General features: G+C 37.5%; 4 protein-coding genes across 5 annotated transcripts; 3 read left to right on the top strand and 1 right to left on the bottom strand.

Annotated features, from left to right (window-relative positions):
* Positions 1-53,645: 53,645 nt before the first annotated feature.
* On the bottom strand, positions 53,646-55,800 carry NPBWR1 (neuropeptides B and W receptor 1). The gene is made up of 2 exons (XM_058037826.1): positions 55,499-55,800; positions 53,646-54,997 (listed from the first exon to the last, which is right to left on the bottom strand). Exon 2 carries the CDS (start codon positions 54,951-54,953, stop codon positions 53,970-53,972), a length of 984 nt encoding a protein of 327 aa, XP_057893809.1. The 5' UTR covers positions 54,954-54,997; positions 55,499-55,800; the 3' UTR covers positions 53,646-53,969.
* On the top strand, positions 55,543-114,120 carry LOC131084023 (uncharacterized). The gene is made up of 2 exons (XM_058025143.1): positions 55,543-55,930; positions 113,519-114,120. The coding sequence occupies exons 1-2, from the start codon at positions 55,543-55,545 to the stop codon at positions 114,118-114,120; spliced, it is 990 nt and encodes a 329-aa protein (XP_057881126.1).
* RB1CC1 (RB1 inducible coiled-coil 1) lies at positions 114,067-179,949 on the top strand. 2 transcript variants are annotated; one of them, XM_058023280.1, is made up of 24 exons: positions 114,067-114,147; positions 126,923-127,028; positions 129,042-129,169; positions 131,566-131,692; positions 131,950-132,120; positions 142,249-142,451; positions 143,502-143,937; positions 147,886-148,056; positions 149,838-150,022; positions 150,959-151,145; positions 151,227-151,308; positions 152,157-152,218; positions 153,238-153,341; positions 155,754-155,880; positions 160,914-162,829; positions 166,618-166,777; positions 169,022-169,130; positions 169,252-169,492; positions 171,077-171,128; positions 172,186-172,233; positions 175,253-175,311; positions 176,928-177,055; positions 178,569-178,639; positions 178,983-179,949. In XM_058023280.1, the coding sequence occupies exons 3-24, from the start codon at positions 129,099-129,101 to the stop codon at positions 179,058-179,060; spliced, it is 4,788 nt and encodes a 1,595-aa protein (XP_057879263.1). In that variant the 5' UTR covers positions 114,067-114,147; positions 126,923-127,028; positions 129,042-129,098; the 3' UTR covers positions 179,061-179,949. The 2 variants fall into 2 exon arrangements, with proteins under 2 accessions (XP_057879263.1, XP_057879256.1); XM_058023273.1 differs by having other exon boundaries at positions 176,928-177,064.
* Positions 179,950-233,255: 53,306 nt separating this feature from the next.
* Positions 233,256-268,217, top strand: ALKAL1 (ALK and LTK ligand 1). Its single transcript, XM_058035482.1, has 5 exons — positions 233,256-233,562; positions 258,531-258,584; positions 262,408-262,488; positions 264,668-264,744; positions 267,583-268,217. The coding sequence occupies exons 1-4, from the start codon at positions 233,256-233,258 to the stop codon at positions 264,730-264,732; spliced, it is 507 nt and encodes a 168-aa protein (XP_057891465.1). The 3' UTR covers positions 264,733-264,744; positions 267,583-268,217.
* Positions 268,218-282,257: the final 14,040 nt, after the last annotated feature.

Below are 282,257 nucleotides of genomic sequence, written 5' to 3'. Positions count from 1 at the left end.
CTTGATGTATGGAGATAAAGTAGACAGCCCTGGTACTGAAGTACAAAACATTTGGCAGAGTGGGAGAACAGTGCAAGGTAAAAGGAGAGTTTGGAAACTACTGTGACATACTGCAAACTTTCTTGGTAGAGGCCATAATGTCCTGGAAGAAAAGTACTTATTACTGCTGATGCATTTCCTCCCAAAGTGTCTCTCATTAAATACTTAGCTGTCTGTCCAAAACAGCCCCTATAATTTTTTAAATACTTTCCTGTACAAGAAGCTTTTCAGAAAGCAACACCAGGAAGCAGACATGAAGGCAGTCTAATGATAGACCTGCAACTAAATCGTGCTCTTCAGTAAATGCTTACTATGGGAAAAAAAATCAGTTGACTATACTTATCTTCTATTTCCAGATATCTGAAAGGCAGCTTTGAAAGTCTGCATCTGTTGGACAAATATTTGATTGATCAGTGAAAATACTCTTATACTGTGAAGTTGTAATGTACTTGGCAAAATCACTCTTAATTATCCCTGGGAATGGCAGGATGCATTTTAGGGATGTGTACCTCCCTCTGTCTTCCCTGAAGAAGATTTTTTTATGGCCAATACTGCCCTAATTGAAAAATTCATCAGAAAACTAGCATTAATATGGTGCCAGTTGTAGCAGGTAAGCTGGTATTTTGTGCTCTTGGAGCACTTTTTTCCTCAGTCTGATGTTTCTTATCTCTGTTTTGTGTCATGGTGCAAGTGTCAGGAGTGGACAGCAGAGAAATTAGGCTTACCTAGTGTATCCTTCCCCCTCTTCTTTCAAGTCCTACCTGAGTTCCAGTCTTCTTTTTTGGTGAAAAAATAATTTAAAAAAATACATAGAAATTATGTAGGCATAAAACTACTATCTGTAAATCCATATGATGTTTTTTCCTTCTTTTTTTTTCTTCCATTCTATTAACTCCTATATATGCCTAAAACTCAGAGATTACCTCCAGCTATATCAATCACATTAAAATATGGTGGTTTTGCTCATGGGAGCTGTCAGGTGTTACAATTCTGCCCCATATTTAAGTATGCATATACAGTGCTCCCTGGAATGGATTTTCTCTTTTCTTGTCTGACAGGGCAAAGTGACATTTAGCCACTCTACTGCACTTTGCAGTTGGTTCTTAATTGTGTTTGTGCATTTTAAAAGTGCTTTGTTGCTGATAGTGCCATAACCCAGATGCACATACAAATTGATTCCTCAGAGTGGCAGCCATAAATGTGAGAATTAATTATAATGATAATAGGATCACATAGAATGTTATGAAAATAATATTTTTCTTCACAAAATAAGACTTTAGTGTCATTTCATTCACTTAATGAAAATAAAAGCATGTACTGTCTCTGGGATCAGGTGGAGAACAGAAGCCTTCTCATCCCAGGAGAACATTTCAGTTACAACCATGGGCTTTATTTGGTTTTATACAGTGAAAAACAAAATCCTTTCCCTTTAAAACTGCAATTTCCATATTCAACAAACCTTCTGCAACACAGAGGATTTTCCATGTGTGTTTTCACAGTGCTTTCAGCTGAGCATTTGATACAAAGTTGAACCTTTTGTCATAGGACTCAGATCAGGATTCCAGCATGGTTTATGTGTCCTGTGTCCCCAAGTAAATGCTTTACTCCAATGCTATTTTCATCTGCTTGAGCACCAAATGGTAGCAGCTGCAACTGCTCTTGGTGTTGAAGCCCAAGAAGCTTGTGGGAGAGTATCAATGCTGGACAACTCCCAGCCAGGGAATAACATGCAATGACTCCTGTGATTTCAGAAGGCTGAACAATTGCTCTATTAAGCTATACTATATTATATTACATACTATGCTAACACTATATTCTACTTAAGAAAAACCCGTGACCCTTAGACAGTCACGACACAGCTTTGATCTAATTGATCAGTAAATCCAAACAACCATCATCAGAGCCCAATTAACAAATCACTTTTGGTAAATGGTCTCCATAACACATTCCACAAGTGCCAAACAACAGGAGCAGTGAAGAGATAAGAATTCTTTTCTCATCTTTCTCTGAGCATTCTCACTGCCTTCCCCAGGAGAAATCCTGGGACGGTTGTGCCTGCTGCTCTCTGTGAAGACAGCTGTGGCCAGAGGAGAGGTTTCCAGACCACAACTCTCAGGCAAAGAAATGAGCTAAGCAAGGAGTTGTTTGGGTTTGGCACAGGCTTGGCAGTAAAAAAGGCAAAAAATGTGGACCTGTATAGGCCTATAGATTTCTGTAGTACTAAATGGCAGCTGGGCAAAACACAGAAAGTGTGCTACTGCTGTAAAAGCTTCTGTTAAATTCTACCTATTCTTTAAAGAACAGCAGACCTTTCTCTCCACAGGCTTTGTACTAAGGGTAATTGCTCTATATGTGATAGAAATCACATTTCTGATTTCACTCTGATAGATGAATTTTAAACAGAGGATAAAATACAGTTAAGTCACATTGGCCTAATGACAAGCCCATGAAGATCACAGCTGCAACTCAAATCCCATTAGCATCAGATGAGTAATACAGAGCTCTTTTCATGACCTCACCTGCTTAACTCTTCATATCAGTTCTGGACAGAAGCAAACAAATTTGGAATCCTACATATGACATATACGTGATATACCAGAGTAGGTTCACTCATACAACCACTGTACAGCATATATAATATTTTTTTGGTTTGTTTCTTAATTTGTATAGGAAAAGGTAGTATGGTTTTATAGTGTGATGTTTCTCATTTATGGGACTTAAAAAAATTGGACAAGCATTATGTTGTTCTGTAGCAAGTGTTGCTCATTATCTTACTGTCATTTGATTGGCAATATAATTACTTCCCCTGAGTCAAATCTGTTTTGCCCATGCCAATAATTTTTGAGTGTTCTTTCCCCACCCTTATCTCGACCCACAAGGCTTTTGTTATATTTTGTCTGCCCTGCCCAGTAGATGAGAATGATAGAGCAGCTGTGGTGGGCACCTGGTGTCCTGCTAGGGTCAACACACCACAGGAGACTGCTTGCTTTTGTTTGGGAGCGTATGCCATGCCAGAAGATGCTAGAGGAACTTTTGGAACAGGCCATGGACTTTGCATATCTTTTCTGTTGATATATATCCACTATTTGCTAGACTTTTTTTTCATAAGAAAACACAAAATATGTTTTATTTTAGCTCTACCACCTACTTCTATTGCTCTTAAAAAAACACTCTGGAAAAACCTCAGGCAGGGCCTGGAGAGCAATTTTTTTAAAGTTATTGCTTGGGGAAAGAGGTCTTCGTGAGTTGAGCATGGTGGAATTAACTTCCTCTCCCCTACAAACAGGAACATGGGTAAAAATCTGCCAGAGAAAAAAGTATTGATGGTTTATTGTGATATTAGCAGCTCTTTATGAATTAGCGAGCTGTCTTGTGTCTTGATTTGGTGTGAACATTTTACACATCCTGGGAATTTCAAAGTTGGAAGAACCCTCTGAGTCATTGCTTTAAGAAATGGAGGAAAGGAATGGAAATTTGCTATTTAGCAGGGAAGGAGTAGGAAGCTGGGGAAAGTTGTCTTGTTTATTAATACAGCTGATCTGAATATGGATTTCCTCCCAGAAAAACATTATGATGAATGGAATGGAAAAAAAGAGGACAGGAAAAGGAAAGTGGAAAAAATAGGATAGATCTTTTTCTTGTATGTTTTTGGAGAAAAGTGGCATCCTGCTGGTGGCCTGACATACTCAGCCTCTGAGATGAGGAATCCATCCTTGCTGTACCTTTGGCAACCTTAATATTACCTGTCTCTTAAAAGATATATCTGAAAACCATTCAATCTAGCCTCTGAGGAATCACAATATTACTTGCAAGGACAGAGAAGAGCACTTATATTAGCAGGGTGAGATAACAAGTCCTTTCCCTGTTGGTGCTTTCCACAAATAGCACCCAAACTGCAAACTGAATGCACTACTTAGGAAATGTCTGCTTTATGGTGTGAGTCTGGCATGAGTCTGCCAGAGCGTTCCCTCCTCACCTTCTGGCTGCATTTGCAGCCCAGAAAGCCAACTATATCCAGGGCTGTGTCAGAAAGAGAGGGGTCTTCAGGTTAAGGGAGGTGATTCTCCCCCTCTGGAGAGTGATTCTAACCCCTCTCCCCCATCTGAAGTGCTGCATCCTGCTCTAAGGTCCCCAGCATGAGAAGGATGTGGATCTGTTGGAGTGACTCCAGAGGAGGGTCGTGACTATGGTGAGAGGGCTGGAGCACCTTTCCTGTGAAGACAGGCTGAGAGAGCTGGGGAAAAGAAAGCTCTGGGGCAGTACCTGAGGTGAGCCTACTAGAGAGCTGAGGAGGGACTTCTTACAAGGACATGGGGAATGGCTACTGAAAAGGAGTCGGTTTATACTAAGTACTGGGAAGAAGTTCTCTGTGGGGACGGTGAGGCATTGGAACATGTTGTCCAGAGAAACTGTGGATGCCACATCCCTTCATGTGTTCAAGACCAGGCGGAATGGGGCTTTGAGCAGCCTGGTGTAGTGGAAGGTGTCCCTGCCCATGGCAGAAAGGTTGGACCTAGATGACCTTTAAGGTTCCTTCCAATGCAAACCATTCTAAGATACTGTGTTTCTATGGCATTAAAAAAGGATTAATTTTTCCTTAAGTGGTACTAGATTCCTTTCATCTGGACTGTCATTTGTAAACCTGGCATATATTCCTAACGTGTCCCGTGCTCTCAGTGTGAAGGCCCTTTATATCTGCTTTCCTCAATACATGTTCCTGCTAGTTACCAATTCTAGAAAGTTATTATCTGATGTCATGCTTCAAAATGCACCTGGTGTTGAAAGTCAGTGAGAAATTAGGAGGTTAAATGTGCTGTTTGATATGTATGATGGGTTCAGCAGTGTGGTGATTTTATGCAGAGTCACTGCCTCTGTGGTAGAAAGATGATTTTGCTAGAGCAACACTCTGATTTGACATGATGAATACTACAAACTTTTGTGGGTTTTGATGAAATATTTTCCAGTTCAACATTCTTCATTGTCCTCAGGGGAGACAAATACACTTGTGTAGCAAGTGTAAGGTGAATTTCTCTGTAGATATGCAAAAAAGGCAGATAACAAAGGGCTTTGACTGGGAGCTATAGCCAGAATTTCCCAACTTAATAAACAAGTTAAACTGGATGTGTTAGACCTTCCTGCAAATTCCCTCAGCACTTTCTCCCTTTTTAGCTAATCTCTTCCCTTCCTTCTCTCCCAAGAAGATACAAGTTTCTGTTTGTTTCCCCTCTACACAGATGAGCTGTATGCAGTGAAACCAAGCCTTCCATTAAGCATATGCTTAAATGCTACACTTGTTTTTCACGTCTGATAAATGTTCTCTTTCTGATTTTCAATTTTCTGGTTGACAGCTTGCCAGAAACTTTCTTCACTGAAAACTAGCTTATTGCTAATTTTGACAGCTGTCAGAAAAAGTTCCTGCCTGTGCTTTCATTTTTGTAAACAGCAAACAGAGCTCACCACATCCCCGTAACTAGGATACAACAATGCCCTAGGATGCTGCTGCGAGAGTTGTAGTCATGACTGGGAAGTATTGTTTTGTCAAAACTGAAATTCTTTTTCAATGACTTTGCTTTAATAGAACTTTTCCAGGGGAGGTTTCTTAGGGTGAATTTTTAGTGAAAACAAACACAACAACCTCCAGAAGGGCTGCAGTTTAGGTGCTTACCAGGGATGAGTAAGAGGAGGAGGGGAGAGAGTTTAGTATGGCTGAGAAGGGATGTTCACAGACTGTAACGTGGATCTCCCACGTCCTAGACAGTGGCTTCATGTCTGGTTGAAACGAAACACTTTGGCACTCATTTTGAGTTGTACAGACCTCACTTCTGGATAGAGACCCAGGAATGGTTTGTGCCTTGGTAGAGACGATCTGCATGGAGGGTTTGAGACAAGATATGTTCTTGCAAGAGGCTGTGAGGGCAGGACAGCCTCTTAGCTGGGTTCCTCTGAAAATGGGCCCTGCCCAGGCAGCATCAACAGCTGCTGTGTTAGACCCAGCACCAAGGCCTCGTGTGGTGTGAAGCAGGAGGGAGGCCATAACAGCACTGCCAAAAAGCGTCCTACAGCTCTGCTGGAGGAGGAACTCAAGTAGGGAACCAGCTGGATGAGTGTCTCTCCAGGCATGGGAGGCTTTTCAGGTTTGCATTTGAAGATTTTTCCTTACCTCCCTCAACATTTTGAAGTGGTCTGGGTTTTGTTGTTACAAATTGAATTGTTTTTCAGGCAGCCTGAGCAGCAGCTTTCAGCTGAAAAGAGCTATCCTCATTTTACAGTTCTTCATTTCCTTACCCTCTGCTTTGTTAATATGAGTTCATGTAGACAATATTTTGATTGATCTGAGGCTTGGTGTAAGAGTTCATTTTCAAGGTATCATATGCCAAACCTCAGGGTGTTGGGCATAAGTGAATGTGCAGATGCTAGCTCTATTTCACACCATATGGTTAATTTGCTTTAATAAATATAAGTGAAGATAAATAGTATCCATGGGAAACTTGCATTGGTGGAAACTGGCTGTGAAAAGAATAAAAAAGCTGGTAATTTTTTGCTCCCTTACAAAGCTTACAGTATAACTCTTCAATTAGCAGGTCCAAGAGTGAAGGATGGTCTGGCAAGTTCCCTGAACCAGCATTTGGAAAACTGGAGCTTGCTCCCAGAAACTGTCCCAGGTATTTGTTTTGAGGTCAAAGAGATCAGGTGGGCAAAATTTGCAAGGTAGTTCCAAGCAAGATTAATGTGGAAATGCTAAGGCAGCTGACTCCCTGAAAGAGCTGGGTGACATTATGTTTTAAAAGCAGCACTTAAGGCATACCTGCTTCTTTCAGATGCCTTTACAAAGATGGTCTATAGGAGTTTGACAGCTGTAATTGTAGCTGAAGAAACTGCCTTAGTACAGGCCTGAGCAGGTTGCAGCAGGAACTCTCTGCCTATATGGTTAATGGTCAGAAGTATGAACGAGGACCTAGAAAAAGTGAGTAGAGAAAAAGTGAGTTAAAGCCCCTTTCTACGCAAGACAATTTTGTGTGACTTAGGTACTGCAGTGATGGGTGCAGGTGGGCTCCTAGAACACAGATCTGATGATTTAAAGTCTGATGGTTGTTTTGTAAGCAATCCAAGTAAGTACTTTGGTTAGAACTAGAAGTGAGTGTAAGGATATATCTATCATATGGTGGGAGAAAATATGGTGAATGATGTGTTTGCATAACCTTAATTCTGCTCAGAAAACTTAGGGAGCATATATTCTGTGTGTTGGACTGTGGTACAAAAACATTTGAAAAAACAACTGAAATTCACCTCCATAATTCATGTTTGAGACTGAAATAGTAGTAGAAAATAACATGGCAACTTATGCGATTTTGGCAATTGAGATAAACAAATATGGTTTTGTTAATTTAATAAATTACTGAAATCAAATTTCAGTGTGTTTATCATGCAAGTTACCCACCTTGATATTTGTTTAAAATGCAGTAAGACACATCTCCTTCAGGGCTCCTTCTGGTGTTTATGCTTCCAAATGCTGATGAGTTATTTACTTTGCTATACTCTTTTGTTTTTTTAGAAGACCTTCAAAACTGCATAATTTTGTTGAAATTTTTGGTTCCTCTGCAGGCATTTCTGCCATACATTATAGGTGCATGAAGCAGTTCAGAAGGGCCATATGTGTGAACACTAACCTTTCTGAACATTGAGGTGGCTGGAGAAATATGTTGGGTAACCCTGAATCTTCTGTTGGCCTGCTGTGGACCTTCATTGTTCAGTTTGATATAATCTCTCACATGTGGCTTACCCTTCATCCAGTATATGAGAATTCTAAGGGAAGAATTAGAAGGTAGCCATTAGAAATTGGACAGTTTTTTGAGATAACTTCCTTAGGAATGCAGGACTTAAAGCATTCCTTACCTCACTGTCAGATGGGCAGATGCAAATGTGGAGACAAGGATATAGGTAAGCTGATGGAAATCATGGTTTTGTTGTATTGTAGATAATTGAAAATCACAGAAACACCTCTATTTTCAGTTGAATATAAATATTCTTCTTTCCTTTAGGAGAATATTCTCTGTAGGCTCTGCGGACTCTACTAAACTTTCACTAAGAGGATAGGGATGAATGCTTTTTAAAAATGGGAAATGCTTTTGAACAAGGATACTGAGACTACACTGAAAATACTGGGGTCTATAATGAGCAGTTCCAAGTACCTCATACAGAAGCTGCTCTGCCATCTTTTATAGTGACCTCTTTGCTCTTGTGACAGGACTCAGGGAAATGGTGTGAAGCTGAGTCAGGGGAGGTTTAGGCTGGATATCAGGGAAAGGATTTTTACCCAGAGGGTGCTTGGGAACAGGCTCCCCAGGGAAGTGGTCACAGCACCAAACTGAACGGAGTTCAAGCAGCATTTGGACAATGCTCTCAGGCACATGGTGTGACTCTTGGGAATGTCCTGGGCAGGGCAGGGAGTTGGACTCAATGATCCTGTTGGGTTCCTTCCAACTCCTCAGCATATTCTATGATTATTTGCTCTTAAAATATTTACTTGATTGGGGAACCAAAAGATTATCAAAGAATGACTGGCAAACTCTCAGGAGCTTAATGTAGCAAAAACAAGAGCTAGTAAGAAACAGCTGCTAAGAAACACCTTAAACACAAACCTGTAGTTAGTACCAGAACAGAGATATTGAGATTGAGAATCTTCAATTTTTTCTGTACCCACCATCAAGAATCTGTCATGAAACTATGGTAAAGAAGTATATGATATGTTAATAAACTAATTCAAGACCACTTTTAACCTGCTTCACTTTTTTTGTGCTGGTTTTTCTAAATTTCTGAGATAAAATTAGAGGCACCTCAAAAGTGACCAGCAGATAGTGAAAAAATGACTGTTTATTCTTTTAGTTTTTCCACCCAGATTTCACATTTGCCAATAACTTATCCAGAACACTAGAAAAAAATATATCCTGGTATATTTTTCCTTAGGCTTGTATCTTTCAAATTACATTTCATGCTGAATTATAGGTATTATAACTGTAATGACATTGACTCATTTCTTTATTCAGCTTCTATGCCAGAACAGTTTTTTTTCATTTTTATCCATTATGGTAATTTCTATCTCCTGACAAGTATCTCTTGCTCAAACAGTTATTTGTGCTTTAATGTAGCACTTTTTTCTGCTAAGGCTTGGCGCTGCTAGCTACAATCTTTTCTGCCTATTCCTTGTTCCTTACTTGGGCACTTCCATCCATGATCCACACCATCAGTGTTCCTGGGATACTGGTTTGATGGAGGCAATAATTAAGTTTCTCTTAACTCTTCCATACTTTTTAATTATAAACTTCCAACTCTACTCAAGGATAAATGTAGAAAAACTCACCAAAGCCAAAATGAGGCCTCCAAATAGGCAAAGAGAGTGGAATATGAGAGAGAACTATGATGAACATATTTCTAAGTCCTGGACTGAAGAGAAAACCAATCCACAGACTTGTGAGAACATTTCCAATATAATTAAACCTCTAAAATTTTTCTTCAGGATTTGAAAACTTTGCTGTTTTTTTTTCTAAATAAAATATGGAATCTAGATGAATTTATGATTTCTCAAGAATAGTTGAACTTAATCTCTGTTCTACTGAGTAGTTCATCCTAGATTGCTGTAATTTGGTACAGAAAGTTGCTAATTTGGATTTATGTTGAATTTATCTTGACTGTTGGCAATGACTGCTAAAGACAAACATAACTACTTATACTGGAGTTTGTTTTCCATACTTATCTCTTGCTTTTTTTTAATATCACACTGAAAATATTAGGATGCTATTTTTTCTTCTGGAAAAATTCTAAATACACAAATGTCCTACGTTTCTACTGAAAAAATGGTTTTAACTGTGCAACTAAAAGGGAAGAGACTTTTAAAGTCAATGCCATACTGAAGACCAAGATGTTTTGTAGTTAAAATTGGTACCAGAGTGTAGTAAATCAGCCACTGTTCAAATCTGCCTCCACCTGACCACACATTTTTGGTCTTTAATTCAACTGGACTCAGCTTGCTTGGGTGGCTATTTGTTTTTGTCACCCTCATGATTATCTGCTTTATGTAGAAAGTGGATTTACTTTTGGAGTAGAATTTAAAATTTTGTTAAAAATGAGATGAAAACAAATCAAGCTGACTTGTTGGTGCTTACATACAGGGCTAAAAATCAGAGGAATATTACTTGTCAGCTAACTAATCAGTATGAAAAATATTGCATCATGATACTGTCAGTTTTCGGAAAGAAATATGTAGCTTAAGGTTATACAAACAAACTTGCCAGTTGGCTTTCTTACCAGCAGTTTCCCCCAGAATGGATCTGGGGAGGTGGGGAGGGATAGAATGTAAGAAAATAAAGATAGCACAGAAGGCAGTCTCACCCCTGAGGAATTGCAGCTGTGCTAATTACCAAAGATTAGGAACAGGGCTGCCCTTAACAGGCCACAGCTGAGTCCAATAAGAAGACAAGTGCTACAAAAGAGTGGGTTAGATGGTTGAGAAGGGAGATGGAGTTTGTTGGTTGTGCTGTGATGAAGAAGGAATCAGAGCTGTGAGGAGGTGACCATGAGAAATCACTGAGGAGGTGTGGGACTTTTGAAATAAGATGGCAACAGGAAGGGGCTTAATCTGGAGAGGAAAACTTCTAAATGATTTTCCTCTATTGAACAAGCCATTGAAGTAAGAGATTTTTACAGTGTCAAGTCTCATTGTAATTTGTTGGAGTGGAAGTTGAGGCATATTCTGTTTGTTTGGGATCACTGGCTCAGGTTTCCTCTGGGGGAAACAGAGCCAGAGCTACTCTCAGCTATCTGTGGGAGGCTTGCATGTCCTACCTCTGCCTGCTAGAGCAGACTGAAGAGGCACAGCTCCTACACGAGGCCAGCATCAGCCTCGTGTACTGAAGGTGAAATGAGGGCAGGGTACCACAGGGATGCAAGGATCTCTGCTGCTCATGCCTAAAGAAGAAAGGGATTATGTGCAAGCTGTCACAGCCAGAAGACTTCTCTTATCTTGCATAGTTATGCAGGTTGCTAGGCAATTTGCAATTATTACATATGTAAGAACAGCTGGCACTTAAAATGTTTCGGTTTAAATTTTGTGGTTCCTTTTATTAATAGCATAAGATCATGGGTGAGAAAACATGCATTTATGAAAGGCTTAAGTAAAAATATCATGTTATGAAAAAAAATAAACATGAGAGGGAAAAATCTGAATGCACCTTTTTCAGCCAAATGATTTAGCAATAAGTTTTTGTGGGTTTTGCAATGAAGAACTTGCAAGAAGAGAGTGTAACAAGTGAAAATTCTTTCCTCTCTTATGATAAGGCAGACTGAGTACCAGATAATTCTGAAAACTTCCAGCTGCCAGGTTGTGAAAATACCATGGCTTAACTTCTAGGGCAGACACATGCTACTGCAGATATGTCAAGAGAAGAATACGATTAAGAGGCCTTTAATAGAAGTGCTAATGATTTTTTGATCCCTCTCATGGCAGCCGAGATGATATCGATGTTACTGTGACTGAATTGCTGAAATACTGCTTCACTCCTCATGACAGAGTGCGGTGAAACCTGGAAAAATTGACTTTCACATTAGAAATTTGCTTACCAAAACCCAATAGACATGCATGCAGTGTATTTTGCTGGGAGGAAATATTTAATTTTTCAATTTTACAATTGCCTGCTATGAAGACAGACTGAAAGAGCTGGGGTGTTCTGCTTGGAGAAGAAAAGCCTTCTGGGAGAACTTAGAAGGGGACTTACAGGAGAGTGGGGAAGGGGCTTTTGATGGGGGCATTATAGCATGTAACAGGAGGAAATGGCTTTAAACTCAAAGAAAGTAGGTTAAGGTTAGATATTAAGAAGGAATTCTATACTGTGAGGGTGGTGAGGTGCTGGAACAGGCTGCCCAGAGGAGCTGGAAATGCTCAAGACCAGATTGGATGGGGCTCTGAGATCCTGTAGGGGAAGTCACCTCCCTGTGACAAGGAGGTTGGAGCTAGATGGTCATGGAGATCCTTTTCAACCCAAACTATTCTATGAATCTATGATTCTACATCTATCTTTTCTGTTGTATTAGAAATTTTTTTTCCTGTGACAGTGAGGATATAAATAAGCTTGTATTTTGCCTGCAAAAAATTTGCATTTTTCGAACCGTTGTAATTTTATTCAAAAAATATTAAAATATGAAGAGAGACTTTAAACAGGAAAAAAAGGACGTACTTAAAACAGATTTGTTTTGGAGCTTGTGTACCAAAATGAAACACTTACATGCATAAACATTTTCTATATACAAAAACACATGATTACTGAAATGTAGACAGGAAAACAACTCCTTAAGCAATTTCTCTGAAGAAAGTTCTAGAGCTACAACAAAGCACTCACTCCATTTCACTGAGTGATGTGAGAAAATCCAGGGAATATTTATAAGCAGAGGTTCTGCAAAATAAATTTATTGAATAATTTGGTTTCCCCACATTAGCGAAGAAACATTGGGAAATTCTGAAGTCATTATTTGTGTGAGTGCACTTCAAAGAGAAAATGGAAAATGATGTGTGAATTTTATAACTGTAGAGGGAGTTTAGAAGCTGCTGTGGGATGCCTGAGGGGGACATGGTGGAGTTTTTAAACTATTTCTCTGCATATTGAATTTACTGAAGGGCTGCAAGGATCTGTAGCTTTTAAAAATGGATGTACATTAGAGTTGCAAAGAATTCCATGAGGAAATTACCTAAGGAATTTTGCTTTAAAAATATGAATTACTTTTTAATGTAACTATTTTTGATAGGAAATTGATTAAGTAGGGAGAGACTAGACTAGATCATGAAATTACAATGTTAAGCAGTGATGCTCTCTGCTCTTTTCCTTACTTATTTATGACACACAAAGAAAATGTAACCAATAAATTTATTTCCAAGTTTGAAAGTTCTCTCAAGTCCCATTTAAGAGACACATTTGTACGTTTGTTGTTCATTCAAACCCTCTGACTTGCAACAGCTCTACTTCTTTATTTACAAATAATTCTGATTCTGATCTCACATGAAGTGCTGTAAACAGCACTTTAGTTGTGCAATAATGTAAGAGAAATAAAAATTTATCTATCTTCCTTAAAGAGGTCAATTGGAAAGTTTTGTGTATTGGATGAGCCTATTAAAGAGCTCTAATTGAAAGAAATAAGTAAATTAAAGGAAGATAAAGTTCTCTAGGGCAAGAAGGTAATCTGGATTTTTTACAAAGAATTGCAAAAAAATAAAAAGTGTAGCTGATATTGAAGATGCTTTAATCTTCAAGCATAATAGCATAGAGAAAATTCAGATGAAAGATCAGTGTAGAACATGTCATAATACAAAAAATGAGTGTGTCCCACCTGCTTTTAATTCATAATGTATAAAGAGATATTTGCCAGAACTGCTGCATAAACGTAAATCTTCTGTTTTTAACTCAGTATATTTCTTTGTTAGTTAATAACCTTTCTTTTATTTGTTAATCTGAGGCATAGCTGTTGCTAATTTGTTATCCTCTGGAATCATAAGTCACAAGTATTCCTTGTGATTTATTAGGCTTCTGGGAGTTTGGCCTGTATAAAGAATATTGGATCTGACTTGAGACTTTTCATGCATTATTAAAGCTCTTTCTGGGTTAATTCAAAGAAGCCCAGAGAACAAACTACATACCATTAAGAAAGGAATGTGTGAAAATGACTGTTTAGATTAGATTGAACACCTAAAAGGATTTGTTTTTCTTAGGGCTAAGACAGCCTTAATTTGGATTTGCTTAATTGACTTTGAAAATTGTCATACTATATTGATGTGACTTTAATTTTGAATGAAACTGAACAGTTAGAGATTTATTCTGTTTAATAAATGTATTTGAATTTATAGCTAATTAATCTGATTCAAACTTAATTTCCTTACCAGTAATATGTAGTTCAGTTCTTATCAAAAGCTGATTGTGGAAAGTTAGCATTAGTTTCTGCTGAAATTACTGTGTAAAATGCATATTCATAGAAGTTCCTAGATGACTTTGGATATGCTTTTATATATCTGATGCATACTGTGATATTTGCAAACTGCAGTTTGTCAGCTTTCATCCTATTCCCTACTATGAATGTAATTAGTCTTGACATGAATGTGAATTAGGAACTTTATTGCCAATATATTGTGTTATTATAAAGTGTAACAAGGCATTTTCTTTAGTCCTTAACCTCCTCTGTAGAGACAGTGACTTGTAACAAAATCAGCATGCATCCAATTCTAGGGCCTGTTGGTCTTCTCTACACTTATTTCAGCTACCTCCATTGTAAGTTCCTGTAGGCACTTTTATCCTGGTGCTTGTTGTTTAATCTTGAGCCAAGCAGAATATCATGCACTCAGATCTCCACCTTTATTCTGTGCCTACCCTCTGCCAACTCCAGATCCATCCACAGGCCTCATAACTCCAAAATGCCTTCTGCATAATCTGATTAAGATCAGTGTAACTTCCCTCTTGACTTTTAAGTTTACATTGGTATGGATGTAAAGAGAACAGGTTTGCACTGAAACAACTCTGTCAGAGTTATTTGTTCATGACTTCACCTTTTTTTTTAATATTTTCAAATCGCAGACAAACTTCAGTGCTTGCACATGAGCTTGTCCTAAATATCACCAGTTTCTTTTCCCCCTCCACGATCCCCTAAAGTCTTCAATATTTTCAGACAGTTTTGGCATCTCTAAAACTTGGCACTCGGGTCTCCCTGCCTGCCCTGGGCAGAAAGGTTTTCTTTGGGCTTGCGCTCACCACTTCAAGATGAAGGAAGGGGTTAGAGGGAACAGACCCTGTGCTCTCCCTCTATCACATTTCCCATCAAGTACAGCAGAACAGAGAGGCTCAGTGATAGACTCTCAGCACTCCATACTGAGCTAAAAAGGTGTTAAACTATTTGTGGCATTCATTTATAAGCTTATTCAGTACAGACATTTTAAAGAATAACAATGTAAACTCAGAAAAATATAATTATCAGGGTAGAAAAAATTATTTGTAGTGAGTATATAAAAATATTATAATGCTAAGTGGGAGTCTAGAAGGGTTAAAAGTTTTCTTTTAGCAGAAGAGCTATTAATTTCTCATGTAATTTACATTTTTGTTAATGCTAGATCTGGCATGACTATAAATTGCTTGATTAAGTTAGTGAAGTCCAAGACATGCATATACTAAAGCATGAAAATTTAGTTCCAAAATGCCACTTAGTTGAGTTCAAAACTGTTTATGGGAAAGGATTTTTTCTCATTGAAAAATTGATCCTTCTTTTTGAGTTATGAAATTATTACCATATTTGACTTCAAATTTTTAAAAATAAAATAAATTCGGGAATAAAATGGATTTTTATTATTAAATATGCACATTGGTTCATCTTTCCTGGTTGTATTTATTTAAATATAACTTTTCAAATTCAAATGGTACTTCTAAGATCCTTCAGTAAACATGGAGTAGACCTTCAGGGAGGTATTTATTCTAGCCTGCAACCAGTTCTGAGAACTGTGGCATAAGTCACTTGCTCAAGCATGAGTTTCTGAAAGCAATCTATCTTTTATATGGTTGAAAAAAAATGATCTAAGACTTAGTTGTTATTTCTAACATATAGAAAAAAACCCCAGACTCTCCTAGTGAAAAATCCTTACCCAAACCCAACATAAAACATTTTATTTAGACAATTTCAAATGTAAATAGAAGTTCAGTTAATAGATTTTAAAGTACCCAAAGAGCATAGTTGATTTCTGTGTTTCACATCCCACAGTGCTGGCTGCGTGGGGAATTAAGGACACTGTAGTTATGGTTCCAGACATATAGATTTCTTTTTTCTTGACACCATTGGTGAAAAGAACAAAATCACAGAAAATGGGAAAAATTTGAGCAGCTGAGAAGGGATGTGCAAGTCCTTCCAATGATGCCAGCAACCACATTTTATTGAATATAAATCTCTGTAAAGTGCAATTCATTAGCCCTCCCTTTTCAAAACTGGGTCCATCTCACGTTTCTATGGCAAAGACAAGTGATAAAATTGTTAGTTTTTAGAAACAGATTGGTGTGTGTTCTTATGGGATGTAAAACTTCATGCAATGATTGACAGAGAATGGACTCTGAAAAGAAATCAGATTCTCATTTTGAGAAAAGAGATTTGATTTTACCTGGATTGTGAAGCATGAGAGTGAGGGAGCTGTTAGATCTCATTTTTAATTCCAGTAGTCAGCTTTACTGTGAAATCTTGTTTTCACCACCTCTGTGTTCACCATTGCCTGGTTTCAGAGGAGTTTCTCAGCGCACAAAAAGCCCTCTCAACCCATCTGTTCCTCAGCTTCTCCATTTGCAGAACGGGAATAAAAACTCTTTGAGACTCTGGATCTTGTTTTAAAATATCTGAATGCTCTGAAATTGGCAAACTTTCCTTTCTACTTTGCTGTGAAAGTTCCAAATGTAGGAGGTAAACTAATTCAGCAATTTAAACCACTACACTTTGCAAAATCTTGGAAAAAATCTTTGCTTCACAACAGAAGAAAGATGCCTGTGTGTTTGCTATTCAGCCATCTGTCATGTCTCTTGGCTACCAAGTTCTCAAAGATCTGGATGATGTTCAGTTGATTTGTCATGCTGTGTTATGACTATAGTTTGGCACTGTGGCTTCTTCTTGTAAAAATTTATTTAGTGATTTTTAGCATCATCCTTGCATTAATTCAATTTAATTCAAATTAATTAATTTTCTACCTTCCTTTGATACAAGTTCCTTGCTTTGTTTTAGTTTTTATCATCAGCCTTCAAAGAAACATGAATTTGCAAGCACAGATTTGTTCTTTTTCAATTTTCCTAGCCTTTCTCCTTCTGAGTAAAATTTCTGATGTTTTAAAAATTATTTATTAATTTTAGCTTACTTTTTAGGGATAAATTTTAGGCTTCTGTAATAGTAAAATTGCGATTTTCTCAGAATATGCTTTAAAAACTAACAGAACAACATATGAAGGACTATATTTCAAAACTTTTAAAATCAGTAGGAGTCTTCCCATAGGTTTAGTGGGTTTCATTTCAGACTCCTTGTTGAGCCCTTATCAAAGTCCATATTGATTTTCCAAGTGCATCTCTGGAACAAAAATCTAAGTATAGCAGCTGGTTGGTCAGTCCTGACTGTCTGCCTTTACAGACATATATGCAGTTTTTCATTACAATCTAAAATGATCTGTTATCATATAGAAAATTAGGCTTGATCATTCCCTCAGTTTAAAATGATTGTGAAGTATAAAACAAAAGTACAATAGTGAGGTGGGAGAACAAGATGGTGAAACAAGAAATATTCTAGTGACTTTTGCAGATCAACCTCAGCAGTGAAGAGAATTCAGGGCTTGTGGGAGGGCTTGTGGATGAAGGTAGACATGCAAAATGGAGCAGAGGTATAATAGACTAATGCATGAAAATTATAAAAAGTCTTGCCAAAGACAGGAGTGAAGTAAATATGCAGCAACATGTCAAAAAAAAATGGATATGGGCAATTGTACACTATGGTGACTCAGTGTATACAGATTTATGTCTTATTTTCTTTTTTTTCTTATTGCTAAGATTGTAACATTTCATTAGAGACCTGCAGCTACTGTGTGTACACACTGATGTTTGCTGTATGGTGTGATTTCTTCCTACTTAGTTATTAAAGCTGTCAGAAGGTGGTAAATTTTATAGGATTTGTTGAACCCTGGATCTGCGATAAGAAACAAGTATTTCTTCACTGTTTTCTTCCTAAGGAAAACATATCTTGAAAGTCCAAGTGAAAAAACATCTTGCATTTCCCTCCTGGAAGGTCTGCTGGAAAAACAAAGTGTACTTTTGCCTCAAGCTCTGTGAGCATCATTACTTGTTTCTGTGGGAGTTGAAGAGGGCAACTCAGACTCAAGGACTTTGGGGAGTTACTTTTGGTTGTGAAAACCCAGCATTGGCCCTGCAGCACTGGTTCTGAGGCAGACAGGGTGCTGAGCTGGAGAGGCTGCTGCTGACTCTCAGCTGGGGCATCCAGCTGTTCACTCACGTTGCCTGAAACCCTGTAAGTGCATTAGTGCTGTAAAAACCCATTATGAACAATTCTGATTTAAAAAAACCCAAGAAAACCCCCCAAGCTCTCTTCTTTACATCAAGTGTTTAGTACACTGTTCTCAACAGTTAAAAGCTTGCTGTCATTCACAAGGGCTGTTCTTTCTTTAATGCTGGAACAGAAGCTGCGATCTTAAACAGTTGACCGTGATGGTTTTTTTCTCAGATGATACAGGCATAATTGTGGTGTGCTGAAAAATTGAATTCAAAGCCTATGAGAGCTGCTATGAGCAGATTTAAGACATTGGTCCCAAAGCAGGATATATTTCTATTTCTGTGTGTATTTACATCCATTGTCTGCTCTCTGTGATATCTGATGTCATATGATTTGATATATTAAGTCAAGTCAGTGCTCATTATGACTCTTCATTAGGCCATATTCTGGATTGAGGTAATTAAGCACCTTTGCAATAGCATGAAGTCCACCTCGGCAAGCCTAAATCATGGTCTCATCTGTTAAGCTGGGAAAGGTTTAGCACATACTTACTAAGTCTTTCTAGGAGAAGGTCTTTTAGTCAGTTACTGCATGAGACCTTTGTTCATTCTCAGGAAAAGGCAGCACAGACCTCTCACAAAGTGAAATCTAAATCCCATAGCAAGTACTTACACATTATGTTGGATGTGGAAAGTAGAGTAGGGAAAACCAGACATGAGAAAATCCTTTGATGCTGGGAATAAGTAGATGAGCCTTGGCACCATGGAGTAGTATCCTCCTTCAGTAAACCTTTGGTGAAAGTCCACATCAATTCATTTTAAGAAAAGACTATAAATATTTTTATGCCTCTGCTACATAGAATGTGGGATACCCCATTTTTTGTTTTGTCATTGCCTGAGAGGTCTGAAGCTCTCAAGTCCAAGGCAAGAAGCAGGAAACTTTTCCTTGGAGATTCTTTAGGTGTATTGTTACTCCAGGGACTGCATATTAGCTAATGACTGAGTGACACAAGGCCAGAAACAGACTTTGAAAGGATAGAAAATGGGGTTTGCCTTTTATCATGAGAGCTGCCTAATCACTGATAACAGTCAGGTTGCTATTCCTTTGTTCTTACAGGCTCTTCCTGACTGAACATTTAAAAGATTTGATTTCTTTAAGGGTTAAAAGAAGTCCAAGTGCAACTTTCAGGTCTCTGATGAGAAGATATTGAAGAAAAATTGTGGGAAGGGAGTGTTGTTTTGTGTGAAAACAGGTATTTCTACTTTCCTCAAAGACAATGGTCATAATCCAGTTTTTAGACATTTGATCACCAAGATTAAGAGCCACTATGAAGAAATTACATTCAGAGGCATATGTACATACACAATAATTTCATGCCTTTTCCTGAGACATATTAGCCCCTCTTGTAACAAATGAATCACAACATGCCATAGAGTTGAGCAAAGTTACTAAAAGTCTTTCAACAGCAGGAGCAAAGCTGACGTTAGGAAGTTTCCATCATAAATATGGAAGGTGCTTTGCAAAGACATCCATGACCATTAAATGTGGCTTTCTTCAGATTCAGTGTTTTTGTTACAAAAAAAATAAAAAAAGAAAATTAAGATATTTCAGCTAAATGCACTTGAATCTTTCAGTTGAGGTACCCTGTGACTAGTTGTATTAATTATTGCATTTAAGACCATCTAGGCTCCTTATAAAATAGGATGATTGGCAGCTATTGAAGGGGAGAAGGCAGTAAGATAAGAGTCTATACATGAAGGATAATGGAGGACTGAAATGAGAAATGCGTGACAGTAATAAAAAAGTAATGTTCCTCTCTTAATACAGGCACAAAAGAGTGACTTCAGATCTGGAAGAAATTATTTCAGCTGCATTCTGAACCTGGCCTCGTATCTTTTGTTTGGAAAATGTCTTCGTGTAAGAATGGATTTGATAGCAATGAGAAAGGCTCCAGGCAGGGAGAAAATAGTTGCTTCTACATTAATGAATAGACAAAATTACAGCTAATAACTAAAAACATGGAGCTCTTAAATTTAATAAAAATCATCACCTTGCAAGTTTCTAAGGTTTGGTCTCACTCAAAATACCAGTTGTGTTTCTGCTGTGATTTTAAAAAAAATTACAATTTTATATAGATGACTCCTGTTGAAATGACTTATTTGTCTAACTACTTCACAGTTTGCATAAAGAAAAGACAGAACATGATTATCAAGAACTTTTTCAAAGCTCTTAACAAATTATGCTGTCATTTAGAGAAGTGCACACAAAAGAGAAAAGTAAAAAAAAATGATGATTTCATCTTGAAGGAGATTATTACTCTGTTGCACAAAACTTAATGAAAATAATCTTAATGGTTGTTTCAGTTGTTATTTACTGTTTTGAATGTGTACTATTGTGATTTGTACATAAGGATTGCACTATCCCAGTCAGAAATGACTTCAAGTGGATGAATGTCTGAGCTATACACTGGAGAACAATGCCCTTTCCAGCTTACCACAATTTTGCATATACCTCTGATGCCTTGTGAAGGCTGACCTAGAACAGAGGCTGGACAGAGCTAGAGAATAAAGTAAGTACTTATTAAAATACTTTAATGGATACACCTTGGGCAGTACAAGAGCCCAGCCAGGGCTACACCCAAGGTGAACCCAAAATGGTCACAAAATGGACAACTGGTCACAGGGTTTCACACTTTTATAAGTTCTGGTCCATTAGCATATTGGAGTTAGCTGTCCAATTATAGCTTTAGATTATGAAGTCCCATCCTTCTTGTTTTTCCCTCTTGAGTCCACTGTTGTTTTTGCTCTTGGGCCTGAAATTTGGATTGGTTTTGGTCCTTGGTACCCAGCTAGAGAGGGAATTGTTTTGTCTACCTACTCTGTGTAAGGAGCTTACTATCCCCTAATAAGAAACTCAGAAGTACACACTAAAGCAGTACAGAATCTGAAAAATATAAAAGCTAAAACCTGAGGCATCACCTTTATGTTACATGCTTTCTATTACGCAATCTAGTTGGCTTCAAGATCCTTTCCTTCCTCAAAACAAGCTGATGGCAGAGTAGCTGAGGTTGGAGAGGATCTAGGACCATGGGATTGTGTGGACACCAATATTGTATTTATGAGGTGACCCATATATCTGGGAAGAATGGTGTGCAGAACTCCATGACATCAGAAAGCTAATTAATTAATTATACTTTATTATACTATAACTATTTTACACTGTATTACACTAACAAGAACTAAACTAAGCTGAAGACTCATGACTGTTAGCTGGCAGTCCTGACACACACATGTGGATTCAATTGGGCAATGAATCAAAACATCATCACCAGAATCCAATAAAACAATGACCTTGGGTAAACAATCTTCCAACACATTCCACATGCTCAAAAACACGGGAGTAGCAAAGGAGATAAGAATTGTTTTGATCATTCTTTTCTCTGCTTCTCTCCATTCAGAGGGCACGTGGATACCACACACCAACATGCACGTGTGCTACCTGTGGTGGTGGGAATAAACGTGGCAGGTCCCTGGAAGCATGCCCCAGAGCTTTTAGGCTTTAAAGGCATGGATATATTTGCTGAAACTCCATCTTCTAAAGTAAGCTTAATAAATTTTCACAATTAAACAAATCATGCTCTATGGCTATATTTTGATTTGTTTGCTTCACAGTTTAATACCACCACGAACAAAACACAATGCTCATGTCAGGATGCTCTTGATCAGCAGAAATCAGCGACAGCTGGATCTTGGTCTCTCTTGGGGTTGGAGTGAGGAGCAGATGATGAGGGTCACACCAGCTCCAGGAGATAGCTGTAAGGAGGGCAAGGAAGCCCAGAGGCAACTCTGTGGCTCAGTATTGATACCACAGGTTTTGTCAGTGCCATTTCTGCCTTCCTACTTGGAGCTGTTGGGGCCTACCCACACACCATCGGCTACAATTAAATATAGACACCAGGCATGACAAACAGACAGGGCTTGTCATACACACAGCTTTTGTGTATTCTCTCCAAGTGACTGAATTACTGGAGGCACAATAAGACGTGTAATACTGTAGTCTGATGTCAATAAATAAAAATGTCTCAGGCAAAGCAATAAAGATGGGGGGAAATTTTATATCCATGAATCTCACAGCCTCTAATACATGGAGTCCTGATGTGTAAGGTGTCATGGATCGAACTGAATTCCTGATGTGTTTCATAAAAATCATGATTTTCCAAGTTTTCAGACTTAAGCCACCCTCAAAATACAGTTGAGTATCAGCTGAGCAGCTGAGAGGTTGGAAATTGCAGGATTTTATCACTTGGATGAAACAGGCTGTTAAGAAAAATCAGTGACATCCTTTTCATTTAATGCCAGCTTGGTGAAATCATGTTAAGAAATCAAATTTAGACTACATCTTTTCATAAGTCGTGCTGAATATAACAAAAAAGCAAAAAAGCACCCCAAACCAGTCCAGATATAATTTATTTCTATAACCTCTCTATTTTTGAGTGAGATATCTAGAGGTTCTAAAATTCCAAAGAAACCAAACAGTTAACTGAACTCTGAGGTAAGTGAATAATTTAGTCTGAAGGCCCTAAGGTGTTGTGTTTTATTGTCTGAGGTGAACCCAGAAGTGATGTAGAAGCAGAGACAAGTGTTTTTCAAAAACCCATTCAAAGGTGTCAAAAGCTCTTATTTTTGGGATGAGACTGCAAGAAGTATCTTGTAGCAGAAATTATGGCCAAGAAAAAATGATCTGCATGACAAAGACATGAAGGATAAGAAGCTCCTTCCTTTCATTTATTATTTGTTCAGTAACATTATTAAAAAAAAATTGAAACTATCCAGAGTTAAACATGAACTGAGTGAATTTTATAAAAGGCATTTAATAAAAATGATTGCATGTGATCATTTTCTATAAGGGAAAACTATATTGATTCACTTGGAATGGCAAGCTTTGCACAGAAAGTTGTCACAGCAATATGAAGAGATGCAGTTGATTTTATATTCTACCAAGTGCCTCAAGTGAAAAAAAATCTTCCCCACAGATGTTGTATTCTTTTGGCAAATAAATTCTGCAAGGAGAGATCCTACCTTACACACCTTCTGTTTCCAATGATTTAAAGCATAATTTTCTGTGAATTATAGTTATCCTGCAGTTTACATAATCCAACAATTAACAGATCTCAAATTATAGATTAAAGCCAATTTCCAAGTTAAAGCTGTGGCAATGCAGAATGAGAACAGGAGACCAGGACAATCTTGCAAAAGCTGGGTGGTGCATACTCACAGCAGGTCTTATTCTCTTCTCCTTTAGGACAAACATTGTGTTAACTTTAGAGTTTGCAAGGTTTTTTTTTTTTTGGTGGTTTTTTTTTTTTTTTTTTTTTTTTTTGGTCATGATTATAACCACAATATTATTTGTATTATTCTGACTGAAATGTGACTAAATCAGAAGAAGCTCTCAGAGTAATCCTGGATTTAACAGGAAAAAACTACTTACCTGTAATGGAGAAAATACCTGTTCATGTGGTCTGTCTTGTAATTTTTCTTGGTGTCCTTTAAGTTGCTGATATTAGTAAAGTGTTATTGTTTTCTATACTGGTAGAATGTTTTTGTTTTCTCCAATTAGATTCCAGTCACAAACTCATCTCACCCACAAAATAGTTAGAATATCATGTTTTTAAACTTCAAGGCAAGACAAATACACTGAAATCAAAACAATAAATCTGCCTTAGGCTTAGGCAGAGGAAATATTTTAATTTCTCACATTATTTATGTGCTTTTCAAAAGAGAGTGGGACTTAATGGTTGGCCTGAAAGCTGGGGGGGAAAAGACCCTCAAAAAAACGCCAAACCCAAACTAAAGTTTTAAAATAGAATTGCCAGGAAAAAAAAAGATGAGCAGAAGAGGAATGCTTTGGTATGTTTTACAAATACAAATTAAATACTGCAAAAATGAAAAAAAAAAGCCAAACAGCCATGACGCCATTACATGACATTGAGATACCTTTTTACTGAAATATGGAAACACATTGTTGCATGAATCATGGAAGGAAAATACTTAGAAGAGAATCCTTAACTCTCTGCATGGGAAATTATTAAAGGAATTTTACTGGTAGTGAAGGGGGACCCAATGGGCCATTGAATTATTAGTGGAAATTTATTAATAAATGGAATATTTGTGATTCATATCAGTAGAATTCTTCTGGGTTTCTTCTTTCTTTGTATTCTGTTATTATGTAGAAAAATCTTCATTTTCTTTTATTCCATTGTAAAGAGTGCTTCATACAACTTACTGACTTCGAATCAAAAATATTCATCTGTAGAAATATCCTTTGTATTTAGTAATTTGAGAACAGATCTCTTGGTTTTCCATCTCAAAATCCAGCAGTTTTTTGTGCCTGGAAGCAGTCAGCAAGTTCTGTCAAAGGTTCATCTTCTACAGTTGAGGAAAATGAAGTTCCTGGAAGATTTTTAGGATAAAATTATATCACTGCAAGAGACAGAGGAACCATATGCCTTATATCCAGTTCCATTAATTCTTATTCTGTCCTACTTCTCACTTACTTTAGGAAAAAACTCAACTCCTACTGTGTTTTAAACCTGGCTACCTTGTTTGCCTTTTAAAAGTTCCTCTTCCTTGCTCTCTCTCATATTTTTCCTCAAACCATTTTGACTTCCATTGGTCTCTCTCTTATTGGGTAGATGGTTCAGTTGACATTAATAGCAAGCTTTACTTTCCCAAAAGGAACATCTCCTCTGGAGCATAATACATCTCTCTTCCCTTCAGGACCTCCATGTTCTGTGGGTGTTTGAGTATTCTTTTATAATTATTGCTCTCCATGTCTCAGGTAAGGAAGAAGAGTTGCGACTCTTTTGAGGAATTAAAATTTACCATTATCTAACCCCCTTCCATGTTGTAATCCCAGATTCTTACTCAGAAAGGCATTTGCTGCAATGAAAACTTTCCACGACTGACTAAAAACTGCTGAGAAGGCAGTGGAGCAACGCAAGTGTACTGCAGATCTCTTCAAAAACCAAAACAAAATTTTGTTCAAATGCAGAGAGAATGTCCATGCCCATTCCTAAAAGACAGTTATTTTAAAACCTGTGTTCCTGTGATTTGTAATAGTACTTGCATTTTTAAAAAACCTTAATATGTTCTCTGCTACATTTTTATTGCAAGGGCAGCTGAGATAAACTGAAGGTAGTACAGATGATATAGGAGATAGGTTTACCTAGTATTGCTGGTATGAAAATCCATTCAGAAATTTCAGGATCACAGTTTATTAACCTAGCTTTTGGCAAGCTGAGATGACTTGCTTCAATATACCATTCATTTCACAAGAAACAAGTTGAATATATAATTTGTTGAAGTCTGGAAAGTCATTGCTTATCAGAGAGAGGATTTCTCTTTTTTTTTTTGGTGAGGAAGTATTTATTATTATATCACTTACCAGGAGCTGAGAAATAATTATTAAAATCACATTATTAGGCCATATATATCTTCAGTGTAATTTTGCAACACCAGTGGAAGAATATCTGAAACACATTTTGCTATAATGTTCCATACTTCAAAACATTTGCAGAAAAATGTAGTTGTACACATTTTTAAAGTGAATATTTTAAAATAAATATTTTGCATAGTTTCTATGCAGTCTCCTAAATTAGATGGAGCCTAGGGGGTTTATTTATGAAGAGGTAGATTTGAGCTCTGTATTGAGACATCCTGAATCAACTTTTGAGCCTTATTGACCATATTAGTTCAGCTACTGAAAATAGCTTGCCTGATAGTCTTCTCCCTCCTTCTTATTCTCCTTTTCCTGCTGTTGCATAATAATGCCTTTGTCTTCCTTTAAGCATTGTTCTTACCCCTTGCCCTTAGCATAATTCACCTATTCTACCAAAGCTCCTTTCTTTATCAGCTTTTTAAATAAAGGTAAGTAAAGGTTAAAGAGATTAAAACTTTTTAATGCACATCTCTTGCTATTCATTCACCTCCCTGAAGGGAAAGCTGTTTTGGCCCCCTTGATTAATTTTGCTGTAACACCTTGTGGTCAGAAGAAGAATAAAAGAACACAATGTTTAGAAGCAGTTAGTAAACGACTAATTTCAATTTTTATCAGCATTTATCAAACTATTATTCATTTTTTGGCACTTTTGGAGGCCATAGTTATTTTCAGACAAGGTGGTGACTGTTTGAGAAGCTGTGTTGATATCTTCCGGGAGGGTTGGTATCCATCCAATTTCATACTGTTGGTAACAAGGTCTTCCTCACTAGCTAAGAATGGAGAACACAAATAAGATTTTCTGCTCAGGATACTTATTTTAAGAAAAAAGAGGGACCAGTGCACTATAGTGTAAAAATAAGCTTTTTCTATTTGTGTAAGAAAAGTCACAGTGTTAAAAATATACAGACAAAAAAGAGACTTTATGTAGCAAATACAAAAGTATTATGGCTTTTTAATTGTTGTTGTTGAGAAGAAGAAGGGAAAATAAAAAAATTATAGTGAACAGAAGGTAGCAATGGATATTTAAGATTGAAAATATCATAGAAGAGCAGCTGCAGTGTGTTGGAAGTTCATATAGGTGATACTGGTTAGGATCAGTAATACAGGGATACAGTAACTTACATCTGGATCTGTGGGAGGTGTTATGAATCTAATTCTCATTTAAATTCACTTGGAAAGGGATATGTAACATTCGTGTTCTCTTTTTTAACACAGATCCTTTTAATCTTTCTAGCAAAGTCATGGAATTTATTTTCATTTTGTGAAAACAACCTGGTGCTCAAGAAAAGACCCAGCATTTATTACAATAAGCACTTAGAAAGAAATTGTAAATAAGGACTTCTAGGAGCTACGTGAAATTATCCCAGCTGTGGAAATATTGCTTCTATTAAATTCAAGTGATTATTATCATCACTGTGCAAAGCACAGTAATCCTGAATGACTGGGGTTTCTAAACATTTTGTTCTCTTTTCCTTTGCCTCTGCTGAGGAAACATTTAAAAAATGGGGAGATATATGGCTTACAGAAAGGACAGGACATGAAATTGAATCATGTCAAGTAGGCATTAAAAGAAACTGTATGTTCTAAATGAGAATAACTTTGTTATGATTAATATTGAACAACTTCAACAGTTCATGCGTTATAGTATTTTCTGAGAGCAAAAAGTAGAACACTGATGCAGGGAAATGTCCGGTCTCTGAGGTTTAAAAACACATCTGGTAGAGCTAATTTCAAAGTAGTACCCCAAAATGAAAAGCTAAAATGGCACAAGCAATCTGTATGTGTTACTGGGTTGGAGCACCTGGCTGATGCAGTAACTGAGCTGAAGTTGATTCCCAAGCCCTCTCCTGAGTTCTTGTGCTTGTGGAAGGTCCCCACTCCCTGTAGTGGCCGTGGCTCAGGAGCTGTGTCACCCTTCCTGCCACCAAGGTACCCTGGGCTGGTCTTGCTTTCCCCCTGACAACATCACCCAGGTAACAGAACTGTGCTGTAAGGGGTATTTGCAGCTTCTGCTGCCAGGGTGGGAGAAGTAAGGAATTTTAATGCACATTAGATTACTTTCATGAGCATCTATTTGTGATGAGGGACTTTGAAACATCAGCAGGGGTGGCTGAGTCAGTGGCTTCCAATTAGAAACTGTTATTTGCTGAATGAATAAACCCTTCCAAAAGACCAAAGCCCTTGCTTTGTTTCTACCTAACTCTGTGAACAAGCAAAAAATAGTGAGAAGGCAGGGCAGCAACACACTCAGGCTGTATTTATGCAGGAGTAGTAATGCTGGCAGAGGTCAGAGAACAGGAAGTCCCAAGTCACAGAAGACTGCTTGTTTATGTCGTGTAGTTTAAAATAGAAAAAGAGAATGACCCAAGGGCTCAGTTTTGCAGTGGTTCCTGATTCAATAATAATAAGAGATGATTCTAGCAGTTTTGCTAATAGACTTCAGCAGTGTCCAGCCTCAGAAGAAAAATAAAAAGAATGGATGGATTCACCTGGGGAGAAGAAAAATTAGGGCCTTTAGGCTCCTCTGCCAGTGAACAGGAGTGGCCATACCTTGTCACTAGCCCCAAAAGGCATTTTTCTTGCAGTCAGGTATAAACAGCATCTTCCCCTGAGAAGGAAGATAGGGTTTTGTTAAAGAAGAGAGCTTCTCTCAGCTAAATAAGTTAAAATAATTGTTAAGCCTTTGTCTTCTAAACCCATCAGTTTGAGATAATGAATCAGCTACAAAGTAAAAAATAGTGAAAAGGAAGAATCACAAAGGAATATTACCTTAAAGTAAGAAAAAGCCAAAAGTGTTATTCAAGATTCATATTGTCAAAAACTGAATTCAGTCTGCAATGAACTGTGAATTTTAAATGTAATAATTTCAGTTCAGTTATGGTTTATAATCACCCCTAATGATGACTCTTCTTGGAAAAATTACAGAAAAGGGGGATTATAGTTTAGTTTAGTTGTTAACAAGCCAATTTATCTGGTGATTCCAATGATTTCTGCTTTTTAGTTTCCCTTATCAAATATTTACTGATTGGAATTATACAAAAATGTCAAATTTTGTGGTGTTTCATAGCTGAAGAAGAGAAAAATAAATGGGCTAAATATATTGCCTTAACTGAAAATAAATGCTATGATAAAGATTCTGATTGAATGGATGCTGCCAGTTTAAGAAAAAAAAATTATTGATGTTTATGTTGACACTATTTGTAATTTAGGTATTTTTTCTCTTTTATAATTTAGCTGAAATTTTAAGATACTGGCTGAGAAGGTCCCTTGTGAGGCAATCTTGAAGACCAAAATAGTCCAGGAAGGTCAGGTACCCTTTTAGAAGGGAAATCTCAAAGGCACATAAACAGACTGTTGCCATGTGCCAAGAGATGAGCTGGTGGGGTTGAAGGCCAACCTGACTGAACAGAAAGCTTTGTCTGCAACTCGGGGAGAAAAAGAGAGATTTTAACCTTTATAAAAACAGACAGATAACTTAGGAGGGCTACAAGGATGTTGTAAGGTTGTACAGGGAGAAAATTCGAGGGGTCAAAGCCCAGATGGAATGTAAACGACCATTAAAAATGTCTCTAAAAATCCATCAGAAAGAAAAGGAAAGCTAGGGAGAATACCCATCCTTTATTGGATGTGTGGGGGAAACACAGACACAACGGATGAGGAAAAAACTGAGGTATTTAGTGCCTTCTTTGCCTCAGGCTTTAGCAGCAAGGGCAGTGGTGTTACTGGTACCCAGCACCCTGAGCTGGGAGGCAGAGACAGGGGGCAGAATGAAGGCCTCATAATCCAGGAGGGGACAGCCAGTGACCTGCTACACCACTGAAACCCTCACACACCCATGGAGTTGGACAGGATCCATGCAAGGGCATTGATGGGGATTGTAGAAGAGCTCACCAAACCACATCCCGTCATTATCAGTAGTCCTGGTGAACTGAGGAGGTTCCAGGTGACTGGAAGTTGGCTGAGGGAGCTGGGGCTGTTTAAGCCAAGAGAAAAGAAGCCTCAGATGGGACCTTATTGCTCTCTACACCAGCCTGAGAGGAGGGCATAGCCAGGTGGGAGCTGGTCTCTTCTCCTCAGTAACAAATGATGAGACAAAGGGAAACAACCTCAACAGGTTTAGATAAGTTATTAGAAAAAAATTCTATAAGTTAGATAAGTTATTAGAAAAAATTTCTTCATGAAAGGGTTGTTGAGCACTGGAATTGTACAAATAATATGTGGGTATGTCACTTGAGGACAGGGTTTTGTGGTGAGCATGAGGCTGATGTTGGTTTGAGGGTTGGACTTGGCGATCTTAAGAGGTCTTTTTCTTCGTTAAAGATTCTATGAATTTGATTAAAGCAGTGTGAATTTTTTATAATTTCTAGTCATTAGAATAAACACTGTTGGTGATTGTTTTTTCTTAGCAATAATTTTATATCAGTAAAAGACCCATTATATAAATTGTTAAAGGAAAATTGAAAGTGTCTCTTACCAGAAAGGCTGAATATCCTCAAAAACACTGCAAAAATAGTTTGACAGAGTAGTTTTTCAAAGGTAGTTTTCCATCTGGAGAAGGAGGATGGAAAAGCCTAAACAACTCTGTCTGTGTGTTCCTGATAGAGTCAAACAAAAAAATCAATGGATAAAACCTGAGATGTGAATTTACCTCAGTGTACTCCAGATTCTCACCATAGATATAGAGGTGTGTGACATATCCTGGCCTAAAAGTACAAGCTATGCCCTCACAGCATGGAAGAGATGAGGAGCACATTGAAAAACTCAGTAGGAAAATGTGTGAGTGCTGACAAGGTTGGAGAGAAGCAACGTGCAGCAGAGGGAAGGGAGCACAGAAGGATAAAATTGTCATTACACCTTCTTCCTTCAGTCACCAGTGATCTTCTCTGAGTCCCTGCTGTTGCATGGCACAGCCAGCTACTGCTGCAAAGTGGGGATTTCACAGGTAGCAGGAGCTTCTAGGCATGGGGAAATAAGAAATGATCTTGCCCAAAAAAAGGGAATAGTGTTTTTCTGCCAAAATACAGTCAGGTTTGGAATGAAGCTATGGCAGAGATAAAAGAAAAATGTGTGTTTTACCATTGGCCAACACTTCCAACAGATGCTTTAGCAATAGGCCAGAATATGTGAAGGATTATATTGAAAGATGAGTTTCTAAAACTTTTTTTTTCACTGAAATGGGGTTCCAAAAGTTGAGTGAGAAAACAAGTAGAATTAAAGCACTGATGGGCTTTTATATAGATAGAAACCTATCAATCTATCAGCATTGAGCCAGGAAATACAGTCTGTTCAGGATCTCTCATTAAAAACTCTGACTGCTAACATTAACTACTGACATATATATCTGTCTAGGACATAAAATATAGCTGAATTTTGAATTGAGAGATTATGGTATCCTCATGTGGATTATTGAGAATTTTATCCTGATTTTAATGATATTTATTCTCCAGAGCAGATGAAAGCTGTATTTTTGTCTACATTAACAGAGTTACTTTATATTATGATACTGTAAAGCAATAATGTAATTGCAATATGGGTAAAATTGCACTCAGCTTCAATTTAAATTAAATCAATATTTATTGAAATTAAATTAATCCAAATATTAACACTTTTAATAGCAAACAAGCCATAGAGTTAGTGAGCATGTTGAGCTAACTATGTCATTTCTAAATCAAAAATTAGACTTCATTAGATTATACCTTTCAAGAATCTACTTTAAATTAGAAGACAATTGAGAGAAAGGACTTTTGCTCCTGGTCTTATGTCTAGTCTTGAAGGTCATTAATGATTTGGGGGTTTTTATTAAGCTTTACTTAAAAATGTATCAAATATCTTTCTAGTATGCTTGAAGGCGTAACTATTTCTTTTTGGTCTAGGTTCAGTTGCATGATCAGGGCCATAGGGACTAACCAGGCAGAAATATGCATGTGGTGAGGAAATAAAATTCATTCCTTCTTCCTTTTCCTATCTTCCTCTCCCATACAACAACCTTAAAAAGTCCGTTTTCTTAGGAAATTTTCTTTTACTTCTGCCTATAGCTATTCACCCCATTAAGTTTGTTATTGGCCAAATGAGGAATGATTTACCCTCAGATATTTTTCACTGTGCTTTGAGGATTAGATGTAAATTGATGAAATCTCTTTTAGACTGCACCAGCTGGTAGATGTTGGTTTCACTACCAAACAACTCTCTTCCCAGTCAGGAATAGAGTTTATTCCCTGTGAGGGAATAGACTTTTCCATAGCATCTGCTTTATTTGGGATCCACTTTCCTATTCCTCCCAAACCAAGAAGAAATATATATGTAAAAATAAATGAGACAAGATCATACTTGTACTTTCTTAACATGTTCATTCTTCTTTGGGAAAGGCAATAATTCTTCCTTCTCTTATAAAGAGCTGACAGAGAAATGTTTTCCTGAGTAAGAAAATACCCACAAAACTACAAGATTTTGAAGTAATTTGGATTAAATTTTAAACTATTTTGGGGCATTCCTGAAGTGTATGGCCAAGTCCCATTATTAAATCAAAACAAAACCAAAAGCTTTATCAGGAACAACTTTTAATCCCCAGACCGGGAGGTTTGTTCCAGCTGGTCACTATTTCATGTGCAAAATTCTCGTGTCACCTTCATGAAAGCAAGTGTGTAATTGTAGTTCACCCTTTGGCATGGGAAAATATCTCAAAGGCACTCATGATGCCTGGTGGGTTTTGAAGTGTTTGGCCACTAATTATGCAGAGAAAAGATCTTTTTCAGAGAGCAATACTTGTAAATACATGACTTCACAGTATTTTAAAAATACTGAGGTAAAATGAAATTTTGGGGGCCCAACTTGTTATTGTTCTCTTTAAGAAGTTAGAAATGTAACATAGTTTTGGAGCACAAATAAGAGAGAGAACAAAAATTATTCAATAATGATTAATTAAACTTCTAAGCAAGGAAAGAAACCTTCATATGCCAAATGTTTCTTTATAAGTCAAATTCTGCTGTTCTTTGGACAAACCCCCAGCTGAAATTGAAAACCTCATGGAAGGATGCTCAGAATTTGCAGGCAAAAGCTCACTTGTTGAGTACTGTGGGCAGTGTTGAAACCTGTCAAGTTTTTATGACATGCCATAAACTGAATATACAGTAGTGGATAGCTTTGCTATTTTAATCCCAGAAAATCTGTTTTTCATTGCCATAAACTTGCAAAAAATGCTGAAGCTGTGGAAAAATTTCTTTAAAGCTCAGTGAAACTTGTAAGTAATAGGTGAGGGTTTTGAGCTTGATCTTTCTCTATAGAAGCAACCAATAGAAGCACTTAATTATATTTATTGTGAAATTTCAGCATGTAAAATTGTGGTTTTTTTTTTTTTTTTTTTTTTGGATAGTTTTCCAAAAGAGTGTAGCAGTTCACCATATGATAATCTATCACTTCTACTGTCTCATGTTGCTGTCAAATTTTGCTGGTGTGAAAAAGGCCTTATAGTGACATATTTTGCTCTGTTAAATTTAATTTCTTTTCTTTACTGATGTCTTTTGGTAGTTCATACTTGAAAACAGATCAGTGAGTAGAAATGCCAGCTGTCTGTAACTCTGTTATGTTGCTTCTCTGACAATATTTTGTGGTATTAACACAGTAAGTGAGATTTTACTTGGGGTCAAAGCAGAGGTGACTTTGAGGTATGTGCAGAGAAAGATTTAAAATGTGATACTTTAAAGTATTAAATTAGCTTTGCAATATAAAATTAGCTTTAAAGCATTAAATTTCCAACACTTCACATTGTGATTCTTGGTAGTCTGTGAGGAACTCCCGTGAAGGCAGAAGGCCTAATTGCTCTCATATCAGGTTCAGAGTTTTTGCATTACGCATTGTGACAGAAGTCCTTGCTGCTTGCCAGGGAAGGCAGCTGAGGCCAGCCTCATGGATTTCCTTGGTGATGAGCAGGTGGGGAATCAAGCTGCCAGGACATGAACCCTGAAGTGGTGGCACTGCCAGTCTTACACTTTGAGAAAGGGATAAATCTAAACCACAGCTGAACAGTGCATTATACTGTGGATCCCACTGATGGACATGAAGCTCAGGAGTGACCATCTACACTACTAAAGGTGGGCTGTTTCCTTTCCAGCTTGGTCACCAATAATCATTGTAAATGTTTTCACCTTTCCTCACTTTTCTCCCAGCTGGAGAACTCAGAGCTTGTATGAGCTGGGATGAAAGTTGCCAGCATATATGGAACACATCCAGGGTGTAGGGGGACTCAGTGTGGAACACAGGTGGCCTACACAATGCCATAAAGACTGCCGTGCACAACTTGTGCAGAACAATAACTCAAGCCGAGCAAATTCTAGGGTTTTTTTGGTTTTGGAGATAGCATGATGTTATCTACCTCCACAGCAGAATGGTTTCAATGTGTGTGGGGTTCCTAGGAGGAACCTGAGAAAATGTGGAGTTCCTGGGGGCTGGAAGGCTTCATGTTTTGGAAATGTGTGAAAAACTGTAGGGAGAAACATTTTCCTGGAACCCATTTCAATCTGACAATATGCGTCTCATTTCTTTGCTCCTTTGGAAAAGGGTTGTGCTAGTGGCTGTTAGAGGAGAAACTTGCCTTTGAATGACATGTGTTCATGTACAACAATGAATTTACATATATCTGTCATACAAAGGGATTGCACTAGCAAAATCCAGCAATTCTAAAACCATCTTTCATGAAATGGAGACTTGAAAGCAAACAATCAAAAATTCTCCAAGCTCCTGTCTCTGACAAGGAGGTGTCTGTCCCTACTCTACAGTGAGACTGGCTTTCCAGCAAGGATGATATCAAGGTTTTGGGCTTAGTAGTGATTTTCTGGGAGTTTTTTGTTTCCCTGTTTGGAGGAGAGGTTTGCTTTTACGCTAGAACAAAGAGGGAAGGATGTGGAGAACAAACACAGGGAGCAGATTCTTTTGGAATGACTTTGTACAGGATCACCCAATGGTGAGATGTGGTATTGGGTTATCTTTCTCAGAGGTATCTCTCTGATTTTCCCTGGCAATTCATGCAACAAATATCAGAAGTAGCATGAGGTCCAGATTCTGGAAGTGCATCAAGCTTGGGGTGCCTTTGTCCAGCTGTGTGTCCATGTTATGTTTATTGGGATATGTATCTTATGAACCGTGACATGTATCCAATGACTGGAAGTAAACAGAGATGCCAAGAAGAATATCACCTGTGTCCAGGAAAAGACAGCAGTACTTCTAGAGGTCTGGAGGTCATGTGTACCCCATCTTTTCATATTCCATTCATTGTAGTCCTTGGTAGGTCCTATATGGATTTAAAATGGTCACTGTAAAGAATTAAGACAATGAAACTCATACTTTTATTTGAGGCTTGTTGCCAAAATACCTCATAAAAAGCCCTAGGGCATTGACAAGCTGATTATGCAATTTTACTGTGAATTCTGAGATGTGTGGGCTGTGGACTCTGCTGCTGTTTGAATTAGTTCTTCCACTCTCAGGCAGGAAGACATTCTTTCATTAAAGGGGAGAAATTTCCCCAAACTGATAATTGGCACTCAGTATTGATCCTTAGCAAAAATTATAATATTTCAGGGAATGGCATCCAGCTGAAGTGTATGTGCTGGGAAACACAATTCTCTGAGATCAGATGTAGGAATTTCTGGGCTGGAGTATCTGTAACAATATTTTTCCTGATTTGTGGCCTTTTCCACCTAACATATGGGAGCTGCCTATTTCTTGTCTTCTTGTCCCTTGATCAGGGAAGAAACAAGACAGGATGTATCACAGGTATTTCATGTGTTCCGTGCAGGTGCTTGGTTTGCATCTTGACTTATCTGGATCTTCCTTGCCCTCTGTGCTGCTGCAAGAGTAATTTGTGAAGCTGGGACCTGTGCAGGCCTTTGATGAGTCATATAGAGGTTTATCCTTTGCCCAGCCTGCCCTATTTTGCCGCAACCAAGTGCCTCCTTTGTTGAGACCTCAGGTTACTTCTCACTGAGCTGAACTAACAGGTGTTCCTTTGGCTAGGACTGGAAGTCTCACATGGAACATCCTGGAAAGTGCCATCTTCTGCCATGCCTCAGGGAAGTGATGTGACTGGCATATCCTTTGATCTGAGGAGTTTCTCCAGAGGTATCTCTTAGATTCCAGTCTTTTGCAGAGACCTTAGTGTTTTTAGGAGAAATCATGACTCTTTTGGCTCCAAACTGAGCAGGCATGCTAGCAGACATCTGCTGTACAAATTCCTTACCACTGCTGAAGTGGATCTCCACCTATCTTGTACTCTGCTAAAATTTCAGACTCCTACAACTCACAGGAAAAGTTGATCCCACGTCACTTCTGCAATGCCTGGCATGACCCAGTCTTGTTCCATTTTGCTCCACAAGTGAAGCATTCCTTGAATCCGCACAACAATTCTCACCGACAAGGACTAACCCCCACCCAACCAACATGTGAACATGGCAGACCTTCTGCCTGAGCCTGTGACCTGTGATCCTCTCTGTCCTCAGCTCCATCCCTGCACACCATTTTTGTAGGCTGTGTATGTGTGGCAGTCGTTTGGATAACACTCAAGCAGCACTTGCAACACATACTCTTACTCAGCTTGCCCCATCATCCTTTTTTTTCATCTTGTGAGGATATCTTAATGTCGCACAAGGATGAAGTGATATGGTGTCCCAGCTTGCACTTTGATCTAATCTCGCTGCAAGCTGGGAACATAAACTGGAAAATCCGTCATGTAACATTTAGCACCTATGCAGTGCTGGTGTGTTTCATGAAGTCCTCAGACCTGCAGTACTTTTGTGATGACAAGAGGATCCTGAAGCACGAGATCATTGAACTTGACTGGTTCTACCTCCTCTACCTCCTTATTAAACTCTTTCCCCTAGGCTGCTGGACTGGGGACAAATGAGTGCCACAGTCATCTTTGGAAGAAAGCATCTGCCTCCACGCTGATTTTGAAAAGTATTAATCATGTAGGTAGCATTAGCAGAGGTTGATGATTTGTGTGCTGTAAAGTGTGGCAGCTCCCTAACAGTGGGCCAGTTTAAACATTCCCTTCTTCTCAAAGGCTTATGCCAGTGTCCCCATCCTATCTTCTTTGTATTGCCTGATCTGATGGTGAATGTGTCAGCAGATTTCCCGTAGGATGAGATATGTAAGGGCCAACTACAGCAATAAGGAAAATAAAGTCTCTTTAAGACCCAGTTTAAGGTCTGCTCAAGTTCTCTGCAAGGACATCAGTAAGATTTGCTAAAAAGCTATTGAGGAGCCTCTTTGAATTTGTGAGTGTGGTGGAATAGCTAAGTCCCACTGAGAAAAATTTATCACAGGATCAGGTTATTGGCATATGCAAAGGATGCAGGGTTAGTTTCTTTCTTTTAATGCTGTGGCAACACTGAAGCATCTCTGTTTATTAACCTCTATCTTTGCCTGGATTTCAGAAAATGTACTTATGAAAATATGAATATGTCATCTAAGCCACAAAAAGCTGAAATTTATTTTAATATCTGACAGTTAAGCCTGAAAAAACTTTGAGTCTGGAAACATTAAATTCACTCATCTTCAATGCAGTTAGTTCAATTTGCCTGTCAAACTCGAACAATTATTTTTCTTGCAGAGTAAAACATCCTCTTTTATCCCTCCCCTGAATTTCATTTGAAAAAAAAGATAAGATGCTCTCCTCTTTCTGTGATTTTTGTATAAATGCATTAATGCAAATTAAACTGTAATTTTAACTCACAGCTGTCTTTCATTGCCACTGAAATAGGGAACACTCGACAACACCCCATGGATTTTAGTTGTTTTGAAATTTTTTGTCATGCATAGAATCTGTTTTACTCTTCATAGCTTGTCTACATGTCATATTTAGTGGAAAGTGAACTAAATATAAATTGCATTAAATTTTTTTTTCCCAAGCTTTTATAAACAAAATTATACAATGCTTCACAATATCACCAGAGAGGCTTTCAGGACAATTTTAATCACGATTTTAGCCTTATGTTCTGATTTATAAACAGCTTTTCTAATCTTCCCAACTTCAAAAAATATATATATATCTGTAAATGTCACATTTAAAAGCAGATTGTGTGCATTGGCTGGGACAAGCACATGTTGAACATTTATCTTTTGGCTGGAATCCAAGAGCTCACTTAAATTACTCATGTGCTTATGACTGTTTAGTGGTTTGGGGCCTAAGAAGACAAGTCTTTCTTTTTCCAGTCCTAAACTTACAATGCTTCCCTATTTTTTATAGCTTTAAAAGTTTTTTCATGAAATGTAATTTACCTTGTAATTAATTCTTTTTTCTTTTCACTGAAGTAGGACAGAGAGAATGGTTAAAAAAACCAGTATGGCAGAGAGAATTAAGAGGAAGGTAAAACAGTTACAAAAAATACATACCCTTTTTGCCGGTTAGAAAACATTTTTGTGAGTTTGAAGGGGAAAAGAAGACAAAGAGGAAGGTACAGGTTCTGGTCAGGTTCTCCCTATGTAGGACTGTTCATCCAACATGGACAGCTACAGAGTAAAATGTCTTGAGTCTTCCAGTTTACTCCACCCATCTGTAAACTGCCGTTAAAAAGCTTTGAGTTGCAAAGGATTTCTGAAGTGGTTTTTCATCAAGTGTTAAGTGAATTTTATTTTAAAAAAGTAAAATAAAACCCAGGAACAATTAATAGAGGGCCTTACCTCCTCTTTTTCTTCTTCTACAGGTCTCCTTATATATACAGTGCTAGATTTGCCTTTCTTCAAGTGTATTAAACAATATTTTGAACTCTCAGAGGGATGGGAGAAATATAAAGGCTGGATCTAGCTGTGTACCTTGTTGTTTGAAGGCCCCTGTGTTGCTCCTTTTCCTCTCGTATTTCCTTTTCCTGCATTGTTTCTTTTCAGACAGCTAAGTTTGAGGTGGAGACATAAGTTTGAGGTGGAGACATGGTCTTTGCTTGAGATTGTCCCCGAATATCTTTGCTTACACATGGGAATAAATTCCTAATGCTATGTCAAGGTACAAAACAGGAGGAGAGGAGTGATGTGACTCTTCTATTGGCAAGTCCAAAAAAACAAACAAATGAAAGTCCTTGATGGGCATCTTGCACTAGCTGTTCTCAGCTGGAGAGAGGCAGAGTTTGCTGATGTTCTTTTCCTCTGGGTGGCCTTGGCCAAAGGGATGATTGTCAGCTAAGATGCCTTCTGCTGAGGGTCCTGCCTTCCCCAGGTTGAAACTGTCTTAGTAACGGCGTCCACCACCTTGTACCATTTCTCTTTCTTTGATGAAATGAAATAATGTATATATGGATGAGATCTATAATTCCTCCTTATCTTTTTAGCCATGCTGATAGTTTCCATAGCAACTTGCCTAGAATTTGGAAGGAGGTGCATTGCCTGCAGAAGGGAGAAGGCAGAAAGGTGATGGGGCTTGTATTTTTCCACATTTTTTCACTGTTTTGGTCATATCTGTCGCCTGAAATACAGCATGGGAAATACTGCTGACTCTCCTCAGACTTTTAATTCTTCCCTGTTCCCTCTAGTCTGTAGTGCATGAAAATGTCTTAGCCCTGTATCGTTGTCACTTGGGTTGGGCTGTGGGCACTCCACTGGCACCAGGGTGTCCTGGTGCCTCTTCCTGTCCTATTCTTGAACAAGCTCCAAAGGCTCTCAAGAGGTGGAATTCCAGCCACCAGCATGTCCAAATGATTTGGCAGCTGCTGACACCAAAGCACCAATATTTGGGGGTTCATCTGTACTTAGTGGTAGTTATCCCCTTTGTCATATAAGTTAGGTAGAGAGAGGAGTAGATGAACAGCACAGGGGAGGGGAAAGAAGGGCAAGGTTTGAGAAACACTGCAAGTGTACATAAATAAGATGGCAGAAAATGTTTGCCAGATTTGGTGTTTGCCAGGATGATTTAAATTAATGTTTGTCAGGATGATTTTAATTCTTTGGTCTGACTTTATCCATACTGATCAGTCATTGAAGAAAAAAGCACATGTTAAAGGCAGGAATTCAAAAAGCTGCCTAAAGAAGAGGAGACAACACTGCCATGAGTAACTAAATAACTTATTCACCTGCTAAAGTCCACATCCTTGTATAGGAAAGAGCACCAATCCCAAACAGTGATCACTTGGCAGTTCTGATACGCAGGCTTTCCTCTCTATATAAAATTTGGTTAAGAGGGCTTTTTTCCTCTCCTTATCATACTAGCTGGGTTTCAATACTGTTCATTTTGAACTGAAATCTGATGGATTTTAGTTTTAATTTTTAGGTGGAAACTGCCAAGCAAATGCAGTACTGAAGCTTTCAAAAGAGGGAGATTTTCTAAACTTGGAAAACCAAACTTGAAAAAAAGAAAAAAATTCTCCCTGGAGGTAATTTAAGGAATGGTAATTTCTTTATGCTGTGAGGAAGCTGTTGCTGATCATCATGAGGTTATAAATGACCTAGTACTTTTTAAAAAAACCAGAAATTATGAGCTTTGGAATGTTACATTTGTATCTTGCCCAACATGATGTGCACAATGCAATGGATAAGTTGAAAATATTCATGTGAATGGAGAGAGTGACTGTGTCTTTATCCATTTTCCTTGTTTGCAAGACTGATATTGCAGGGTGGGCAACACAGTGTAAAGTAGCCTGCACCCTTGTTAACATTAAAAGCTTTAATTAGAGATAATAGCTCAGTCTTAAAACTCATCAGTGGCACCGTCTGTGCTACAAAAAAAAGTTAGAATCAGCTGCTGTGCAGTAAAATGGATTTGAGGATATGTGACTGTAGATAAATGTATGGCTTGAATCTCATATGACAAAATCCTTTAAAAATGCTACTGTCCTCTTGAAACTACTGTGAACTTCCACTATTGAGGAACTGAGTAAATGGCATTTCCCATTAACTCTGCAGTGTTTATATTCTCAGTGCAACAAGTTTTTTCTCAGAACCTGATGCTGATGTACCTGCATGGAGAGATTATTTTACACTTCTTCTGAGATATTGCAAAGGACTCAGGTAGGGTCAAAAGGTGAAGATTCTAAAATGTAGAAGAGCAACTCAAAGGAAGACTTTTTTTCTTTTAAGAATATGAGAATATGGATAAAATGCTGTCTCTTGGATATTTCAATGAAAAACTATTTCCTCTTGAAGGTGAACATCTTGATATAAATTGTGATTAATCTGCCTGTAACAGCCACAAGGTAACTTGAAATGCCTTTCTGACAGTGCAAAGATTATTTTTCCTTCTTAGGGTTTTTGATAACTGGATGACTCCTCAGTTTGTACTTCAAGAAAGTACAGTTAAAGATATTTCCATCTTCACCTCAGCTAAAGCAGATTGCCAGAATCTGGTCATTGTATTTTCAGTTAGGCAGAATTCACCCCTGAGGTGCTGGTTCACAGAGGATGGCAAAAGCAACCTCAAAATTTGGACAGACCTTGATAAAAGCATGTTAGCAGAACTTTTCTATTTATTTATTCCTACTTTTCCAACCCTGAACAACACTACTGCTTTGAAATGTACTTCACAGTATTTATAATTTCACAACTATTCTGGGTTAGATTTTTGGCATTCATTGAATTCTGAGTAGGTATCTCTCATAAGAGGAGAGGGATAATAAAAATTACTAAATTACTGAGATCACATGCTCAGAATTACTTTTTGTTTGCGTTATTTATCCAGGTTAGTATATTTCAAAAGTTCCTGATTTGTGCAGAGGAAAAAAATCCTTTGACTCGGATTTTCATGGGAAATGGAAAGGTGTGTAAGATATGTTCAGATAGAGAAGTTTTTTTATTATAGAGAGTTCAGCTGCTCTTTGCACAAAGTTATTAAGGTGTTTCCAGCTGTACCACAGTATTGCATGCTGAAAGGGCTTTTGAGCAGATGTTGCTTTGGAGATAGAGGCAGAAGTGAGTGTGCATATATATATATATATATATATATATATATATATATATATATATACACATACACACAATACCAACACACGCCTCATTTTTCTAAAACTTCTTATTTAATACGATTTGTTTATTTTTGATACAGATGTCTCAGTAGGTTGTTAAATACATATACACTGCTGCTGTGAAAAGAGCAAACCATGCAGTTTTATTGTAAGGCAAAGCCATACTCTTGAAGAGGAAAGGAATATTTGTGTGATCCCAGCATGAGCTGACCTGAGAGAGCGTGGCAGGGGATTTACTGAGGTAAGTGTTTTTCACAGCCTATGTTGCTCTTGATTACCATATGACTTCTGAAAAGACCTGGCTTCTGCTGTTACTTTGGGACACCATTTGCAAAGTGGAGAAAATACTGTGTTCACTCTTGTATTTTTCCACAGAGAAATTATTCTGTCCCTGCAACCTGTCTTTGTTGCATCCATTAGTGGTTCAGGCTTGCTGCTCAGACCAGGTGCTGCCTGTTGTGCTCATGTTACTGAAGTTGTATTTACAAACAACACAGGAGGTATGATGTGCTACATGGCTCTTTTATCTCTGTTACCATGTAGGCAAACAGTCAGAAAAAATAAAATTGCTTTTACACAGTCCATATCAGAGGCAATTGGAAATACTTGTGTTAAAGTAACTTCCTAAAAAGTGCAGATTTGTTCAGAATGGTTTTCTGCATTCAGACATGGCAGCTGCAGTGGAAACAATAAAGGTCTTGGATAGAGATCAAACTCTGGTTAGATTGAAAAACACCCATTTGCACCCCAGGAAATCGTTAGATTTGTGGTAGAAAAACACAGTCTTTGGTGTTGAGGTTCCTCAGGGAGGCTTTTTGTTAGCACATCCCTGCTGCAGGGTCTCTCTGCTTTAAACTGGTACAGAGGTGGAATTAGGCAGCCTTTGGACTGGAAACTGTATGAGACTGCAAAGAGCACCTCAACTGCACATCCTTCCTTGCAGCTGAGACTTTTTAAACAATGCATCATTTATTCACTGAAAGGTGAGCATGAAAGGACAGGGTCAAGGATTCCTATTTTGGGTTTTGTCCTTGCTTTTTGCGTATGCTCATCATCCTTCCTACAGCAAATTCTTTCCTGTTGCTCCCTGTTTCTCTGAAGAGTTGATTTTCCCCCTTGATCTTCAGGTTAGTGATGGAAAGAACAATCATCCTTACTCTGTCTGTGGTGAAGTAGCTGCTTCCAGATAAATATAGCCAAGGTTTGCATGTGTAATTTCAAAGACTGGGGGAGGCTGTTTTGTTTGGTTGTTGTTTTCTTCCCATCCAAACTATATTTGATTCCAAGGAGTGGAATATACTGAACAGCTCTGATTTAATTTTCATTGAACTGAGGTGCTCTAGGAGGTTTTCATAAACTTACTCTATTTAAAATAAAGTTGTTATGTAAGAGCTTATTGCTGAATATGAACAGTTTCTGGAAACTTATTCCCTTGTAAAACAAATAGCAAAGCTCTATAAAAATCCTCATTTTGGAAAACCTTCTCTTGTTATGAAAGAAGGAAAGAAATCATCTAAGATGAAGCAATATTTAAAATAAAGTGGAAGGAAATGAAAAGCTTATTAGCAAGTCTATAATTGTACTTCTAGCACCTTGTAATTACACAGTGCATAAATTTCTCAGGCACTTGCAATTGCTTTTTATTTTTGTAAGCAGAGTTCCATATATGCAGAAAATTCATTTTTAGCCATAGTTTTCTACTTAGCATTTTGTAGCTACGGTACTACACATATAACATGCAATAAAAACATAAAACCTGACAATCAGATATTTTTTTAATAATAATAAAATATTGCCTAGTAAAATCTTCCATTATAAAGTAAAAAAACCCCAAACTTTTTAATTTAACTTTGGAGTAATTGAATTAATATACTATGTTATAATATGTATATAATGTATTATGAGGACTGTTGAAGACACAGTTTTTGGATCTATTCATTGCAATAAAATTGCTGGGAAAGTGGTTGGAAATTTTACATCAGATTTGGATGATTTTCGTTAGTTTAGTAAATTATTTAGATTGGCTGATTCTTTGTACATATTAGTACTATAGCTTTTACTGCTTAGCCACATCTTTTGTTCATAACATTCTTTTTTTTTTTCTCTGCAATCTCATAAAAAAGAAATTAAGTCTGTAAATTCCTCATCTAGTGTCATAAATTGCTTCATTTATTTATATGTTTAGCAATGATTTATACATATATGCAAGAATAGCATCTGGTAATTTTACTATTGCATGTTGAGGAGATTCATAACCCTTGTTTGAGAACTGCATTGGGTTCCTTAGACAGTGTGCAGCATGCCCAGCATGGGAGAATCTGAGAGCCATTCTTCTCCCCATTCCTATTAATATCAGCTACTTTGGGTCAGACTCTCTTTTAAGAAACTGCTGCAAGATGTCTTTCTCAGTACAAACGTGTTTTAACAACAAATGAAGCAGTTATTCACTTATGCCACATTCTTTTTCCATACTCTGAGAATTAACATTGCTGCTGCTGCCTTGCTTTGCTTTTCTTTTCTTCATGGCCCTCGACAGGTGTGTACATCTTAGCAGGTAGATTGCAATTCCTAAAAGTTTGGCAGCACACTATAAATTATAAATTCCTCTTGCAGGACCAGTGGGAAACATTGTGTAGGGTGTGCTGGAGTCTCCTTAAAGTAGACAAGAGAGGAACAGAAGAGCAGCTGACACATCAATAATAAACATGTTACTTCATTCCATTTTAGTGGTAGCATAAACTTTGCTGAGGCAATTCAGAAAACAAGAGGAAATGCACAGTGAAGTTTGGGTCTCTGATAGAGACATGTAAAGTCCCTAAAAAATAAAAGAAATTATTTTTGCAGAGCACCTGTGAGCTTGCAAAGAGAGATTGACAGGATGACTGATGGGGCCGAGGAAAGCACAGAAGGAAAAGAAGATCCTGACTTAACATCCCAAGTGAACAATTTCTAAACTTGAGTAAAACCAGCAGAACCTGGACTCCCCCAGAATAGTATGTGAGGTTTGTCTTAACTGTAGAGCTGTTTTGAAGAGTTAATCTACATAGCATGTAGGTGCTGATAATAATGTCACATATTGGATAAAAATTGGCATTGTATATAAGTCCATTTGTCTCAAATGCTATGATGAACTAGAATAGGTAGTCATTCTTGCTTTAGGTATTTCCTTATTCTCCCTCTCTGAATCAGCTGGTGAGTGGATGGAACACATTCCTTCCAAGAGCAATTATAACTGGTGAATAGAGTTGCGTCCTGTGGATATGCAGCAAGTGGGGTCATCTGCTTGCTAGAGTGGATCATCTGCTTCTATCTTGCTAGAGGGCTTCTGTTTTCTCTTTTATAATTTTTCTTCTGAATTTTCAGGCCATATTTTAGAAATCTAACTTTATCTATAATTTCTGTATTTGCTTTTCCTACCCTTTAGATGTTTAAGCACCACTCATTTCCTTGTCTTAAAGAGACTAGATTTGACAATATTTATGACCAAAATTTTGTAGTCAGTGTTTTGCAGAATGCCCAGTCCATAAGAATCCTATTTGGCACAATGTATGCTCTCGTACAAATAATAGAAAGAATTGTAAAAGTTTCTATTTCTGCCTTGTCAGATTTAATTCTGACAGGTAGCAATGTTTGCCACCTGCCCACGCACATTATGTAATAATGTCCTTGAAAACAGCTGTACATCACCACATCAAGAAGCATAATTTAAGATCCATTAAAAATAGACTACTTGACATAAGAGACCATTGGTTTCATACAGAATGGTAAGTCTGAAATAGTGAATTTGTTCCAGCATTTTACAATGGATTTTTTTTTCTTGAATTCTTCTGACTGTAGTACTGTGACTCAGTGGTAGTGGTTCTTAAAAACATGGGAAAAAATTAAATGTGTGGTATAGCCACTGAGACCCACTTCATTTGCTGCCTGGTCACAGAGGATGGAAACTGGCCATTTCAGATTTAATCAACCTTGAATAAGAGCCCAGTAATTGATATAGGGAAAAAAATCAAAACATGCTTACTAACTACAGTAGGGTCTATTAGAGTGATTTCTGCATTGGTTCTTCAGTCATATATACTGGTTTGACTTGGTTTATTTAGAAGTATTCTAAGTTATTTCTACCAGGATTAATTTAGCTAGGGGATATTTCTTGCTGTGCTTTTGATTGTAGTGTATCTTAAGTAATAGTCAGCAAAACTCTTCATCACACCAAGAAAGTTTGTCAACAGAGTTGAAGTTTGTTCTTAGTTTTTTGGGAATAGCAGTTTTTGAGATGTTTAGCATTTCAGAATTCCATTTATCACATACAGCCTCTGTGAATGAACAAACATATCAGAGATTGAATCTTTTCCTTTTCATACTTCAGTGCTCCTTAGAAGATAGGTTTGGTGAGGATTTTTTAGGTTTGGGTTTGATTTTTTGAAATGTTCAAAGTATGTCCAAAAACAAGAGCTAGATGTTTTCTTTATAATAAATTTACATATTTAGTTGTCCAAATTTCCCATAACATGTTGCAGCACCACAAACCAGCAATGATCTATCCCACTAGGTCTTGCTGATAGTTGAGTAGCTTTAGCCCATCACAGAGAACAAATGCCAAACTCTAAGTCTCACCAAAATGAAGACAATAGCTTCTATAGGTACCTAACATAAATCACATGGTAGTTTTATATAGCTACTGCTGCTCTGTCACTATGCCAACCAGAAACCAGCCTTGTATTTCTTTAGAAATAAAGAAGATCCATTTTGTAACACAGGTTCAACAAGTGAGGCATAAAAGCTCATGTGCAATTTTTCAGCTTGTTCTAAGGTGAATATAAAGTCAAAGTGAAAAATACACCTTGGGAAGCACATGTCTCTCCTGAGACAAGGAGGGAAGCAGGCTCAGGATCCTCTTGGTGTTCCAGGAGACCAGTGTCCCCAGAAAAGTAAAATCTTTTCATTGTCAAATTCTCTTGTGCAGTTTTTACTCATCTGTACATGGGTAAATGTCTACCATGATAACCCAGACTAGTTAGGATCTCAGTGCTACCACAGTATCAGCAGTAAATAACAATCAACAAGCACCTCCACTATTTCAACATTTTCCTACTTATTTGAGTTGGCCTTGGACGTAATGCAGAGGGAAAACCCCTCAGAGCTTGAGCTAGGGAGTGCTCACCCAGCAGGGGTGTCTTGGTAGCCCAGATTTCCTCCCACGGGGAGCTGCTGCCACAGGGGCATGTTGTAGGTCTTCCATCCAATAACAAACATAAATATACACTGCAGTATTGGAGGGACTGTAGCAACACCTGAGCCTGTAATATTCTATAAAGACATCTTACACTGTTGGCTATTCATTTATGAAAATCACACTAGCTGTATCCAAGCCCATTGCACTACTTAGAGCTCCTGAGAATTCTGCTGAGAATTTAAATTATTAAGCTACTTGCTCCTTATTAGAATCATACAGCTTTTCTTTTCATCAATATACACCTTAAAAATTGAATATTTTGGACTTATATTCTCTAAAGAAAATCCCCGGTTTTCTTTAAGGACTTGAGAATTTCAGTTGAGAATCTCTTCCCTTACTGATCTGCCTTGTGTCTGAACTAAAAATTTGAATCTGAGAGCATAAGGGAATTTTAATGTAGGATTAACCCAAACTAGTCCTATGATTTCAGCACACTTTGTTCAACCAATACCTGTTAAAAAGTACTAATCTCCATTTTTAAAAAAATATATAAGGATTCATGTCATTTTATATATATTTTACAATAAGAGAAACAGTATTTTTATTTCCCCTTGCTGATTTGTGTTATCTTCTAACATAGTGTCCAAATTAGCTCTTGGGAACATGGTTTTTTATTCTTTAACTCTGGTTTAGGAAAACAGTGATGGTTTGTCAGTGAAGAACCAGTGCCACCTCAGGGCTGAAAGCTGAAAGGAAGGGAAGTGTCCAAAATATTAAACACAGTCTGGGCATAATAGGAACCAGGGACAGGAAAAACGCAAACGGGGAAGAATTTTCCAGCTAATGAAAATAGTGTGAAGCAGAATACAGAGACACACAAATCCTTGCCCAGAGGCTGCTGGGGCTCCACGGGGCTGTCCTGGTTTGAGGAATGGGGTGCAGGAGAGTTGGCCTCTGCAAACTGACACAGCTGCTTCTCTATGTCAGTGACACCCGCCCAGTCCTCCCCCAAACCAGTCCCTCTGGGGGCTGACTGACTGCAAGTGGGAATGTGCAGGACCTGCTGTGTTTGCATCCAGACATCATTCTTCATTGTGAGAATTCTAACTGTACACTGGAAGCAGATGCTTAAAAAGAAATAGGAAAATTGCAAGCAAGCTTAGGATCCCGCCTCTAGAAAATGCCGACCTTTATTAAAGCTATTTTATTATAATTCTGTTTATCATAGCATACTGAATTGAATAAAATTTGAGGAAAAGGCACCTTACATAGAAAACTGCATGCTTAGTGTCAGGCATGACAGCACAAACTCGTTTCCACTCAGTACATTTGCTGAATAATTTGTCTTTGAACTCCCTCTGGTGGTATAAAGGTTTTGTAAGTAGAAAAGGATTTTGGAAGCATTTGTGGAGCTTCAAATAGCAATAAGTTGGTGGTTTGTGTGTCTTCTTCATGCTTCCTAAAGATGACTAGTAATGAAGGTGGGGAAAATGGAAAATATATAAATCTTATGCAGAATTTATTTTTCTTTTACTTTGTAAAGCAGAAAAAGAGGTTGCCTCGTGTTGCAATCATGCTTTAAATTGGCAAAACAATGTAAAAGTCTTACTCTGTTGAGAAAGAAAATTTTTCTATTGTCCATAGCGGATCTATTTTGAAGCAGAGAGAGACTAAAAAAGCTGAGGGGGCTGGGGAGCTCTGTAACTGGGATGGGGTTGTCTGAAAGATCTTTACTGACACTGGTAAGCAATTGGCACTCAGACAGGGTTAAGAACAGAATTATTCCCCTGTCATGATTGGGCTGCTCATATAAGCAGCTGCTTACCAGAATGAGCAAAAGAATCACAGTCTTTTAATGCTAACTTGTCTACTTTGTACATGTGAACACTCACAGGGCATTTGCCAGCTGCAAGTTGTGCTGTGTGTGTTAGACAACAGCATCAATGTTAGACTTAATGTTGGTCTGTTAAATTCAAGCCTATAAACTGCTGTTTCATCTGCTGTCTGCACTGGGTGAATAGAAGATTCTTTTTCCCACTGTGTTTAATCAGCAATTTTTAAAAAAGATTTTGGATGTCATGTCACTGAAGGGAGCCTCATGGAAGTCATCTCTGGAAAAGGAATGTTTACTACATTTCCAGGCTCTGAAAATTCCAGAGCTTCTGAACTCAAAGAGAAAAGCTCCATCTGCTCAAATATAACTCAGTAAAATTAGTGTATCCTTCATTTAAGATAAAGTCTTTATGACAAAAATATTGCTACAATATTAGACTTAAAAATAGAGTATTAACTTTTTTTTTAGTGGGCATACTTATTTTGGCAAAGTACAAGAAAAGGGTGGAAGATTTTGCTCTCAAGTTAGGAAAAAAGTATCTTTTTCATTGATAAAAAGAAGGAGGATTTGGAAATATTCTGGAACTGGAAATGATGGTCAACATCAGCTTTGGGTTTGGGGCAGCTGGATCAGGAGTAGCCAGGCAAAAATGCTATTGCTGTGAAAGTATGCTGGGTGATTTTTAAACAAAATTTATAGAAAACTCATGGTCCTGATGGAATATCTGTTTTGCCAGATGTCTTTAACCAGAGCTCCCAGGATGTGTCTCAGCCACCAAGGGACTCATGGGTTCCTGGCTGAAGGGGTGCTTGACAATCACACACAGTGTCACCCTCTGGCTGGCCATAGCTTGCTGTATAGAAACTATAGGAAGATGCCCATGAAAAGCTGTGCATGTCTTTTACAAGTCAAGGCATTGAGAAGATTTGGCGCTGACAGTGTGCCACAAGCTGGAGGCCTGGTTTTGTTTAATCATACTTTTTTGGCATATGAGAAGCTGAATGGTGACTTAAGCAGAAAAAAAAGGACACAGTTCTTTCCTGCCTTGACTTATGAGGCTTTACTGCAATCAAACCAGCAAACACCTGGTGTTATCCTTTGTGCTTATCCAAGGCTCACACCCTTCTGGGTCCCAGAACTTTTCCCATCCCTGCTTTCCTCAGAGCAAGGCATCTGGCATCATACAGGTGTGTGCTCCTTATACTCTAACTAACCACAGCCCTGAGAACACAGCCCTGTCTACTCCTTCCACCTTGTTCCCCCCTCAAGAATCCTAACCCACCCCCCCTCCACCCCAAATTTGCTGCATGCTTTTAAGCAGTGGCCAAAAGCTCAAAATGCTGAATATAACACCATTCAGGGTGGTACAAACAGAGGGGAAGGATGAAGCATGAGCAGCTAGGAAATTTAATTCTATTCTATTTATTATGAAGCATGAGCAGCCAGAAAATTTAATTCTATTCTATTTATTCATTTATGTAATCTGTTTTTCTGTTTTTTCTGCTTTTCCTCTGGAAGTCTATATCAAATATCTGCAACATCCGTTGCAAGTTATAGCTATGCTGAGGATTCAATTTTATTTTACTAATTTTCATACATATAAAATACTTCCATATATAAAAAATCCTGCCTTACAGCAACTCTACTGTCTCACAGTGTACCACTGTTCATTATAGCTGGTTAAACATGGGCTGAACAGGAGCATTTTTATTTCCTCCTCCAGAAATAAAAAAGATATGTTTAAGGGGAATAAATTTATTTTTATATTATCACCTATTCCTGCTCTGGGAGCTGAAGTTCAGCTTCTATACAACACCAAGTTATCCTTGCTGCCAGCAGTATTGAAAATTGAGCTTCTCCCTCTCCTGCTGAATGCTGGTTTGGGTCACATTTAGGCTCTGCCAGGATGTTCTCTGTCCCAAATGAAAAGGCCATATGCTGAGAGAAGAACTTGTGTTCCTATATTGAAGCCCTGCAAGATGAGAGGGGGCATTACCTAACAATGAAAACCCTCCCCAGGCTCTCCAGGCTCAACTTCCTCCTCCAAGTGGAGTCAGCCTGCAATGCCCACGGAGTGAAAGGCTCCCAGATGTGTCACAGACACTGCAGAGAGCAGAGCTGTGCAAGGTGGCACTGCCCAGGGCCTGAAACGGAGCTGAGCACCCCTGTCAGAGCTGGGCTTTGCTCCAGCCTCAGCCAGCTCTGTGACCAACAACCCTGGGAAAACTCCAGGCACTTGGACAAACAGTGAATTCTGTCAGATGTTCACCCTACTATGAAGGACAGCTAAGATGTGGCTTCAGAATGAGGAGGAATTTAGTGAAGGATAACATCACCATGAGTGGTACTCTGTTTGCATTTTTATGATTCTAATTGAAAAAAGACAAGCAGTCCAAGACACCTCAAAGTGAAATTTGCTATTAGATAATTCTTCTCATATTTTCCCCTTTGGAAAATTAAAAATGAGCATGGGGAAGTGTGGCAATATTCACAGGGGTCTGACGATGAGGGAAGAGACAAGGATCTGACTCCATGTTTTAGAAGGCTTGATTTATTATTTTATGATACATATTACGTTAAAACTATACTAAAATAATAGAAGAAAGGATTTCATCAGAAGGCTAGCTAAGAATAGAAAAAGAAGGAATGATAACAAAAGTTTGTGGCTCAGACTCTCTGTCCCAGCCAGCTCCCTGTGATTGGCCATTAATTAGAAACAACTCTATGAGACCAATCACAGACCCGCCTGTTGCATTCCACAGCAGCAGATAACCATTGTTTACATTTTGTTCCTGGGGCCTCTCATCTTCTCAGGAGGAAAAATCCTAAGGAAAGGATTTTTCATAAAAGATGTCCATCACGGGGAAGACAATGAAATGAAACATTGACTAAGAGGAAAGGCATATTTTAAAATGCCTTCCCATTTCCTGAGAAATATAAAGATTTTGAAGAACCCTCTCCACATTGATATAGATTAGAAAGTTGTTTGTTTGTTTATTTATTTAAGAACGTGAACCAGATTAGATTGTTCAGGAAAAGTTAAAATTTTGGTAATCAAATATAGATAAAAATGGACTAATCAGACTGTTCTTGTAACTTACTACCAATCAGCATCTTAGAAACACATTTGATGTATAGGTACAGAGCAGATTTTTCAGAAGCACAGCAAAGCTACCGAAGTTTCAGTGATTTTTCTGGGGTAAAAAGAACCCCTGACAGGTGATGAGACAAATGTAGCTGCATAAAAGCATGACCAAAGCACTTGGGTGGTTGGTGTCACAAACAATGTTCAAGTCTGTGCCACTAACGTGACTGTTGGACAGGGAATTTTATTTTCCTGCCATTTGTCAGTTTTCAGGGAAGGATCACACCCATGAGAGCACAATGATGCTGCATGCCTTTTCTGAGAATAGAACTGTTTACTTTTCAAGCTGTATGTAGTCTTTAAGCAAATAATGTTCTTGTGAAGATGATGACTAAAGAATACAAGAGAGGTGGTGTGTGTAGCAGCAGCTTAAAGAGAGATTTTGATGCTTGGTCCATACAGACTAAATTCTCTCTCCATGGCAAGTGACTGATCACCAGGCAGATGGTGGGAGAAGCTAACTACCTTTTGTTTCAGGCAGAAAGATAAAATGTGGGATACTGGTTCTTGAAGCACATTTTTCCTATGAGGTGTGGAAATGGGGACTCCACACCTTTTGGGCTTGCTCTTTCAAACCCCAGCTTCTGTGGCTGATGGAAGTCAGATCATTCAGCCCTCAGGGAAACAGAACAACGCTGTCATTCCCCAAAGGAGTCCTTCCATCTCCATAACAGCTAAACTGGGTGTTGAACTTAGCACTGACTGTCCCAGGGAATATTAATGTCTTATAAGGAGAAATTATTTAATTATCAACCCAGTTATATGTTATTATAAAGCATCAGGTGTGCATAATTGCTAGAATCTGTAAGTAAAATTTTTATTTGGAGTTTTTGTGGGAGGATTTAGTGAAAGAAACTTTCCACATGCCTATGGCAGAACTTTAAACTGCAGCAGTGGGAAAGGAGCTGGTGCAAAGTCTCACAGGAGCAACCTGCATGTGCCATACAAATCCTCATGCACCTTCTGACAGCCATCAGGACCTCCTGTGTGGGTGGAAATGCAAATCCTTAACCACATCTCCCTATCTCTCTGTGTTCGGTGGAGGGGAAATATCTAACAAAAATTGTGTTACACTGATTTAGAATCTGCTACAGGGAAGTGCAGTGAAGACGACTAAGGTGAGAAATATTAACTTATTGCAAATATTTTCTCAGTCCTCAAAATTTTTGCAGTTTTCCTTAGAGGGCTAAAAGAGGAGATGAGACTGGAGGAAGAATCCTCCTCATACAGTGTTTGGACATGTGAATTCTAGTGAAACTTTCATTCACCCTCTCTCTCCTCCTTCAGGCAATATTCACTTATCTTTTGGGTATTTTTTTTAAATTTATTTTTATTTCACTTCTCCTTTTTAAGAGAAATATTAATAAATCTTACCAAAAGGTGGAAGTATGTGAGAGATAGCTTAAAAGTAGCCTAACCACTGCAAGTTATTTGTGATTTCTAAGGGAAGAACTCAGGTTATTCCCATGTTTCAGAAGGATCTTTTCAAACCCTTAGAAGGTTACTGGTTCTGAAGATAGCCTCTGATTCTGTTTTCTAGGACCACAAAATAAATATCTGTAAGTGCAACAGCCCATAAACACATGACAAATAGTAATCACAACTTCTGATATAAACAAAAGTTGCATTTTTTACAAACTACAATGACCGAGTGTACTGTTAAGCTATTTTCTGCAGCAAGTGGCTCCAAACCCATATCTGCGTCTTTTATTCACTAGGGAGGGGTTGCTCTTCTTTCTTTAAAGTTCAGACTGATATCTCTCTTACATGTTCTCATGGATTTTGGCTGCCTTATCTTATTCTCCTTTAAAGTGAAATGAGCTCAATACCTTTGTTTATTTGTTATCCTTTGGAGCTGTTGCTAAGTTTGCAAGACTTTGGTAAGCAGGTCCTGTAGGTAGAGAAGAGGCTGTGGTATTATTAAGCAAGACACTTGGTAACACACTTTTATTGAGCTTTACAAATCACTGATAATTTAGACAGTCATGTGGCTTGAGTTCACAAAGCATTGCCTTTCAAAAGGGAAAAGGGACCTGCGGCACCTCTGTGAGCACTAGAGAAAAGGAATTAAAAAAAACCAACAACAAACTAACAAAAAGCCAGGGCAGCGCTAAGGAAATGAGTGCAGGAGGTGAGAAAGATCTACCTGTCCCCAATTCATGTCCTGGGTAGTGCAACAACCTGAAGCCTAGTGAGCCATCACGAGGAGACTGGAGAGAAAGCACTCTCTGGGCTGGAATCACCCAGGAAGAGCAGGTGACTGTGGCAGGGACACAGGACAGAACAGGAGAGAGGGCTGGGCTGGCTTTATGAGGTGGCTCTGCGATTGATCAGTCTGCGAAAGCTCCTCCGGAAGCCTTCATCCAGAAAGGCATACAGGAAAGGGTTGAAGCAGCTGTTGGCATAGCTTAGGCTGGTGATGAAATAGGAAATCCCGATGACCAGGGGAGTTTGTGGGATGTCCATGATGAGGGCCACCACTGTGCTAAGGTGAAAGGGCGTCCAGCAGAGCAGGCACACACCCAGGATAGCAACCACCATCAGCGTCACCTTCTTTTTGGCTTTGTCCAGAGCCTTTGCATTGCAGTGGAGCTGCACGTGTCTCAGTCTGCACAGCATGGTGGTGTACAGGGTGCAGATGGTGGACACGGGGATGACAAAGCCTAAAATAAGGGTGTAGATCCGACTGCCTTTCCACCACACGCTCTCGGGGTGGGGGAACACGAAGACGCAGTGGGAGCGCCCCTGCTCCTCGTGTATCTTGGCAAAGACGGCGAAGGGCAGGATGATGACGGTGACAAAGGACCAGACACAGAGGCTGACAATCTTGGCTGCTCGGTAGGTGCGGTAGGACACCTTCCTGGACTTGGTGGTGGCCGCCACAACGAGGTAGCGGTCAATGCTCATGACAGTGAGGAAATAGATGCTGGAGAAGATGTTGTACTGGTCTATGGAGATGATGAACTTGCACATGAGCTCTCCAAAGGGCCACTGCAGGAGCAGGTAGTCAGCAATGTTGATGGGCAGCACCAAGGTAAAAAGTTCATCAGCAATGGCCAGGTTGAGGATGAAGATGTTGGTTACTGTTTTCATCTTTGGTGCTTTGAGGATGACATAGATGACAGCAGTGTTGCCTGTCAATCCCACGGCACAGATGACAGAGTAGATGACAGGCACTGTGATGTAGTACCTGGGGCTTACTGGAGTAGTGGACATATTCAGACTCCCATGTCCTCTTCCAGTGCAGTCTGCACATGAGGAATTGGTTTCAGGGAGGGAGAAGTTCTCCATGGCTACAGGAGAGGATGGCTAGGCTCACTGGTGGTAAGGATGACCTGAAAGTGGGGAAAAATAAGTGAGACCTCTGCTCTTTGCAAGGCTGTCCCCTCTGGCACACCCAACTGCCAAAATCTCACATATGCTTCCCACTGGCACCCTGACGGCAGCAAGGGAAGATCCCCAAGGGCTTTGCCAGCAGCCAAGTGTCCCAGCGGCTGCTCCTTCCCTCCTCCCGCATCGTGGGAGTGCCACGAGGGGACGGCGCTCAGCCTGGGGCTCCCCAAAGTGCCCAGCCATCCCAGGGTGACAGTGGTCAGCCTGGAGCTTCCCCGAAGTCCCAGCCATCCCAGGGGGACAGCGCTCTCCTGGGAGCCCAGGGGCGCTGCTCGGTCCCTTCCCCGCCGGCTCTCGGCGGCGCCTCTGGGTCGGGGCTGCTCGGACCGCGGGGGTCCTGCTCTCGGGGGCAGCCGGTGCCCTCGGTGTGCTCCCCGAAAAGCAAAAGGCACCCCAATCCCGACTGAGAGAGCGCTGTGAAGGGGGATCAGGGATGCACTGACCTGTTCCAGCCCGGCGGCGGCGGCGCGGCTCCCGGAGCGGCGGGATGCACTGTCCGTGCGGGGGGAATGTGCCGGCCCCGCTCCTTTGCCGGATTCTGAGAGTTACAGCCGCGTCCGACTCGATCTGGCCAGCAAGAAACAGGCGACGCGAACAGCAGAGGATGGTTCAAGAGTCGGAAGCTGGAGCATTGGGAGAGGTTTGTGCTTTACCTGGACTCACATCTCCTCCCGCGGTCCGGCCGCGCAGCAATGGGGACAGAGATGCCAGCTGGATCATCTGGGGTGTCTGCGCCCCTGCTGGGGCTGAGAGCTCAGCACTGAGCGCCTGGCCGGCCCCGGGACTGTCCCGGGAGGGGCGGGGGCAGCGCGATGCTGTGCATCAGGCTCCGAGCCACAGCATCGAGGGGAAGGTGCCCCTGCTCACTGCGGGGGGTTGGACTGGGTGGCCTTTCAGCTCCCTTCCGGCCCAAAATAATCTGTGATTCTGGGAACTGGCCAGGGAAACACATTTTTCATGGGATGTGGGATTCAGAAGCAGGATGGATGCACAGTAGTTGTGGTTCTGCCTGACACTTTGACTCCTTCACTCTGCGCTAGCAATAAACTGAAATATAACCCTGGGAAGGCAATCTTTTTTTAGAGGGTAATTCAGAGCTCCTGATTATCAGAGTCTTTTTTCCAAAAAGTACATGGCATAAAATCTATCTAATTTTATTTTCATTTTCGTTGCCTTTTCAATGTGAGAATTCTATGTAATACATTGTAACACATTTGTAATTACCATTACTATTGTAGTACATTTGACAAAACTTCTGCATCTCTAAAATCGGAAGTGTAAACAACTTTTTTTTTATGCTACAAGCAGGACTGACCACATACATTATCAACAACTACTAACAAATTACTAATAGCATAATAAATGAATCTTTTGGCAAACTGGCATTATTGTTTATTATCTGTAAGCTAGTACCATGGAGAGAGATAAACACAGCCTGGCTCTGATTCTCCCATATTATGATGTATAATTACCTAGATCAGCAGGATAGCACAAACCTCAAAATCCAAGCAAATAAATTATTAAGTAAATCCACGAAAAAGGGCATGAGAAGTACCTCTGCTTCATTACGGCTATGATTTTTTTGTAGCACTCTGTCTTACATTATTTCATATTACTAGCTACATTATATAGCAAAGGATACTTCACCATACAGAGTATGGTGCTCTGTGATTCTTAACTTCCTTTACAGAAATATCTGAGATAAAAATGTGCTCACACACTTGTGCACTCCCATGAGAATGACAGAAATACAATGCTGCAGGGTCATCATGGAGTTCTGCTTCCCTTTTTTTTGTCTATAGTTTCACAATCCAAGTAATTAAAATATCACCTTTGCTATGGAGTTTATTAGAAGCTAGCATTTGAGCCAGGTTTTTTGACCTAGTTTTAAGTTTTAAGCACAGTTGTCTTAAAGTGAATGTAGCTTTGGAAAGTCAATGTGCTTATTCCTCGTACTGTAGCAGTAGTATGACAGAGGTGCCCCTTCTGAGGTTCTTGGGGATTTCTTCCACACTGGTGCTTTGTAGGCACTTAGTTGCTTACATGCAAGTTCTGGTGGTGACATCACCTAAACATGTACAAAAATTTTGTCACAATGCTTTTGCCATGGTGTTTGTACCCACTCTCTACCTTTCAGTTTATCATTGGTTCTAGAGGGAACCATCTTGTTCCCTTCTTGTTCCCCTTCTTGTTCCCAGAAAAAGATCCCCTAACTTCAGCAATAACTTTATTCTGTGGAGTTAATGTCTTGGGGTCTTTTGACTCTGCAGGGTTAAAATTGCAATCCTAATAGAAAGCTGACTAGGAGGAATCTGCATTTTTCCTCTCTCCTGGTAGCTGAAGAAATGGATTTTGGGCCTATTAAATATCTGATGCATTTATGTGAACTGCTGTCATTACTGAGGGAATTGTAGCTGCCTGTACAGCACATCTATAAACAACTTGCCTCCATTATCAGGTGTTCATTGCTGATACTGGTGTAGTGTTTAAAGGCATCAAAAGACATCAGGTCTTATATACAGCAGTTGAAGTAATTATTTTCCCCTTTTATAACATCAGTTTCCCAGAAAGGCAGTCAAAGGCCTTTATAAATTTATAGCTGACTTCTGTAAACTTAGAAATTCTCTTTTTTGTGTGGATAGTTCCAAGCCACAGAGTGTGTCTCAATGTCTCAGCAGGCGCACAGACCATCTTCCTTTCAGCTGAAAGCAAACAGAAATGAGAAGTGTTAGGAATAACTTCTACAAGGTGAGGCTGTCGGGATTGGTAAATTCAGACTGACAACCACAGCATATTCTGTGGGAGCCATTAAAATCTGTAGGGCAAATGCAGCTCTTGGCCAGTGAAGTGTGACCCCAATACCTCTGGTGGAGCTGTGCCTGCTGACAAACAGTTGTACTGGGTGGTCATTAGGCATGTTCACAGCCTTTGAGAAGATACTGATTTGTAATCATTCTCTTGCATACAGAATATCTCTGACTGTGTTTCCTTCTGGATACTTCAAGCAGCTTGTGCTCTCCAGGTTAAAAGAAGTCATATATCATTTTCTTTGAGCAGTTTAAGTCATAATTGGTTCTTTGCTGTATTTCAGTATCATTGTCTAGTGATCTAGATGAGCAACAAAGGAGAAAATGGCTTCATGAATTGCCACTAAGAGATGAGATTTCACCATAATGAGCCTACAAGCCTTGGACCTTCTTTATTGAATTGATCCATGTCTGAATTTCAGAATATATCCTTTCTTCCTGTGGGCTAAATCCATTTGACAGAGATCCATTTGAGTAGAGATCTGGGTCAGTTTTGAAGGACTTCCATCATCTCAAGTGGGGAAAAAGCACTACATAATTCTGTTTGCAGGACTGCCTCATCAATCAGTAAAGAAAACAGCTCAGCAGTGGAGCAAGGCTGCAGCTTCTGCAATGCACTAATTTTCTACCTTTGGCCCTGAATTATTTACCAACACAGTGTGCAGATGTGAAGGAGTTCAAAAATATTCAGTTGAGAGTCTCCCTCTGTGATGTTGGATTAGTAGATCTATTTATTAGGTAGAAAGGAATAAAATTGCCAGGTGACCTCAAGATCAGGCTTCTCTATTCCAGTCTTCACAAATTCTGTCAATCTTTGCAGTCTTGCATGAATTCTTTCAGGAAACATCCAGTGATGGCAGAACTACATGCTCTCCAGACTGTTTGTTCAACAAAATCTGTTCTTCAGACCCTGACCTTTTGTCACAACCAAAACCCCTTTGGTTATTTTCCTGTCCCAAATGTAACAACATTTTCTATCCCCTGTGGTGATTTTTTCCATGTGTGAATACTTCAATGTCTTTTCTCCAGAGCTGAAAAACACAGTTCTTACTATTTCCTTTTGCCATATCTGTTTGAGATATGGCAAAACTGTTTGAGAGGAGTGGTTATTTCCATTCAGTCCTTTTTTTTTTTTTTTTTTTTGTGTTTTGGGGTTTTTTTGTGTGTTTTTTGTGGTGTCTTCTATCAGGCTTTTTAGTATTTATTATCTGTCCTTTGTTTTTGATAGTATCAAAGTATCAAAGCAGGGTTTCACATCAGTGAACAAGGCCTGTGGCAAAGCTTCAGATTGTTTTGATTTAGCCAGGGTTGGCAGGCTTCTGCAAACTCAATATTTGGAGAAATAAAGAGTCCTGTGAGGTAGGACTGGAGCACTGGGAAGTTGTGATAAAACAACATGTGCACAGCATCTTCTGCTCTGCATTACTCAGCAAGAAAACAACCTGTGTCTATCACATCTTACTGGTTTCAATTCAAAATCACCCCAGTAAAATGAGCTCGTGTCCCACAGAGGAAACTATCTCTCTGCCCTGTATTCCCTGGGAGGAGTTGAGTTCTGGCACTGCATCAGTGTGAATAAGTGTTAGACCTCAGCATGCTGGAAGGACAGCTGACCATGCAGGCCTTGGAAATCAATTCTAAGCATTTTAAAAACATGATTAGTACCAGGAGCTTTTTTAAAACAAAAGAAAAGACAGCTTGTTCTTAACCCCAGTTTATATATATATATATACATATATATATGTGTGTGTGTGTGAGAAAGAGAAGTTAATTAGTACATTATGAGTGAAGTATAATAAGGGTAATTGAAGAGAAGCAAAAGCAGTAGCTGAATAATAATAAATAAAAAAATCCAACAGCAAGGCCTATGTGCATGTTTTTGTTGTCTTTGGGGTTTGGGGTTTTTGGTAATAGAAAATTCACTCAACTTCAATGGATTCATCACATTTCTTGGTCTTTTTGTTTTCCATTTGTGAGAGAAACTGTACAGCCTCATCAGTCTGGTGAACTTAGAAATTAAGTCCCTTAACTTCAGTAGGTACTTACAAATATTTTGGGCCTGTATTAGACTCTGTGCTTGCTGTGTTGGAAATTAGTTCCATAAATTCCTCATTTACCTTGCTATTCTAACATGAGAATTGGAAGGACATTTAAATTTTTAAGGAAAAGGAATCCATTCTGAAGACAAAAAAATTAGCAACAGAACAGAAGTAACTGCAATACAAAATGCAGCTGTCCAAACTTGATCAAAACTTCTGAAAGACTTGAGTACTCTTCAGCCTACAAATGCTGAAATAGAAATGTCTGCTTTTTATCTTCCATATTAAGATCTCTAACTTATGGAATTCTTTTTCTCTAAGGCAGATCTTTAATAAAACACAACAAAACCATAAGATAGTTAAGGTCTTCCTGGCAAGCTTCAAAAATTGGTTTAAATTTTTAGCTTTGCCATGGTGAGACATCATAGCAAGTCTTAACTCTTAACTGTTTTCAACACACAGTGAAGGCTTCCTGGGCAAGATCTCTGACATTTAAAGAACATTGTAGGGCATGGTGAGGTTTCTTCTTATACCCTTAGTCTATCCTGGTGCATCACTCCTCCTCCTACCTGATGGAAAGAGTCAAGTGGTTTTGCTTTTTCCCTCTGTCAGATTTGACATTGTATGCAGGCTCACACCCTTAAATGGTTTCCCATCTGCTGCTGGTTTTCTTAGCTCACTATTAAACTCTCAGATTATAGGACTGAATTAGTGTGTAGCTGCCACTTAAACTTTGCAATTCTCCTAAGAAAAATTTTGTGACTGAAATGTGGAAGCCATCTGGTAACACTACACCAAAAAGGTGATAAAATTGTTAGATTCTTCAGCAATTGCTGAAGTGCAGTCCAATAATTGATAACATGCCAGATCTTGGGGGGTGAAGGCAAATAAAATTTCCTGCTGCAGAAAACCTTGTTGAAATAAAAATCAGGAAGCTAGGCAGAGTAGCAAATACTGATTATTTGACATAATGATGAAACTACATGCTGTTTTTTTCTTTTCTTTAGAATATTTATCAGGCCAAACTTATCAGTCTCAGAGCCAGATTTTCCTTCATGCCTTTTTCACCCCACTATTCTCCCTTCAGTTAAGTGTTCAAATAAAATGCTTCCAAGCTTTTTTGGTCTGTGAACCACCAACATCTGGCACTTTGTGACTTGTTTTGTTCCCTTTCCAGAGGCAGTCATCTGTGCTGGGGCAAAGCCAACTCTGGGCTTGGGGCTGCTGCTCAGCTTTCATCTCCCTTCACCATGATGTGTTTATCACCACACTCAGGCTACAAAAAGCTTCTCCAGAATGAGGAACATTGTCAGAAAGCCCATGTTATTCAAATCATCACAAAGCATGAAGAAGAAATTTGTGTACTTCTAAGGCAATGCCCTGGCAATACAGTGTAGGGACAGAAGACAAAAAGCTCCTGTAGTCCTTTATCTGGAAAACCAACCTCAGAGCTGCTTAAAAACAATCCAGAGATTTCTTTTGTGGACCACTCCCCAAAGTAAAATAAAATTTTTAAAAACCCACCAAAAATGCCCCCAGAAAAACCCACCAAAAAACCTTCCTCAAAACCCCAAATCATAGGCAGAAAGAACTGAGAAAAAAAAGAAGAAAAGAGGTCTATGAAAATAAGTTATCACATACAGTCTTGATTTCTGTGGGTTGGGGAAGACAAAAGCAGACTTTGTAAAAGACACCTACTAAAAAATAATTTAAAGAGTGAAATAAATGAAGAAGCAGCACCTACATCTTCCACAAATGTAAAATGGGAAAATAAACAAGGAAGAAACCATGTTGCTTTAATACATATATAGGGGGATATGTATACAGATATAGTCCCCATTTCCTCGCTAGCTTACTGCTTATATGCTGGCTAATGAATGTTTTATGTATGTGAGCTGAAATACAAAGACTTACTGGCACTTCTCTCAGAAAACTAAAATAATTTCTTCTAAACTCTTCGTGTTACTTTGTTACTTGTTATTTGTGCCACACAAATAGCAAGCACAGTACTTGTTTCATGCTTTGCTTGTGCATGAGCTGTTGATTACCTACGTTTCCAAGACACTGAAGTTTTGGAATACTATTACCTATTTTGTGATGAGTGCCCTTGACAGAAAATTTTTCATTGCTTCTTGACTGCTATTGCTTCTGTTTTCTATCTGTGGCTTCAGCAGGAAGCCATAAGTTTGATTGCTATGGTAAGTGATTTGTACTTGTGGCCTGAGACCACTTTGCAGCAAGGCCTACAATAGTTTTCACCTCTTTGACCAGCTCTAGATCTAAGCCAAGCCTAGACACAGAGTCTTCTTCTTCAGTTTGCTGTATATTCACAGGAGCATTGGCATTCTCAGCTGCTGGGGGTTGGCCAACACAGCCTCGTGTGCATAACAATGATTTTAGGCAAACTGTGGTTTATATGGGATGCATTATTCTACCTTGCTGTTGTTTCCACCATGTGTAAACACAGAGCAATGCACCTGCTGATGGACTGATATACCTAAATTGCCAGCTGGACTGCCCTAGCCTAGGAATCTTTCTATCCCCTCTGTCCTGGGACATTACCTGTCCTGTCATTCGAGCAACATGGAAGGCATCCCTGCCCATGACAAGGGTGTTGGAACTGGATAATCTTTAAGGTCCCTTCCAATATAAACCATGCTATAATTCTGTGATTAATTGTAAGTTGTGTTTCTTGCGTCATTTGTTTTAATGTTTAAATAAAACTCAATAATTTTCAAGGTGGAGTGGAGATGCTTGCAGTTGGCTGCAAAAGCTAAAATAATATAGAGAGCCAGAGGAGTAGATCTGGACCATTAGCATTTCTCACAGACAGCTTGAAGAGGAGGACCTGCCTCACTGCCCCAGTCAATCTCTTGATACAGAAAGAGGAGGATGTTCAACCTTTCTGCTCATAACTCTTTTTATAGGATGAGGAGTGAGACAGTTCAAGCACTTCCATCTCTAATCATGGTAGCACTAACACAGATGGAGTTTCCCAAAATAGTTTGTTTCTTTCTTTCTCTCTTAGTAAAAAAAAAAAAAAAGAAATTCATGACATCCTCAACTCAATCTGGGTAGCAGCAGGCAGACAGCAATTCTCCTGTAAAGAATATATCAGACTAGCAAACAAAGAATAGATTTAAGTCTTTCCCTATGACCCAAAATGTTGCCAGTCAGTATAAAGAGGCAAAAAGGTCAGGCTTGTGGCCAAGACTGTGATAAATGGGTACATCATTAACTATTCTGACTTGCAGTAAAACTTAGCATCCAGCCATTTTTGCCTCATATTGAATACTGAGGTATTGAATACTCAATTTTCCCCTAAGTGCTAAAATATAAAACCTTAAATTGTAAAATGCTGTAATTGGCATGCAAGCAAAACTAATTTGAGATATGCAGTGTGCAATTTTTTGTCTGCACAGGGACAATGAACTGTTATGTGCAGTTATTTATTGCTTTTCAGACACTGAGGCCAGTAGGGAAGAACACTACAAAAGTGTTAAATCCTGTCTTAGGATCCAGTCCTTAGTTCTAAATCCTGTCTCCAAGTCACTGGCTTGAGGGGTGCTGCCCACTAAGAATGGTCCTTGGCCTCTCCTGAGCAGTGCTAGGGAATTGCTTTGGAAAATTGGCTGGCCCAAGTGGACAACACATCAGGGAAAGTTCAGATTGAAAAAAAAAGAGTTATTGGTTATTTCACCTTCTAAAAGGAATAATTAATTATGGTGAGATTACTGTTCTAGGTGCTGTTTATCCAACGTGTGTGGGGAGCCATAGGCCTGGAGTCAATGTCTGTCAGCAATGAGAAATCTGCCAGCTCTGTCTCTTGGCCAGCAGAAAATTTCCTTGCAAATAGTGACCTGTCATTTATTTCAGCCACAGGAAGTGGGATTCTTGTATGCCTGAAATATGTCCATGTCATATTTAAGCATTTTAAAGTAGGTAACAACTTTTCTTTCCTTTTTCTATCGTGAACAGCATAATAATTATATTACTCTAGAGGTATCAATGGTGCATTTTTTAGTCAACTGCAATAGCAGAAGTTTTTTTGAGGCTACTTGAGAATGCTTGTGTGAACAGCTTAAAAACAGCTTGAAAATTGTATAAGGAGTAGCTAATGGGAGCAGCTTGAACTCTGCAGACCCAGGCTGGTCACAGCGTGGGAAGCAGTTGGGATTGTGGAAGAGGTGATCTGGAAAATTTCTCATGGCAAAAGCATCTGTTCTCACCTTTTTTTTTTTTTTTTTTTTTCTTGTTGCAAACGAAGCAAGTTGGAGGCAGAAGAGGAGCCAGAGTGTCTCAGTGTGGGAGGTGGGGATACAGGCCGGGGAGGAATATGACTGAGCAGGAAGGAGCATTTGTTCCAGGTCCTTCTCTCCAACATGTCCGTGGCTGTTCTTGGTCTCACCTTCTTAACCTGCTGTAGGAAACTTAGATCAAAAGTCAGAGGGAAGAGAAAGCTGAGTTTCTCTGTGAATCTTGGAAATGTTCCCTTCACTCTGACAGATAACCACTCTGGAAATCTGGTTATCTTCCTTCCTGAATCTCAATGTAGCACTTCCTTTTTTTTCCCCTCTCCATGTGTTTTCATGTATTCTGTGTTATTGAGTCTCAAGTTTTCACATAATTTCTAAGCCTTGGCTTCAGCCCCCTCCAAGTGATCCTAAGGGGGCTATTCCCTACTCCATGCCTTCAACATTGCCATAAGAAACTGTTCATTTTCTCTGGCAGCTAATTTTGACCAGTAAAATATACTTACAATCTTCTGAGGTTTGCAGACTTCTGAGATTTGTCTCAGCACAAGTGAAAGGATACAGTATATCTTCATAAATATTTAAAAAATCACTACTTTATTTCTGCCACTTTTCATCCCCATTTCCAATCAGCCAGAGTTTCACAGGCATGCTCACCTTTCAGTTCTGATGGAATTTGATGTGAAAATTCATAAAGAAGGCTTTTGCTACCGTGTAGCTTTGGAGCCATGGAAACAGTACCTTGCCCAAAAGGGAATGTGGGTTTAAGGCGTGGAGGGAAAATTTGGGATGTGTTCCATTTAGCTGAAGCTGGGGATTTGTTTTCAGAATAAATTAGGTCTTAGAAGGCAGAAATTAGGCTAGGGTGGTAAATGCCAAGAGTTTTCTTCATTCCAAGATTATGTCTTTTTTCCATGGTCAGGATGCCAGTTCTCAAGGAATCTTCAAAAAGTATTGCTACTTAACATGTCCACTGGGACATCAAATGTATCACACAGAAGCAGATGAAAAACTACAGCATTTTTTAAAAATTTCAATATGAAAAGACATCTGTTCCATTAGTACCATTATCAGCCACTACACATTTCATATGCTCACATTTGCCAGCTGCAGAATGAGAATACCAGTGAATAATCATTTTTGTTGCCTGTGTGTCCATTGCATCTTAAATTTTAGCTCCTTTGGAGTGTGTGAAGGTAGGGAGAAAAAAAATTATGCTTTAACTTAGCCTAACAAAAAAAAAATTACTACTGTCTGTGACTTCAGTTAGGCACAGATGAGCAGATCAAAGTATTTTCTCTGAGCTTCAGCAACTGGGAAAATTCATTATTTTTTTAATCTAGCAACCAAACCAGAGCTTCCAACATAGGCTGGTAGTGACTTAAGGGCCAACATAGACTGTTCCAGAGGACTTCTTGATAATAAATTATCAATAATGATAACAAGGACAACAACAACAATAAAAAAAATATATCTGGTAAGAATAAAGCCATGAACAGCTGAAAAAAATGTTAATGAGCACTGGCCAGTATGCGTCCACATAAAATGATTAATAATATGCCTTTTGGAGCTTAGTCCTAATAGACTGCTATAGTTCAAAGCTGTTTAAGAAGCTTACCCTAAATCTATTCTTACCTTTCTCAAGAACCCATCCTTATCTTGCCAATCTTTAGGAATAAATACTAGAATAGACTTATACAATCCTCAGGCAAGGGGAAAAATGATGTATCTTTTAATTCTTGTGGGATTATTGACTGGTGGTTAAACGTTGACGTTGTGTTGTCTTTCTTACAGTTTTGATCAAATAATGCTATGAAATGCAGCAAGACAGTGACTAAGAAATAAATCCACACAAATATATCATTCTCTGTTTATAATGTAATGTCTTTTGAGATAGAAATGTTAAAGCTGTGATTTCCCTGGCTTGGAGGGTTCTACAGGTAGAAATATTAAACTGTGGGTCTATGCATTGGCTCTCAGTTTCAGATATCATTAATTCCAGATAACAGTTAATTTTTCTTCTGCAGATAAAATGATCACAAACTGCTTATCCCAAGTCAGTTTTGTTTGCTTCCCAATTTCTGCATTCTGCAAGTCATAAATTTTTACTGCTTGGGGGGGGGGGGGGGAAAAGTGAGGCAATTAGGAATAAGATACATGCTGTGAACCCCCACTTTCATCAGTATCATTTGATGCTTGGGGACAGGGGAATAGACTGCAGTGCTGAAAAGCTCCTGGATGCAGTTCTTGTCTCCCTTAAACAATTCCAGTTTCTAAGGTTAATGAAAATAATATTAATATGAATAATAATAATGATAAAATAACTGCACTAGTTGGTGAGCACATTTAATTTGGACTAGGAAATCCATGACATTTCAGGAAATACGGGAACCCTGTGCAGTTGTGCAAATATTTCTGCATCAGGAAGCTAACATGCACCATACCACTCTGGCTCTTTCAGTAAAATTCTGAAGGGAGGCTTCAGACCCCTTCAGCTTCATTAGTAAAACTGCATCTCCTCTGAAGCCTATTACAGCGACCTGTGTGGGTCGCTGCTGGTGATAGAGAGACGGTGACTCTTGTATCTTGATCAGAAGGCTTGATTTATTAAGATATTATATATAATACATTATGACTATACTAATAGAATATAGAGAGAGGTTTGCAGAGCTGCTAGCTAAGCTAAGAATAGATAGAAAAGAATCCCAAACAAAGCTGTGTCCAGGGACTCAGTCCCCTAGCTTGTACTGGTGATTGGCCCTTAATTATAAACATAGGAAATGAACCAATCAAGGTGTCCCTGTTGCATTCCACAGCAGCTGATAATAATTGTTTACCTTCTCTTCGGGGGCCTCTGGCCTCCCGAAGACGCAGAAATCCAAAAGAAAGGATTTCTGTGGAGAAATGTCTGCGACAGAAGCCAGCCTTTCTTCTAACTAATTAGAAATTTCTTATTAGTTCTGAAGGTATTGATTTTCATAATTGATTTCTTAACCAAATCAAACAAAAAAAAACAAAACCCCTAACATCTTCAAAGGAGAAATGATTTTAAAAATACCGTGTGCAGTGACTGTGAGCACTCTGTCATTGTCCATCCTTACCACCCTGCATGTGGACTGATGGAGTGTTTCCACAGCTGCCTCCCAGTACACTATTAACCCAGGATGAGAACAGTCAGATGCAATGTCCCTCATGTCAAGTGATTGATAGTGACATTTGTTTACCACATTACCAAGCCCTTTTTAATATTCTGCAATTTGATTTTCTGTGGGTTTTTTATTGTCCTCCACTCTGATTTATTTATATTTTTATTTATGCTCCTTAATGCCTGTTTTCTGCAGAGGGAAATAAACAATGATGGAGAGACTTCAAGGGTTTCACTGGGTCTTGGAGAGGGTTAGCCCTAGATATAGAGTATCAGAGTGCCATTTTTTTGGGTGGATTCAGACTTTGCCCCATTTATGTCTCATTCACCTTGCACAGATGCTGCACAAGTACAGTGTCTTTTCTACACCAGATGTGATGGAAATGAAGTTTTCCGGGCTTGGACTGCACAGTGATGTATACAGCTGGTAAAGCAGATAAGGTGGCCTGTGTAAATCTGTTTGAATGTCACAGTTCTCCATGCCATGTGTGCTGGGATTCGTATTTCCAGGATTGGAAACAGCAAAAGACCTGGAATTAGCAAAGTCAATGTGTGTAAAAGCACATTGCAAAACTTGTCCTTGGCCCAAGGCAGCATGAGAGCAACATTTAAAAATTCAATTTACAGTGTGTTGTACTTCCTCTTATCTTTCATACATTTACTTTTCTCTTTTATGAATAAAATAAGGAGGGAATCATGGCATTAATTATGCCCCAATACAGTGCTATTTGCTCATCAATAACAGATTCTACTTTTACAGTTGAACAATTTATACTAGAAAAGGGAACTGTCAGGTGCTAAACCCAACATTATTCTTTAGCAAGAAACAAAGTAGTCCTCAACTACTTACTGTTGGATGGTATATGGCCAGGTTTACTTTTCTTCTTTTGGAATTCTTTTTTTTCCTGCTGAAAAATTTGCTATCTCTCATGTCTAACTATTTTAACATAAAATCACCTTTTAAAATATAAAGTATTATAATCTAGGAAAATCCAGAGCTCTTCACAGGAAGTGTTTCTGTTTCTAGAACATCTATATTGACTTTACCCAAAAGAAGCAACACTTAGCATGGTAATTGGATACAGCCAGCAATGAGTATGGGGCTGGAAAAATGGATTCACAAATTTTAAAGTTAACTTTTGGCAAGTATAGAATAATCTTTACAGAAGGATCAGCTTGTGAGTGTGTGGAGTGGCTACTAAAAAAGCAGTCAAATGTAACATTAACATATTTACTAGAGGTCAAATTCTTGCTGAAAGATAACTTCTTGAACTCAGGGAATGACATTTTGGTAGTCTATATCCTTAGGATAAGAACCATAAACCATAAACAAACAAAAACCCCAAAACAAACAACAAAAAACCCCACAACCAAAACCAAAACCAAACAGAAAAACCACTCCAAAAGTGAACAACCCCCTGCCCCCCCCCAAAGAAAAACCAAAAGAAAAACCAACAAAAACAGAAAAAAAAATTGCAGTTGGCATTAACAGAGACCAAAGATTCCTGTTCCCATTAGCACCAAGACCTCGTAAGTCAAGCTGTTCAGATACCAGAAAAAGAGAAACATTAATTGAACAGAGTCAAAGGTTCTGTTGGCAGCAATGTTTCAGAATTGCTTTCTCACTTTAGGTACAGCAGTTTCAAATACAGAGCCACGGTGTCATCTGGAACAGAGAGGTATCACTGGAGTGTAACCAGATCCCCTGTTAATGCCACAGGCTTTTACCAGGAAGTCACCTGGGTTATGCTGAGATTTTGCAAATCACACTGCAAGAATGTGTATTTTTAGTAAACACCTGCAAACTAATAGCAATGATAATTTTGGCTAATGGAAATTTTAAATCTCAAAAAAAGTCAAATGATCGAAAAACCTTCAATTTCTACCCACCCACTCCATACATTTGAGAGTTTTGCCACTCACCATGTTGTGAAAAATAATTTACTCTTGTTTTTTTGAGGCTTAGGGAGATGTACAAATTCTGGGGTTTTTTCTTCCAAAGAACAGTATCTTATCAGATAATTTGCACTTTTTCTTCAAAGTAAGTATCATAAAAGTACCTGTATTATGAAAGGAGCAGGTATCCATGGTGATCAGCAATTTACCATCTTTTGTTCTCAGTTTTCACTTCAAAGAAAATAAAATAGTGACTCACTATTTGGCCTAATGGCTAATTTTTTCATAAGAGAATATAAACTGTAAAATGTCGGAGCAGGGGTATAAATTACTTGCTAAATTAGAGAAACTCATCTCTGTCAAGCCTACATCTTCAATAGAATCATGCTATCAATAATATATTTTCATTCTAAATGAAAACAAGATATTGCAAGACATTATACAACATCTTTATTTGGGGTTTTTTTGGTTTGTTTTAAATTAAGAAATTAAAAATTAAGAGATCTGCCAAGACTGAATCTCACAATCTGCACAGGATTAAGGAATGAATATCTGTAGTTTCCTCCTGTTAGCTGCAGAGTGGCTGCAAATTCTGAAGATGACCGAATTGAATCTTTCTTTCAAGTCCACATTAATGTTGTTGCTCTACTGGAATCATATTACTGAAAAAATTACTTTAAACATCTTTTTTTCTAGTGTGAGAACCACAAGACCTCCTTTTCTTACTATAACTTTTATTTGTCATCTTAACTCTCACACACAATATTAAAAGACAGAGAAGATGTGCAGCAGCTGAAACCTTGATGGCTTTCTGTCGTACAAAAATGTACAGAGACCTCTTTAGACTTGATTAGTGAAATAAAGGGGGAAATAGAGAAAACCCTTTTTGCTGAAATGAATGGTGGCGGGGCTGAAAGAACTTGCCACTTGGCACAAACACTGAAGCCTGCTGAGCTCGATGGTTAGATCGAGGTAGATTGAGAAGGGACTCTGTCCTGAATGGTGAGGAGAGGGTAAACTCAACAGGATGTGCTGAGTGGACTTGTGGGAGTTGTTCACTTGTCTGCCTCTCCTGCTAAAGAGGTTAGTCCTCTAATTTCTAGCTAGGAGCTACAGCTAGACCTCATGGCTGACCCAGGTTACCAGGCTGAAAGGATCTCCGGCCATACCCAAATCCAGCCGCTCCTACTTTGTTCCTTAAATATTCAGATACGCAGATGAACGTATCTTCAGCAAAGCAGCAGAAATGAGATATGCTTCAGGATTAGTTAGAAGTTAGAAGTAAGAAGGAAATACTTCACAGAAAGAGTGGTCAGATACTGGAATCATTTACCCAGTGAGGTGGTAGAGGCATCATCCCTTGAAGAATTCAAAAAAAGACTGGATGTGGCACTTGCTGCCATGATCTAGTTGAACAGTTAGAACATCGGCTGGACTAGATGATCTTATAGGTCTCTTCCAGTCTTGAAATTCTGTGATTCTGTGATTCTGTGATTATATAACCCTATTAGTGCTCTATTCATTCATCATAGATTGATGCTTAACTATGGGTCAGTAGTGTGAAGATCTAAAAAAGATGATGGTAGTTCTGAAGTTTATGTATTTTCAAGGAAAGCAAAACTTTTATCTCTTACATTTTCTCACTCTTTATTATCCAACCAGAAATAACATAGAGATTAAATAGAAAATAAGATAGAGATTAGAATTTGAATAGAAGAAAGTATTTCATGCTGAAACTTCGAAGAATTCTAAAAAGGGGAATTTAGAATAGGTTCTACAAATATTATTATTATTATTATTAATAATAACAATAATATATTAGTATTAATACCACTTAATGAGAAATTGTGAATTTTATATCAGTGGATGTAGAGAAAATAAAGATATGGTTATACTTTTTTGCTATTTTATTCTTCCAAAGCTACAGAAGATGTTGCAAATGAAATAGAGCAGATTTTAATAGCAATTAAAATGTCCTTTTATTTGATTTATTCATCCAGAATTTAAAGAATTTTTTGGCAAACTAAAAATGAAAGTCTGAGGGACAAATACTGCTCCCTTTGATGAAGCCTAGACATAGCACTGTGTTTTTGAGTCCTATTAGTCTTGCAGGCTGACCACTCCAAATTAGTCTGCCTCCTAAATAAAAAGGTAGATTGCTGACAAGCAAAGGCTATTAAGTCTGTACTGTCTGGCTTGCAACTCTGAATCCAATATCTCCTCTTAGATAAATGAGGCTATTGGAACTTGAAAAATTTGTTACCAACCAGAGACATATGTTTCTAGCAAAACCTATTGGTAAATAAAGCCCTTTTAAATTGCTTCTCAAATTGAATGAATGCTTTTCTATCTCTAAAATAAAGATGAAAAGGAAAAGATTGGTAAAAGTCCAGACACCAGCCTTTTAGTGTAAAATCTATCTGTCTGCACTTAGATTACATTTTTTTCAGGCCTTTTGTTATAGGATATTTTAGTGTGGTTTTGATTAAAAGTAATTTGCTTCCTAGCTCATTCTATGTGTGCAGCAAATGAATGGTCCTCTGAATCTTTTCATATGCTCTACAGCACAGTATTTTGCAGATGTTCTCATGTTCTTACAATAGCTCTCAAACAGCTTTTCATGGAGAAGTTCTGATGCTGGAGATGTCCAGATAGGCAGCTGAGTAACAACAGTTCTTCAGATTTTTGAATTTTCTCTCAAAGTAATATTCTCCAGCATCACTACAAATTATTTTCCAAAATATCATTTGTCACAGTTGTGTTTCCTGGCATTACTTACAGTTGGACTTCACTCAGAGCATGTGAAAAGCAAGGAAAGCAAAGCTCTGATTGAATGTTCTTTATAGTGCCCATGGGGGTTCCACGGGCTCTAAGTTGCCAACACCGCCGTGGACCCACATGGGGAACCAAACCTCTCTCACCCATAAGCCACAAAGAACAATTGCCCAGCAATAAACTGTGGATAGTAAATATTTAAAATGGAAACCTGGTAAGTAAAAAGCAATCTGCTCTATGGTTAAAAATAAAGGCTGCTTTTTCCTTTCAGGCTATTGTGCTGTGATACAAGTTAAGCCAAGAGCACTTTATACAAGGTGTCATCATTTCAGTTTGGTTTGCTCTTTTCCAGACATGCAAAATGGCCTGAATCCAACAGCAGCACCCTGAGTGGGGCTGCTGGAGGAAGTTTTTCTTCCACACCCTTACCTGCACACTGATGCAATGTCTAGGCATTCAAGTGATGCTGGGGCCCACTCTAGACTGCTTGGCCAACAGTTTAAACCGTGTACTCATCCTTCCTCTCCCTCTTCATGGCATCAAAGGGAAATTTAAAAATGAGTGATAATAAAATCACTAAAAAACTTTTTTCCCAAAGTATGCTGACAAAGAAAATAAGTCTTTTATCTGGTTTGGTACTTCAGGAAAGAGCATTGGGATGTCTTAGAGGATGAATGGCATATTTTTGTCCTCAGGCCTCAGAACCAAAATAATAAAAGAGTGAGTAATTTTTAGAACAACAGCTTGTCAGATCTAGCCTTCCTATTGCTGAAACAAAGTACTGTTTTGTTGTAGAATTAGAAATTAAGAACTGGAAAAGAGTATTAGTTTATCATGCTAAGTGCCCGAGCTTTAGAATGAGGAATTGTTCTGAGCCCTGTGAGGTGACCAGTGGCAGGTGTTTGCCTGAGCAGGAAGATGCTGATTTTTCCTTCAGCTTCATCAGATTGGTTACCTGAGTGTTTTTTTCCCTGGCAGCATCATATCTGTAGCTAGGTGAAAGCAGTACCCAGGTACTCATATGGGAGTAGAAGAGCTTGTCAGGTCAGTCTGGATTTTCTAAAGCATTATCTTAACTCATGGGGTCTCCAGGCAGAGTCAGTAAGTCTGGCTGCCTTGGTAGGACTTGCAGCCAGACTTATGTACCCTCATGGAACCAGGCAATAAACCAGTGCTGCTGTTTTTAAGCTGAGATGGTTCATTGACATCTTCCTGGATGTCCTGAATTCTCAGCCAGTATCCATCACCAAAGCAGGAGTTCCTCTGAATGTCAACACCACTTTTCCCTAGGGATCACCTGAGCTTTTCAGGATAAAATACCTGCAGTATAATTTACTCAGATACTTATTGTTATATTAGTACATTTATCTGTCATTCTATTTATTGTTCAGCTATAAACCTTTGTATTTACACTTTCTAATCATATCAAAAATTTAATTTAAAGGGACTTCCTGTGAAACAGAACACCTCATTGTAGCTGGGGCTTTCACAGACATTCTGCCCTTGCTGTTGAACAATTCCTATAAACAGATTTTTCAATACAACTTGCAGGAACAGGTTGGACTGTGTTGTTTGAGGAAAGCATAAATTCTCTAATTAGAAACCAAAGTAGTTCATGGGATAAATTTAAAGGTTCTGGTGGAAACATCACTAGGTGCTGTGCTGAGATCTATTACACTCCCCTCAGCTAACCTGGAAGTTATTGTGAAGTGCTCATCTCAGCACTCAGAGCTGAGGCACCAAACCATCATTTGGTTTTATTTCACCAGAGCCCTCATCCATCACAGCCCCACTGTAAGGCTGCTCAGCAGAGCCCCACCATCTCTATGGGTCTATATAGTTACTGCCTACAGGCAGTGATGTATCATGTTGTTTTCTTCAGTAATTCAAAAGATTCAGTCACGTTTTCAAAGGCAAATAGATTTGTTGCCAGAGTTTGATATTGTTTTCTAAACCCTGTGCCCTTACAAAGTATAATCTCAGCTCAGCTTTAAATATTTTCACTTGAAGCCTTTCACCCTTCTGGGACTGGAGTGTCAATGGGGAGAGACTTGCACAGTTTTGAAACGGCAGTATGATATAAATTGGCATAAATTGAGCTGGTGACTTGAAAGAAGTGTTTGTGAATAATGTAGCATGTTTTTCTCAGTATTTTGAAAGCTCTAGAGTGTTTCTTATTCTGAAAAAAGAAATAGAAGTAGATACATAATTTTAATGAGCCTCAACTACTTTGGGAGCATTGTTGTGGGTGTAGTGACATTGGATAAACACATTGAGAAATAACTTCTCTTCATTATATGTCAATATTCAAACCAAAGAATAAGAATTACAAGGTATGGAATGGAAGAAATGTTGGAATAACTTTATCATTATTTCTATTTAATTTTGTTTTTCAATTTAGTAAAAATTAAAATACAATAAGTCTGTACAACCCATGGTAATATAACTTTCATTTCTTACAGTATTGTGTCTATCTTTGTATCTAATATGGTGATACATAACACAATAAATACTTTGAAACTGTATATTGCTATATCAAAAAGATCTTTTGATATAGGCTGTAGATACAATATAGTGCTATTGTCCATTCCTTTAAAATCAGAAATTTTGAATGTGTTAATTTTCATGTTTGCTAGGCATATATCCCAAATTCCTAGGGACTTGATTTCTATGGCTGGCCATCAGGAGCCAAGGACTAATTCTCACTGACCTATGCTGCATCACTGGTTGTACACTAGTCTGTGAAATCAGTGTCACAGCAAAAAAACTCTTTTGGTATGTGTCGAAGAATTATTTCACCATGTTAAAGCTTCGGGAGGATAGAGGGGCATCTCGGGACCTTTTTGTCTGCTTCTGGGCTCCACAATCTGCTGGAGCTGACAAAATGCCATGGTAAATAGATAACATAATCTCCCTGGAGTCAAACAGTGAACAATTGAAAAGCCTATTCCAACTCACATTTCTCTTGTTGGTAGCTACCCAATTGTGTTTGCATGATCCCACCAGGGACCAGAGGAGGAAACATGCATTTATCATCTGTGCCCTCTAACCAGCTATCTGGCTCTTTTCTCCCAATTTTTGTTAAAGCCTTTCTCAGCTGTTATGACAGGTTTAGCAGCAGTAGAGCAGAGTGCCATGAAGGATTTTTGGAGCTGGGACATCAGGAATTTCAGTCTTTTCAGTCACCATTTTCAGCAATGAAAATTTCCGATGCGTGCAAGGAAAATATTCTGGCAATGAGAGAGGTAAATCACTGGAGCAGGTAACCAGACAGATTGTATAACCTTCATCCATTGGGATGCTCAAATTTAGTTGGACATGGCCCTGAGCAACTTGATACAAATTGGAGTTTTGATTTTGTTATCCCTGTTAAGAATGGGGGGTTCTAATGAAATCCTCATTTTCCTTTAAAGAGGTGATCGACTTCTGCATTCAAACTCTCACAGTTCTGCAGCAAGTTTAGAAGAATAAATTATTGAGAAGCTTTGTAGAAAATGGCATGGTCCTTTTAGGTGTATTTTTAATTCTATGGTACATTTAGAAACATTTAAGATTTTGGTGCATCCCAGTTTTCATAGTTCCCACATAGATGAGTAAACACGATAAATTGTCCTGTTACTCTCTTCAAAAAAACACAATATAAGGTCAAACTTTTTAATGAGTGCAGTGTACGGAAAATTCTGGGGGTCCACAAGTACAAAGTTAATTCCTGTACCTAATAACTTGGTCAGAGTTCTGTGGGATATTAGATGATTATTCTGCCTGTTCTGAAATTCACGAAGTCTGGTTCACTTTCTGCTTTCCTCTGGGTTGATTTAATCATGCCAAAAATTCACTTACATGTGTGGCAGCACAAAACCAAACTCAGAATTTAAAAACCAGGCCTTAAATACTGATTCTTACTCCCACAACACTATTCAAGCCTATAACTCACACTTTTAGTAGCATTTGAGAATTTTCAGTATACTGCAGCACTTTGTTTACAGAAAAATTATAGTGTGAAGACAGAATCAGGAACATATCTGGAAATGGAAAATATGCATAAAGCATATATATATATATATATATATATGCACTATATATATATATAGTATACTCTATATATGTACAAAGCATGCTAGAAAATATAGGGTTCTCACAAGTTCTCACAAGTTCTCACAAGGTTTTTTTGGTTGGTTTTGTGGGTTTTTTTGTCTTTTTTTAAAATAATACATATAATACTTGATAAATACAATGCATTAATCTGGAGATTGTGAGAACTGCAGACACACTCAGAAAAAATGATAATGGCAAATAGACTTGGGCATCCCTTGCGGCTCAAGTTGGAATATGTAAAGGCCTAACAGATAGTAAGAAGTTGCTAATTACTTTTCTTTAGTTTTGACGGCACCTTTGAAGCAAAGTACATCCCTAGAGTCTTTACAAGGTTCTTTAGCTTCCAAAAAGGCCACTGGAGACCCCACAGGAAGAATTTTGTATCTACACTATAATAAGCATTGATGAAAGCCTTGAATTGAGATCATTGGCAGCAAAAATAGCATAATTGCCTTTGAATAATCTTTTTTTGATAGAGGGTAATAACTTTGACTTTTATCCAGTTTCCTCACAGATTGAAATTCCATAAACCAGAGAGGGCTCCATGGTAAAAACAAGCAGGACTGCAGCTCTCACCTATTATTTGGGGAACCATTGTAGAATGGAAAAAATAATTTGTTTCAATGCTTTGGCCTAGGGATAATTAGCATAAACAAATTTTTAAAATGAAAAATGTAGGAATGTATTGAGGAAAAAAGTACAGACCTGTCCTGTTTTTAAGTAGCTAGTCTTATAATTCAGCCTCTTAAGCTGCAGGTGCCACAGCAACAATGCCAGTGTACCAATAGCATTGAATTCATAGAGGCAGAATAATGAGGCCAAGCTTTATTATGTTGATTAAAAAATGGTTTCTGAGTTCTGTTCCTGGTCCTGGGAGAGCAATTGTCTACATCTGAACAAACTGCAAAACTATTCATTATTGATTTTGCCCCTCTCTTTTTTTCTTCCCCCACATAGGAGGAGGTACACCGTGCAGAATAAAATGTGAACTTTTCATTTTCCTGTTGTGTAAGGCAGCTGTTCAGGCAATCAGTCATAGGTCTGAGCCTCAGAGTAGGACCATATCCAGGGAGAAGGATTATTTCCAGCAGAAGTAGGGATAATGGTACTTTTGAAGGCTAATCAAACACATTGGAAGGAACAGAGTTTGGAAGATGGAGAAATGGAAAGAAAAATCTGGAATACAAAAAGTACTGTCTAATCTTTATGAAGTGAGGTTTTGAGAGCTTCTCCTAAGAGCCTGAGAAGAAGAACTGGTTAAAAAAGAGACTCAGAGTAAAAGAAGCCATTGAATTTTGTCACTGCCACCCCACCACCCTGCCAATAAATAAAAAATTCCCACAGAAAAATCCAGCTTTGCTTGGTTTGTGATTCTATTTTCTTTTCCAGCTTAATCCTGCTCAGTGGTGGCCTGAACTGTGACTGGAAGTTTTTCCTCAGAAGTGTTTCCAAAGTTTTTCTGGGAGTATGTATTAGAAATAGTATTTTCAATATATTAGCTCCTCACTCTACATTTGGCCGTTTTTATTTCTCATCATTTGGACACAAAATTTATGAGAGCTTTTGTGGCTTTTAATAGGCGTCACTGTATTTTAAAATTTCAATTAATTCAATAATTTGAATTGATGTGATCTCATTGTATACAGCAATTTGAATGCACATGACATGTTGAATTTCATGAGTCTCCGACTCTTTGGAAGCAACTGGGAATAACATCTGTCTTTTTCACAGGCTGATCATAATACTGACTTGTGGTTGGAAATTGCTTGCCATATCCAGGCATTCTCAGCTACCTCAAACTTTTGGTCATTTATAGCAGTGACAAAAATGTAATTAAGTATTGAGTGCCCTTAATTTTTCCTACAGAATATTTCCATCTGTATTGTCAGTGCTCCTAGAATAGGTTTATCAGCAAATGTCACTGACATCAAAATAACATGATGCATGCCTTGTACCAAAAAAAATACAGATGAAAATAATCAGATCCATTTCCCAATTCCCACCCTTCAGGAATTCTGGTAGGGAAGTTTCTACAGGCAAATATTTTTCTTTCCAGTGTTCTCCTTCATCCTATCAAATAATTCAACTTTAGTTACCAGCCATTACCAATCCATACTTTTGTTGTTTCCTACAAATTTTACATTTCTGCCACATTTTATTCTCTTTCTGTTTCTTTAGGAAATCCATCTTTGATTTAAAATATGTATTCTCCTTCAGAAAGCAAAACAAACATTTTCCATTGGAAAGAAGGACATGGCTTTCTGTGACTGTGTTCGCAGGGTCTTAGGATGAGGGAAGAGACAAGGATCTGACTCTATGTTTCAGAAGGCTTGATTTATTATTTCATGATATATATTATATTAAAACTATACTAAACTCATAGAAGAAAAGATTTTATCAGAAAGCTAGCTAAGAATAGAAAAAGAATTAATAACAAAGGCTTGTGTCTTGGACAGAGTCCGAGCCAGCTGACTGTGATTTACCATTAATTAGAAACAACTACATGAGACCAATCATAGATCCACCTGTTGCATTGCACAGCAGCAAATAACCATTGTTTACCTTTTGTTCCTGAGGCCTCTCAGCTTCTCAGGAGAAAAAATCCTAAAGAAACGATTTTTCAGAAAATATCATAGCTACAGTTTTCCAGTGAGCTCTTGTTATTACTTTTAAGTCACTCCACCTTTTGGGAACTCTGAAAATCCACATAACCCTTTGAAACAAGCTTAAATGAGAGAAGTCTTGCATTCACTTTGACTCCAAAGGTAAAAGTTACTCTTTCATTTTTTTGGCATGTTTATTTTGATTAGTAAACTATGTCAAGGATTTTGAGCTAGTAAACATTCTGTCTCTGTTCCCACAAAAGTTAAGATCTTGAGTAAATACTGAAAAGCTTGAATGGTGTCACAGGTAAATATTGACAGAATAAAATAAATAGCTTGTGAAAAGTGGCATAACGCTGTAATCTGAAAACTGAGAGGTGGCTAGGAGGTCTGCTTGATGGAAAACAAATGTTCAGAAATTCTAGAGGGAAGACTCATCTGCTCATAGATGAGTCTCCCTCTCAATATCTGAATACAACATTTAATATCTTAAGGACGACATTTATTTTATACTTTGAAGCACAGAATCAAGTTTAAAGGTTTGAATTTAAGCAATGTGTAGAGTAGTCAGCTTCATCTTGAACGAAATAATTTTCAGATACAAGTGTTTGGAAATACAGATGTCTACAGGACAGATGGAGAGACTTTGCAGTTTGTCATTCTTAGATGAAGGAATGTGTTCAAATATTTTATTCTAATTGTATTTTTATACAGTAGAATATATTTTATATATTTTAATATTTTGCTACAGTAGATCACTTATAAAGACACTATCTTTAATTTTTCAGTCTAGCACAGCTTGCTTTTACTGAAAAGAGTAGAGAAGGCATGAAGAAAGCTGTGATATCTTTTAATATTTGTTGAATTATTTGCTGAATAAAGAGCCAGAAGGAAGATTTAACATTTTTCCATGTGTCTGTTTAAAAATGCAAATCATTTTGCTAGGCATTGATTTCCAGAGGAATTAAGAAGCTTGATTAAAGAATACGACATTATTTACTGAAAATAAAATGAGATGTGAAAGTAAGAATGTAATAGGATAAAAATACACGGGATTTGAAGTTTTGACTGGAATGTCTGTGCCAGGCCATCTCTGACTATGTGATAATAAACTTCTAGTTTATAGGCTAAAACTAGATCTATTTTTTTACTTCAATCTCATTTTTTCTGACCATTGGACTCTCAGTTGCATATCTAATTTTTTCTTCTAAGACTGTTGTGAAGTTGTCAAATGCCTATCGCAGCTGTGGCACACTGGAGTGATTCCATATTGGTTGCAAACTTTGAAAGACGGATCAAGCTTTTGGAGACACTTGGTTCCAAATATTGATCACTTGGCTTTCTTTTTTTTTTAAAGAAGAGGTGAGATGACATCTATTACAACTGCTGTTAATGTGAGAACTGAACTTCAAGACTGGGTTTTGAAGGAAACTTAGAGAAATCTTTTTCTTTTATTTGCAGTATTTCTGTAAAACTTCAATTAGAACAGAATTCTCCTAGCAAGTTGTAAGGCCTCCAGCTTCTCTGGTTTTTAAAAGCAAGTAAGCAATTCTTAAGCTTCCCTCCCTAAAATCTACAAGATGGATGGGATTTCTTTATCAGAGGAATGTATTTCAAGTGTAAAACTGTGTAATGTGTACATATTTCAGGTCATACTCATCTAATTTTTCACTTCCTTGAATAATGAGTAAGCATTATTGGGACCCCTGCTTGATAATTACCTCCATTTTGCTCTACTGCCTTGGTAGCATGGCTGCTCCTTAGATGCTAACTTGCTAGAGACAGTTTGTCTGGAAATCCAATTTGATTTTGGCTACAGCTCAGAAAAAAATTTCAGCACTCAATAAAGTTACTAATGATAAAGTTTTGATTTTATAAATTTCTCAATACTGTCTTTTTAGATGGAAGTGCCATTTTTCTGGCGTAAAATAGTTCATATCATCTTGTAGGTGATTTCAGCCTATAGGCTCACTACTTTCTAGGTAGATGAGATTTAATACCCTGTGAGGCTTTTCTCTTCCCTCTGAGGAAACAGACAAAAAATAATTTATTGAGTTACCTTTCAGCGATGTTTTTTAAATGTGTTGGTAAATTTCTGCTTCCTCTTTGTATATGACAAATCCTAGTACAGTTTTTTCATAATTCTATCTGTAGGGTATAAAGGGTGCCTTTAAAAAATTATTTTTGTCTTTTTTTTTCTTTTTAAATGATTTAACATTCTGTGATGTTTGAGGGATTTCTTTTATCATTCCTAATGTGACTATTTCAACAAATAAAATGGTAATTGTTGTCTTTTATAACACTTCATACTGCAGTTTTTCACTTCAGTAAGGCATATAAACTCAAAAGTACAAAGATTTTATGGGTTTTAAGTAGCACCTGATATAAAAATTATCCATTAAATTCAGAATAGAATTATAGACATGCACAAGGCAGGTCTGAGGCCTGATTAAACTGATGTTGAATCTTCAATTATTAAGATTTTAAGCATTTGGAATGTCAATTAAATTACACTGATTACATTGCTTAAAATATTTTTTCCCCAGCTATTGAGAGTGTTAAAGTCATAAAACCTAACTATTGGACAGCAACCATCATTTCCAGACCAGGCTAATAGAGTATCAGTAGCAGCATTTGACACAAAACTTAAATCTGCTACAGGAACTCCAAGGTGGAAAGCTGCTGTAAGGAGCAGCAGTTCATCAGGGACTTCCAAACCTCATGCTGTTTACTTAGAAGCTGATAAATGTGTCTCTTCAGCTCTCTCTTCTGCATGGTGTCCACCTTATTCTCCTCATCTTCCCTGCTTCGTTCACCTTCATTCAACTACAAGATAAAACTCCTGCAGACTTGATCCCAAAATGAGCCACTCTGAATTAATACCCATGATTTAAATGCAGTTCCTGAACATTTTGGTGTTAAGAGTGAATGTCATGATGGAAGATTTGGTTCAATAATTACAGCCTGTTGAAGTCAGTGGGATTTCTGACGGAGCAAAAACTTACTGAGCATTATGCAAATGACCCCAAGTCATTATACAGTTATTAAATGACTGCGTGCATGAGGAAGGAAGAAAAACAGTTGGTGGCCATAAATGCTTATAATTAAAACTGATGGAAAGTAATGGAGCAAAGGGAAATCTGGGCTGAATGCTAGAAAAAACACTTAATGTTAAGGTCCATCAAACTGCATAAAAGTTCACTGACTAATGGAAGCAATTTTCAGTTATTACACAGAACTGGACAAAGAACTGAAATGTATTCTAGGAAAATTTTCTGACATAGTGAGCTGAATAGTGACTTTTCAGAATATGTGAATAATTATTTTCTCTAAAAATCTTGTTAACCAGTCTGTAGGTTTGATCAGGAGCTTCCTTTCTGCTTAAAGGTTTTGTATTCTGAGTTGCAGGTGTAGGGAAATATGTAACTTTCAAAATATAATTCTGGTTGTGTGACAGGTACAAATTTCCCATTTGCCTTTAGAAAACAAAAAAAAGAGATTTTCAGGACTTTGAGGAGAAATGTTTTGTGCAGAATTGGGAAATGGGAGAATGACCACAGGCTAGACAAAATTGTATTTAATTCTTTAATGGTTCCCACAATCACTGAATGGTTGAGGTTGGAAGGGACCTCTAGAAAGCACCTGGTTTAACCTTTGACTCAAGCAGGGTGACCTAGAACTAGGATTGGCTCCAGTCAGCTCTTGATTCTCTCCAGGGATAGGCTCTACAAAACCTTCCTGATCAAAACTCCTTGGTCATCCTCACAGTCAAAAAGTATTTTTTTGTTGCTCAGAAGGAACCTCCTCAGTTTCAGTTTGTGTCCATTGCCTCTAGACCCACCACTAAGAAAGCAAATTACCTGGTTACTAGCCTAAGTAACTTCTTGGCTATTGGATGCTGTTTACTAAAATGGCCAAAACTGACCTGCACCATTTTTTTCCCCTTTATTTAAGTCCAATTCCACTTTCCAGCAGAGAACTCTACTTAAAAAGAGAAGTAACTCTGTAGCTGTGCTTTCAAACTGTAATTAATAACCTGATTTGTGAGAAAATGTAAATTGTGCATGGATTTCATATCATCTCTGTGAGGTGATGCATTGAAGCTTGAGAAGGATTCTGAAAAAGCTGAATTTGTAGCCCTGGAGTCTGAATTGTTCAACCATGTGATGTTCAGTCCTTAAGAAGCTACAAAATACACTTCACCCCACCTTAAAAAATAGACTGGTAATACCTGTACCTTCTGCTTTTATGATTAATACTTCAGTTGGAAGCATCCAACATCCCTTTCTTAGATGGTGATAAAAAGAACAAGAGGTTGGGATAAGAAATCTGCCACTACCCTAAGAAAATGCATCTTAGAAGAAGGTTTCACATGACACTGTAATTAGTATAGACCTGGCAACAGCTTGTCTTAAGTTTTTACATAGACATTTGTGTGCAAGAGGCCTTACATACATACTTTATCTTTACATAGTTATCAAGAGAAAAATTTATCACCACAGAAATACCCAGAGAAATTCAGTGAGCAATAATTTCATAGCAACCACTTTATATATAGATTCACACTTATTGGTGAATAAATATGCAGAAACAATTCCATAGAAGCTGATTTATTATTCATAACAAATAAAAGGACTTAGCAGTAATTCAAACACAGATCAATACAGAGTAACTTTTTTCCAATATCAGTGACAGATGATTTTTATCACTAGGTGATATAAAATATTGGAACATGGTACCTAGCATATAACTGCTAAGATTTAATGGTGCTGAACAGCTTGCTTGGATGCCTTTCCAATGATTTGCAAAGTTCTGATGATTTCACAGTGATTAACTCTAGCATATGTTTTTTTGCAAAGGCCAACTTCGCCAGGCCATCAGTTTATATGCAGATTAAACTGGCAAGTATGAACAAACTTTTAGAATAAAGTAAGTGTTAATTGCTTGTAACTGCTTTTAGTTTTCTTATTACAATTACAAAGTTACAAAATAAATAAGACAGGTAATAAATGAAATTCCCATTTGGTATGACAGCTGGAGTAGCAGAAAATTCTCCTGTAGTCATGGGCTATAGCAACCAGTTACTTTACATATAAATCTTTTCTCTCATCTCTAGTTGGCAGGATTTCATGGCATCACCAATATTTACAGTGGCTGATTCTCTTAGAGAAAACTGAGAAATATTGTCCTTCCTCACTGCTTAAGAATCACTTGTATTTGGTACCAGAAAGAAGGCAGATTTCCAAGTAGACAACAGATGTTTTGGGCCCTGGAAATAGACAGAAACCGGCAGGTATGAATAAATACACCATGAGATTAACTCAGTTGGTTAGAGCAAAGAAATAACCCCAGGATCATGGGCTTCATCCCTTTATGGGTCCATCATTTAAGAATAGGACATGATGATCCTTGCAGATCATTTCCATCTCAAATATTCTGTGATTTAACTAGCAAGGAATATGGTTAGAGAAATCCTCCTTCTGCAGCACCCCATTGTCCAATGAGAGGATAATAAGTGTTGCCTCACTGGCCATAGACAATAAAGTGAAACTTCTTACAAACTGGTTTGTGAGAAAATGTGAGGTGTCTGCCATAGTAGGCTTAAAACCAGGGTCCGGAATTCAGTAATCAAAAAATATGCTTCATTACTATTGTCTATAGCTCAATTAAAAAGTATACACAATCTCATATATATATATGTGTCTATATGCATCTAACATAGACTTCCAGTTTATAAATTGGTTGGTGGATAATCTCCTGCCTTTGTCTTGAGATCTCAATCTCTTTCTGCCAGGAAGAAAAGAACATTTTGATCTCAGAAAACTCATGAACTGCTTATATTCACTTAGACAATAATGTTTTCCTAACTTATGGATATGTGAAGAAGTTTTCCTGAGGAAAAATCTGAATTCAAAGTCTTGACTGATTTCTGCTCTCAGAAATCCTTATGCTATGAAAAGGGACATGTCTAAAACAAAATCCAAGGAGAGATTTAGGTTTAGAATTTACCTGTGTTCTCAGATTGCAGAACCCTTCTAGTGTGTCAGTCCTAAGGTTTATGTAAGAGCAGACACACAGCTGAGCTTGTGGTTAGATGACAAGGGAGATAACTGCTAGGTGACAAGAAAGGAGAGATCTGACACTGATACTGATGAAAGCCTGCAGCTTGTTTTATTTCTCTGAACCTATTCATTAAACCTTTGTAACTTTATTGTCTAATTCTAGATGTGGAAATGAATTACTAATATTTACTTATTCTATGTGCTTTTCAAACACTAAAGCATGTAGATAAATACTTAATAAAATTTCTAGGGATCCTAAAGGAGAACAGGGGCGGGTTCTTGTTTAGAGGAGTTAAAATATCCTGTATTTGTAATACAGCTTCTCTGTGGTGGGAATACTTCCATGTGAAAAGACCCTACAGTGACTCCCTGCTGATGGGAGAAGCCACCAGAAATCCAAGGGTTTACAGTACGTTTGTAGATATCTTTCTGCTCCTCTAGACTGGAGACACCTAGAAGAAGTACTGAAAGCATCCTGGTTTACATTAGTAGATCCTGGCACTAACTTTTATGTTCTAGCAAAAGGTTTCTATGCTGAACACGTAACACACATTCAAAATTAGGGGAAGAATAACAGCGAAAAAAGTTAGCAGGCACAACAGGTATTCAGAAGGTGAAGTTTTTTTCTGGAGGGAGAGGTGGGAAGTTCAAAGACTGAAATAGATATCACAGCTTAGAGGGGTCAAAAATTTAAATTAGGGGAGCAAATGAATGCGGAATAAGAAAGAGGAAATGAAGACCACAATTTAATGGATTGCAAGGAAATGGAAATATTAACTATAATTAAACACTTATGAGGGGGAGACAGAAAATTAAGAAAGGATGAAGGAAATAAGTGATTTACTAATCAAATCATCTAGAGAAATCAATAAATGCATCAAGGTAGTACATCCTAGAAAGAAGAAACTGCACCATCATGAATATAAATGACTCAATAAGAAAGAAGTCTATCCATAAATATTGAGAGTCTAAATAAATAGGAGATAAATTTTACCTCATTAAAGGGCAGGTGTAGGAGTACGTGGAAATACTGCCCATATTGATCATTTGAGACAATATTCCCTTACCATGATACAGGTTAAAAAAAATCCATTACAGAATGAAATTGGACATAGGGATGAACATTTCTCAAACTTTAAACCAGGTTAAACAATAAAATTAGAATATGTTTAATGTTAGTCCACATTTAGAGGTACATATCTTAAAGAGGTAATTAATTTAGTTAAAAGCTGTAAACTTTGTTTTGTCTTAAGAAAATATGCTGTATATTGTAAGAATTTGCCACACCTCAACAACTTTTAGAGGACTGCCTTTTTTGTTTCTAAAGGTATTTTTTTCTTTGAGACCAATTCTAGGAAAAAAATAGGTTTAGCAGACTAAAATAGATTATTAATAAATAGTAAGAATAGAATGAAATTAATAAAATATGTCAGCAATTCTTTCTTTGTTGAACTACAGAATCTTTCTTGAGGTGACCAGAAGGTGGAGGAGGAAGGTCACTAACTCTGAAGAAATCTTTATTGTATGAGGGAATTGACCAACAGAGAACAACATTTCTCTTTTGTTTCGACAGCATAAGAAAACATGAGGGATGTGGGAAACTGAATTGCTGACCTCAAGATTTCCTTTTTACTTGTGATATCTGTCAGGGAAAATGGAAAAGTTCAAAATCCTTTGGAAAGTTTTTTACTTCCCACTATGCATACACATGTACACAAAGAGAAGACATGACATTGGAAATGCAACAGCAAGGAGTAAAGGAGGAAATAGAAAGAAAATGGCAATAACGAAGAAAAATATATGTACCAAAATGCCAAGGCTCGTGGACATAGTAAGGAAATAATTGAATTGTATTTCATCAGTATCATTATGCTAGCCCTTGTGTTAGAAAAATACGTTTTAATGAATATGCTGAAATACTGCCTTTATTTTTGGTTGTCATCTTCAGAAAAAGGGTTAGAAAACTCTCCTTGTTCCCCCTTTGTCTTTCTGCCCTGCACAGGAGAGGCAACCCAAAAGCACAAGTTAATGCTAACTGTGTCCTTGTAAAGGGATACACAGGAGAAAATCTTCCATTCACACTGAGACCCACTTTGGTGGAAAATGAGTCATGAATATATAGCCTAGTGTAGCCCACAATAAATTTATCATCTGCATGGTGTTGCAAATTAATTTTAAACTAATCAGTCAGCATCTTGAGAAAGTGGATGTGTCTGAAATAAAATTCATGTAATACCTTGATTGTAGACCTAGTAACAGGAAGTCTCTTAGAGAGCCAAACACAAATGGTTAAATTAAAGGTACCTATTTTCATGCTAACCCTATGAGGACAAGACAGGTGAGATTGCTACAAAAAAGAAAAATTTTGATTCACTTTACGTTGACCCTAAATGTTTGGTGATCTGGAGGTATATTTATGAACAAGCCTCCTTATGATTTCTGATACCATGGCATGGCAGGTGGGTCTTGATGTAGAAGTTAAAACAATATCTTCCTACTGCAAAACAGGGAGATAATCTTCAAACCAGAAGCATGAATCTTGGTCTTCTCTATTTTGCAAGACCCAGATGTGTGAGGTTGGAAAGCAGTTCTGGAAACAACAGTCCAGCCCTCAGTTCAAACCAGGCCAGCCAGGGTAGGATGCTCAGTGCTACAGGTGGATCCCTAAATCCAGAGGTTATAAAGAATGTTCAATTTCTTTCTTCAAAGCTTCAGAGCTGGAGAAAGAGTAGTGATGTGTTTTTAGAGAAACAACATATCATGTAACCACTTTGTTTATGTGAGTGCTGGGAATCCAGGAGGTGTACCAGTAATCAAGCAGAGGAGGTAAGTGGAAATATTTTGGATTAGTGTTCCAACAAATATGTTACAGCTTGAGGCAGGCTATTCCAGACAGAACCCTTCTGGGAGAGAAGAGATTCCCTTGTGGCTCTTGAACTTGTTTAAATATACTAATTACTTATTCAGCAATGTTATTGGTGGGTAATTCTGCACATATAGCAGAGCGGTATTTGGTGAAATTAGGATGCAAACCCCCTCCCCCACTTCCTGCTGGGTTTTATGGAATCGTTGATTCCCCAGGATGAGAGAGCAGCTGGATGGAGGTTTCTGGGGTTATTTTGGATCCAGGGAGAAAGTTAAGTCACTCCCTTTCACTTTCAGTGCATTTTTAATTTGAGCTGGTTGCTGAAACACAGTTAGGTAGATGGCAATATAATAATCTGTAAAGTTGTTCTTTTTTGCCCTTTATAAGGACATTGACAATAGCAGATAAACTGAATTCATAAGTAATTAGAATGAGCTGTTAATTGCCCCAGTGCAACTTGCCACTCCAGCTGATTGTCTCTGAGCAAATCAATCTTCTGACATTTTCTAAGGGCCCTGGGGGATGTGTGGCTGAGCACCCAGCTGACCTCCCTGCCCGAGTGAACTGCAGGTTGCCTGAATGATTTGTGATCCCACACCTCACTGCACCTTTTAAATACCTGCTCAGTTGGATTGGCCACTGGTGAAGGTGAATGAATTGAAGCTGCTGAGCCATGATCAGGGAAGCAAGGTAGAAGCATATGTTTCCACTTCTTGTCTCGCTACAAGGCTATTTCCTCAGGGGTGAGACAGAGAATTATTGTAATTTCTGAGTTGCTGAAGGATATCTTGAATCACATATACGTGTGCAGAATAAGAACAAGAATCAACTAGTAAAAGTTGCATCTGTCTCTCTTAGAAGTAAAGGGACTGAAGTACTGAAGAAAGGAATGGAGTCTTCCTGTTAGTGTATCAGGTCTGAAACAGAAAGATTCAGAAATTTGAGTCCTTTCCTGCTGTTTTCTAGACAGGGTTAGGAGACTTTGTTAGGGAAGAGGATGTGATGGCCTGCAGACCCCTGCAGACCAAAGTGATCCGTGACAATCACACCAAGGTCAAAGTGGGTGAAAGATCAGGGTTACATTTGCTCAAACCCCAGGGTGGCTGTGGTAACTCAGTAACAGTGAGTGGTGCCTTTTGTTATGCACTGTCCTATCAGGCAACAGGCCGGAGGTGAGGTAAGATAAAATCTCAGTGTGTGTGGGAGGAAATACATAAAATATTCCTCTTTACTCAAAGTAGAAGGCTAGGTAATATAAATGGAATATATAACTTTTTCTACTTCGCCACTGTTATAGGATGAAAAGAATGGAAACTGTAGAGCAACAGTCAAATAGAAAGTATGGAAATGGCACAAGGATGGAATGGTTTTAACTGCAAAGAGGAGCGTTGTTATATTTCATATTTCTAAAGTCCCATACTGTTGCAATCATATTTCTAAAGTCTCGCACCTTCTTGGCGATATTTCTTGGGGCAGTTCTTCACAGCTCTGACTTCTTCTGCTTGTTGCTGCTTCTTAATCAGAGCTCCTGCCAGGCTCTCCCTGACTGGCCAAGCCCAGCCCCTTTTATCTCAGTTATCTTCACGAGCCACAGCTGCTGCCCAATTAAGGACATCACAGCTGCAGCCCATCAAGAACAACTGGGGTTTATCAGGGCAAGGCCTATATGCAGATATTCAAATACAATACAGATATTTTACCGGGACTCCTACTATAGAGGAGAGATTTAATTAGATGTTAGGAAGAAATTCTTTACTGTGAGGGTGGTGAAACACTGGCAGGGGATGCTCAGGGAAGCTGTGGCTGCCCCAGCCCTGGAAGTGGTCAAGGCCAGTTTGGATGGGGTTTTAAGCAACCCGGTCTAGTGGCATCACTGCCCATAGCAGGGGAGGTGGAACGGGATGATCCTTCAAGTCCCTTCCAACCCAAACCATTCATTACCGCGATTTTATGAAACATTTTGATTCAGGCTGAAAAGAAGCTTCAACACAATTTGGGGACAGGGAGGAAGGGAAAGAAAATCATTGATTTTGGATAAATTTTGGTTTGGCTTATGTATATTTGAAAGAATTTTCTGTCCTTTTAAATTGATAATTTGAAATTGAATTTTGAAAAGATTTTTCAACCTGGATAATAACTTCCAAACCCACTTACAAATAGCCTTTTCAGAAAAGCAGAATTCTGGTTTAATGAAAAAGTGATGTTCCAACTCTTGGTTTTCTTCCACAAGAAGAAGAGTAAAATCAAGAATAAACTTTATTCAAAAGCAGCCAAAACCCTGCTATTTAGACACTGGTTAAGATCCCAAGCCTCTCTTGTTCTCAAATACTGCATTCTGAACCAGAGAAAACATTTCTTTCACTGCTGTTATTATTTAAATTATAGACTTCCATAAAAAGACTTTTTAGAAATTTGATTTTTTTCAATTTCTCATACATCCATCAAAGAAGTGCCACTGTAATATAGCATAAGTTTTATTGGAAATCCTGATTATACCAGATATTTACGGAAACTAAATTTCCTGTTTTATTGGTCTATTTCTTACACACATACATAACATATTTCAGACCACAGCAGGACTGCATAAAATAAAAGGGATGGGTACTGGTTAATATGAAAGGCTATCATTAGTGAAAATTAAATTAATTGTATTATGCCTTATGTGCTATTGGTTTTTAATGAAAATACTAGAACAAAACAGCAGGATTTCTTGAGAAGGGAAAAATTCTGTAAACAAAGCATCAAATACCTCACCAGGAAGCATTAAATTTCTGAAAACGAGAAAGAAATCAACCATAATTTCTAACCTATTGGGGAAGTTAGAACCACAGTCCCTAAAATACTGTCTGCACTTTCAATTCACATCAATGACTTTGCTTAATCTTTTTAGCCTATTGCTGGTAAATTCAGGTAGTGCTCAGAGTAACTTGCCACAAGAAGATTCTTCAAACTCTGGTCAAATGGATAGGATTAGATCATATTTAAAGACAATTTCCATATTTGTCATTTACTTAATTCTGCTTCAGAAATTCTTGGAATAAACTTTTAAAGTCTTCCTTCTTGTCTCTGTGTGTGTAATTTTGTATTGATTACAGATACATTGAATTGATCCACAGACTTTAAGCAAGGTAATTGCTGTGATATATAGAATGTCCATTAAATAAACAGAGGTTAGTAAAACTTGCTGTTATACACCAAAATATCCATGGACTTTGAGTCATATCCCAGTTGGGTTTTTCAGTGCAAGGGCATAGATTTTGTGGATTAAATTTGTACTGTGCCAAAATGGAGCTATTAAAAGTCTTTTTAATTCATTACAAAACCTGTACTAATCTGAAGCCTGAAAGCTGCATACACCATAAATCTTTCCTGAGTATTTACAACAAAGTTGCCAGAAGGAAAATTACCCCATCTGAACACTTTTCCAAATAGAAGAGAGCCTGAAGCATCTATTAGCATTTATCAAATTTTTGCTGAAACCTTTAATCCAGTATTGATACATAATATTCACTAAAATGTGAAAGTGCAAATATCTAGGCTGTATACAATGAGGTGTTTAAATCAAATGGGTATTAAGAAAACCAAAGTACTTCATTACTACAGTAATCTGTAACTGTTCTTTGCTTGCTTAGCTAATTTCCTTTTTCTTTACAGGTGAAAATCTATGTAAAACCATAAATTTTATTGTACTAATTTTTTCTCAGGTATTTAATTTGGTGTTTCACTATATTACCTCCTCAGCTGCAAATTGCACTGCAGATCGGTATGACACAAAACAATATATTTTAATGGAATAAGAAGATGTCCAAGAGTTGTTCAAGTGGAAGAACAAGAAATCAGTTGAAGCAGAAACAGAGAAGGATTCTGAGGAGTGGCAGTGATACTGACAGAAAAAAACAATCTGTAAAACAAACCTTTTGACTTGCATCTGTGGAGTGAACTTGGAGTAAGAGCACTTTCCAAGACACACTGCCTACCATGATGAAAAGTAGGACAGCTGGCCAAGGGCTTACCTTCATGTGGGGACTGATATTTTAAAGAAATAAAAATAAAAAAGAAAAAAGAGCCTTTTATAGAAACAGCCAAATCACTGACAAAATGTAATTAGAAAGCTTTAAATCCTATACAATTCAATGAAATGGTTTGATTGTTTTTTTCCCCCAAGTGATTCAACTGGATTGAGAAAAACAAAACTTCCAAAAGTAAAATGAAAAATATTTCTTTTTGGAATTGATGATCACCAAAAGAGGTGTAACATAAAATACTTTTAAAAGTTTTTGAAGATTATTAGGTCTCTGGTGTTTGTAGAAATGCTTTTAAAACTGTTTTGAGGCTGATCCACCAGTGACTAACAGACTAACACAGAAAAGTGGAGATGGGATGCTGTGCCACATGGTTTTCAGAGACATCACAGCTAAAAAAGGAAAATAATACAAAACCTTGGCAAGGTCTCTGGTGTTGAGATAACCCTGAGGTGTTAGAAAGTCTCTTTTTTTCAGCTCTGAGAAGGCAGAATTCTTTGGCTCTCATTCTCAAGTTGGTTTATTTGCTTTTATCCATAACATTCTTTCTCTGACCTGCTGAGCTCTGTCTAGCATGTTGGTTCATGCACACAGACTGCTTTGGGGCAGTGTTATCTTTTTATACTAAAAACTACATGTACATTATTTAAAATAATTTTCCAATACCTATCACTTATGTTAGACAGTTTGTCTCTACTCTAAACTAATCCTTCTTGTCCTCCATCATTGCAGCAGAAGATGGAGGACAAGAAGGAGGAGAAAGACAACATGCTCAGATTCTTCTATCTTGCTTCTAGACCTCCTATTCTAAAGACCCCAAAATTCTACATTTTCACTTGGTGATAAATTCAATAACATTCTACTCAAACTCTTGTGGCTTGTAACTCCTTGCACAAAGTTGGTAATTTTTTCTAGGGGCTAAAATCAAAGGCACAGGTGTTTTTGACTCTGTGCCAAGGTCTCTGAGACCCCTGTCAGGGACTCGAGTCCTCCAGGGCAGTCAGAGGAATTTCTTGGGTTCTGACAAACCTGACAAATCTTATATCTGTTTTTTATGGATCTTTCTGGGGAAAAAAATGTTCAAACTAAATAATTAAATTCCTGCAATATCTGTTTCCTTCTGTTTTCCTTAGATTTTGTTGCTCAGGATCAAGAGACTTGTTTTTTTTTGCTTTCAGGACACTGTAAATAAAAACTTAATAGGTGATTTGAGATACGTAGGTTTAAATCAGATTTAAAAAGTTGCATTTATGCATTTAATATATTTCCAATAGTGTGCATCATATGGTAACAAACCTTTAAAAATGTGGTAGGCAGTGCTAAGCACAGCAGGATTGTTAAGCTTAAACAACATCCAAAGCATCAGAGTTACCTGAAGATAAGTCAGAACTACTGACATTTTCTTTGACTTCAGTAGGCGCTAAAGAAGGGTTAGTTATGAGACTCCTCACATAATGACCCTTAATTTTAAAATTAAGGTCTATAAATGTGTATTTAAGTGGTGGCTGTGACATTCTCATTGGCAGGGAACACACAAAGTGTTGTTCCTAAGTGCTTTCTGCAAATTACCCGCCAAGCTGCCTAAAGGTGGCATCTGAGTGAAGCAGATGAGTAATAAATATCCTTTTTAAGGCTCAGAATTAAAACTGGTCTGTGAGAAGTGAATGCTGGGGCATTTTCAACATTTTCATAGGAACAGTAGGATAGAGTAACACATTATCCATCACTTACTTGGATCTGGTAAAGCACATCCTGTTCAGCTGCAACATGTGAAGTAACTAAGCCTTGCATGTGGTTTATAGACATAAAATCAGGATAGGTAAAAATTCAAGCTCTCCTTTGGAGGGTTTCAGTTCTTCCTGAAGAATTCTGAAAGATTTATAAGAAAAATAGTTCAAACTCAAAAACACCTTAGGGATGCTTTAGATAGCTAAAGCACATGGAAGAGCCTGTGTGTGAACATTTTATTTAGGCATTTGGAAAGGCATCAAAACCCCCCTAATTTATTGTTCTATACTGATCATCTAAAAAGAAGAGAGACAATTCCACTTCTCTTCTGTAAGATCTTGGGTAATTTCTTTACTTAATACTCTCTCCTTTTCATTATTAATAGCAATAGTATTTCATAGGGGAAAAAAATAATGGGAGAAGTATTTCAGAGTCATTTCTCTTAAGAAATGACACAAGTGTTGCATTGTGCTGACCCAAAATGTAGTCTGAATTTTGTATTTTATCAATATCAATCAATATATCTAGGTCACTTGCTGTTGTATTTCATGAAAATTATTGTTCATTCACACTTTCAGTCTTCAAGAGATCAACTTATCTTGCCAAGTATTTAACACAGCTTCTCAGTGTACCATGACCTCTTTCCTCTGGGTGAGCTAGAGGAGGATTTGATGTGGAATGAAAGTAAAAGTAATTAATTTTGGAATTTTCTGCAGGATGGGATTTCTGTTTTTCAGTTCCTTTTAAACCCAGGAATTGCCTCCTCCATAATTCTCCCTGATCATGTTATGAGAGGGTAAATAATGTGATCAAGTTGCACAGACAAATCTCAAAGGATGAAAAATACTAGTGGAGAAAATTAGCAACCTGAAAACATTTTAACCAGGTTCCCAAGCAGAAGGATTGAAGCTGAATTCAAACAGCAATTTCCATGTCTTGTCCATTCCAGATGCCAAATTGTGCCAAACTCCAAGTAACTCCAAGTAGAGTTAAGTAATATTAAGTAATTTCTTACAATAAAAGAATGGGCTGCTTCCAATCCTGAACTCTGCTTCTGTCCCACTGTCTTGTTAATATATTGTGATCAACTGGAAGTGGAAATTCATGGCTGAAAATCAAACCAGTAGTGAAAGCAGGCTATTTTTAACTTGTCCCTGCTCCTTGCCTATCAAAAAGCTCCACAAAGTGATGCAAATGAAGCAATGAACGGGAGCAATTGCTGACATGACTGTTCAAAGAAAAATAAATATAAATTCCTAATTTTCCTTCATCATGATGAGCTGGGTGTAAGTGCTTGTGAGTCTTTCCCCTTAAAAAATTATCTTTTGAGAGCTGTGAACTGTGAACTAATTTTAATGAAATACTAACTCTGAAATTTAAAAATGTTAAGGTTCATCCTGCACATTGCTTTGTCACAGCTCATCCTAGCAGAAGCAGCCATTTAATGGGATCCTCTCCTGATTCTGCATTTCCATTTCAAATATTTGGAACTCAAATGTACATAAAACGCTCAGCAAAATTACCAAGAAATTCTTAGGTTCCTGTTCCCTCACTCAATTTCTTTCCAGAATTTATGGATGCATCTGTTATTGAACAACTGGAACTTTATGACTTTCCTAAATACACATATATAGTGAAATGGATATTAATATTGGTTCATGCTGTCTTCTCCCCTGAGCATATTTTTGTGCAAAGATTAATACTGAGTAGATATTGTGCCATCTTTTCAGAACTAGCTAACTCCTAACTGCATTCTTCTCTCTTGCTTAAAGTTATTCTTTTCTTAATCTCCTCAACTTTTCTGCATGTTTCATTTTTCCTGCTGTGTGATGTGATTATTGAATTGTCTTGAGGACAATTTATCTCAAAATAGCAGCAATCTCCTGGCACCATGTACAAGACAGACAAACAATCTAAGATGGTTTCTTTCTGCTCTCATTAACATGCAGCACTGTCTTCTCAAGCCAGTAATGAAACATTCACTGAACATATTCATCAGACACTGAGAAAGCATGTGTAACTCTCTAAAATCATATAGCATATTTTTCTCTTACGAAGACATATTTCTTATTAAATAATGTAAATGCTATTACCTAAAGGAATCCTTAAATACTTCCACTGTAAAAATTAGTTCTACTTGTAAATGGATAAAATAAAGTTTGCTTTGCAGCAGTCTTTTGTAACACAGAAAGTCATACAACTGACTTTTTGTTGTAAAATTTAAACTTAGGTAAATGGTCAGGATTTAAACTCTTTTAGATCAAATGCATGCAGGAGTAGGACCACAGATTTTGAGTTGGTTTTGATTTACTTATTAATTTAGAGGGAAAGAGGCCTACTTTGCTCATACAAAATGCATGTGACCATACATCTGTATTTAGTGATGACTTGTGAAAGTGGTGCATGCTCAGTTTATATTTCAGCCACAGCTGTACAGAGTAGTGTTGCTTCTTCCACGTTTGTCATTCCTATTTGTGCTCCTTTGTGCAAAGTCTATGTTGCTACAGTATATTGCCCTTATTGCTCAAAAATTAACTTCAATTTAAGTGTTTGTTTTTAAAGAATGGATTTGAAAGTACTTTTTCAGAGCATTTCTTTGAGCCTGGAATTTCATTGAGTATAATTAGTTTTCAGTCATTTATCTTTAATAACTAGAGATATTTAAATAAATATCTCTAAGTAAATCTTCTAATAAATCTCTTAAGAAATTTGGAAGAAGAAGCTGTGCAAATATTTTATCTTTTAGTTAGAATAATCAAAGAAAGGTTTTTTAAAAATTAATTTTCTCCCTTCAACTTTTTTGTCTGTATCCCATCTGATTCACATTATATACATGGGAAGACAAAATTTTTTTAGACAACTATTTCTCACATATCCCTTATTTTGACATCTCTAAATCAACTTGAGCATGACTTTCCATACTAAGAAGTTACTTTTCACTGAGTTGAACTTCATTCACCTTTACTAGCAGCAGAGTGAATTTCTGGAGGGGAGGAAAAACATACTTTTAAATAGACTTTGTACTCAGGGATGGAAAATTGAAGAAAACAAGTTATCACAGTTACAGTACAACTTTTTAATTTCTCATGACATGGCTGCTTTTGAACCTGCAGGTTAGCTTTAGGCATCAATTTGGGAAGAATTAGCTATGGGCTTGAGTGAATTTATTAGCCTGATACCACTAGGAAGAATTTCTAGTGAATTCGCTCTAGCACCAAAACTGTTTCTGTTCCTTGACAAAATTTTAGCTGTTTCAGTAACTCAAGCAAATTTTTCAACTTTCACATATTTTGCTAAGTCAAAACTATGGATCTAATCAGTGGAAGTGTCTTTCCTTCATAAATGCACATTACATTACTTGGTTTTTCATTACCACAGACTCATCTCCTGCAGAAAATCAGCTTTTTCTCACTGACACAGTTCCAAGGTGCTGCTGTTTGAAGGAAGATTATTCAGGTTCCCAAACACTTGTTGCTATACCAACCCAACTGATGCACAGCCTTGTTGCTGAGCAGCTGGCTTGATACAAATTGAGGTTTTACAAGCTAAACCACAAACACATGGCTTTGTTCCAATAAATGTTTTACAAGACAATCTACAGCCCCTGAAATCTGCCTTAATACATTTGCTGAACTAAAACTCGAAGTTTTCATTTAAATAATTCAATTTCTATTCTCAGGAAAAATAAGCTGTGTTTATGAAATCTAGTTAACAAAATATAACTGTTCTGTAACAAAACTTCCTACTGTCATTGATCTTCATGATCTGTCAAGACACTGAAATTAAAATTAGAGAATTTTTATATCTATAATCTGGAGAAAAATCTGATTTGCTCTTGCAAAATTCTCGGTTCTTTTATCACCCAGGAAATTATTTGATAAAGTCCCAGTACAAGAATGAGGTAGTATTTCAGAATTTCAATTAGAGCTGACTTACTTAAACAAACATAAATTTTTTTATTATCTTATTTCTTAATTAACTAGTGTGCTTTATTACCTCCATGTTATAAAGGATGTGCAGTCCCAAATAAGTCAGGAGTAGAGGTTTGGCTCTGGCTGACTGAGGATTAGCCCTGCAAAAAATGGCCTGGGAGGATGGAAGACAAGAATTTAGGTGAGGTTGCAGTGTTCCCCTGTAGTGGTGGTGTGGCTGCATTAGCAAGAATGCATCAAGAAGTCAAGGGAAGTGATTATTCCTTTCTAGTCGCTATTTGCAAGCATCCTCCTCCTCCTCAGCACAAAAGACAGTCTGAGGCACCAGAAAAAGTCCAGCAGAAAGATTCTAACATGGCTGGGGTGCTGTAGTTTAACATGAGGAGACACTGAAGAGGATGGCTTGTTTCAGGCTGGAGAAGACTAAAAATGTAACTAGTCTTCAGCTACATAAATGCAGGCTATAGAAGACTCTGATTCCAGCTTCTCTACAGTGCATAGAATGACAGGAAGTACCCTCAGGTAATAGCAGGGGAAATTCTGACAGGTACAAGGGAAAACAAAAATAAAAATGAGAGTGGTTAAGCACCGGAATATGTTAACCAAAGATGTGATTTCTCCATCCTTGCAGATATGTGAAAGGTGACTGGACAAGGCAAGAAATCCCTTCTGGACTAAAATATTCTGTGATTCTAAGGTCAAGTTAAACAGAGAGGATATCAGCTCTTTCCCAGGACAGTAATAAATGGCTACATTTAAACACTCTGATAAGGTCAGCGAAAGCAATAAATGCCTCCCTAGAACTGCTGAAAATGGATTAAACACTGCCTTCAGCTAACCCAACATTAGAGCTATCACAATCTGTCTACTCTTTGCAGCTCATTGTCTAGTGACACAGTTTGGCAGTGATGATTTCTCAGATAAATGTATCAATTGCAGAGGTGAAACTTCTTTTAGTGTAACTTCCCTGAACATCTCTATCATCTCATTGACGCTCCATGTTCTAGGCTTACAATTAGTCTGCCTCAGAGATGAAAGGTTTTGTGTATCTTCTATCTTTTTACAGCTATGAAAAAGGCACTACTGTACTGCATTACACTGATATTTATGAATTTAGGTCTTCATAATAATGTAATCTTGACCTTATTGAAACGAGTGGTTAATCCCCACTAATTGCAGTAAGGAATGCACACCTCTTCATGGAAATGGTGTATGGGGAAGAGTCTGGAGAGAAACACCCACAATTATTTCCAGCACTTGAAATAAGGAATGAGTAATACTCTTCCCAGTCATTTATTCAACAGTAGTAGCTGCAGCAGTTTTATAAATCAGATTCAGAATGTCTCTCTGAGAATATGTGTCATAAAAATGCCACATGAGACTGTGCTTAATTATTAACCCCAAATGTATAGAAATTAAAAGTTGTATGTCCACACATAATAAGTTTCCTGTTCTGTCAAAATATACTTCATGCTTTTAAAAGGTTGCATAAAATTTTTTGAGTTTAGCATTATTTTATGCATTATCTATGAACCATTTCTTTTTGTGTCTCACTTGCTTCTACACCTACAACAGCATTATGTCAGGAATGCCTTCAATTTGAATCTTTTCCAAATGATGACACAAACCAGCTGGACTGTATTTCCATTTCCCAGGAATACTTCCTGACTCTGTTTAACAGTTTTATCTTTTTTAAGTCTGTGAAATAAAACTTGAGCAAAAGGTTAAAAAAAAAATTATTCCCAGGCAAAAATCCCTGACACATATTATTCGCTATCCAGACAGTGACTGTGTTTGTCTGTAGCCCTGGAGCAACATCATTTCACCATTTTCAGGTTACCTCTGAACACAGAAAGACTTTTTGACATTCCTTAAGAGGACTTCTGTCAGGACTCCTCACTGACTTGCAAAATAGTATGTGGCTTGGAAAGATATCTCTGTGTTTAGTTTCACTCACTTTTCAGAGAGAAAAATATGGGGAAACACTGGTTTAGCATATTTCATTCTGCCTTAAAGTTTCCTTGACTGAAAATAGCCAGTCCTCTCTTCAGTTTTTTAGCTGCCTTTTGAAATCATAATTTTTATCAGCATTTACCATTAACCTTACATGAGTGTGACAGTAATGAAACAATTCACCCATCACTTTTGCATTATTTGTTGTGCTACAGTAAGAACTGCCTGCTGGATATGAGGAGCTCTTTGTACCATTAAGACAACCCATACTGCTCTGTTGTACTCAATATACTACTCCACTATCCTGAAACCAATTAACTCATGTGGCATATTAAAAAAAAAAAGACATACTTTCACTCACATGTTGATTTAGACTCACGGAAGAAATCTAAGGTACTTCTGTTTGTCATTTGCTCTAGACCATGTTTCATAAAAACCTCAATATTCTTGAAAGACATCTTGGGGGTAAATTTGTCACTTTTTAATAAGACTGGAAATAGTATTTTCTAGTTTCCCTTCTACAGTCTAGATCTGCCTCTCCATCTGCCTCTCATATCAAAACACTCCAAAGTTTTCTGAGACCTGGAGAAGGGGTTCTGATACAACCTCTGGAGAAGGCTTCCTTTTTAAGTGACAGCTATATGTTTGAAAAAAAGACTGTTAACTAGTATTTTCAATTTAATTTTCCAAAAATACTGTCTCCATTTGCCAAAAGGCATTAGGATTTTTAAAATTAAGTTCTGGTAGTCTTTCTCATCCATCTAAAATGTAGTGTCCCATTCTCACAGATTTATATAACTTTTTCATTTTTATTGTAAACAGCATATTTATGTTGGCCCTATTATTTTTTCTTGTTTTCCTCTGAAACAGAAAAATGTTGACAGTTTCTTGGCTTTGCCACATGTTTAACTATTCTGACTGTTTTTAATTTGCTCCTTCCAAAGATGCTTATTAAAAAGTGTGCCTTTATTCATCTATTATTACACTGGATTTATTATTGATAGCAGGAATAGCAAGAAAAAATTGAATGAATGCTTTTTCAGACTGCAGAGTTGTCTTGCATTTGAATTCATAGATAAAGTACTTGTTTTAATCTAGTTTTCCAAGCCCTTAATGATGAGACTGCCAGTGATGCAAAATGTTGTTTTCCTTTCGTACACAACGGAACATTTTTTTTGCCCGAATAAAGAATTCAGAAGCAGATCTTTTACCAGAGTATACTTTACATTTATCTGGTTCTCTTAACTCTGGCTGTGAGCTGGATGCAGGAAAAAGGAAATTGGAAATGATGGAATGGTACCTTAACAAGAGTTAATGTAGACACTCAACATCTAAGATTTCGGATAGTGGATTAATTTCAGAGGTGGACACTGAGTTTTAAAATGACTGTGAGCCAAAGCACAAGCTCACTTCACCCAGAAGCTGTGATTTTCAGAAATAGTCACGGGCTAAAACAAAAAAAATCTTTGGCCTTATCAAGATATGTTAATTAGAAATAAAAAGAATGTTTCTTTATTGTCCATGCAATTACTTTTATTTTTTCCTTCTATTATCAACCTCTTCTTTCAAGTCTAATATGAAATGAAAGTGCAATATGGGTCCTGTCATTCTGTTGTACTAGTTCAGCTCTTAGCTGTGTCACAGGACCAGTAATCCCATTTATCTTTGAATTAAACATGCCACAACTTTCTAAGAAAAGAAATAAAATTCAAAATACTGAAACAAAAACATATTTAAGCAAAATTGACAACATCGATAATATTCCTTTTTATATGCAAAATATCTAACAGCATAAATATGATCAGTGATCATAGTAGAAAACCTTACAGAATGTGTTTCCAGTTATCAGTTATCAAAATCTTGTTTGCAATTACTATCTTTCACTGTCATCTAGTGTACAAAAATATTTTCTGCAAGTGCTTGGTGAAGAAGAAGAATGAAAGAATGCACAGAAGAAACACTAATTTTCCCAACTTAATTTAAAAACTTTTAAACAGAAAGTAATTTCTAAGGTTTACTTCTGTCCATCTAGTTACTCAATCTTGAAAGGTCTATATTGCTGAACACGCATGGCCAGCAAGGAAATATGAAATGGAGAGGAAAATACAGAGCTTTAAAGACCAATACCATTACAGAACATAGTGGAGCAGGGATTTCAGTCTCAGTTGTATCAGGGCTCTAAGGGCTACAGGAAAGTACAGTCAAAATTTGTCTGTCAATTTGAACAGAAGAAATAAGTACCTAGTGAAGAAAACCATTAGAATATACTGCTAAATAAAACCCCCAAGCTCCTCCACACCAACAACTAAAAATTTAATTGCCCAAACAAGCATTGAATATATTTCATATGTTCCCATGAATTGTTCATCTTTTTACATAAAATAGCAAAAAAGCAAACATGGGAGGTTTGAGTCAAGCTCTCCTAGGGCATTTGTGAGATATTTCAGTGAGGAGTGTTTCTGTTTGCACAGTGAAGAACAGAGCCATGCTCATAGCTTATATGTTTGAGCCTTACCCTTCACAAACACCCATGTTTATAATTTTAATTAGCAATATTGCACTGAAAGTATCTGATCACCTTTTCAAGGAAATACAATTTTTCAAAATGAAAGATCATATGTAACTATTGCTTCTACATACATGCTCTTGCCACAGCCACATGATCAAATTCAGTTTTCACTTCACAACATTCAAAGACTGCACAAGTTATTCTGAGTAAAGTCAGGACTATATTCACACATCCAAAAGGAAATAGGACTAAAAAATAAAGGTGTAACTTGAGATGATGTTAATCTATTCAGTCCTGGTAAAATTGGCCTCAAGGAGCCATGGCACCAGATACTTAAAATGACAAACTTAATGCAGAGCATTAATATCTGTTCTTAAGTGTAAGGTTGGTGCCAAAGGCAGTATAGTGAAGCTAAGTAACCCAAAATTACATAAGGGCAATTTATTAACATAAAAAACATTAATAAAAGGTTGATTTTTAAAAATAATATCTAAAGAAATTCCCTTTGCAACAAAAATCTCAACCCAAAAACCCACAAAACAACAAAACCCCACCAATTATTCTTTGAGTAATAATAATGATAATTGAAGAACAGATTAAAGTTGTACTGATTTAAAGTTGTACAATAATGGATTCATATTCATCTTCTCATCCTTGCAAAGTGGCAGAAATATTATTGCAGGTTCAGCTGTAGGAATCTGAATTGGTGCCCATACAATTTAAGATAAAAAAAAAAGTTCTCACAAAATTTCATTTTAAAATAATAATATTTGCAGTTAGTGGAAGAGTAAAGTAAACTGAACATTCTTGATTAAGGTAGATATTGAACTTAAAAGGGTAAGGAAGATAAAATTTTGAGTCTACTTAATATTACTTTTCTTAATTAATTTTTTCTTGTATTTACTATATCTAGAAATAATCAGTGGCATAGATCAGTTTTCAGTGAGCAAGAAAACACTGTTCCTATTTCTCTACTTAGTAACTAACAAAATTTCATTAGCTCAAGGTTCTGAAAATATTTAAAGTCATTTTCTGTAAAGAAAACAATTTCTTCAAATTTGAAGTGTCATTTCCTTGCATTTTTTTTTTGGCTATGGTTATCTTTGAATTATGAACATGGTAATTTTTAATTGGAACATAACTTGAAATCCATTAAGCAGTTCAATCAACTTCAATCCTTTGTGAAATTAAGTACATGTATCTAGAAAAATATCTCTGTATTAACACTTGAACATTTGATGTCACACTGCATTGGACTTCTAAATTTCTGCTTGCTTTTTTTTTTAGTGCATTAGAAATATTAATGCATATAACTTTTATAAATAGTGAAAAAAAAAATAAAAAAAAAATCAGACAACTTTGCAATCGTTTGACCATAAAAGAAAGAGAATAAAGTTAAAATAACTTTCTGAAAACTCTCCTGGCCTCACAAGGAATTCTACATATGATATTCTGAATTGGAATTCAGTAGATATTCCTAATATTGTCCTATTATGAAAAATATCAAAAACTAAATGCATCCTTGCTAAATGAGAGTTTAGAAAACTACTTAAGAACAAATTAGAGAGAAATAAATAAATTGCACAAGACTGGCATGCAGGTTGCTAAGACCATTATGCTTTTTAATGTATAAATTTTCTTGTCTCTTCTGGGATGGCTGTCTTACTCCTAAAAATAATAATAAAAAAAATAAATATAGGAACTATTTTAAAAATATTTCCCAAAAACTCCAAAAGGAAGTGTGAAAACTTATGAAATCATACATCAAGAATGGATATTGATACCAGACATACTCCACACCATGCATGTTTAGAAAATTTTAAAAAGTACTTCCTGTCACCAAACTGAGAGCTCCCAACACTTGCGATCAGACAGATTAAAAATGTAAAGACTAGCAATGACCTCTAGTGTTGTGGTTTCAGTACTGCAAAATACTCCTGCTAGCAATAAACCACAGCATCCATGGAGCATCCAGGGAATTTTAGACTGCATTTTTCAGTTACTAGTGCAGCACACAAAAAGCTCCTTTAAAAAATAGAAAATGTTTTGTCTGTTACCTAAAGCTAACAGCAGCAGAAATACTTAACTATTTCTCCAGTTTAAAAAAATATAGTTTACAGTTTGAGTTGAAAGTTTTTGCATCTGATGATATAGTGGGTAACTTTCTGTACTATTCTTTGCACCTGTTTCAAGAGCAAGGATTATGTATCAGGTGAAATGTCACTCTGGCTGGTAATTATATGCCCAGGGCAAGTAGGACAAGGGGAGCAGGGGATAGTGAATGAAATTTCAAGAGGAAGAGTAAATAAGAAGGCATTATATTTAATACTATTGCTGGACACATATTTTAGACCATTTGCAGAGAATAGACAAAGCAGTATTGTTTTCTTAGATGACCTTCATGCCATTACTGTCCCCTCCACAAGGAAATGTCCATGCTGTTGTATATTGGTTTTATTAGCTGTGAGAGTAAACAGAAAAAGCCTTGATACTAAAATGTTGTTATAAAATGACAAATGACAGTACTGGGACTTAAACCAATTGCCCACTGAGGCTTGAGAGGAAATGCACCACTTGTCTTTGGTAATACCACAGAATTATTGGCCTTACTCTTACAGCTCAGACCTTGCTTTTAGATTTTTTTTCGCCTATTTAAGAAGCAGGACCTTTTCTTTTTTTTCTACTACATGTTGAACAAAAAACTCCACAGCTTCAGTGAAATATGAAAAATTGTCTTTAGGGACAAATTGCCACAGCAGAATAGTTTAAAAGATCATATGAAATTTGAGAAATCCTTGTGTGGGTTACCTGATGATTGGGGGATACATCCCAAACACAGATGAACTGAAATTACAAAGTGATCTTTCAAGGTTTTTCAGGGCTTCCTCTCGTCACCAAGCTCTGAAGAGAGTAATGTTTCTGCATTTAATTCCACTTTTGGATCTTTCTTACTCTCACCTGTGCCTCATTTTTGTCCTTCTTAATATTTCCTTTTTTTTTCTCTCTAACAACAATGTTAAACACACTGCTGAGTTGTTCCTTACCGTAAAAGTTTTCATGTGCTCTTTTTATCACTTTGGTTTTGTCTAAATGCCTCCATTTTACTGCTAATTTCTACATCAACGTGGATATGTTGTTTTTTTCCGAGTACACCTGTTCAATACTCTAGCCAATCTTTATCTGCGATTTGAGATTATTTTTATCACAGACTTTTAGAAATGTAATCCTGTAGTTAGACACCATAGCACCTCCTGCCACAGGTTTGACTCTGCTAGCTGTAAACTGATAGCAGCACCGTGGTGCCATAGCTGCAAGAACACGGAGCTCAGGCTGGGCTGGCCCTTTGTGGATTTCTCCTTCACTCAGCCTTGTCTGAGCCACACAATGTTTCCTACACTTGTGGGAAGCAAGTTCCCCTCTGCTTTGATGGTCTGAAATCCCATATAGAGCATTAGCGGTGTGTGCTCATCCTTAGACTAGCATCCTTAGACTAGAACACCCCCCTTCATGTTAGAATATACATCACAAAAAATTTAGTAAACACAAGGACCTTAAGGCTGTGTGGGGGAAAAAAAAAGGCTTTTTGAGATGGTAGTCTGGAAAATTTCTGAATTATAGATAATTGCACAAAATTCTTGAATATCTATGTGGCATTGGAGAGCATAATGCAACCCCAAATTTAGGCAGGTTCAGATTATAAGAAATATTTGGGACAGACCAAGGTTTTTCCTCCTCTGCATCCTAAGAAAACTCATAAATTGAGTTAGCATGAAGAGAAATAATAAACAAAAATTTTTATGACAGTTTCTCCAGCACTGTCTTTAAAAAATAGCCTCATAACTAAGCTGGAAAGAAAAACACCAACAATTTCTTCTTTAGATAAATCCAGATAAATTGAGTCTTTGTGACTGTTCAGTGACCACCAACAGGTTTTATGTTACATTCAAAACAGATATATTTTGTTAAGATTTAGGGACATGTGTAAACTTAGCAATTACTTTTGACTAAGTTTCCAGAGGTCAAAGTACTGAGAACAATTAATTGAGAGCACACATACAAATTAAAACACAGACAAAAATTGAGTATCTTAAAAAGGATTTAATAAGCAGATAAAACCCCCAAATTTTGCAATCTAGAGAGAGCTACTGCTAAGAGCTTTTCCAGATTCATCACCTATATAAAAATACAGTTCGAAATTAAACAACAGCAGTAACAAATTTAATCAGTATTATGTAACAAAATATAGAGGAAAACAGAGGAAAAGAGAAACTGATAGGAGTAATGTGAACTCGAAGCTATGAAACATGGTCCATAGCCAGTCAAGGCAGGGGTCAGTTGCTCTTTTTTTCCCTAGAGTCCTAGAACTAAATATTGAGCTTAAAAAAAATGGCTGAAAGTATTAATGACATGAAAATTATCTGCTGCTAATTAAGAAAGTGACTGGACAGAGTTGGAATTTAAGGAAGTTGATCTAACTTGGGGTTTTACACTGTGGTCTCCTAATGCTAGTATTAATAAAAATGTGAAAATCAAGGAAACTTCAGAAAACTGCAAGTATTAGTATTAGGGAAATGTTCAAAAAGGGCATATAGATAAAACTGCTTAATTTATAGTCTGATGTCTACAACCCACTTTTCCTTTATGCTGCCAATGGTGCAATTCAGTTACTACAGATAAAAGGATTAAGAACAGTGTTGCTCAGAAAGGTTTTGTGAAAATGGACTCCAACCAGTAAATTTTAATTGACTGTAATTACGTATTTGAGTAGAGCACATACTGCTCACTGAAGTTAATTTCTTCCTTGTTAAATGAGAAACAATGCTAAGCTTTATGTACAAATCCAATTTTGTACCTAGAGTGTTTAAGAAAAAAAAAGAAAATCAAAACTCCAAACCAGTCTTCAAGGAAGCAGGAATATTGTGCCAGGAGCAGGGATTTTGGGCATCTCTAGCTGAAACCTCAAGCCACAAGCCAGCCAATATTGCAGCAGTCAGCCTGGAAATGTACATCACCAGGCCCTCCAGTCAGCCAGACTTGGCTCTACAGTTTTGACACAATTTTTCTTTCTTTCTTTCCTGTGCTCAAATAATTAGGCAAGTATTGATCTCTATTACCTCTAACTTGCTTATTTCAGTAAAAGAGAGTAATTACTAGAGATTTGCATGTGTCAGTTTCTATTTGGTTGTCCTTCATACACTGGCATAAAAATGTACTAAATGAGATAATTTTAGAAATTTATTTTAGAAAGACATTAATTTAAGAGCCTTGGCATTTCTAACTGCAAAAGAGCCTACCACAATCTCCATCATTCCAAAGAATTCCCTGTCTACACAGATTTGAGCAATTTATACATGCTTTTAAAATGCATAGGAAACATAAATGATGCAATCAAAGCAGAAGCCATCTGAGCTGCTGTGTTGGAAAGCTCAAGTGAAGAGCAGATTCCAAAGCTGCAAAGCTCTGAAAGAGGACTCCACCAGCACCCACGCCTGAGCTCATCAATGAATATAAAAAAGCTAACAAGAATGAGTAATGAATGCAAGTGCACTTAGGATAGTCAGATTTCTTTTTTTCTTTTTTTTTTTTTTTAATGATTTAAAACCTAGTTTAAATTAGTCTACTCCTACAGTATCTTTTAAAATAATGTAGCTAGGTATTTAGGAATATTTGAAAGGTATATTCTCTTCTGGAAATGCAAAGAATCACCATTTCAGTGGACTTAGATCATCATTTCAGTTTACTCTGTAAATTGAGGCCAGTGACTAATGCTTTAAATTGAGACCCTGGGAGCTGCAAAAAAAAAATGAAGATGGTTTTGTTTCTATTCCATTCAGAAATAAAAGTGAAAGAAAAAGGATTGAATAGTATAAGTAAGCAGAACAAAGGACAAATAGTATTCAATATGTTAACAGATTATATTTTCAGTTAGCAATTCATCTTTATGTAAGTACACAGTGGGTTTTATTTATTTGGTTTAAGGCTCTTTCTAGTTTTTTTAAATATGTTAATAAAACATATTAAACAAAGAGTTTTGGTATCATGAATTTCTAGTTTGCATTACTAGAAAGGCTGGGAAGGAGAGGGGAATTTAGATGCTCATTTAAAAAAGGCAATTAGTACTTATTAAAAAAATGTAAAAAAACCCCAAATGTCTAAATTAGTGACTCAGATTAAATATAACCATACTTTTCTAGCCTCTAAAAATAGGCTGCACATTAAGAGCTAAATATAGAAGGAGTGGACATAGTCTAGAAGCATTTGAGTTTAACTCTCTAGAGTGCCTGGTGAGGTACATTTCCAGGCCAGGTGCTGTGATGCTGGCTGGCTTGTGGCCTGTGGTTTCAGCTGGAGATGCCTAAAATCCCTGCTCCTGGCCCAGCACGGCCATTTGGATCTGGATTCCCATACTGTTCCACAGGTTATAGGGAGAGACAAGTCCACTGGCATGCAGGGCTAAGGGAGAAGCTGAAGCTTCTATCCCTTGCTTTACAGATTCTGCCTTTATGGTTACCAAACCAGGAGAGGGAGTGATGTGAATGATGAAAGGATCAGAATATGTCATCTGTGAACAGAAGATCATTAGAATGCTATTTTGTAAATGGGAACAATATATTTTTTTCATGACTGTAAAAAGAAAAAAATACATCAAGTTTCTAGAAGTACAGGCCAAACAAATTCCTGGTATACCTTCTTCAACTGAAATATCTGCATACGTCATAATTTTTTGTTAGCAGGAACTAAACTTAAATTTTAAAAACATGATTTTATATGTGAACAAGGAAACCTTCATGGATTAACAAGGAGCTCCTGAACAAAAGCAGAAAGGGGAAGCTGACAGAGGGTGGAAGTGAGGAACCTGAGAATGCTAGCAAATTGTCCCAGCAACCAGAGATAAGGTTAGGACAAGTAAAGCCCTGAAAGAATTTAACAGTAAAAGCTTCTCTAGGTACATAAGTAGTAAAAGAAAGACTAGGGAAAATGTGCATCCTCTCCAGAAGGGAATGGGGGAGCTGGTTACCCAGGATATGGAGAAGGTTGAGGTACTCAATGAATATTTTTGCTTCAGTCTTCACTGGCAAGTGCTCCAGCCACACCACCTGAGTTGCAGAAGGTAAAGGCAGGGACTGGAAGAATGAACTGCCAGCTGTAGCAAAATAGGTTTGAGACCATCTAAGGAACCTGAAGGTACACAAGTCCATGGGACCTGATAAGTTGCATCCATGAGTCTTGAGGGAACTAGCACAGAGAGCGGCTGAGCTACTTTCCATCACATTTGAGAAGTCATGGCAGTCCAGTGAAGTTCCCATTAACTGGGAAAGAGGGAGAAAATCCCTTCAAAACAGGAAAAATGGACTACAGGCCTATGACTAATACCAATTTTCTTGCTAATGTCTCCCCAACTCCAGTCCTTATTAAAGCTCTAAGATTTAAGAAAGAAGTTTTTTACAACAAAGGTTTTAAAATAATGGAATAGCTTTCCTTAGAGGTGGTGGACACCCCATGCCTGGAAACATTCAAGGTCAGGTTGAATGGAGCTCTGAGCAACCTGGTCAGGTTGAAGGTGTCCCTACACAAAACAGGAGGGTTGGAAGTAGATGCTCTTTAAGGTCCCTTCCAATCCAAACCATTCTAAGATTATATGAACATTACTGCAGTGCTTTAATATAAAAAACCAAAGCTGACAGACAGTAAAGAATGGGAATTCTATTCTCAGTAACACTAAATATTCACAAATGCTTACACAGCTATAAGTTTCTATAAATATTACTAACAATATTACTGTTCTACGTAGTCTGTGCTGTAATGCTTGTTTGACCTTGTTGTACCCATTATCATCTGAGTGCTGAGGAGAAGTGGTGGTATTGGAAGGTCCCTTACACAAATGGAGCCTCTTAAATGAAAATGCACAACAAGGGATTTTTACAGGATTATTCAGGCTGCATGTTTCCCCTTGAGAGCTTTTGTCCATAACCACTTCTGAGGGTATGTCCACTCTGACTTTTAAATCTGAGATTTAAATGCCCTTTGCATATTTCTGCACAGGGCCAAGGACTGATCTCGTGACCTAGATGTTAAATTGAACCTAACGATTCTCTTCCTGCAAGAAGCTCTCACAGAAAACAAGAAAAATCACTTGTGAATTCAAAACTTGTGGAGTCAGAACTACTGAAATGTTGGGAAGCCACACGATGTTAAAATCACTGGTTAGGAATGATCCATAACGAGGTCAGAGGGAGTGGCATGCTTTCAAAATGGCATCAGCTGTTCTTGAGTCACTGACCATTCAAAAACAAATTAGTGATTGCTTATGGACCAGTCAGTGCTCTCAAAAAGAAGCAAGAGATGAGATAGGACTTGGTGTGTTTGCCATGGACTGCTAGGCTACGTGAAAGGATAACAGAAGTTCTTGAAGTCTCTGTCAAAACACGCAGGAGCACTGGTGTTGTTGGATACTGCTGTTCACTTTGCATATTCCAGGTCAGAACAGTACTTTGTCCTTTAAAAATATTGTTTTCTGAAGTGGTTGTTTAGTTGGAGGAAGACTTAAATTGAAAACAAATACTTGTTGAAAATCACTTTGCAAGATGCCACAAAGCGTCAACAGAGAACGAAGGAACTTGGGTTTAAAGCATCAGCCTGACCTAGCAGAGGAATGAATATAGCTGTTTTCAGTATTTGAAAAGGGGGAAAAGGAAAAAACAAACAAACAAAAAAACCCCCAACAAAACAAAAATCAAGGGACATTGATGAAGATAGCAATGTGTTTGGTTTTGACTGGGGCAGAGTTAATTTTCCTCTTAGTATCTGGTACAGTGCTGTGGTTTTTTAATTTAGTGTGAGAATAATGTTGATAACACACTGGTGGTTTAGTTGTTGCTAAGCAGGGCTTATCCCAAGTCAAGGACTTTCCAATTTCCCATGCTCTGGCAGCGAGCAGGTGCACAAGAAGCCAGTAGGGAGAATGGCTGGGACAGCTGACCTGAATATAAACTGGGGGGATTTGAGGCTGGGAGAGACTGATCATAGATCAAGGCAGGGCTGGGCATCTGTCAGTGGGTGGTGAGCAACTGATTTAGGCATTGCTTGTCTCTTTCAGGTTTTATTCATCTCTCTTGTTGTTGTCTCTATAATTATTATTATATTTATTTGAATTATTAAACTGTTTATATCTCAACTCACGTGTTTTACAATTATTTCCTGCTTCTCCTCCACATCTCACCACAGAGGGGAACTGTGTGAGCAAGCAGCTTTGTGGTACTTGGTGGCTGGCTGGGGTTAAACCAAGACACAGCAGTACGGGAAGCAGAAGTACACAGGGCAAATTTCTGGCAAGCAGAGCTAAAGCAAATAGGAAGATGTGGGTTTTGAAGTACATTTGGAACTAAATAAATACTGACAGTATCGGTCCCTTACCAGCATGCAGATAACAATTGTACAGAAAAACAGTCACCAGGACTCACTGATACTGTGGGATTGTGCCCCTTGTCCATGACAGTGCCCCTTGCTGCCAGCCTTGGCTCCCAGTTTGCTTTCCCTTAAAGAGCAGCCTGCTCTTTTTGCTCTCTGTCTGCAGCTGCATAAATATGTAGTTTAAGAGACACGTTCTTTGGTATGCCAAATTTAGCACCCAAAATTAAAAGTGCAGTGAAAAACCCCTTCAACCTTCTTGCTTATTTTATAGAATGTGAAAAAAAGTACAGGTGGATCCTAAACAGTATCTTGAAAGAATAATAACCTACATTTTGTACAACACCTTGAAAAAGTGAAGAATTCTCAGTAACCCTGATTCAATGCTTTCTTTTTGTATATCCTAGAGCAAAAACTTCATAAAATGATGCTTTTTTTTTTAGGATAGAATATAATGCTACATTTTAGGTTTTGTTCAGACAGGCTCATGAAAAAACCCTGTAATTAGTTGTTTGGCACGAAGTGGCTCTGGAACACTTTGAGAGGAAGCAACATAATGAAATGTTACAAGAACAAGCCAGAACAACCTGCTCTGCTAGCAGCACTTTGCTTACTCCCCAGAACTGAAGTTCCTGCTTCAGTCCTGCCTGAGCTGCCTCTCAAATCAATCAACAGTTGTCCAACACGTGCTGTAAAAACCAGAACTATGCTCAAGTGCCTGAAGCCTCACTTTATGCAATTGTTGAGAGCCTGAGTGGCAGAGGTGCTTTGACAGAAAACTACAAACCCTGTTGGCACTGCTGCTTCAGTGTTTGAAGAGGTGCTGCTGCTTCTCTTGCCAATGTCTCAGCTTCTCAGACTTCAGGAGGTCACCCTCAGTAGTTTCTCATTTTCATTTCTCAAATTCAAGAGAATTTTAATGATACTTATTTGTGCTTCAGGCTTACCAAGCCTCAAAATTTTGGGATTTTTTTCTTGACTTCTGACAATAGCGTGCATGCCACTTGGTCTGTATTGTACTTCCCATTACACTACATCTATTTGAGTACTGCTGTCTTTCCTGCCCAATTTATTGTTGTAGTCTGAAGTGCCACAGGTGTCTTTCAGAATTTGTATGCATCTCCCAACAAGCTGCAGAGTTGGGGAGTACTTGTTTATGGGATGCCACAAGGTGGCAACTGGGGGCTTGTTCTAAAAGGCCAAGAAATTCCTGCCTGGACAGGCTGTGACTATTCTACATAGTCTTTAATGTGTCAAACAGGCAGGAAGCTCTCCAACATAGCAGAGGTGGCCACTACAAGTTTACTGTGAAAACCATAAGCTTGGTCCAGCTTGTGAGCAGTACCTTAAGGTATGGAAGGCCACAATCAGGTCATCCCAAAGCCTTTTATTTTCCAGGATGAACAAAGGAAATTCCCACAGCTTTTCCTCATAGGAGAGATCCTCCATCCCTCTACTCAACCTGGTGGCCTCCTCTGGACTCTTTCCAGTATGTTGATGTCCTTCCTGTGCTTGGGACCATGACATGCAATTCTTTTTTGCAATTCTCCTCTTATGCGCAGAGTATATTCTATATCTGAATATACCCTGGCCACAACATTATGAAAGTGTCATCTAAAACCATCTCTTTTTAAGGTTTCTTTTTATAATTCCAAATGTCAGTGAAGCGTGTGAGTTTTTTCAGTATATCTCTTCACAATAAAACTCAAAACACACAGGACATATATTTAAACCTCTCTGTAGATTTCCTAAACTTTTGACTGTTTATCATTCCAGATTAAAATGAAATTGAATAAGCCCCCCACTCGGATAAGGCCATGGGCCTGACTTCCAAATGCCAATCATGTCCTGGGTTGGATCAAAAGCAGCGCAGCCAGCAGGGCAAGGGAGGGGATTCTGCCCCACTGCTCTGGTGAGACCCCACCTGCAGTGCTGCCTCCAGCTCCGGGGTCCCACCAAGGGAAGGACAGAGACCTGGTTGGGAGTCAAATTCATCAGAGGGATGGAGCACTGCTCCTGTGAAGAAAAGCTGAAAGAACTGGGATTGTTCAGCCTGGAAAAGAGAAGGCTTCATGGTGACCTGATTGTGGCCTCCCAGGATCTTAAGGGAAGGAAGGAGGGAGGAAACACGGGTCGGGACTCTTTGCAAGGGCATGCAGGGACAGGGTGAATGTGTTTAAATTGAAAAAGGGTAGGTTTACATCAGTCACTAGGAGGAAATTCTTTAGTGTGACGCTGAGGAAGAAATGGAACTGGCTGCCCAGAGGTAAGGTGAAAAGATCTTGAACACATCCCTGGAAGTATTGAGGGCCGGGGTGGATTGAGCTCTGTGCAACCTGGTATAGCGGACGGTGTTCCTGCCGTGAGCAGAGGGGCTGGAACCGGAGCCCTCCAGGGCCCTTCCACCACCGGCCACCCCCGGACTGCCGTGGGCAGAGGGGCTGGAACCGGAGCCCTCCAGGGCGCTTTCACCCCCAGACTGCCGTGGGCAGAGGGGCTGGAACCGGAGCCCTCCAGGGCCCTTTCACCCTCAGACTGCCGTGGGCAGAGGGGCTGGAACCGGAGCCCTCCAGGGCCCTTTCACCCCCGGACTGCCGTGGGCAGAGGGGCTGGAACCGGAGCCCTCCAGGGCCCCTCCACCCCCAACCCCTCCCGGTTGCGCCCGCCCGGGCCCGCGCGCCGCCGCCGCCGCTTCCGCCGCGCGGTCCCTCCCGCGCGCCGCCCCCTCCCGGCAGCCCTCGCGCCGGAAGCGGCTGACGACAACAACAAACACCGGCGGCGGCGGCGGCCGCCCCAGGCAGGGCTCCCCCGCTCCCCGCGGCCCCCAGCCCGCCCCGCCGAGCCGCCTCTTCCCGCTCGCCGCCTCTCCCCGCTCGGCCGCAGGCCCCGCCGAGGCGCTGCGCGCCCCCGCGGAGCCGCCGGGCCCGGCCGCGCGGCGCGGGGGGGGACGCGCCGCCACCGGCGCAGGATGAGCGGCGCTGCCCGCGCGGGACCCGGGGGTGAGTGCCGAGCGCTGCCGGGGACGTGTGGGCTCCCCCCGCCGCCCCGCTCAGCCCCTCCCAGCCGCGGGGAAGGCGGGGACTCCGGTACCGGGAGGGCGGCCTGGCGAGGGGCGGCGGTCCCGGCGCTGGGCTGCACCCGTGGGGCGGGCGACAAAGAGCTGGGAGGCGGCGGAGCGGGGGTCGGGGAGGACCGGGATCCCGCGGCCGGAGCCGGTCCCGGGGCGGCGGAGTGAGCCCAGCTGCTGCTGTTGGGTGGGTGGGGGGGCGGTGGCTGCCCGGCGTCAGGGGGAGCAGCGCCGGGCGGGCCGGGGTGCCCCTGCCTGCCCAGGGCTCCGCTGCCAGGGCGAGCGATTCGCGGTGAAGTTACTACAAGGAATGACTCAGCCTGGCAGCGCCGCCGTGCCCGCCGTCGGCGGCGGTCGGGCGAGCTCCGTGCAGAAGCGTTGAGTGTTTACAAACGTTGTTCTGCCTCTCCCTCGGTTGTTTACTTGGTCCTGCTCCCGAGGAAGCATGTGTCCTGTAATGAATTGTCCCTTCGGTTTTTTCTTACGGCTCTGTAGTAGGCTCGCAGGATGTTCTTTGGATCAGTGCTCGCTTTTCTTTCTCACTGACCCCCGAAAGTACTGGCTGCCAGTGATCCAGAGGTAGATAGACTAATATAAATGCTGTGAGAACTAAATGAGCTGACCTTTGTAATGTTCCTGTTTCTTACTTAACATCACCTAGACATGAAACAAAAAGTCATGTCTGCTCCCGAGAAACACAGAAATGTTAGTTTAGACTTCATATGACCATAGCTTTTTTTTCTCTTGTGTCGTATGTTTTTGTCTGAAGGAATTACATGGTATGTCCTGGCCATGAGCCATTTCTTGTGGTTCATATTTTAAGCTTTCACCTTTAATTCTTTGTGGGGAAGAATGAGGAGGTTGAGGTTTGGTTCTTTTTCCTTGTATTCACATATATGTGTGTCAGAAGTAGTTTGTGCTGTTGGGTTTATGGGAGGACTCACACTTCTGGAGGTGTTTTACTGTATGGTAAAAGGTACCTCAGCAATGCTGGAGAAATGGCAAGGATGGAAAAACATGTTTCAGGCAGTTGAATTTCATACAGCTGAGAAGTATTGTGAGGAATAACACTATAAATAGAATCAGAATTATGGAATGGCCTGGGTTGGAAGGCACCTTAAAGATCATCTAGTTCCAACCTGTCTGCCATGGGCAGGGACACCCTCCACTAGACCTGGTTGCTCAAAACCCCATCCAACCTGTCCCTGAAGACTTCCAGGCATGGGACATGCACTGCTTCTCTGGACAACCTGTTCTAGTGTCTCACCATCTTCACAGTAAGGAATTTCTTCCTTATATCCAATCTAAAATTATACTCTTTCAGTTTAAAGCTATTGCTCCTTGTCTTCTATACATACTCTTTTAAAAAGTTCATCTCCATACATCGTGGAAGTACTACATAATAATAGTGATAATGAAAACGTGCACTATTATGATATATGTCAATTGTGAATTTTAAGAATATTTAGTATGGAGTACCTTGGGAAGTTTTTAAAAGATGAAGCACATAAAGAAATTACTTTTCTCTTATCTTGTGGTCTAAGACAAACTTTTGTGCCAAGAAGCAAATATTAACAAGAAAGGATTTAGATATTCTAGCATCATTAAGTTTCGATTCAAGTATGCAGAGGATGTATTTATACTTACTCTAAATGCTGGAACTTAAATGGCTTTATTTTATTATGCTGAAAGTAGTAAAGAAAATTACTTGCTGAAGAACATGTAGTATGCCAGTTTTAGAGCAGGAAATGCAAGCAGGATCTATGGGGATAGTGGATTATTGTAAGATAGACCTAATTGTGCTTTGGAAGTCCATTATTGTTGTCCACTCTGTACAAGTAGCTGTATCTTTTGTAGATTGTAAAATAGCAATCTATCTTAGCCACAAATTGTGTTGCTCTAGGCTTGTGCTCAGCACAGATTTGGGTTAGTAGTTTCTGAGATCGTGTCCAAGGGGCTGTCTCTCTCCCCATGTCAGGTTACTATATTTATAATTAGAAGTGTATGCAGCAGACTTGTGCTCTGACTGGAGGAGAGGGCAAGGGTTATTTTGAGGTCTTTTGTGGTGTCCGTTTAAAAAACGGTGTGTCCCTGCGTGTTGTCTGAACACAGCTGTTACATGGCCTTGCAGAAACTAAGGCAGAAAACAATTTCTAAACTGAAATTCAGTTATTTTGTTTAAATAGGGGACTGAGTGTATGTTGGGGATAAGGGAGTAGCACAAGTTGATTTGTTTTTGATAAGAGTGGCAGTAACAGTGGAATCACTGGAAAGAATTTTTCTTTATGTTATCAGTGTGTCCTTAAGTCTTTATTTGCTTTTAAACTAGCAGTTACTTTCTGTGACAGAGTGGTGTGAGAGGCTTGAGACTTAAATTGCACAGGATGGGTTCATTAGCATGTTGAGGTAAAGGGGAAACAAGTTCAAATGAAAAACTATAGTGTGTGTACCCAGTTGTTACACGAGCTACTTCAGTCATTTGGACAGTGCCCAAGCAGTCATGTGTCTCCTTCTGCATTTGCAATATTGCTCAAGAAAGTTGTGCTCCTGATTTGTGGTCCACATCTCAGTGACATTACATGAACGGTTTCTGAAGATGAGGAGGGGAAAAAACAATTAATACCTTACTACTTTTAAGGACCCTATTAATAGGTAGCATTCTGGTGCAAAGTTGCTAATCAGTATTACTGAGTAGCAAACACTTGATTACAAGATGCCAGCTTACATAATAATATTGTATTATACTGCAGGATGTGATTGAATGCAGTGATACCAAACACACACACACAAAAATCATTAATATGTAAATTACTAATCCAATTGCAAGAATTACAGAGTGCCTGTTTTCTAGCTGATTTGCCAGACTAATGTTTTGGGTGTACAAGTTGAAAGATCTTCACATGAATTGCGTGTTGTAAAAGCCTATAGCACAATTAATGGTGATAAAGAAATTGCTAGCAATTATTTTTGTGAGCTAATTAACATTCTGTGGTTACTGAGATGGTCACTTGTTTATTTATGAGTTAATTCATCGTGCAGATCCACTCTTTTTGTTTTAATTTAACTTTCAGTACTTTTAATGTAGTTCAGTTGAAAGACAAGTTGGAAGACATCATGGCCACATACCAGCTCTAAAATTTTTTCTATTTGTGAGCAGGGTTGGAAGTAGATATGCTTTGTATTTTCTAATAGGATTCATCTTGTTAATAATACATGAATAATTTTTCAATACTAGTTATTGGAAGTTGTCAATAGAAGTATCAAAACAAATTTATTGTTACCACATTTATGCTCATAGATTGAGGCAGGGCTGGTCAGGAGAAACACCAGGGCTGTCAGGGCAGTTCTTGCTACTCTTGTGTCCATCTCCAAGTGTATATTTTCCTTTAGTTCTTCAGGTTTGCTGTCCATGGTTCAGGAGGGTTCTGAGCTCAAGCAATAGCTTAGTGTAGCTTTTTATGTCCGTCCAAGATGTTGACAGTTTCTTTTGGAAAGAGATTTTGCAGCTGGGCCTGCTGTCTTTATCGCATCCAGGTGAAACGCTTACGGTGTGCTATATATAAAGCTCTGGTAGTTTGTGCATCTAGAAAATAAACTGTGGTAGAACGTGGTGGACTGTTTGCTATGAGTTAGTACAAATAAGTAAAAAAAAAAGGCTTGTTTGAGTGCTGTATGAATTTCTTTCTGACCTGTGTAAATTACTTGTTGATGGAAAGTAAAATGTGAAACTGCTTTGTTGGCCAGCTGGGTTCCCAGTGTCCTGCATCTGTCTTGCTGTGTAATGCTATAGGATCAATGACAAGAGTGGTGAGTGAATATTTGAGAGCAGCTCTGCCTAAGTCATGTTCTAAGGATTTTTTAACTGACTTCAGAGCGTGGATGTATTTTCTTTTTATGAAGTAACTCATGTTTTCTTACCTCTTAAGACTTTCTTTTGAAACAGAATTTTTGCCTTTTCAGGAGAGTAGGAAAGCTCTGATGGCAATAGTGAAATAGTGTGGTCAGTGTTTTGATTGCTTTTATTTGGAGGGATCTGGTGGAATTAGTATCTGTATGATACATCAATCTTCATTATTTTTTTGAAGAAGTATTTGACAGGCCAGTATGCTGTTTTCATTTTGAACAGATTGAAAACTGTATGCATTTTAGAGGTAGAATACAGCATTGGAGAACTAATTATAGGGAGAGTTTTACTTACATCATAGATTCAAAAAAATTATACCACCCTTAGCAAAGCAAAAATATAAATCCTGTAGAAATTGCACTTTGCTGAGCTCTGATTTTTGAATGTTTGAGGTAGCTGTTTTTAAGTTCCCGTTTTCTATTTTGATTTAGTTCTATGATTGAACATGTTATGCTCCTTTTGTGTTGTAGTTATAGCTGCAGTACTTTTTGCTCTATATCATTTGAATAGTGGGGTTTTTTCCTGATATTGCAGGGATTTTCAATGTCAGTGGTTTGTCTTGAACTTTATTTCAAGTTTGTTGAGGCCAAGTAGCTGTGCTAGTACATCCAAAGTGTGAAAATTTGACCCTTGTTTATTGTAGTTGGCTTAGGATAAACAGGTCATACTGACAAAATGGTGCTTTTGTTTATACAGTTATTCTTCCATCCTCCAGAGTGTGTATTTTTATTAAATTCAGATGAAGGGATGATTCTTACATAAGAATATATTGTGTAACAGGACTAGAAGCTGTCTTCTAATACACTCTGCTTATGCTGTGTTGTAAGTGTTCTACTAGTAAATTCAAGATGACTTCTCTATTTAAAAATATTCTTCACAAGTACTTGTGTAGTCTGCTGATTGAAAGAAACTTGATTCTCACCCAGTGAATGGTTTGAAAAAATGACTCAAAATTCTCAGTTCTTTCTGAATGAAGCGGGGGAGGGGTAGTGTGTAAACTTTTCTTTTTAAATGAAAGGCTTGGTGGTAAAATACCTGTACATTTCAAAAAGCAAATGTATTGTGACAACATTTTCACATGCATGTATGGCTCTAAACAGCACAACCAGGGTTCAATAAGGCAGGAATATAGTTGTAATGTCTCAGTCATTGTAAGTTGTGGTTTTCTCTGGAGTTTCTTTGGTGATTGTATAGTTCTTATATTGGTAAAACTACATAAAAGAATTTATTGGTGCATGTTGTTCGATGTTATAAGCTACTAATGATTTATATTCCAGGAAGGTAAAGAAGGGCAGATGAAGATTAGAAAACACCTTCTTGAGATTAGAGGCAATTTAATATTCCGCAAACTATCCTGCAGTTTTTCTCATTTCTCAGCACATTGCTGTTATCTTCTTTCACACTGTTGCCAGTAGAGATATGAAGGCGATTTGTAAATGTATGATATCCAAAAAGAGTTAATAAATCGATCTGAGAAGAATCTGGACATTTTTGAATATGTATACCTAGGGAGACTGGGGTTTATATCAGCTCTGCATCTTGCTGATGGTCATTTACTTTCAGATACCACTAAAAATAAAAGAAGGTGGATGAATATGTATGAGGAAGTTGGTAGGTGATGTATGAGTTATAAGTAACTTAAAGAGAAATTTGATAAATTCTATCTTTAGATCTTGAAAGTTCAAATAATGATTTTATAATTAATGTAGGATAAGAAAAGTTTGAAACAAGTTGTAAAGTTGCAAAGCAATTAAACAGTTTTCCAAGATGGTAGAGGATTTCCTTATTGCTAGAAAACTTTAATGGTTCTTTTAAAATCTGATTGCTTATGAATAGCAATTAAGGAAGAACCTGTGACTTTTATGTAGGCAGTCAGACTAAATCACAAGAATCTTTACTTGCCTTACATTTCATTATTGTCAGACTTTGACTTTCTTTTCCATCTGTAGTGTTTTCATTCCTGTGAAGTAAATGCCATTTAATCAGTCCTGTGTTCTGTATTTTCATATTTTAAAAAGTTCTGGCCTAGATTTTTCTCTTTTCCATATAAAAGAAAACAAGAAATAAAAAAAAATTGTTGTAGCATCAGGATGTTGTATCTGAAGAGGGAAGAACAGGGGAAATGGCCTCTTGGACTAAATTTTGAGAAACTCTGTCTTTGGTTGCATCTATAGTAATTGCAAATTTTTAAGTTATCTTAGCCTGCTTTTTAAGAGGGTACTGGTTTTGGCTTTTTTACTAGGTTTCTAAGAAGTGGTCTGTTAGTAACTGAGGATGGCAAGGGCAGTTAGAAATATGAATGATGCCTTCTGAAAATTTTCACTTGTCTTCTTGAGTGATGGTTCTGATGTTGAGTAACTGCTGTATTCACTGGCTTTTCTCCAGCCTTAGTTGAGTGTAGTTTGTGGAGTCTATGTGATGAACCAGATCATGGAACCAATTTGAGCTATCAGTATCCTGGAGAATGGTGTTTCTAACTTACTACAGCAAAGTCATCCAGTTTATTGCACAGATATCCAGGTAGTTGCACCACTGAAAGTTGATGCAGGGAAAGGAGCCAGAAGAACAACTGGCTGAAGAAGGGGAAGAAGTCTGGTGCACCTTTTGTTTGTGTTCCAGAGTTGGTGTTCTTGGTTGATCAGAGAGAGTGTTAGTGGAAGAAGTGTTGGTGACTTGTCTGAGTTGGGTATAAGAAAGAATGAATTTTTTGTTGTTTGTTTCTTGCAGTATTGTTTGCAAACACTGGAAGATTTTACATGCTAATTATTTTAAAGAGTATGTACCTACAGGAAGAACCTTTGCACCACTATGGAGTCAGTCAGTAACTTGAATAAAACCACCTGAAGCTCCATGTACCTGAGAGTACCAATCTTTGCAAAGAGAATGTATTAATCTCTGTAATTCATGGGAGGCTTGCACTCCACAAATGCTCTGAAATGGCAAAGTTATACATTTAAAAAAGGAAAATCTGACAAAACCTTCAGTTAACTTTGTCAAAAGTAAGGCGCAGACAGCTGTGGAAAGACTTGTTTCCATCAATTAAAAATAAAGAAAGAGAAGGGATACTTCTGTAGGCTGTGGGCTGTTTCCTAGCAATAAGATTGTCAGAAATCCTAGGTTTGTTTTCTGGCTTGTACCTGTTAACTGAGGCACATAAGTTTCACTTTTTATCATGTAAGAGATGCAAGGTTTTGAAAAATGGGGTAAAATTGTATTTACTATTGGAAGAGGAGAGCTTTTGTCTGGTCTTTTATATGGACTGTGTTTTGGCAGCTCAAATCAGTGAAAACAGCAGTGTGAATAGATGCTAACCATCAGATTTGAAGCTTTACAATCTCATCCATATGTAGTCATGACCCAGTGCCTGATCATGTGCTTGTTGTCTTATGAACATGTTTGAAACTATCGCATTCCTAAAATTCAGTGTAAGTTTTGTCTGAACTTGTGAGAAGCTGCATTGTTTTGGCCCACACTGATTTCAAAGCACTCTTTAATGCACAGTGTTTTCTTACCTGCCCAGATTTGCTTTTGATCTGCTCTTTCACCCTTGATGTTGCTGAGGACTTCTGAAGGCATTGCAGCACCTACTTGGCTAAATGAGGAGCTTCCATGTAATTCAGAGTTATAGGAGCAATTCTGAATATGATGGCCCATATGTAACTGAAGTATTAGGGTAGTAATATATAAAATGATTCATCTTAAAGGAGGGGAAGGAAGGAAGAAGCGTCTTAGACTATGAAATACTGAATTACTGACTTTTGAAATTCCTCTTTAGTGCATTGGGAAGTAGGGGTTCAGGAATGTGTCTTGGCTGCTCTGCAGGATTGCAGCCTGGCTCTTGGGTTGAGTGGAAAAGGGTCCCTGTGCTGCCCAGCAGCAGAGTGAGAGCTGTTAAGAACAAACACAGTGACTGTTGGAGATGCTGTAATTAAGTGACCGCCTCTGTGCCTGATGCACATCTCAACATATAAATAGAGCTCCAGATGGCTGCAACCTTACAGATGTCAGGGACTGACAGCCTTTCTTTGAGACTGCAGTGTGGCTTGAACATGAGGTTTATAGGCTTTGATACAAGATAGGATCTCCACCTTCAGTAATATGTATCTTATGATTAAATGTGATCTTCTCATTAAATTTATTTTGAAGGAGTAGGAGAATTAAATTATTCTCTGTACCTGGGTCAGGAGGAGCCCTACTACTTATTAATCACATGGCTTAGGGGTGTTTTTTTTATTTTTTAATTTTTCTTTTAAGTTCTTTTAGTGCCTTTTAAAGTATATTTCCTTTCAACAGTTGGCTATCCAGAAAATTATATGCATTTGCACTGTATTTTAGAAACATAGCCATTTCTGTTGCATAAAGCATTACTAAAGAATGTATGCCCTCAGAATGAGGTCAAACTTTCTATTCTTTCTATTTCTTCTTTGTGGTAGTTGTAATGTTCTGCAAAATTAAGGTATTTCTGGTTAGATGCATTAGGTTGTTTGCAGTATTGAAGAAAGGTCCTTAAAGCCTACTTTTAGAGAGGATCTTACAACTGACATTAAGAAAGGTGTTAGTTGGATTAAATTTAGCTTCAGTTTCTATTTTCATTTGATTTATGTGCTATAAAATACTGTGCTTCTGGGGTCTGCAAGTTGAAGCAAGAGAGCATTTTTTGAGAAGGGCCCTTGGAAAAAACAAGGAAAGTGGAGGTTGAATGCAGGTTTATAGAAGAAAAAATGAATTGTAAGGAATATTCTGCACTGGTCTTGTATCTTTGTCTATTATAGAGTGTATTAAGTCGAGGTGACGCAGGAAATCCTGCTCTGAAAGGTGAAATCACAGAAACTGTAGCATCTGAGAGGCAAACCTTAAGAATTGTGGTATGGAAATGAAGCACAATTTAATAACATGGTAATGTGCTCCAAAGTTGACTCAATCTTGAGAGGTAATAAAGGTATGTTTGCCTTGAGGTGAGATGTTACCCAGATAAGATATTTACTGAATGATGAATAGCACTTGAGTCTTTTTAAGCATGTCACAGACTTGTCAGCCTTTGCCTCAGATGGATTGCCCTTTCAACAGTCAGGAATTCTGTGGTGGTGTCTGTGAGACTCCTGACCCTGGTAATTGGGGGTAACATTTATGACTCATATAGGAGACACTGTTACCTGTGGTGTAGCCTCAGCGCTTCTGCAGTAAGGGAAGTGAAACTTCTTTATCAGCCGCACACAGATGGTGATCACACAGAAATATGTCAATGTCTAGTAGCAATGTGGAAATGCAGGCACTGAGTGAACAGTCTTGCCTTGATCAGGTAATTCAGCTAGTTCTGTCTGCTTTCAGACTTGAGCCCATTTTGACCTGGAGATACCCACAAGGGGAAAAGAATTTGGGCCTCTTGGTTCTGTCTGACCTGGCAGATGAAGCATTGATGGGTACAACACTTAGCATACAGATGTGGTGCCACATTTCCCTGCTCTTCCCTGGCAACAAAAAGCAAGATACCATGTACTGTTTGTATGTTGCTGTTGTGGATGGAATTTCACACCACTGGGTTTAAAGGAAAACCATTCCTTTGGCATAGTTCAGTTTAAATTTTATGGTGTTAAAGAAAATTTATCAGTATCTCTGTTTGCTCAAGTTAATTTGTAATCCAGATTATAAAGGAAGTATGGAAAGTGAGATGTCAGAAGCATGAACGTGAACAATTAAGATAATACAGGGAATTTAATGACCAAAGTGAAGTTGATTAATGTCCCATTAAACCCAAACAGCGTAAGTGTTGATTTCTGTCTTTGTCCCACTCTGAATGCCATGATTCAGTGTTTGAGTTTGTGAAGTTGGAAAGAATTGTACCATGAAACAATGGAACAGTCAACATTAGGTAATTAGAAGTAGGGATTCTGCATTTAAGGGCAGAAATGGATGGTTAATGTAGCCAGAGGATTATATGTAGGGTGGTGTGAAACCTGTGATGCCTCTGCTGTAATTACGATAAGAGTCTGTAAGCAGACATTAATTTCTTTTAGAGATGTAACAATGAGCAAGTTCTGAACCAAAATACATCTGAATGCTTTTAAACAGCACGTGTTGAAAGTATTGATCAACACTGAATTCTAAAGCAGTTGGTTGTTGAAGAGTTTATATTATACAAGAAAAGATTGCAGTAATTGCATTGCAATGTAGAGTGTAGAGCAGTGAAATATATTGGAGCCAGCACAATGTATTCATGGCTGGTTTTGCTGTTTTATTACCTGATGTGACACTATACATATTTTCAGTTAATTGTGGAAACTTTTTATACTTTGTGCTATTCTTCCATTCTTGTCATCTCATTGATTTTCTTTTATTAATACCTACCATATTCTGTCTGATCTGGCAGCTGTTAAAGAAAATTTCAAATGTTCAGCTATTTTTTTTTTTTTGGTATTACTGATAATTCATGACAGTTGGTCATACAGACTTCTATACCATAGTGTGAAGGATCTAGTTTATATGATAGCATGAATTTAATGCTGCAAGTCACACAGTTTAAACAAATAATGTGAGTTGATTATTGTTTGTGGTTTTGTTTGATTACACAGGTAGCAGCTCTGTCTTCATTAGCTGTCAAATTGTGTAGTTGTTGAACCTCTATTAAAACAAATGAAAATAATTTCAGCTATGTAACATTATAAAAGCCATGAAACTTTTAACACTACCTAAGAGTTTAAAGCTAAAAATGAATAAATAAAGCCTGATACTCTCCTAATGGCCTGTTGTGGTAATATAAACAGAAGAAGAACAAAATGTGTGTGGATATATTCTGTTGTAACTTGATGGTGTGACTTTCACTCCTTGATTATGTTAAGAACTTGTGTTGCTGCTGGATGATTCTGGAATATTGGGAACAAACTTAAAGGCTAATTTGTGATACGTAGCTGACCTTGCCTGTAACAATCAGCAATAACCTGGCCTTTGAAAGAAAAGAAACTTAGGCAACTGTGATAGGTTTTCATGCATATCCCCTGTAACTTTGAACACAGGGAGATGTTGTCCAGAGATGCAAGACTAGGGAGAGCTCTCAAAATTAGTTTTGTTCCAAAGCTGTGAAGACAGGCAGCTGGAGAGAGGCAGTTAACATAGTTCCTGCTGAAGGGAGGAAGGACATGCTGCAGCATGTGTTTGTTGGACATCAGTGAATCTGCAGGAAAGGTAGCTGCTTAAGGCATGTATTCTCTGGAACTTTGCTTTACATCATTCCCCTCTTCCCTGAAGTGTTCACTGAAATTTCTAACAGCCTTGAGAGTAGGTAAATTTAGTGGAATTTTGTGAATTCTATCTTCTTTTTTTTTTTCTTAAAGAGAAGTTTAATACAAATTTTTCCTACCTGTGTTAGTGTAGTTCTTTTCCCCCAGCATGATTTCATGAGATGTTGGGTGAAGAAGCAGCACCTGTTTTTTCTGTCTTAGTGGTTGCAAAGCAATTACAAGGCAAGAGATTGTTGGGTTGTATTCCTGGTTTGTGGCAGAAGTATTTCAGCAGTTTTGTGTTAATGTGCATTACTTTAACCTTAGGCAAGTATTCAGAAATTCATTTTGCTCAAGTACAGCTACTGACTACTGGTAGCTAAACAGGAGGAGGACAGTTCAATTATAGTTTTTTTAATGGTAGCACTTAAGCACACTGGTTATTTCCCTTTTATTGTACCTTTGCTTCTGATAAAATGTCATGTGTGCATTTTGCATGGGTTTGATGAGGGAGTGGACAAAAGGGAGGAAGATAATTCTTCTATTCCATGACAATAAGATAATTTTTTCATTTATTAAGGTTTTAGAATGTAGGGTGGAGTGTTTTTGATTTATCTGTAGTAGCACAGGTTGAGTAAAATCGTTTACATGTTCTAATGGTTTTCAGGCTTCAGCAAGCCTATTTTTAGTAATGGATTATCACCCTTTATAGTGCCTGATCATCTTCTCAGAAAGCTTGCTAGGGCATTAACATGATAGAAATAATGTTTGTTTGCAGTCTGGAATTTGTGCATTTGCTTCACTGCCCTGAGCCCAACAAGTCACCCACATGTTCTTTGCCAAGGCTCCTTCTCCTTTGGTACTGCTACTTAACTGAACACAGTTAAAATGAACTAGGGTAGCTTAGGAAAGGTCACCTTTGCTGATCTGGCTCATTTTGTAGTTTAAGAACCAGTTCTGGGAGAGGAAGCCCCTGACCAAGATGTAGTGACAGTTTGGGAGTGGTAACATCTTCAGGTGTATTTAAAAAAATAGAATCAATAAATCTAACACATGCTTTGAAAGTGGGTGAGTGGCTTAGCAAAATAGGTAACGTGTCAGGTAAGGAAGGTGATACTGATTCCTGAAGGAATCTGGGGGAGGCAGCTGCTGGGTAAGACTGTTCATTCAACAGCAGTAGCATGTATACCTTATGGTGCTGGATTTTCTTAGATAAATTGCATTGCTAAAACTTTCTCTATTGCTCTCAGCATCAGTATACCAGCATTCTGCATGAGTGCTGAAAATAATTTCGGTTAATGAAAAAGCAAACAGTTCTTTATAGTGAACTAAATTTCTCTCTTTGTAAACACTCAAAATTTTGATTAACAATTATTTTAAACAGAAATGATGAGCAGAAGTATTCAGACATATAGCAGATCTGGGCAGACTTGTGACTGGAGAGTATTGTTAATTAACAAAACCCCAAACAACTACCGCATAATTATTCTTCTGGCATTAACATACACTGATTTCTATATTAAATGCAATTAGGGTCATAAAATCCTGACATTTTAGTAATAATTGCATTCTGAATCTTTTCTTTACAGATCTTCTTCTCTGGCTTTGAACAGCCATGCTACTCTGTTGCCAAAAATCAAGGAAAGTGAGTGTGTGCTTGAATTTGAAGGCGGTAGCTCTGTATAATGCCTGAAGGTAATTCTTTCTTTGTCAGAAGTTAAAAAGTTAGAGACTCCTGATGTGTGGCAGATGCTGTCATAAATAGGGTTGGTCTTAATAATGTTTCTTCTTTCTGTGTTTTAGTTAGGTTTAGTGTTGTGGTATGGATGGGTAAATGCTTGATTAAAATTCTGCTTTGTGTGTGTCTTGGACGCATTCTCTCTTGAATATTGCTTTAGCTTGGGTAGCAATGTCCATATGAAAACTAGGTACTATACAAGCCTTTGCCTTTTACTATGCTTAGATGGGAAAGAGCTTCTTTTTTTTTTTCTTTTTTTTTTTTTTTTGTCATGTGGTCTGTGCTTGGAACATTGTATTATTTAATCCTTGTTTCTAATTCTACCTGGATCACAGTCACGAATACCCTTTGGGAAAAGAAGAGTGTGCATGAGACTGATAATTGTGAAACATAGTCCAAAGAATTTTATTAATAAAATAAAAAACTTTTACTTTGTTCTTGGTGTTCAGCAGTTTTTACCTGTCTAATAGCTTAGTTTATAGAGTATGTTCTTTTTCTGATTCAAAATTAAGTTGGTGCCACTGAGTACAGTAGAGTTCAGGTGTAAGGGCAACAAAACTCTCTTCAGATCAAATTGTTTAACTGGTTTTTTTTTATTTGATGTGCTTCTGTTTCTGAAACCTTTTTGTAAAAATACATATTTTAACTATGTCTGTAGTTAAGGCTTGAAAAGCACGAGGATAGCTGCTCTCTTGTAAGCAAACTCATGACTTTCTGGAATAGTCTCATAAAACCTCTCCCCCCTGCACATATTAATGGCATGTTTGTTATTTTTCTCTGTGGTTTGTCAATTTTTCTTTGTCTAGACAAAGAGATAAATGCGCATTTAGACTAATTTTCAAGTAATATGATTGGCTGCATGGATAGCTGTGTGTCCTATTAATATTTCAAGGAAAAAGGGATGACTTATATTACCTGTGTAGTAATTTAATCCAAAAAGTCATTTTTAGAATTATATAAAAATATTGCTTAGTGGCTAAAACTTACAGCTTAACTTTCTGTAATTCCTTCCACATAAAGATCTCAGGTCATTAGTGACTGCAGTGCTTGTATTTCTGCAGCAGCAGCTTTGGTAGTGTGGTGGAAATTACTCATAAGCTTCCTAGCTCCGAAGGAGAAGAGAAAAAGGCTCAGGAGAGTGAAGTACTTTAGTAATAGAATCTCAAATTAAAGCTCAGTGCTTTATGAGGCAGGGTAAAGTTTTTCATCTGTCACATACTCTGGCAAAACACATGCATAGAGTTACTCATCCAAGTTCTTGTAGGGCACAGGACTGAAAATATGTCTTGACCTTCTTGCTTGAATACTTCATGTTTGCTATCAGTAACAAAGAAAGAAGCTACAGATTTAGCTAATGCTGATAATAGAAGAAAAGATTTTTAAAGCTATTACTTATTGTAGAGAAATACAAAAAGGGATTTTGCCTTTTTTCTTTTTCTTTCCTTTTTTTTTTTTTTTTTTTTTTTTTTTTGCCAATGCTTCAATTTCTGAGGGAAAAAGTATGGATAGGGATAGCAGTTAGCAGATAGACTTAGTAGCTGTAAGTTGAGGAGTTACTAGATTGTGTTGCTGTTTGTAAAATCTAAAAAAAGATGTCTGGAAATTACTATCTGGGATTTAAAAGGTATTTCATAATTGAGAAAAGCCAGGTAATGATCTGGGATGATGGCTTCTGCATTTGGAAGTCATATTTTCTTGTATTTTTCTAATTTAGTTTCTTCTATTCTTCTCAGTGTATATTCTCATGTATTCTCCTAACTGTCTGTATATGCATATGTATGTGTATATGTTACCTTGCCTATGTTTCTGGCAAGAGGAACAACATCTCTGTCTTTGGTAATGAATAAGGAGCTGTGGAATGTGAGCACTGATGTATTCACACCCTATATATCTGAAAGAGTGTTTTTGAAAACATATGTCTGTCTTTTTCATAACTCCTGTGAAACTAACACTTGACATTTTTGTTTCAGTTTCTAAATGATTTTAGCAGTGGAAGTTACAAACTTCAGAGACCTAAAGAAATCATCATGAAGCTATATGTATTTTTGGTCAACACTGGAACTACCCTTACATTTGATACTGAACTTGCTGTACAAAAGTAAGAGAGTAAATTAATTGTGTATTGCTTGTTTTAAATTAAGAAGTGTGTATACTTTTATATAGTAAGTATTTGACAGATGAAGATTAGGGTTTTTTTAATATGTCATTGTAGTTTTCCTCTAGATTTTCTGGTATTTGAGTGAATTTTGGTGTGTTTTTTCCTTTTTTTTTTTTTTTTTTTTTTTTTTTTTTTTTTTTTTTATGATTAGCATTTTCATTGCCTTGCCAGGTTGATTGTGTGTGTGCGAGTAGAGAAGTTACTTTCTGGGATAGTGGCAGAGGCTGACCTGCTCCTCACTGAGTGTGGTGTGTTTGGTGATTTTTGAAAAAACTGTCTGAATGACTTCTGATGATTTGTTCCCTTTTTTTTTTTTGAATAATATTTTTATGTGGAATTTCTCTAGTAAAGGCTTCTTTTTTACTGTCTGACATCATAGAGGGAGTTCTGGAGGTTGTCCTTTCTCTTGTCAGTACATTTATCCTGAAGAAAGTGTGTGCACTGGAATGTTTCTGGATGCTAAAGAATTGGCATGACAGTTTTTGTCTCATGGCTAGATGGGTAAAAGTTGGTTTTGTGCCAAGTTGTAAGGCTCCAGACTATTTTACATGGTTTTATATGTAAACCATGAACTTCTGAATGCCCATCTGCCTGGAGCATGATCAGTATTAGGAGGATCATGGTTAAGTCCCAACAAATTTACTGTTTCTATTTTTTTTTTTTCACTGCATGCTAAAAGCATCTTGTAAATGTATAGATACTTTTTAGAGAGGTTTGTATTGTATCCTTTTTCATTGTTCTCACGTGCAAGACCTTGGGGGTAGCAAGGGCCAATCTCACCTGCTGTCTTCATAGTTTGTTGGTTATGGATGTGTTGCAAGTAATAGGGTAAGAAAGTTTTCTACCATGGATTTTTTTTTTTAATAATTCATTGTTTCCTTTCTCTTGGATTCCTGTTTGTAATTTTCATGACTGAAAAAAGACTGTCCAGACTATTTCTGTGTGCTCTTCTCTAAAGCCAGCTGACAGACAGGCTATTACTGAACATGAAATAGTGTTGCAGCCATTCTGTTTCTGCTAGGTCGTTTACAGGTGTGCCCACCCCCCTGTAAGCTGTCTGATACAGTTAGACATTACATTTTTAAATCATGATAAGTGAGGTGCAGCATCTAAGCTGCCATGCCAGACTCTTAATAGTTTGCTATGGGCTCACTTTTTGCTCAGTTGAATTGTTCTTTGAGAAAGCTTTCCAACAACTGGACCATGCAAAATCAGACTCTTCAGTTGAACAGTATAACTTATTCTGTATATCTGCATATATAAAATTGCATTTTCTAGTAAGACTGACTTTACTGGGTTCTTCACCTGTCTCCTTGTACATGGCCAAGTTATCTTCCTAAAGCCCAGGGAAGTGCTAGGTGAATGGCTGCTGTAACACAGCTAGCAAGTACAAGCTTGCACTCATGAGAGGTTTGTAATGCATTTGTGATGTCATGCTGAATCATGGTTGTTTTAAATAACAGATCTTTATGATCTTTTTCAAGTAACAGTAACACTGTTATTCTTCCTACTAGTTACATAAAAACTGTTGATGCTTATATTATTCACTTCGTATTCTGAAGCTTTTTTATACCTTTGCACAGTTGCTACCACAGTGTGTTATGTTAGCTGGGGTCAGTGACTGTATCAGATTAGTGAAATCTTGTTTACTTTGCTGTTTACAAGTGTCTTAATGACAGTCTAGAACTGTCTAAAATATGCAGTAATGTTAAGATGTTGTCAGCTAGATTTAAATGTGTAAGGCTGGTGAAGGAAGACCAGAAATGGTCTATTGCTACACTGTTTCTCTGTTAAAATCTGTGATATATATGTTAATTTGTTATATACATATTGGTTGTTGAATTTCCTGTTATTGTTAAGTGCTTTATGTACAGTAAATCAGTCAGAGTTTATTAGGTGGAATTGTAGTTGTGCTGTGAATAATGAAGTGTTGATAGTCTTGACTTCTAGGGCCTTAGCAAGTCAGCTGTTTGGTTGTACAGTATAAATTCAAGGAACACAATATGACTTTCACAGTTGCTATCCTAAATGCTTGGTGTGACTTAATCCAGAATTTCAGCATGCCAGCAGATCTGGGAAAAAATATTGCTGGTGATATATCAGCAATGCAGAGGCTGTTTTCTTTTAGCTGATAGCGTATTGATTGGATATCCAGAATGCAACACATCATAGCACTTATAAAATTTAGAAATATGTAATTGTACAGAATAAAAATACTTTTTTAAAAAATGTTCTGCTTAGACACAGATAAGTCACCTGTGTCTCTTACAGAAATACGTAAAATTTGAGACATGAGTAATCTGATAGCATCAACTTCTCTTCCATTTTTTTTTCAGTGTGGCTGATCTGAAATATGCAATTCAAACAAAGTATAAGATTGCCATTCAGCACCAAGTACTGGTTGTCAGTGGAGGAGAGTGTATGGCACCAGACAGAAGAGTGTGTAGTTACAGTGCTGGAACAGTAAGTTCATGCTGCATTCTTAGCCTAAACTTTCATTTATAGGGGAAGAAAAAGAATAATTAAGGACCATGCCTTAATTTTTCTTCCATAGTTTGCTGGATTTCTTTCATTTGAGAAACAGGTGTTTATGTATTCAGCTTCTAAGTGTAGATTTTAACTTGTTCTCAAGACACATTACTCACATGAGGAAATAATTGATAATTAAACAGCAAGTTACCTTTACTCAGTGTTTGGTTTTGTTTCCTTTTTGAGTGTAGGACACCAACCCAATATTTTTATTCAACAAAGAAATGATCTTGTGTGAACGTCCACCAGCTATCCCCAAAACCACATTTTCAGCAGAGAATGAGATGGAATTGAAAGTAGAAGAATCTCTTATGATGCCTGCAGTGTTTCATACAGTAGCATCACGAACACAGCTTGCTGTGGTAAGTAGATTGTTACTGGATTTGCACACCAAAGGAAAATATGTCAGAGGGAAAGCTTGATGTAAAACATGAAATAGTTTCTTCAAAAGGCAGTAAAAATGCTGTATTAGTGGTGATGTACTCTTCAGAGTCTTTGTCTCAGAGTTTCAAGGTAAGTTTTGAGAGATGTGCTTGCTTCTTCAGCATGTTCAGAGCTTCTTTCAGAACTGTAGTGTGAGGCACCTTTTGAATGTGTACATTTGCAAAAGTATTTACAAAACAAAAATGATCAGATTGCTTGGACCATGCCTTAATGCACTGCCTTATTTTCCAACAACTTTTAGTCCACCTCAGCCTGAAATGAGAAAAGTAACTTTGGAAGCGATGTTAACTCAAGTAGAAAATTAACACTATGATTTTTAAAAGCGTGTTGCCACTCTTCTGTTTTATGCTCATATTTTATGTTTAAACTGGTGAGGAATTAATAAAACAATGCTTTTTCCCACAGGTTGGAAAACCTTCAGGTTGCTTATTATTGAGTACTGCCTCTTACTTGCATATTGCATATATTTACTTGCAAGTTGGTCAGAAATGCAATTGGATTATTTCTGTGTTGTTTTGATAGGGAAAATTGTCTCACTGCAACATGTTCAGTTAAATACTCATGTGCATGCAGTAAAAAACAGCTGCATGTTCAAGACACTGACACAATGCCTTCAGTAGTTATGTTTTATTTTTACAGATTGTTTCTGTATTAAAAACTGATCTCTTTTTCTTTACAAATTTTACATTTAAATTTATTAAGCATTTTTCATATCTCTAAAGATTATTCCAGTTAGTGGCAGCAGGAGAATGGTTATGTGGAGCGCCTCACACAAAATGAATAGTGATATCTTTTTTGTCTTGGTAAAAAGTTTCTTAGTTTTAGTGACAGCTCTAATGCAGCTAAGAAGAACATGTAGCACTTGAAGTGGCTGGGATTTAATACTACAAAGCAGAATTTAGAGAAGCTTGTTAACTGTTGTATAGAGAACAGGGATTTTGGCATCCTGGCCTGTCAGGAGGGGGAGGGTTCTCCTGAATAATGTGAAATAATGTGACCTTGACATAAGGTAAGGATTGAGTCCCATAGACTCTCTCTTTCTCTCTCCCCCACCTGTTGACAGTTAGAGCTGACTTTGTAAATAGGACCTTGAGTTATTAGGTGTCTGTGAGTCATATGACTGTCACAGGCAAGAGTAGATACCAGTGTGAGTTCAGCTAAGGAGTAGGAGGTTTTCAGTTGTGCTCTGGTTTTACCAGCTGAAACTGAAAGTGCTTTAAAACCATTCTTTGTGAAGTATTAAGAGGAGGTTATAAAAGTAAGGAAGACTGATAGCTTCTAAATACTTCACATTGATTTGATGTGAAGGTGGGGCTGTAGTAATTGCTACAGTCTTTGTGTTTTGTTGAGGATAATGGAAGTGAAGGGTGATGATACTCAGTTTCATGTTTCTCACTGTTGTTTTATCTGGTTTCTCTGTTCTGTACCCTGTTTTTTGCTCTTAGATTCTTAATTTGGCTTTCAGTTTGGTAAAATTACTATACAACAATGGAACATATTTAGTCCCTCTGGAGTAAGCTTTTTTTATATTCCAAGGTTTTATAAAAAATACTCCTATTTAGACTTGAACTGTTGATGCTGCCTAATATTCCCCCTTTGAGTCTGAAGACTGTATTAATACACAGTGCATGCAAGTTCATTTCAGTATTTATGCCTTTTAAATATGTTACTTAGAAGATCTTTCTAAAGATCTAAATAACACATTTATAGTTGTTTCTACATTCTGGGTGCAGGTCTATAATACTATTAATATTTAGCTACAGACTGGAAAACAATACAAGAGCGATCATGAGTTGATTTGCAAGGAGAAAATAAATCTTTCCATACTCAGTGTCACCTATTAGTAGTATTGCAGGACTGGAGGAAGCGGGGGTAGGAATTATCTTTAAACAAGGGTCCAGGTAGAATTCAGGTGTTATTTTTAGCTTGCAGATTTATTTTCAGGAAGATTATTATTTGTTCCCCACTTTTGAGAGTTCTTCCCTCCTTATAAAATGGTTATAGTGATGGTATTTGTTTTCTTATGAAAAACTTGGAAATTTATGTAAAGATTAAATAGGTAGTAATATTCTTAAATCTGACTCACCTTTACATTGACATTTTATTTTATCCAAGATTTTAAATGTTCTAAAGCCACAGGCTCTGTGTTAGGCTGTGAAAATGAATTGAGTACTTCTCTGGAATATCAGGGGACTGATAAATCCATCATGTGTAATAGAAGATTAGTAAATAGTCTGTTGTGATTTTTAGATGTACCAAGGTGTGAAGCCTGTGTAAAGAAGTATTGCAGTTGTACTAAAGTAGTTTTTCATGATGCCTGCTTGAAGAATATTGAACAGTAATTCAGAAGAAACTGAGGGAGGACTGGGAATGTGGTTAGATCATTAATCTTCTCCAAGGTTCACCATAAGCCTCTTGCCTGGGAGGAAGAAGGAACATGGGATATTAATCCTTCTCAAAATTGATTAAGATCTGGGGAGAGCTAGAAAGGCTCTGAACCTCTGTGGTTGTGTGATTGATGCACTCAAAGTCACACTGAGAGTACTGTATGGGAGAGTTCCTACAAAATAATCCAAGCTTTGTCTTTTTATTAATTCTAGAGAAATAGTAACCTGCTTTACCAGAAAAACAGAATGGCAGTACTTGATGATGGAGAGGTTTTTGCCTGTTGTAATTAGAGCATTTTAATTAATTAAATTTGACTAAATAATATTTACTACTAATACATGTGCTATTATATGATAATGTAGTAGGAAAATAAAGGTTACATTCTAAATTATTGCTTATGAAAAAGTCTTACCTGTTTTTGTCAACAACAAGAAGCAGTGATGTATAAATATTAAAAGAAAGGAAGAATATTTGTTTCTATTTAATCTGGTATCTGCTCTGCCCAGAGACTATAGTATATGATCTTTAAAATCAGATTTGATAGGAAGTTGAAAACATAGAGTGATATATGGCCTCTAATTTTTTTTCCTCTCAGTAAAAGTAGTTCTAGGGTCTCCTTTAATAAGTATTTTTATGAATCCATGCATTGTGGCCTCTCCATCATTTTTTCTATGTCTCTTATTTTTCTGTCTGTCTGTTATTTTTCTGTCTGTTATTGAATTAAGTTATTTTTTTGCTTTCTGCCTTTCTTTTTTTCTGTAATCTGTTGTTACTACTCAGGTATGGAAGTCATATTTTAGTTCATAGTGGAAGTCTTGGCATTCTTATGGCCTGTTGCATATATTTATTTGTAGGATATAAGTATATGTAAAACCAGCCATTCCACCCCCCCCCCCCCCCAACAATTAACACTAATTTCTTTGAGTTACATAAAAAGTAAAAAAAGCTGCATCAAAAAAGTTACAATCTTTTTTTATGTTTCATAACTGCTAACCAAAAATTATTCCTGTGCAGAATGTATCTTGCATTTGGTTTTCCATGGTACTGTGTGTGTCAGACATCCATTTTCTGTTTATTTGTTTTCATGATTTTAACATTTATTATGGATTTTCTTAAGTTCCTGTTCACCACCTATGATCTCGTTATGTAGAATTCAAAGCATAAAGATTAGGTAGCTTTAAAGAAGATACATCTGTTCCCTTAACTTATTCCTTTACTATTTAAACTGAAATTCTAGTCACAGATTTTTTCATTTGCAATATGATGTCTTTGTTCATATGGTTTTTTAAAAATCTCAGTAAAGTCAACTCTCTAAGCCTGTTTTCATTTTATGTCTTGGCATTCTGGTTTCTCCTGGGCTAAAAACTGACATTTGAGATGTTTCTGCCTGAAGGGCTCCAGGTTGCCTTTTTTGCAGCTAGCCCGGTCTCCCACCTTTCTTGCAGTTGAGCAGTTCTTGCAGGGAGCTGCAGTATGTGGACAGTGAGGTGCACACAGTGTTTGCAAAAAGTTACATGCACACCAGCTGAGAAAACAAGCTGTTCTCTACACAGAATATTGTGCAATAGGTTGTGTTGTGTCAATCTCACGATCTTTTAACACCACTACTTAAAATAATTTCTGGTAGCTTAGCCTTTAGGAAAGGATTTTTTTTTTTTCCAAGTGATCCAACTGAAGTTCATTATTCTGGGAGGGATATTGAACTTTTTGGGAGTGGGTATCTTTCACACTTCATGGGATGCTGCTGCTGTCATAATCAAACTGTCAATTCCTGTCAGTTCTTCTTTGAGAAGTGGAAATGAGGATGAGAAACTGTGTGGTCATTTCATTTGGTTGTGTAAAACCGCGACTGTAGTCATAGTGCATAGTCATAGATCATTCTCACTTCAGATATTTAAGCCAAGAAGTATAGTCATGCTTCCTGAAAATTGTGGATCTACTATTTAGAGAAATGCTCTTTTCTACTAGAAAGTTGCTTTGAGACTCTCTGGAAAGAATTATTTTAAAATATTAATGTTCTTCATGGTGTGTAGTGTTTGAAATAATTGTGTGGCCAAATTAATTTTGGCTAAAATATTTGTCTAATAGTCAGGCACACTTCTGGCTCCTCCTAAGAAGCCCAGATTTCTCTGTAACTCAGATCAGTCTCAATCTTTTAAAGTAATTGAGCAGGGTATGGTAAAATGGGCTTTAGTTTATCCCAAGGTATAATGAAAGATTTACTCCCAGGTAGATCTTTCTAAATGCTACTATAGAATTTTTTTTTACCTTTGTAACCAAAATTTTAGATCAAGCTTTTAAAAAATTGATCAGAATGAAAAAAGTTGAGTGACTTGGAATCAAGCTAGTGGAAACCAACACTTACCTTATACCATGGTTTGACTCCCTGATGTGGTGGTTTATATAATTTCTCTGTTTTTTGATGGGAAGTTCTGTCACTTGACTTCTCCAAATCTGCTTATAATATCAGAGAGAACTAGTGAAAGCGTTACTGAAGAAAGGAATTAATCTGTCACTTAGAAAATGACTTCTACTGTGCTACGCTGGTGAAATAAGTACTTTCTGAGTAGGAAATAAGTTATGAACTGTGTGGACAAATGTCCAAAGGACACAGTCATCAAAAATAACCAATATTAAAGGAGAATGGAATAAATAGCTGTCTATGGAAAGAAGTTACCATGAAATATCAGTCTCCCTCACAGTGAAGTTAACTGCTCCAATTACAGGGTTTTTTTGCAACTTAAATGTTGAAGTGTACCTTAATTTAGTAGTTTCATGTTACAGCTGTGTATGTATTAGAGATAATGGTTACTAATTTTGGTAAACAAGGTAACAATTCCTTGTTGTGAAAGCATTTATCTGCTGTTGCAGTAAATCTGTGGAATTTTACTTTCAAGGATCATTTCTGTTGGTCTGAGGTTGATTGAAACCTGTAAGGAGTCCCTTTTACAGGATTCAGACACATGGCAATAGAGGACTTTTACTTATTTCCTTCTACTACAGGGTTTTAGAAAATGGAAAGAACCCTGCATTTCCTGAGAACTTTTGTTCTTTAGAGGTAAGTCCAAAGACCACTTAAGACAAAACAGACCGTTGTCAGATTTTGCTCATTCAGATGAGCAGATTTATGACAGCAGGATGCAGAGACAGTCTTGAAATACTAAACACTTCACCAGTTAATTTCTGCTTTAAATAAAACATACTTTGTTGATTCTACTGATTTTTGGTTGAAACCTAGGAAAAAGAATTCATTATAAGAAGATTCTTCATCAGAAGAATCACCTACATTTAATTTGTGATTCTCAAAGGAAATAGTTCAGCTACACTCTCTGTTACAACACCTAGCCAAAGATTAAATGCATTCTGGTGGCCCTGTGGATTTCTTGAAAAATTTGGTCATGAAGATATCATTATTTACTCTTCACATAACAGCACGTAGGGATTAGTCTGGGTCTTGGTATTCATGTTCTGCTAGTAGTGCTCTTTTAGGTTCTCATTCCAGTGGTGCAGTGAGGCAATTGCTGTTCTAGACATGCTGCTGTACCTCTCTCTGTAGGATGATTGTAGCCCTACAAGGCAACTGAAGTTAACTTTTGTGCTCTGTGAAGCATTGGGTGTCTGCCAGTAAGACTTGAGTGTGTCTGTGAATAGTCAATGACAAAAGCAAGCCTGTTGTTAGGCAGGCTTCCTTTTCTGTGCTGGAGCTGGCAACCTTACTGAGAAGCATTAAAACATATGTTGGATTGCAGGCCTTTATTTCTGTGCTTGATATAATTCAGTTTTTAGACTTCATTTAGCAGAGAACTGCTTAATTCTTTCTTGTATAGAGCTATACAGTTATATAAAATAAATTGGTCTAGTGCCTTTTAAAGTAGCTTGAGATCTCTCACAAAAATGTTGTCTATGGAAGTAGACAGCATGTAGGAAGAACAAGCCACATCACCTGAAGGTTTATTTCAGAAGTGATGGCAAGATAAGAAAGGTACATTTGTGTAGCTTTTAATTTCATAACTTCAAAGAAAATAGTTAAATTGCATAGATACTCCAAATGATGCAAAACAACTTCTCTGCTGTGTTTTCTTGCTGTGTGCTTTCACATTTTGAAAGCAGGATGACTAAAACAAAACAAATGAAATATTGGTTTAACATAGTGTTCTTCTCGTATGCACTAGTATCTGCTCAGTATAGTCTAAGTCTGAAACAGTTCTGGCATGTGCACAAATAGTTACTCCATGTGGTTTGACCTTCATTAGAGCCATCTGTTTGGACCCTCCTGAATTCAGAGTAATATTCTTTACTATTTAATGTAATGAGCTTATTTCATGATATAGCTTAAGAAACCAACATCAAAAGCACTGAAGGCACTGCTGTGTTTCTGTGAACTCTAATTGCATGCCATGCTGACATAATTCTCCTGTTTGCCTCCTACCACCTAGACAGAATTTCTTTGGCACATGTAAAAATAACTTAGAGGGGATGATAATATGGGGTGCTGTTGTAATACCTTGCATATGTGCCCTGGAACATGTATGTTCATTTCTACAATCTGATTTGCAGTCTATTAGCATATGGATAACTTTGAATACATGTTACTTGAAAGAAACTTTTCCAATGAATTTTGATCTCAGAGTTAGCTCAGGAAAAAAATCTTTTGCCTGTGAGAGACTTAGTATGTCTCAATGCTTATGATTGAAATGATTTATGAGCAATATTAATGATGGCTTTCAGAAGAGGATTTTAATTTTAATGTCCACGTCTCCTGTGTGTACATTAAGAAGCTGCAGCTCATCTGACAATGAATACCTGGTTGCATGCTTAGATAGCCTTGGAGTATTTTTATATTATAGTTCCTTTGGGCTTGTATCTGTTTCTTTGAGAGATTCTGACACTTAGTGGAAGTCCTCCTGTTACAACGTTTCTGAAAAATTAACAAGTATTAATTTGCTACTCTGGGAAATACTGTTCACCCTTGGTTTTCTAGGAACCAGACTGCTGGGATAGGAGCTCCTGTTTGGGTTAACTTTTAAATTGCCACAGGGTAGACTTTTAGATACAAAGTGTCAGTGCTGGTTTTCAGTTGTGTACCAAGTGGTCTCAATTGTGAGGATTTTTTTTCTACTTGTAACTTCCGTTTTGTGTTTGAAAGTGTTTTGCTGGGGAAACAAGCTTGTTAAAATGAAAATATTAAATTTGCAACACTTAGGTTCTGAAACGACTATCAAAAATGACATATAATAAAGCTTCATAGAGCAGCTCTGACTTGTAACTTTTGACTTCTATTGTGAACACAATAAATTGATCTAGCTGAAAAATCAAACATTGCCCACTAGTTAAGAATATGTCCCAAGGTGGAAAGTGGTCATATGAAGCCTGGTGCATACTTTAACGTGTTAAACACATGAGCTGTGCTGTGCTAAGTGAGCTTGTCCAAAGGAAAATAGACCTGGCAAAAACGACTACACAGTGCATTTAAAGGAGCAGCTGAGCCCAGTCTTTACTTTGCTTGATGCTCATTTGGAGGAACTGCATAAAAAGACTTCATGATTAGTTTTGATTTTGTAGGTGGCTTATATTGATTTAAACTGTTTAAAACTAATGTGTGTTTTTGTATATTCTCTCACTTCTGGAACTGTGGCTCATAGTGGTTTGGAGAGGTATGGCTCCTCATTTGGCAGAAGGTTGACTTTGAGAGAGAATAATTTTTGTGACTTGAAAGTAAAATGTTTGTGTACATATTCAGGATGTACATTAGAATGCAGCAGAGGCATTCAGTTACCTTTTCACCTTCATATTATTGGTATAATTTTTTTGTATATCTTAGGGTAGAACAGCCTGTTCTTTTGGTTCTTAACATGATAACTGAGGAAGCAGTAATTCAGCTTTTTTTTATATGCTTTGCAATTTGCCTTTGTACTTGTATACAAAGTCAATTTAAGACAGTAAAAAAATGTTCAAATGTTCAAGTCAATATTACATTAGTCAGCTTATGTACATTTAAATTGTACAACCAAACATGGGATAGTTGGAGAAAATGACTTGCAGATTTCAGCATTGTCTGGATACCATCCCAGTTGTGTTATTGGTTGATTTTTGACTTAGGAAGCAAGAGTTCCTGGAGCAATTAAAATAACCATTCTTTTCAAACTGGAAATCATCATTCTCACATGCACAGGAAGCTGCCAAAATTCAGAAAACAAGAAGAGAAATACCACCTTTACTACAAAGTGATAGGAATTTGTATTGACAACCTAGGATTTTCTTGGAGTTGCATATATGGCTTTTTTGAATATTCATCATTCATCTGATGATAGCTCAGGTATCAGTGATTTGAAGGACAGTAGAATTTTGTCATGTTGCTTGAAACAAGGCTTGGACTTCTGAAACAGGGAGGATGATCATAACTTTCAGTATGTTTGTTTAAAATGCCATACAGTTTTGTGGTTTATTTCAGAATGTAAGTGTTGTTGGTCCTTAAATTTTTTTGAGTGTGCATATGTGCTGCTAACCATGTGTTCAGCAGCAAATGCATTCTGAAATACACGAATGTGTTAGCTTTTTAACACTGCTTTCTCACTGTATTTTGTATAACTTGTTTTTCCATGCATGGTTTTTTCACATGTATGATGGCACAGGGGAGTTGTGTTCAGTCCTGATTTAACAGCATGCTCAACCTGCAAAAAGTGAAAAGACCTTTTTCTTGTAGGTTAGATAGATACTAAAACCTAAAGTACGGGTGTGTGCAGGAAAGTATTTTCCAAGGAGTCTGTTACTGGTAATGTTCTGAGCTGAAGGATTTATTCTATACCTTTTTATTACTTTTTGATGTCTTGATAGGCTCTTTGAGGGGAATAGCCTTTTTCTTAAATTGCCAAATTTAAAGTAGTTTCTCTTCTTACTAGTTGAAACTTCGGAATTGATTATAACGGGCATTGGTGTTAGTACACTTTTATTAAGATCTGGTAATTGCCATATGTAGACCTCTGTTTTAACTTTGCCAAGTGGGGCAGTAAATTGTCACCCTATTATGGCAGCAAAATGCCTCTCTGTCACCCAGTGCTTTAACAGAAAACTTAACTTCCACATTGGTTTGCAGATGCCAAGTTTCAGGATATGTTTTAGAGCTTTGTGAACACTGTACTGCTTCTTATCATGTTGCATTTGGTTTATTAATCAATGAAAGACTTAAATTATTTGCCCTTCTGTTTCCTCATGCATCTGTTCTTGCACCTGATCCACCTGTGCATTTTGCTGGCTGATTATGCTTTTTATTGTCTTGTTCGCAGCTTCTGCTTGGTTCATCAAAATGATCCTCGTTGGACCTTGATTGCCAGTTTTTTCTACCATATTATTAATATGAGGGTTATTATTCATGTGTGTGTACCCTGAATATTTCATATTATCAGCATTTGATTCATTTTGTAAGGTGGTTTTGGAGCTACAGTTTTCATCTTTCTGTTTTGAAGAGTTCTCAGTAAATAGTACATACTTTTTTGTCATCTAATTAACTTCCTTTATTCTTAATTCTTTAAAAAGTGTTATTTTTATGAAGTTTTAAGGTGTACAACTTCCTAGCTGTCTGAATTTCATGCTTTTATGTTAATATCTTAAATAAAGCTACAACAACAGCCTGATTAGTGTTTTGTTGATTGTTTTTTCAGGAAATGTATGAGGTTGCCAAGAAGCTTTGCTCCTTTTGTGAAGGTCTTGTACATGATGAACATCTACAGCATCAAGGCTGGGCTGCTATAATGGCCAATTTGGAGGATTGTACAAACTCTTACCAAAAGCTGCTTTGCAAGTTTGAAAATGTGTATTCAAGCTATTTGCAGTCCATAGATGATATCAAATTGAAACTTACACAGTAGGTTTGCTGTTAAATTCATTCTCAGTTTCCAAATTTACTCAATTTTAAACTTAGTTTGTTCAAGTGTTTTATGTCTGGTGCGTATTCTGATTAATCAAGAATGTCTTTCTTTGATTATGTGTCATGGAGAACATTCTTTTTGTTCTATGCTAGTGACTTTTTTTAACTGACATTTTCCCCTGTATTTGTCAGCACAAAGAAACCTGTATTGAATTATGTGGAAGATAAGCTCGTTAATGAACAGCTGCTTAAGAGCTGGAGTCATTCCAAATGTCCACAACAAAAAGCTGGATAACAAATTTAGACATCAGCATCTTTAAATAACTATTTACACTTTTGAATTAATTGGTTTTTAACATCTTGAACTGATATTTAGACTTACAATCTGTGTTGAAAGTATGAAGTCATAGCATAAACTTTGAGTGGATTTGTACATTTTTGAAAGGGATGGGGGTCATGTATGTAGATATTGTCTGTGTGTGTGTCTGTACTTGTGTCCTGCAAACTCCAGGTGTTACTTCAAAGAAAATCTTTTATGTATTTGTATCCACTGTAGTATTGTGGTATTTCTGTGAGTGCTTTGCTTAACAGAATATAAATGGATATTGGATCCTTAAAAAAATATTTTTAAATATGTTTTGTCTTAAAAACAAAAGTTCAGCTTCATAGCTTTTACCAAATAGAAACTATTCAAACTCTGCAGAAGTAGTCAGACAGAGGACACTCAAAGCTCTGATAAGAAGTGTTGATATCCATGCATATGGGACACACAAGTCCCAGTTGAGCATTTAAACAAAGAAGTGGGTGTCTCTGTTTATCACTTTTTTTCATTCAGTATAAGCAAAATTTTGACTTCTTTAACTGTCCTTCCATGATGTTGATATTCAGAACAGAAGTTTTAAAGGGTAGTAGCAAAATAATTATGAAATCTGCTTCAATTCTAAAATGAATAACAATTCATATTGTGGGTGATTTTTAACTAAGATTTCATATCATGTTGGTTTCTAGATACTGATATTTTTTTTTCTTTTCACTTTTTTAAAAAAGCTTGGGTTCTGCTGTTTCTATCATGGCCAAGATACCACTGCTGGAGTGCCTAACAAGACATAGTTACAGAGAGTGTTTAGGAAGGCTGGAGTCTTCACCTGAACATGGAGGAGCAGAAAGTGAAGAAACTGAGGATGGGAAATCTCCTGAATTGGTGCTTTATCCTGATATATCTAAAGTGAACAGTAAATCAATGTTAGCATCATTTTGCAAGTCAGTTGAACATTCAGCTTTGGAAGGCACAGATCGTGAAAATGTAAAAGATGATAAAGAATCTGGTCAAAATGCTACTGTCCAGGACAATGAAATGTCAGTAGAATTGAAAGATGATGATCAGCCTTCCTTCAATGTGTCTTTGTTAGACTGGATAAATGTTCAAGATAGACCTAATGATGTTGAATCCCTGGTCAGAAAATGTTTTGATTCCATGAGCAGGGTAAGTTAATGATTTTTTTTTAAAATCAAATTGCATTGCATTGAAGGCTGCAACTTTTTTTTCCACATGCAGGTGCTTTTGAAGTGACTGACTCATCTCTTTTGTGGCTTGTTTCTCGGATAACTTTCTGAATGAAAGCCAAAGCAGAGACTGGGGGGAATAAGTGTGGGGAAGGTGTTTTATGAGTTTGAATGTTAAGAATTTGATCTTTAGGAAGATGTATAATTTTATGAATGCTTGTTGTCTTGCTTTTTCAAATAGCCATTTCTTTTTGAAAGCCAAAAGCTTCTTGTAGTGTATAAGCAAAGTGACACTACTATTATTTCTTTGTCTTTTTTATAGAAGCTACATTTATAATAAAAAGATTTTCCTGGACCAAATTAATGTTTAGTTCAAAATAGTCAAGTCTTTATTAAAATATAAAAAAATATGTGGTTAATTGTGATAAATTTATAATTTATATCTTGAACTTCTTTATTACCTGATACAGAGTTGTTCAGAAGGGCCCAGTCAGCCAGTTTGTATTTCTGCTGCTGGAATTATACAACAGTGCTTGCTTTACTTTCAAAATTAATATTTTAATCAGTGAGCATTATAACCTTTTAAATTTCTTTTGCCTGTAATTTTTCTTCTCTCTTTGATTTCACTGTAGCTGATATTTCTTACATTGTCTAGCCTTGTTTGCATAGGTGTAATATACTATTACAACACAACATAGCTGGAACAAAGAAAACATTTTCTGTTGTCTTTGACACTTTATTTCCTCTGTAAGGTAGGACTGGAAGACTGAATCATGATTTCTAAAACTCATTTGTTGTAGGGAACATCATGGTATGGTCAGTTCTGTGCATTGATATTTTGATTCTGTCTTAAAATTAATTGGAGAATTTGGCTTAATTTTAAGGGCTAAGATTTTAGTAGTGCAGAAAAGGCTAAGGAAAAGATTGGCCATTATAAGTTTGGTTTTTTCTTCAACAAAAACAATAATTAATTTTGTGTGCTAAAGACTTCCTATTGGCTGAAGCCTGAGACAGTTCTCCATGCTATTTGTTCAGTAAGGCTGTAAGGTGCTTTCTACTATTACAAAGCAAGAGTAACAGAACCCGCTAGATGGGTTGTGAGACAATAAATTCCATTTCTACATAATATTAACGGAACACAGATGTGTTCTAAAAGTTCTAAAAATCAGTATTGATGAGATGGATATTAAACAATTGGTTCCAAATAAATTATAGCATTCCAAAAGAAACAAAAATGCTAAGAACACTGTGGTTAAGTACATACTCTACCTTTTTTGATCAGCTTGTAGTCTTATCTGACACATATCATGTGTTTTAGAGGCTCTGTCTTGTACTTGGTTTTTCTGTCCTTGTCTTATTGAAGATTAGGCAGAAATCCTTTATTTTTGACTATTGTAATTGTTTTTTAACTGCAGTCAATTTTTATGGGAAAAAGTTGTGATTGAACCTGCAAAAAATGCAGTTTCTTTTTGTATTTGTGGCATAAGCAGAATTGGCAGGTAGGGAAGGTGTTTCAGTCTGAGTATTCTGGCCATCACCAGAGCAGTTGTGATTGATCAGTCCCAATTCATTTTGGTTCATGAAAAGCTCCCAGAGCTTTGAAGTAATGCGTTCCCGATTCTCCACAGGAAAACTGATTTACTTTGTTTGATTTACTTTGTTTGGATAGCAGCAAAAGCTGACAAAGCATTGAATCTTTGCTTACCATTGGTTTAGAATTAGTTGAAAACAGAAGTGGCTTGCAGCTGAAAATGAAAAAAAAAAATCCTAAATAAATATCTTGCGACATAATTTTTCTTTTAATATTCATTTGTGGTGACACTTTAATATAAAAAAAAAAAGAATAATAGAATAAAATGGCACTAGCTTTTTAAAATAGTTTTGCTGTTTTGCCTGCATTCTCCCCGTGCCCTTTCCTTCTCAGAAATATGAGCCATACAAATGGTTTGTAATTGCAATTCTTATTTCAAAAACTGAATTCAGGTAAGATTTTCCTGAAAGCTTAAAGCACAAGAGTAAGAGGTAGTCTTGACATAATTGGTGTGTTGCACAGAGTGCTGCTAAGTTTCTGGTGCTTCTAGCCTCTAAATGTTTCTACGAAATGGCACTTCTACTTCTTGGCTGCAGTAAAAGCACTGGGTAAGTAGGAGCTAACCAGATGTTTTTGTTAAGTGCTGTTATAGCCTCTTAAGTAAGAGGCTAGAAATGGAAGTTACTTTAAAGTGATGAAAAGAGCAGTATTATCTGCCAGTGAAAGTAGAGATGAATGCTTCAGATGCAGTTAGGGTAAAGATGGGATAAAAAGATTGGATGGAAGAAATAGGTAAGAAAAGAATGAGAGGAATAGCCACTCTTTGTAAAAAGAGATAACGCAGCATAAGTTTAAGAACACAAAAAGAAAAAAAAACCCACTATATTGTTCTTTAGTATTTTGTTTTTTAAGAAACTTCTCTGGATTCTGCAGTGGACTAATTCAGGATGTCTTAGGGAGTAATCTTGAGTAGGATGGCAGTGAAGATGATCCTGTAAAATCAATCTGGTTAAATACTTCTGTTACTGTTTCTTGAAGATGGACAAGTGACTTGAGAAAAGATTAAGATTCAGAAGACATTGCATATGAAAAATTAACCTTTGATTTCAGAGAGTTTGCATGCATTTTGTCACATTAATAACAGCACTTGGTGTTTATTCTAAGGAGTTCTGGGCTATTACTAGGTTTTGGTACTTTGCCATGAAGTTCTTGGTTGGCTGTTTTGGTTTTTTTGTTTCTTTGTTTGTTTGAAGTGAATGGAAGACCTATTCTTTATAGTCACTCCTTAATTTTTAATGTTTCTCCTCTCCAGATTGCTCTCTCTAGCTCCCCCAGAAGGTTGTTCCCAGGATGAAGCTCTGTGTGTGAAAACTTTAGTTAAATAGTCGATTGAGGGGGAAATACACTTTTACTTATGCTACTGAGTCAAATAATTGCTTTTTTTTGAGGGTGGGGTTCATTTGTATGCTCTGTAAGTGGCATAAAGCCTGCATGTTGATGAAAGAAACCAGTGCTGTAACAGCCAGTGTGACCTCACAAATGGCATCTTTTTCACTGGATTCTCATGTAAGAGATGGCATACCATAACCATTTTGGATAAATTTGGGCAAATTTGTTCATCTTCTGCTATCACCTAATGGTTTTAACTATGTTCTTAACTAATGTATTTCAGGTTTGCACTAAACTCTGACCTTCATAGGAAGCAGCAATTGCCTATGTTGTTTCTAGAACTGTTATTTTAATTCACTACTCTTACAGTGAAGTGTAAAGAGTCACCCTTAATATATGTAGATATTGGTAGACTCTTAATGTTTCCAATACTTCCTTTTTTTCTCAGATATTATGAAACAACTTCAAAAACATGTTTCTGTTCAGAAAAAAAACCTCTAGCTAAAAGTATGACAAATATGCTCTTTTTCCATTAGGTCTTTTCCAGTTGCTTAGAAATTACCTGCTTTAAGTAGTCAATTAAAACACTCATTTAGTGGGAAAAGATTTGCAGTTCTTGCAGCTTTTTCTGGCTACCCTCCCTTCTTCATTTTCCATTGAGCCACAGTCATGATGGGTTTTGATTGTAGCTGTGTAGACTGTCACAGGTCAGACTGTCCATTAGCTACAAAGTGCCTCTTCCATCTGCACCTCACCTTGTCCCAGTGTTCCTTCTCTTTATAAGGATCCACATTGCTCTGATGGTCTGGTTGGAATACTTCAGAAAAATTCATGCTGTGATATAGAATCCACATACTCATTTACTCAGAATTCTGAAACAGATGATAGATGTAGTCATACATTAGATTAAAAAAATTAAAAAGGAAAATATTTGAGGTTAAAAAACCTCATTTGGCTAACTTAAATCACCTTTCAGTTTGTCAAATACTAATAAATTTCTTTTTTTAGCTTGATCCAAGGATCATCCAACCCTTTCTGGCAGAATGTCACCAAACTATCACCAAACTAGATAATCAGAACATGAAGGCTATTAAAGGTCTTGAGGATAGACTCTATGCATTGGACCAGATGATAGCAAGCTGCAGCAGACTGGTGAATGAACAAAAGGAACTTGCTCAGGTAATACACAATTGTGTGTGCAGCATGGAAAGATGGTGGGCTTTTCATACGTGTATGATGTTAAAGTTACAATGAACCAGTTGCATGTCTTTCTGCAAGATAGTTTTCAACATATCACACAGGGTAAATATGGTGCTATTTCATTATAATGACATTTAAATATTAGCAATTTTTACATCTTGTCATGTTTTTGTGTGGTCTAAAGCTACAGCTAGAAAATCAGAACTTCAGTTAGAGATAGGTGTTAAGTGTTAAGTAGATCAGTTTTAATTTTGAAAGGAGATATTGAATCCTTGGTAATTTATCACTCAGTCATACAGGATCAGGGAATAGGTTAATGGTTGATCATCAGTGTTATAGTAAGAAAAAGTAGTATGCCTTCACAGGACAGTGTCATTTTAAGTGATAAGAAATTTAGTTAAATACTAAATATAAAATATGTAGCTCCTATTTTTAATGAACACTTCAGTATCATATGAAAGTTATTTTATTAAATAGAGTTTCTGTAAAAAGCTTGTTAGCTTGATAATTAGGATTGTTCTTTAATGTCTTGTTTGCTACTGAAAGTAAATAAAAGTCTATTTGGCAATACATGATGATGTTCAGATTTTCACCATGACCTTGGAGTTGACTCTGAAAAAAGGCATGAGTTTCTTACTCCTGCTTATACACTGATATATTATTGGTAGGGATAAATGAACAATCTTGCCTCTCTATTTTGAGGGAGCTTAGAGGCCCCTTTTGAGGAGGGCAGTGCTGGGCTGAAAGTTGTGTAGGACCATGCTCCCTGTTGCCTCTTTGGTCTGGTATATGAAGGTGGATACAACCAGTACTTCTGGCAGCATTGTTTAAAAGTGGAGCCTCTCTCCCAGTAAATTCAATGAGTAAGTTTAGAAGCAAATGCTGAATCTCAGTCTTGTGGACTTTATATTGTAGGCCAGTACTAAACTCAAGTGAATTTAGCATGATGGCTAAGCTAGTCTTCCCATCCCTATGCTTGGTTGCCCTTTACTGTGAGTGGTGCTTTTAGCTATTTTTTCCTTCTTCACTTGGATGAAGAGCCTGCCTCAAGTTTGAATCCCACTTTGGAGTAAGAAGCGTTACAGTCAGCTGGAAAGAGACTTTGTCACCTTGTTTAAATGCTACTGTAAATTTAGAATTTGTACCTTTTCAAGACTTGGCAGAGACTTCAGCTTTCAAACCTTCTTCCTTGACATTTCCTTTTATAAATTGTCTATTCCTTTACTTATGATGTAAGTGTACAGTTTGCATGCAGATAAGATGTGTTGCGCTTGATTTTGGCTCTTGAGAAGAATTAGTATCATGTGGGAATTTCTTTATGCAAGAAATAGAAATTCTTTAGCCCACGGTAGTATTGAACATGCTCCAAGTTGATGTTTAATCTTTCAAATGCCAGAATTGCGAGGAAGGTTGTTAGCAGAAGTTAGAATGATGGTTGATCCCCTCCATCCTAGTAGCTATGTTTCTGCTGATTAAGTTTTGTGGTCTTTCACTGGTGTTGGTTAGTTATGTGAAGTTCTGTTAGGGTTGTGTTGGTAGCTGTTTGGTAGGGAAATATGGAACAAAATTGATTGGACTGGATTATAGAACTGAAAGAAAGCAGCTCTGACACTTGCTTTCTCTATGTATCATTCTGTTATACTTCTCAGTGGTTACAGTAAGTTTGTTAAAATTCTTGCATTCTTTGTTCTCAAAGATGTATCACTTTCACACTTCTTGATTGTCACAAAGCTTGTGTAACAATGTCTCTCTTCCTCTAGGGATTTTTGGCTAATCAGAAGAGAGCTGAGAACTTGAAAGATCCTTCTGTGCTGCCTGATTTGTGTTTGAGTCATGCAAATCAGCTGATGATTATGTTAACTAATCACAGAAAACTGTTAGATATTAAACAGAAATGTACCACTGCCAAACAGGAGCTTGCAAATAATCTGCAAGTCAGACTGAAGTAAGTTAAAACTTCTCAACTTTATAGTACTTCCACTTGAAGCAAGTCAGTTTAAGGAATGTGTGTCTGAAGGAAATCATTACTATGAAAAGGTCAAGAGTGCAAATCTTGTAGTGTCTCTGTTAGTATATATTCCCGATAGTTTATGTTGACTTGTGTGTATTTGTTGTTTCACTTTTGCTTCAGTTCTGTCAGTAAAAGCAATTCTATGTTTTTTGTTACTTGTGGCATATACTTCCACCTTAAGTCTTTTCTGGTGGCAAAGTTGCTGTAATATTTCTCCTCAAGCACACCAATTGATCACCTTCCCAATAGTTATCCTGTGGTTTAGTTATATTGATGTCTGTGCTTGAAATTTTTGTACTTATTATATGATTAAGGGAATTGAAGATGGGGTTACAAGATGTGAGAATTTGTTACAGTGGCTGTTGCTTGTAGTGCGTGAGTACATTGTGTGGACTTCACAAACAGTGTTACGTTCTTATTTCTTTGATAGCATTCTAATCTTTAATACCTTTTACTAAAGATTTTCAGTAAGTATTTTTAAGATCTATAAACAAGAAGTAGTCTTTTTTTTTTGCCCAGGATGTATCAGCGTTTTTTAATTCTACTGGAGAAAGTTGCATTAGTACTACTCCTAAAGTTATTTATGCTAATAACTTGAATGTCTTACCAAGACATTCAAAACCAATGACTTAACTCAAATGGTGGTAGATATATGTTTTAGGTGTCTGGATATTCTGTGTGAGAAATTAATAGGAAACTGCAAGGTGACTACTGAATTCTGTACAGCTTGGTACTGTTGTTAGCCTGTTGTTGTCCCATGTGAAATGATGACATTGTTTATTTCATCCAGACATGTTGCTTATCTAATTTAAATGAAAAAAAAAAAAATTGGCAAGATGTGATCTTCTAAAGTGTAATCTGCTTTTGTAGGTGGTGTTGTTTTGTAATGCTTCATGCTGACCAAGATGGAGAGAAACTACAAGCACTGCTTCGTCTTGTAACAGAGCTCCTAGAAAGGGTCAAAGTTGTGGAGGCTCTCAGCACTGTTCCTCAGATGTACTGTTTAGCTGTTGTTGAAGTTGTGAGGAGAAAAATGTTCATAAAACACTACAGGGAGGTAAGTGAATAAAACTTTGAGACCAAACCTTTATATCAGCATATAAATTAACAAGTAACTATGTATTTTCCCCTTTCACAGTGGGCAGGTGCTTTAATAAAAGATGGGAAACATCTATATGAAGCCGAAAAGGCAAAAAGGGAATCTTTTGGTAAACTCTTTAGTAAGTACTTTCTCTTTGGTGAAGTTGAATTGTGTTAAAGTATGTCTCTTGTCTTTGTAGTTAAAATAATTTTCATCATATTCTTATTTCAAGACTTGAACATTTTCTTTTATTTAAATAGGAAGTGCATGCTGGTCATATTATTAAAAGAAAATATTTTTCCATTGATCAAATCAATTAACTAGTTAATAGAGATTAATTGAAAATAATGTGAAAGTTGTAAAATTATTATAAAAGATATGGTTTCTCATTATCACACTTAAAAGCAGTTTGTGCTTAAACATGCCTTGTGAGCTTTTATGAGCCTTATTGTTCTTTTAAATAACACTTGTAAAACCATTACTGAATATTTGGGTACTGCTATGACTTTCTCTGTACTACTCCAGGAAAATCCAAAAACTAAGGCCCATGTCTAATGACCTTCACTAGAAGTTTTAGGAACATAATTAAAAATAAAGATTCTACAAAAAGAGTTTTGATTACTTTTTTTGCAAAGTCTGCCACTTGTGTTCTGAATAAACAGCTAAAATAAGAAAATCTAATGAAAGTTTATAAATTTTTTTTTGAAAGGAAATGAGGAAGATTACAGTGAAAATTTCAAAAATAAGTTGAGGCTTTTGCCTGTGTGTACATTAAGCAAAAAGAGACTTCTGTGAAGGGAGTTCTGCTTGAATGGTGGGTTTTGTGTGATGTTCTGAGGTCGTTTGCGGTTTTATGTGGACATCAATATAAGTAGTAATGCTTCCAAATGTAGTTCAGCTACTAAACTGCAATAACTTCAGTTGATTTCTCTTGAGATGCTGCATTTCTTCCTTTAAATGAGTTATTTGTTTGGGTTCTTTCTTCAGGGAAGTCTTTTCTAAGGAATCGTTTGTTTAGAGGACTTGACTCCTGGCCTCCATCCTTTTGTGTATGTATTCATATTTTTGGGTTTATTTCATTTCTAAATAGTTTTATAAATTAAAAACCTGGGCTTTTCATTGAAGCTATATGCCCTTTGCATTGCTGTGACACATGAAGAAACTGGGAGCTAGTGTTCTCTGCCATTTCAAGTGACCTATGTTAACATTGGCTTGTAACTTGCAGTGCAGTGGGAGAGGAAATGTCAGCTCTCCTTTTTAGTAGTGCAGTCCTTTTTTAGTCTGTGGTATTGAAAAAAAATTAATCGTAATGATCAGAAAAAAGAAGCCAGGAGGAATAATTTGATCATCTAATTGTCTTGTGAATAATAGAGCAATAAAATTAATTGGATGGTAAAAGCAAGTAAAAGTTTTCCATGTAATCAGTGGATGAGTGGAAAAGCATTTTTGCCTCCTCATTAGCTGATAACATGAGGGCGCTGTAATTAAGTATTGCCTGTTAGCTTTGATTTCATACAGCTTGGTTAATTGAAGTAAGCTAACTCCTTGATTCTAATGTTGCCATCTCACTTTGCCTTTTTAACCTTTTCAGCTTCTCCTTTTCAGCCTTTTTTGTAATTTAAGGGATACTTGGGAAATAAGAATTGTACTCACTTCAGTATCTCAAATACCAAACTGAATTAATATTTGTATGTGTAGCAGCACAATAAATAAAGCTTCAGTGCCATTTCATATCCCTTAACTTCTAAACACATCTATAATGTTTATGAAGCTTGGTAATAGGGAGGAATTTGGACTAGATGCTCATTGTAGTTCCCTTCCAGCTGGAATACTCTATTCTACTGCTGCCCAAGTACTATGCATAATTAATCATTACAAGAGTAAGGAGTGTTTTTTAGGGGCAAAGGACTAGACATGATTTCTTAAAAATTAAAATCTTTTTAAGATTTTTAAGAGGAAGAGATCAGTTTACTGCTGACTTTTCCGTGTTATTTATTAAGCTCTTCTTGATCCTTCTTTAGTCATCTGATACTTTACAGCAGTGTGTAAATTAATATCTTCTTTACAGACACGAAAACCTCGCAGATTTGACAGTGAGCTTCCAGATATCTCGTTGAGTGACTTGCAGTTTTTGCAGTCTTTCTGTCCTTCAGAAGTACAGCCATTACTCAGGTAAGGCACCTCTTTACACTTTGTGTGTTACAGAAATAGGTTTCCTGGGGGTCCTATCCTCATCAGTTTTCCACCCCCTTAGGTCATCTTCCATAAAAAACAAGCGAGGATTTTCTGATCTTATTACCATTCTTAAGCAATGATCTTCACTGACTTAATGCAGATACATATGTATTCAGGTTCTGATGGTTTGAACATATCTATTCTGTATTGAGATGTAAAGGATTTTAGGTGTTCCTTTGATCTGCCTAGAGCTAAAGACCAAAACAATTGCTATCAGTTTTAAACTGAAATAAACTCATAACTATGTTTTGTCAGATCAGAATGAGATTTGATACTTTTTTTCTTTGTGTGGTATTCTGTAGGAAATAAAATAAATGTCTTTAGCTCAGCATGAGATCATAGAGATCTCCTATATTCAATTACTACTTTTTCTCCAATTTTATTAGACTGAATTTGCTAAAAAGTGTATTTTCTTAAGTGCCTCTGCTGTCAATGGAAATCCATCATTTTGAGTAGAAGCTCTATTTCTATGTTTCTTACTTCCCAACAGTGAGGCAGACATGCATATGTAGACAGGAAAGCTACTGGTTTGTCTCAAAAGCAGTTTATGGGATTAGTTCCTTATCTAGAACTTGGAGATATCTTAGTGAAAAAGATGACTGCTAGTGTGAGCTTCCAAACTCAGAGCAGTCAAGGTGGAGAAATGCCAACCAAGATAATGGGCCAGAAATGGGTAACAGCAAGTTGTGTGTAAGGTCCTGCCTAGGAGGAGAGCTATCAGTATGACCACATTCAGATCATCATCCTCTTCCTAAAAGAGATCTGCAGTTAGAGATTTGAGATTTGCTGTGATTCCTCTTTTTTGGTTTTTTATTTGTTTGTTTGTTTTGGATTTTTTTTAGCCCCAAGGCCACAGTCCCACAAAATTGGGATTGCATTTACAAGGGTAAATGCAAGAGGAGGATGCTTCACTGCCATTTGTCAGGTCCACCAACAGTGTCAACCTAATACCTGTTATTGGTGCATAAGGCAGGAGCTGGATTCACTGCCTTTGTTCACCTGTCCTTTGGACTGGCATTCTTTTTGATTTAGAATTCCTGGCTATCTTTAGGGTAGCGTTGGTGGAGTTAGCGAATGTAGTGAGCTTAGTCACCATCATAGTGGATTTGCCATAAGTAATTTTATAGCTGATGTACCCTTTTAATTTATCGTGTTCTGCTCCTTGGGTTGCTCCTCATCAATTTTGTGGGGAACAAAGTGCAAATATACGATCTTATTCCTAATGTTTACCTGATTTTTTTAATCTGCAAGAATTTTACAATCTTCCTGGAAGTTTATACTGAGTTCAGGAAGAATTTTGCCCTGCTATTGTCAGAAAACCAATCACTGATTTAAGACATTTCATTTTGTTTGAATTGTAGTGACATAGCTTTCCACTTGATGGCAATAGAGGTGGGATTATGTCATTCCTCCTGGTTTCTGGGCTCATGGTTGCATTTGGTGAAAAATATAGAGAATAGTGTTGAGCTTTAAACTTATGTGGGTAAAAGCTGTCGCACACCTTGGGTCGATGCTGATCTTCAGAAGAAACTTGAGAGCAGTACTTTATTTGGTGTTTTCATTTTACATGTAAAGAGTAAGCAATAAGCAAAACTGAGACCCAGCACAAAGTCTTTTTCTATCAGCACTGAACCTCTCAGCAGCATAATTAAAATGATGTTTTAATTTACTTACAGTGCTTCTGTCTTTTAAATTGTGTTTGAGCAATGATTGAAATCTTAATTCTGCAAAAATACACTTAATGCCACTTGCCCTATATATTGAATAGAGAATGCAGAATACATTGAAGTGTAATCTGCTTTTACTATATTGTTAGTCTAGATGAACTGTTGCTTCATGTTTTCAGCTTATCTTGCCACACTTGAAATGTGATCAGGATGCATTAATCAGTTGTTTAATTTTAGGTTACCTGTCATGAAAATAAAACAGTAGAGAATTAATTGCTTGTTCAGAGGAAGAGCTGGATTGGAGAGCATCCAACTAGAGACAAAATATAGTCATTTGCAAACACAAGTGCTTCAATTAGATATCTAATCACATCTGTTACTGTCATTGGAACTCTAGGTACTACTGGCAAATGCTTTCCTTGGGAGGAAAGACTGGAATTACTTGGTCATTACTGTGTTTATTGTTATGAACTCCTTAAAAGTGCCTAAGTTTTAAATTTTAAACAAAATACCAGGGAGTCTTCATAGACTTTTTTTTTCATATAAAATAGATGAAATTAGGAAAATACAGACTTTATAGAGAGGCAAGCTTAGTATTGTTGAAATATACACATAATAATTTAGTAGATTGGAATATTAAACAAACAGTGTGGAAAAAAAGTAATCCTGTACTGTTTTTAAGGGTTCCCATACTTTGTGACTTTGAACCTCTTCACCAGCATGTACGTGCTCTACATAACCTGGTCAAGGCAGCACAGAGTTTGGATGAAATGTCACAAACTATTACAGACCTGCTGAATGAGCAAAAGGTATTTTTGCTTTTCTTTATCAATAAAAAAGAGAATATTAAATGTAAAACAGTAGAATATTTTCATAACATTGTTTTATCAAACACTTTGGAATGCATCTTTTTTTTTTTTCCTTGATGTGAAGATTAACTGCATAAGTTTTCTTCCTAATAATGAAGTAGTAAATATTCTGAGAATATTTTATAGATGTTTGTATTCCACAGAAGTTGTAGGGGTAGAGTTGCTCTGTTTACATTTTTGTTTTCTGTCACTTTCAAATCTTCTGTCTGCAGAATGCATTGCTTTAGTTTGTATTCAGTGAATTTGTTACTTCTCTGGATTTCTGCGTTGTTTCTTAGGCCCTTTTGGCACAAGCAGTTAAGGAGATTTTAGGACTTTGGTTGGCTGTTGTGCAGTCTTTCTCTTTGAGTGCAGAAGGAACAGATGGGAAAAAAGATCCCTTCCTAGTTTCGCTCTGCCTGTCAAGCGGATTCCTTCCCCTAGAAACTGTGTTTCTGCCAATCACTTCTGCTTCTGTGCATGCAGCCTCTAAATTCCATAGTACACCCAATAGGTTCCTTTTAGCTTCTGACTGTGGCCTTTCTCAGGGAAACACTGGGTGAATTTAGCAATGCTTAAGATTATTTTTTGTGCAGTTAACTGCTTCAAACTGGGTTTCTTTTGCTGTAGAAAATCAGTAGGTTTTTCCAGGGTCTGTGTTATTGTCTGCATTGTAAATTCTTGTATGCACTTGGCTGACTGGGAAGCATCTTATATAACAGATAAAGCTATGGTCATGTTTAATTTTGAATAACAATTTCCTGCTTAAACAAGTGACATGAAGTTCTCTGGGATTTGAACAGGATATTTATTGAAAGTCTTTTATTTATGTAAAATATGAAATCTGGGCTGCTTTTTGGTCTGTAATATTGAAAAGGTGTATTACTTAAGTATTATTTCCCAGCTATTTTCTCTTTTTATGAAGATTGTTTTTCAAATGAACAGCCATTAAGAATAAGACTATTTGGGCCTGAACACTGTGACAGACATTGAAATTGCTGGAAGTGAAATTCTGTGAAATTTTGGTGTTTTCTGAACATGCCCTTACAACAGACCTTGATCTAGAATATAGGCATTCACTCCCAATATGGAGTCCCAAATCCTGAAATTTATCTCATAAGAAATTAGGATAGTAACAGTTGTTCTAATAAATTAATTTTTTCACAAAGACTTTCAGTGTCAGAAGAATGTGAAATTTAGGTTTTAATTCAAAATATACACAAGTACATTAGAAAGATAAGCAGGAAATATATCTGAATTTGTGAAGTTTATAATTTCCCCTTCTTACTTCAGACGTACTTATCTGAAAAAAAATTCTAAGTATCTAGCTGTACTGAAAAAGGTGTTTGCCAAATCAGGAAAATACGCTCTCTTATTTTGCTTTTGTTTGACTAATTTGGATTCTTCAGTCACACAGAAATTTCAGGTGCTTAGACAGATTTGGATAATTGTCTCTTTCCTTGGAACAAATTGCATTGCACAATCAGAGCTGGGCCATTCATGATGTCAGCTTGAAAATGCCCATCTCTGTGTGTCATTTCAGTGATTCATTTGAACTCTTTTTGGAATTGAAGCAAACAGATTTGTCAGAGATTTTTTTTACTTTTCAAATGTTCTTTTTTGCTACTTGATGAAAGACACAAGGTCTTTCTCTGTGTTGGTTTGCTCTGCAGCTAATATAGAAGTGTTTTTTTAAATTGTACTACTTTTGCCTGTGTAGAATTACTGAAGTAAAATTTAAAATGCTCCTTTTTATATCTTCAGTATTGCTGAGAATTCACAATAAATAATTAGAAGAATAAATAAACATTTGATAATTGTCATGAAGATACCTACATCTTCAAGCATCCACTTTTTCTGGTGGTGAACTGTCCCAGCTTGGTGCAGAGTTGGCTGTGCAGGTGTTGAATGCTGCCCATATTATTATTCTCATACTCTACAAAAGAGACACTGGCATTTCCCTTTCCATACTAGTGGCAGCAGAAGCTTTGTTCTTCAGATTTGACTGGGATACTTTCCCTGGCTTGTTGGTAGTACAGCAGTTTAATTCTGTCTGGATCAAGTGGAAGTTCATCCTACTGCATCAGCCACAGCAACTGTTCTTTGATAGTTGCTTTAGGCAGGAGGGAAATGTTGTGGCTGCAGATAAGGGAATAAAGAGCAAGTCAGAGGAGATTGAATTACTTACTGGGGGTGTTGAGAGTATTTCTTTTCAAGTGTCTCCATAGCTCTTATTATTTCAGTTTTCAAGTTCATAGAACATTAATGATATTTTTTTACTTTAGTGTTACATTGGAGTAGTTAAATGACGTTTTTGTGGATATTTGTTTAATTTGTTAATACTTTGAAATCTGTTTTCATTTTTAAGACCTTCTGCTTGTTCTTTGTAATTTAATAGCCTCAAAGATGTTGCTGTGCCCTCTTATTTCCATAATACAAAGTTTAAGCAGGTCAGCAGTTGGGTTAAAGGTGTCCAGGAAAAGCTAAGGTGCCCATGGGTAAGGTGATTAAGGTGTCTTCTCGGTGATTAGTAGGTAATTAACATATGCAATCCTTTGGTGTTAAAAGTTTTTGTTGGAAGCTGGCTTTTCAAATCAGATCATAAATGTACCATTTCTTCTAGTTGAGTTTGGAATTGAAACACTGCTTGTAATCTTCCTGAGAATTGGAGCATCCCTGATTATTTTTTTTTTTGTAGTAACATAATTAGAGCAAGGCACGTAGTCTTGCAATGCCTGAGAACTTGGAAATTAATTCTGGTTTTCTATCTCTATTTTTTTTGTTGTTTGCTCTTGACTCCTCTTCCTTTGTCATTACAAAAATTAGTCTATGACAAGTGCATACATTGCTGCCTGTAGACTGTAAACAGACTAGATGGCAGGCTCAGGCTCCTCAGTAAATAAAGTCTTCATAGAGTTTCAGATACTCCAAATGTGAGGTTTAACTCTTCTCTAAGCAGTAATCTGGTGCTCTCACTCGACTCCCAACTCACAAAAGCCGCTGCTGAGGCATGTAGTGTGCTACAGACCCAGGTCATGAGGAAACAGAGTTCATTATTGCTCCACAGAGTGACTATTTTTTTTTTCTTCTTTATGCTAAGTCCTTACTTTTTATCTTCTAGGATGATTCTGCAGGGTTGCCAAAAGCAGATACTATCATTCCTTTGCATGTGGGTTTCTGTAAGACTTTCCCATATTCAAAGTCTTTGAATTGCTTTTTCTAGTGTGTGGTTGATACCTGTGATGATAGTTTTTGTTACTGTTTCTGGTATATTAATGGTAGATATTTGTCACCTAAAGTATGCTTTGAACCTAGACATTAATCAGCATACACAGTACCCTTCAACATATATTATTGTAAGTTTTCTTAGATAAACAACAAGCAGAAATGAAGTCCAAGGGAAATGCCTAAACATGGGCTAACAGAATAATTCAAAAAGGAGCATTTCCTTTTCATTTTTTTTTGTCTCGTCCTGTTCACTTTTTGTAAATACAGTATTCTGTATGCAATGATCACAAGGATTTTTTACAATGTATTCAAAAAATCATTGTATGATTTAGATTCATAAAGATGCAAAGCTAAGGGAGCTGAGGTGCAAATGCAACTCTGCTAAATAGATGAGCATTGAAACTGGAAATGGATTCTTCTTAAATCACAGCTGTGAATTGTTAAACATGCTATATCTCCTTTAAGGAATATTTCCTTGGTGCAGAGGAGGGTAAGGTCCCTTTTTGAGTAACAATCATTTGTACAAGATAGAAACAGCAAAAAATGGCTATTTATACAACAGCAGGTCAATGTCTGTCACTTTCTGGGATTTTTGCTGTTGCTGAACATGTATTGCTGAGCTCCACTAACTGTTGCCAGTCAAGTAGCTGAATTCAGTGGATGGCAGAGGTTTTTCAGTAATAGCTAACATAGTAAATAACACCAGACATGCATTCTAGTTGCATTGAGGCAGTGTAGATGGTTTGGGAAAGAGGCATGAGCAAGATCACAGAATTATCAGCTGGAGACAGTGTTGGAGTGTTGAAGAGCACCCCCAGATTTCCAGCACTTTGAGACTGAACATTTTATGGGAATTTTCTGCTAGAAAAATTCCCATGAGTTTTTCTTCAGGAACTCTTTCTTTTCAAGGTTGTTAGATTTCTTAAATGAATAAAATCAAGCAAGTTCTTAGTGATGAAGGATGGAAGAGCAAGGAGGTAATAGTTGAGCTATGGTGTTACAGAGAATGCATCTGGGATCTTTCAGAGCACTGATATGTTCAGAAAGCTTTGCATCTCTTCCAGCTTGTGATCCTGATGATCCTGTGCATACCCCTCAATTGTGTGTCACACTACTTGCCATATGTATTTTAACTGTGTGTGTTTCACTATAATTTTCCTAGGAAAAATGGCTTCTCTATCCATCCTATTACAGACTGTTTCAGGAATGTGTCCTTGGTGGATACTGAGGCTGTACATTGCTTTTTGGCTTACACTGGAAAGTGTTTTGCACTTGCTGAACCTGAAGTTTTATATTTTTGTCTTAAGAATCTATAGATGTATTGTTGGCTTTAGGGCTTCCATATTCCATGTTGTGTATAATAGTTAATAGCATAAAGGAGTTTTTAATTACAATATTGGCAATAATAGAATAAAAATATTTTACTAATGAAATTATTAGGAAAACTGAAATACGTAGGCTGTAAAGAACCAGTGACTGTTTCTGACTGGTAAGATACAGTTGACTATGCTCTACATAGGACTTTGGGGTAGGTGAACATTTAGTATTTATGTGTTAACAAATGATGCTTTTCTGAAACTTAATGGAAGATCTCCTTGATTTTCTGCAATTTTTGCTTAAGTTTTAGTAGTACATATTTTGAATCGTTACAAATAATAAGGCTGATTTTTTAAAGTTCTTGTTTTGTCTTGTGATTTTGAATTAATTTTTAATATTAACAGTTCTGATTATCATTTGATATTTATTTCTTGTTTTATAACTTGTAGGCCTCCAATAGTCAAGCATCGCCACAATCTGCTACCACGCCAAGGACGGAAAGTGCTACAGGAACCGCAATTGCTACCTCTTCAAGAACTCCTCCATCACTCAGTCTTCAGGGTCCCCTGTGTCCTCCTGTGTGTCCCCCAGCTCCATTGGAAGAATTGTCTCCAGACAGCATTGATGCTCACACGTTCGATTTTGAAACTATTGCCCATCCAAACTTGGAGCAAGCTCTTAAGCAAGGATCATTAGACTTGGATTCATTGGCAGAGAGCCCAGAATCTGACTTTATGTCAGCAGTAAATGAATTTGTAATAGAAGAAAATCTAGTGTCTCCTAATGTCGTAAGTGACCCACAAAGCCCAGAAATGATGGTGGAATCTCTTTATTCTTCAGTTATCAATGCAATAGACAGTAGGCGTATGCAAGATACAAGTTCTTGTGTAAAGGATGTTTCAGTAGAAAATGCTTCTCTCAGTGTTTGTGTGGAGAAGTGTAGAGTTATTGCACAAGACTCGAAGGTACATTTAAGAGGTATAAAAGAAGATCTTTGCCATTTCAAAACACTTGTACAAAGAGAACAGTGTGACTTTTCTAATTCTTTAAAATGTACTTCCTTAGAAATAGTAAATACGATTGAAAAGGTAAAGCTTTCACTTGAAAAAACGCTAAATGATAAACATCAAAATGAATTACAGTCTTTGAGAAGTGAGTATGAATCTAAAATTAACAAATTACTGGAGGATGGTGAAGAAAGTAAAAAGAAAATCAAAAAGTTAAAAGGTGACCTGTTAGGTCTTGAGGAAGTTCTTCAGAATAAGAATGATGAATTTGCAATAGTAAAGAATGAGAAAGAAGCTGTGGTTTGCCTTCAGAATGAAAAAGACCAGAAATTACTTGAATTGGAATGCCAAATGGAGACACAAAATTCTGAAATCAAGGAGCTGAGGCAGTCACGTGAAATTGTACTTGAAGACTTGAAAAAACTTCATGTTGAAAACAACGAGAAACTACAACTCCTGAGGGCAGAACTTGAGAGTTTAGAGCAAAGCCATTTAAAAGAACTGGAAAGCAACCTACAAGCCAGGCATTTACAGGAATTTGAGAAGGTCCTAGCTGAGCACAAGGACTGTTTGGATAAGTTAAAAAAAGAGAACGAGCATAGACTTGAACAAATGCAGGAATCTCATGAGGTAGTTATGAAAGAGAAACAACAACAAGTAGAAGAGTTACAACTGAAGGTTTCAGATCTGTCTGATTTGAGGTGCAAACTAGAAGTTGAACTTGCCCTGAAAGAGGCAGAAACTGATGAAATGAAGCTTCTTTTGGAAGAAAGCAGAAATCAGCAACAAGAGACCTTAAGATCTCAGGTTGACAAGGAAACTGAAAGCTTAAGAAAGGAGATAGATAAATTAAACAATAAAATACAAATCAGCAGTGATGAACATCAAGTGGGCTTATCAGAACTAAGGACTCTGATGACAATTGAGAAAGATCAGTGTATTTCTGAGCTAGTAAATAGGTATGAAGAAGAATCAAATTTGCTTAGAACTGAGTTAAATAAAGTAACGCTTCTTCATCAAAAAACTGCTGAGGCAGAAAAAAGACTTTCAGAGCAAATAACAGAACTGCAAAGTAAGTTAGAGTTGGAAATGACTGCCCTAGAGAAGGAAAAAACAGAAAAATTGTCTCTCTGTGAGCAGCAGGAAAAATATGAAGCTATTATCCATAAGCTAAAGGAAGAGAAAGAACTGTTAATATCTAACCAAGAACAAGACAGGCAGTTGCTCATTCAGAAGCTCAATTGTGAAAAAGAGGATGCAGTACAAACTGCTTGTAAAGAGTTGGAATTACAGAGGGAAGCTGCTGAAAAAGGACTTTTGGAAAAAATACTGCAACTTGAGATGCAAGTGAATCAGAGGTACTGTAAGAATTAAGTTATTGTGTTTTCCTAGTATTTTAATCAATATGGTATATTTATTACATGCTGTGCAGTAACTAAGATTGTTGTATTTGTAGTAGTGTTTATCTGTATTGGTTTCTATATTCACATTTCAAAATATTTATAGGTAGTGGTGTTCTCATTTCTGTAGTTTATTTCAAGGACTGTAAAATATGTTACACAGGATTATTTCAAGACAGCAACGAAAGTTTTATATTTCAGTCATGTTGAAGGAGTGTTTTCACAGTAGCAAATTGCAATTTTGATGGTCTCAGCCCCTCTCTTTTCCCATCCTTGCTCTGCTAGCACTGTGGGAGCATGCAGTGGCTGGCTTTTGGGTAGCCTGATAACTTTCCTTATTGGCTAACTGTACACCAGCTTGGTGATAATGGGGCATGAAAACTTGTGTGGGAGTTTATACAGGATTGACTGAGAGCTGTCCCATGGCCACATGCACTTCCAATGACCTTTGCTGCCCCACTTACCTATTTCAGTGTCTTCAGTTTGAGTTTCATAATGAAACACAAAGGTGCAACATATTCTTAAATAACATCCTAACATCACCATTTTTCTTTGTTAATTTCTGGAGAGATTTTTCCATTTTAAAAATATGTTTTTCCCTAGCCAAGAATGCGTAGAATTACTCTTTCTATTGTATCTTACATACTTATGAGTTTGTAATGCCTGCCAGCAGCCTACATTATGTTGTTATAGAATGGAAATAGTAGAATTTTTCCATGTGACTAAGGCTTAGCAACAGTATTTTTTTTAAATGCTAGCATTTATCATTTATGTTCTTGTGGTGTGAATCAATGCAGCAGATCAATCTTGTTTGTAAAATATCTTAATAGAGAAATTTTTTCCCAGGTATTAGGCTATACCAAGTATGTGAAATGGGAAAAGACCAATAAAATGGACAGAATTGACATAAAAGCAAGAATATTGCAAAAAAATGAGTACAGACTTAAGTTAGCTTTTAAATTTTTAGTATCAAGGTACTGTTAAAAGAAAAAAAGATAGGAGAGGGGAGGTCATGCAGAGTCCAACAGCATAGTCATAGTCCAAGGGAAATGAGAATATCTGCTTCACTGGAATTGTCTGCTACCTCAGGATTTTCATGTGCAAGCAAGTGCATGATTATGTGATGTTGTGTTAGTGCCTGTGTTTGCTTGTCAGTGTATAAAGAAATGCATCAAGATAATATTGCTGCTTTGAATTAAGTTTGGGATAATGAAATCTAAGAACAGCCCTTCTTAATTGAAGGAAATATTCTCTCAATGAAATATGGTGTGATGAGAAGAAAAAAAGATAAATTCTGCATTCTTTTCATTTTCTGTGTATTTATGCATTGTAGAAATTTGAAGAACTTGACTCAACAGGAAAAAGATGTAGCTGTGTCATCAGACTTTTTTTAAAAATCCACCTACACTTAACTTTCAACTTGTGATTACAGCTGTGTGTATTCTTATCCAAACTGGATAAAATAGATAATGTATTTCAAAGAAATATTATCTGTTTCAATCCAAAGAAGTGCTGTTAGTTTGTTACAAAATTCTGTAAAATAATTTAAGTTTTAGTGTGACATTGAAATATATTTTGCCTCCTCAGGCTTCTTTTTATGCCTTTGTTCTGCTGTTATTTTTTTTTTCTCTAGGAATCAAGATATATACTATGTTTTTATCTCCAGAGTGCTTATATGTTGAGTAAATCTGTCCTAAGATTTCAAAGTCACTATTTACTGTTTGATTTTTGAATTCTTAAAACCCCAAGCTATGTCAATAACTCAGGTTGATTTGTTATTCTCACTCATTGTTTAGCAGTTGTAATGGTAGAAAACAGCTTTTATTTGGCATGTGACTATATGTTTGTTGTTTTCTGCAAGAGTAATGTTACGTAAGCCATTCAGAAGGTACAGATGAAGAGACAGATTGTTAAATTTTACCTGGATACTGTATTGGTATCAGGAATTTAGGGTTTTCCATGGAAATTAACAAAAATATTAAGAGGCAACAAAGGAATGTTTGCTATCCATGCATTACCACAGTATAAAAATTAACATAGTTTGGTGTGTCTGAAAATCAAGTCATTTTGATTAAGAAAGATAGTAAAACTGCAAGGCATTTGTGGTTTCATTTCCTCTTTCTGCACTATGTAGTAGTGTAAAACAGTAGAGAAAACCACAATATTTTTAATGACTTGTTGTTAAGCATTTTGAAGCAGTTTTCTGGTTAGTTAAAATATCTATAATACTCTAAAGAATGTTAAAAGTAGAATAGGAATCCCAACTGCTTTAAAGATGGAATTACTGCTTTGGTATGTTGCAGTCTTAGTATTGCCCAGCCACTTCTGTCACACCACCATATGTAGTGGAGCTTCACCAAGTGCATGTCCTCTCTCTCCTAGCTAGGCTTCCCTTAGAAATAAATTGAAATTTAATCAAGCATGAAAATGTTTACTTGGTGGCACAAAAAAATATTTGCCTGAGTGTTTCATGACTTTGTTTTCTCTGCTTATTTTACTTCTGACTTCTAGAATGTCAGAGGCTGTTTAGCTACTCTTGAGAACTTCAGTTGGCTTTTAGAGCTCTTTTATTTAGAGCTTCTTATGGGCTTTTTGAGTGCTTAGCTGCTGCATAATAGTTTGTATATTCACTATATCCCCATGTGGTAAAAAAAGTAACAGTGTTGTTAAGTACATTCATCTTAGAGCAATGCAAGTGTTTGCTTGCAAAGAAACCCCACATATCTGAAGATATGTGCTTTTGGTATCTTGAAAATAATAAAGTTAGCCATTGTCACTGTTGCTGTAGTTGACAAGACCTTTTCAGAGTAAGTATTTAAACCTACTGCCTGGTAGAGTGATGAGGTATGAGAACTGGTAATGTGCTAGCATCCTTTGCAGAGCAGCAATATCTTTTACTTGGCTGTCATTTGCAAGCAGTAGTGCAGGCAATCCATCTGAGAGGCAGATGATTTCTGCTTTGGTTTAGTTCAGCTAAGAGCTTTGGGTTTAAATATTATTAGTTGTAATATCAATATGGTTTTAATATGATTCTGGTGCAGATGAATAATAGAAACTTAAAATAATACAATTTTTCACAATTGTTGCCCAACAACAGGGTTTCTCTATTCTAAAGTTCTTCAGAGGCATTCTTGATAACTCAAGCCAAAGCACAGAAGAGTGTAGTTAGTTTTTGTTTCAGTAGTGAGAAATACTTGGCTTATGTAACATTGTGTCAAAAGCCATTTAAGGTCATTATCCTGCCTTTGTGACTGTGACGGTTTCCTTCTTTTATGATCATCACTGCTGTCCTCCAGATTCTGCAATCCGGAGTTTTGAGTTTCACATCTTGATTCCTTAGCATCAGATTTCCGCTGAATTATTTTCCTTATGTGATATTTCTGAAGACTTTGCATTTTGACATACTAAGTATTTTTGTGAAGTTGATAGTTTCTTTTTACCACTTTCCTGACTTTTTTACATTACTAAAAGTATAAACAAAAGTCCTCCCCCACCACAAAACTTCAAAATTAGAGCCAGCATGCTATGCTAAAAAGAGAGAAAACTCGAGTAAGAATTGGTGAGATGCTCATGATTAAAAAGTAGAACTGAAGTTAGTAATGGTTTATTTATAATATAGTATTTATTAAATATTTCAGAAATAATGTCTCAAAATGAACGTCTGACTTTTTGTGTGTATGTTTATTTCATGTATTGTGGGGCTTGGTATATGCTGCACACTTAAAGCCTAAACATTTTCTTTTAAGTCCTCCTGCTGAATCATCTGCTGAATCAAACTTAGTCGCTGAACTTCAGGAGAAGCTTCAGGAAGAAAAAATGAAATTCTTAGAGCAACTTGAAGAACAAGAGAAAAGAAAAAATGAAGAAATGCAGAACATCAGAACATCACTCACTGCAGAGCAGCAGGTAAAGCTGAATTTTTTAAAAATTATTTTTGCTCCCAGAACAATTGTGTTCTTTTGCTGCTTTGAAGTTAGAGTACGGTTTTCTCTTTTGCTCTGTAACACTTGCACATTCTAAACTTGTGTGATTATCTGAAGCCAGGATATGATGTGTTAATGTAATCAAACATTTAAGCGTTAAGGAGAAAAAATACAACAAAGAAACAAACAAAAAAACTCCACAAAAAAAAAAAAAAAAAACAAACAGAAGGCAAAACCAATTACCAAACAACTGGCAATCCAGATTCAGTTTTTGTGACTTCTTTTGCTGAAGTGCTTGGAATCTATATTTATTCATTTCTTTAACTGCAGAAAGACCAGGTATTAAAAAATTTGTGGACACCACATAATTATTTGAAATACTAATTGATCTGGAATCAATTAGTATTTCACTAGCTTTTAAAGTATATTACCATGGACAGATGGTGTTTTGAGGTTCAAAGCATAAACATATTGTATTTTGAGGTTCAAGCAATGTATGTTGCATTTTACGTAATAAACTTAAAGCCACTGTGTAGTCCTTATCTTGATAAAAATCGCATTGCACTGGATTATTATTTTACATCTGAATCCGCACATTTTTTCCTTTCAAAACATCTTGGGGTTCTTAGTTTCTGTAGAGGAGTCTCAAGTTCTTAAATTAAATCTGTTAGTAACAGCTATTATCTGCAGCTTTGTTGCATTTAAACACTGAGAAAGGATTTTCTGTTTTAAGCACTTCTCCCTACTGTAGCTGTGGTAGGATCACATAAGGACATAGAGACAAGGGTGGTGATCAGCCAGCTTGGTGAATGAATGCAATTAATCACGTGATACAGGGAGTAGGGAACACAAAATTGCAGATGACTATAAAGAAAGGGGTCTTACTGCAATTGGGCTACAGGCATTAATGCTGAAGTTAGCCTTACATAGTAGATCTAATAGGAAATTTTTTCCTAGATTGGTAATAATTTGATTTATTTTTCCAATATTCCGTAGTATTCTAGTTTCCTCATTATCTAAGAGTATTCTTCATTTCTTGAACAGAGCGTGGAAGGGAAGGTTCTGAGGCATTGGCAGCAAATTCCAGGGAAAGCTGGATCTTTTTAAAAAAAACAACAAACAATGAACAACCCCAAAAGAGACCCCAACCAAAGCAAACAAACACTCCAAACCCAGAAAAAGGGTGTATCAGTCAGTGCTGAGAGTTTACTTCACTGCCTCTGCTGATTACTGAATACTTTGTCTGTTTAGTCTTGCCTTTGTCTTTTTTGGGTTTTGTTTTTTTTTTTTTTTTTCCTCTGGGAAGTTTCCTCAGAGGTGTCACTTGTTATATGTAGACATATAACAAAGTTATATATATGTATAGATGTCATATATATATGTATAACAGAGTTATGTTATGCAGACATATAACAAAGGCTGCTGTGCCCTATGTAAGTTGTGCAGCCCACCAAATAGTTTGCATTTTAAGAGTTGATAGGCATATATCAAGAGAATCTTCAAAGTCACAGAAAAATTAAAAGTAATTTGAAATATCCTTTAGTAGATGGTTTTTAGTAGGTTTTGTCTGTCTCTTCAGCAGCACCCTAAGAGTTAAAGGGCACAATGATCAATAGAAGTACTGGAGAACTGGAAAGATTTGTTAGACTGGTACTGAAGGCTATGCTGGCCACTTCTTATGTTCACCTATTCAAGCTATTAACCAGGATTCCTGTGTATCTTTTGCAATAATTAATTGTTCACTGAAGAATTAATGCATGACTTGAAATGTATTTTTATTTCAGTTTATAGTGTATTCATAAGGGTATTTTTCCTTTTTCATTTTATGTAACATATCTGGATGCAGTTCAGCTTTATCTTAATAATATGAACCCTTCAAGTAACTGTTTTAAATATAGAATGCTCAAGTAATTTACATTAACTAGAATAAAAAGTATTAAAAAAAATCAATTTATGGTTTTTAAAAATTATTTTTGCTATACTGCTTGAATGTATCAGGCTTGAGGGAATGAGAGGGTTAAAAGTAAAATTAATTACTAAAACTTTTAAAGAAAAACATAAAAATAAAATGTACTGACATTTTATTTCTTCACCAAAGCAATAAGTAAAGTTTTGATTTCTTCTTTTATTGTAGAAAACTGAAATACATGCTGTCTTTTTGTACTATCTTGCATTACATTCTTACAGTACGTTCCTTATTTCAGTAATACTTCCTCTCTGTTTTCAGACCAACTTTAACACTGTTCTGGCAAGAGAGAAAATGAAAAAAGAAAACATAATTAATGATCTTAGTGACAAATTAAAAGTGCTTTCACAACAGCAAGAAAAAGATAAGGGTAAGCAAAGTTCTGAGGAAGTTTTATCCTTTCTAATAGGACTGTTCCATTCCATTTGCAGATTGGCTTTGATCCTTGGTGTTGCTGTAATTAAAAGAAATTCTGTTTGTTTATGTCATAGATTTGATTGAAACACTTTCTGAAGATAGAGCTCGCTTACTTGAGGAGAAGAAGAAACTTGAAGAAGAAGTTAATAAACTGAGAAGTAGTAATTTTTCTCCATCAACCTACTTGGCAGCAGCATCAGAAGCTTGTGGAGCCTGTGCAGCTGATGTGCCCACAGACACAGAGAGATTGGTTGCTGACTTTGGGGCTGAGGGGAGAATGGATTCCACGATGGAAACCAGTATGATGGCTGTGCAGTAAGTATGGAGCATTAGAGCAGAAATAAAGCATGCTCTTATTCTGGAAATGTGTGCTCTTGGGCAGTGTGAAGTACAGATGAGCGTGTTTAACTCTCCTGCCTTTGGTGCTGTTCCTGAAAATATTCTTTTAAACATACATGTACATACAGTTGTGGTGTCACAATCATTAGGAATGTGTGGGTTTGATGACTTTCAAGTATGCAGCTTCAAGGTGGAACTTGGCCCCACAATCATGATGTAAAAGAATATACCTAAGTATTCAAAACTTAAGTCAAACAGAAGGAAAATTGTAATTTTACAATTTTACTGCATTTTACTGACATATCTTGAACAGTGTCTCACTTTCATGCCACTAGCATTGTAAAGAACCCCAGGCTTCTCCTCCATACCTTTCACAGAAGTAAGAAACCTGACTGACAACCACACAAGAGGAGCAAGGTTTTTATCAGAGGACAAGAGCAAAATAGTTAGATGTACTTACATTGACTTTAGTCAGTGTGCATCACAACCAATGCTGCCTAACCCAGAATCACATACCCAGAGCACTTAACAGCTTTGTAGAAGTAAAGATGAAAACTTGTCCTTGCCAAGCTAAACTTGCTCTGATAATAAAACCAGGAAGTACCCCATATTTTAAAAAAGAGCTCTTTCTTATAGTAATCATTATAGCCCTGCTATAACTTTCAAAACAGATGTACGGAAAAAAATTTAGGGTGAGCTTGTGAACAAAAAAATTATGACCCAATGTATGATTAGACAGAAACTTTCACAGGTTTCTGTTGACTGCTTCCTATTGCATGAGAGCTAAACAGCCTTTTAACTGAAATGAAGTAATGATTAGTATGGTTTGTTTATTTCTAATCTGTTAGTTTTCTGATAATTTTGATTGGATTTATAGCATGTTTCATCCCGAAACTTGTCTGTTTTCTCAACCAAATCGGTTTGGACTAGAAAATCGTTGTTTCTTCCCTATTTAAACTGCTTTTAAAGTACATTATAACTGTTTTAGGAATTACTGTTGATGTTCTTAAGCAATTACTTGGGCTGTTAGCATTTATTTTATCATGCTCCAGTACTCAGTTTATCCCACAGATGAAAGGCAACAAGTAGCAAGTTCACATTAGTGTCTCTACCAGAGAGTACCAGGGCACTTCGGAATACTCCCCAGTAGCTTTTTAGCTACAGACCAGGAAGATGGGACATGATAGAGCTGAACTGCAATATCAGGGATTAACTGTCAAAGCATGTGGGGCTGTATCTTTCATCCTGGTGTCTTGAAAACAATGCAAAATACGAAGAAATGCCCTGATGTAGGTTGATAAACTAATCAGTGGCTGAAAATTCACTGGCTTGTTGCGACAAAGAACCTCTTTGGTTTAAAGAGAAGGAAGAAAAAAATCCAAAACCCCATCCAGAAATATCGATGCTGATTCCTAAGTGTCTTTCTATGATGTTTCTTCTGTGCTAGCAAATATATAACACTCTCCACTGAGTGAAGATAACAGGTCAGTGTGGAAAAGACAATTTTTGATTATTCAAAAAAGGTTAGTTTTTAACCTGTCCGTTTTCTTTCTCTTTTAGTGAAAATGTTCATATGTCTGAAGAAAAGCAGAGGATAATGTTGCTAGAAAGAGTGAGTAGATTGTTTGTTTGTGAGGTTAAGTACTTCTGACTAAGTATTTAAAAGTATGTACATGTGAAGTTGTGCTGTGGTCCATTATATGCTCTGATGCATCATATTGTCTGCAGAGATTATCAATATGATTTCAGGGAATCTTTTTTCATTGTACTTTTGGATCACTGTAATTCACTGAAATAATTCAAGTTAACTATTAAAACATTGCTTTTGGCCTATCCTTGTTATGTTTATGTGGGCTTTGGTACAAGTGACTGATCTGTCACTCTTTTTAGGAATGACAGATCATTGATACAGAGAATTTATAGAGAAAAAAGTTAGAACTCCTTTTCCTAATTAAGAAATACAAAACAGCTGGACAGGATTTAAGATTGATTTGCCACTTTCTCATAAAAATGGGTAATTTTTCCTCATAGGCTGTCTTCTTGGTAAAATGTGAGATTAACCTCTAGTAGTTATGCTGGAGTATTTCAGATTCTAGTAATTTTTAACTGGCCAGTCATATCTAACTTCATCTCAGTTGTCTTTGAAGTTGACCTTTTTTTTTTTATTTAAAAAAAAGGTATCATTAGCTTCCAACTTTTTAGGATCACTTGGACTGAAAACTGGAACCACATAAAGAACAGGAATGCTTTCTGTTAATGGATTGTGACACTGTATGGAGCAACTGCCTGGGTGTTTCTGACTATGAGCATGTACATGCTTTTTTCTGTCATTTGATTGCAAAGGATTTGTCATGGGTAGAACCTATAACATAATAATATATTACATTTCTTTTGCTGTTCTATCATTTACATGTTTTTCTAACTGAAAGAGAAGTATGACTATGCAGGTACAATCATAGCATGAAGGTTTGTAGCCCTAGGATAATTCCTAGACTTCAAGGGGTTTTTTGCATGTCTTTGTTCAAAAGATGCTTTGATAATTGTTTTAGAACTGAAGGATGTAGCATTGTACAAGTAGTTGGTCTCTAGTCATATTAGAACTTTATAAAAAAAATTTTGTACTATATGAAGTATAATATCCAGTTAATCAGATTAAGTTTTTCTTTTAGACTTTGCAGTTGAAAGAAGAGGAAAATAAGAGATTGAATCAAAGATTGGTAAGTATTTGTGCAATCCATTTTTTAAGCCTCATGAAAAAGTAAGAAAAGCTTAAAAATGTTAAGTTTGTTAATATGTAACTTTTTTTTATTAATTTAAAAAATATTTAAAGTGTAAAGGCAAGTGGTGGATAGGGAACCTGATAACCTTCGAGAGATTACATGAGCTTAGTCTTCTCATGGAAGAAGATTCACAGGACTGAGAAGTGACTTCTTCCCAAAGAGCGCAGACCATCCAGAGTTGGGGTAGTGGGGTGGTAATTTCCAGGGCACCATGACTCAGCTTTCAGCAGCAGTAGATTCAAGGCCAGTTTACATGAATATAAATATGCCTACACTTTAAGCATAATTGGGAGTGTTAACAATAACTTACAGATTGTTTTGGGAAAACTGCACCTGCCACCTTAGTAAGGTGTGAAACTATAATTCTGCCTAGTAGCTGGAAATCCAGGCAGGCACCATATAAAATGCTACAGTAAATGCCTATGGAAGGAAAAATAATTTAGTGACAGAGTGCCCTTGATTCCTGTAGTATAAATTCTTCTTCTTTTATTTATTCCCTCTTTGTCCATGCTAGCAGGTCTCAATTTTAAGTCTTAAAAAAATTCCTGTGTGTATAGGAAACAGGCACATCCTTTGGTTGGACTGGCCATGGAGATCACACTTTCTTTAAGTGACTGGTGATACCTAAAAGTTTGGTAGGAACTGATACCTCTATAGTGGAAAGTTAGACTTCATACCAGGTGTAGGGAAAGATTGCAAGACATCTAAAAGTATAATTTTTCAAGGATAATTTTTAATTCAGAATATCAGTGAAATACACAGAATTTATTTAAGTGTAATTTTTACAATAAAAACTCTAAATACACCCAGACAGTTTTGTAAACCTCTCTGTAGATATCTTGTCATATTAGAGTAAAATAAAATGGAAGAAACACTGTGTATGAGACAACTAGAGGATTATTCTTGTTATGATTAATAGAAAGGCATGTAGGAGAAATTAGTGGTTCTTTGGTCTCTAAAGCAATTCAAATTTGATTTTTAAATGGAACTTCATGGCTTTTTAATTCCTTACTTATAAAGTGAGTTTTTACATAGTGAGTTTTTATCATTTATCTCTTCATCCTTCTTTCCCTCTCCCCCTCCTTTTAAATGCACTTCTAAAATTGAGATATGCATCAACACTTCAATATCCATGTTTATTTCTATTGAGGTACTTCAGATAAGGAGCTCAGAAGGCATTATGTGTGAAAAAGAAAATCTTCATAGGTCATGGGCTTTTGCAGAAGAACTTGTAGGTTACTTCTACAAGGAACAAAAAGGAGCTCCTTTTAATACATGGAATGTTATTACTGGATTTTTGTTATAGTAAATGAGTTATTGAGAAAGGGAACAATTTTTTCTATATAAAGGCTATTACAATTGTATTAATAAAATATTCCTTACTAGGTTTTAATGTAATTATTCTCAACATTCTAGTTTGTTCTGTTTATCTTGAAGTTAGAAGTTAAGGAAAACTGCAGAAATCAAGCTATTTTGTGTTTTCATTTAACACTTATTCCAGTTTGAAAAAACAACAAGAAAATACCTGGTCTGTATATCTGAGGAGAACTCTCAAACTCTTCTGTGAACAATCTAAACAAATTTGACAAATTTCATGCTAGCTGTGACTTTTTCAAGAAAGAAAGGTAGCCTCTAAAACTTTTTTAAAATAAAAAAATAAAAATTAAAAACAAAATTCTGAAGTTGGATCCTGTAAATAAAACTGCTGAAAGTGTCATCAGAATTTGAGAGCATTCTGTGATGCACTGCATTCAATTTGGACCCATTCTTTGAAGAAATGAAGAAAATGAGCTGTGGATAGGCTTCAGGCTCATACGAAAACAGGCTGGTACTGCCTCTGGGGAAGGCAGGGGGCAAGATTGACAATAGGAAGGAAATTCGCTGTAGGGAACAATATCTGAGTTACAGCTGAAAAAATCACATGCTGAACTTCAAGTGTGAGCAATCTAGATTTGAATAACATTTATGAATGATCCAGGACATAGGAATGGGTGGAAAAACTGCAAGACCTACCTCTAGTCAGAGTTTCTGTGGAATAATTATGAATTATCTGTTGTAAGGAGGTTACCAGAGGGTAGTGGAACTGATACATTTATGTCTGAGCAGCTTCCCCAGCTACTTGCCTGCCCAGGGGATGGGTGTTCCCTTGGAGATAGAAGTAGCGTTAATTACCCATTGTCATTTCTTGTCACAGTTCTCGTAGAAACTTTGTGTGCACTTATGTTTATTTTTAGGTCTAGTTTGTCCTATTGAAGTTGTTCCATGTGCTAGTATTTTATTAATTTAAACAGAATTAAAGGAAAATATACATGTAGGAGATAACTCTTATGTCCAAAACGTTACAGAATTGAACCTTGGTTTGGTCTTAGTAAATCTGACTCCAGTTTTGTTCCAGGGAGTGCTGCCCTGTTGATTACAATAAACTTGAGATTTTATGGCTGTAGAAAAACTGAGAGACTATCTTAAGCTCAACATATAGAGTTTAATTGTAATAAACATGTTTAATCTGTGGTGTTCTGCCATCAGCCTTTTCTGGTGCCAGTGACTTCTCTGTTAGAATGAACACATTTATGATAAGTCTTGTGTATGCCCGGAGTAAATCTTCACTGGCACTGATATGAAAAGCTCTTCCCAGTTTTAAATAATGAGGAAGAAGTTAGTTATGCTGGAACATTTATACTCAAAGGTAGCCATTAAAAAAAAGTACAATAATAAAAACCAAAACCGAACCACAAGTAACCAAACCCACTACAGAACAGGATCACAAAAGGATGGTGGGTTTTCTGAGTGAGTATAAAATCTGCAAGACTAGGCAGTGTTTGAAATCAATGAAAAATCATCTTGCTGTGCTCTTACCTGCAATGTACATTTCATCATAGCTTGCTTAATAGGAAGTATGTACTTAATAGCTTAATAGCTATTCTCTTTTTACTTAATAGCTTTTCTCTTTTTATAGATGTCTCAAAGCATGTCATCAGTATCCTCAAGACATTCTGAAAAAATAGCAATTAGAGAGTAAGTACATGTTAATTTTCATATATATAGATGGATATGCTTGCAATAACATAGTGTATAGTTAATGTTATACTTCTACTGTTCTTGCTTTGTGGTGAAAGGATGCACAGATCACTGTAATTTAGCCATCAGCTATTAAACAGTCCCAGTTGAGCATAAATCAAATTTTATAAAACATTTTTATAAACAATGAAAGGGCCTTTTTGAATTCTCTGTCAGTAACTTTCTTGAATTCCATACTCCATAGGATTTCTAGCATTCTCTGAGGCTTTTTTTAGATTACTTTTTTGTTTGCTAAAACATAATGATGCTATAGCATCAATCTGTTAGCAGCTGCATTTAGAATTGTTGCTGGAAAAAGAAGTATGCTTGTAAAATGTGAAAGCTTCAGACAACTTTCAATTAATATTAGGCTTATATATTTCTTGAATAATATAAAAATAATCTTTGGAGAAAGAGAGAATCTGCACAGATTTTTCTATTAATGTTTTGTGAATTACACCAGTTTTCATTTTTGATGTAACAAGATCAGGATGTGAAGAATAATTTTTTTCCCTGTAGCATCTGAAAATTGTCCCAAGTGTCTTGGTAGATTTTGAGGAGGAAAATTGTGTGACAGAAGAATTCATCTGTCCAGTAGAGATGTTTTTAAGTCAATATAGCTTGTCTTCATAGTTAGTAAGTCTAGGCAGAAAAGTTTGGAGTATTGTTTATTTAATACAAAAATGAACTTTAAAGATGATGACCTAAATTTCTCTAGATTTACTCATTTGATTGTCTTTGTATCTGTAGTCTCCTTCTATTGAGAGGTTTTTCACTTTCTTTGCACTTCCTCCCTTATCCTCAGAGGAGTAGAAATATTTATTCCTAGAGCTCCCTTGTGATCTAATGCTTAATTTGTGATCTAATGCTAATTTAGATTTCATTTCATTAATGGGTAAATAATTTACTCGCAACACTTTACACTGTGGAACAAGAAGTTTGGAGACAGAAGTTGCTCTCTGAATTCTGTAGTTGAAACTTTGCTTGAGAACTTGGTTTTTGTGTTCCCTGGTGTCAGAAAAGCGGAATTTTAAAATGTTTTATGTACAGTTGCCACAGTGTTTCTTTGGTTTTTCATCATTTTATCAAAGGTAAACACTTCATTCCTTACTTGTCTTGTGTGCTTAGAATTTTAAGATTGGAAGCTGCATAAATGTTCTTGCTGTATTTTTCTGTGTTCATATTTTTTTCAGTTTAAAACAACAAAAAAATGTTTGTAAACACCACTACAGTGATGATTACCTTAAGTACCAGTGGAAAAAAAACAGTACAAAATTGAAACACTGGCATTTAGTTAGGTATTTCTGATTGTGTTTTAAAGAAAAAATGAAAGTTATTTTGAGAAAAAGAATCTGAGCTGATGGGTGTAGAACGTTTCAAAAACACTTTTTAAAGGTAGCCTGCTTTTGTTGTCCTCAGAAAATAGGAAATGTATATGAGTTGGTATAGCACGTGGAAATGTCTGCTGCTCTTCAACCTAGTCGGTCTCATGCAATACATGGGGAATAAATGTAGCTTTAGGCTTCTGTGCTGTTTGTTTAGTTAAGTTTCTGTGATTTTCTTTTTTTCCCTAGTTTTCAGGTTGGCGATTTGGTACTCATTATCTTGGATGAAAGGCATGACAACTACGTGTTGTTTACTGTTAGTCCAACCTTGTATTTCTTGCACTCAGAGTCCCTTGCTGCACTGGATCTCAAACCAGGTGAGTGTGGTAAGTGTCAGATTTTTTTCTAATTATTATCTCCTCTTACAACTAACAGTCTTAACTTTCTAACACTAAGTGATTTTTATATGTATGTGATAAATATAAGAAGCATGTAATAGTTGTCCGCTATCTTTGTAGCTTTTGCTACTTGTTCTGGTGCAAAATATTTTTCAAAGCAGAACATTTTAAATTAAAAATTTATATAGATGTTAATATCTTGGAAAATTGGAAAAAATATCTGCATCTTCAAAGTAAGCTGTGGGGAAAAAAAACCAGGGAGAATATGCCTATTTGGTACACACACAGAGTATGTTAACATTCCCATCAGGCTGCTTTACCTACTCAGCATAAATAATAAATAAAAACATGTAGGCAACAGTACATGGGAGTTTGCAATCAGTATTTTTGCTCATATTACCAAATTAAAGTGGTATTTATTATAATATTTTCAGAGAAGACTTCGAGTATTTCTTTATGTTCAAGTTGATGACACATTTACTTTTTTTGTCCCATAATTTTGAAGGATTTTTGTTCACTTTTTTTTGGCAGCTATCTAAACTTAGCAAAATTGAAATCTTTTTAAATGAGGAAAAATAACAATGCTTTGCACTAAACCATGGGCTCCAATGAATTAATGGAAATGTCTTTAAACAGTCATGTTTTTTTGCAAACCCACCTGTGCTCCCAGCTTTGTAAAAACATCTTAGAATATGCATCAAAAGAAAATTTGTATTAATCCCAACTTACCAGTGAAAGTTTCTGTGTTATTGCATGTCACAAGCTGTGAAATAATTTCCCTGAGCAGACTCTCTGTAGATTGCAGTTATGATGAAAGATGATAGATCTTGAATAACTGTGTATTCTCCAGAAGACCACTAAGCGCTAACTGGATTGTGAGTCTGCTGTCATCTGTGAAACCTGAGGGGAAAATGCCTGTCTTACTTGCAGAGATTCTGACCCATGGCATTAGTAGTGCATATATAGCTGTGTGAAATATGGTAGACTTTTCTTACTGGTTTTTGACATACATAAGATAAAAGCCATGTCAGTTTGTATGTTACTGTGAGTACTTAATTCACTGACCTGTTTTCAAATTGACTTGGCTTGCTCTGGTCCTTACCAGTTGCTGAATAGAGTTAATCACAAATCTAAGAAAACTGCCGATAAAATAAATATCAAGACCTAACAACTGCCTGAGGGACACATTTGTCTCTGTCTCATTGCTTCAGGAAACTGTCTTGATTCTATTCCTGCATCAGGGAAGTGGGAAAGTGAAATATCAGAACACTTGTGATAGGTTGTATTTGTGATAGGTTAAAATTGGTGTTGGCCTAGGTACTGCAAGTTATTCTTCTAAGGGCCACCAAAATGTTGCATTTAAATCTGATCTTACTTAATGTTTGTTTATTTATTTAAACTGTTAAAAAAATCTGCTTTTAATGAAAAGATAATGTAATATCCTGGTACCTGTAGTTGCTTATCCAAAATATTGCATACATTTTCTCTTTAGCATCGGGTGCATCTAGGAGACCGTGGGTGCTAGGAAAAGTGATGGAAAAGGAGTATTGCCAGGCAAAAAAGGTAAGAAAATAGTAATGAGAAATCATCTGTGATTAATAGAGAAAAAAGTATATTTTAGTATTTTTAACAGTTACGACAGATTCTCTCTGCATAAGAAGTTGGATGAAAATTGTCCTAAATTCTGCTATTCCTGCTTTTCTTTTGAGTCAGTGAATAGCAAGAGTAGGGGAACCAGAAGAGTTGAGTGAGCAGTGGGTTGGATATTGGCATCCACACTGTCCAGAGCCTTGCCAGACTCCTAAGGGTCTCCTGAATACTGAGTAGTGGGAATCAGTTTGAGCTTACAAGTACAAAAACCAGTAGAATAATTCCACATTTTAATTTTTTTATTCTTTTTTTGTAGGCACAAAACAGATTCAAAGTTCCTTTGGGTACAAAATTCTACAGAGTGAAAGCAGTACCATGGAACAAGAAAGTATAACACAACAAAGTTTTAGTTCATTCTGTCTCCATTCTTTTTTGACTTGTCCTTCAGTGCTCGTTCATCGCTCCAAATACCAGGCCATCTTTTTATACTGAGGTCATGTGACAAGATACGTCATTGATGTACTGCTTTTACTTTTTAACAGGTGACATTTTAGAAATTCATCAAAAACTCTGGCCCTAACTGCTTCGATTTTTTTACCCAGATAACTTTAAGAGTGTGGACCAAATGAGTTCATTTTCTCTAAGGGCAACCACATGAAACATGGTTTGTTTGCCATGTTAATTGCCTGTTAAATATACATTAGCTTGTATTTAGATGTTAAATGTTAGTTACCATTATTACCAGCATATGTCCTTTTGTGAAATCATTATCAAAGTACTTGCACTCTTTAACAGATTCTTTGTATGTGTAAAATTCATCAACTATTTAAAGAAGGTGTTCATTGCATGCCGATAATCATATAATTTTTCTTCAACATGAGTTTGCCTCAGTAGATGAATAAAAATAACTACTGCAGCTTGTTTCATTACATGAAAATGCTCTTTAATGTTAAAAAACCCTTGTAATTTGATGCACTGATTTTGAAAATCAGTCACAGTTAGATCTGCAATCTTCAAAAGCACTTTCGATGGATTGATCACACAGATTCTGAAGGGAAGACACCTGTGCTGTTTATTCAAGGTGAAGCACTTGTTCTTCCCAACAAAACAGAAGTCTTGTATTAATCTATTTAGAAAAATCATATTGATGAAATTGTATTTCATGGTTGAGTTTCAGGAAAAAACTCATTGTACATTAACCATACAAGAGTCATTTAAGTAACAAATTATTGTAATTGTAAAAGACATGTAGAATTTTAAAACAATAAAGATTTGAAACTGTATGTGTTTGAAGTATTTGTGTGCCTTTTAAATACTATCTCTAGTATTTATTTCACGTTAATCTGTTGCATCTTCTCTGTGGTTTCTCCGGCAGTCTCATTACATAGATATACCCAAATTTTCTGAGAGGTAGTAATTTTCAAAAGCATTTGGGAATTACAAGAATTACCTTGTAATCATAAAAATGAATTTAAGTAGACAGAAATTTTAATTTTGCCTGCATATTAAATGCATAAATGACATTTTTAGTAGTTATACCGCCTACATTTTTTAAATGTAGTCTTATTTATTTTATTTTTAATAACAGTATAAAAGGGATATACTATAAATATGTAACCAATGGGAAGGGAATTTATGAGTTCAGTTATGAGCTCATGCCTAGAATTCAGTCCATGGCGTTATTCAGCTATGATTTATCTTCAGGTGTGGAGTGGAAGAGGAAGAGGTAAAGAAACGATCACATGAAAATCTCAATGCTTCTGGTCATATGTTTCAAATAATATTTCTCTATACTAACCAGTCCAGTTGAATACCCAGGAACATCTGTATATGCCTTATTTAAAATTTTGTTCCATAAAATTTTTAAGTTCAGATTTTTATTAAATGCATGGGCTTGTAACTGTATCATATCTTTGATTAAATAAATCTAAGACAATTGATCTGTGGAAAACAGAATGTCATTTCGTCAAGTTGCCTTCTTACCTGGTTGTTAAATTTACTAGTTGAGGTACTGACTTTTTAAAATTAGTTTTCTAATGTGCCTTGTTCGTCAAGAATAGTATTACCATAGTTGAGTACTGCCCAGTGTCAAATACGTAAATAACATAGATCTATAGGATAGGTTTAATGCAGAGAAACAACCCATGATGCAATTTTTTTTAATCATTGAATTTTTCACCCTCAGCTATATTGGAATTCAGTTCTGTCTGCAATTTAGTGCAGTCTTGTTCCTTAAGTCAACTTAGTCACAAGTGGTTTAAGAAGTTGCACACATAGTGTAACTCATTTCTTTAATTATGCCAAATGTTTAGAAGCCTTGATGTCTTTTACCCATTGACAAAACTTTCCCAGCCTCAGATACTACTGCTGTGAATATTGAAAGTCTTGCAGGGATTAGTTGGAAGCCATCAGGCTTTGCTAAGAGGCAGTGAATCTCCTTCCATTTCTGGGAGGGCAGTTATTCCTTGAGTAGCAGCAGTGAATCTGTGTGGCAAGGGGCAATCCAGTGCTATAACATAAGGCCCCACTCTTGTTATTGAATAATCTACTTCAAAGGTAAATAAAATGTTGCCTAGAAATTTCTCAGTGGAGGAAATGATGTGTTGTCAATCAAGTCCTTCCAAGTTGGGTAAAATTGCTGGTTTGATGATGGCCCTGCATGACAGAGCACCTACAAGGGGCACTCCTCCTTTTAGGGCATACAAAAATACAGATTTTTCTTACACTGTGAATCATTAATCACTAAGGTTTGTGTGTCTTTCTGCTTTGTGTTGATGACATACGTGAAGTTCATTTGTTGTAGGCTCTGAGATGGTGCCCTGAGTGCTGAAGTGAGGTGAGTACAGAACTCGTGCTGAAAATTAACTTCCTCACCAAAAAATCCAAAAAACCTCATAAATTCCTTATTTTTGTCTATAAAAACATCTAAACTTTCTAGTCTTGTTTTACTGTTGCTTAGATTAAAAATACGTACTTTTAAGCTTATATATGGACAGTAGCAGCAATGATTTATGATACTATGAAAGCTGGCTTGATTTCTAGTTTAAGATAAAAAGGCATGACTGAGGTTTATTTAACTCAGAAACACATGAGCAATATATGAAAGTGAACTTGGGAAGCACCTAAATAAATTGATTAAAATAAAGTGCTGTAATGCAAACTATGAGGGAAGAAAAACTTCTTCCCTGCTGATATCTGCCACTTAATAGAATGCCAGGATGTATTTGTTATTGTTACATGACATAATATTTTAAAAATATAAATAAACAGCAGTGCCTTTGGGTTTTAGGAATATTTGTCATGTGTTTCATTTTATAATCTTTATGTATATTCAAAATGGAAATTCTGTCAAACAAACTCCCAACATATTCAGTAATGATTCTGAACAGTCATTGAGAAAAATGTAGTTTACATATTTTTGTATGTCACAGCCCTACTAGTTCTTGAAAGTATGTTCGTTATGTACCACCTATGTGTTTTGTCTTGCACCATAATAAAAATTTGTATATAGCTGTATGATTTGGAAGAGGAGCATGGTCAGAAGAGATGGGAGAGAAGTGGGAGGATAAATTTGATGATCTCAAATTTCTCTAATTCTTTTCTGGAGCAGCATGTTGGAAACATAACAGATACTAAAAATAAAAGCCTCTTGTGCTACTGCTAATACATGTTTATTCCAAAGTCTGGCTTTAGAGAGAGGAAATTTATTTTTCTGAACTGCAGAAGGGAAAATGAATGGTAGAAAAAGTTGATTGAAAGCAAATGCTCTCCTGCAGACTTAACACAGAAGGGATGTAATAATTTAAAAGGGATTTTTTCCAGTGTTCTTGGAAAGCTATATCCATTTGAATACTATGAGAAGCATATTAGTTTTTGCACTGCTCTGCAGTCAGTTTCTTGTCAGGAGCTTGTGCTGTTTACAATTCAGCTGTGTTGCATTTGAATCTTAAGATGATCTGAGTAGGACCATTTTTACTGAAGTATATACTTTTCCCTAAGTTACTTATGTTATATAGTGGAACTGGGAAATCTGCCCTCTGCAAAATTATTCTGTGCCTTTTTGCAGCACTAGTTTTCTTTGTGACCTACATTGCAGCCTTATTTTGTGGAGTTTAGCTAGAAGGCAGATTGGCTGTGAGCAGGTACAGCAAAAATTGGTTAGTACTTTGGAGTGCTGTATAGTTTCTATATTTTTTAATTAATAAATTGTCATTTAATTATTATTTTAATTATAGCTTATTATTATAGTTAATATTATAATAAATTATTATTAATTAATAATTTTTAAATCAATAAGTGCAGGCAATTACTGCTTAGTGTCAAATTAATAATTCAGCAATAGAGCATTCTCCATATAAGAGCTCCTTTTCCTTCCCAAGCCTTTTAAACTTCAGTGATCTATCTCAGTGCTGCATTTTAAGGTCACTGATTTCTTTATCTCACTTTACAGCCATTCTGCAGTCCTGAAACAGTGATGATAAATGGGAAATGGTAAACAGTTACTTCCTTTAACTCTAGCTCTTTTAACAATCACTCATATTAACAACATCCACATAAAATACTGAGGAGCATGGGAAAGTCTAGTCCCCAGACTCCAAATACTGGCTAAGAATTGAGTTCAATATTGGTGCTCTCAAGCAGCATTAGATTTAGAGAACAGTTGAGGTTGTAAAGAACCTCCTGAGATTGTATTGCCCAACTCTCTGCTAGGACTGAAATCCTGCAATGTTTTTAGTAAGGGTCTTCAGTTTGCAACTGATTTGGCAATTTAATGTTTTCAACATTCAATTTAGTCCTTTGTTTTGAAGCCTGGATTGAAACTGCTGTTGTAATTTGAGTAATTTTTAAATTCTCCCTTATTTCTGGCTCAATTTTCTGAAATTAATCATCTCTGGCATCCTTGCTTTCCTTTTCTTGACTTTTGCTTCTTTGGACTTAAATTCACTGTGGGTTTGACTTTTTAGGCAAAATTATTTAGTAAGTAGCAGATTTTTTTTCTGCACTGAGAAGAGTTATTTTCTTACCTCCTAGTCAAAAATTGGTGCTGTTTGCAAAAGGGTGTTAATGAAGAACCATGCTCAGAACAGTAAGTCCTGTTTCTGCCCCAGATCTCTACATGAGATCTATCTGTTCTGAACACAGGGCTGCATGCTTGTGCACACAACACAAGCTCCTGTGTTGGTTGCATTAAAGGTGCAGAAAAGATGGATAAGTAATGACTCATTTTTATTTTTTAATGAAGATTAGGTACAGAGCTATGAGTTACATATAACCAAAATATTCTGTGTTGGATTTTTACAGTTATGAGTTTACACATTTTATAGTCGTTATCAAGGACATAAAAATGTTTATATGTCAGTTATCAAGGGGGGACCAAAAAAATGGCCTGAAGATGCTGGATCCTTAAGGGTAGCAGTCAGTTTTAAGTACCAGTCCATCTCTGAGCCAGTTAATTTAAGCAGCTGAAATGTCAGCTCTTAATGTCTAATATAATCAAAGTGCTCACGAGGAGACTGCTAAGTTATGCTTCTTGTGGGGTGCTGGTCAGCAATAATTGTCTGCCATGTCTCTTGTGACTGGTGGGGTGTATTTTTAGCAATGATTTAATAATGATTGAAATGGTAGAAAAAGGTTGTACTTATATTGAATACAGTGCAGAATACTGCAAATAACAAGTGATAGTTTTGTAGACAATTGATAGCTTTTTAAGCTTCAGAAGAGACATTTATTTTATGTAACTATACAGAAAAAAAACAGGTATTTATTTTCAGTTCAAATCAGCTGACTAAAACCAACTGTCTGCTTTTAAAAGGCTGTAAAATAGAAATAGCCTTTTTTGGTATATACTAAGATTTCTTAAATTAGGCTGAAGTAATTTTTCAGAGGTTGTATTTTTTAAAATCAACAAAACAGCTAAGAAGTAAAATATTTTTTATTTTAATTTTAGGCCATGTAATACTAATAATATTTCTATTCCTTATGTTTGTAGCTCTTACTTATAAGTATATTTTTGGAAGCTCAAATAATTTGCCCCAGCTATGATACATGCAGTTAAATATGCTTCTGTTGACCTTCTAACAGGGCATTGTAGAGTTTGAAAAAATATTTCCATATTACCAGTAGAATGTAAGCATATATTCATTGTTGTTGCTACTCTGGAACACCGGAGTTCCACTAGAGCTTTTGAACATAAGTATAGGATAGGGTGATTGGTAATGGTTTTAAATGAAAAGAGGGTAGATTCAAACCAGATAAAAACAATTCTTTACTATGAGGGTGGTGGAACACTGGGATAGGTTGCCCAGGGAGGTGGTGTGTGCTTAATCCCTGGAAACATTCAGTGTCAGACTGGATGGGGCTCTAAGCAACTTGATCTAGTTGAAGATGTCCATTCAGATTAGTGGGAGTTGGACTAGACATTCTTTAGAAAAGCCCTGCCAATCCAGAATGTTCCCCAATTCTGTGTATGATTACAGAATGTGTTTATATACTGTGATGGCATATGCTTCTATTTTGGCAGTTTTAAAGCACTGAAAAATTGAGAAATGTCAGCTTATGACTGCTTGTCAAACTTGGATTTTATATGCCTGAGGATGCGCTTTTCAATTAGCTAATTAGGTGCTCTTTTCCTGTGCTTGTGCTTCCACATCTGTTCCCAGTTATGCTAAAAACCTTGCCTTGAACATATGATTACATTCTTGTCCTTTTTATGGTGGCAATTTCTGAGCAGAATGCTTGCTATGTATCTCTTACGTAAGACCTGAGTTTCTCCAGATAATTTACTTATTTTTGGTACCTGACAACCAGGGTGACCAATTTCAGATACTTGGGCTGCTCTTTCATACCACAGCAGTTTTATATCTTCAAATCCTGTGCTCTCACCATTTTGTTCTCTCCATTATGTAAGAAAGTAGGTAAAGCAGTGTGCTCAAAGGCATGTGACGCTTCAAGTAAAACTTACAGCCTTGTTCTGTGCTCTGATACTTGTGATTCTCAGGCACCTCTGGAAACTGTTGGTATCTGTGTGGGTCAGTTCTTACTCTGTAAACCAGTTCTCCATATTAATGCAAGATGCACTGTTGTAGTGTGGCGTGTGTGTTAAATCACATACTTATTACTTTTCTTTGACTGAGACCTAATACAGCAAAAAATCAATTTTTTACAATTTTTTACTTGAAAATGTTAATTTATTTTTAGTGGACTTCCATAGGTTTCAATTTCTGTCTAGAGATCTGGATTTTTCAGCTTTATATTAGACTTCCTTAATTTATTCAAAAAAAGGAAGAAAAAAATCAATCTTGGCATTTCTCCATCTGCCAAATTATTTCTTTGCCAAGCTACAAGTGTCATTTTGAACTTTCAGACTTTTTGTTCATATAGTCACCTAGAAATCATCTTGAGAAATTTTGTTTAAGTTATGACCCAGTACTGCACAGGAAACAGGATGAGCCGTGATTCTTACATGGTGCCTTTGGACTGTCTATTTTAATGTTTCTTCCTAAACCTTTTTAGTGTCACATGTCCTCTTCCCAGTTCTTCAGTGAGCTCAGAATCAGGAACTTAACATTGGCAACTCAAGTCCATTCCCTATATCCCTGTATGGTTAAATGAAGCAAATGTTTGTCTCATTGAATAGATGAATCACATTTTCCATTGCACACAGGTAATTTAACCTACTCATTGGTGACAAAAAATCAAGTTGGGCAGAAACTTTGATGTGCTGGAGCTGATTGGTTAGGGTGTAGTACAAAGATCGTTTTTGGAAAATCTGCACTCTTGGGATCTTGCAAAGTTCCATGGATAGAAATGGAAGCTGCTGTGAGTAGAGATGCCACAGTGTGGTCTGGCATGAAAGGGGCCATGTGGCTCTTGAGGGAAGACACCTCACTTCTAACTGCTGGGCCAATGATCAAATAGCTTTCTCCAAGGAGGCTTGGTGTTTGGGGTTTGGTTGGGTTTCTTTGGTTTTTTTTTCTCTTTAACTCCAAGAGCTAAGCATCAAAACTGCAATGCTTTCTGTAAAGAGGAATAGCTGTTTAGTATGCATTGGTAGCACCAGTCTCCTGACTACAAAACATTCTTATAATCAAGTCAATGTATCTAATGGATACATTAAGAAACAATGAGAAGGGTAGATATTAAAATGATTTTATTTTCTGTAACTATTAAAAAAAATAAGTGTATTTTAAACTTTTTCAACTTTTTTACCATAAGTGTATTTTCATACTTTTTTCCTTATTTTGTTATGTTGTGTTCCTTTATCCATCTCACAGTGACTTATTTATTGGTTTTGTGTTTCTCAAGCAACTGAAATCAATACATCTTTTAGCTTATCTTTTGTTTTAAACAGCAGGCTACAACAGTTTATTCTGCAGGAACATCTTAGGATGCCACAGACTCTCAGCCTAGCTTAGATAATTCTGTAATTTCACTGGCAATCAAATTTTGAGACAAAAACCAACATTTTAGAGACGGCAATGTCTATTCCCTTCTTGCTTCCTATGACAGCTATAGAAGATGAAGTCATAAACCTATTCAGGTGTTCAGTGCATAATTTGATTTTTTCCTAAATACAGAATTTTTTGTTCAAGCATCCTCAATATTGATATAGAGAACTAAAATTATACTAGGAATTATTTTTTTATTGTGAGAAAAATAAATATGTAAAGTATGTCTTGTACTTCTAAGCATAAATTAATATAAATAAGAAGGAAATGTAATGAGGGAGTTGTTTAGTCATTACCCAGTAGATTTCTTGGACACTTGATTTAGGTGAGAAAAATGACAAATCTGCTGCTGTTGTGCTGATGGCTGCATTTCTCATTTGCTGAACTTTGCATGTTGACCATTGAGAGAAGAATATCCTTAAGAGTTTATGATAACCATCTTCACTGGTGACATTTTGCCTTCTCCTTGCACAGAATTTAGATCATCTTCCATAAATACTCCTCACCTGCCCTTCATGAATTTAGTTGCTTCAAATTTGTTATGTTTAACTTGTTGAATTGTTTCCCTGGGTTGGTGGGATTTTAATCTCTTTTTCCCTTGTGGGATTTCTGCAGAAACTTGAGTTTCTTTGCAATAGGCTGGATGTTGTTTTGCTGTATGGCACATGTTCAGGAAATGTGGCACAAGGGAGGGAGTGGATGTTGGATGTGTGCTCAGGAGCAGTGGACCCCAGTGGGATCAGAGCTCTGATGCTGGCAGTGGCCTGTGGTCATACAGCACAGGGTCACAGGCAGGTTCTGTAGGATGCTGATTCGCTGCAGGTCTCTTCTTGCATTGATCCAGGCTTCTGTGGCTGTTCTGACCCTGGGTGTAGGGGTGAGGAAAATGACATCAGGAAGAGGAGGGGGTTGAAACAGCTGTGCCAGAGGCATCCTGTGATTCCTCTTAACATTAATCCCAGAAATTAGTACTAACATAGAAAAGCCATTTTAGCACAAGTTTTAGAGTCTTGACCAGGGGAACTAAAAGTAATTTTTGAAACTGTTCTTGAAGTTTAACCCTGAAGCATGTCCTCTGCAGGATCGCTGGTAAAGTAATTCTGCACATGTTGTTCTGAAAGAAAGGAATCCCAGGATGCTGTTTAAAGCTCACTCCCTTTTATAAAGTGTGATGCTGCAAGAGGTAGAGACTTATGGGTCCCCTCAAAAATGCAGTTGGCTGCTCTACAAGCTCTGACGTTTCCCAATCGCAAATATTCAGTTCCAGTGACTTGTGGTTGTGGCATTTCCATCCTTAACACACCTCCAGAAGGTACAGTCTCCACATTTTTACCTTCCTGAAATAGATGGATAATTTCAACAGGATGATGTCTGTCACTGTTGCATAACCTCTGTTGAGTTCTTTCCGAGAGAATATTTTTTTAAGTCTATGAGCACAGTTATTAGATAAATGACAGAGCAATAGTAGCATGCTTAGTTACTCCTTTTTAAACAAGCATGTGACTATGCTTCCACATGAAAGTGGAAGGGGTTGATTTAGTAGTTATTTTCACTTGAAAGGCTTTCTAGATGTGGAAAAAAAAAAAAAGGAAATTCCAACTCAGGGATGGTCTCTTATTAAATTTTTGAATGCATAAAATGAATTGTGGTAAGTTACTATTTTAAATGTGTCCCAAGAATCCAGAATTCTTTATATAACACAAAATCTGTGGGTTACTTCAATGAAAAGCAAAAAAATAAAAGCACGCTATTATTCTCATGCAATTCTTTGACATTAGTAACGTTTAAGTTTATAGAATTAGGTGCTTTCTTATTTTAAAACCATATTAAAAAATAAAATTCTCTTTTATTGAACTGCATCCAATTATGTATGCAGGGTAGTTAAGGAGTTATTTTGTGGGTTTGAGACAATTTCTGGTTGTTTTTGGTGATCAGTAAAAGTAGAGAATAAATGTGAAAATCCCTTCAACGGAATTGCCTGCTTTCTTCCTTCTGTGCTTCATCCTTTCACTAAGGCAATATGCCTGAGCTGTGACTTCAACATATATTTCTATATAGGTTGTGTAGCATAGAAACAGCATTGCTGTTACTCTGTGATACTGATGAAAAGCTGTGTGACTCTGTGATGTTTTGAATGTGCTTAATGTAACGCTGATAATTCCCTTTGTCTGTTTCTGTCTGACTTGAGATTAGTCCTTTCATTAGACCAACTTCCTCTAGGCCTGCTTTTAAAAGTTGCATGTGTTGGAGATGGACATGAAAAAAGAGTAATTTCCTGCAAGGAATTAGTTTAGCCTCTGTTTCCTCTCTTTCCACCAAGTTCTAATTTTGACTCGTAAGTGAAAATATATTCTACTTATAAAGTTACATGAAATGAATTGTAAGGCAAGAATGGGTTTACACAATCTTTGTGCTTTGTAAGAAACAAAACCCACAACTTTTTGAGAAATATGAATTTTGGAGCAAATCCCAAGGGGAGAGCTACAGATAATGGATAAAGTAATGTGCTGACTAGCCACAAGAAAATACTTTCCTAAGAATAACTAACAATATTTTAATATAGAGGATAATTTCTTTAGGATAAGTAACACTGATTTACTATACTGTAGTTTCACTCCTTAAGAGCTGTTACTCATAATTTCAGTCACTCCTCTGTATCACTTTTTGGTAGGTGAAAATAAGGGTCTCAATTGAGTTGTTTGTCCAGGTCCCTGTCTCATATAAATCAGGCCTTAAAAGTCTGCAACAGCTTGGCATATTTTTCCTATTCTCCAGTTTGAGATTTTTTTCCACCTTCTTAGCCTTCATTTTTTTTCCTTATCTCGTGATTTCTAATCACTATTATTTGATTCTGTGAGAGAATATATATTGATTTTTTTTTCTTTTACCTTGAAGAATTGTATCCCTTGCTACCCTGAAGTGCTGAACTGTGAAAGAAGAAAAACAATCAGTGCCCTGGCAGGCAGCTAAGGTCATCTTGCTGATGGTTTGCTTCTGATCTGAAGACTACACACTTTGCGTGACTCTTTGATGGCAAATTAAAAGAGAAAAGGCCTGCTTGCATTTCAGGAAGGTTTTGAAGCTATGAAGAGGCAAGAAAAAAATTGTTTTCTTCAGAGTAAAAGTGAAAATAGATTATTTGTGGCATTAGCTACTTGGAAAAGCTGCAGTATTTTTAAGGAATACCAAAATGGAAATGATGCTGTTCAGGTTAGAGGTAAATATTGGCAATGTGATACAGATTCTAGAATGGTCCTGGAATTTCACAGATTAGATATTTCTGTGACAGAAATAGCTTTCACTTTGAAGGAGGAAGGAATTTTTTTCTGAAGGCTCCCAGGTGCTTCACTGAGTATTCCAACCGGTCCTCATTTTGCCAGTGTCTCTGGTTTTCTGGCATGGAAGAAGGTTCCCATAATCCTCCCTGTTCCTAAGATGCAAATACATGGAGTAGTTCATAAAGACATCTGATCCTGCATGGGGTGGTATTTCCAGAGCAGAGTGACATTTCCTCACGTGTTACAGAAAAACACATTAAAATAATATGTGGAAGTCACTGACCATTTCAGAGTTTGAGGAGCCCTTTCCAAATACAGCTTTGGCTAGAAATCCTGAAGAAATGCTCAAGGTTCTGCTGCGCATGTTAAAAATAAAGATCAAGACAAGCAAGAAAACCCCAGGCTAGTGGCTTAGGAAAAAAGGAAAGATCAATGTTATGCTGACTGGTTTGTGGGGAAAAAATAGACCCTTGCCTTACCATTGACCTTTGAGTTCTTGCACCATTACCCTTGTTTAGCCTTTGGTGCAGTGAGTACCTACTACAGAAAAACCTCACAAGGACTTCAGATGAAAGGTAGTCTAATGTTTGCAATGAGTCACAGTTTGAGCATGAAGTGCAGGACTTTGCAGAGAAGTTCAGGCTTAGATACATGATTCCTTTAGGATTCCTCATCCCAAAGCAATGGGAGGGAAGAAAATTTCCATAGCATTCAAAGATCTAGGATCTGTACCCTCGAGTTGTTTTTTTTTTTTTGTTTTTTTTTTTGCCATTTTCTGATTTCTTAAAAGAGAAACCCGGAGTAAAAATGTTAGAAACCCATCTGCCATTCATCTCACATTGAAGTGTCAAAGCATGCAGTGCTTAAAAATTAAAAAAATGGATCAATCAATCCTTTGTTATTTAGGATGCCAGGAGCTGACACTGTGGCAGCAGCATGAGAGATGCAGAGAGAAAGGTGGTGCTTTCTGATAACAATGTTTACAAAAAAGTTACCTTCATTTCCTTACAAGATTATCTTCTGAGAAGGGCAAATAGAGAATTAAATTACTTCAAGACACACAAGAAAGTGAATTAAAAATGCCAGATCTTTCTGTCCTGCTGAAGGAAAGCATCTCTCTTGCTTTGAGGCCCAGTGATGCCAAATGAAATTAATGTAATGTCTCCTGATGGCAGAGCAGTACTATTTAAAGAAAGACCCACAAATCCAGGCAACAGCAAAACATCACCTATAAACTGAATTTAGAAGAATGATCCTAACAATCCTAAGTTTGGAATGTTTTTTGTCAATTTTTAGGAGACGTGGATTTATCTTTTTTTTTTTCTTTGCCTATAGTAGGAATTTGTAAGTTTGCACAACTCTTTCTTTATTAGTGGAGGAAAGGGATAGAGATTATTCTTTGGGAAAGCAGTCACAACTGGATGGACATCTGTGAGAAAAACAAGGTTTTTTTGTTGCTTTATAGGTCTGAATATTGCAACCACCATAGTAGGAAATTCCCATGAAAATTCCCATGAATTTTCCCATTAGGAAACTAATAAAAAACTGCTATTGCTTTGAAATACTGTTTTCCAAATTAGGAAAAAGTTGCCTGTGACAGGAAATATGAGCCAAGAGACAACTGATTAAATTGACTTTGATTTCTTTTTTTCATAATTCATGAGAAGTCTTATCTTTAGTAAGAATGGTTTCTATTACTGTCTTGCTGAGATGAACCTTTGACTGCTCTAACATCTGTAATGCCATGGACAAGGTTGTCTGTTAACTGCTATGGAGTGCTCTGCACGAATTCAAGCACTCCTGGATATTAAACACACCATGGAAGATGTTGCAAGATCATGAAGCTTGGTCAGAAAAATGGTGCAGCAACATTTCTCCAACATCTTTAAAATAATGAGGAAATCAACAACCTTCTACAACGAAATAGATGCACCAAAATAAAAATACTCTTGTTAAGAAAGGCTGCCTTTCAGAATTCTACTAAAGCTGTCTATCTGTTTTACCTAATTTAATGTTTGGGTTTTCAAAATTAAAAAATAAATCTAATCTCATGTCTGAAAAAGAATTTTAAATTTGCTCCAAATACGTTCTTAGAAATCATCCTGCACATCTGATACTTGAAGAAGGTATTGAAGGAGAAAAAAAAAAAAAAAAAAGAAGAGGGGAAAAAAGCTGATGATAATTTATCTTGGGAAAAATAAAACAGTCATGTAAAAATCTTGGCATTATGTTCTGAGACTAAACAAGTGTGCATTCATTATAATGATCTTAAACATCTAGATAACTATTTTGGAAGCTGACCCTTTAGAGCAGTCTTCCACTACAAGATAATTAGATGAAGTGCCTTCAGAGACAAAAACAGCCATTGAGCAGTGAACATTAGCTAGAATTTATGTTCTTAGATTAATCTTTGGGGTGACAAAGTGTCTCAATTATGGATAAATACGAATCAATTTTTAGAAATTCAATAGAAGACCTTGTGTTAAAAAGTAAATAATGAAAAACATTAATAATAGTTTTTTTTTTAGATGGATCTATTTCTATGGTGTTAAAGAAAGGTTTTAGAGTAACTGTCTTCAGCTAGCATGAGGAATTCTTCCATCTGCCAGAAAAGAATGGGATAGCTTCTTTTGCTGCTGCTCTAATGAGTTATTTCATAATTAATTATGTTGTTTTTTTTTTTAATTTTATAGCATGTAAGTCAGAAAACTGATTAGATCACTTAATTTGGCTTTAGTTTGGCACTCTACAGGCCATTATATTTTTTTCTCTATTCAGTTCAGGACAGAACTGAACTCAACTTGCCAAAATAAAAATAGCTTAAAACACAAGTCTGTCTTCCACAAGGACACTCGGTCTTGATGTCAAGGCTCCCACTAGTTCATAAGTATTTGTAACAGTGGTAAATCTTACCTTCTAAAAATAAGGAAAAAAAAAAGGACCTGACTTCTAAATCCAATGCATGTGGCTTGTTTTCCAGCTCATGTTCTAGTTTTGCTGGTTGCTGGCCCAGGATACTTCAGAGAGGGCCTGGAGGGTGTGTTGTGCTCAGAAAATGGTTGAGTGAGCCTGTGTCTGCTGGCCTATGTAGAGCAGGAAAGCATCTTCTCTTCCAGAAGGTCTTTGTGTTGTATTCCTGTTTTTTGACTGGCTTGCATAGATTGATCTCTAGAAGTATGTAAGATGTTGGTGGTTTGTGTTTGTTTGGTTTTTGTTTTTTTTTTTTGCTGTCTGGAAATCTAAGGTCCATTCACAAAAATCTACCAGCCTGATTATTCCTCTAGCCAGATGCACCTCCAAGGGCAGAGATGCCCCATCTCTCAGGAGGGACAAGTGGCGCAGTTCCTGTGTCTGCTCTGTGTGTCTTTGCCCGTGCTCCTTCAGTGCTCGTACAGTCTCCAGCTCTGTCACTAGAAGCCCCAGAGCTGACTGCCAGTCCTGAGGGTGGATTTCAAACAATCTCTAGGGCAGATCTTCATTGGCTCAGTGCTCTGTCGCCAGGGGAGAAAATAGCTGGATGTGCTCTCATTGTGTTCAATGTTTAGCCATCATACTGAAGTACTTAATTAGAAATTTTAGAAATTAGGATATGTTTACAATTAGTCTCTGTTAAATTCAAAAGCAATAACTGATGTGTTGAGAGCAAGTTGAGTGTACTGACAAAAAGTGACTCTGTCAGTGCTCACATGACCGACAAACCTCCCAAGAGATGATTCCCCCCAAGTCCCATTAGATGTGGTGGCAAAATAATTTTTCAGTCTCCTCATGCTGGCCTTCTTGAAACATGATGAACATGATAAGCTGGGTTTATTGTTTGGGTTTCCTTCCCCTTAACTATATTTGAAGCTATATTTAGCCTTTTGATATTTCTCTGATTGGTTTTGTTAAGTAAAATGATTGCCTAATGATTGTGATAGTATAGGTAACATTCAGGAATCATTTAAATAGAGATGATGGGCTTCTTGACAGCAAATGAATGGCAAAGGTTCCTACACCTTGGGATTTGAGTCTTTGAGGAACACAGTGCCGGTTCTGGGAAGGAGCAGTCGAGTGGGAGGTAGTGTGCTCCTCCTCTGTGAGCATCTTTGTTGCTGCTGCTGTAGATTCCAGATGTGCTGAGATCTCCAAACAGGCTGCATCTCCTGTGACACTCATGCTGTGGGAGGTGGAAAACATCCAGTAGAGTGTGAAAGGTTCTTAGAAGCCATGAAAGATAATAAGTACACCTTTAAAAAAGATATTTTCTCAGATATTAGTCCATCCAGAGAATTTGTCACTGGGATAGCAACAGCCCTATTTAGCAAGATATAAACTTCCCTTTTTCCTAAACATCACAGGCATTATGGAATTTGCAGCTTAAACAGCTGAAAGGAGCAGCTGAGGTATTTGAGGAACTGCATTGCATAGACAAGTAGGGTCATAACTTATTAAAACATTTGCAAAACACATTCCAGTGAGATGAAGTTAAACAGTTAGAGCATCTTCCCCCAGAATGGGTCATCATGGAAATAGGCTGCTCAGACACATTCCTTGGATTGTTGAACTCACTTTTGGTACCTCTGAGCTCACTGTCACTAGCTTTCAGGACAAATTCAATTGGTATTACAGGAGGTGATGCTGGAGCTTATGTAAGAAATTTTTTTCCCCCCTATCACACTGTGTCTGGTTGTAGGCTGCCTTGAAAGCATATGTTTTGGTCAGAAATAGAGCAGTGTGCAACATACACTTCCTGAACATCCTGCATATAAATAGCACAGGTGGGAAAGATGAACTCAGTTGTCCTCTAGTTCAATGGCAGCTTGAAAACTGGTCTGGCTGGCCTAGTGCAGTGATGTAACGTTGGCAATGGCAAGCAGGAGCAGAGCCAGAGATTTCAAGGTAGTGCACAGAGCTCCAAGGCTGCTTCCCTGTGCCCCATCCCATGCACAGTCAGTGCAGCAGGAGGTTGTGGCTCTCTCCCCTTCCATCCCTGTTAGCTGTGGCATTTTGAAGGGCTAGAACAGTGCTTGGTGTATCCTCCAAAGAAGAGGCAGAATAGGTGGGAGGATTCTCTTCAACACTTCCTAAGTAAACTGTGCAGCTGCCTGTAGTGAAAGTGCCTGCCCTGAAATGGCAAATGGCAAATGTAATGTTCACAGTGGTGCAGAAATGTGTCCTGTTGGGGAAGATGAAAGTGAGAAGTTCTCTATGCACTCTCAGAGGTGTTTGGTGAGCTGGAAACACAAATCTCCAGAAAGCTGCAGGCACTGTTCTGAGGGCATGTTAGATAGATTTTGTTTATTTGTCTTGTGTCACAAAGTTGTTTTGAGTATTAAACGATAATCAATGCCATACACAGAATATATTCAGACTCTACACTCTTCACAATTAACCATTTAGCCACCTTTAATTTATTTAATCACCTCACTTCCTATCTGCAGAATTCAAGTGCATCATCATTGCTTGAATGCTTAGTCGAATAATGCTTGAACACAATAATGAGTAAATAAATCAATGAATACTGTGACTCAAAGTGAACAAAAAAAGCAGAGATCCTGGTTGTCATTGGCCAGCTCCTTAAGACGTGCAGAGTTAGGATTAGTTACTCTTAAATCAGCAGTGCACTTTCTGCAAGGCTGGCTGCTGATAAGCGTCACATGTTGTTGTATTAAGTGTAAAAAATTGATTGTTTTTCTGGCTCTAAGGCTAATTGCTATTAGGCCAAATGAGCTATCAAGGTGATAAGATAAAGGCCCTGTTGAATATTTATACAGAATTAAATTAAATACGCATGTGCCACTAGCTCTACAAAGAGCATAAGGGAAAATATGACTAATACATAGGAGCAAAGATTAGTTTACTTCTCAGTTTGTGATCATGATATAGATGGAATTTCCTTCCATAAAAACAGCATGACAAAGAGTTCATGAATATTTTCATCAGTAGCTAATGTTTCCATTCCCAGAGGAGAGCTCTAGGCCCACAAACAAGAAAGGCTGCTGCATTTGTGATTCAAGGGAATGTCATCACAAAATGTAAACTGTCTGTAAGAAACTTCCAGCTTTGATAGTTTTACCTCATTAGAGACAAGTGCATCCCAGCTGTGAAGTGCTTCATAGCACAGCCTTGACCTGTATTTATGAAAACCTTAGGCTAATACAGCATTTTGTTATACTGGAAATCTGAGCTGTGCTCCTGTGCTACTGAGAGCAACGAGAGTTTGTAGGTGGGGGCAGTATTTTGTTTGCATTTTGTTACCATTTTCCTGTGAAAGGTGCTGCTTCTACACTGCTACAAGTGAGAGGACATATTTTCAGAGAAAGGCATAATGAAATTTCATGCATTTACTGTCTGACATTTAGGTTTTTTCATAAATGTAAGAGATTCAATTGTAAGAGAGTATATAATATGTAGGTGCAACATACATACATTTTGATTTTGGCTGTCATAAAAATAATTGATCTGGTTTAGTAGTTTAAATTAATTCTCTCCTAGAATAATGATAGTTCTCATAAGTAAATATGAATTAGTTAATTACTATTTGACTTTGAAGCCTTGTGGAAACAGTTTATGCACTGAGCTGGTTTGAAATAACATTATCAAGTTTTTGGTACTCTGTTAGCTTCTGCCAAAACTATACCTGTGTATTATTTTGATCATTCTTGTGTATTTTTCTCAGAAATATTTTTCTCAAAATATTTCTTGGAAATATTTTGTCGCTAGATGTTTTATCTCTTCCTCTTGAAACTGGAAGGGATAGGCAAATAAAATTGGAAAGAATTTATCCAAATATGGGTAATAAATAGTGCTGCAGTTGATCTCCAGAAACTAGCCCATAAGTGACAGCAGCCTTAATAGTAAATGAAGGAGAAAGGTGAGGGTAAAGTTGGAACAATATTCTTAAAAGTGAATGTTTAGCAGAATGAGTTAGAGATGACACAGGTGGGGAGAAGAGTTTTACAAAATGTATTATGGGAAAAGGCTGGCAGCCTTCAAAATGTGATGAGAAAATATCAAGTTTCTGTAAAGGGAAAACATCCACAACCACCTAGAAATATTTTTATTTTCAGTTGAGTGCTGTGACATTTTTTCCAGAGAGGAGTATAGAAATTGAGGAAGTTCTTATTATAACTGCTGAGCAAACCCAAATGGGCAAACACTTACTTTTTTCCAAATACATGTAAGCTCTCTGCAAAAACCAAAATTCTAAGAAAATTAGATAATTAAGTTACAGGATCACAGACATTTAGTCCTAAGGAAGTCTTTTAGAGCATTGTGCTACATTTCCATTGTTTGTATTTCAACATCTCTACTGAAGAGACAGCTGGCCTGTGTCTGCAGACCATGTTGATACACAGTCTGTTACTATTCTGTTCCACATAGAGTGTGGTCCCAGAAGCAGCCAGGATGTATCTGGAGTGGGATCAGGAGTGGTGCATCCAGAAAAAGCAGGGGGTCTCTGGGCTCCCCTGCTGCTGCTCCGTGCTGAGGGGACACTTGGGGGCAGCTCCTGCACCGAGTCACAGGGTGAGCCCACGGTCCCAGGTATGTGCACTCTGTGCACTGCACTGTGCCTGGGCACTCCTGCCCCTGATGCCCACTGAACATCTGCCCTACCAATTTCTCCTGCCTTTTGGCACAGGATTCCCAAAAATTCATGAAAACAACAGTCATGATGGGGAATAACAACCATGAGCAGAATGACAATCTCTGGGCTCTGCTGGCTGGGTTGCTGGACACCAGTTGAAAACTATTTTCTCCGTCTCAGTTTGGAAATATTTTGTTGCTAAATGTTGCACTGTGTTAGTGAGCAGCAAGACCCAAAACCAGAGTGTGAAGGAATAGAGCAGAATCACATCAATACAATTAGCATGCATTAATACATCATACATTATTATCTTGCTCAAAGTAAAATAATTGTAGTGGATTTAATTGCATGCAATTAATGGCCACTTGAGGCCTAAAACATAGATTTTTTTTTTTTTTAACTATATATGAGAAAGATGCTGCTCTTTGCCCTCTCGAGTAGCAATTTTCTAGATCCATTTCAGTTTGGTTGGCTTTGTAAACCCTGGACACATGCACTGGAAGTACACTTTTCTTTGCAGAATCTATATTTTTGAAGCATCTACTGAGAAAAAGCAGAAACTAGCTCTGAATGCTTTTTCTGCACTTCATAGCCTAAACACAGAGACTGTTGTCTTCGCTGAGCAACAACATCTGTTACTCTGGGAAAACAGATGTGTGAAGTATATTAGCAGTTGGGAAGTATCAAAAAAGGTGAAGATAAGGCTTCAGCAGCTTCAGAAGCAGCAAAGAAACCGGGGCAGATGAACAAGGCATGAAGAAGAGAAAAAAATACTGTGTGAATTGGTTAATTTTGAATGAGAAAGGAAAGTTCTAGGAAGAAAAGCACAACATTGTGAGGCCTTGCTTATGTTTTGTTATCTTCAATCACATTCGATGTTTTTTACAGAGTTGATGACTTAGAGGTTTCCCAGGAATTCTTTCATAGTTCTGGGTGCTGATTTGTGCTGAATCTCAAGGGTTTGCTATGAAGGGGATGTTGGATTAGTTGAACAATAGCTAAGTATAATTCTTGGCCATGTTATAACAGTCCATGAGATGAAAGTCTGGCTCCAGGAGATCAAATAGTAGCTTGATAGTTTTATTTGCTATCAGGACTTTGCTCTGTTTTTTCGTTTGTTTCACAGCTTGATCAGAGAAGAGGAAAAAAAGAAAAAAGTGCAGGTATGCTGAATGTTTATAGTGTCATTAGAACTGAGAACTGCCAGCCCTTGTCATTTTGTGATTACTTAAAAAAAAAAATCCCAAAACCTTTAACCATGGAATTTAATGCTTTATGGGTATTTGTAAACCTGGAAAATTAGCTTGACCAAGTTTTTTAATTTCAGATTAGTAGATTGAAATTTAATTATTGAGAAGAAATTATTACACTTTTAAGTGTATGAAGGGATGCTGACCCATAGTACTGGAATGCTTGGAAAAGACAGTCTTGGATCTCCCCAGGCTTCTCAAACCCAGATGTCTTTCAAAACAGCCTTCTTGGTGGTGCAAAAGTTGGCTAGAGGTCTTTGCCATTTCTACCCAAATCCAGCATGAAAAACTCAGAGTTCAGAAAAAAATATTAAATCAGTAAGTATAGTTCAGACAGCACATTTGAACTTCTAAAAGTTTTGATCTGTTCTCTGTTTTCCCTGAATATTTGATTCTCCCTTTGCAGTTCTTAAAAATATGAAAACTGGGAGATATTTTGATATATTTTTTTCCTTGGGGTGAGGATTCCTGACTCTTACATGATGCACTGGTTCTTTGTGTGTCTTCAAGGCAGTTTTAGTCTCAAGGCTGCAAGGTAAAACAAATGCTGGCAATAGTTTCTCTGCTTCTGGGCACCCTGGAGGGGCTTGGCAGAAAAGCTAAAAGTAGAATTGAGCTGGCATAGAGGAAATACATCTTGCATTAGGTCCAGACCTCACCTAATCCCATACCATGTCTCCAGCAATGATTAGTGTCATATACATCAGTAGAAAATGGGATTACGTGGTCTTGGCTAATACACAGACATTTGAAGGCTTATTCTGAGTTGTAATCATTTGAAATTTGCTTAAATCCTGAAGGCTGTGGTTTAATGTCACTTGTCCTGAATCAGTTGTAGTGAGTGATGCTGTGGAAGTTCCTGTCATCTGCAGAAATGACCACTCTCTCCTCAAACTTTGTTGATGTCTTGACCCCAATAGTTTTTCATTTCATCCATACCCCAATTGCACTTGGGGTGAAAGCAGTTTTGGAAGTCTGCTTTGTCCTGTCTTAACTGTGAAGGAGCAGAGAAATTTCCTGACTACATGCTCTAGAGCACTGGTTATTTCTGTGATAGTCATTGTGTATGCTGTTATAATGGCACCAAATTTTCCTCTTGTTTTTAGGGTATTTTTGGCCTGTTGAGTTTATCTATGCTAAATTGCCTAAAAGGGTTTGCATTAAAATACAAACAGCAGTAAAGACTGAAACCATTTCCAACCACAGTCAAACCTCTGTTGCCTACTTTTTGTATAGTAGCTGCAGCTGAGGGCTGGTTTTGTCTGTAACAATATTTCAGCCTCTTTCAAAGAATCACATGTGGGCGCCTGGTATATCTGAAATTGGTTTTCAGACCATGTACAGTTGTTTGAATAATTTCTTTACTCTTTCACAGTAGGAAAATGCAGTTCTCAGCAGTCCATGTGCTGTGCCCAAAATACTTGTCAGGCCTGTCACACGAGGGTCACTGCAATTCTCCTTGCTTTGCAAACCACTGTAACCAGCCAGGTGGGTGACCTTGCTGGCCACTCTTGTGATGCCATGGTACACCTGAGGGTAGCAGAAAACTTTCTCTGAGGCTACCATAAAGCTACATTAAAGCAACAATTATTCACTGGGTTTCTTGATACAAAAAGTGGGGTAACCAAATGCAATTAGTAGGCAGCAAATGTAAAGTGAAAGCAAGTATGTTTTTTTTTAAATAAAGCCTAGTAAAATTGTGTTGCTTAATACAGTGAGATATGTCTGTACATAAAGGTGTCAACACAACTGCTCCTTGGGGTGCTGAAAATTGGGCACAGACTGTGCTCATACTTAAATTCCTTCTCTTCTCTTTTGCTACTGACCATCATGAGAACTAACTGGGGCAAAGCACCTGAGCTGAGGACCTTTGTCGCGACCTTATGGTCACTCCCAGTTGCTTAGCTTGATGAAGTGGAGCTTTGCAGGAGTTTAATTGTTTCACACGCAATCATTTAAGAATTATTATTGGCTTCTTTGTTTTTTCCACAAGTGTTTCACCAGACAAATGCTTGTGATTCCACGTAAAGTAAGTTAAATGAAGCCAAAGAAACCAACCTACCAACCCCCTTCCCCAAAGTACCTCCAAACCAACCTGGGGTTGCAAATTTACATTAAATATCTTCTCACTTGTGTTGTAGTGATGCTATGGGCAGAGAAGCAGCTGCTCACCTGACAGTTCAGGATCCAACAGTGTTTTCAAAGTGTCAAAGCACCTGCAAATAATAAAGGTGAAAACTCCCTACATAAATTTTGTATTTTTTCTAGTTACCCGGTGAGGTGCCATGCTTTATCTGGAAGCAACTCAGTAACAAGTATTTTAAAGAGAAAACTTTTTCTCACTTCAGTATACTTTTAAAAAAATAAAGGAAAAAAAGGAGAAATTTTAAAAACACTAAATTAAAATGAAGCGTTGTGGGTTTTTTCTCTGATTTATTGCTCTCACAGCTTTTTTCAGATCATTCTCAGTGTGAAAATTACTGTATCCATATACTTATCAAATGTCTTGCTCTTTCTTCAGTGTCACTCCTGGGGCAATGAGATGGGCTGGGTTTATGTCTATCCGGTGAAACCAGTCTAAGTCAAAGGTTCTCAGACATCACCTGAGGAATCCTTGAAGTTCCCATTGCATGTGACCATTTTCCATAAATCTTTAAGGAAAGACAGTCACACAAGCGATGACTAAAACATCATCAGCCCTGTTAGGAGATGGGTCTGTGTTAGTGACCTTCTGGTTTCTCTTCAGGTTCTACTGAACTTAATTCTGGCCCAAAAGGGGCCCACGAGGAAAAGGCATTTGAATAGGCTTTCCTAGCTTTGGTCTATGTGTGTATTTCTATCTAGATTATGGAACAGTTTATGCAAATAAAATAAATTGAGAAATCAATATGTGCCAGAGACTATTAAAATCTCAAGGAGTTAGCAATATCTGTAAGAATGCTCACATTATTATACTGTGTTGCCAGTATTATAAACCTAAATTTTGTGATAACTTGATGAATCCAAGCTCTGTCTTTTCACCTCCAGGCTTTAACAGAGAGCAAAATGTTCCCATGAGCGAGCCCAACTTTTTTTAAAGATCAACACAAATGGAAGGAACTGTAATTGTGTGAGATCTGAAATACAGCCTGTTTGATAAAGTGTTTAATATCCTTCCTTAGCTGATTTCCTGTTTACTTGCTGTGATACTGCATCTTCTATGGGGCTGTTAAAGCTCTAAAACTCAATTCTAGTCCTACACACAGTTCTAAATCTAATTCTAATAAATACAGTTTAGATTCAGTTCTTAAGCCTTAAGGTTTATGGATGGAGTGGTGAAACAAGGAGTAGAAATCTATTGCCTTCTGGGCACTGCAGCTGGGGTTTCAGAAGCTTCTGGGCTTGGTGCTCACCTTAAGTGGTGACTTTAGACTTTATACAGAAGTAAAAATTAAACTTCTGCTAGTTCAAAACTTTGAAGTGTTTTTCAACTGTAATAGAAATAGGCAGTACAGGTTAAAACACAGCTGCTTAATCTGAATTGAATAAAAATCACTTTTCCAGTTTTCAATAGATATTTTGCTGCTGTAGAAATCACCTCCTTCTAACCACCTCTAACTGTTCTAAGACAATTCAAATATTCATTGATATTTTTAACAGAAATTGCTATAATTAAATTGGGAGGAGCAAAATTCTTCAAAATATTGGGTTTTTTATGTACAAGTTATAAAAACATTCAAACAGAAACTTATAATTTAGAGAAAAAATAGTAAATTGTGAATGATTAAAGGAGATTTAGTAGGAGTGATTCCTGCTGAGCTTTGTGCTCTTGTACTTCATTAAAAAGACATCCTTTCCTAGGCAATCCTTCACTATTAAATTCTTTTATGTGTCTTATAAATCATAATGAACTAGGTAATTTCCTGCCATGGTCTTATGGTGAAAGCTTCTGAGTTTTCTGACTGTTAACTGAAGCAATCACACACTTAAAATTAATGGCTGAACTGGCTAAATTGACATGTAGAAAATAAGTCTGTCTTTTCATAATGATTTATCGCAAGGATGTTCTTAAATTTGTGTTTCTTTGAAGACACTTAAAATATTACAAGAACAGAAAATAGAAAACGCTGCATTTTCAGTATAGGAAAAAATGTCACTTTCCACATGCAAATTAACAGGAGGGTTCTTCTTTGCTGTCCATAGTGTTCTTTGGCTTGGTACTACAGAAATCTGTTTACTCTCTCTAAGTGTACTCTTATTCTAAAACTACCATATTCAATTCAAAATTCAAATATTCTTTGACAAGCAAAAAATTTTGGTGAAACTTCTGTTTTGGCATCTTCATCAGGAAATTAGATTTTATTCACACCACTTTTATTTTAACATTTTGTCACCTTTTGGATGAGTATGTTGGATATTGTGAGTTTGGAATTAAGGGATTGCAAAGTTTACCATTTGAGGTATTTAGTATATAAATCAGAGGTATTTGGAGGTTACATTCTGCCTTAATTACAAAGATGGTAAAATGGTAATTTTTTGCTTGCCCTGAGAGCTCTAAATTCTATAGGAAACTGTTTACAGGCTGATGACCTTTTTTTCTCTTTGCTATTGGGATGTAGCCAAATGTCTGAATTTCAGTTTATTGAAGGCAACCCAATCTGTTCTGGAAAGAGTCCGCAGCCCGCCCTGCTCCCCGTTTCCAATGTAAAGACATACATTAGTCCTGCTGGAAAAATAACAGAAAGGAACTTCTGAATTCTGGAAGCTGCTGTCTATTTAGGGAGCAGGTATAACAGGGAAGAGTTTTGCAGACTTCCTCCAGGTTATCTTTAGAGGGTGGCTCATGCCCTGTGCGATGCAGTCGGTGCTTGGCCTCAAAGCATTCAGGGGTTCCATTTCCTCTTAGACAGTCCATCCTGTGGGGCAAAATCTATGTCACTATTCTGCCTTATCACTTGAAAATTTAACTGATCACCAAATTCCCCCCACTTTTATGGGTTTTGCCCATTAAAAATATGGATTTAATTAACTCTGTCTGTACCCATACAGCCTCATATGCTGGTTTAAACTGATTATGCCATTTCCAAAAGTCTTTTTCAAAACTCTATTTGATGACACCACTTTAGAGGTACTTTTGTTTGAAGCTCAAACTTCCTCTCAAAGAAGTTTTAAAATTTATACTGGTGCCTTGTTCCTGAAGGCCTTCATTAAGCCAAAGCTTTTGGTGACTGCAGAGAGCATGAGTAGCACCAGCACAGGCAGCAGGACTGTGAATTTTCAGGGCATTTTGTGCTTTGAAGGCTGGAGTGATTTGCTGGCACTAATGCACATTAATATGTCTGACTTTAAAGATTTTACAGTTCCATTTGACCAGTGAGGTAGAGGAATTTTAAGGTTCCTAAAGCTGTTTTCTCTCCTCTATTCGATTGTGCTGATTCCTTGTCCCCCAATTGTCTTAGACCAGAATGGGTTGCTGTCAACTCACCAGGCAGGCCTGAGTTGGTCCTGCTTTGTATTTTTGTAAGGGAGCAAGTCCTTCCCTCCTGAATTCAGTTGCTGCTGGACTCATCTTTTTCACACTAACTCAATAAACAGCATTGCAGAACAAACAAAAATTCTTTTATTTCAAAGGACATGATTGTTAAAGTTAATAAGTAGGGTAGTGATTTGGATGCTCACTGACAAAGACTGCTCTTCCAAGGTAAATGAAAGCTTTGTTTTTAAAGTTTAGCTATCTTTTATTGGCTTTTTACTCCATACTCACACTGTGGTAAAAGTAAACAAAGTCAGTTTCTGGGGAATTATCGATGCAGGGAGCCCCCAGCCAGGGAATAATGTGCTCTGACTCCGTGATTCAGAAGGCTGAACAATTGCTTTATTGAGCTATGTTATGTTACACTAATACTGTATTATATTAAAGAGATACTATACTAAAATGCTACTAAAGAAAAACCCATGACTGTCTGAGACGGCCAGGACACAGCTTTGACCCAATAGGCCAAGGAATCAAAACAACCTTCACAAATTAACAAATTGCTTTGGGTAAACAATCTCTATAACACATTCCACATGTGCAAAACAACAGGTGCAGTGAATAGAGATAAGAATTGTTTTCTCTTGTTCTCTGAGGTTTTCACTGCTTTCCCCAGAAAAATCCTTGGAGAATTTGTGCCTGCTACTCTCTGTGAAGAGAGCTGTAGCCACAGGGAATGATAAATCCTTTAGAAAACTTATTTTCTAGAAAAAAAAAAAAGTCTATTAGAGAAACAAAACCCAAATGAAGCTATTAGTAGCTCTCCATTTGTAAGACCAATCATGGTCAGAAAGAACAAATGTTCATCCTTTATTTTCTTTTTATTGTTGCAAAAACTGGAATAGAATAGGATGCTATCTTCTCTACTTATCATTAGAAAAATTTCTGATGAATTTCTGAAGAAAATTTTCTGTTGATCTGAGCCCTGCACTGAAGAGGAGAAAAGTGGGCCCAGCTGAAGAGTCTTAAAGAAACTGATTGGACTTCCAGCTGTGACGGGCTGTGCACTTTTTTTGGAGAATTTCTTTGTAGTGTCACTCTCAGTGGAGCCAGGAGGAGCTGCTGGGATGCTTTCTGTAATAGGGCCAAGCCATTTGGTGTATTTGCTTGATGAAAGGAAGCATTTACTGTCATTCATCTGACATGGAAATAGAAGGAGGTAAAGAAGAGAAGGAAAAGGTAGTTTAACCTAGGTATGAGAAACAACTAGAATTTCTATAAATTTTGAGTCTGTGAAGATTCCATGGTATTTTATGAGATTCAGACCCGGAAAAAAATGCCTTTTCCGCAACTTTCAGAGCCACATGTGTTTTGTTACTTTTATTTTCAGTAGCTTCTAATCTGACTAACAATTATTTTTTAATCAAAGTGATGTGGTTTCAACAGTGAGAAGATCACACATTTTGAGCTATTTTGCCATAACTTTCTGTCCAACAGAGCATTTTGCAAGGAAGTTTGCAGTGTGATGAACTCTGAGGAGCTTTTCTATCTGTTCATTTGCAGGTGTCTGCCACAGAAAGAATGACAGCATTTCTCAGAGGATGCCCTTCAGACATGTTATCCACAGATCTGGGTAAAACTGCTATGTAAAAGGTTCCATGTGAAGAAAAAGAGATCAGACCAAAGCATCAGTACTTGAATAGTTAGCTCAGTAATCAGTGTATTCCTCACAACAAAATTTGCTATATTGTTACAAAAGAAGAATTTGAAAAATTTAAGTATTTTACCTTAACAAGATAGGTACTCTAGGACTGTTAAAAGCTGTGTAAAAAGGTTGATGTATTTAAAGATCTCAGTTTTATTTATCAGCACTGGAAACAAAATGCTACTTTGCTACGATCAAGATTTTGCATATAAAGATTATAATGATAAAAAATAGATTAGACTTGTTATTAGAAAAGTATCACTTTTTGTGATTTTAGTGAAGTGGATGACAGTTAATCTCTGGTAGTGTAAAGTGTAAAGCATCCTCATATACTTTACTGTGTAAAGTATCTGAGCATGCTTTACACACATATTAGGCTACGTCTTCAAAGGTGAATTCAAAGATGAGCCTAATTGAGAATGTGGGTACTGAAAATTTAAGAGACAACTGGCCTATGGCATAGCTGGGGGCACTCTGTCCCCAGTCCTTGTTTGCTGCTGAGCTAAACAATTCATGGTTTTAATTCGGTTCACAACTTTTTTTCGCAGTTTTTAAACTTATTAGCAGTTATGGCTGAATCTATGTGTAGATACCCAAGATGCCTGGTAGCCCATGTGTGATTTAGGCAACACTTCTCTTTGTCATAGCTGTGGAAATCTCCTCTCCTCTGGCACCCCCATTGCTGGGGACGTCTGTGATCACCAGGACCCGGGGAATGAAGTCGGTGTCCTCCTGCCCAGGCTCTCAGTAACCCAGAGAAAACTGGGGAGTGACTGAGATATTCCCATCTTGCAGTTCTCAGCTCTGTGAGGAAATGGTGATGCAGACTGCTCTGGGGTTTCACTGACCCCTCAGGGGAGCTGGGTGCTGCAGGCTCAGGCAGCTCAGGAAGAGCAGGTGTCAGTCTGGCAGCTTCCATGGGGACAAGGGTGGGCGGTGATTTCTTCTTCCTATCACTATTCAAGTGAGCAAACATGTACAGATATGGACATGTCAGCTGTCACAAATTAATTACATGCTTAGAGTCACAGAGGCTAACCTGTGGTGGCCTACACCTTTCAGAGCATGGCCCTCATCAATCAAGGACAACAGAAACGCCCTTCAACAAGTGAGCAGCCACTTTCTTCTGGGAAGAATGCCACAAGCAAATTAGGGGTATTGTAAACAACCCTGGGTTTATGTGTTTGACATCAATGCTAATACTCAAAAAAGGTTTTCCATTTTTTCTATTTAATTTCAGCTGCTTATGTTGTTCTTTCTGAAGTGTGTCACTGATATCTGTATGTTGCTGACAAAACAAACTGAATTTATGTTGCTGAAATCATCACAATGAGTCATTAAGATCATTAAAATGAGTCAATAATATGAGTCATCAAGTGAGAGAGCTACATCTGCAACCAGCTCCTGTCCCTATGTTATGCAATTAAATTTTTGATGATGGGCTTAAAACTTATGGCTGTCACATTGAAGTGTTTCTTAACAGCTCATACTGCCACTGGAGTTACAATATTTAGTGCTGCTGAATGAGTCTTTGTGATTGAATTAAACTGTTAGTCACAGAAAATAGAACCTGCCACACAAAGGGAGCCTCAATGCTCAAAGTGAAGTGTTCTTTTGAAAAAGTTGTAACAAGGCCGTGCTTGTGCAGAGATTATTGATATATTGGAGCTGGTGTACAAAACTAATGTATATTATGAAGATATACCCTGCTTTATAGATTTTAGTTGTATTTACACTTTTATTCTTGCACTACTAAACTTTTTTATTAATGTGAATTAAAATGGTTTCACTTTTTTGGGGAGGGAAATTATATTGAGAATTATAAATTGTATATATTCGTGTCGTATAAACGAAGCACTTGAGCTTTTTAAGGAAGGGGATGACACATTACAGGTATCTATAAAATGCCTGCAATACCTCTTTCTCACTCTTATAGTTGGTGCCTTATTAATTAAAAAAATAAAATATTATCCTTATTTTTTATGTGTTGGGTATTATTTGCCAAATACTGAATATCAGAAGTTACAAAACTTCTAATGAATGAAGATGCATCATTTATTTTAACAAAGATCTGTTCTGTGTGTTATTGGAGTTTTTTCTGACCTTTGGATGCAATTTTTAAAACCTCAAATTTTTAAACTTTCTTATGTAAATACTGACTTAAATTATTTTCCTTTTTGTAGATTTTTTTAATATTTTGCTTGATTTCAGGGACTTCAACACAGATTTTGTTTTCCACTTTTACAAAGCCATTCATGAAAAATTTGGCTTTAGGTATTGGCATCAGGTTTTGGAAAGGTTAGACTAGAAGGAAAAGAACTGTTCAACCATTGTTTTTTATTATTCAAGTAGTCTCCAGATTTTCCCTGTTAGTACTCTGAGATACAAACAAGCTTGTAAGAAAAAAACATATTTCTAATTCTTAGCTGATTAATAAGAGGAAAATTAAAACTGAAAAAGACGAAAAAGCTCAGTTGATCAAGGTGTTCTTTTAAAAAAGTTTGGGCTGTTTCATAAGTGGTTTAAGATGGTGGGGAGGGAATCTGCATCTTTCTTGTTCCTGCCCAGTGCTTTTTCTTGAGTGGCTTTAAGAAGTTCTCTGAGGAATTAGGTAGCTTTAGCCTTTCCTGCAGTTTCTTCAGCAGAAATTTATACCATGCTACAAAATGTCTTTTCTAGACAGATTACACATTGGTTCTGTGAGTCTATTTCATAGTCTGTCAGATCACATAGAGGTACCAATGGGGACTACCTTTTCTTCTGTGCTAAGCTTCTATTTTAAAAGTGATTTACAATTCCTAGACAGAAAATCAGAGCACTAGAGCTACAAAATTTATGATTGTGATCATATCACCTTTCTCGGTGGACTTCTGAGTATTTAGTAAGTAAAACAGAGAAAATCAATATTTCACGGGTAGTATATAATCTCCACAGAGGTGACAATCTTTCATTTTACTTTGTCTTGAATGAACAGGGGGATAGCATTGCTATGGGAAAATCTCTATCAGGTGGAGACATCATTTGGAGCTTTCTAGAGCAAACACTGTGTTTTAGTTTGTTTTTACCAGTCACATACCATGAAGCAGAATAGTGTTTTGGCCACTAAGTAATGATCTTTTCCTCCATGTCTGTTTGCTGCTCAAGTACACTGTTTGTAGATGGACATGTAATGAAAGTCGTGCTTTGGATAAACATCCAATACATCTTGGACAGAAAAGCGAAGGAGAAAAAAGGGGATTTTGAGGAAACTAAGTTTTGGAGGAACCCTTTCAATAAGGCTCTTTGTGCAGCTAGAGTCATATTTGCTAAGCTGAGGCAAAGCAACACTAGCAAGTGCCCCAGATCTGTGAAAATGCTGATACTTTTACATTAAATTCCCTTTCTCTTCTAACTGCTACTCTCAGAATATTCCAAGTAAATACATCTTCCAAAAATAATGCCTCCAGCTGAATTCTCTGCCTTGCTTTATATTTGCTTTCAAGTTAAATAACGCAAGACCAAAATCAAGAGCACTTTTATTCCTGTTCTTTTCTCAGTCTCAATGTTCCAAAAGTCTTAAGGAAAATTCTCAAAGGACTCTAATTGGCAATTTCAGTAATACAGCAATGTTATAGATTCTTGGCTTTTCTGTAAGGTGGACAATGATTTAAGAGACAGATATTTTTTTATTTGCCTTAGTCTTCTATTAAGGGGTTTCTGCCTTCCTGGAAAAATGCTTATTTCTATCATTGATTGATGTCTTCAGTGAATCACAGTTTAAAACCTGGTTCAAGGGTTAGGTAATTCTTAGTGATATGATTTAATATTTCTAGACAGTAATATTTGCCTTTAAAATATTTTTATATTTTGGGAGTTGGTGCAGACTTTGTTGTTTTACTAGCCACAACAAGAGCCAAGCCTGCAGCAATATTCATGGGAATTTTTTTGCATAAAAAACCGCCAAACAATAAAAAGGCAGAAAGCTTTTCCTGGATTCTTATTATGTCAGAAATAAGAAAAAAAAACACGGTCACTTGTCCTCCACAAGGATGACTGTTACTTAAGGGAAGAGAAGACTCGAGGAAGATTTGATAATAGCCTTCAGTTTTGTTAAAGGTAGATGTGGAAGAGTAAGCACTCACCCTGTTTTAATTGGGAATAGTAATAGAAGATTAAAATGATAATAAGTGACAATAAATTATATAGAGTAAAACTTTCTTACAACATTGAAGTAGTTTGCTTTTAGAGATGAGAGAGTCTCCCAGCACTGTAGGCTCTTCAGAGTAGACTGTGCAAGAATCCATCACAAATGCCAGTGCTGTGTTTTGGAGAAGGCTGAGAGACCAGATATAATGTGATAAGCACTTCCAGCCCTACTTTGCTGTGGGAAGCGGGAGCTCAAGAGCTGCACGTAGAAAGAGTAACACTCTTCTAGAAGAGGAGAGTGGAGAGTGTGCTTCCCATGGTGCCAGTGCTAGACCATCAACCCATACGTAAGGCAAGTGGGAGAGCAGCATTATGATCCATAATGGAAGGATGAGGATGAGGACGAGGAAGGCAGTGCCATTTCTCTATTGTGCCTGCAAGCACTAAGCTCCCTCTGCTTTCATCTGTGCTAATGGAGGAGGAAGCATTTGCCAGCTGCAGGCTGTCTCCAGAGGAGGCACTGACACAATTCCTGTGCCATCCCTGCAGGCACCAGGCTCTGAGAGCTCAGCTGCTGCTTCTGGCCCCCAGCAGTTGCGGCTCAGCCGAGCACGGCACAGCCACATTTACACAAAGTCTCTGCTCAGGAGCTCAGGGTGCTACTCAAGCAATTTCACCCCATTTCACAGAGAAAGGAAGTGGCTCATGGAGTGCCTGAGTGACAGCTCAAAACCACACAAAAGCAGGCAGGTGCTCACTCCCTGTCAGCCTTGGGTAAAACACAGGAATTTGCTCTGCAGTTTTTACCTGAATGAAGCCCTGTTGGTGAAGGAACCAGCGTGTATCCCCAGAGGACCCTCAAAGAAATTTGTTGAGACTTCTTCAAGTTTAAGCCTTCCTTACATGTGTTGATTAATTCCAGCCTCAATAAATGCAGAACAGTGAAATAATGTCTTCTCCCCAGAGGTCTTTAAAAGACTTGTGGATGTGTCAGTTGAGAACATGGTTTAGTGATGATCATGGTGGTGCTGAGTTAAAGGCTCAACCCAATTATCTCAGAGGTATTTTCCAACCCTTACAGTTCCATGAGTCTCTGTGACTAAACATAATGCCAAACTAGGAGGATTCTTTTAACATGTTTAAAACAGCAATGGAGGTACAACAAAAATTAAATAAAATGGATGATTTTAAGTACATTTTACTGATGGTAGTGATGTTGCTATAATTTTGAGAGACTAAATTTGTGCAAAAATATTTCAAAACCAGGCTTTTCCCCTTGTATATCCCATCAGTGCCTTGGGGTTTACATTCCCTGTGGTGGACTCCAGTAAAACATGTCAAATTTAAACTAGAGCTACATTAAAATTTTGGTGAAATTGAAAACTAAGAAGCCTACTGGAAAGTTCACTCTGCAAACCCAGTCTGAAGTTCAATTGGCACAATTCCCATTTTTCCCTTGGATGTTACTGCTGATCCCTTCCTTTATGAGATGAATGAACCTTTGTTTCTTTAAGTACCTGCTGCTTGTGCTATCTCTGTGCCTCACAGTCAGGACAGCAAGTAGTTACATGTTTGTAAAGCCTTTCCTGATCCTGAATTTACAATTCTACTAACTATGATGGGTGACTGCAGAGAAGATCTGTCACAGGCCCCTTTGAAAGAAAAGTGGCAAGAGAAGTGAGTCAGAGGGGATGGATGTGAAAGTTATCTTCCTACCATCTCTTTTCTGAAATAAAGACCATCTGACTCCACCATCCTCTTGAGCAGACTTGATCAGAGCTCAAAAGGAAGTAGATCAGGGAGGTTTTGTCTCAAAGGCAATAGATGTATTGCCTACTAGGGAATTACTTTTTCTCCCAGAGTCCTATTTAGGGCATTTGGATTCTCAAGTGAATGTTGGTATGTAAGCCATGTAAACCTTTTTTTTTTTTTTTGTCATCCAGTTGTATATCCCTACGGTCTGTGGCTGTAATATTACTGTTTTGATTACCTTTTTTCCATTTGCAGCCGCTTGTACTCTCAATAACTTGGTCAACTCTAGATCTAATATTTTCAAAATTTATTTAGAGATTTTAACTAATTATTTTTCCCAGATGATAATTTTGTTTTAGTAGTGTGATCTTTATTGCATTTACCCTTACTAAACTTTGTAGGTTAGAACTGTGCATAGTGTTTTAATAGAAGGTGTTGTGAGATTTTAGCCTCTATTTATATGCCTGAGAATGTGTTTATTCTAAGATTTAATTGCTGTTTATGAAGATGTTGTGTTGTGTTTTAATATTAATGGGTTAATATGAAATGTTTGCAGTTCACAAATGAGATTTTTATAATCAGAGCCATAGCAAGTTGGTCAGAAACCAAGAGAGAAATAATAACATACATATCTGTAATGATCAAACAAATCTATGTCATTATCACCAAGATAATTGTTCTAGAACAGATTTAATATAACAGTTACAAATTTTGGGTGAAATATTAAAGTGCATTTTTTGTTTTATGGTGTGTTGAATTTGATGTTCTATTTTAACATAGCCATTCCATTGAAATGAGTAGATTTAAACCTAGCCCCAAGTCTTTTGTAAACTTTATTCTAACTTAGAACACACAAGAGGAAAGGAATCTTTAAAAAGCTACTGAAGGAGCTAAACCACCTACAGTTAACAGAGTGAGCATCCAGCTACAGTTAACAGGGTGAGCATCCACTGGAACTTCTCTGAGTGACCTGGAAGTGATCCTGACTGTCAAGCTGTGATAGCATCAGTCCCAGGTTGTATCACTTTGCCTTCCCTCCTGTCCTCGTGCATTTGGTAAAAGACCCTTCTATATTAACTCAACTAATGTTACAATTAAGTATTTTTCCAATTCAAGTACAACCTCTGTTGTAAACCAGGGATGAACAGAGGAGCTCTGATTTTTGAAAACCTTGAAATGGTTTGCTTTTCTAAAGAGATACCAACCAATGACCAAAATACATTTCTGTCAGTGACTAACTATTCTGGGTTGATTTTCCCTTTTAAAAGCCTGTGTGTTATGCATGGGACCTCATCAAATAGGAGCTGTTCCTCACCCAAATATAGATCATATATATATATATATTGCTGGGCTGCTGTTGTATTCTCTCTTCACTGAATCAAGGACTGTATGGTTAGAGCAACAGATTGTTTGACATCTGTTCTCAATTACCGATCTTAGTTTACTAATCTTTATTATGAATGGTTTGGTTCTAATATATTAAGTGCATTATGATATATGGTTTTTATAGAACTCAATATAGAATTAAATATCTAATAATGTGTTCCTACTTTTCCAAGAATTCAAAATTTTAAAAATGTTTTTTCAGACTCTTAATGACTTCTTTTCCATTCAGATTTATCTTAGATCACAACAACAAATCTGGCACTCGGATCTTGAAGTCAGTAAAACCATAACAGTTCTTCTGAAGCCAATTAGATGAAGAGCATGTATGTCTCAGAGCTACTGTATCAGATCAAAAAATGAGGTAGATCCTTAGGTTTCTGCCTAAACAAAACAAAGCAAAAAACCCTCAGGCGGATTTAAAGCATGCAATAACGACTCTGGAATTATTCAGAGGTGAATGAGAAACCAATGGAATTCATAAATAAACAGAAGTACTGCTGTTCTGGCAACTCTTCTGGCACAGTCTGGAGACTCAAAATATCAAGGCAATCTTTAGCTGGACTTTAAGAGTGAGAAGTCTGAATTCCTTTCTAAAAAGGTCAAAGAAAAATTGTTGACACTAATCAAGGCTCAAATGAGAAAAAAGGATTCTGAACTGAGAAGACTTCCTGGCATCTTGTCTTGATGGTTTAAGCTCTGTGTCATAAATTACATTATTTATGGATGCCATACACTGAGTCAGCTGTGAAAGTCTGGGCCACAGATAAGTTAAAATTTTACACTGGAATAAAGTCCAGTAAAACACATGTCAAAACTATGATCTATGATTCTGGCTGATTCTTCAGACTCAATGCAGAGAAGAAGTGTACTGAGAAATTAAACGCAGATGTATATGAAGAGAAATTAGGCAATATATGTACACTCATTAAAAGCTTCATGGCTAATTAGTTTTGAAAGCTAAGGCAGAAGGGCAGAGAAAATTCAACTAATTTTCTTTGTTTTCTGTTTCAGATTCTCTCCCTTCTTTTCTATTCTCTTCTTTTGAATAGTGTTGAAAGGGGAATGATGCTGAATATTATTGGTATCAACTATGAAACAGGTGCAATAAAGGAATGAGATGTTATAAAGGACATTAGATACAAGTTCTGTGGTTTGGGTTCCAATTTTGTCCAATTCTGCTGAACCTGTTATGTTGGAGACATCCTGAAAATACAGTGGATTATTTTTTATTTTCCTTTTGTCTTTCATGAGCTGCTTGTACCATGATAGTTATTAGTTTTCCTGGGCATACTGAGACTGGATTATTTTACATGGGAAGTAGTATCGGAACACACCTGTTTCTACCAGACCAGATGAGCATGTGACTGCAAATATTGAAATAGTTTGGTTTTGGTGATATATCAGATCTAAATGAAAAACCTACTGTATCAGCTGAGTCATTACTGAGTCACAGAGAGAAAATTACCATATATGTGTTTGCATTAATGTATTAGAAGCTTGGTAGATGAGAAATGCCTGTTCATCCCTACCATGATCCATCTTAAATCCCCGAGATATTCCCACTCTAAGACACCAAATGTGGTAAGTAGTTCTCCTCATGTACATACTGGTTCATGCTAATCAGTACTACAGATGAGACCTGGAGAAGCTATTTCTTTGATTAGAAGAGACCTTTGTGACTAGGGAATGTGTGCTGGATCCAAATTCAGTCAGGTGTACTAGAAATTAAACAGAAACTCAAGTTGGTACTTGCAGTACTATAGGTACACATCCCCTTTTTATTTCTGTAAGTCTTGGACATGGATATTCAGCCACCACTACTTCCTCTAGGAAGTCTGACATTTATCTCAAGGCTGGAAAATAGGTATTTCTTTTTAGGATGTTCATATCCATGACGTTTGTCCTGTAGTTACGAAAACAGTAATGCAGTACAAATGGTGGTAGGGAAGAGAAAAGGGGTATTGAAATGATGAGTGAATGGCTTGGGTAATTTTTAGAAAGGAGGAAAAGTGTGCTCACCTCCTGTGAATTCCTGTGAATTTGCAGCTGTACAGATTAGAGCAGCTGTCAAATTTCAAAGCTTTTTATTTTCAAGCAGGAAAGGAAGCTAGCTTTGATTTTCTTCATTCCAAGTAAATTTTTAACCACAGTATTAATAAGCAAAAGTATGCTGCCATTTTTGCTTCTGTTTTGCTGATGTGTGTACAAATACTGTTCTGAGGGCAGTCTCATCCAACTTGGAAGAGAAGCTCTTAATTTGTTAATTTTGCTGGAGCTCTGGTGCAGTGAAAATGTCCGGCTGATCATCAAATATATAAAGACTCTGTAAAACCAAAAGTGGCTTCAGACTACAGATGGAACCATGATTAGGTGATAGATAAGTGTGGCGCTTTGAGGATCTAGAGATTTGACTTAGGTATTTAAAGGAGAAGTAAAATGTCTAAGTCCCTTAATGGATCTGTGGTGATTAGTCTATGCAAAGGCTCCTGAAGTCTCAAGAAATGTTTGGGAAGGGTTCATTTTCCTCTAACACAGTGGAAAGAAAACAACTGAGAGTGGAAGTAGTTAAAACAAAGAAAGCAGTTAACTCCTTTACCAAAGCTGTGAGATGTTTTGATGTGGACTGAAATAAGCTGTGAGAAGACACATCTGTCAGAGATAATATTTGAGCTGAAGTCACCTTGTGTCTTGGCAAGCTGTGCAACTGCTGAAACAGAAAATTTTGAATGTGCTGCATATTTCACCATTTGCATACTCAGACCCTTCAGGAGGCTGTCTGAACTTTGTAAAAGAGTGAATATTTGTGTCCTCTGAGTCACACAAAGAAAACACATCCATACTGCTGAGACCTACACAGAATTCAAGCACAGTAGGTACCATCTGGATCAGAAAAAACCCCACCAGTGAATTGGTGAGGATTTGCTGTTCTCTTCTCTTGCTTTCATGCTGATGTCATAGGAATCCCAGCTGATTTCTGTTTTGCTTACAGGATGTGAGTGAAAGGGGAAATTTTGAATCTATTTCATATGCCAGATGAGGAGATCCTTTGCACCACCAGTGACAAAACAATTCAGGCAATTCGCTATCCTCAAACCCCAAAGCTTCCTGTCCATCAAGTCTGCTTTTGACTGTACCTTTCCAAAGAGAGTGGCCAGTGGCTGCTGAGCTGCCCTTGGCAGCTGCCCATTAAGCAAGAAGGACATGTCAGAAAGCAGAAAGGGAAGACTGCAGGGAAGAGGTGCCTAAAAACCATAGGGTATGAGCTAGCAAAGGAAGAACACCTGCCCATGTGCCTCCTGAGGAGGGAGGAGCAGTGCACTGGGAGGGCTTCAGCTCAGCCTGACACCAGGCCATGAAATTGGCTTCAAAGGAAGCACCAAAAGAGGTTTCCTCAATCAAAGGACTACCTGATGTTGGAAGACATGAAAGTAAGGAAATGTTCTGGTTAAACTCCCAACAGTAATAACTTCAGGATTTATAGAAGGATCTGCCTGAATACCTACCCATCTCCCAACGCTTAATTTGTAACAGAATTTTTATTCCTGCAGGAAACTGAGTGATCACTGCCATCTATTGGCAACAAATAAGCTAACATTACTATCCCACTGAGAAAATACGCTAGAAATTACACAATTGACCTGAAATTGAAAGTACTGCTGTTAAAGTTTTTTGTTTTTCTTTTTTTCTTTTAATGACAATATTACTCCATGTGAAATGTGCACTTCTTATGCTAGTTTTCTTTGTCTTAGTTGGATGTTTTTGTCTCTTAAAACACAAATATCCATTTATATGATTTGCATGAGATTGTGCTCCTGTTTCCAGCAAACACATGGCTAGGACATCTTCGAGAGATTGAAAAATTGAAATTTCCAAGTATGAGATAACTTGGTTGCTTGAGGGAAAAAATTCATGCTCATGACACAAATCTTGTGAGAAGAAACACCATAAGATCTTCTCAAAGAAGGCACTGAGCACCACATTCAGTTCCTTGCTCATGGCACAAATCTTGTGAGAAGAAACATCACAAGATCTTCTAAAAGAAATGCACTGTCACATTTTGTTCATTATTAGTACACTGGTCTTAAGAGCAAAGAAAGGAAAAGGCTTGCATCATGGGAGTTCTACTAATTTAAACATGTAAAGGAGAACTGTCCCTACCAGCAGCTATGAAATTAATCACAGGCAAAACAAAGTAAATGATAAACCCCTTATTAATATCTTAAATATTTTCTTTGATATCTGAATATTTAGGGGTACTAATTGTACAGAACTAACAAGTGTAATAATGCACTAAGTAATGTTTTTCAACACTTTTATTTTGAATGTTCAGTGTTTACAAGATTTTCATACCTGTATATAAATAATTCAAAGCTAATTTTAGACACATTCTCTATGGCTCAATGTCACTAACTTTATTAGAAGTTGGAGCTATTTATTCTAGAAAGACATAATATAAATTTACCATGAGTGATGCCATTGCTGCAATTGTGTTGCAACTAACACAAATATAAGTTTTTCTGTTGTGTATAAATTTATACTTCAGTGGCATTATTGCGACTATAAATTTAGGAATTAGTCAAAACAAATTTGGAAGAAGGAAGTTTTTTTCCAATTTGTTGTCAATGGTGTATAGACCTTGCTAAACACATTCAAGGTTGTTAGTTTCTCTTGAAAATTAACAGATGGATTTTTTCAGAAGCCCCAAATTTCCTCCATATTTGTGTTCCAATTATAGATTGCAATTACTTCAGCTGACATCCTTTCCCCTAAACGACCACTGCACATTCACCAAGTAAGATGCCAACAGATGCAAAAGCAGAATGGTGATTCAAATAGCCTAAAATTTCATTTCTCATTCATTTAAGATGAATGTTTTTCAGGTGTTCGGAGCAGTAAACAAAACTTTGTCAACTTGAACCATAAATTAAAATAAAATTGAAGATTACTAGCTTGTAGGAGGAAACTGCTCAGCATAGACTAAGGATTTCAGGGTCTTGTGCTACGGAAATACAAGGCAAGTAAAGCTGCCTGACAAGCTTTATGAATGGCTGTTTGAATTCTGTAAGAGAAAATTTTCATATAGTTGTAATCCTTTTATCTTGAAAGGATTGCTGCTTAAATTACTGTTAACAAAATCAAGAGTGGGAGGCAACAGAGGCCTGCCAGTATTAAGGGGATCAAAGCATGCTGGCATCAATGGATATATTTATGTTGCAGGTTTACTGTATTAAATTATTGAGGTGTTTCAGAAGAGAAGAAAAATTCACTATCAATAGAAGAAATATTATATTGTTAACTTTGGTTTACACTTCTTTCTCTTTGAAAAGAAAGTCTTCTTAATTTGTCATTATCTAATGAATTTTCTGTCAACAGCAAACTGGGAGGACCTGTCAACTCCTTCAGGGCAGAGAGGCTCTTCAGAGAGACCTAGATAAATTAGAGGCCTGGGCAATCACCAGCAATCTGAAGTTCAGTGAGGAAAGAAGAAGGAAAAGAGGAGGGACAGGTAACAATCTCTTCACCCTCATGTCCAGTGAGAGGACCCAAGGGAATGGCCTGAAGTTGTGTCAGGGGACATTTAGGGTGGATACCAGGGAAAAGTTTTTCACCCAGAGCATGGTTGAATACTGAAATGGGCTCCCCAGGAAAATGGCCAAGGAACCAAGCCTGACAGAGTTCAAGGAGTGTTTGGACAATGCTCTCAGGTACATGGTGTGACCCTTGGGGTGTTCTGCACAGGGCCATGAGGTGGACTTGAGGATCCAGGTGTGTCCCTTAAAATACAGTGTATTCTATGATTCTATGAAATAATATTCAATTATTTTATTTTTTTCTTTAAAAGAATACAAAATGTAATATTTTTCTGTACTTGTTTAAGGCTTAGGGGAAGGAGCGATTTCCATATGCAAGACAAAAAGTCTTCATATGGAGAGATTTCCTGCATCTTTCACACTTCTTTCTTGTTATAATTTCCCCTTGTTCTGCATACAAGGGTGTTTCTAAAACACAGTAATTGTGGTTTTGTTCCTTCAGGCCAGTCACTTGTGCTTTCCAGACCCAGAATGACACAGAACCACAGAATGGATCAGGTGGGAAGTGACCACAGTGGGCCATCTGGTCCGACCTCCCTGTTGGAGTAGGGTCACTGGAGAACATTGAAAGGATTGTATCCAGATGGCTCTTGAATATCTTCAGAGAGGGATACTCCACAACCTCTCTGGGCACTGTGTTCCAGTGCAGGGTCACTCACAGAGTACACACCTGTGTGTCTCTGCCTCGGTCTTCTTTCTCCTTCTTGCTCTGTGCATTGGCTGGACAAAACCACTGACTGATTGGTCCAGCCAGCCAGGACTGCAGTCCTCAAAACACTGCTTTTGTGCCTTTGGCCAGCTGAAAGCAGCACCCTCAGGACATTTCTGTGGCTCTGCTGGCCACCTCCATCAGTAGCTGCCAAAATTGAGAGCTTGCTCCTCTGTCTGAAGCAGTGATGTATGCATTACAGCATTTTCAGCCTTTGCTATTGTTTGTTTTTTAGTATTTCCATTAATTTGCCCTTTGGTTTAAAGAGCCAGGATCAGAAAGTCCTCAGAATGAGCTTATTATCCTCTCAGCTCGTGCTTTATTTTTTTTCTCAATGTTGCCAAACGGAGGAATTTTTTTTTTTTACAAACAGGAACAGGAGAAATGTAGGAGCAAATATTGCTGACACGGAAGCCCTACTTCACATAAATATATATTTTAAAATTTAATTAAATTGCTTACATTTTTTCCTTTTGCCTTCCTATTTTCCTCATACTTAATCAAGCTTGAAAAAGCATTTAGTGATGGTTGTTTAATGCAGGACTAAAAAATCTCTGCTCTATCAATTTAACCTCATGCCCTGGATGATATCTTATTGTGATAATGTGCAGTGACAACATCATGACATTTTTTATAATCAGCTGTGGTCCCTGAAATTTTCTTGCCTAATTTTGGCCTTCAGCTGACTCCTTAGAAACTTCATGACAGAGAACAGCAAAAATTCATTATGCTCAACTGGGATAAGGATTTAATTTCTCACAAAAAGTAGCATTTTTAAACAGGTGTACTTATATGGAGACATATATGACTTTTTTTTTTGCTTATATATCAACATATGTACACACATGTATATATTTCATCCTGGGTATGGATGAAAAGTCAGAAAGCTGACACTTTTCATGGGAATGTGATCCTTCTAATATCTCTTGTGATTTGCTAGCTGCCAGGCTCCTTTTCTTCCCAAAAAGGAGCAAGTGCAGGATTATGGGGAGCAGGCAACCTCGCCACCCCACTGCCAGCTGGCTGGAGCCTTGTAGAAGGAAACCTGTGTTATTTCTGTTGAATTTTTTATGGACTCCTGCAGGATTCATACGTGCTGTTTAATTCATACTTCCACATGGAGCAGCGATCCTTCAGGGACAAAAAGTAATTTTCCTCAGTAAAACAAGTAATTTTCTGTGGCATGCAGGAGTGTTCTTCTCAAATGTTCCCTTTAGCTGCACCTACACTAATGTGTGCTCAGCACACTTCCAGGATGTGCCAATGTATCAGAACCATATTCAAATAGGGCTCAAGAAAAACTGAAAAAGAGCCACAGGGGTCCTGAAAGCTGAATAGTGAAAGACACTCAGGTATTTCAATATATGAGCAAGCAGGGCCTTTCAGGAGGATAGAAATGATCTCAGAGAATGGGAAGAAGCTGGGGGGAAACCCTGAGCCAGCTTTTAGGCATAGAAAGCTATAAGTGTGTCCTGCTGCAGAAACGCTCAGAGCCAATTTATAAAAGCTCAGCATTGTTGCATGAGTGGAGCATAGCTAAGGGAACATCACCCCTGGTTATGCAACAGCAAAGACAAGTTCATCATCCTTCATTTACCTCAGTAGCAAACAAAATACCTCTATACTGCCCTATGCCAGACAAAATGTTTTGCTTTGGGATTTTTTTCAGCTATTAAATGACATAAAGTCCAACTAACATACCAACCAAAATTTATTTAGCACAATTCATATTTGAGAAGAGTGCATGAAAAGAATCTGACCTGTCCATATGCGTTTCAGGTATGTATTTGGTGACATTTTGACAGTGCTCTTTCTCCACAAATTATTATATTTAAAGTGGTATTTCTCTAGTAAACACCTCTCCCTCAGTTTATAAAAGGTTTTAACTTGGGATTTTTAACTCCCATCTTCAGGTGTTCAATTCCAACTTAACTCTCCTGTAAAAAGACCCCTTCATTTTCTAGGAAAATACAGTGAATATAATATTTAAACCAATATTTCAGCTTCTTCCCCTTTGTATGTCAAACACATGATTTTTGCTTTTCATAATTTCCTTTCCTACCGCAGCCCACTATTCTTTTCTTCTTGTCTACCTCATGTATTCCAATTCCTTCATCCTGTCTCAATTTGCTTCAGTTTCTTCACTTTATGAAAAAGCTGTGGAGCAAAACTTCCTTCCTTCAGCCTATTCAGCCTGTTCTGTCTTTCCATTTCTTTCTCCTTGCCCTTCTGATTTCACTCTAAGAAAAATCTTCCTTCCTTTTCACATTCAACTTTTTGATTTCTTCTCAATTACCTCCTCCTACTCTGCATTGACTCAGACTTTATTCTGCTCCTCTTTTAACCCTTCTGTGCCCAGCATCTTTCCTCCTCCCTGCATCACTGCTCCTCTCTGTACTCACTCAATATTCTTTTCAATTTTTTCTCTACCTCCTCCACTAGCTTGTTATCTTCCCTAGTTAAATTCTCTCCTTGACTCATTCAGTGTTATTATTGTTAATAATAACAGTAGAAAAGAAGCCTTCCATAGAAAGCAAAAGAGATCTCTGCCAATGAACCTGACAATATAAAAAGAGACCATAGAGACAAAGGTGAAGTGAACAGAACTGAAGAAGGCAATGGCACCTAATGGGACCATGAAGTCCTTGTTTAGTTTTCATCATTTTGTCGTTTCAGTAATCCTCTACTGAGGGAAAATTGGGATAGGGATTGAAGTACCTGCAAATTTCACTTTAGGTAGGTAGCTGTTTCAGATAACCAAGTGGGAGTGATTTGACTGTGTCACTGGAGCCATTTGTCAGAGACATCCATATTCTGCTTTCTTCTCCAGTATTGTCTGCAGTATTTATTCTTCTGCCTTACAGAGCTGACACTTTGTCATACAAAGCAAAAAGAGGTCAGTTTGTTTGCTTGTTTTTAATCTTCAAATACTTATTAGGGCTTACATCCCAGTAAGTTAAACTTTGTGAAATCAGATTTAGTAAAGGCTCATATGTTGCAGGCAGGCAGCGTGGCAGGCTATCCCTAATCTTAGTCTTTCTCCTCAAATGGCTAAGGGTCTTTGTCTGGGCCAAGGAGATCTTATCTTAGATCCACTAGCCTTAGTAACACATTTTTCACAGCATTTTATAAACTGTCTAAACATCTCATCTGGCAGATAAAAAATTATTTAACAGGTTTAGAAGTGTAAGGAAGAAAGGGGCTTTGGAAAGGTAGTCTTCGCCTAGTTTTCTGTTGGGTTTTGCACATATTGGTGTCACCTACCAGGTGAGCAGGCAGCACGTGAGGAGCCCAGTGCAGTTTTCTCTGCAGCATATTCAAATTCTTACAATGACAGTGAGATGAGAATTGTGGAGGAAGGAAAACAGGAGATGAGACAGTAGCAATGGAGCAGTAGTGAATGCAGTCCTGGGTCCACCTCCTGCTGAGCCAATTCTGTCTTGAACTGGGAAGGGGAACAGAAGAGCACAGCATCCCTCACAGAGGTCTTCAGTTCCTTTTGCTCTCCACGCACTAATGAATTGCTCTGACTTGGTCTTTTATATTTAGAAAAATATGAGCATATCTTTAACTGTTGTACGTTGGTCAAAATGGCTCAAATGTCCAATGCACTCAAATGTTGTTGAGATGGACAGAGGGCACCAGAGTCTCATTTGGACCCACAAATTTATCAATACTCTAAGACAGCAAGGCTTCTGAAAGAGGCATTCCTGCTCACCTCTGCTACCAGCAATTCACTGTCATTTCCATGGTTTCTGCTTCTTCATATTTTTCCCAAGAGGAATTGTGAGCTATCCAGTGGTCCTGGTGGGGAACCAGCCATTTGAAACTCATTTCAGCTCAAAATGGTTTCTTGAGCCAGTTCAGCTTCTTTTTTTTCTAACTCAGGTTATTCTATGACTCTATGATCATGGTGTGTTTCGTATTAATCCTGTCCACGACTGGAAAGGACTGATAGATATTTGGGTTTTTGTCTTTTTTTTTTTTTTTTTTCTGCTCCATTTGGTCCTTTCTATATCAGAAGTTATTCTATTTTGACAGAGAGAGGACACTGGTGTAAAATGTGTTATCTGAATTGTGGAGGCCCTTCAGTGGTGAACAAAAAGAGATCCAGTGGAAGATATTAGGTAGGCACAGCTTTGTTCCCATAGGGTCTCACTGCCAGGACTTATGGCAAAAGATGCAGTAATTCAGAATAAGGAATGTACAACCTCAGCACAACTTCCAGTTTTAATATTATTTTCAACTAAACTGAAAATAATCTCCAACAACAATACACTGTGTAATTAACACAGCTTGGCTTTCTGTCAGTCAATCTTCATTCTTTTAAAAATGTCCAAGTCAATTTGGAAAAAGAACTCCACAGGAAAAAAAAATACATCACCACTACCAAAATTAAAAATTATTATTAAAATGAAATAATTAAAAAACATTAAAAGTGTTACTCAGCTTCTTTATTAAGTTTTCATAGATCAGGACAAAAATTAATATTTAACAAATATTTTGGATGTGTTTAGTATGGTTTCTTCTTTCTTTCCTTGGTAACAAAGAACTTAGTAAATGGCTTTCTGTTTGTTAGAAATATGAGGGACATGTAAAAAACTACATGAGTGAATATATTTGATATTTCAGCTGTAGTGTCATGTGTCATTTTAAATGAAAAAAAAATAGTGTGGGGGATGGATGGCTGAAAAGAGGAAGGCAGGATCAAAAAAAGTATACCAAGAAGGAGCTGAGGCAGCTGAAGGAACAGGTTAAGTAATGTTTTAAGACTAAGGAGTAACATGACAGGAAGTGCAATAGAAAAGAGGACAAAAAAAAGGTCAAATTGAAGATGGTTAGGAAGATCTAGTTCTTACTTTTTTTGTATGATTTTGGAGCTGAGTTCTTCAACAGTCCAGTCTTGCAGCACAGTAGAAAGGAAGCAAAATTAAATGCTTGTTCTTTTCAAACTTACCAGAAAAAAAACCCACATAAAATTACATAATGTGTAATTTATTAGTTACTCTTATGACAATCAAAAGCTTTAGTTGGGATCAGGGATATGGCAAGGTCCTTAAAAGCATTTCAAACCTGGTGCTAACAAATGAAACAGTTTATTTCTTTTATTTATAAGATTGAAGGACCCACTGCCCCTACTACCAGAAGGGTGCCAGACCTAGAAGCAGTCTCTGAAAATTAACAGGGACTATATCAGAAGTTATAGGAGCACTGCTCACCTATTTAATTCCCATTGCTTTAATGCCACATTCTCACCTGATGAAACAGGAACTATTCCTTAGGTGTCCCTTTGATGCCTTCTTTGCCTCAGGAGGCAGAGAGGAGGAGCAGATTGGTATTTTTCCCTTCCCTTTGAGTCACTGGAGATTTTCACAGCTGGAGACAATATGTCAAAAAGATCCATTAGTAATTTATAAAATTCTCAGCTGCTTGGCTGTGTATCATAATCACAGGTTCAGCTTTAAGTCAGTCACCAGGGCTGGAGTCATCATGAAATTTTTCCTCTAGTTCAGGTAGGCAGAAGAACTCTGACATTCATAGCAAGGGGATGACCTGCTTCCTCAGGTTGGTTTATTTTAAAAATCCCCTGCTCATTCAAGGCTGTGGCATTGTTCTGGATATCTTCCTGAAGTATCTCCAGACATTATAGATTTGCTTTTGGCCTGTCACAGGCATTTTAAATTTGCTCTAGAGTATTTAATGATACTGTGTGACCTGAAGTCTGCAGGGGCATGTGGAGGGCATGTTTTATACTCTGTCTGAAGCAGGTCTCTATTGCACTCTAACAGCTTCAGATCATGTTCCTATGTCAAAGAGATTCCTAGCATTAAATTTCTGTGTTCTGAGTAGATATTTTTAGACCAAGCTCAAAGTTCTTCCTCATAAACTTGAGTCTTTTGCTTTAAAGTATTTTTTTCCAAACTTAAAAGCATATTCCTTAATTTTCTTCAGATTCTGTTATTCTTCCTGAGGTCTGAATTGACGATTAAAGTACAAGATTTGATCAGCAGTCTCATCAGTGGGAAACAGTATTATTTGAGATTCTTCTTTCTGGACATCAGCAGCATTGCTTGGCTAACTCTTTTTCAGGCAGGAATCAGTCCTGATTCTCAGCTCCTCTCTCTGCATGTGGCTGTGTTCTGGTTGTGTCCCCTCATTCTCAGTGCCCATATTGGCCAGCAAAACACAGACCAATTTTCTTTACCTCTTTCCAGTCTAAAAACCAATTCCTGCTGCAAATGTCTTACCAAATCAACACTGATGTGCATTTTATTCAAATAAACATTACCCCACTAAAATTTTTAGTATTAATCTCCTCTGAAAACCAGTTAATCCACTGAATTCAAACCATGTTAGCTTTTAAAGTTCTCATCTAAACCGTCAAGTGGCACAAAGTCAAATGCTTCTTAGAAATCTTTTGCATTGAAACCAGCAATATGCAGCAAGTCTGGAAAGTTTGCCAGTCTGATGAGAAATCAGAAAAGAAATCAGCAAAGATTCACAAGAGACAACTGTGGAAATCTATCATTAATGTAATAGATTATCAGAAAATATCTTTGCTGTAGGGGATGGCATCAAATGTCTTAACTTCTGCTTTGGAAGTAACATGAAGCTAAGCTGGAAGACTTTTTCATTTGGAATGGTCCCTACAGTTCATTTCTTCTAAAACTTTTCAAGCCTCCTCTTTCACCACTGATGCAACACTTACATCCAAATTTTCTTGTTCTGTTTTAAAAGTTGATAACTTCAGCAGTGGAGGTCAGTGAGCTCTAAACTCAGACCACTCTGCTGAAGCACACCTGGAATGCTTCTCCCCCTGCATTGAAGGTAGCCCTTGAACTTTTCCATCCACAAAAAGCCCTAGGTTCAGGCCCTCCTGATGAAGGCTCTCATCGCAAGATGAAATAATTTTTTTTTTTTCTGAATCAGTGACTCCATGATTTGAATGCAAAATCTTGATACTGCCTTTGTTGCCAAGCCCTGAAAATGTCACTCAGTCTTTGGTGTTGTTGAGAGGAAAAGTTTGGGTAACGATCCTCATGGATGGATGGTTGGATGGATCTCTTCAAGGAAGCCATGGCACCTGCACAGTTATCCTGGTCACCAGCCAGCTTTTTGGTGTTGTCAGGAAGTTGCTGTCATGAATTTGCTGTCCCAAGGGGCATAATGGTGAAGATGTCTTCTGTGCCAGGCTGGAGATTTAATTTAAACCTGCTGCATCTGCAATGAAACTCTTTTAGCTGTTATAATGACAGGTGTAATAAGCTGTCGTTACCTCAGAAAAAGAACTTTTGTCTTTTGCAGTGCATCTAACAGAGCTGAGGAAAAGGCTCAAACCAGTGGGACAATTTGGTATCTAGTTTTGGTATTCTGGGGTCAGATAACAGCAGGTGCCTGCAGCAGGATTCTTGTGGTGGAGAGTTTGCTTTGTCCTTCTTAAATGTAATTCTGGCCAAAAGCAAAAGGTGACAACAAACCAAGCCACTATTGGATATTTTTTAAAAGTTAGCTAAGCTGTCAGTCTTCAGAGTCATAGTAATACAAATAATTGCCTTCATACCTTCCATGTTCCAGCATTTGTGAAGAACTGCAAGCAGCTCAAAGGGTGCTTTGAGCAGACAGATTATTTCTCAGCCCTTGAGACCAGTTGTCCTCAGCACACAACTCTCAGATCCTGGGAAATCTTTCAAGGTTTTAAAGTATTTTTATTTTTCTTTAGAAGATTTTGTCCAGGGAACAATTTAAAAGGCAAGCCATGTTTATTTCTTGCTATTAAGTTCTCAATATCAGATCTGCTAAAAGAAAAACTATTTGGGTCAAGTTCTTGTGAAATAACATCTACAGATTCAGACTGGTGGTTTGTCCCTTGTGCCACCTTCAGCTGAACAGTCCCAGTTGCAGACAGTCAGTCAGTGCAGACACAAAACCTACACTACTGAAACTGTTTCAGGAAAAATAAAAGAATAAAGAAGGACTTATTTCATAGTCCTACCAAACTTGGCTCCTCAGTGTTCTCCCTAGGTCCTCTCTGCTTCCTGCTAAATAATTTGTAGGTTAGTTTTCAGGTTATTTTTTAAAATCTCTATGTCAGAAATTTCTTCGTGTTTCCAGCTCAGCCTTCCAGACCACAAGGGACAAAGGGGCCTAAAAAAAAGACTCATTTTACTGTAATTGAGGGTGCAAAATGCCCCCCAAACCTTAAAGGTGACTTAATTGTAGAATTTATTAATGATAAGGCTAGTAAAGATCATTACAGCTTTGTAGTTAAAAATGCTTAGATACATTTGTAATAATAAAACTTATATGTTATTCTTTAATGAGAATGATGATGATCTTCATTATATGGAATAACCACTGGAAGCCTCTATCTAGAGTTCAATTAGGAACATGCCACAATTCTCTGCTGTGCTACTTCTACCAAAAATGTTCAAAAAGTAACACCAAGTTATGAGATGCACTAAGTTTTCATTTAAGATATAAATACAGCACACTGATTCTCACATTTCTTTTAGTGACACTGTTTTGCTTCTTTAGCTGTATGGCCTTCCCATCAGAGAGTTCATTAGCATGACCTGTGCCTTAAAAGCCACTCACAAAAATCCTCTATAGATTGATAGAAACAAAGGACTGCAAAAAGTATTCAAAAGGCCTTCTGATCAAGTCCTCTGCACTGAGCCTCAACAGGCACACGTGTATGGCTGTGTAAAAACTCTGATTTTAAGGAAATGCTGTGATCTGAAAACAGCTGGAATCCTCTGTTACTTATCAGAAATTACAACAGCCTTGGATAATAAATTCATATTTTTGAATGTTTACTGTAGTTTAGTATAGTTTACTGCCTTGGCTAATACATTCATATTTTTGAGGTGATTTCTCACTTCTTCGCCTCTCCTTTAGTAACAACCCTGCATTAAATCCCTGCTCAACAAAGTCAACAGGAAAATTCCCATGAACTTCAACAGAAACAGGTATTCTCTGTTTTTCTTCTTGATTTAGATGAGTGGCCATGGAAATCTTTGGCTGACAGATTTACGTAGAGACAGCAAGACACCTAAATTTTAAATCACTTTAGCCTGACTTTTATGTGAGTGTGCGCTTTGGGAATGCATTTAGATAATTTTTATATTTCAGTGTAAATCCCGAGGTAAAATGTCACTTCTAAACCCACATTTAGCAATTTTTCATTTAATGGATTTGTGATGAAGTGTTGAGCTTAACGGGAGAAATTAAAATTTTTTTTGCTGAGCCCCGATGACATAGATACAGTTGTCTCTGCCTTGAGCAAGGGAAAGCACTGGATCATCTCTCTGAGTCTCTGTCAGCCCTATGATACTTCAACATAACCAGCTTGCTTTTAACTCCAATCAGACATACTTGCGGCTAAGGCACACCAGAAAATAAAAAGATGGCACAGGAAAAATAATGTGATGTACCTGTTTAAATCTGTTTGCTACAGGAAGCAAATAACCAGACTTATTTAGGCTCACTACTAACAGGTTTTCTGTTCCTATATAAGATACTGAGAGAAGCCCTAAGATGTTCTCTTTGATGTAAATCTCATGCTGAGATGCTTTCTCCATATAATGATGAGGAGAAACACTAGAGCTGCTAACAAAAGGGCCAATGAGAATGGGGTTTCATCCTGCCAGAATTGCCCAGGATTAGTAAAACATCATCCTCTGGATGCAGTCTGGTCTTCCCTCTTTCAACTGCTCTCTGATGAATTCACATATCAAAACAACTTAAAAGGAGACAAGGCTTTGCACAATAATAGAAAACAAATCTTTTTTGTTTGTTTTGTTTTTACACAAGACTTTAAGGTTCTTGAGCATAGAAAGAATCTGAAAAAGCTACTTAAAACTTCTGATTTAGATGTGCTACGGTTCTAATTGGTTCTTTTCATTTTAATGCTTGTCCCAACTCCTACAGAAGTGGATGAAAATCTCTGCAGTAACTTCAAGGGCTGATAGATCTGCCTCTCAAGCTTCTCAGCAGGGATGCCCACTCTTGTTTTCTAACCTTCTTGATTATTCTTTTGAAAATACCAAAAGATAACATAAAAAAGGATAAGAAATTACGCAACCTAACTGTTTATTTTGTCTAACTTAAAACTAATTATAAAACAGTTCATTGCCCTCTGGGTGGGTATAATGTCCATCCCAGGAAAGAAGGATACAGATCTTCCAAAGGAGAGAAACAAGTTACAGCAGAGGTAAAGGACAGGGGTGAAACTGGGTGGCTCATAAAGGGCCTAGTTGGGTTCCAATACAAATCTCCAAATAATAAGCATTTAAAGCTTATAATAATCAACATTTAAATTAAAGACCAAACTTTAATGGCCTTAGTATTTGTAGCAGCATTTTTATCTTAGGAACCTGCTGCGTGGAGTGACATATTTGAGAATCTTTGCTGAAGGGGTTAGAAATTCCCCAAACTGGCAGCCCCAGGATGTTGTCCATCAACATTAGATAGTCAGCCATGCTAGTCTGCAGACTCCCTTAGATACTCTCTGGAGATGTGGGTGAGTATAGAGGGACTAATTGCTTGCCTTTGACAATACTGCTTTTAATCCTTATGAGTATCCTGCCATCTGCCTCAAACAGACATCCAATAAAGACTTTGGGATTTTTATGAGCAGCAAAAATATTATGTCTTAGCAGTGCCACATGGATTTCCTTCCCATGTGACCTGCTTCCAGGGCTAGAAGATGTAAACCTAGTCCATGACTAGTAATGAAGTTGTGCAGAGGAGCTCCAGTCAAGGCAATACTTTGGTAGGTTCCATAGAAAATTTCAGTCCCATTCTGTGGTGTCATTATTTTATTATTCTCTTACTTCGTCTCTGAGGGCAAAATAAAAGAATAATAAAATAATAGAAACAAATGAGCAAATGGAGAGAAAATTTTGGATTTATTTTGCAGCTGGTTAATTAATATGCTGCTTTATTTCTCAGCTGATTAGTGCTCCCCTTTCCCTCTTCACTGAACTTAACCATCAGCTTGACAAAAGTAAACTCCTTATATGCACCCAGTGAAGATGCAAAAGCAGGAAATCACCTAGCAGGAAATAGAATGACACCTTGCTTCAGTTATCCTGGGAATCCACAGGTCAGACCAGTGTATCTTGTGCAGTACACTGACCTCTAAAAAATGTAGTGTGACAAAACCCTTTGTAAGCCTTTATTAGTTAAACATGGTTTGATCTCTGATCTTTGTGGGATCACACCCCCAAAGGTGAGTGAGGATGGCCCAAGCAGAGGATGATGTGGGGAAGAAGTTGGTTCCCATCACCAGCAATGACACAGTCCCTGTGAGATACAGCCCAGAGCGTGTGCTGCCTGAGACAACCAGAGAAGGGTATGAATGAAGGAGCTTGGGGACAGAGACAAAGTTTGTAGAGAAATGTTGTGTGCCAGGCAGTTTCAGAGTAGTTTAAATCTCTTTCAAATCTAAATTCCCCATTTTCACATCTTACAGGACGTGTCAAATCTTTTTTTCTTTTTGTCCCACTCTTATTAAGTAAATATCTAAATAGTAACTTATGACAAAGAATTATATTTGCAAAAAAAAAAAAACCAACATAAAATATTGTCTGGTAAAATTTGAAAAATGTATATTGCTTTTCAATCTGTCAAGACCACCTGGATACAACTGCTCTCTGAAAAGTTGAGATTGTATTGACTAATTTTTGCCTGATCTATTTAGGGTTTTAGGAGGCAAGTTTTTAAACCTGTGGGTTTAATGGTTTTGTTATGTCACTACCTTTTTTGTGAGCTTTTCATTAAGTGTCATCGTCAAAAATTAAAAGAGCTGTTTTGAAGAAGCAAACTTTTACACGGTTCATGGTTTGTGAATTCACCTGCCAAAGACAGACTACCACTTTCCTTGACATCAAAACAGAACCAAATTTATACACACTTCAGACTTTGCTCACGGCTTCTTGGTTCAATAAAAAAGGGGGGAATTAAATAGTTTCCTTGTTGTACTCCCAAGGGAATCCCGCTAAGTTAAAGCACATTTTAATCTCTTGAGCCGGCAGCTTTATTAGTAAGCGTTCCCCAATCTTCGGGGAAATCTAATTTCACAAATAGATCAGAGTCACTTCAAACGCAGCTTTCAGTTGCCATCCACCGGGGGACAAACGGGGAGGAGGAAGTTTGTCAGAAAAGACCCTCTCTGAGCCCAAGAGTGATTACCAGAGGTGTCTCCATCGACTGCCACCCACCTAAAGTCGATAGTACTCAGATGAGTACGCCGGTGTGGACTATATAAGAGAAGCGCATGGCCCTGAAGGGCGCATCCCCCATCTCCGGGCGCAGCACCGAGCGCCCCACTCCGCGCCCGGCGGAGCCTCCGCGGGCACTCGGGCTCCGCGCCGGCGGCACCGCAGCTCGCTCCGCAGCCCGCACGCACCCGGCCGCGCTCGCCTCTGCCTGAAGGTAAGCGGCCCCAGCCGGCCGGCTCTCCGGAGGGGATCTCGGCGGGGAGCGAGGAGGCGCCGCTGCCCCGGCAGCGAGCCGCGGGTCGCTCCCCAGGTACTGCCGGGTTTGCCGTGCGCCCCGGCACGGCAGGGAGCGAGCGAGGGAGGGAGAGCCCGGAGCCGTCGGGGAAAGCCGGCTCCCTTGAGGCTCCGGTTAACTCCTTCGCCCAAGAGGATTTGCAAGGCAGGCCAGCTAGAAAACAGTTTGTAAATAACAGAATTTCCCTCCCTCTTAATCCTGCCCGTTCTCTATAATTAGAATAGCTTACTTAGGGCATTAAGTGCCGCTCTCGAAGCCGCAGCCTGTGGTAATTGTTTTCGCCCTTTCTACCCTGATGTGCAGCACTTCCAATGTAACCTGCTTCTCAGTGAACTCCATCCGGCTGCCGTCCGTGCTCGCTCCCCGAACCCCGGTGTGGCAGTGGACGAGTCTGCCCCATCGCGGGGGCTCCGCCGGCAGAGCCCGCGGGCGCGGGGACTCCGGGGCCAAAGGGAGCCGAGCAAATCCCCCCAAACCCCGCACCGCGAACATGTGCGGCGCGCTCAAAAACCTTCCCCTAATCCGTGTCTGTTAAACGCAGCCTCCGCGGAGCCGGGCGAGCGCGGCGGCACCGCACGGGGCTGGCGGGGCCGGCGGGTGGCGGCATATCGGTGTCCCCGCTCCGCGCCCCCCGGTGTCCCCGCTCCTCGCCCCCCGGTGTCCCCGCTCCGCGCGCCCCATGCTCGGCCCCGGGCGCGGAGCGGCGGGCGGGGGTGCCCCGGGCGCGGCATGGGGGGCGGGCGGGTGGGGTGCGGGCCGGGCCCGGTCTGACCGCCTTCGCTCTCTGCCTCCTCCCAGCGCCGCAGAGATGCGAGGGGCGAAGAAGCGGCAGGCGCTGCCCGCCATCGTGCTCCTGCTGCTGGCCTCGGCCCCGCCGCCGCCGGGCGCCGAGGGCAGGGACGTGCCCGCCGCCGGAGCCGAGCGGGGGGCGCTCCTCGACATCCTCCTGCAAGCCCTGGGCGACGAGGGCCGCCCGCTGCCGCCCCGCCCGCCGCGCAGGGAGCGGGTGATCTCCCGGCGCTACAGCGGCGGCGGTGCCCCTCCGACAGAGCCCCGCGCCGCCGCCGCCGCCGCCCCGCCGCCCCCGCGGCTCCTCGCCGCCGCCCGGCACGGAGGTAAGAGAGAGACAGGAGCCCGGGCGTGCAGCCCCCTCGGATCCCGTCCCTGCCGCTGCCTCCGGCGGCCGAGCCCGACGGCTCCTTGGCCGGCGCGTCCCGCTGCGGGAGGGAGGGGGCGGGCGAGCGGAACGCGGGTCGGGGATGCGCTCCCACTGCCGGGGCGGCGCGGCGGGGGCTCTGCCTCGGCTGACTTCGAGCCCCGCTGAGGGCAGCGCGGCCCAGCCCCGCTCCCCGGCCCGAGCTGTGGGGTATCCGAGACAGAAGGGAGGACAGGGTCACTGGGGCTTCGGCACCTTCGGCCGGGGGCTCAGCTGTGACCACCATTGAGCTACAGCCCCTCAGAGCAAGCCTTCCAACTTCCCTGAACTGCAGCCCAGCACTGGGAGAGCCTTGTTTCTCCCCAGTCTGAGGAGTGCTGCTCTGATGGGCACAAAGAGAATAAATGACCAATCTGAGCAGCAGCTCTCTGGACGTACTCCTTTAAACTTCCTCTCCAACTTTGCTGGTTCCCATGTGATGCACTTCTCTAGTTTCACAGGGCAGGTGCACAAGATGCAGACAGAGTTGGGCATGGGGCTTATTTCACCTTTCAGAGGATGCTCAGACTGGGACAGGGAGCACTGACTGGGACGGCCCAGGCCTGGCAGGGACAGCAGGGACAGTTCAGGACCAAGCACAGCTGCCTGGTGAGACACAGCTCAGGGCCAAGCACAGCTGCTTGGTGACAGTTCCACTGTCCTTGCCCAGGAGACTGACACTGCCAGGCTTGATGCAGAGCCCTGCAAAAGCATTTCCTCCTGGAGTGGAGCCGCCTGAGGGCTTTGTGTGAGTTAGGATGGTGCAGTGCCACAAAAAAGGAGAATCTAGTGACTGTCCCTGGCTGTGGCCAACTAATATTTTTCTCTTGTTGCCTGCCACAGACCTTGCTGGAGAGAAACCACACTGAGGAAACCCAAGGAAGTTCAGTTTCTTAGGGATTTGTGTCCCTGGAGAGCGCCCTTGTGGCTGATGGCTGGTAATGGGTGAAGCTGAGATGCAGCCCTCCTCAAGTCTCGCTGGCAGACTTACTCTTTTCTGTTCAGTAGCCTGTTTTAAATGAAATTAGGCTCCATTTTCGAAAAACTTGAAGTTGAGTGACAAATTGAGAATTTAATAGGAGAACAACTGATTGGTAGGGCGGCACTTGTGCAGAGAGATTGCTGCACATTCTAAAGAAACTGGGCTAAAATTTATCCATCAAAAAGTAAACAATGCTCTGGCCATGGAAGATTCCCATCTTGATCTGCTCCAGGTATTGCACTGTACATCTGTAAGGGGTTGTAATGTCCCAGTGAGCTTCCAGAAATTCTTGCTTTTCCAGACCGTAAAGTCTCTGGTAGTCATGGAAAGGCAGCCCAAACCAGATTGCCACGGATTTGTGTGCTGACTGGAGAAGATGCTGCAGGTTATCAGCATGACTGGTCATAACTGTTTATTTACTGTGGCTTGAATTCTTTATGTGCTGTGGACAAGACCGCAGCCCAAGGAAAAAAAGTAAAATGGTTTTCACAGCAGAGTACCTGAAGTCTTACATTCTTCTTTTCAAGAGTATGAAAGATAGAGTAGTATAAACCTGAGAATTAGTCTCAGGTTTATACTTTGCCATAATTATTGCAAGAATTACTGTTATCAAGTGGTTTAAGGAAAAAATTCTGTTTTGAACGGCAGCCTCTCCCATTTGAGATATTTGCTCTTAACTAAATAATTCTATTTAACTATAGAAAGTAGAAATATTTCATAATATTTATGTAACTTTGAAGGGGAATTTTCTTAAACCCATCAGTATTATACACAGTGAGATAGTGTTTTCTGTTAGTTATTACTTTTAATAACTATGTTGTACACAAAAGGAACAGATGAACATCCTTAGAGAAATTCTCCAGTTGTCCCTGACATAGGTACAGTGTCCTAGGGGCAGCCACAAAGGTAGCTGTCTCTCCAGCCTAGAAAGAGCAGATCTAAAGTTTAAATAATAGTCCCATTTTTATATTCATCTCATTTTTTGTTACCAATACCAAGGATACAAATTAGTACCTTTCATGATGGTGTGTACTTGTTTTTTGGGATAGAGGACTGTGACAAGTCTTTTCTTACAAGTAATTAGCCTATTTTTATAACTCCTGTCACCAACACATGAATGGCAGCTTTTTACTCCAGCTGGTAGTACCTGATCATCAGCTGAACAGAGGGCTTATCTTCCCCTCAGACAGGAAAGTTGTTGCATTCAGTTGAGTATTCAGCCAAGCATTTGAAACTGGAGTTATGTATTTTGATTGTCTGTAGCTGCTGAAAATCAAACCCAAGTGTCTGATTTAAAAGACAATTGAGCAGCTAATTACTTCTTTTGTTTGAAACAAAAAGCTTCTGGAGTAGTGCTGTATACAGAACAGAGGATGCAAGACAAATGATTTCTGTGTGTTTTCTCTTTTCTTTGGGTCTTTTCTGAGGATGCTACTCTGTATTATCAGTGAGTTAAATAGCAGGAGGACTGAAATGTGCTTCCCCTCCTGTTCTCTCATTCCCTCACTTTCAGGACTCTCTCCAGCTTTAGTCTAGCCACTCACTGAGCTGCACCTCCACAGTCACCTTTCTTTTATGTCATTTAGGGGCTTGGTTATCTATTTCTATTGTGAGAAAGCTGACCTGGAGTACCACTGGGTGAATTCTAGGGGCAGCACAGGGCAAGTGGCTACAGCACATGTCCAGGGGAGAGCTCTGAGAGAGGATAGGACCTCCTCCTTAGATTGATGGGGTCCTGCTCATTTAGCTCAGGCTGTAATGGAAAAGCACAGCAGCCACAGGGCATCTTTGATGAGGCAGGAAAAAGAAGAGTGAAACACTTACCTGTCAGACATTGTACATGTACCACTCAGTTCAGATGCTTAAAGGGAATATGAAAGCAAGAGTGGTTTTGTTCTGTGATTTCCCATCTGGATGTTGCCTGCAGGTGGTTCATGGACAGCTCCTGGGCCAGAGCTATGCCATGGGAATGAGTTGTGCTCTACTTCCTGTGATTTTGTCACAGAGCAAAGGGGCAAGCCTGAATAGAGGGGACACTCAAACCTGCTCAGCTGTGTGGGACAGTGTGATGCTCTGACCTGCCTGCAAAGGACTCTTTAGGTCTTTCTTGCCCCTTAATAACCAAGGTTATATTCCATGTCATGTGCTTCTTAACCATTAGAAAATTTGTGTCAGGGTTCTTGTATGACCCAGAACACTAACAATGCAATAGAAATACCAGTTTCACCAACACTTTAGCTGTCTTAACTTCTTATTTCTTTTATCCCTACGTGTTCAAAAGTATTATCTCACACAGATCTGTCCCTGTTTTTCTTGGTGACCTGGTTAATGAGAATGAGCACTTACTCTGAACAGTACCTTTAGAAGAAATTCCAGCTACCCAAAAAGCAAGCTTTGTATTTTCTAGGATTCCTGGTAGGATGTCACTAAAAATACAAGTTGTTCCTTAGAGTTATTATATCCAGGAGGATTAAAATTTCTGTCATAACATCCTTTACTTGCCTGATTTCCATGAAGTTTTCATGCTTGAGTGTGATTTTATATTTTTCACTAAGAAGTGTCTTAAAGTTTTTTAGTCTTAGTGATGAAAGCTCTTCAATGGGTAATCTTTTTTATAACCATCCCCTGCTTCTGATGCATAACTGTGGTCAGCTTTTTTTATGAAGAAAGCATGTATTTTCACAAAGGGAAGATTCAGCTTCAGGTTATTTTTGGATGTCACGTCAGGGGAACTAGAATAGTTTGTCATTCTTCTTCGATTTTCTTTGTTACATTTATCCAAACACTTTCCTCAAAACCAGAATAGCTTCCATGTAATTAGATTTAAAGAATCTTGAGAAATAAAAAAAATCTGATTGACTATTCTTTCCTTACATATTGCCCACCACAGTGGAGAAAGGAACTATCTGAACTTACAAGTGTTAGGGAGCTGAAATTTCCCTTTTGTCCTGGGAGACCAACAAGACATTTTAAAACATTTTGAGTAGTCATTTTTCAAGCATGAAGGAATGAAGACAAATATTGCTCTGAGTTTAAGAGTATGTTCAAATTAGCCTCCTGAGCATATCTAATTCAGATTTAGAATAACATATCAGAGAAGAGAATTTGGCCCTCAAAATATTTAAACTTTGAGGGTGCACTTAGGAGTTCAGTTTAATGCCAAAATTTCTTACACATGAGCAGCAGAAAACTATAAGTTGTGCTATGACATAGTGCTAGTTTAACCATTATTCACCATGAATTAAGTTTGAAAAATATGTTTGAGGTTTATTTTAGTTTATGGTTAAATCAAACTCATGTATCCTATGTAAGGCATAAGAAAAGTTTTGGTTTTTTTCCTCACTTAAAGAAATCTCCTGTAATGATAATTTCTCCTGTAGTGATAATTACAGCTGGAAGTCCCTAATTCTGAAAGATCTGCTGTGCCTAATACTAAACTACTTCAGTGAATGTAATTACAGATATGGAATAAAAAAAGGAGACCATTAAGGAATATAAACTCTCTAAGAAATTAAAATACATGATATGACATAACACAGTGTTCTTTGTAATACTTAAGTCTCATCTGATAATTATTCCTGTAAATAAGCTAGTGTTTTGTTTTTGTTTTTTTTTTTTTTTTTTTTTTAACTGTATTGTGTTAACAGGAATTGCTGGGCATTCAGGAGACTTAGAAGCTTAGAAGAAGATAAGAGTTAATAAAAATTATAGAGGGTTTGGTGGGAAGAACCATTATCTCTGCTTGTACCATGGTTAGGTGTCAGTTCCACCCAAAAAATACCAGCCGGCAGGATAGATTTTCATTTCCTTTGATGAAAGGAAGTCCCAAACACTGCAGAGATTGTCTGTTCCTTCAGTTCTGCACAGTGCTCGGACCAATCATGGTTATGATGGCTTTGAGATCTGTCACACCACTGCTACATTCCTGTCCCCACTTGCCTGGGGTTTTAGGTGTATTGTGCAAAATGACTTTTAACAGCAATACTCTGTGCTTGGCAAATAGAACTGCCAGACAGTAGAGCCAGGCCACTGAACAAAAGGCATCTGAAGTCTAAGATGAGACAGAAGTCTTCCATATCGTGGTGGAGAATGTCAGGCCCGTGGACCAACCCTGAGAGCTGATGAGGGAGTGAGCAAAGATAAAATGTAGTTATTGCATACATGGAGACCTAAAATATAGTGAAGTATAGAGCAGTGTTTCAAATGAAGTGAGCTCCAAGGGGTTTTGCTCTCACTCCCATTAATCCCAGTGAAGGATATCTGAGGCATTGTGCTGTCCTGGCACAAAAAGGGAGAAGCCTCATTGAACTGCAGTACCCTGAGCAGCAAACATTTCAGAGTGCACTGTGCTGTCCCAGGAGCAAGATAGGATGTCAGCATATGGAAAAGCTTTTCTGTTGAGCTATTGCTTTGATAAATATGAGGAGGTCTTCTGGGTTTTGTTTTAGTCCCATTTAATATTTTTACAAGACTTGTATTTAGCACAACAAGAAACCCAATTACTAGTGTGTGCAGCTCTGGCCCCAAAAAAGTGAATGTCAGAATTTTCACTGTATTACACCAGGACTTCTCCAATATGCAGCAAAGTGAATAGCAAAGAGAACAGAAGTTTGGTTTCAAAGTAAATCTGCATGCATTACCATCTGTAGTTGAGGAGCAGCATGAATTTTGTATTAGTCTAGCTTGGCTCTGAGCCTGTGAGCAAATTGAAGAGCTGATATACATACATATATGTATGTGTGTATATATATATATATTATATATATATATATACACACACACACACACACATATATATAGACAGATATATCCATATATATATACACATATATATGGTGTGTTTTTTTCCTTTACATTACCCACAATTTGATTTTTCTAACAAGAAAGAATGGCAGGTGTTTGTGTTTTTGTAGTTTGTTATTTCAGGTGCTAGTCTGTCAGGGAAAGCCTCTGAGAGGTGGGAGAAGGGCCATGCACAGGTATAAGGCTTTGTAATACATTTATTGTTTGATAGGAAGCCTCTAGCCTTGAAAGTACCATTTCAAGTGTGGAGATGATGTTGCTTTTTAAATAAGCATGTATACAGGGAAGAAGATATGAAAAAAAGAATTATACATACATCCACGCATCTAGGCACACAGACTCCTCTTTTAATTAATAAGGTTTGAGGGCAATGTGCATGAGAATGATGTGATGTTTTGGACCCACATGTGATTTAAGAGATATAATTGGTGAATTATATCTCTTAAATCACATGTGGGTCTAAAATTATGTTATTAATGTGAATAATATTATTAATGTGAATTATAAAGGCTTATCTTTTCTGAAGTACTTAACTCAGCATAAAAATAATTGCAAAGTAGTCATCACTGTGGAAAGCTATAAACAAAACTTCATAACCAGTGAGATGCTCGAGAAAGATGCACCATCTACAAAAAGAGCCACTGAGAGGCTGCAGAGAGAAAGGAGTGACTGGCTCCACGCCTAAAATATATGCAAGGCCACTGTCTGCATTGAGATCATTTTATTCTTAAAGAAGATCTCTCCAAGTCACTTAAAAGTAGTTTTTGGGAGGGGAAAATATCCCCCTTCTTAACACCTGTTTTCTAGAAAAATAAAATTTTTGGAGGTTTATCAAGTACATTTCACAGAAGTAAAAATACCCCAAAACTGAAATGGAACATTATCCTATATGAATGATTTGTAAGACTTGTTTTAAAACATACCGAATAAGTACACTTCAATAGTCATGGTAAATATCTTCTTTTTCATTACATGCATTCAGATGACATTGTACTGAAAAAAAAGAAAGAAAACAGCTCAGTTGTTTGCTTATGTTTGGCTTTGGTGGTTGATGGTTAGGCCTTTCTATCCAATTTAAGGATGAGTGCTTCATTTTGTCACTTGTGAATTAGAGGTTACTACTTTTGTGTATGTCCTAGAGGCTATTTACTCAGGTTTTGTGGGTTTTTAATGTTGGCCAATTGGAAAACAGTTGCTCTAGTGAGGGGTTTAATTGACTATTGATTACATACTGAGGGCATAATTCTTTAGGTTATAAACAAGATTTAACACATGAAGGATCCAAGCATTTGATTGACTAGTGTCCATTTTGATATTATCCTATGTTTTAGTATGTCTGTTTGTGTAAAGAAGTCATTGATGTGCAGTGCTCCACTGATTTTACCAAAAACGGTGCTTAAAAATGTATTTGCTTAGTATGGGCTTTAACACCAGTGAAAATACTGTTTGCAGTTACAAATTGTGGCTACTATTTGATCCTAATTCTTTGTTTTTAAAGACAGGGTCAAAATGTATGTAGCCAAGCAAAAACCTCTCATGGTAAAGGCACAATTTTGAATGCTAAGAATAGTTAAACTTTTTTTTTTGTGTCTTGCTGTTGTTGTTGTTTTCTAAAGTCTAGTAAGTTTTTCTTTCTCAATTCCAGTAAGTTGGTTCTAATGCATTTTAATATGTGTTGTCTTACTACATGGTTTGAAATCCGTGTCTTTGACTTAAAGAAAAACATTTAAAGTTACATCAGCAAAGCAATTATTGCCATGTTCCTTGCAGATTTTAGACAGCATTCTGAGTGACATAGCACAAATCTAGTTAAGGCTTTGCTACTCAAATTATTTTCTCCTTTTTTACTCAAGCCTGTAAAATAAAGTATAAAAGCAAAATAAAACCCTACTGGAAAAAACCCAGACAATTTTTCTTCCTTAAACTGCACTGTTTATGATGACTTTGAAATGAAGTGTCAGAAAATGCCTCCTTGTCAGTATATGTGGCAGTAGTGGATGTATGCCCTGGATTAGTAAAACCCTTAAATCCCATTGGATTAAAATAAGTAAGGAGATAGCTGTGATGTTATTACTCTAATCATGATAGAGTAATTACTTCTTAGTCTGTTAATCACATAGCATGCCTAATACATGAGAGACTTCTCTGCTGTCACAGAAATTTCAATTCAGGAAATTTAGGAAAAAGATTTTCAGAACTTGTCTTTCACACAGTAAATTAAAAGTGATGACTAATAAAAGTGTTTCTTGTCACCTTCAGGGAAACCTTCTGGGTCAGAAGGCAATCTAGAGCAGGATAATTGCCTGCATTTGATACTAGGCACCTAAAGTTTCAATAGACCTCTTGGTCACTAGTAAATTAGCAAAGTACCACAATTTGGGCTTCCCATTATTATATGATCAAATACCAGGTGTTTATATAAAGATAACATGTACAGATTTCCCCCTTTATTCAGTACCAAGTCACTTTTCTAGATGTCAGTCAACTTTCATTCTTTCAGAAAAGGGATCACTACAAAATAAATAATTTGTGTTGATAGGACTGGCAAAGTTACGGCAAATTTACACTCATATCTGCTTCTCATGAACAGGGTGGCTCCACATTACCTACATGATGGAGTCACTCCATGCATGGATGTGTGATTCAGCTGCATGGGAATATGGAGGATCACTTATGTAAGATGCAGTCAGGGCTTTAAAAATCATTGAAATAAATCCTAGCTACACATTTATACTGAAGTCCACTGTTCCAGAACTGAGCATCTAATGGCAGAAAAGCCATCTTTACTTTTGGCTGGGATAGCTGTTTCTTTCCTGTCAGAACAAGGAGTGACAGAAGGAGGAAATCTGGACATTAAATATTACAAATATGTTAAGTATTATCATAGAATAAATAGAAAACTTCTCAAGTATTAGGGGACCACTTTCTTTGCAGTCACACTCTATCTCAGAATGCCAGGATAACAGTGACAGTGGTATAAAAAAATCAGAGAAATTTTAAAGTTGCTCAGTCACAAACTATAGAAAGTGTTTTCTGCTTTTTAATTTAAGGTTAGCTCTTTCTGCTCAGTACCTTTTGGCGCACTGAAATGTATGTTTGCATGTATATTACACCTGTTTATGAAGATCAAACTTCCAGTATTAGTATGTGTAACTAGCTCACTATCTTTGATTCATTTATATGTAATATTCACATAAAATATTTTGATCTTAGTTATGCTTTATAAGATGTCTCCTTATGTAACTATGATAGGGTAAAATGACCTTAGCCTGAGTATAAACCTGACATATGATCCCTGGAAACATCTTTAAAGTAGTAGTTTAGAATAAAGTATCTAAGATGGAGAAATGGTACATTATTAATCCACCTGTGACAGTTCTGTATCTGTTCTAATTTGGAAAGAAATAGAAACATTTCTAAAATAAGCACAGGAAATGTAAAGTACAGTTAAACATTATCATTTGCACAGCAATCAACCTGGAGCCTATTCATATTTAGAAAAAAGAGCCGGGTCTAATTAAGCTCTGGCAAACTCAGTTCTATTTCCTTTCACACCAACAGGGTTTGCTGTGTTTGTCAGTGCTCAGTTTGGCTTGCATGCAGTTAAGCGCATGTCATCAGTTTTCATTCAGTCAATTCAACTGGTTCATATATTGCCTTTGATGTATTGCAGCTGTTCTTGTGTTTAATTTATGCAAATATTCCAAAATCTACATTTATTAGCAGCCATGATAGCTAAACCAAAATGTTTTGCATAGAGTCCTGCAGAATTGCGCAAAGTGAATTTCCTCTTAATACTTAGATATGTGTCGTGTCTGTATTTTATCCTATGAGCGGTTTTGCCTTCAGTCAGGAGCCCTCCAATAACTTTCCAGGCAGAATTTGGAGTCTCTGGATTCATCTGAAATATCATTTGAAATATCTTGATAGTTTAATGATTCTGAGTAGCTAATTGACAAATTAATGAAAAGTGTTTTCTGTTGCATAAAAAAATAGAATTTTTTTCAATAGATCAATTTCAATTCTATAGAATTGAATAGGGAATGATAACTTCAGTAAATAATGCCTTGAATAGTTCAATGTGTTTTTTCTATATGCCTCATTATTTTCAGTGAATTATCCTTTTGTAAGTTTAATGAACAATTAGCATTGTAATACGTCTTTCCTCTTGGAAAGGGGGAAGTACATATTAACAGCTTAATATTCAAAATAGCAAGGGTTTCAAAATACCCACATTTTCTCATGTCAATTATTTGAGGAATATGCCATCCTGTTTATTAGATTTTTTTTGAAAGAGGGATCTTTTGCTTAAACTCTGTAGTGCAGATCTGTAATAGTTTTGAGATTTTTTTTCTTTACTTTTCAAAATAAATATGTATTTTATTGTTTTACATGCTCACATCTCTGGCAGAGGAGAAAGGAAAAAAGATGAAGTATGCACAGAGTATGTTAATCTAGATCTTTATCCTTTCTAGGTTTAACTGTTTTCTGAAGTGATTGCTAATAGTAATAGCAGAAAAGTAACCACATACTCTGCAACTGGCTTATTTCTTGATCCCACAGCATTTTCTGATGGAAACAGGGATTTGCTGAGAGGGAAAAAAAAAAAAAAAACCATCCTTCTTAATGTTCTTTTGCCAAGCTAATATAAGGGTCTCCACAGGCAAGGATTAACTAATACAAATATGCTTTCTGAGCAGCTATTGAAGAATTACTAATAAACATAATTACAGCTGAGTTCAAGATATCCAACCTTGTAAATATATCCTGGTATAATTTCATTACGCTTGACTGAAGCCCTAGAAGAAGCCAATGCTTCAATCTCTTTGTTCAAGTCCTAATGAATTATTGGAAAGTGGCTGATTAAAAAGCATTGAATCAGAAGAGGCTGCTGCATTTTAAATGTTGCTCTCTTTGATGTTGTTTACCTCCCAAGTTGACTCATTTCCTTGGCCAAAAATCTCTGCACATGAGGGTCTGAGCCTACTTTTTTGGACCATTATACTGTTTTGGAAGATAATTGGGGTAGGTAGCTCTTTGTTGAACATTATAAGTGCTCACTGGAACTCACACCTTAGAATAGAATTCTCCCCAGAAGTGGGGCACTACTGTATGGTAGCTAAAGGGGATAAAATGAAATAAGTGAGATGCCCAAGCAGACTTTTAACTTCTTCTTAGAAACCACACTTTCCGTACTTCTTTTTTTTTTGTTCTTCTGTTTGATAAACCTGTTTGTTACCAGTTTCCAGTTCCCTCCAAAATCGATGAATCTTCAGCTGCCCAAGGCAGAGTCTATAATGTGAAAATATCTGTTTGTGACACTGAAGTCACCGTGAGGCACTGGGGAAGAGCTGTGGCCTACACTATGTACCAGCATATTCTTGTGGAGACCTCCAGATCTTTGTTAATCAGAAAAGAGCAGAGGCATAAGGGATTAGGATGTAATGCATTTTGAGATTGGACCCAGATCCTTGACAGTCTGAACATATTCAAAGGTGTGGATGAAATTTGAATAATTTATGATCCCTTCACAATGTCTTAGCATTGTCCATTGCATCCGGCAGCACACATAGGAGGCAATCTCTCTGTGAGCCTTCACATTTCCCAGCAGATCACTTCCACACTGCATTGTTGCTTAAAGTAGACTCAAGTAAGTGCAGTATCCTGATTCTTTTTCACCTCCATTAAACTAGTCACACCTTAATTTCTTCTCATTGCATGCATCCCCTACAATAACATAGAAGGAGCCATAAGGTTCCCCACTCAGACAATGGTTGACAAACACTCTGTTCAGATTGTGGAATTTTTCAGTTGAACCTGTCTTCACCCTCTGCTCTCTTAGAGTGGAGATGGGGGTTAAGAGGTTGGCATGCTTGGATTAAGGCTCTTTAGGGGTGACCTTGCACTTTGATTAAAGTATTAAGCATGGCCTGCACAGATAGAAGTGACCCAGCGTATGTGGGTTTAGAGCTTCTGAGGTATCTCACTGCTGACATACCCTGGAAGAATCCTCAGTTGTATGTCTTCTGAAACACCACAGAAGAAGCACCAGAGCAGACCATGCTTTTACCTCAGTCACAATAGCCTAAGGATTATTTCAAATTAACCATATAGGTTTAATTTGAAGAGGCAAGTATACAGGCTAAGGATATTTGAAGCATGGTAATGAGGAATGTAGCCTAGGCCTAGTAATTTACTCTTTCTCATAAGAGTATGGTAAATATTCAGAGGGTGAAATAGAGGAGGAAATACCGCGAAAAATAGAGCAGGAAATACCATGAAAGCTGATTTTGCCAGTTGGGTAAAGACTTATTCATGCTGGTAGAATCTCCAGCTGGGAAAATCCATGGTGTTATGGACTCTGTGCCACCAGAACAGAAAAAAGGGCTGGCTCAGAAAAGAGAATCTGGCTCAAAGAACTTAAAATAAATATCAGATGTCAGAGCTGTGACTTAATTGTTTAGCTAAGTAGATCATGTGAATTACACACAGATTGAGGACCTGGTTTTGCTCCTGTTGAAATCAAGGAGAACAGAATCAGGACATACTCTCCTTCCAGCATTTTTCAGTCCTCAAAAATGTGTTCTTTGAGAGTACACCAGCACCTAGATTAATTGCACCAGCCAAAAATCCAGAGACCTGCTTCTATACAACTGCTTTGTGGTTTATTGTTGTAAACATAAGCAACAAGACTAAACAGAACCTATTTTCTTAGTTGCTCTTGACTTTTATTCGAACAAAAACAATGGATTCTGTCACTAAGTGCGGCAATTGGAACTCCCAGTTCACACAGTGGTTTTTGGCAGTTGCCAGTCTCGAAGAGATACATTGAGATGTACACTTATTTTCCTCCCTTTATTGTAGTCTTGCATTACAGCTCTTCCAGTCTTGGAATTAGACCTGTGCCCCAGCTGACAGACATTAGCTTATAAATATCCCCTTGGGAAACTGGAGTTTTGAAAGACTTATAACTTTATAGAGATTTTTTTTTCTTGTAATGAACATCTAAGAGATTTGTTACTTTTATGAATAAAAGGAGAATTTTTTTATCACGCCACTTTTAATCATACACTAATGAATGCTTCATTTAGTATTTTTAAATTCTCTATTAAAAATAAAAAAAAAACCAAACAAACAACCCCCCCCCCCATATTTAGTTATGAAGGCCTTATAAGAGTGAGGAAAATATCCAAAGAAGGACATTAGCACCTGAAAACTTGAAAAGAATTTTTAGCTGCAACAAAAATTAAATTACCTGGATCTGACTGACAATCTTACATTCAGGAAGAATGGGATTGTTTTGGGACAAGACTTCACATGTACAATTGAAACACATTTCTATTCTCTGGCTAAGATCCTTTGCATAGTACTAGTGACAAGGTGAAATACTGGTAGACGTGTGACAGAAAAAAAATATTTGGAAACTTTTACAGCCAATTTATAGACTGACATATATTTGTACAAATTGTGTCTGGATGATGAATGACTTGGTACAGCATGTAACTGATACATTATAAAGGAACAGAGCAGAGAGAAATTATTTAGTATCATATTTCTAGACATACTTGGAAGATGCTGTGGGAAATATTCTGATTTAGATAGGGCAGTTCTTACGTGCTGGTTTCTGCATTCATACTGCAGCTAGGGCTCAGCTTCTTTAGGCTTGTGATGATGATAATACCATTAGAGTAGTCTTTTAACCAGAACTGAGCTGTGATTTCATTTTCTGAGAAATGGAAGTACAGTGTCTAAGCACTTAGTGAGCAATTATGTTTCCTTCATAAATGGTGAATTAATTGAAGAAAAATCTAAGTTTGAGGGGAAGAGGAGGAACATAATATTCTCAGTGCTGAAAAATGTGTATAGTTCACAGCAGAAGAAGCTATCCTCCCCACTCCCTGTCCACCTATCCTGACACTTCAGACACAATTAAATGTTTCTTCTGTAGCTTGAGTGGGTTAGCTCCCACCAGCTTCAGGTTATGCCCTTCCCACAGTCCAGAGCCCAGTCTTGGAGGAGCCAACTTTAGGGATAATCTGTTGCCCTTAAGAGGATGTTGAACTGGTGGCTGGCAAGCCCTTTCAGGCTGTAAATAGTCATTGCTGTGCTGAGGTGGGAAGGCCTCCCTGGAATTACTGTTCATGCCGTTAGTCGTCTTCATAGCAGCGATTGCTAACTATTCCTGTCACTCTCTGTGCTAACTATTCCTGTCACTCTCTGCCCCCACTCACAGCTCTGCAGAGTCCAGACAAGGTGCAGAGGCCAAGCAGAACATAAGGGAGGGGAGAAGGCAAAGGGCAATGGCTTGGCAAGGGTAGGGTAGACACAGGGAAGAGAGGGGGAAGTATCCGTCTGGGTCCTTACCATGGATGTGAACTGATCTGTATCATCCTCCCCTGATTGCAAGCCAACCTTTTCTGCTTCTAAGGCTACTGATGAGCCTTGGTTAAATATAGCTGTCATCCATAGCTTCTGAAGGATTGACCTTGGTATGAGTAAAGGTGGGAAGCTCTTTTGTATCCACTGAAAGTGCTCCAAGGGATAATAAGATGAACACCAAATACTCCTATGCCTGTTTGTCCTACTTTTTTTGTCTTACGTCTGGATGAATTTTCCAGCCTCTGCCTTTGCACTGTCACAGGTGCTTTTACTTTTGAGCAGTATGGTGATGTGGATCCCAGAGAGTGGGAAACTGAGAGTACATGAACAGTTGTGGTATCTCAAACATGGTCCTTGGAGTTCAAGTCAGAAAGCTGGGAAAGGATAGGACTTCTGTATTCTTTCTAGTTAGCAGTGTAATACTACGAAAAAGCAAACTGAAGTAAAATCAGTAGGTGCTTACTTTGTTTACTCTTACTGATCTGATTTTGTGAAAGGTTTTATTGAAAAATTGATTTCACCTGAGACACAGGAAAACCTGGAGACAAAAGCTTGTCTCAGAGGACTTTGTGTTTCTTCTCCTTCCTGCACTTGCATGAAAGAGGGCAGGTTTCCCCAGTCCATGCCACGTTGTGCTGGGGATGGACTGTGCTTGCAAGACTGCCATGATGCTAGCTGCAATAGCACAGCATCCCTGGCCAGGGTAATCTGCTCCCAGTATGTCCTGCGATGTTTAGTAGAGAGGTGCAAGGATTACAGGACTGAAGGTCTTGCTTTCTCAAAAAAGACTTCATTCATTTTCTACCATAGATGAATGGAGAAAAAAACTGCAGCAGTGAAGAAAATTTAGAATACAAATGAGCACAAATTTAGAACATAAATTTAGAATAGAAATGAGCGCATAACGCCTTCTGAGACAGCAGCACAATTACGGCTCTGGTGCTTCAGAAAGAGAAAATTGAAAAAAATGGATTGCTTTAAAAGTTATCTGTCTCATGATGTACACCAAAGTTCATTTTCTTTTCCTAAAAACAGTGATGTTTTACAGTTTGAAACATCCAAAAAGGGCCTGAATAATGGGCAATTTTTTTCATAAGAACTAGCACTGAATCGGTAGGATGTTACTTACAGATTTGCCAAAAATGTGGCAAGGAGCTTGAGACATTTAATTTCTAAACCCAGGTGCTCCTTCGCATGTAGTAGTAAGTAAACTGAATTAATTCAGAAACTGACTCCATTTAGTGACTTCCAGTAAACAAAGGATGGAGGATTTAGGGATAAAACACTGTGGCAGATAAATGCACTTCTTCTCAAGGTTTAAGAACGTGTTTTGGTTCATGGTTTACAAGCTTGCATCGTTTTTAGGTAAGATGTAGGGTGTAATCAGAAGGGCTCCAGGAGAGAGTTAGAAGTAGGGATTTAAAGGGGAAATTATCCCTCTTAGGCCATGATCCAATGGGGATGATGGAACATAAATTGGTAAATAAATTAAAATTGGTATTTCACATTTAGAATAATTTGGCTGAAGCCTATTGGATTTATTGGATCCAGCTATCAGCACATCCAAGAATCTTGTTCATAGCCTTTTTCAAATAAATGGAATGTGCCTAGCTAATGTAAGACTTCTCTTGCCTGTTTATCAGTTATTAGAGATACAAAAGTACCCCTTTATTCTTGAAGAAAGATCCGAGTCACGTCTTTTGTGTTACTATTTATATTACAGTATGTACAGAATTTTCCATACTATTTTTAAGAGTGTTCCTAAAATTTACTGCCCTATTGCTCAAATAAATTCTATAAATCCAACTGAAATTATGTGTCTCACATTTGTAATTTCTTTTCTTGGTATCCACCTGAAGGTCTCTGTAATAACAATAAAGCTGAAAACTACTTGAGTAAAAAATGCCTTCTATAATTCTCTTGCAATTATATGAATGTGATGCTGATGAATGAGAGGGAGTATATGACCATCAGTAAAAGTAGAATTTTACTCTGGTCTCTGTAAAAAGGCAGCATTTCAAATTAAATTTCAAGATTATTTTTAGAAATCTTAAAAAAAAAAAAAAAAGAACATTCCATTCCAAGAAAAAGATGAATAATGAGAAATTTGCTATACTTCAAATCTATTCACATCTGTAGTGTGCAGGGGTCAATCCATCAAACAAATTTTATGAGGCCATATATACATAGATTTACAGACAAAAATCTAAGCATGCAGAACTAGGAAAGCTATGTGCCTTTGCTCTTTGTATGTTTTTAATGGGCTTATTTTCACATTTTACTACCATTTGTAGATGTCCTTATCTGTTTTGGGGTTTTCCGTCAGTTTTAGGAATCCCACTGTGCAATAATTTACACATTTTTTAAAATGTCCATTATTTGCAGTATTGCAGTTTTGGTAGAACCAAGTTGATGCCCCTGAATGCCCTGTAGATAACAATCCCCCTGGTTTTAAGAGAGCAGCTGATATAGATAAGACTACAAAGGTGAGCAGGGGAGATGGGACATACATGAGTAGACGTTCTGGGATAAGAGTGAATGGTTGACTCTGGAGCGAAGAGAGGACAAAAATAGAAATGGTGACTAAATGCCAGACTGTGATTTTGGAAGCTAGTGCTTCCTTTTATACCCATCTTTAGCATAGTTAATAACAACACTGATTTTTTTAAATGTAATACTCTTGACAATGTGGCTGACATGGTAAATTTCATCAACCACTACAAAAGCAGACCCTGGTAGGCTTTTTCTTTGGGGTCATTCCATTGTACCTCTAAACTGCCTGATGTCACAGCCCACTTCATTACTCAAGTTTATGGTGAATGTTCCAGAATAAAACCTTAACATTTGATATATGCAAGACCAGATATTCTGTTCATAACTAAAGTTGGGAGAATTTGAAGATATATCAATTCATCGGCGTTTAAGAAGAGTATTATTTGCCATGTTCACATCAGACAAATATTACTGGAATGAATACCAAGGCAAGTAAGTGTTAAGTCATTGGTTTAAGTATCCCTAGAAGAACTGATTCAAGCCTGCACAAATAATTAAACATGGAAGCATGTATTAGACATGGGAGCAGAATTAGCATTTTAGGACTTGACTAATGAGGTATTGTAATATATCACAATGTGCCTTCCAATTTCTGCATAAATAAAGTTGTAATGCCAAACAAAGATTTTATGGACAGCAAATAAGTCCAAAGAGATTGGAATAGTGTTTATAACTACTCTTTGAGAGGATAAATTGACCAAGTCATTAATTATGAATTCTTAATTGCACTCTATGTGTAACCCTTAAGCTCTGGAATATACTTTGTGTTGTGGGAACTGAAAGGGCTCCCATTAGGCAGGGTGATGGGAAGCCTGATAAACTCTGCTCACAGAGCAGGAAGGTATGCATGACTACTCTCAGCATATTCTACATTCAGTAGATGGCAGTGGTATGCAGTAATACATTAATTCTGGATTTTCTCTTGAGCAGACACTCTTGCCTCTGTGAATCAGGCTGTGTTGATTTGGGGATTTATCTGAGGCTTCTTCTTCCCCAGAAAATACTGAGGTACTAGATAATTCTTCACTTGCTAGAGTAGAAAGTGACAGAAAATGAAAAAAACACTGCTAAGTTATTGTAATCTTCATTACACAGCACTTGGAGGAATCTGGTAAGTTTTGAATTTCAACAGTAATATTACATCCAAAAAGGAATGTGTCTGTCTGGAGCATTGACTCATTTTCCATCTATGCTCAGTATGTACACATCAAAGTCTCAAAACAAAAGTATTCAGCAAGTGGGAACTGTGTGTGTTACTTAACAGGAGTAGTAGCACAGACTTCTCGGAATACTGCGCACATAAATAGATATTTTCCCTTGTCTAAAGGAATGAATTGCAGATCTAGTGGGGGAAGATGGATATGTGAGTCAGGGTGGGGGTGTTTAAACAAAAAATTATGAAGATAATTAAAAGTTATTCTAAAACTTTTAATTTCAGAAAACTGGAAGTAAAAGAACAAAACAAAAGCAGAAATGCAGTTTATGTAGTAGAAATTACAGATGAGTAGCCTAAGAGAATTAAAATACATCTTTTAAGTAGATGTTTTCTCATATGGCAGTTATTTCTAACAGACATAATATAAAATGTTCAATGATTTATGATTGATAATGATGGAAGGAGTTGTTCCTTTTTGCACAAATGGTTTTTCCCCTCTCTATGGGAGATTTCAGTAGGAAAAGTGTTAAATCTATTAGTCTGTGGACTGAGCTGTAATACAACCACAAATTCATCCTAAGGATTTTGAGTGCTTTTAAGGACCTTAGAATCAATTGGTGGTCCCTTAGTAGGGAATAAAAATGTCTCATTTTTTCAACAAAGTGCATGTTCTGCTTGTCTGCTGTTTCAGACACCCCATGTGTCTGAAAATCATCAGGAAAACATTTCAATCTATACTGATACGTTTATTGTGTACAGAACAAAAATTTATATCACTCTGGTAGCAATGGCATAGCAGCAAATACAATATAGCATTTCAGCCAAGCCAAAGCTGCTGGGAGCCTTCGGTTTTTCAGGTAAGGACTTTGTCCAGCCATGAGCCCAGAAGCAAGAGTTTTATGTAATCTGGTCATAACCAAAGTGTAAAAATGAAAGGAGGAAATTAAGACCTCTTAACTGGTTGGGGAACTGAAGAAAGAAGTATATGCTAATTGATTCAACCATGCTTGTGTCATCTGCTGCTGAGTAAAACACCTATGTTTTACTCCACACCACACTGAATTCTTATCAAATGAACATTGACATTTTTTTTCTCCACTAGGATGCCTTATCTTTGCTCTTTGAACTGTTTTCTATTTTGAGCAAAACTCTTTTTAATCTGTTGTTAAACTGAGGCAGTACATCTATATGTAAAAGTTGTAGGAATAGTTATGTATGTAGATTAAATGCAGAGAAAGGATGCTTTGGGACATTAAGTTTTTGAATATATATATTTTTTAAACACTGTTTTTTTTAGGGTTTCACTCATATTTGGGACAATCATGCTGAGAATACTTTTATCCTGGCATTGCAATGTCATTCTATTCACTCATCTTCCCAGCATATCACTTTACTTGGGTATTATGATAATATTCTGGTTGAATTCCATCTCTATTGCTTCAATTCTTCTGGGAACTTATAGAATTCTTTATGAATTTACATTTGCAAGATTTTGTTATAATTTTTATTTCCAAACATTTTATGTTCTGTGCTAAGTAAACCATCTTGACATTGTTGAAAGTATGCAAACCTCCTCCTAGTAGTTTTTCACCTCGATTTTTGCAGTAGGCAAGAGCTGCCATCTTTAGGCAAGGTGAAGAATTTGTAGAAAAGAAAAGCTCCATTCAAATAAATGTGACTTGTCTGTGTAAGTACTCGAGACAGTTTTGCTGACAGAGTTCCAATATTTTTGGGAGCATGAAATTTCAACCATTGCAAGATTTATTTGTATACTATGAACTAATAGAGCCTTTGTATAAGTTGAAACTTTGGAGAGTCTTGTCCTTTAAAATGTCACATTTATTTAAAACTCTGCTAAAACATACTGTGTTGTAAGCAGTTTCATGACTTGAAATGTTCTTTCTAAAACAAAACAAAACAAAAAACCCAAACCCCACATGCTATTTTCATGCCAAAACGTTTTGGAAGCCTGCATCTGGGTTTATAATAGAAGAGTCAGCTGCATCTTACTGCTGACAGTTTTCTTCTGCTATTTCACAGACAGAACCAAGAAAATGCACAACTGTAGTGGATTGACTCTAGCTGCATGCCAGACACCCACAAATGCCACTCTATCACTCCCCTATGCAACTGGACAGGGGAGAGAAAATATAATGAAGGTTCATGAGTTGAGATAAGGACCTGGAGAGATCGATCACCAAATACTGTTATGGGCAAAACAGGCTGGAATTAGAGCTACTAATTGAATTTACTGCTTAAAAAATCAGAGCAGGATAATGAAAAGTAATGTAAGACCTTATAAACACACTTTCCCCCACCCCTCATTTCTTCTCAGCTCTACCTCCTCCCCCTCAGCGGCCGAGGGAGACAGGGAATGGATGTTAGGTCTGTTTCTGATGCTATTCCAACATGGCATCCCTCCCATGGGAGACAATTCTTCATGAACCTCTCCAACTGGAGCCCATCCCAAGGGGAACAGTCCTCCACAAACTGCTGCTACGTGGGCCACTATTTGATGGGGTGCAGTCCTTCAAGGACAGGCTGGTCCAATGTGGTTTCCCATTGGACCAGCCTGCAAGGTGGTCACAAGTCCTGCCAGGAAACCTGCTCTAGAGTGGGCTTCTCTATCCATGGGTCTGCAGATCTTTGCCAGGATTCTGCTCCATCGTGCGCCTACCACGGGTTCACAGCTTCCTCTCAGGCATCCACCTACTCTGGTGTGGGGTTCCTCCAGGGGCTGCAGGTGGATCTCTGCATCCCCCTGGACTTCCATGGGCTGCAGGGGCATGGCTGCATCACCAGGGTCTGCACCACCAGCTGCAGAGGAATCTCAGCTCAAGCACCATGAAGCATTTTCTCCCCTTCCTCCTCCTTCTCCACTGACCTTGGTGTCTGCAGAGTTGTTCCTCTCCATGTTCTCAATCTGCTCTTCTCTGGCTGTACAATAACTTATTTTTATTTTCTTCTTAAATATGTTATCACAAAGGTGTCACCACCATTTCTGATTGGCCCAGCCTTGACCAGTGGAGCACTTTTGCTGTCCGATTTACACTAATTCTCTGAATAAACTAAAAATATACAAAAGTTGTCTGTTGGGAGCATAAACAAATGGAGATCTTGAATTTTGTGCCTGAAGGATGTGGAGGTTTTGTGTTCCAAGTCAACAAACTGTTGTGTGGAGTTGGCTTATTTCAGGGCTGTGATCACAGTTCTTTTTATTTATACTCCATTAGGACATGAATGTTCCTGGCACAATTGTGGTGACATGATTCAGGAGACAGTGCAAACACAGGGTAAAAATCAGCATGTGCTGTCACAACTTTGCAGTCTGAACAGACAAAACACAGAGAAACTGAAGGCACAGAAAGGTGAAAAGACCCATTGAAGGTGGAGCAACTATGTCTTAAGTTGCAAGCTGAGAACTTAAAGCACTGAGATCAGGCTGTAGTTTATTTAATCTCAGAGCTTTTTGTAATTTAACCCAAATTAGTGAAAAATTAAAAATTCCTGTCAGCTGCTAAGTGCTGAATAACAACTGAAAGAATAATCTTCTCGGGAATTAGCTTTAAAACAGTGGTTAATCAACTTTGGAAAGTTTATAACAAAATTTGAGAGAGGGGAGCTGGATCAGGTGTTGCGTACTGATTTCTAGCTTGGAGCTGGCTAGCTCTCCTCATCATCACATTTATCCCAGCTGGGATAAAACTCAGGCAGATCTAGTCACCTCTTACCAAAAGCTGTGAGATCTCTGAAATGTCATAGCTTGATAGAACTAACAGTATGAATTGGTTTAGACCCAACTTTGCATTATAAACTTAACCATTCTGTCTGTGAAGCAGAGCCAGAAAACCCTCAAAATTTGTCTTGTCCCTAGAGTTTACCAGAAATATTTCTGCTGTTTTGGACAGAAGAGCCAATAGGAAATCCATCTTAGCCCCATTTAATAATTGCCCATGGCCAGTGCTGTCTTTGGAAGGACAGGCAATATTTTGCCCTGGATGAGTAAATATCGAAGGATACGCATCAAAGTCCTAATGTAGATAAGAAATAAATCCTAGAACTAATGTTATTTATGATTATAAACTGAGATTATGCTCAGAACCAACACAGAGTCAATAGCTCAAGTGCCTTTTAACCCAGATATACTCTGTGGTGAGCAGTGTAGACTTTGTAAGCCTGGGCACAAGAATGCCACAGCCTAAATATTCTCCCAGATTAATAAAACCAATGTTACTATATCCCATAGGATATATACTGGCTGTAATTTAATAGTTTGTTTAATATAATCTTGAGGCAAGAGTGGATTGAATAAGCTCTTTCCGCTCAATATTTCCCATTTATGTGGGTTTTGCACTTAAAACCTTTTGTTTTTTCATTTTCCTGTTTCTTTTTTAGTTTTTCACAGTGTGCCTTTGAAGTGTTTTGATTTTAGCAATTGTCAATCTATTTTATTATATTAATTCTTCTGCTTTTCTTTTGTGAAATTAGTATGTCAAAGGAATTCAGCTTGCATTGTGAGGATATGAGCCTTTGTTGTGAAAATGGACACCTTAATAAGTGATAGATAAAACATAAAATATGACTGGAGCAGCTAAGAACTATTTAGAAAAAACTAGTTCAGGGGCTTTTTTCATGATGAGTTTTTGCTGCTCTATAGAAGAGCTTGTCAGAAGTATGTATGGACTTGATGTCCTGCTTCTGGCTGCAGCGTCATCAGGAGTCAGTGACACATATTGTATTCGAAGGAGATGTTCATTAGTTTGATTGAAATGCTAAGTCCTTTGAGACCTCAAACTCGCAGTTGTGTACAGACAGAAGGGCTTGCCTACGCTGCTGGAAGAGGGGAGAAAATGACTGTGCTTGTGCTTGTGCTGGGCAATTCATGGTTCAGGGGGAGTTGCCTCTGCCATTAGAGCCAGAAGCGTTCCAGGAACCTGTGCTGCCTGTGATTCCCATACAAATGAGCTTAGGTTGTTTTTGTGCCGGGCTGGGGCTCTCTGATTGTGTTTCACCCAGCACATGCACTGCACTGTTAAGCAAAGGAGCCCTTGGAGGAAGCTGAGCCATGGGCACATGGTGAAAAGCTGATTGCTGCCCGGAGAGACAGCAGCCGCAGCAGGGGAGCAGCAGCCACACCGGCAGCGCACTCGGCTGCTTTTCAACACACAACTGACCTAGATTTCCCTGTTGGGGCAGGCTGGTGTGAACCCTGGGCCAGTGGGGGTTGCTCATGGAAAGCAGACTCTGCAGTGTTCCTTCTCAGGCTTCCCAACACAGCTACAGCTGCAATTGTGTATTTGCAGTGCATAGCTCCTTGACAGAGCATCAATCTGTCCTCCTGTTTCACCTTCTGGCCATTAAGAGGTGGGGTTTTGGCTGTATACAGGCTTTTCCTAAAGAATTTTATGGGGCAAATAGAGAATTTTATGGGGCAAAAAGCAGCTACTGTTCCCACAGGAAATTCTATGCCATTTGCAAGTGTCTGTATCTAAATGCACTTTGTCTGAGCAAGGACGGCCAGTTCCTAGCCTATATTTCACCAGGGAGTGATTATTCATCAGCACTTGCCCATTTGAGGCGTCTCATTCAAAACTCACACCAATTGTTTCCCTATTTTGCCTTTTTATATTCTTCATTTTGTACAATTTTAAACTACCTGACATTTCTTATCAGTAAAATGCTAAGTTTATTGGAGAAGGGGTGGCATTTCTTCTGCAATGAGAAAAGAAATCAGTTAAAACTGATATATTTAAGGAATCTTAAGTGAAATAGATTTCCTACTTGGAAGCAGGTTTCCTACTTAGATGAGTTCCAGTAAGACTTGGGCATTTTATCCTAAAATCCCAGCCTAAAAATACACCCATGTGACCTCTGAGAAACTGCCTAAAGCCAGTGGTAAGAATTTATCTTGGCAGATAACCAACATCTTCCTATAGTATGAAAGGAAACTAGCTCTCTTCTGAGCTAAATGTTAACTCAGATTGGGAATTGAAAAAAAAAATGTACGAGAGTAGAAAGATTTAAAATTACTTTAGATATAAGGAAATATTTTTAGTGAATAAATGTATTTAACTGCAGGTCCCAATGCTGCAAGTTAGCAATGTTCCTTGTCGTACTGCCAGGGAGGTTCTTTGAATTTGACATAACAGGCAGCTTGTTACTGTCTCCAGTAATAACTGCAGGTACCCAAAAATATTGATATAATTTTTTCAGTGGAAAATTTATGAGACTAGGGGGAGTTGTACGGGTTCTGAGGGTATTTACTCACATCAAATGTTTCTGCTGTCAGCCGGAGGCAGCATCCCATTGAAAAAAAGAGGAAAAGAAATAAAAAGGAATTTTATCTTTTTTGCGTTATTTACATTTTCTGTTCTTTGTGATTCTTTTGTGTGTTATACTAGAGGCTTCTACTCTCTTGTACTTTCTGGGAAAAAATGCCATAAATGGAAAGGGAATATTTTAAAATTCACAGCACTTTTCCCAGGAGAGGAGGACCATTTTTTAACTAATATTGCAATGAAAATGTTCATAGCCTATGTCTATTTTAGGTGATTTGTAGGAGAATTTTCTCTTCAGGCACTTGTTATTTCAAAATCAAAAAAGTAATATTTAGTTTGTATTTATCTATGTATTTTACATAATTTCTTCAGGTACTTTCATACTGTAAGTATGATACTTCAGGTACTTACATACTGTAAGTGTGATAATTTATATTTATATTATTTGCAGTCTTTCTATGCTAACAGCCCCACTCAGACCAAAGATGTGCAGAAATTAGTGTCAGAAAATCATTGTGTGTCATAGGATGACCGCTTAGTATTCATCTGGGAATTACCTGAAATGCTTCCCAATGTTGTTTACGTGCCCACATTCCTACAACTACAGAAATTATTAGTATAGTTAATTTCAGAATCTATTTGGTCTCTGTACATCAGACATCTTGGCATATTATGCTTTCAGAGCTTTTATTGTAATTCCTAGGCTACATAAATGCTTTTTTTTCTTCTCTCCTCAGAAATTTTTCCAAGAGATTCCAGTCTAAAAGACAAGTTCATAAAACATTTTACAGGTAAGGAAGCTGCTTGTGTTTTCCCACATATGCATATTCTATGTAGCTAGAAATGTCACACCACTAATTTTTTTGAAGCTCAACATTTCTGAGGCCAACATTTCTGAAGTTAAATATGCATATATTAGAAATAGAAATTTTTGAAGAATTCTAGTTTCATTGAATAATCAACTGAACTATCTGGTCTAAAATAACTTTCAAAATGCAGTAAGTTAAAACATTATTTAAAAGTTATTGTTTAACTTTTATCCTCCTATTGTGCATTCCGTATTTATTTTCACGTTCACTAATTTTAGAACTTCTCCTTGGACTGCATGTAGTTTTAAGAAGCAGACCTTTGTGGCCAAGTAAGTTTTTACCAAATCAGGGAAGATTTTTTGCATCTGTCTCATGATGTCTCCCTGTGGAAACTTATTTTAATAGTGGAAACAGATAGAAAAAGGAAGAATTAAAATAATGTAAATGAAATATAAAAAATAACTTGCTGTTTCAAGTATGAAAGTTTATGATGATTACAACCAAGTACTTGAAAACTGAGGTGGAGTTGTATAATGCATTTAACTTAGGGATTGTATTGTAACTACTGAGAAGAATATAGTACCCTCTGAATATATGCAATATGAGTTGCCAATGACAAGGCATTTGCACTGATTCTTTGCTCTCTAGTTCCAGCATTCTTTAACTCAGAAAAGTGAAGGTCTCAAAGTATGATACTGCAAATCTTGTGGTGATTTTCAGGGTTATTTCAAGTATTGAAACTAAAAGCTAGAGAAATAGTTGGACATTGGTGCATGAAAAAGAGAATTGGAAATAATCATGCATTTCCTCAATGCTGGAAATTTCAGGCAGTGCTTGACAAGAAAGGAAGGTATTTGTTGTCTCTTTTGCATGGGGGAAGTGTGTCCCAACCCTTGGGATAAGCACAACTTTAAGGTACTTTCTGCCAATGGCTCACTGCAACACAACAGAATCTACAGGAAATGTGCCAGAGCCAGCTGGCCCTTCACCCTTGCAGTAAACAAGAGTAATTGTGACCTGATCATTTTCAGTCCATATGAGACAGAAATTAACACAGAGCTTCAAACTATGCTATGTCATGTGACAGAGGAACACTGAATATTCCTCTCCTGGGAGGGACAGACAAGAGAGATTTGTTTATGTTAGTACTTAATCCATTTCCTTTTCATTTTTAGCTTTGGAAACTCCTCAGCTACCATAAAAAGCTGAACATAAGAATCTGGGGAAGCTAAGTAATGAATACAGATTGAGTTTCATTACTCAAAACCAGGGAAAAACAGCCATGAGTTTTACAGAAGTTATTGTGAGAGTGGTAAATCATAGAAGAGAAAAAGAGAAAAGAACTAGTTGAAGGCATGTCTCTGGACCTGTTCATTAAATTAACAGTCCTTTTCTGCATGAATTTAGTTTAATTGCCATCAAAATTGCTGGAATTCCTTGAGTAAGATTAGTTGGAATGAATGAGGAAAGAAGGATCATTCCAAAATACTGAAAGTTTATTTGTTGGTTAAGAATTTCTGCCTACAGTTAGTTTCTTTCCTTCTTTTCCTTTTCTTTCCTTTTCTTTCTTTTTCTTTTTTTTTTCTGTCTATCTATCTATCTATCTATCTATCTATCTATCTATCTATCTATCTATCTATCTATCTATCATCTATCTCTTTATCTTTCTCATTCTCTCTATCTTCCTCTCTTTCACTCTTTTTTAAAAATGTATCTTAAGATATTCAGTGGTGGTGTTTTCTGCCTGTTGTTTTATATTTTATTTTATTTTTCATAGTTTTACTAGATCCTGTAATCCATAGGCATTTTCTTAAAATACAGTGGAACTTTGGTTTTTTTATTCTGTTTCAATCATAATCTTCTAGCAGCCTTCATTAATTAAACTCTTTGATTACAGTCCTTACTAGTCCAGAATTAGGACATCCTAAACTAAAAAAAAAAAAAAGAGAAGCTGAAATCAATATTATCTTTATAGTACACTAGCTTTACAGTTTCAGGGTTAAGAAAATTATTGCACACTTCTCATATGCCAGGAATAATAGACACATTTTAAAGCCAAATAAGAACCATATGTAACAGTCCTTGACTATAGGAAAAATCATAAATAATCTTGTGACTCATAAAGTAATCTATCAATTTAGCTTGGAAAGCCAGCTGACACAGAGTGTTTTGTAAGGCATAATAAAATTAACAGCCTATTTTTGATGACAGGGAAGAGAGCTAGAAAACCATATATTACCTGAAGGGACATGGAATTATTTAGTGACAAAAGCCAGTGTTGTCTCCATATATGCTGGATAATTTCAAATTGCATACTTTTTCTTAAGCCTAATTACTCACTCAGATAAAAAGAATGGCAAAAATATTCCAGTTCAGACTTGCAAAGGCTGCTCTTCCAGTTTGTTGAAAAGCTTATTTGTGGCTGAAAAAATCTACTGAAATCCATGTACTACTGTAAAATAAATCTAATCTTCAAGTATGTTCACTGTCATAGAGAGGAATCTTCTCTAGAGCTCATGGTGGTTTGGCTTCACTATTCAGAGAGAATTAGCTTGATATATTTTACCAGGCCCATAAACCATCTTTCAAGTTATGAAACAAGTATTTTTCTTCCCAGAAATGCTTCCTGGTTTCCTCTGAAAGGAAAGTTGGCCAACAAGGTCTGCTTCATGTGAATCATTTTGAAGCATTGCTTGAAGCAAGCTATTCTTATTCAGGGTTCCTACTTGTACTAAATTTGCATTTAAATTTAGCCTTATTCATTTAATGTCAGTTTATGTCAATGTTTTCTGTCCAAACCACATCATACTCATCCCCAGCTGTCAAGGATAGTCTTGCTAAGCAGGTTACAAGATGCAAGTATTACATTTTTCTCTCCTTTTCAACTTGAATGTCACCAGTAATACTTTCTGCGGCCATCAGCAATTTTGGAAGGGGTCTTTGGCAACTTGTTGCAGTTAAGCCATGTTTTGTAGAAAAATAGACCCATAGAATGGTTTGGGTTGTAAGGAATCCTAAAGATCATCTAGTTCCCACTGCCTGGCCATAAGAAGGGATATTTTTGTAATCAAATATTAATGTAAACAGATGGCACGGTATATCCAAAGAAGAGAGCTGCACCCTATGCCCTGGACATACAGGGATTTGCCTTGCCAAACATGAAACATATCCTGCATTCTGCACATTGTATGCCTTTTTACTTGGATTATTTTAACAGGAGATCAGGTTCCTAGATGTTATTCAGCTGTCATTTTTTTTTCTGTCAACACCTACACTGTATATTAAGAATTTTATAAACCATCTATGTGCAAATTAAAAGCATTAGTGCATGAAATCTTTCCAGGGGTGAGAAACTCATATTTGCTTAGAATGTTGCTCTTATTTATGTTTACAAACAGTATCCTCAGTCTAGGTGCATTATTCCTTCTACATTAGACTACAGACCACTCTTGAACAAACTAAATTCTACTGTAGCTGTCATTCTATTCTTCGCCATATAAGAAATTTTACTGCTAATTTTGAATTACTGGAATTTCAAGGCTAAACCAGCCCATCATTTTAATGTGTCATTTTTCTATTTTCTATATCATGAGCATAAAGACACAGAAACAGAATTTCTTTCTGTTATTTCACTAGCATTATTCTACTTGTGTTGCATCATAGTTATTTAAGGTGTAGTAAAAGACTAAATGCAATTTTAGCCAAGAAAAAAATGAAGTTAATGCTATATGTTGTTGCCATCCATTGAAGTTGCAGAGAAGTGGCACTGAGAGCTTGTTGTTAACTCCTCCTTACTTTCAAACAGGGCCAGTCACATTTTCCTCAGAGTGCAGCAAGCACTTTCATCGACTGTATCACAACACAAGGGATTGCTCAACACCAACCTGTGAGTAGAAAAGTACTTCTTAATGCTAGCTGTGATACTTGCTTGAAAGCAACACACTTTATCTATTAAGTGTTTGATGTCCTGGTCCCTTTTTAACAGTTACTCTTTAGCACTACATTAAAAAACATACCCAAGGTCTTCTAATATATAAAGATTTTCTGTTAGTGCACTTGCTGTCAGCTGAACATCGTGGAGTTCCTTCAAAGTGATGCTGAAATAAATGAAACCAAAACTACACTGAAAAAATCAGTAGGGCATGCTTATGCAGAGGGCAGATATTCTCCTTCTTGCTCTCTTTAGCTTTCCTTGTGCAAGATAAAATTTGAACCATTCTTTACCTTCTATTAATGCTTAATAGTAGAGTTATATCTTTGGGGTTTAGTATATTTCAGCTTGTGAGTATAATTTTCTATTATATGCCCATTGTTAAGCAACAGAAAATAATTTGATTCATGATTTTGTTTTTGATACTTTCAGTTCTCATCAAGCAAACTTCCCCTCTGAGACTGCAGAAGCTTTGCTTTAACACAGCCTGAATATAGTTTTGTCAGAGATGCTGAAAAATAGAAGTGTTCTTGGATAAAATGGACGAAAAGCAAAGAAAAACCCCAAACCAAAATAGAAATTCCTTAAATAAAAGTTACTTCAGCATTCTCTAGTGCAATGGACAATTCAAATAAAGTCAGTGGAAAAGAAGCAGTGTGTTTTACTTAGAGAAGGTGAATCTCATTAAGGATGTGTAAGCACAAACTGTGGGCAAAGTTTGGTGCTTTGGAAGCTTTTTAGGATTTAACATGAAAAAACAATGGGACCTTCTGGCTGCATCACTTAGAAGCACTGTTTGTGAGCAGCTGAGGTGCTCTCTCACCATTGCTCAGCACATCAGAGGATTTAGTGTTTGAAAGGGGATGGAGCAGCCCTCATCTCCGTTTGCTTTTATGCTTATTAGAAGCTGGATTGTAGGAATCCATGGCTGATCCACAAAATATATACATGCAGCTTTCTAAGCAGACACAGGAGTAGGCAAGGCATATTTCTATTACATGCTGTGCAACAAAAATACCGTATTGTATGCCTTGAAACATGGATCCAAAGCATGTGAATATTATTTGGACTCTTATGTATTGCCTGAGTGTTTCACTTTATGTCTCCAGAAAAAGAGTAATACCATTTTTCTTCTAATTAAATAGCTTTTCTTAAAGTTAAAAACAAGACTGTGATTTTGAATGATATAAATAACTTATGTTTTAGTTCACCTATCAAAGCAAATTGTAAAATTAAAAGGGTGATTTAAACCACAGCACAGTTTTTGTTCCCCCTTGCACCAAGCAAACCCAAAGCAGACAATGAGTTCCATTCACCTGAAATGTTCTGTTCTAAAAAGGAGAGATAAATCTTCAAATTTGTCTCAGACTGATCCTAGCCAAGATCTTTCCCTGTGCCTTTAGAAGGGTTTGATATTTTCTGTCAGGGACACCTTAGTCATCATGGCATGTCTGAGGATGAGTTATTTCCCCTCCTTCTGACATGGTTATAATTGTACAAATATTTTCTGAGGAACTGAAACCCAGATAGCAATCACTTTCTTGCTGTTTGGCACAATTTATATTAAGTTTTATTAAAATACATACCAAGCAAGAGAAGCACCTATGTATTTCTTGTTAGCAAATACCAGAGAGCAAGGCAGTAGTGACCCAGGATCCACTTGAACCAGGTGCTCATTTAAACCACGGGTACACACAGGGGGATTGGAAGTGGGAGGTTAGTATCTTTAATCTGATGATTAGGACATGTACTTAAATGTGGAAAATATGGAATTAAATCAATAGTAATAACAAATGGAACAATAAAATGTTTGAAGCAGCCTGACTTCTGACTGTGTTATAGTGATAGTTACAATAGCCTCCAAGTTAATGAGTTAAATTCCTGCTCTTCCACATCCCAGTAGAAAACTTCCTGGTTGAAATTTAATTCCTTGCATCACTTGTACTTTTCCTCTAGAGCACTATGCTAAGGTACAATCTAACATTGCATCTTGCACACATAATTTCATTACTTTCCATCAGATAACAGTTTCACTGTGTAGGGTGTTTGAAATTCAAGTACAAACTTTACTTTAATTTTATGCAGTGTCTGGAAACTGAGATTCATTATTGCTGTGGGTAATTCTGTTTTATAGATTACAAAAGGTGTGCAAGATTGCTAACAAGATTAGCAATGAGCCCTTTGTGTACACAGTCCTAGGATGTTTGCTATGTAAGTATAATTTTCCCCACTCATTTTCTTATTTGTTGAATGGTCTACTGGTTTACTTCACACTTATACCTTGTTATCAGGTGTGCATAAAAAAATGTGGTATTATCCGAGTGTATCAACATGCAGCTTTGGCTTTGCAGAACTGACTGGCTCCTCCTGGAAATACATAGAAGCACAAATACCTCTGGCAAGCCCCGGTGTAATTTCCTACAACTCACTTGTGGCACTGCAGTCCGTAGTTACACACTGGGTGGCCTCTTACTGTTCAAAATTTCAAGAAGAAGTCTGCTTGGTGAAAGAAAATGCCCAAGGACATCATCAGCACATTTATTTCAGGCCATTCTTCAGAGAACTTTGTTGTTAATCCATGGAAGAAACCGAATGTTTTTGTCTCATGTCTACCAATGCAATCTTCGTAGATCACCTATCACTTATTTCATTTCTGGGACCCCTTTTCATTCCCATATAGTCTTCTGAGAATTTCTGAAAAGTTAATAACCACTTCATGGTGATGGAAACTGAACATAAAGATGTAGAAAGCTAAAGGTTTCACTAAGTAGCCTGAAGAAGAAACCAGTCCATTCTTGTTTATGACTAGCATGTCAAATGTTAATTACACAGCATTGTCACTGAGTGTAAAAGTAACATCTCCAAGTGACTTGTTTTCTTCTGTTGTTTGAATAATAATAAGATGGTTATAATTTCAAAGATTAATTGTAAATACACACTCTGGTTGTTATTATTAACCACTAAAATGTATAAGTTCAGTGAATTTTATTTATCTAAATTTTTTAAAGATGGTTTCCTTTCACCACCTCCTCCTGACAAATACTGCAAGCTTGGAGCTTGGGGGAGTTGTGTATGTCACTTCTTCCTGCATCAAGACTTCAATTCATACTAATCAAGAATAAGAAAAGAAGAGTAGGATATGAGTCAGTGTTAGCTGATTTGATTTCTCAGTGGAGGTGGGATTCATTTTGGTGGCTGTGCTTTAAAGAATATGGCAATATTTCAGTTCTGAGAAGAAATGACATAATTTCTTTCTCTTCCTTTCTTCTTAACATTTTTCAGTCTCTTTGGCCTCTTGATTTCCAGGTGCTGCAGATGGTTTTGAATATAGCAAGGACAGCAAACTAGAGACTGATTAGGCATCTCTTTACTTTGCCTGTATCTCCTTTTCCTGACTCAAGGAAGGAATCCTTTCCTGAATGTCCTCTTAAAAAAAATTGGAGGGGCAGGGGGGTACTTAAATTCCTGTTTGTTTCTTAGTATCCTCTTTTTAATCTCAGCTTGTTCAAACGTCTCACCACTCTCTTACTTTCTGCAGTTTTACCCTTTTAGTCTCTGTTTTTCCTTTACCTGTATCCATTTACATCTCTGGATTCATGTATCAGAGCTTTCAGAGAGATTTCTGGTGTTCCAAATTTTTTTTTTTTTTTCTTTTAAGAGAATGAGTCAAAGATCTGCCTACATATCCACAGTACAGAAGCATCTATCTCATCCTATTTCCATCTTTAAAACACAAAAGGATCAAAAGTTGCTATGATTTGCAAAGCCAGGTGTTTTAATTTGCCTGCCAAAAATACATTCAAAGACATGAAAAATAGGGAAGAAAGGTTTTAAATGGTAATCATTGCTAGCAGCTCGTGTGCACTGCATTCACTTAAAGTTGTATCTAGGCTGGCTTTCTCTCTATTTTGTTAAAAACAGAGAAAATATTATAGGAAAATGTATACCATGATCTGACTGTTTCCCAGCTGTCTCTGTGCTCCCGCAGCCCATTCCTCCGCTAAGTACAGCGGATAGTTTCCATCATAAATAAGACATCCTCAGATCTTCATGTTTACTCATATCCACTGATTCTTGGAATGGAAACATTTTCTTGAGAAGGGTGAAGAGTGGCAGGAGTTTCTCTCTCTTCCCTGTTAGTAGGGAGTGCAACAAAGAAGTTACATACGTTCATCCCTCAAACACATAACATTTCTAACATAATTCTCTGATTGCTTCTGCTTCATCTTTTGGCACAAGGGATCTGTTTTCCTCACCAACCTCACACTAGAATACAGGGGACATGGCCATAGATCCCGTTGCCTGTAAGAAAATTTGCCTTCACTTTAACGTCTGACAGATCTTGGAGACTCTTGGTTGCCTTGAAGAAGGAGGCTCTCTCACTTGAAGAACTGACAACTATTTTTAAGCCTTTTCCTGCCTGTACTAAAATAGGCTGCCTTTCCCTCATTAAAAAAAAGAGCTGCAGTGCTATTATGCAAATATTTTCCTTCCTCATCTGTAAATATCCTGCTATACAGAGAAGACATGGTCTTTTCCTCCTCGAAATGAACTTTTGCTTGGGGAAAGCCAATAGTCCGCCCGCGGATCTGGTCCCCGGGATGTTTCAGCACCATGGAGAGGCGCCGCACCCCGGGCGGCCGCCGGGGGGGCTCCGGGGCTGGATACCGGGCACACACCGCCCTTACAGCCCTCAGAGGTTTGGGTGGGTTTGTTATCAGTTCCCGAGTCAGATCCCTGCAAATGGAAGCAAAGCATCTACTGAAACCCAGAATGCAGAACTGCACGTGGCTGCGTGCATGGGGAGCTTCCCTGCAAGGTGCAGAAGCCAGACCTCTGTGTGTTAAACCTCTTGGCGCTGACGCTGAGGATTTGTCCCGGCAAAACTCATTAGTGCTCACAGGAGGGCAAGACCCGCTCGCATTTGAAGTTAATCTTATGATTTATGCAATCCAAGGAAAACTGTGGTTTATGAACAGAATTTTGCTAAGCAGTCTGCTTCTCTGTTTTTAAACCAGCTATAAAATGGCATGTCTTTGTCTTTTGCAGACTTTCTACCAAGGAGAGAATTCTGATTTGCCAAGAAAGTGCCTTGAAATCTTCAAAAATGGAGAAGACATCTTTTATCTTTTTGATTTACAATGTTTTGTTACTAGATGCATTTTATTTTCATATATTTGTCCGACATTCCATATTTGTGTGAAACGTTATTTTATTTTGTAAATTTGTTGCCTATAGTTCAGACAAGCCAATTATTTAAATACATTGTATATGAAGAATACTAATGATGTACTGATTAAATGTTATAACCGTATGCAGGGAGTTGGTAAAATTTTGCTGTTTCTCTTGTTCCGTTGTATTGACATCGTTCTGCTCAGGCTCTTACTCTCATTATTTGCACTAACTTGAAATGCAGAAGTCTGTGTAACTGAAATCTGAATAAGCTGTAAGTGGGGAAGTTTTACTTGCCATGGAAGATATTTTATATTATGAAGCTTTGTTAATATATACATATATATTATTGTGCATCAGAAAAAAAATTGCTCAGAAATGCACCTTGCTTTCAGGAACATTTGTATGACTATTCTGGATTTTCATCAGTTACATTTGTACCGGCACTTATGGAAAGAGTTGCAAATAATGTAAATATAAAGACTGGAAAACTGCAATGCAGTTTTGGTGGAATAAAGAACATAAAAATAAACTATTTTACAGGAGGGGTTATTTAAGTATATTAAGAGGTCACTTATTTAATATATATATATTTATTCTACTGGTGAACTTGAAATAATCCTCCACTGAGAACTTCAAACTTGTGAGTTTAACATTTTACAGCACTTCACTTTCATGAGGTAAATTTTTTCAACCATTTATTCTTCAGTTGAATAAGGTGTGAACAAAAATGCATCATGTACCTAGTGTGAACAACATTTGCAAGTATGCAAAGAGGGTAATAAAAAAGTCTAACAGACAAAAAATGCTGTAAAATATAATACCACAAATCCAAGGGAAAAATCAATGAATTTTGTTGGTTATACATAATTCTTAAATATCTGGGAAAACTCCCAGGCACAACTGCTATATATTTTTAATTAAAACCTAATTGTATTGGTTACATTTGCTATCCATTTGCTATCTCATCTCTTCTATTGCAACCTGATGTGATTGCTTTTCAAAGAACCTAGTATCCAGTGGGAGTTTTACAGTCAGATCCAGAGTAATTGACAATACACATTGATTACTATGCTCAAATCACAATTCTTGAAATTAACTGACCATTCAAGATGATCCCTTCAGATTAAATATTATCTCTACCCTTTCCTTCATTGTGGGCTTCATGAGCCCCTTAGCTTCTATGCCCAGCACTTTTCCCACTACAGAATAGCAGGAAAACTTTGCCCTGGGATTCCTCACCAAATAGCAAAGAGTTGCCTTGTTATCCAAAGGGGTTTTCTTCCTTCTTTCGATATGTTCAGTGTATTACTGCACCAAAGCTGTGCAGTGTCCTGTGATGCTCTAAGCAGTCCAACCCCCAACTTTTAGAAGTACTCCATCCAGAGTCCCAGCTAGGAGGTTGTCCTGTCCTCTTTGTGATTAACTGGATTGGTTTTCTAACTTTCTGCAATCATATTCTTCTGGTAAGAGCAAAGTTTTCAAGTCTCCTTCTAATCCATCTTGAAAGTAATACTCATACTGAAAATGCCAGTGCTTTGAATGGTGAGAAGGATATCTTTGGATCTCTGTGGGTAACATACTTCATAGGATTGTTGGCCAAAACACTTCAGTGGGAGGACAAAGAATGAGGCTCAGAACAGACAATCAGTCTCCAAGAAACGCATTTTTCTTTAGTCTCACTTTGATTTTTCCACTCTGGTTTGCTAATTTCTCAGTCTAAAAAAGGTTTCTCCTTTCCTTACTCAAGGAACTGAAAAGAATTCAAGCACTTGTGGGGTTTTCTTCTGAGAATTACTTTTTGTGATATCTCAATTCCAATGAGAAGACCTAATTGGGGTTATTTAATAAAATTTTTGAGCTCAAATCTAATATGCTAAATCAAGAGCTTCACCTTTGAAAAAATAAAGAAATCTTCCTTCTATTGAGTTGAAAAGTGATCAAGTCTCTATCTTAGAGAAGATCCACAGATGTTACAAAGATGCAAAACAGAGATTGGTATGACAAGTTAAAATATTTATGAGGGAAAAAAAGAAATCATGAAATGATTAAAGGGATAAAACCCCATAGTTCTTCTTTCCCAGAAGTCAAATAGCTTAGATTTATTATTTTTTTCTGAAAACAAATTATTCTTTGAGACATTTGTGGCATGGATCCCTTCTTTCAGTTTGGCCCCTTTTTGATGCTCAGCATGCTCTAAGTAGCTGGAAATACATCCAACTTTTTCGAACCACCCATCTACACATTTGTTTGTCACCATCATGATTTTTAGATGCGGGGATGCTAAAGTTAGTGGCAGAAAAACCATGAAGTAGCATAAGACAATCACTTTCCTGTTTAATCTAAAATGTAAGTTGTTAAGATCTGCTAATGGTCCTACATTTTAGGAACCAAGTATAGAGGATGGTTTTTGGAAACACAGTAAAGAAGCAAATGCCTTGGAAGCTGAGAGATGATACACTCAAGTAAATTGCAGTTTTGTCATGTTTTCACATGACCATTTTCTCTTCCAGATTTTCTTCATTTTGTCTTCAGAAATACTTCTGATTATGGCTTTTCCCATTACTGTGTTGTCCTTGCATGCTCAAAATATTTGTCTAATTTTTATCCTGGTGGAAAATATTGGATAGAGACAGAGCCAGCATCTACAGTAGTACCTCAACCCAATTTTTCACCCTGCTAAACTGTTTACCTTTTTCAAACAACTTTATTGCTCCAGACTTCTGAATTACTAAAGAAAACCACTGTCAGCAAATACTGTTGTTGGTGTGACATATTGCAGTTAGAAGGCCAACAGCAATTTAACCTGGATCTGCATCAATGGAGACTACAACCCAAAGTTCAATTTTTTGTCTTCATTGCTGAGACCATCTTAATTTTTTATCACAACACTGTAAAAGTTTTCGTAGTCTGTGCTTTGAGTGCTATTCAAATGCAGGACAGAGACCCTATTCTCATCTCAGAGAGGTTAAAGCCCCAGAGTGAAACAGTGTGAAGAAAGTGTACATGGAAACGAGGAACTGTTCTTGATTGGTGAGGAGGAAAATGACTCCATTGTCAGCTGCCTAAATCACTTGGAGATTTGACAGCAAAGGGCAAGACAGCCAATCAGAGTTTTATAAGGATCTCTTCCTGTGATGAGGACTCTAATTGTGGAGGGGCTTTTCTAAAAAAATTAGAATTACCCAGTGCTGCACATAGGAACCCACATAGGAACCCACATAGGAAATAAGTGATGGTTTGAACACCTTGTAGGTGTCAGAAACTGAAATTTTACCATGGAATGAGGCATTAGTTTTAAAAATGGAAGACACCAAAAATGAGAATAAGCAAAAAATGTGGAAAAGTTTAACTGCAAGATTCACCTTGGACACATGCACTGGTCACCTGTTGTGAAGACCAGCAAAAGTGTTGTGAGAGTAACTGAGATGTAAAGTAACACAATGAATATATGTTCAGATTATATTTAAAATACTTTACTAATGGCTATGTTGGTTTTCATCTGCAGGAGGAAATGGGTAAAGCTGGGACATTAGATAAATAAATACTCTAGGCATAGGAGATGTAGAAATCCTAATTATTTCAACACAACCAAAGAAACCAGCACCTCACAGACATTCTTTTTGTCCCACCTGATCCTTTTTAACCACCATAGGATCTCTAATTCACCTGGGTCAGTAGCTTGCCCTGGTCAGCAGAAATAGAGATGCTGCTTATGGACCTGCCAGAGTCACCCAGCGCAAGAAAGTTTGGCATGAGACTCTGACCTGTGACAACTGATTGGTGCAGAAGACCAGGATGAGTAGCTGCCATGCTGGGAAAGGAAGTATCTGCCTGAAATATGTCCCACTGCTCTCACCATCCCATAATCAGGGGTCACCAGTACTGGACCTGAGCTGGGAAAGATAGCTATGGCGAAGGAAAGGAGAGGTACAAATAAAAGGAGTGAGGGTAGGCAGCACTTAGTACTCTGTAGTATGGGTTTGAACTCCCAAGGCTAATATTTCCTGCTTGTCTACATCCAATTTCTTTTCTCCTCCATCAACCATACAATAGCTGAACTCTCCTCACTGTCTCTATGAATACAAAAACCTTATCCCCTGCTCACAGACAGGTATTAAAAAAATTGAATCAAATATAAGCCATTATCATTAAAAGTCCACCAAAGAAAGAACAGGGTGCAAATAATCTGTGAAGCTTTCATGTAGCTTCACTGTTAGATGATAATTCTTAAATATTTTGACAGACAAATTTATATCATTTTATAGGATGGTTTTTGCTTTTAAACCCAAAGATAAATCTTTTTTGAACCATACTAGAATCACTCTACTATCCATGTAGAGCATTATTAATGTAATTACACTGCACAGTGTAATGAGTGTAATTAATTTAGCTTTGGTTCTCATTTGTCCTTATCACTCTTGTAATTCTATGGAAGTGCAGTAATTCTGACCCTTGCTTTAATAGTTGATTTGCTACTTGCATTTGCTTACTTGCAGTATGAAAAATGTTTGTTCCTTCCTATATTTCTTAAAAAAACGTAGTCCTGTAATTAGAATTGCTGTCCGTTTTTACATTCAATAGGGTAATTTTGACATTTTATACACGAAGCAATCAGTTCAAGGAATAATTACTTATTAATTTACTACAGACAAAACTGTGATCTTTATTTGAAACCTTCACTGATGGTCATGCACTTCTACTTATGAAGCCCATTTTGCAGTAGTCTGTTCTCTGCAATATGAACTCCATTTATGCCTTTTGCCTCCCTTAGAACTCATTCTATAAACAGTAAATAAATTAAATATTTCAAATTTTTATAACTGAAATTTCTTTTGTAGTAGCATTCGCTTCAGTTAGAGCTGAACGATGAATTTATATTTTCATGGAAATATTTCATTTCCATATCTCAGAAAATATTAGCTTGAAGCCCATCATTATATCTGTACATAAAATGCAGTATGACTTTCCTCACAAACATTGCTTCCTGATTATCCAGGTCAAATTTTTTGTTTTCATTGTTTACCTGTCACTCAGTATCTTAAGTTCTGGTAGGAATATATTACAGGTAAGCTTTCATCTCGAATACTCAAAATGACTTGTTATCATCAACAAAACTACTTAAAATTGATCACTTTTTGATTGTGCTTCATTAGAAGGAATTCTACAAAATAGAGGAAATATTTTGCATTTGGTTGTAAGAGAGGTCTAAGAAAGCAAACAAACTGCATCCTTTCCTTTCCTTTCTTTTCCATTTTGAACCCTGCTTCTCCAAATAAATATGTCCCTGCCTTACCATGTTGTCCCTGCTTCAACTGGAAGACATGAGGATCTGTATAATTCACGCATTCCTGAGTGCAACTTTGAGTGCTTGGGTAGTGCTATATTGAAATGCCCCTTTAAGTTTTTGTGTCTCTAAACTTCTGTGAACTTGACCTATTTAGGGCTTTCAACGGGAATAATTTCTCCTCACATGATCTCCACATCCTTACTGCTTACCCATACAGCATCAGTCATTAACTTTTTGGAGCAATTCTGTCTGAAAAGTCTATATGAAGATGCACTCCACAGAAGCTGACTGTGGACAAAAGTCAGGATGATGCTTTGAAAGCATAAAACCCTGAATAATTTCTCCGTCACATTCTGAGAGAGTATTTTAATGGCAGTTTTAAACATTTTTTTTAGGGGAATGAATTATGTTTATTAAATTATGGTAATTAAAAGATGTATTTGTCTAATATGTTAATTCAGCAACTTAAGAGGTCTCTCCCATTCATATATCCTATACTGATGCTTTCAGAAACTGAGGACTGCAAGATGGGGGAAAAGGGTCCTAAATCCTTCATACCTGCTCCTGAAGGATTCCTTCATATTTCCCATACCGTGAGAAAAATCTGTACCTCTGTTACAGGAATTGTACAGCTTTCAGGGCACATTCACCAGGCTCATGGTTTATTTACAGGTGATAACCAGAGACTAAGTATAAAAAGGCTGCTTCTGAACCCTAGAGGTTCTGAGCATTCCCAGTCACACCCAGACCCAGGGTACACAGCAGACTGACACAGCACAAAAACCACCAGTTTATATTTTGTTCTCACCTGAACAACAGGAATGTGTTTTTAAGTTCTTCTGGGGCTGAATTGCTCTTGGTGAGACCGAACTTTGTCAGTTTATTGAGTTATATTGCATTTTTCCAAATGAAATAAGTGTATCCATGATACTGCTTGAATTCTTGCAGCCAGTTCGTACAGTCCCATGGCTGAAAGCTAACACCAAACTGAGTGTCAGAGTTCTGAGGAAACTGCCTTGTTCTCCACTGTCTGATATCCTCAGGCCAGGATGCATAGCAGTTCCTCAAACCCAATGCAAATTCAATACAGAGTGTCAGAGTCATTGTCACTGCTTTGCTTGGAGAAGGCTTTGGATTGAGACTTTTTTCAGTCATTTTTCATTAAGACTCAATGGCATCAATAACAGAGACAATTTGAGATAATTCTCTTTCCAGTTTTAGTTTTCATCCACATCCTATAATAACAAGAAACACTGATCAGGTCACACTTTATCTTTTCATCACAGTACTAATTTTTGGAGAAGCAGCAAAAAATTTGGGGACTTAGCACAATGCAAAGCAGCATATTTCAGGCATTGCTTTTAGTTTATTAGACTAGAATTGAACTAGAATCTTTTTAGACTCAAAGAGATCCTGGAGACCCCACAGCATGGTGAAGACTAATGTGCTTTGCGAGAGAAGTAATCTTTGTTTTCATGTGTATAAATTATTATTGGAAAGAATAGAGATGAATTCCAGACTGGCTTATGTTTGAAAGGAAGGAATGATTGCTAGAACTTCCAAAATTATATTATATGCCTTTAAATTTGTAAACAGAAATGAAATAGATACCAATGGAAAAACTCCTCTGAGTAAGTCAGGAAGGAGGAAAGAAACCTATGAAAAGTGGTCATGCAAATAAAAATAGCTCCTGAAAATGACTAAAGTACAAAATCTAAATAGAAGTCATTCTGGAGGGAGAAATATAGGGCAAATTACACTTCAAAAAAAGAGGGAGTTCAAGATAACATGAAAGAGCAACACAATGAACATGAAGCATGCAAATAGAAAATTTAGAGCGCACTTTTTTCTTATTGGAAAAAAAAAAGCTAAATAAGCAGCACTAAGAGCTTTCAGAGATATCCCAGGCAATGGCAAATTCCCACATGGGAACTGTCAAAAACCTGCTGTCTCAGGTGTAAGCTTAGCAACATGCATCCTCTTTTGGTGAATAAAAAATGAACCTTTGGTTTGCTTTTATTTTACTTTTGCATCATAGAATAATGAACTATCTTATTATTTAATATTAGTAATACATGTGATGGGAGGACAGGGAAGAGCAGAGAAAAAGGTATATGATGTTTTCAGAGGACTCTCTAGTGGACTAGGGAGTGCATACTCCAAGGCTTCTTTCCAGTTGGTGCTTTGCCCAGAATAGAAAACCCTAAACCAGAACCACATTATGTGAAGCTGCTTCAATAAATCTGGCTTAAACAAGTGTTTAAGTTTATTAAGACTTCACTGCCTAAAAGCTGCTTGGAATTATTGCTACAGCTGGGTTATAACATTCTCTCACTGGACCAGTACTCTTTCCTCCATGGAAATCTCATAACTTATGTCTACTTCATCATGATGATTGATAGCTTCGAGCCAAAGGAGGCACATGTACGATAATATTTTTGTCAAGTGGAATTTTTATTTTTAAATTAACATAAGGTCTAATAATAACTGGCAACATGATATTTGCAAAATATCTCAAAGAAGATGAAATCTAGTTAAAACTTCCACTAGAAGAAGCTGTCTGTACAGTAAATCTGTCATTCCTAAATAGAATTCCTGTCAGTTGCTAACTAAAGTAGTGCAATGTAAGAAAAACTCTTGGAGGTGACCTTGAGACTTGACTCACCCTATATACGATTTAGCACTCCAGTGATAAAAGTTAGATTAATTTGTTTTATGTTTTGACATCTAATCATATGGAAGAGGGGAACTGAAGAATGGGGAGAAAATGTTGAGACTTGCATGGGCACAGCAAAACGAGTAACAGCACAGGTTTTAACTAAGATATTCTGATCCCACACGTCTTGGAAAGTGCATTCTGGTTTTAAGCATCACAGTGCTTCTGTGGCTGTAGCCTTTGCTAAGAATTATATAGTCTCTACCTTTTTACCACCTGCCAGAGCAAACTTGAGTATGTAAATAAGCAGAGAAGTGCAGTTTGTTTTAACAGGCTGAGAGTCTGGAGAAACAGATTAGAAGTGGGAGGAGAGCATGTCTATTCACTTCACTGCCTTGCAGTCTATGAGATCCTAACTGACAATGACTATATTAGGAGCCCAACATGAAATAAAGACTGTTCAGATTTTTTCCCCAAGCTGTAGACTCCTTTATCCATCTCACTTTTACTTGCTTTATTGGGTGAATTCAATCAGCTTCTTTTTAAGGCAGTATGAGCTCTTTTCTCACTTTAATAAACTTTGTAATTTCCTCTATCTCACTTTTATTTTACTCTCTATGCTTTATATAATCTGCATTTTGCCTTTGTAGACAGATTGCAAACAGCTGACAGGATGATCTGAAATGAACTGCCAATGACAGCTCATTATTAATTGGGAGAGCTGTTGAAAAGGGGCGTCACATCAACTAATGCTTTTAAAGCTAATTAAATATTTTTGATTTATGATTTGGAACTATGAAGTTGTTGCTGGTAAAAGTCATGTTAAGTAATCAAAAAAAATATAATCATATGGATTATTTGATGTCCAGACTGATTTATAAGACAGGCCTGTTTTAATATTTTAGCAAAACTAAGGCTACACATGTAGAAATATGGAATACAGACCATAAATACAGAATGAAGAATTACTTCCTGAAAACCCTGGGAAGAATTTTAGGTTCATATTAGGTGTACTAAGAAGTTTTTTCCTGAGAGAAAAAAGTGGTGCTACCTTTGTGATATGTTTCATCACAGAGTTTAACTTATCTTTTTACCTCCATATCTGTAGTTTATCTGTACAGCTTCAAGATCTGCTGCACAAGTGGAGAGAGAGCTGGGACAGAATAAAAATGTCTGGGAGCTGGAAAGTATATGTTAGAATGACAGAATTAAAGGGCTCAGCCTGCCTAGTAGATTTTTAAAGGCTACTAAGTAATGAATAGATTTCCATGTTTAATTACTTTCCCAAGAGCAAGGCACAAAGGGACTTCATAAATTTGTATGGAGGGGTACAATAAAGACAAAAAGCTGGAAGCTGCTGTTATGCAGATTTAAATTTAGAATGGCCCTAAATCACTAATGATCTGTGAAAAAAAAAAGTTAATCTATTGAGGTATGTTCAATTCTCTGGGAGCATTAGGAAAGAATTCAAAATGGAATGTTTTCAAAAAAAAAGTACCAGGATAATTCATAAATTATTAGGCTTAGTAAGCAGCTAAACATATTAAGATGTGTTGGCCTGAAACACATAAAAATTTGGATAATCTAATGATCCTTTCTGGCCTTAAAGCCTATGCTTTTTACTTTTCCTGTTTCTTTCTAAATTAGACTTAAGGAGACTGGCAATGGCTGTACTCTATAATTAGGAAGTCCTGTAAAACATTTTAGGCCTACCTTTTCCTGCAAGAAAATGAAGATTTTTTAATGCTGCACTGACAGAATAGAGATAACTTTGATGCACCTGAAGTTTCAGATGCAAAGGTATGTCTGTCAGAAACTTTTTTGTACTTCCAAGATAAATGATAAAAACTATTTTGAATGACAGTTCTCCTCCCTCATTCCCTAAACTACTAAAATTAAGACTGTTTCTTGACAGCTTTTTTCTATACACAGGACAGACAGGAACAAGCCAACTATCCCTGCTATATTACTGAGTCAATAGCTAATGAGGCATCTCAAAGTTTTGGCTTTCCCTCTAAGTGGCTGTGTATGGGGCAGGAGAGCAGACAGAGAGAACTGGTTTTTGTAACTTAACTTTTTCTGAAATTGACAGAACACAGTGAATGTTTCTTTTTAGTTTAAAAATATTTAAGACACTTGCATACTTTCCCAGCATCACTCTTACACTGTACTCACTAACTGTGAGTAGTTATGCGAGTCCTGGATAACTGCTGGACAGAGAAATGGAAAAGACAATGTCTCTCCAGGGTGATACAAACTGCAAACCACCCAGGAATTCTTGCTGTACTGTGACATTAAATTATCTGAGGATGAAAACCAGGCTATGACTAAAAATTCCTATTCAATTTTTTTGTAAAAAATATTGGTGCCTAGTATTTAAAAAGAATTTTCTGGTATTTGTTTTTTATTGGCCTGACTTCCCCTCATGTGATTTACCTTAAAAAAGAAATGTACAACAGTCTTCAGCCTGACTGGTCACTATTGAAGAGGGTCAGCAGCAGCATTAAAATATTGCCAATGAATAGCAATGAAGATGGTTTTTTGTACACTGAATTTATTTCAGTCACCATCATGTTGGTAACTGTTTCTGATGTCTAGTTCAAAAATAGAGAAATAAGGGAGTCCTGCTAGCACTATTTACTTTGGCTGTCATGGAATAGGCTATGCATCTTCTTCCATGCTGAAAAACCTCAACATAAAGGTCTGCTAATGTCTAGAACAGTTCCCACAGTCTTGGCTTGTGATGAAAGCAACATTCTCTCTGTGTCCTTCATGGCTTGCTTCCCATTTGGCCAAATCTGAGTCCCTGCATGCCAGAGATCCACACCATATGTCCTTTGTATATCTGAATGATGACAAGGATCAGCTGATATAAAACATGAGGAAAGGCATGAAGGCCGTGTTTGCAGGAGGCTGGTGGCTGCAGGGGGCAGATGTGCACTAGCTCACATCAGCAGCGTGTGTCTTCAAAGAGCACGGAGCCCGGTGGTGTGGGGGAGAAGAACATCACATCAGATCGTGTGTGTGCCATCTGGCACTCAGCAGCACTTGTCCACAGTGCTCAGACAGACCTGCTCTGAGGCTGTAACACATGTGTTGTGACCCTTTGACCCTGTGGATGGTTGAATAGATCCTCACTTAGGAAAATGTTTTACTCTGCAGCACAGATGTGATTTGAAAACCAATTACTTTGGCGACACAGATAAATCCAGTGGTTTGGAGCATCAGGGTTGCTGCACTGTCTTATGAAGACAATGTCAGAACACTGCAAGAACAGGTAAACAGTCAAAAATAATAGCATAGAGTGGTTCTTAGCACATCATTTAGCAACCTCATGGGCAATGTATGAATTGTTCCACACACCTCTTTTGGTAATGTGCGTGGAACTTCTGTTTCTCTGCTGTACTCTGTCCTGTTATGTGTAACTATTAAGCAGAACCCTCTGAGAACACCACACAGTGACAATCTCATGTAAAAACCACAACTGGCTTTTTGCTACCCATGGTTCATGCGATGCAAATTCCTAACTTCCTCAGAATAGATCAATGAAATCCTACTGAGCTGCTAGAAAGAATATGTAATACCTCAATTGAAGTTTTGGGTTTGCTCAGTTATTCCCCCTTATTTTCTTTCTTTTGGTGTGACTAGGCAATGCTAAATATTCTATCTGCTGTTTCCAAATGAAATTCTGTTGTCAGGCACTACTTGTGTTTCAAAGTAGTTTGAATGTATCTGGAGAGTTCAGATTGTTTTTCTGCTGTATCTTTGCACAGGTGGAAAGATTAGTGTCTGCTTTTAAAATGGTAAGGAATTTTAGGAAATTATTTTGTACAGTAAACAGAACTTCTCACCCTGAGGGCATAAAATGTCATTCAAAATGAATACGGTAAATCTGAAAAAAAACCATCACACATATAAGATAATGGTTTATCTTTAATTTTCCATCCCTTCTATGAATGTATATCCATCAGTCATTTTCTTTGTTTGTTGTCTTTGTAATACCAACTATCAAGAACAGTAAAATAATACAGTTCAGCAATTTTAGTAGTGGTCTTTGAAGAATAAGCTCTGTTTGCTACTGAAAGCAAAGTTAAGGACTGTAAAAGACAGTTGAAATTGCAACTGTACCAGGTAAAAGGAGTATTGCCTGAAAAGTTGGGAGATAATTGCCCTGAGTTTGCTTCTCTTTTTCTGTATTTATGTCTTTTTGCTTATACTATCACAGAGATGATATGTGGGCACATATGCTAAAAAAGACACACTTGCTTCATTTTCACTAAAGAGGATGCAATGAGCTTTTCCAAAGGGAGTGAATATAAATATCTGAGTACATTCTGCTAAGACAAATTTTTCTTCTGGCCTTTTCTTTCAGTTTTTTTCAGCTTTCCTGTTTTTCTGCTTGTTCTGTATCCTTTCTTTAGGATATTTACTTTGTTTCTCTTCTCTTATGCAGATGAATATATCACTACAAATGTATTGCACAGGAAGTGTTACCATGTCAGAAGCTGAGCTGTGCTAAAACAGGCCTTAGAATTATTGACAGGGAGGTATAAAAGACCAAGGACCTCTGTTTGACATTTTCCAACATCATATTTTCCTTTCTTTACTGCTTTCTTCAGAAGATGTCTTGGAGCTACAGTAGATGGTGAAGTTCTGTAAAAAGAAAATATTATTAAAACCATTGAGTTATTCAGCTGTGTCCAAAATATTTAACATTTAAATGAGCATTTTTTTTCAAAATGGCAAATGAGGTAAAACATAAAAACTAAAGGAACATCATTATCCAACGTTGTTTTCATTTTGTAGTGATTTCTGTAGAATTATTTCTCAATTAATACAGTGGTAGCTTTACTGCTTGAATTTTTAAATGCTAATGGAACAAATATTTAAGAAAAGCATATTGTGGGCAACACTTCTGCTATCAGAAAATGTGTACCATGTCTAAAAACCAAGTCCACCCGTATTTGATTTTGCTCTCAGAAAAATCTATTCTCATCAAGAAAATCTTGCAGAGGTTATATCTGTCTGCTGCACCTGATCTGGCTGGAGGATTTGAGGTGAATATGAGCCTGTGGTCTGAGGGTTACTCAAGCCTAGGTGATTAGAGCCTTAAAGGGTAAATGTAATTAGTATATTTATGATTTAAAGACAGATGGTGCGCAGCTGAGCCAAGGGACATTGGAAAAACACAGCTGGCAGGCAATGTCTCACTTTACTTTGGTTAATAAGATATTTAAGACTGCACATGCTATGGCAGAGCTCTCTTTGATTATATAAGAAACATAGAAGACAGAGAAGGTTAAGCTTTTCCATCTAGTGGACTGATTTCTCAGCTGTCTCCACAGAAGCCTGGAGATAGATGCCCTGCTTCCTTCCCTGGCCCAAGTTCTCTTCCTAACCCAGTTCCCCCAGTTCCTTTCCCCAATTTACATCAGAAATTGGAGCTAAAGAGTGATTGCACTTGCATTCCCTTGCCTAAGGGCAGGATGAGGGGATCACAGGCCTTTCTGTAAGATATTGATCTCTCAGAAATTTATTTTATTTTCTAAGCCACCTCATGTAGTGTTATGTTACTGAATCTGAGCAGCAGTGGTTTTTTACTTGCAGGTCACTGCTACGGATCTCCTGCAAACTCACTGTCATATTGTGGCATTCATATTCTCTGAAAAAATTCCTTTGCCCAGGGTTTTTCTCTTGGGAAGTGGAAAGGCAGTGAGAGAGGCCTCAGAGAAAAGGAAAACAACTTTTGTCTCATTTGCTTCTCCTGTGTTGTGCTCATGTGGAATGTGTTTGGAGATTGTTTACCCACAGGTTATTTTTTCATTAGTCTCTGGTGTGAGTTTATTTTGACTCATTGGCCAATCTGTGTTGATACTCTGGAAAGAGTCACAAGTTTTCATTATTATTTTTTTAGCACTCATTAAGTATCTTTTCTGTATTCTTTAGTATAGTATAGTATTCTTTAATATAATATATTATTATAAAGTAATAAATTAGCCTTCTGATAATATGGAGTCAGATGTGCCATTCTCTCCCCTCATGGGTAGACCTGCATTTACAATATCATATTTACCTTACAATGCGGATCAATTCAATTCCTGTTGTCAAGTTCAGTAGCCAAATCTCTGGAACCAGATATGTGAGTAGATTTTGGCCAGCTTGATAAGATGTTGGAATTGTATTTGTATCCATAAATATTTATATTTTATTAAGCTTACTGGCTAAAATAAAACAACCTGTGCTCCAAGCGTTTAACCACTGCGATGAGAGAAATATGACAGTAGTGTAGTCATGGCAAAATGCCAGTGGAAATTAAGGTATTATATTGTGTTTGAGTATACACTGCTGGAAGGCCACCAGTTGGTTAGAGGGCTGGTGTTAAAGTCACAGAATAATGTGTTTGTATCACTTCAGCACACCTATGGCTAAGGATTATTAAAATCAAATAAGAATTAATACATCAGCTGAGACTGTGACAGAGATTCAAAAAAACATTGATAAAGCTTTAGTTAAAGTGATTACTCACTCCTCGAAAGTTTGCTGACTTTGGTGTGTTTTCAAGCCTATGACTGGAATAGCAAAATGTTCATATACTTCCATGTATGA

The sequence above is a fragment of the Melospiza georgiana genome, chromosome 1 (assembly GCF_028018845.1).
Source record: "Melospiza georgiana isolate bMelGeo1 chromosome 1, bMelGeo1.pri, whole genome shotgun sequence".
In the NCBI taxonomy this organism is placed as follows: Eukaryota; Metazoa; Chordata; class Aves; order Passeriformes; family Passerellidae; genus Melospiza; species Melospiza georgiana.
The sequence above is the reverse complement of the archived record's forward strand: the minus strand, read 5'-3'. Positions and strand labels throughout refer to the sequence as shown.

What these genes read in the sequence shown, in the direction of transcription:
- NPBWR1 (XM_058037826.1), bottom strand. Translation starts at nt 54,953, where the DNA reads ATGGAGAACTTCTCCCTCCCTGAAACCAATTCCTCATGTGCAGACTGC.
- LOC131084023 (XM_058025143.1), top strand. Translation starts at nt 55,543, where the DNA reads ATGCACTGTCCGTGCGGGGGGAATGTGCCGGCCCCGCTCCTTTGCCGG. An exon ending in GCCCCTGCTCACTGCGGGGG is followed by an intron (nt 55,931 to 113,518) that starts GTTGGACTGGGT and finishes TGCCGTGAGCAG; the next exon opens with AGGGGCTGGAACCGGAGCCC.
- ALKAL1 (XM_058035482.1), top strand. Translation starts at nt 233,256, where the DNA reads ATGCGAGGGGCGAAGAAGCGGCAGGCGCTGCCCGCCATCGTGCTCCTG. An exon ending in CGCCGCCGCCCGGCACGGAG is followed by an intron (nt 233,563 to 258,530) that starts GTAAGAGAGAGA and finishes TTCTCTCCTCAG; the next exon opens with AAATTTTTCCAAGAGATTCC. An exon ending in GGATTGCTCAACACCAACCT is followed by an intron (nt 262,489 to 264,667) that starts GTGAGTAGAAAA and finishes TCTGTTTTATAG; the next exon opens with ATTACAAAAGGTGTGCAAGA.
- RB1CC1 (XM_058023273.1), top strand. Translation starts at nt 129,099, where the DNA reads ATGAAGCTATATGTATTTTTGGTCAACACTGGAACTACCCTTACATTT. An exon ending in CACGAACACAGCTTGCTGTG is followed by an intron (nt 132,121 to 142,248) that starts GTAAGTAGATTG and finishes TTGTTTTTTCAG; the next exon opens with GAAATGTATGAGGTTGCCAA. An exon ending in AGTATTGCCAGGCAAAAAAG is followed by an intron (nt 178,640 to 178,982) that starts GTAAGAAAATAG and finishes CTTTTTTTGTAG; the next exon opens with GCACAAAACAGATTCAAAGT.